At 43.5% G+C, this 288,358-nt stretch overlaps 1 protein-coding gene across 5 annotated transcripts; it reads left to right on the forward strand.

Annotated features, from left to right (window-relative positions):
- The first annotated feature begins 9,139 nt into the window (after positions 1 to 9,139).
- Positions 9,140 to 178,570, forward strand: FGFRL1 (fibroblast growth factor receptor like 1). Of its 5 annotated transcripts, none has more exons than XM_032108907.1 (7): positions 9,140 to 9,211; positions 12,032 to 12,141; positions 91,638 to 91,910; positions 162,408 to 162,488; positions 167,248 to 167,532; positions 170,599 to 170,952; positions 173,771 to 178,570. In XM_032108907.1, exons 2-7 carry the CDS (start codon positions 12,081 to 12,083, stop codon positions 174,178 to 174,180), a joined length of 1,464 nt encoding a protein of 487 aa, XP_031964798.1. In that variant the 5' UTR covers positions 9,140 to 9,211; positions 12,032 to 12,080; the 3' UTR covers positions 174,181 to 178,570. The 5 variants fall into 5 exon arrangements, with proteins under 5 accessions (XP_031964798.1, XP_031964796.1, XP_031964797.1 ...); XM_032108905.1 differs by lacking the exon at positions 9,140 to 9,211 and adding an exon at positions 10,471 to 10,973; XM_032108906.1 differs by lacking the exon at positions 9,140 to 9,211 and adding an exon at positions 11,563 to 11,653.
- Positions 178,571 to 288,358: the final 109,788 nt, after the last annotated feature.

Raw genomic sequence — 288,358 nt, forward strand, 5'->3', positions numbered from 1 at the left:
TCCTCCAGCCCATCTTGAAGCCCCTGCTGTGTGCGCTTCTCGTGAGGCACAGGCTGTGTGTTGCTTGGAGATGGTGTCAACGTGGGTGTGCCCTGCAACTTCACTGGGAAAACACACTTTGGGAGTAAATCTTGGCCAGGTGAAAGCGAAGAGTCACTCTAGGACTGGTTGTAAGGAACTTTTAGGTGGTGAAAGCAGAAGCTCTGGTAGGACACTCCTTGCACTAATGGCCATCTGCCCTGTGCACAGGGGTTCACAGAGCTGAGTGTCCTCCTGCCAGAGCACACCACTGGCATGGCTCTTCCCACCAGGAGTCATGGTCAGTGATTTGCTGACCTGCAGTTTTAATTACCTCTTTGCTTTTGAATCTTTTCTGAAGTGGTGCCCTGAGGACCCTTTCATGCAGATGACTTTGGTGTTCATAACACAAGTCGCTCACCTTGGTTCTCAATCACACAACAGAGTCACACTTACTCCACTTCTTTGGAAAATATGGCTGAGTTTAGGCACCTTGGATTATTCAGATTGATCATCCTGGTGATTCTTCCTGGCCTTGAAATGTATTCACTTTTTCCCTGATGCCTGGCCTGGATTTTCTTGTCTAAGGCTCAGGATGTCATATTCCTTGAAGAATTCTTTTGCACTGTATAACTTTACAATATGTGGAATTCCTCCTCTCCATTTATTCACTTTAAGTGCTATGCTCAAGTAGGGGTGGTTGTGTCTGTAATCTGGGTATCTCAATTTATGGCCGCATCAGGACTCCGAAATGTTCAAACGTTCTTACCCTTTTCATAATAGCAAATGATTTATGAAGAAGACATTTAGGGTCTGGTTAGAAAAATGCCTGCATAAAATGGTATATTTTTAGTCTTCCTGCACTTGTATGTCTTTCAGCTGAAATGATGATCCCTATTCCCTTGTTAGCAGGGGAGAGGCAATGCATCCATAAAGCTGAGCCAACATATAACAGTGTTGTATACTGTCAAAACTCTCCATTAAAGCTCTGTCACTAAAGTCACTGTAGAAATAAGGAAGAGAACTTCACTTTTGGCTCCCAGATTCACTGTCCCATTTTCCCGTGGGAAGGACCCTCACACCTTTAAAGTGCTGAAAATTTCCTCTGCAGCTGATGGGAAACAAATTTCCCCGAGTCATGCACAACGTGTTTTTTCTGATGCCACTGCATGAAAATGTGGATGTCAGCTCTGAAATGCGGCTCCACATATGCTTTACCCCACTTGGATATTTAATGCTCATATGAGCAAGTATGAGAGTTGATTTTGAGATATTTTCCCCTGCTCTCTGCAGGCCAGCCCAGGGCTGGAGACAGACCAGGATCCACCATGGATTCTACAGGAGTGAAGACAGCCAGAATCAGCCACTGGCTTGCAAAAAAAAGTTTTTTCTTATTTTGGTCCCGGAGATGTGAGTGCCCTGTTTCTCTTGCAGTGCTCCTGGAGTACAAATTCCTGGTGACTGAGGGGGAATGCAGTGAGCTTTGTATCAGCAGCTTCTCAACTTTTTGCTGGAGGTAAAACTGCCTGTGGAGGAAGACAAATCAATTGACTTTACAGCTGAGCTGATTGATGATGCCAGCTCACCCTTCCCAAAGTTGGAATCTTCATGCTCAGGCTGCCCTCTCTTCTGCCTTAGGACATTGTGCTGCTGGCTTGGACAGAAGCTGCTGGCCGCTCTTGTAGGATTCCCTGTGCTAGGAAAATCCCCTTACTGCCTTCAAACATCAAACATGCTTCTGGCTTTACTTGAGAAGCGTGAAAGAAAAAGGGGAGGTGAAGTTGAGAACTCAACCTGCCACTCCAGGTTGAGCTGCAGGGCTGGCAGTGAGGAAAAAAAAATAGTATTTCTGTTGCTATACAAATTTGATCTAGAATCAGTGAGAAACTACCTGGAGCTAACCTGGCTTTCCATACACTCATCTTGGAAACTTGTACAGATCATTCAGAAACTGGGTTTCTTCCCCAGCACAAGCTTGACTGCTACAGGGAGCTTTCCTCTTTTTGTTTTTTTTTTTTTCTTTCAGACTTCCTTGGTTTGGGTACTGTTTCTAGTGTGGATTTGTGGATACCCCTAGAGCACCCTAAAGCATCCTCTGCTCCCCTCTGGGTTTTGTTGGCTCTCTTTCTTGCAGGGACAAACACCCGTGAGCAGATTTTAGTAAGGGCATTATTTTCTCTTTGATTTAGCATGACCAGGAGTTATTCCATTATACCCAGACTTGTCTATTTACTCTTTAGAGCATGTTCCTTTTATTTACTCCTCCAGAGCTGCCAGTTTAATCCAATCTCTTTTCCACTGAATTACACTAGCACAATAACACAGGCCAAACAGGTTCAGCCTGGGTCATGGGTGGCAGAGGAAGGGGCTATATTCTTGCCAGATAATAACTCTAGTATTAAAAGAAAATTAGTATTTCCTGGGACTGGTGAGATTTACAGATAAAAAGGGAGTTTCTATTGCCAGTAGTTGTAATGGTTTTGCAGCACCTATCCCTGTGAAAACTAAGCAAATAACCTGAAAAAGAGAGTGGAGGCTGGCTTGTTTTTGCAAGAAGCCTGAGATTTGACAAAAACTCTGGCAAATGGGTAATGCCTAGTCAGTCAGATGTAGGACCTCATGGAGGAGGAAGGCCCCAAAGCCCCACCAAAGCTCCACACCCAAACCCTGGGATGACATTAATCTGTTTGAACTAACAGTTGTGTAGGACATGGATAAAAGCACCCCAATGAGCAGACCTTGGAGTTCAGAGCCAGCACTGTAGTGGGTGCTGTGCCTTGTGTCCCGACATCCCTCTTCCCTCTGGCCTTGGGTACCAAACCGTGTGACAGCTGAGCACACCCTTTAATGTATTTATGTCACCTTTTGCTCTCTCACTATTGCATTACATCTGCCCTGCCATGCAAGATTTTTATGTTCTTCATTATTCTTTTTGAGTAGCAGATTTTTTGTTCTCCATTATTAACACTATATCTTAATAGCTCTCTTAAGTAAACAGACACCTGCACTTTACAGAAACATGAGAAGATTAGTCCACTGGCCCATGGAGGTTAAGTTCTTATTTATTTCTATCATATGTGATTTACTATCCAGCCATTTTTCTCATGAGATATGTTGTCACCTTCTCCCTGCCCTGTGTATATCTGCTGCTCACCAGGACACCGGCCAGCCCTACTCTGCTCCTGTTATTTTGGAAACCCAGAGCTGTGAGTTTCATAAAGGCTGGGTTAAGTAAGCAACAGATTTATCTTTGTCGAAAGATAAAAGTGTTTGGCAGTGAATGTTGCCAGCTCCTTACATATTTCCAAGGCTCCTTGGCTCTCTGTTCTTCCCTTCGCTGAGGATGGCTCAGGGGGCTGCTGCCCAGACCAAGGGGCAGCCTTGCATCATCCAGGCCTGAGCAGACTTGGTGTGGTTAATATTTAATCCTCCCAGTGCCTGGGGAGGGTGGGCCAGATGCTCCCCATGTAGTGTCGGGTGCATCATGCCATGGTGGATTTCGTATCCGTCCTCTTTGGGCTATGGGCAAGAGGGCAGCGCTCCTCAGGTCCATCAAGGTTTGTCCTCCTGGTGTGAGAGTGCCCCCCCAGCCTTGCCCTGCACACCCAGCCACCCCAGCGGTGCTGTTGGATGAAGCCGTGGGCACAACAGCAGGACAAGGAGAGTCTGGTGAACGTTTGAGCAGCTGAAGGGCCAAGAAGAGCCCACTGAGTTCAGAGATTCCCTCATGGGAAACTCATCTCTCATCAGGAGTAAAGCCATGGCTGTGCTGTTGGGCTGGTATGGCTGCATGGGCTGAGGGCCATCCACAAGATTCAGAAAAATTGCATCTCCAGGAGAGACTGAAAAGCACTGAAGTGATGGATGTATCTTCCCTGCAAACTCTGTGCTGTGCCAGAGCAGCCCTGGCTGGATCTCTATTCGGGGGAATCAAGGAGAGTTTCTCAGGTCAAACCCTGGGCAAAACAAAGGTCCTGCCAGTCCAGGCAGGCTGGAACAAGATGCTCACTGGGGAGAAGGCAGCACAGCTCTCTCACCGCATTTCTCAGGAAGGATCCCATTCCAGTCTCCTATTGTTTCTATTTGCATACAGATAGAAATTTCCTACGAGGATCATTTCCGTATGGTTTTTACACATGAGAGTAAACAAGACATAGCTGTCGACTGTATAGTTAACATATTTTTGGTGGTGTTCCCATCCAGAAAATGCAGCTGCATTATATTCCTGATAGAGTGGAACTAAAGTTCGGCTTCAGCAAGAATGTTAATAAATGAAAGACATTTCAAACAACACTGATTGAGGCGAAGTGTCAGTCCCTCTTCCCCCCACCTACCCCCCTACAAGGCTTTATTTTTTTGCAGAGTTGCAAAAACTCTGATGTCTGACCTGGAAATCAGCAAATTTCTGCTCCTGGTTACACTTGTATGAATCTGAAATGGCTTTATTGGTTTCAGGGGGTTTGTCTGGGCCAGCACCACAGACACTGAGAGCAGGGACTGTGCTGCTGCTTTACTGCAGGTTTGTCCTTCAGATAATTTGGTTTCTCTTTGTTATCAAGACCCAGCCAAAAAGGGGGGAGGCTGTGCTCGTACCACCTAAACTTAGTCAGTGCCCCTGACATGATGCATGTGGCTCTTGCCTAATCTCCCATTGCTGACAATTAAAACACAAACATATAGTCATATTTTTGGATGAAACTGTACAAACATTTCAAAACAGTTTATGCATGCAGATTTGTATGTTATCAGAGAGCACCACACATGCACATGGAATTTATGGAAGATGCTGAGAGATTTGAAAGGAAATAGTTTGGGAAGTTGTCTTATTTTTTTGAACATAAATCCCCAAACAGTTTCCCTTAACATTCCTCACGCCTGTTCAGCAATTAATACTTGGCATTTCTGTTTTTCATTCTGTCTGTTGATATTGGCCTTTTTTGTTTTGTTATTTTTCACAACTCTTCTTTCACGTTTGCTACATTCGTTTGCTAAACCCAATGCTAATCAACGTGTACAAATCTCCTTCTACAGGAGGATGATGTGAGGGAGCAGTTAGAGGAGATTTAGGCCTTCAAAACTGTGGTCTTCCCCCAAGATGAGATATTTAGATTGAAAGGTGCATATTCAGAGTCTTCAGCTCAGCCTACCTGGACTGAATAGTGGCTGCTCATATGAGTCTGTTGGTTTGATCAGGTTTTTTTCTCATTAGAATGATTCCAATGGCTCCAGTGGGATTATTCTTGTTCTAGCCAGATGTAGAAGGAAAGCAAAATCAAATCCTTCATACATCAGTGTCAGACTGACTCCAAGAAACCAGTGTTGAGTGATATAAAGGATACGGGGCCTGAGGAAGGATGTGTTTATGGAGAACATTTGGAAACTTTAACTACTTCTAGTTTGAACAACCGCAGAGTTAGAGAACTGCCTGTGAATATTTAAGAGTGGAAAGAAGTACAGAGTGATGCAAAGGGATATGAAAAAGAGGAATGAGATATAATTAACAAAAGGAGGAGTATAATGCTTTAGAACAAATGGCAACCTTGTCTGCCATAAGCTTTTTGTACCATATTCTTCATCTGAATAGGTGAGCACCTTCCAGGCGTGTGGAAAGGGTGCTCAGATGTGGTTTATTCCTATGATCATGGTGTAGTTGTTGGGTAGAAGGGGAGCAGATTTTGTTGGAGATGTAGTATTTTTTCTTAGATCTACTGAGAGAAGTCAGACAAAAAAGCAAACGAGGTGTGGGCCCTGTGTGTCTAAACCTTCTGTGTGTACTTCCATCTAGATTGCTTGATCTAAACCCCTTCCTTGTTCTTACCTTTCCCATGAGGAAAGAGGATTTTGCATGAATTGTAGTGTTCTGTTATACTAGGACCTTCTTATACACGCTTTTGGAGTAGAGAAGGCTGCTTGAGGCTGTCACCCAGGGAATATTGGTCTGTACTTCACAGTGCTGCTTTGGGATGCTGTTTCTCCTGCACAAGTGAGCTTTGCCTTTGGGAGGAAAGTTCAGCTTATCCTGGAGAGAGGAGTTTTCTTCTGCTGTCACCCATCTTGGAGACATGAGCTAAGCAGCTGAGTAGTGTGTCCTAGACACTGAGACCTTGAAATTCATTTGGCAGCTGCTGGGAAGGCAGCGTGAGGGCCTCACACTGCCAACGAGATGCATCCTTCTGGCCTGGGCTGGGCTGGCATTCCCCGAGCACCTCTTGGACTCTGCTCAGGGCTGTCACATTTCCCTGGTGCCAGGGAGTGCTGACACAGCGTGCCTAACCTGGCCAAGAGAGATAGGGCCTCTGGGCCAACTTGGAATTGTGGAAATGATTTCCTGCAGATGCCATCATGTGCAGATTTAGCACCAATGAGAAATTCAAGCACATTCGTCAGGCACAGTGAGGCTGGGCAGTGTGTGAGACCAGTCCTTGGTGAAAGGGCTGGGAACTCTCTGCTGGTGGTGCTTCAGACCAACACAAAGACCACAAGGTAGCAGAGGGATCATTTGTGCCTGTGAAAAGTCATGAAAGCCCTGGTACAGTGGCCATGGGGAAATGTGACTCCCCAGCATCCTGAACAAGACCCAAGGCTTGCATGATAGGACATCTAACCCTGTTACTCTCCTTTCTTCTCTGTCAGACATTGGAATTCATGCTTCATGTATAAAAGTGAACCGTATACATATGATGAACCATTTGTTTCTTTGCAACACCACTTAGAGCAAAGCTAATCTAAGGGAGTAAATGTATATTTACATGAGAGAATGTATATTACTAAGGGAGTAAATGGATATTTTCCATGAGAGAAGATGTGACATCTTTTATTAAGAGAAAAATATAGATTTCAGTACTGTATCACCCTGTTTGATCTTTCCATCTGCCCATTCATCCCCTCTGAATATTACCTAGGTCATAGCTAGGTCTCAGTTACCACATATAGGGAAGATAGTGATTCTGCTCTCATAAAACACTGCTTTCTCTGAAAGACACCATTTTAGCCTTAACTATGGACACAAACAGAGCAGTGCAGTGACTCTGGTGTTGCACAAATGGAAAAGTGCATTTTGGGCTCCTTGTCTTCCCAGCTGTGACATCTTCTGTGCCGCCCCGTCACACACCAAATGCTTTATCAGAACCCATCCACCCAGGGAAATCCGCCCTCTGCCCCATCAACCACGTTACTTACCTTTCCCTGCATCCAGAGCAACCCCCTTTTCCAGGCATCCGGGAGGGATGCTCAGGTTGACCCCACGTGGCGGCTGCCGCTGGAGTAACCAGAGGAGGGCTGCATGGACGGGGTGGCAGGTGGAGGGAATGTGCTAATCCTGGTCATGCCCTTCCATCACCTTCACGTGCTCCGTCAGCTGCGCGGAGCCGCCCCGCACACCCTCCGCCCCGGTGGCATGTCGCCGTGGACCCGTGCCACGGGGCCTCGTGCTCCTCGGGCAAGGCACTGCTGCCAGCCCGAGTCGCTTGGATAACCGCAGCCCCATGGAGCGTCACAGGGAATCCGACAGCGTGGCTGCCACCTGCAGTTGGGAAAAAAAAAAAAAAAAAAAAAAAATCACGGGAACAGGTCGGGAATTACAGTCCGGAGGTGCTGTGTCTCCCAGGTCATCTGCAAGGGAAAAGAAAAGGCAAAGCAATCAAGATTGGAGGGAAGAAATGGGGGGTTTAAAGGGAGTTCTGTGATAGTGGAGGTGAGCAGCTCCTGTGAGAAAAGAGGTAAAAAAGCTGGAAAAAGTCCAGTTTGTGGTTTTGGAGACATAAGGAAAGTCGTCCTGGGGATGGATGTTCACTAGACCATCACAGCTATGCAAAATTTGAAAAGCCACGATCCGGAAACAGGGCTTTGGGGACAACTGGGATACAAATGGACTGTTAGGCTCCTTCTCAGGCCATGTGGAGACATGAATTTTGTTGCTTAGCATTCGTTTTTGTTTGTCCGCTCCAGAAAGCTGTTTTCCCACAGCCTCGTCTCAGGACCATGGGGTGCAGGAGCAAACTGGGGCTGTTGACTTTCAGACTACTCAATCATCCTGCAAATTACAGCCAGCCCAGAAAAAAAACCACAGCTCTGCATGTTTCCTTTTTTAGGTAGAAGCGTTGGGAAAACAACATGAGATTTTGTTTCTGATAAACTAGGAGCTGTTTCAGGAATATTAATTATTTTTCTTGTATCAATATTTTACATTTATTCCTTTATTATGGTATTGGGATTGAGATGGATGAAGTCTACAGCATGGTTTCAGACTTTCTTTCAGGCATTCACAAGCCCCTGAAAAAAAAAAATAGTGCTGACATTTTGAAGTCAGAAAGGTTTATTTTCTGGTTACTTTCGCCTGGGGTATGGAAGCTGTGGGCTCCATTCCCTGCCCCACGTAATCCCTTTGCAACATCACTTGGAATCAGATTCTTAAAAATCTTTCTGGATGCCTAAGGAAGGGGCTTAAAGGGCATCTGAAGGTGTTGAGGCACCTGAATAATTTTTAACTTCTTGTAATCCTCCATCTCCTAGAACTTCACACTGGTGAAAGGCTGCAGGAGAGATTTTGCTGCTTTGTAGTTGTACTGGGAGCAGAAACGCTCAGTCTGAAAGATGTTGGAGCCTCCAAAGGCACATGTGATTTTCAATAAGGAAGTGAGGATGGAAGGAGTGGATCCATCATGGGATTTTTGTCCTCTGTGTCCAGCCTGAGCTGGGTACTTGGTGCTGGGCTTGGGCACAGCCTGAGTTGGAAGAATGTCTTTTCTTTCAGAGCTGATTGAGGCCCAGAGAGAGCTCACCCAAGTCTAGACAGTCTGAGACAAGATAGTCGTGGTGTATCTGGGATTTAAACCTCAATCTCAGTGCATGACTCAGAAAACAAGACGAGGAGTAGGAGCTCAGTCAGGTCCCCCTAACCTGGTAGGAAACCTGACTGTGAACCAATGTCCCACATCTGCACCAGAACTGGGGCTGCTTTGGACTTCAGTCTGCATGCAAACAGAGGTTGCGTAGATAGTTTCAGGGCTGGATCACCTTTGGGACGATGTCCTTGGGACAAAGACCTTGACTCCATTGGGGTGAAATGACTGGAAAATATTACAAAGAGGTGTTTTACACATCATCCCGAGATGCAGCATGAAGTTGTGTTCTTATTCCGGTGCAAGTTAGAGTGATTTCATCAGAAGGCATGGCATGAACATGGCCACGTAGGGTAAGTCCTGAAGGTTTCCCTCAGTCAACACTGTCTTTGAAATCAATGAGGCTGAAGTTATTGCCTGATAGGAGGAGGAGTCCATCTGGAATTTCTCAGCTGAATTAACTTTAATAATAAAAGTGATTATATAAATATGTAAGATATAAAAACAATATTGTCAGCTGCTTTGTTTGTTTCTGGCTCAAGGGGTTTATATGTTTAGTCTTGGATGTTTTTCACATTGATTTTGTGTATCAAGATTTAATGTTGTCAGGAATCACTGAGTAAAAATATTTAGTAATAACAATAATAATAGAGGGTGTGATTTCATAATCCTAACAAAATAGATAAGATGGATGTTCACATTACTTCTTGGCTTGGGTTTAGGAGTTTTCCTGGTGCCTATCACATTGAACTAGTATTGAGACAACTTTGTTTTCAAGGAGGTCTTCGTGCTGGAGCATATCAAGCAAGAGATCTAAGAAACTATAACATCAACAGCAATGATGTTTCTTTTGAGATACAAAAAGTTTAGCTATTGAGGCAGTATTTTTTCTTGTCGTTTGTTTAGTCTATTTGGTGAATTCTGCCAGGTTGGTTTTGATCCTGAGTAAAGAGTGATTTGCTGTAAGAGAGAATGCATCAGCCAAGTCATGTTTGAAAGTAAATAATAAATAATTGTAACAGTTAATATAAGGAACTGACATCTCCACAGTTTATTTTCCACTTGGTTTAGTTTAGTTCAGGCCAGCTTCTTTCTGGCATCATTTGCATCCAAGCCGACAGATCAAAACGGGGCAGCCGCCCCCCATCTCTGCCCCGCTGCCTGCGCGGTGGGTTCCCACGGCCGGGGCTCTCTCCTGGCGTGGGGAGAGCGGTGCTTTGGCCGGGACGGGTTGTGGGGTGCGGGGGGGCTGCGAGGTCGGAGGTCTCCAGCGCCGCTGGGCTTACGGGGGTGCGGGGAGGAGAACGCTCTCGGGCACGGCGAGGTCGGCAGCGCGGCGCCGGCGGTGCCGGGCTCGGGAGCGGCGGCTGCAGCGGGGCCGGAGCGCGGCGGGAGCTGGAGCTGCGGGACGCGCTCCCGGAGCACCGAGCGCTCCGCGGCCGCCGCTGCGCCCGCAAAGGGTTAAGGGGAGCGGGGCCGGCGGAGGGCGGGGGCTGCCGGGGGCTCCCGGGGATTGGTGCGAAGTTTGGAGCGGGGCGGCCCCGCGCCGCCCTTCGCGGCGGCTCGGCCCCCACCGCCACAAAGCCCTGCAGGGAAAGTTGCTTTATCGCTGGTTTCTCTCTCCCCGGCTCTCCCCCACCTCCCCTCCCCTTCCCCAGCCCCTTTCCCCTCCTCCCCTCGCTCCTTAAACGGGATTCCGGCTGGGCGAGCCGCCGGACGGCATCACCGGGCATCCCGCGGCGCGGAGCCCCGGAGGCTCTGGCAGGTCCCCGCTGTCCCTCCCCGCACACACACGCTCAGCCCGGCCCGGAAAGCAGGAAAAAAATAATTTACAAGGTTTCCCCCTTTCCCTGACCTCCTCGCCCGTGACTCTCGAGTGGAAAAAAATCTCCCGCGGGAGCGAAGAGGGGGGATTGTTAAAAAGCCGGTGAAGGGGCAGAGCCGCTCCGTGGGGAGGGCACCCCCGGGCAGCCCCCGCCACCCCGGGGAGGGGGGGGGATGAGGTAGAGGCCGGCGGCGGAGCGCCCGCCGGGCGCCGTGGCCGCGGAGGGCATGAGGCGGCGAGCGGCGGGGATGGGCTCCAGCGCGCGGTGTTAGAGCCCGGCAGCAGCCAAGGTAAGTGTCCCCCGCGGCGTCACCCCGGGCCGGGACACCCCGCCGGGGCCGGGGAGCGCACAGCTGGGAGCCGCCAGCGCAGCCCCGAGGCGCGGGGCAGCACCAGGTGGCATCGCGCCGGGTGTCCCTCCCTTCCGCGACCCCGATTCCCGGCGGCGAATATCCCGTTACCGCCGAGCCGCGCCGCGCCCCGGGGGAGCCCCGCCGCCCCCCGCTCCCGCTGCCCGCCGCGAACGGCGGAGCGGCCGTGTTTGCTCTGCTGGATGCTGTGCGCGGATTGTTGTGTGTCCTGGGGGCACGGGGTGTTTAAACCGGGGAGTTTACAAGGGTGAGGAATCCAGACAGTGTTTAGAGAGTCAGAGTTTTAGGAGGAGAACAGGGTGTAATTAATGTAAACCTGATCTTCCCCGGGTGTGCGTATCACAGCGAAGGCATCTTCAAGAATCTGGGTAATTAAGTGCGGTTGTGCTTTGAGACGCACCTCTGAAGCCCACGGAAACAAGTGAGGCTGTTGGTGGGGGGAGCGTGGCGGGGGGGGGGGGGGGGGGAAGAAGAGGAAAGGAGGAATCAGCGCTGTGCAGAGAAGTCTCGGAGTGGAGGAAGGCGCGTACCCAGAACGGAGCTTGGCTGAGGGGCACTGGAGCAGCAACACAAAGTTTTCTGGGCTGCTGATGGGAGAGGTAACATTCCTCCTCCCCCTTCCACCAAGTTTCTCCGCAAATTGTTAACCTGAAATCTTGTTTTATGGCCACTTGCTAGCGTTTTGTTTGCCTTCCAGACTGATTCTGTACAGGATACCAAAGAATTATGCATTAACTGTAAACTTAGAGGAGCTTACTGGCCTCAGTGGGTTCTTGATTTATATCAGGCTAAAGCAGAGAGGAGGGCAAAGTTTTACTCACTGAGCACCAAGGAATGAATTACAAGTACGTTGCTCTTTCATTTGCTGTTTCTTCTTGTCAGTCTTTGCAATAGGATTTAAGACTCTGCAAAGTTGAGGGTTGTTCAGGGCTTTTTCACCCCAGTAACTATTTTGCTCTCCTTTTTCCTGCCTCCAGGTCTGAGAGGACAGTAGCCTGTGCTGTACAGTGGGATCTGGTTTTCAAAATGGAATTGCAGCTGGCGCTCCTTTTTGCAGGGATAATTGCATTTTCGGACTCGGCGAGAGGTAAGGGGAGCGTGCTTGGTGCGAACACTCTGTGACTCTCACCCTTCTCTCTGCTCTGTGGGCTCGTGCTCCGCAAACACCCGCGGTGCCCCTGGAGGGACCCCCCCCACAGGAGTTGCTGTTGGCAGGGACTCGTCCCCTGCATGTTTTTTACCTGCACAGAGATGCAGGCTCGTGCCCATGTGTGGTGCCTCCTTACCTGCACAGTTCGGGGCCATCGTTTGGGATGGAGCGCGGTCACTCCAGCTTTGCTGAGGTCTGTTAGGCACAGGTGAACTTCCAGGGGCTTTTCTTGTGCCTGTGTGAAAATACACAGACAATTTTAAAGAAAAGCAACTGCATTCCTCTGTGGATCAGAAATACCTCTCCCCTCCTGTAATCCCTCCAGCCTCTGCCCCGTGTATTCCCACTTACAAACTAAACAAACACATCCATTGACTTCCCCGGTGACAGACAAATGACAGTTCCCAACAGCGAGAGCGTATTTTAGCACTGAGGCTCCGGCAGTTGATCAGATTTCAATAAACAGGTTACCCTTCCAGAGGCAAATTGAAACACATTGACCTGGGAATGATGGGGGTAGGAAAAAAGAAGTTTCTTTATGGGAAGATGCTTTTAGCAAAGCTCTGGGATCAGAGCGCAAGGAGCGGTGGCTCTTCCTGCACTTTTGCCTGGTGTTGTACCTTGGTGGGTGCTGTCCTTGGAAAGCCTGAATGGGAATCCAGGCTTTCAGCTCCTCTTCCTCTGGTCACAACGTAGGGGCTGCATTGTTCCAGGAGAATGGGGGTATGACTTTAGGATGCTGGTTGCGCCAGCTGCATTTTCCAACAGTCTCAGAGTTTCATGAATTGTTGTAAGACCTTTAAATCATCCAGCGCGATGGATGTGCGAATTAAAAGGTTTAAGCTTGCCCTTCACTTGGGCTGTAACTTGCCAAAAATAAATCTTGGGGGGGGGCGAGAGTGGGAAAGGAGAGGGGGAGCACTACTCTGAAAACCCAAGTTTGGGTTAGCGCACTGCTTTTTTTTCTTCTTGGCATTGGCTCTCAAGAAAATATTTTATGGAGGCAAAAGCACTATAAAATGATTTGGCTGGAAGCTGAATGAAAAAGAAAACAGTATATAGGCTGTAATTCCTGCAAGTCTGAATTCCAGGCGAGGCTTACAATGGAGACTCAGTTTAAGTTGTGGGCGATGGGCAGCAGTGTATGAATTAAGATGACTTCATGGATGTATATTATTGCAATGGACCTGAGAAGTTGGTGGAGTTCCGGAAAAGATCTGAAGTGGGCAGGAGAAGACAAAAAGATTCTTGTCTCTGATGTGAACTGAATATCGGCTGCTTTACTGGCTGACCCTGTTTAAATTTGGTTTGCGATTGTCTTGCTTGTACACTTATTCCCCCTGGAAAGTGAAGTGCTGTTGGCTGTTGTTGTGTGAAGAAGCGACAGAAAATTAACAGTGGTAATTTCAGGACATCATTATTTTTCCTATGGAAAGGTCTTCCTAATATAACTTTATAGGATCATATTGGCAATTGGGTTATTTGAACACTTTTTAGAGCTGGATGGAAAAACCCATCCTGTAAGCGTGTGGAGAGAGGATTCTGGTTATTTAAAATTATCTAGAAAGAGAGGTTAAAAGCCAGGGCCAAACCCATAAAAAATGTCATTCGTTCATGTGCTGATTTAAAAGAGGGAAAGTGAAGAAGAAAAAGGAGTCATTGCTGTGAAAACATAGACAAAATTCTGACATGTAAATCCTGCTTTAGGCCTCCTTAAGGTTGAGAGCATTTTTGATAGTGAAGGAGATAGATGGAGGGTCAAACTTGTGAGCAGAGATGAGACACTCTCCAGAACTTTGAAAATTTATTTTGTGCTGACAAATATCTCCAATTGTTAAGTGTTTACATTGGGATAATTTCAGAATCTTGGAAAAATGTGCCGGGCCTTTAATGTGCCTGCAGAGTTTTTCTGAATGCCTCATATAAGGGCTTTGGCTGCTGGAGATGTGTAAACGTTACCTGTTACAGTTGCTCAGGTTTTATAGGCAGTCCTTCAGCCAAATCTCAGCCTGAGGTCATGAGGCTCTTCTCTGGAGGAAGAAGGGCTCTTTGTTTTGGTCAAACAGCATTTAATATCTGTATCCTGATTGCAGATTAGATGTGTGTGGCCCAAAGTGTGCCAGCACCTCCTGATTGGAGGCATCAGAAGTTAAATAGGTGCTTGCTGGCTGGCAGTCAAGTGAGGAAGGTGTCTGAGGAGGCTCTCTGGGAAAGTGATGGTCCTTTTCTACTCATTTTAGGCAGAACTAGGTTATGCTGGAGTTAGGATGTTAATCTGGAGCTGACTGATGCTGTGCCCGTGCTTGGGGAAGGGCTGTGCCATGGTGCATCTGCACAAGGGGGCAGAGTTAAGTTGCCCACGCGCTCGAGCTTTGATATTTCCTGACAGTTGAATGCTCAGCTGCAATCTTGCATTAAATGTTACGTTGTATTATTTTTACATCTTTATTTAGGTGACACCTTTTAAGGCAAAGGGCCCTGCAGGAGTGACCGATTGGGTTTATGTGGCAGGTTTTTTTTTCCCACCTCCCAGCAAAAAGGGGCGTTTTTCCGGGGTCAGATCTGTGCCTGCTGGCTCTGTCCCACCAATGTATCTCATCACTGAAGTAGAGGACACTGTAAAAAAGGGAATATCTTAGCAAACCAAGATAAACTCTTAAGGAAGAGGCAATACCGTTGAAATATCCAGGCAAAGCAGAGAGCAGGTCTGGTTCTAGAGGTCCGGGTGGTAGAACTGTCTGTGTTTGAAGGGATGAGGGGTGAGATAACTCTGGTTGTGTTTGAACCAATGCTTTTGGGGCTGAAACTGAAAGACTTTGACAAAGGGCTTGTCTACACCTGCAAGTGCACTGGAATAACCCTTCCAAAAAATTTAGTCTGGAATAAATCTCTCAGTGGCCAATCTTATTCCAGGCTAAGGATCTCCTGGAGGGAGCCTGTACCAAAAAAGTCTTCCTCAGGAGCTATTTTGGTAGATATCCAAGCCCCTTCTTTCCCTTGCGGCTGAAGACTAGAACGCCTGTGTGCTCAAAATGCACTCTTGGATAACAAAACCTGTGTGCTGTGGTTTTCTAAGAGGGACTGTGCCTTCCAGCTGACAGCCAAGGCGTGAGGCGGCCGCTTCAGCCCGGTTCCCAGCCGCGACGGATAATGTCTGCTCTGAGCCTGGCGTAACAGCGCAGGTCCAGCAGCTCATCTCTTACATTATTCCATTCCTGTTCTCTCCAAGCAGCCCCATACTGGGCATAAAAGTTCTCAGTGTCCTGCCCTGGCCCTCCTCTGCGGGGATTAATGCCATCTTGGGTCACTAACCCTTAGTGACTATGTCCTGCAGCAATGTAGCTCCTGCCACGCCACACCTCCAGTTGGACACAGGTAATACAATCTGATATTTTCCTGCCTATGTCATCTCAGTGACAGACAATGAAATATTTGTTCCAAATCTGTCAAGTTGCCATCATATTCGCGTTGGTGACCGTATAAGGTAACATTGGGATGTGCCTGGCTTGGCCCTGTGGCTTAAGCAAGATTTTGTATGGTATGTTTAGAAGTTTTTGGTAAGAGCAGTAGCCACCCTCCTGTTAGCAAGTAAACTGATATTCTGCTGGAAACTAATCAGTTTGGATGTTGATTTCATTTTCGGTGCATTGCGTAGGGAGGGGAAGAACGGGACCTTAATTGCTTTCTGTTCTGACACTTCTCTGTGCGACCTTGGCTTGCAGACCTGCTTGGTGTCTGCTTTACATGGAATTTGCTGATTGGGCTGCCTCAAAATTCAATGTTTTTGTGCAGAAATAATGTTATGTGCCTTTTTGTTTTCTCTTAATATTGAAGAAAAGGGAATAGGATGCTAGAGGTGTTTTTTATTTCTTGGAAGTTGAGTTCTTCGTTCTGTTGAACAGAATTCCCATTCTGTAACTTTGGAGTTTATAAGAGTGAACTTTGGGGTTTATAAGAGTGCTTCAGTAAGGACAGCAAAGATAAATAATGGTAATGTGAGAGAGATGGTTGTTGGCTTCTGTTTTATGCCTTTATTTTTGTTGAGTGGTTGTTAGCAGATATAATGATTAGGTGATTTCTCGCTTGTGAAAGAGAAGCATGTTCAGATCTAACAGCCCGATTCAGATTTTACGGAACTCACAGCTCATCTTCTGGTAAAGTTTGGGGCATTTTTTGGATCGTGCTCTTGGGGAACTTGCTGATGAATAATCTGTCAGCATGACTTGTACCTAGAGTCAACATGACGATCTAAGAAAATCCTGGTTATTTTTTTAAACGCCGGTTCCTCCCTTCTTCTGAGGCTGTTGGCCGCTCTAAATTGTGGCTGAGTTTAAACATAAAATTTAGTGTGCGTCATACTGGAAAATTAGGGTTGATTTTATTTGTTTTTAATTAGGAATATTACAAAACTCAGCAAATAGCTCAAATACATCTAGATTTTCCTTTAAGTTTTTATAACTCTGTTTCCCAAGTCCATATATTTCTTTGACATTCTTTAAAAGACGCAAGCAGCAAATCAAAATACGTCTTTTCTGGGATGAAATTGCACACAGCAAAGGCTGGACTCCAAAGCCTGAGTCTTAGCCACAGAAGATACTTCCATATGCCATGAGGTGGTGCTTGAGATATTAAAGGAAAGTGGTATTTTTCAGGAAAAGAATATCATTCAAAACTGAAAAAGAAGCAACGCTTGCTAGCAAGTAGGAACCCTCTTTTCAAGATTTGGGACCACTGGTGCTAATTTATCAACTAAAGCTGAAGTTTGTCATTTGACATGAATTGGCTGATAGAGCTGACCTTTTCCAATATCCCCTCTGATAATTCCTTTTTGAGTGTCTGTCTCACCATGAGCATTGCTGATACAGCGTTGGGTGCAGAACACTTGTCATGGAATAGTGTGAGTGCAGTAGAGCCTGGATATGCATTTTTGGATTAATTACTTGAAGAGAGAAAAATTTCTACTGAAATAGGAAAATAATAATGCAGAGGTCTTCTTTTGCCTATGTTGAATTAAAAAAAAACCCAACAACCTTTAGTCATAGCTTTATTTATTCAGTGAGATTAGAATAGGTGCAGCTGATTTTCCTAAGACGTGAAGCTCCTACTTGCGTCTGCAGTGACTTGTAAAACTATGCTGCCTAAAGGATCTGTGCAAATGTATCCCAGCATTACAGGAGTCGGTGGAAATGTTCTTTTCCCACTTTCCTTTCATTAACCTGCTCATTTTGTCTTGTTTCAAGTAATTTGTCTTTCATCTGACCTCTTCTTGTGTTTTCTGGTGGGCTGCTCAAGCTAAAATGCATTTGATCTTGTTTGGAAAACTTAATTTGGATTTCTATTTCTTATCTTGTTCTCTAATAATAATGCCTCCATACTTATTTAGCTGTGTTCACCTGTTCTAGTCCTTTGCAACAAGGGGAAACATTTTTCATCATATAAGGGACTTCTTGAGAGTGGAGCTGGTGTGAATATAGAAGTTGCAAAGACCTCTGTCTGATGCAAGTCTGTTCAGTCTGCTGCTCTTTCATAGCAACTGTGGTACTATGGTAAAAGACAAATATTTCCAAAAGCAAGCTTGATTAATCTGATCGTGCTGTCCTGATGTCGTATGAGATAGGCAGATGCAGCCCATGCCAGTTGTAACAGGTTAGGACCTGATTCAGAGCCTGTGAGTGTTGGTGCTGTGACTCCTACTCACTCCCATAGGCTTTGGATCCATCCCTGAGGGATGACTTACCCTGATTATCTGTGATATCCACCTCATGTGTGAGAGCAGAGGAGATGTGGGCTAGGTGTGACACTCGCCTGCATGACTGGACGGCTTGGACGCACTTTTTTTATTACAGAAAAGCACATTTTGCTGCTACTGACTGCCAGCTCTGGCTGGGGGGTGGAGCGTGCGCTGCCAGGGGTGAAAACAATTTGGAAATTCATTGCTTAAACTTTGGGTTGCCACAGAGAGGTTTGTCCCCAAAGACAGAGAACCGTTCTGCAGGTAGTGTTCTGGGTTTGGAGGGGCCGAAGACTGGCCTGAATGTTATTTAATAAGTTAATGTATGCTGTTTGTTGCCAAATCCATTCCCATATCCGATTTTTATTTTTTTCCCTTCCCCTTCCCAGTCAAATAAACCTGGGCTGTGCGGAGTTTGGTTGGTTGCTCTGATTTCTCAGTGTCCCTTTTGTATCACAGCAGAAACATAGCATCCTGCAGTGCTGTGAGGAACCTGACGTTGTTATTTCATCCCAACCACTCCAATTTTCATGAAGAAGTTTAGCCAGTAACTCCAGGCTACTTCTTCCATTAAGTGTTCAAACTTAACTTTGAGCTTCACTAAGAAGAAAAATGTAAATTGGGAACAGAGGCTCCTTGGAGCAGGTTAATGTTTCTCAGGATGGCTGCATCTCTATGCTCAGCTTTTCTACAAGTGGTTTCCAGCTTGATGGGACACAAAAGAATTTCTCCTCATATGTGGTAAATTTATTTCATGAGAGATTCACACAATCTTAGGTATCCTGTAAAGTGAGTAATGCAAGAGGTGTCATACCCTAGGTGCCACTTTGGTGGGTATTTTAAGAGCCATCAGTATTTGTGTCTCTCAGATAAAAACACAGGAACAGTAGACAAATAGGGAAATGTGGACTTACTTTGTGCAGTAGGCATTTTTTAAAATTCATATTCTCCTTGCTGGGGTTGCTCCACACACCCCCTGAACTGATGACCTTAAGAGTTAGGTACTAGTGTGCAGTGGCACAACAGCTCTGTGGTAACTTTGGGCTTATCAGTTCTACCCAGGATACTTGGAGAGGGAAAAAGCTGGAGGGGAATGTGGAGGGAAATGCGTTAGCAATCCTTCAAGAGAAAATTCAGTCCAGATTAGTTAGTGTACCCCTGCTCTTGAGGCTTGCCTAGTGCCTGGGAGAGGATCTCCAGCAGGCAGTGTGTGACTCTGAAGAGGATGTTGGGATGCAGTTTTTCCAAGCCTGTGCTGTAGTTCTCACTTCTCCCATGTCCTCCCAGGTGCCCCCATGTACAGGTGTGAGACTTGATTGGCTTATGTGACTCCGAGTAAAAGCCTTGTAATGTAAAAAGGGTGCTTTCATTGTGCTAGCTACTATTTAACTATTGCTTTGTATTTTAATTTGTAATTTAAAGGATTTTAATCTCCTTTTTTTTAGACAGAAGTGAATGGGGCAAGGCCAAATCAACCACAAAGGAGGGAAAAGGGAAAGCTGTTCAGACTCACCAGCCTCTCAAAGCTGCACAAGCCAAAGTACTGGAGTTAGGCTGCTGCAGATGCTGGAGCACTGTGAACAGGTTTCTTTCCCTCCTCCCTCCTCTCTAATAGGTTTGTATGATCTGGAGTAACAGAGGAAGTTATTTTCTCAGTGGTTGTTCTCAGATCTGTTAACAGATCTGTAACTTCTGGTTAAGCAATGGCAAGTGCCAGATGAGCTACAGGTGTATGAACTATGTGTCAAGGATGGAAGGGTTAATGAGTAACAGGATGAACCTCTGAACACTGTGGAATATCTCCCCAGGGATACTCCAGACTCTGTGGAAGGAAGGATGCTTGTTTGTCATTGACCAAGTCAGTGTTAAACTGGTGGCTGTAACTCCTGCAGGGTGTGGATACTCTTCAGAGGGAGGGTGCTGTGAGCCACCTTGCTCACCTTCTGGGTGAATCTAAATCTTCCCTGTTCTTCTGCAAACTAACACAACACTTTGGTGGCAATAACAGTGTCTCTTTATCCAGATGAGTAATACTGGGAAGCGTTTAATGCATTTTTGGGCAGTTTGAAATGGAAAAACTGGGGAGGAGTTGACAGCTCCTCCAGCATATGGAGATCAGGCTCCATGCTCTGAGAAGTCATTTCATATTTTGATGTTCAGGGTTGGATTACAAAAGTGTTAGTCCCTTTAGGTTCAGTGAGTTGTGGCTGAGTAGGTGTGGATAGGATTTAAATATATAATCTTACCAGAGAGCAGAAACTGGAGCCTCGTAAGACCAGGCTGAGTTTCAGTTCTGTGCAGAGTGGCACCACGCCATGGGAGGGTTCATCATGATCTGCAATAGTTAATATAAAACTAGAATAACAGATCAGGAGCTGATGAGTATCTTTCCTCCTCCTGCTATTCCCAACCAATCAGAAATGCAGTGTTGCCGGGGTTAATTTCATTAAGGGCTATTGAGAGTGAAACTTTCAACCTAATCATGGCCAGGATGGTAAACGGGTGTTTACTTTGCCTTGTTTGATTGACAAGGAATCATAAACCTGTTAGAGAGATATTTGCATATGCAGGGAACTGGCTTTGGACAGTTGATTGCTAATTGCTGGATTTGTGTTCTGAAGGTGTTTGCCACCGCTCTGAGCACACAGCTGTTGTTTCTGGGATGCAAAGAGGTACAAAGTAGTAGAGGCTGGTGAGAGTATTTTGCTCAGGAGCTCCAGAAGCCATAAGGTAGGGATGGGTCAGTATTTTGTCTAGACCAGGGCAAAGTCCTGCTTGTATTCCTGAGGCAGAATGCTTTTCCTGATTTCCTGCTTGCTCAAACGGGAGTAGACCAGAGGATTCCTGTTGGGAGGATTGTAGATTCACAGGGTTGGGAATCTGTCCCTTGCTTTACCATCAGTACCAAAGAAGAAAGGTACTGCAAGGTGCTGCTTGAAAGTAATCATAGCAATAGACCTGCATATTAATAATGATTATGACTATTTATTGAGAGTTTCCTGTGCATTAAAAAGAATAAATATAAAAAAGTGCTGCTCAATGTAGGCAGTGTTCCTCTTCTAGATACTGTCAGGAGAAAAAGCTTGTCTTTCTGAAGGCCACAGACTAAGTGGAGTTCCAGGCTTATTTTTCTTTTATCCTAGAAAATCCAATAAATCCAGTAAATTCTTTCAGTGTGGTCTTCCAAGAGTTTTTCAACTTGGTCTGACTCGCAGATTATTTGAGTGCCATTATAGACTAGGGGTCAAGCAAGTTAATTCCCAGAACAGTATGCTGCCCTGTTTTCAAACTGTGCTAATCAGGGTTTTGAGTCAAAGCATGGCAGTTTGCTTAGTGAAATTATTTTCCTGTTAGAAAATTACGCATAGGCTCTGACTATTCGTGTTGGCTTTGGTCACCGGAGCACTCACATCACATGCAGTGCAAAGCCCCCAGGGATGCAGTTGCTGTGGATCAGGGCACTGGTGGGAGCTCATTTCCCATTTCACAAGATTGAACTCGTAAAACGGGCTGAAACCTTATGAAAGCAAAGAAAGAAATTGTTGCTGTTCCATTTCCACCTCCAGCAGGACAGAGGGAGGGCTGTGTGGAGCCCATCTGAGCTGTAACATGAATGTCCTTCCCCAGAGGAGACATTTGGTGGAGTTACTTGGTTACCTCTCCCCCTCACCTTTTTGTAATGGACTCCTGTTTACTTTTTCCTCCTCCTTTCCCAAAGCTTATTAGCACTGTTTAGGCAGAGGAAATGAATTAACATAATTTTCTGTTGTTTAGAACGAGACACATTCCCTGCATGTGTGTGTACACACGCTGGCATTCGCCCTCCCAGCACTGTGCAGAGGAGCATGTTTACAGAGTCTGGCTCCATTTAGGGAGAACAATACCCTGATTACAGAGGGCAGCCTTTTCTTTCCACAAACCAGAAGGAACCCTTCGCTTCAAGCAGCTACTGCCCCTTGAAGGTGCGGGCATTGTGAGCCCCTGGAAAGGGGGGAATAAATCTGTTGTGGACACAAACCGGCAGCATTGTTCTCCGCGGAAGTTGGTTTAGGGGTGGGGGTGAGGAATGGTGTTGGGATAAACCAAATGCCAAGTGTAAGATCTACCAGCGTGCAGGGAGGTGTCGTGAGTTCCAATTTAATTTCCAAATAACAGCTGTGAGACTTCACGGGGAATTGTTTGGTGCTGCTCGAGCTGGCAAGGGAGCTGGGGAGGCTGGGTGGGAAGAAAATGGTAACTGAGTCTCAGAGAGGTTTTGGATGGGCTGAGTTGGGTTGAAAGGTGCTGTTATGTGTGAAATGCTGGTCATTTCTAATTGCAGTCATGCACCTGTGCCTGGTAGATAATGCTGGAGCCATGTCATATGGAGCATTTGCTTCACGTGATGCTGAGAAAGGTCAAGCACTTGGTTTCTTTCCTGCTAAGCTGGGTCATTAGATGCACAAATAGGACCCCCCCTTCCTTTGCCTGACTGCAGCCACTCAGCTCCTGGCAGTAAATCCTTCTCAGGTGTGATTTCATGGCAGCTGAAGATAACTGAACTTGACCCCATCATTGGCCTTTGCTCCCAGCTTGGTAACTCCCTTGTGCCAGGGGGAAAGCTCTTCTGACCTTGCTGGGGGTGTTTTGGGGAGGAAACTTGGGCAGGAAGCCAACCTGGAAAAAAATGTAATGGTTTAAATTCTTAGAGGAGCATGGGCTGAGCTTGTGGAATATTGCAGTGTCTCCACAGGCAGCGAGCCCTTTCTTCCATTCCCACTTATGGCAGGAAGGCTCAGTACTTTGAAGGACTGGATATTTATGGGAACATTTATAAAATGACTCTTGAGGAATCTGAAATGCATCAAGGTCCACAGGGCAAAATGTAACATAGCCTGGGGGCAGCGAATGTGAAGACTGAAAAAAATCATATTTGGCTCTTGGTTCAGCTCAATTAGGGGTAGTGCATGTCTGACCCTTTTGCACTGGGAGATTGCATCTTTCACACCCTGCATCACAACAATTTTCTGTTTGTCTCAATGATCCCTTGAAATCTGGAGTACTTTATAGGGAAATGGGTGACGTCTTCCTTCCTCTATCTCTGCCTTTGGCTTCTGAGGGAGAAGGATCATTTTGGGGAGATGGAATATGGCAAGTTAATTCTGTCAGCGTTTGCTGGCCCTCCTATGGCATTGCTTGTTGCAAGGAAGGAGCTGCTCCATGAGAAGCACAGCTGGCAGCAAAGGTGGCTGCAACCAGTGCTACTGGTGACCAGGTGTTCCCTCTGGTCCAGGCACAGTGTGTATCCACCCTGGAGCCAAGGTGAATGTGGTATGTCACCCAGAAGTTTCTCCTCAAGCTTGCCTTTGTCTCTACAGAACTTCTGACCACTGACACCACTTCAGCAGGTTGCAAAAATAAGGCAGAGAAAACAACTCGGGCAAAATACTCCCTGTGGGTGAAAATATTTTTCCAGGGAGAGTAAGAGCCAGCAGGCTAAACAGGTAACGCTGTAGGGCTGCATCAACAGCGCTTTTAGGGGTTTTTGGAAGGGGCTGTTTATGTTGGCCCATGAGATGTGGTGCAGGAGTTCTGTCCAGGGATGATTGACGCATGTCTAACCTTTTGAAACATGACCCAGCACCCTGGAAACTGTGGCTTTTTCTTCTTGAGCCAGTTTTTTGTAAAGAGGGGAAGATTCTGATACATGTACCAGTATCCATATGAAGGCTGCTGGGGTTGCTCTACCTTGGAACACTAAACTCCAGTACAGGTGTGAAAATCAGAACCTGGTACTCAGTAACTATACTTACTGAAAGAAAAAGATTTTTTTTTTCTTAAATATGCTTTAAAATCTGCCAAACCTTCTCATACCTGGGCAGTGCAAGGGGGCCAAGCACAGGTTCCCCTGCTGGCTCATGGACTGCAAGAAAGACAACAGGAACGGGGCAGTAAGAACCACTCCAGGGTCCGTCCCTGCATCTGTGATGGCTTTAAGCTGAGAGTGTGAGGGTGTGTGGTGATCTGGGGAAAATGTGAATCTTGGCAACAGTCCCTGATTGAAAGTATCTGGGAAACACTGAGCCGGGAGGTTGAAAATACATCTCTGGGGTTTCTTTCTCCAGAAGGAAAAACAGCATCAAACTTTCACTGAGACGAATGTTTAAAAGAATAAAAGGGAACAGCTTAGTTATCAGATACTAACTGAAATAACAGCAGCGAGGAATAACCCTGAATGAATTTTAATAACATTTTGATTTGGGTCTTTTTGTTTGTGTACTTACAGGCACTTTCCCTTTTACCTCTTCAAGGGCAAGGCAGATACTATAAAGTGCAAAATAACCCCAAACTGCAAACCCAGTAACTCTTGTCTGAGTGAGATGAAAAATGCTTCAAAGTAATTCAACAGGTTTTCTGCTGTAATAAGCCCAGTGTTAAAACTGAGTCAGGGCCTTCTGTCTGTGGCATGTGTTGGAGGGTATTTACAAGATAGATATTAAGGCAGAGCTTGGGGAGGACTGCACATCTGAAATACTTAATATTACTCTTGGAGAGCAGGTCAGCGAATGAGCAGCGGTTTTGGTTGGTATGATGAACACAGCATAAGGCAAAGTTGTTATTACAGCTGGTGTGATTTTATTTATTTATTTGTTTATTTTTTAGATTGGGGTTAGTGCCCAGAAGTCCTCATTGTACCAAAGCCCTGTCGTTGTGGCAAGGGCTGTCAAACCCAGAATGAGCAACAGACAGCTACAGTGTTAAATGCAAGTTATGAACAGCTCTTTGCATAGAGACTTTGTTTTACTCTGACAAAGGGCCAGACAAAACCAGACCCATTGGTCAGCTGAGTTTTATTTACTGTGTACCCCTCAGAAAGGTGAGATCCCATATTTGCTGGCTCCACCCTGTACAAAGCAGATGTTGCCCTGGTAAGGATTTCTTCCTGCTGCTACAGTACAGACCCACCAGGGCAGTAGTTCTGTGCCCAAGCCTTGTGTCAGTGCCCAAGGTGAAACAGATGCAAACATTTGTTCATGCACAGGCTGGAACCTTGCACTGAACACTCACCGTGGTTCATGTGCATGAATTGCAAGTCCAGTTGTCCCCTCTATGCTGGGTACAAGGCATCATTGACTTCAGGGAGAGGTAGGCATTACACCGTGCTTTTTTTTAATGGAAAAAACCATCAAAAGTCCTGGAATGAAAGGAAAAAATTACACAGGTTATTCAAGCGTTATTACTATTATTATCATCCTCGTCATCATCCAAGTGTCTTCATGTATGCTACCAACAAGGCCTGACTGCTCCCAAGTGTTGCTCTACATCCTGCTGGAGCCCACCATGAGTTTCCTCCTTCTAGAGAGGTGGAAAGAACGACAAGCCTAAAATCTGGGAGAAGGAAAGCGAGTTGAGAGAGGCAGATTTTCACACAGTCACAGAAAAAGAGAACTTCCAAAAGATTCCATTTTCCTTGCAAAGGCTTGTGGTGGTTGTTGAAAGGGCACTTCAATGGAAAAGGGCCAAGCAGCCCTAGGCAGAACCAACACCCTCAATTGAGAAAGATTTTTCAAACAGCAGTACTGTTAAGAAGTAATTAAAGTCAAATAAAACACGAAAAATAGTGTATGACACATCTATTTGAATTCATCCCAGTTTGGATCCACTGAAACCCATGTAGCACAACACTGGAGGCACACAAGGGGAGGTCCAAAACCAAGGATTTCAATGCACTTTTGCAGCTACAGAAGTCTCTGTTCTCAGACACCATTTTTCCAAGTGTTTAGGTGCATACTTACTTCAAGCACCTGGAGATTGCGAGTATTCAAAGAAATACATGCTGAGGACCTTCCACACTTGCAGTTTCCTTTGCTTTGTTGCTCTGCCTTCCCTGCAGTGTTACCTTGGGCAAAACTTGAAAACAAAATAAAGAAAAAGAGTCATTTTGGGGGCCCAGCTGTGTCACTTCAGGTTTTGCTAGCTGTTGAGGAAGATTTGTGAGGACTCTCTGGGGGAGAAAGGGTCAGGTCAGAGGTAGAAAGCCACTCACCCTCTATCAGAGGGGCTTATAATGCCAGGGCAGCTCCCCAGGGAATGTCTGTCTGTCTGCCCTTCCCTCTGGGGTTGACAAGAGGCTGATGGCCTTCCTGCAGCTGTTGCCTCTGTCACATTACAAATGAGACTCTGAAAAGCAGCCCTTGGCCTTGAAACAGCTCTTCTCTTGCTAACTTGTTCTACCCATCAATTAATGCCAAGCAAAGGTGTTTTATAACTATTTTATAACTTTTTCAAGAGCAGGACCTTCACGCCTTTGCAAAGGGAAAGTCCAACTCCTGTGTGAGGTGGCTGCCAAAATGCACAGTGAGGTACGTGTGAGAGCAAACAGAACTTTTGCTTTTCGTGAAAGAGGCACTCCTTAACATCCAAATTCTTCCATGGAGACTTCATCCAAAAAGAGTGTCTTTGTTATAAGTGAAGATGGGGACAGAACATCTTTATCCTTCCCCATCAGGACAGTGGCACTTAAGACCAGCATCAGTCACGATCAGAAGATCTTTGTCCATTTCTGATGAGCTTGAAAACTTGGTACTAAGAGCTGGTGTCTTTGCCTGGATTCTATCCTAATTCCATTCTATTCTCATTCCTAATGTGAGCAAGCAGCATTTCAAGCCATTGTTCACCCCTGTAGCTCTTGGCCTGTGCAGTGGGTGTGAAATGTGCGGAGTGAATTATGAACAAATAATTAAAAGTCTCACATGGCAGCGTGTTTCCTGAGAGGGAATAGCAAGACGACAGTGGGGCTTTCAGGCCGTCTCTTACCCACTCACCCTCTCCTCTTGTACCAACTTCCAGCAATTCGGCTGTGTGTTTTTTTAGGAACTAACTTCCACCCAAAGACTACTGAATTTTTTCTTAAATGCCAGGTTCTGTCAGGGCTGATAAGGCAGCAGCCAGCCTGCAAAGATAACACAAGGTATCAAGGCTTCTTGGGTTTGTCTTTATTTGGACTTTTTAGCAAGCATTTGACAGACGCTGAGAGCTGTCTGGAGACTTTGGGTTTAGTGGATCCCCCCTGCTTTTCTCTTCATCTTTGGTACCAAAATGCTTTTAGGTTGATTTGGAAGGAAAAAAAAAAAAAACAAAACAAAACCAAAAAGGTCTGATGGAGCTGGGGAATTATTGGTGTTTACTGAAGGGAGTGGGAAAGGTGGGCAAAGGGAGCTGGATACCGAGGGTGGCTCTGGAATCTGTTGTTTTGATGTTTCCACTTGGAAAATATTCCCCCCAAACAGGGTTTAGAGGGGCTGAGGAGCAATACAGAGTCACTCTAAATGCCTGATCACTGGCAGGAACGTGTTGAGGTGTATGAAAACCTGTGATTAATTGTCTTTTCAACTTCCCCCTGACTCCCACTCCCCTTTTCTTGCAGAGTTGTCCCTGTTTGGGCTGCTGGCTTTTGTTAACCTCTGAGGGAGTGTTTATGCTTGGCTTATGTTAACCAGAAGGGAAAATTTTCCAGTCAGAAATTGATCTATCTGCTGATGCTAATTACTTTGTAATAGGGAGTTTCGTAAGCAAAGCAGATGTGGATAGGAAGCATAGCCCGTGCCCTTACACAGAGATGTCTTCTGTCACCCTTAGAGTCAGAGATTAAGGTCCATTTTTAGGCCAGGTGAGCCCTTAGTGAAGTAAGGTGTTCCCCCCGTGCTCATCTCTTTGTAATGACCCTGTGTTTCCCCAGTTGTGTAGAATTTTAGAATCCTAGACTGGTTTGGGTGGGAAGACTCATTAAAAATCATCTTGTTCAAACCCCGTGGTATGGGCAGGGACACCTTCCACTAGGTTGCCTCCTCAACTTGGCCTTGAACACTTTCAGAGATGGGGCAACGTGTTCCAGTGCTTCACTTCCCTCACGGGAAAGAATTTCTTCCTAATACCTTGCCCTCTGTGTGATGCAACTCTGTGGATGGTTGTACCATGGGCCAGATTAGATAGATCTGACTGGAAATCCTACTAAAAAAAAAAAAAAGGAAAGACTAAAAGTCGTGGCATAGCCCTATAGCACTGGATTTGACATATCTGGCTGTTGCTTGTGGCACCCCTCAGGTGGTTTGTACCAAGCAGGCTGTTAATTACTGATATTTAATATTCATTGTTTTGTCAGTGGTGTTTCACCATGGCTGGAATTACAACGCCAAACTAAGTCCCCTTTTCAAATTTCAATGCAATTTGTGGGCTTCACAGCATAATTAAGCTTCACAGCACTGCTTGGAGGAACATATTGTATGCCTACAGTATTGTACAGGCAACCTCACAGAGAGGGTCAGGAGCAGTATGGGAACACTGTTATTGTTTCACGCTTCTGCCCAGCAAATCTTGCTTGCTCTTTAATGTAACCTGTCGCATATGAAATTAATTTCCAACATGCATTTGCTTATAAAATAGTGTTCTTCACACCAGAAATCTATAGCAGTAGAAGAAACCACTGCCAGATGTCTATATTTATAGAAAACTGGTATGTTCTGACTGGCGATGACAGAATATTTCAGTGTATTTATGAAGTGCTCGTGTTTTTAGAAATATTGAAATCCAGTCAATATCAGTAGAATCTTGCTTTTCTTATTTCAACCAGCTGAACATGTTTCTTTAGTAGACACAGTACTAAAAAACTAGGAAAAAAGCTTTCCCTACCCCTCTGTCGTCACTGGTTTGTTTGTTTGGTTTGGTTTTGCTTTGTTTTTTTTCCCAGCTTCACAGACCTCATTTTAAAGGGACATCCCTGGCTTTAAACAAACATTACTGGAATCTCATGCAACTTTGACTATATACTTCTACATCAGGCATTTTTACTTGGGAGATAACTGCTCATGAAGCTGAAAGAACAATTTTTACTCTAACAGTAGGTTGTGCAACATTTTTCAGTTTTCAGGGCAAGGTGTCTCTTTTTGCTTAGATGGCCCTCTTTTCGGTTGTTAGCGTGCAAAGGGTCTCACATTTGAATTGCAACCCTTTGAATGTTAAATTTGGATCAAGCCAGAGGTGTTGGAGGGTGCAGAAACCCTGGCATGGCTGGTGGCTAGAGTGAAGCCCATCAGAAACAGTGTCCTCCAGACAGTTCAGTTGTTTTCCAGACCATCTGTAAACAGCTCAGTTGAGCCACTCAGTGCCTCAGGGTCAAGGGTTTTGCTTATATTCCTGACATGGGCACTGGAGAGTTTTCAGAACTAAAATTTGCGGAGATCTCCACAGATTGGAAGGTGCTGTTGGAAGCCAGGGCTGCCTACCTGGCAGTAAATAAATGGAAGGGATTTAGATAGGTGCCTTTACACATTAGGGTAACAAATGAGGAGCTGTACAGAAATGTAAGCAAGAAGGGCTCCTTGTGGGATTTACCACTGGAACACAATTGCTAATCTGTGCAATCTACAAATCAAATTAATTGGGTTTGCTCAGGCTGTTGCTCACACGATTGCTGAGCACAGTAGCTTGAAGGCAATGAGGGTTTGGCCTCCCAATCTCTGCTGCGTATTTGTTTTTTTTGCAGCAAATGCCTTTGATATATGTAAGTTATATTTCCGTACATTACGAATGATAGATTCCTCCCCCATATCCTGTGACAGCCTTCCCTGGAGACAGACAGTCTGTGTTGTTTTAGCGAGATGGAGAAAGATTAACGGGAAAGGTTTTGCTAGTGTTTGCAAAGGCTTTCAGCGAAAGGGAAAGGTTTGGATAGAGGATTTAGGGAGAATGAAGAAGCGTTTCTGAAAATTCCTGCCTGCCCGCGGGGCTCCCTTCGCTGCCTCCCCTCTCATGCTGCCTTCTGCCTGTAAGGAGCATTGGGACAGTCCAGAGGAACCCAGGGGCTTGTCTCCCTCCCTGTGTTCCTGCTCAGGTAGAGCTAATCCCGTTGCATCTGCAGGTCTGTAGAATATTTTCCGATCCAGCTGTGCTGGTGCATTGAGTCTGTGGGTGTGCAGGGAGCCTCCGCACCACTGGGGGGTGTGAGAAGGTGGGTACAAGTGGAGAAGGTGCTCCGGGGGACCCCTTGGTCGTCTCCATGGGGCTCACCCCACCAGACATGGGAGTGCTGTCCTGCAGCGTGAAGCCAAGGGAGAAGTGTTCAGCTCAGATGAAATCATTTATGCATGAGTGTCTGAGCTGCCCTCAAAGCTGATGGGGGTGTTGGTAAGTGGGGCATTGAGCTAGTATTGACCATCTCAATGGGATTTCAGCACCTCAATTTAGATGAGCCTGAGAGCTGAGTCCTGGCCATATTTCAGTTCCTGGGATAGCTAGTGGTGATGCTGCCATAGTCACTGCTCATAGGTATCTGCATGCAGTGCTAGCATTTAAAGCCCACAGGTAAAACACAGGCAAGTCCCCACTGAGCTTTTTTCCCCCCACTGAGTTTTTAGAGCTGGACAGGCTCTGTTTCACTCCACAGCTACTTAACATCCTCAGCCACTCTTACCCAGAGTCCCCACTCCTCCCTGGCAGGTGTGCCTGAGGACACATCGCAGTTAAACATCCAAGGACGTTCCTATGATATGTTTTGGTCACTGTCAGCAAAGTAGCTGAGTCGGGAAGCTTCACACACAGGCTCCTTGCTCCTATGTGTATAATATTAGATGCATTTAAGGGAAGAGGTGGTTTTTCTTCCTCCTGGTGATCAATTCATACCTCAGAGTGGGAAGGATTAATAGCCCTGAGGGCTTTCTCGTCACCATGCAGGAATTAGCATCTCAGGCAGGAGGGGCTCAGAGGTCTGACCTGCAACCTTGTGTGATGTTTTCATTGTGAAGCACAGACAGGATGTACAGTAAATTAGGTTCAGGCAGTTCTGCTTGCTGAAAACAACATCATTTCACAGTGACCCTGAAAACAACTTTTTTTTTTTAGAGTCCTAGCAGAGGGATTGTAGCTGGATCCAGGAGGAGGAGGAGTTGTGGGTGGTGATCAGGAGCTGGAAGCAAAACCTTCCTCTCCGAGTTTGTGCTCAAATCCTGCCCTTGCTGACAAGGCTGGTGACGCACACGGAGGACTTGGTGGCCTTCACCATGGCCTGATACAGGCCTGATAGAGCAGCTCCTGCTTCATGTGAACTGGAAAAGATGGACACGATTGCCTGGAGTCCCACTGTCACAAAAGAGAGCATCCAATCTTGGCAGCAGTTGGAAAAAGCCACCAACAAAACATGCTCCGTGGAGAGTCCCAATGGTCCCTTTGACAGTGGGAGGGAGAGAAGCTCGTCCAGCCCCTGCTATGCTGCAGAGCAGGATTTATTTATCCCACTCTTTACCTGTGTGGGATTGAGATGCATCATGCCCTAGAAGCACCTTTTTCTTCTGTAAAGAGAGATGAGGGACCCCTCAGGTGCCTCTGCTCTGTGTGTCTGAAGTTAGAGGTGAAGGAGGCCTTATGGGATCTGGTTTTGAGCACGTTCTGGTGTAAATCAGGAATGGCTTCTTCGAAGTGGAAAAGGAAAGGCTAATTTAAAGCCAATATATGTGAATTTACCCTCAGGCTTCAGTGAGAGTTAGAAGGATTACTATGTGAGCCAGCCCATTTCCGTACACAGGCAAAACTTTTCCTTATGGCATGAAATTCAGCTCATTGCAGAAGGCCCAGGTACCACCAAAGCCTTCTCTGAAGGGCTTGAAAGGGAGGCATAATATCTGTAGACATTGTGTTGCCTGTCTGTCTGCACAGGGAGAAGAGTCATGGTAAATGAATCCATTACCCAGGATTGTTGATATAACACCTTTCTTCTACCTCTGAAAGAAGCTTCCTTTTAGGTCTTTTAAATCTGTGTTATCTTCACCTCCCTCGGTGTAATTGGGGGATTTGGGGATTAGAGGATGGAGCCAACGTCACTGCTGCTTTTCTGCATTTTTGGAATGTGAGGGAAGAGGCTGGGGGTGGAATGGTTCTCGAATGTGCAGTTTATTGGTGTGTCTTTGTTAGAGTTTTATGGCTTTGTTAAAAGACGTTGAGCTATATGATTTATTAGCACTGCCAGAGAGTGCATTAATGATTATTTCACATTCCGTGAGATCCTAGTGGGTCCTGCCCATGGGAAGGTCAGAACGAAGGGGCATTTGACATAGCACTGCTTTACTTACAATAACAACTGATAACGAGCCTAGAAAATAAGTAAGTTCCTTTGACTTCAGGGTGCGTTATCTTGCAGCAGATATCAACACAGCCTTCCAGAGAGAACTGTTGACCCTTTGCTGCGTGTTGTCAGATCCTTAAGAAGTGCCATGACAAAACCTGCATGCACATAGTGCACTTGGAAGTGCTTTCACTTGCTTAGGAACAGGCACTCCAGCATTAGCAATTACTCCTGGCAGATGCAGGACTCTCTGCTAACCATGCGGGATCGTGGGGTTTGGTTGGGAATGAGCAGACCCAGCTGGCATGAAAAAGGGCTTGTTAACATTTGCATTTGTTTTTCAGGGGTATTCTCTAGTAAAAGGTCAACCTGGCCTATTTGGTGCCTTCCAGAGCTAAAGGGCCAGTCCTCAATCTGGATCTGGTTAGTCTTAAATTCATACCTGATCCATTGACTATTTCTGGTGCACGTTCAGAGTTCTCTGAAAAACACGGGTGTTTTTTGACTGCAACTTCTGCATTGCACAGCAGCTGAAGCTTTAAGAAAATCAGTGATTATTACAACTTTGTTAATTAAAAAAAAAAAAATTGGTTAGCAGAGAACTCCATTTTGGGTGATGGCCATCCAGCATTGTAGACCAGTTCTGTTGTGGATTTGGTAAGGCTGTCTCAGAGCAACAGCTGTCTGTTGGTCAGCCTTGCCCTTCCAGCATCTGTACTGGTGGAGATAAGACAGCAATCACCCCCTCTGCTCTCCCTGCTTCCAAAGCCGATTTTACAATGTTTTTTTAATTTTTCACAGGCTACTGCTGGCCAAGCGGAGACATTCCTTGTCTGTTATTCATGGGCAGAAATGCTTGATTAGGGCTCCTCTTCCTGGAAACATCAGTGAAGTTGATGCCCTGGATCCTCTTCCACAGATAAGATTAAGAGCATGGAAATCGGCACGCTCCTGGCAGTGGTTTTTACTGGCTCAGAGTGGTAATTGTAGAGGGGGTATTCTGGACAATGAGAAATTTTTCAGAAGTTTCCCTGTATCATTTGTCAAGCACTGTTCGCTGGTGGGTTCTGGGGGCAGAGAAGTCACCTAACTGACATGGATTTTTCTTTTTTCCACGTTGTTTCTTTGGCTGGCAGTGGCTCTCAGGGTTGCTGCTGCAAAGGGAATGAGTCACTCGTTTGTTTGAAGCAGTGAAGAAAGGTTCTGCGTGTTCCCATTGATATTAAACACGAAGCTGTGATGTCGGTGGTTTCCTTTTCTCTTGCTTTCAGTGTATTTGGTTTTCATATCAGGGAGGTCAGGAATTCTTGTTTGCTGCCTCTGAGGAGGGAGGTTTCGGGTAGTGTTCAGCCCTTTCTGGCTGCCCATCCCAAGCTGCTGTCATCGAAGCACAGTGGAGCCTGTCAGCTGGGGATATTTTCAGTTGCTGTGTTTGTGGGGAACCTGCCTGAGCTTTCAGCCTCATGGATCTATTTTACTTCACTTGTTTTTATTAAAGTTAGTGACCAGTGCAACCCTGGAAGGCAGCCAGGCTTTATTTCATGGCATTACAATTTGAAGGATGCGAGGATCAGTGTGTCCCATTAGAATAGCTGGTCTGTCTTGCCTGGCACAGAGCTGGGAGCTTCATCTGCTGGGTCTCTTATGGGGGCACAAACCTGTGTTTGATTAAATCCCTTCTAGCATCTCTCTCTATGATTATTTCCCCGCAGGCAAGTGAAGGGTAGAGGTGACACTCATATCTGGTAGTCTTCTCTCAATAAGCAGGAAACCTAAATTCCCAATTTTTTTTTTGTAACAAATCCCCACTGACTTTACCTCAGTGAGTTTTTCCTCTTTAGGGTGCCTTGCTCAGCAAAATGCTGAAGTGATTCCCCTGGTGTAGGAGGAGTGGTCCATGTGAAAGCTGCTTTTCCTGCCCCATGGTGATGTAACAGACTGCATCCTCCTCTCACTCCCCACAGGTAAATTTTCTTCAGAGTAGTCACCTAGGGACACGTGTGCATATTTAAAATAAGATACAAACCCCAGCCAGTGTCTTGTAAGTGCTTCTGTTGGCTGCTGGTTCTGCTAAAAGCTGGAACAGCAGATTTCACTCTCCAAGTAAAATCGGTTCCCGGAGGGGCACAGCTCCACCTGACATCAGCAGCACCCCATGGTTCCCCCATTGTTTTTACTTTTGCTGTGTCTGTAATTAAAAAAGCAAAACCATCCCATCCTCACCCCCACAGAGACCATATGTGGAAGTGACTCTCTGTGCTTGATGCAAATGCAGAAAATGCGTCTGAAAATAGATTGCAAGTGATGTAAAAGTCATGCTCATCAAAGGAGGACGCCAACCCAGTTTGCCCTCATGGTTCTGGAAGGGATTTTGTCTTGTGCAGAATGTGTTTCCCCCTCATGCCCCTCCTCTCCCCTGGAGCTGTAAGTCCCCTTTTGTTAGGCCACTGTCGTGGAGCTAAATCCTGGAAACGTAATTTATTCAAAGTGTTCCGCACACATGTAAATGGGCAAAACTTATTGACAGCTGAGTTAAAGTATCTCTTTCTTCTGCGTAACAAGGCACTTTTGCTGGATCTTTCAGCCGCTGGCTTTGTTCCTCAGGCGGGTGAAAAGAGCTTGCAGGGGGGGAGAAACAGGCACACGGGGAGAATGCCTCGGGTATGTGTTGTGTGTCTGCACAGTCACAGATTTGTGTGGGGGCAGCGTGGCAGCACCTCTCCCCATGGAAGGTGTAGGGTGGCACACAAAACTTGGCATATTCTTGATATAAGAAGACACTGTCTGTGTCCCTGGTCCTTTGAAAGGCTCCAAGTGGCCGTATGTCCACTTTTAACTGTGGTAAATGACAGTCCCTAAAAGGATCTTGGTATTTGTCTATTAAATTCCAAGCACACAGCAAATTCAGCTGAACTTTCTGCTGCTTAAGCACTACTCTTTCCTCCTCCATACAAGGCCTTGAATTAGCTAATTAAAATCTAGGGGAGAGAGGGAACAGCCTGCAATGGAGTGAACTCACAAGATTTCTGAGGTCATTGCTGGTACAGGGTTCCCTCACTCTGTCCCATGAAAAGATTTTTAAGTATTCATTGGAAATCTCCCATGGATTTAACTTCTTCCTTTGTTTTCCTTTGCAGTAAAAGCTTGATTGAAAGTGGCTGTGGCAGCAGTAATGCCTGGCTGAGTTTGGAGAAAACAAGCTCTAGGCCCATTTAGACATTTCATTTGAAAGCAGCTTCCATTATCTCCTGTTAGGGGCTGTGGTTAGTAAGGAGCAGGGTGAATGCATATGTGTGTTCATCCATTATGACTTCTTTATCAATTTTTTTTTTAATCACTGTTTTTTAGGAAGAGATGAGATTTTTTTTTTTTAATATAGGTAATTAATGTCTGATAAACCTGAATCCAGTGTTCTTGGGATAAATTTGGATGGAGGATCCTAACAGTATTAAGCGAGTCGACCCTAGAGTTAAAATACAATTTATTCTATTCTATCAGTTCATCTTTTAGAGTGTCATCAGTATCCCATGAAAGAAAACTGAAGAAAACTTGGGGATTCCCCCTGCTCTGCCCCCCCCCCCCCCCCCGCCTTAAGTTTTTTTTTTTGGGAGGCACAGTTTTTAAAACTAGAATTACATGCTGGAATTTAAGGTGTCAATTAGTGTGGCCTTACCAATACTACATCTTTTTTTATCAAATGTCTTGTTTTCTGAGCCTCAGTTAACATAGGTGAGGCTTTGAGGAGAGGAGTGATTCTGCCCGAGTCCCACCAGTGCAGCCCCTCTCACTTCAGTGGGACTGGAGGAAGGTTTTGAGTTTGTCTTAGCAGAAGTGGAGTAGATCAATGCATGACATGGAGAACTTACTTATGTAAGGACAGGTCTGGAAATGTTTTGTCTTAACCCCAGAGCAGGTAGGGCACATGGAGAGGCAGTACTGGCTTCTGCAACATATCTTGAGCAGGGAATTGCATGGGGGAAATTCTGTCTTAGCAACTTGTACCTGAAGCATGCTCTCTGTACTGAGACAAAGAACTATTTGTCAGCAGAGGCTGTTTCATATAAAAATGGTATTTTCTGTTGAGTTTCATTTTGGAGGCCCTTCTCTCCCTGCATCCTTTCCTGCTGCTGGCTGTCTGCTGCCATCTCTCTCTTCTCTGCCTGCACTGGGCCAATCAGACTCATTGCACTACTGAAAAGTAAGGCAACAAAACATTTTCTGGTGGTTTGATGACCTGAATCTTCCTTCTCACCACATCGGAGTGACCACACAATGAGGAGAGGAAGGAATCAGTTTGATTTTTGCTTTAGTGTTGCTTTGGACTTGGATCTCTCCAAGTTCACGGGGCATCCAAATGCTTTTGTGGTGCTGTTGGGGGTTTCTTGGTTTCATCTTTTCAACATGAGCCTGAGTGTGGACGAGCCCAGGCCTTTGAGTTCTTCATGGAAGTGAGAGGTCTGACACTGTGGTGCCTTGTGCTTTCTATTTTTGTTGGTCTAATGATATGGAAATGCTACTTGCTCTTCAGACTGATAGGAGGAAACAGCTCCTAAAAATACCCTTTTTATGAGGGTTTTCCCTGTCAGCTGGAGAGATGCTGGGAAGGCTCTCTGCTGGAACAAAATCTGTGCTAGAAGTGAACTGAAGTGTGTGGAGAAATGAAGTCAGTGTGCACTCCCAGGGTCTGTCCAGGGCACTGGAAGGAGTGGGATGAAACCCTTGGCAATTCCAGGCCACCATTGTAGGTTCTCCTCTTGGATCATCCTTGTTTTGACCAGATATGGCGGAGCTGGGACTGTGTTAGGCCTTGTTCACCAGCCACACAAAGTCTCCTTGAGCTGGAGATTCCATTTGGATTGTGTAAGGGTTTCAGTGTGCCAGGCAAAGCAGAGAGCATTAAGAAGGGACAGCAGGCAGGAAGGACCTCCAAACAGTCTGGGATAGATTTTAGTCCTACCCCATGATGTGCAAGAAGATGGCTGACTATTGTCTTATGAGTCTATCTTTTGGACTCTTTCCAAGAGTGAGACTCCTGGGCTGACCAAGCAACATGCTCTGAGGATTGATTTTAAATTAGCCCAAACCAAATTACTTAGTGAAGGCTCATTCTTGAGAGGGTGTTGGTGCTGTCAAGCTTGGACAGGGCCTCCCTGTGGCTGCTCTGGCTTCTGTCAGCTTTATGACTGTAGCCATGAAATTAACCATTTAACCATGTAATGACTTTTTATTTCATTTAATCTTCCAACGAACGCTCTTTGTGCAAAAGCACTAAGATTGCTGTAGTTTCTCATGTAGCCTTTCTCTGGCTCGTTTCCTGCCCAGCTGTTGTCCTCTCCAGCCCCTGTCTCCTGGCTGTGGAGGTTACACCTGCACATCTGCAGTGACCACTCAGCCTGCTCTGCTCCTCGGGGAGCTGGGGCCAGCCATGGCTGTGACCGTCCTGCTTCTGGCTTCCTTCAGCCGTCATTCCCAGCGCCACTATCGCAGCCATCAAAGCTTTATCTCTGGACCTGGTGTCTGATGAGGCCGTCATGGGGCAGGAGCACTTACTGGAAAATGATTTATACTAATTAGGCAGCCTGAAGGTTTCTTGTGGAACCGTAGGAGGGAAGACGCAGAGGTCAGTTGTCTTTATTCTCCAAAAAGCCATCATCACCTGATAAAGATTCAACTGCCTTAGGTTTTGAAGAGGATGTTTCATGCTGCTTCAGCCAAAGCAGGGAGTGAAGACTTCAATCTAGTGACCTTTGTTCTCTAAAAGAGCGTGTCAAGTTTTGGCTGTGCTGCTGGCCTTGACTTTTAATTGTTGGAGAGGATGTGAGGTCAGCCCCAAGCCTTTGTGCTGCAGCTTACCCGGTGAGAGAGGGGAAGTGCCGTGCTTCTCTGCGCACCGCTGCCACAATTTAATGTGAAAAAAACATAAGCAGCCTCCCCTTCCCCCCAAATAATGAGCTACCTCTTATCAGCAAAAATTAAAGCAAGAGAAAACAAGATGAATGTTAGGGATGGGAAACCTGATAATATCAATAGCTGTGTTTTCATGCAGATTGTTACACCGTGATGCATGAGAGGGGTTTGCCCTGACTTTACCTTGTCTTTAGCAGAAATTTCATCCCCATCTGAAGGGCCAAATCCGTGTTCCCTTCCCCAGTGATGGCATGTGCTTGTGGGGTATCTGAATTTGGCCTGACAAGGTGACCTAATCCCCCCTCATGTTTCAGAACCACTTGTCACCCCATTGTGGTCTAGCTGAACGGGATGGACCAGGTGATGGAAAGGGGGGACACAGTGGGAAGAGTTTTTGAAGGGCCAGCACGATTTGGGGAAAAGGACCTTGTATCAATATTGAGCTCTGAGACTCATTTTTCTGCCTTGCTTGTCTGTCCATTGTGTGTTACTCTGCTGGAGGAAAGATGCCTGTGGTGGCTTGCAGTCACCTTTAGAAGCATGTCTGTAAATGAGGTGCCCTGTGGACCATGTAGGGACACCCACTGTTGCTCCATGCCTCATCAGCATGCCATCCCTTGGTTGCCTGGCATCCTCACCTTGTTCCTTGGGCTGGTGTTTGCAAGGAGGTCCTTGAAAGGTGCCCTGTGCTCTGATGTCTTCTCTAGACAGCTTGAATGATTTATATCCCTTTTATGCCTCTTCGTCTCTTTTCCTTGACAGAAAAGCACTGGAACATCACTAAAAATTTCTGTGTTTCTCTGCAAAAAAGAGCCAGGCCTAGGAGGTGCTTTCTCTTTTATCCCCAGCATGGCAGCCCTCTCACTCGTGATGGTGGGCAGTCATTTCTGGCTGACCTCACCAAGGATAGTCCCCAAAGTGTTGACTAGTTACTATCTTGGTTTCAGGGTTGCTGAAATGTGTCCTGCAGGGAACAGCGCTCAGGAACTATTTTTTTCTGGACAAACATCTCCTTACGACCTTGCTGCTCGTGTGGGTTATATGATTTCCAAGCTGGCCGGGAGCCTGGAAGTGAACTCATAGGCCTCAAGGAGCAATAAGTGCTGTGGTGTTTTAACTAGCCCAGCCAAACTCAGTGTGCACGTGTATGTGTGTGTGTTTATATGCATGTGTGACAGCACTTTCCAGCAGACCATCTATCTGTAATGATAACCTAGCTCCACTCAGTTGTGGTATCAGCTGCAATTCTATGGTCCCATCAAAAAACCCAAGCCAAACAAGGAAATACCCTCCTGAAAACAGCCTGTTTTAAACTTCACATGCCACCTGTGGGTCTGTGTGAGTAGAACAAGTCTCTCTCAAACATAGCTTCTTATGGCAAACAAAGGGTCTGCTGGGAAATCTGAGGTTCAAGCTGGTACCTCTGCATCAGTGAGGTGTGTCCAGGTAATCAATCCACCTCTGAAATCAGCTCTCATTCCTCTTCCTGGCACTGCCCTCTTTGCAAGGGTTGTGGCAAGGGGATTTGAAGTCAGCTAGTAAGGCTGGGATGGATTTGGAGGTTCTCTAAGCAAAGCCTCTGATGCGTGGGTTTGAAACAGAGTCTGTTCTTTTATATTTGCGTTGTGCTCTCCTATAATTGGCTCTGCAGAGGCTGGACTGGCTCCTTTGAGAAACCAAGGATCTTGCAAAGGTGTTGAATGGTTCTAGTAGGAGCTGAAAGGAGCTGTGAGTGCTTCATAAGCCCTTGAGGAGGGAAAAGTCTGTCTTTAGGTACCAAAGCAGTTTTGTAGTTGGCTTGAGCCCAAGAACAAGACAGGAGAGAAAAGCAAAGTAATGCCTTTTCCAAAGGTCTCATAGAGCTTCAAATCCTAGGATTGATGAAGTCTTTGATTTGAGACCAAATTATTTGACAGTGTGTGCACTTGTTGCTCTCTTGCTGCCTGAAGAGCCTGTCAAACTGAGTATTTGATGAGAATGTGCTGGGCTGTGGGCTGAGACCTGGTGTGGGAATCATCTGACCTGTCCTCAGTGCCTGCATTATGATGAGATGAGCAGAGTCTCTCTGTATGTGTGGTACAGGGAGTTGAAGGGAACTGGCTTGAATATGGACAGCTGCATTGGGGAAATCTGGGCTTTTCCAGCCTGCTTTTCCAAACACAGGTAACTGGTTCATGGGGACTTTTACCCAAGGCTCTTTTACCTCACAGGAATATAGGCATTCTGTGGGTTCAGGGTCCTATGTGCCAGCTCCATATGGATGACCTGGTGTGTCTTGTGCTGCTCTGGATGTCTTATGTTTGGAGTGACTTAAGGCCCTAAAGCCAGGAGAGCTGTTCTCCATTCCTGCCTCTAAGCAGTGCCTCTGCCACTCATTTATCCTGGTATGGTGGCAATTCCCCCTGGAATTATTGTGGGCTTTGGAATATTCCCTTCTTTTATGACCTTGTGAAAAATAAAAGGAGTGGGAGTAGATTGAAATCCTCCATTTTATATTTTTTAAGTATTTTTTTTAGTTCTGAAGCAAGACATTTCTCCAGAAAAGTTTTGTAAGCTTACTAGGTTGCATTCAACCACACCAAAGCCTGGAAGACGAGACAGTATTGGGAAAAATAATTTGGTTAAAACTTAACTGGTGAATTTTGGACTGATGGAAAGTGACAGCACTTCAACTGGGGCTTCAGTGCTCTGCAGCCATAGCCATGACCCTGGTTGCCATAGGCATGCGCTGTGGTAAGGCAGGACACTGTCCACTCCTGGGCTCTTGCAGAGCTCCCAGAAGCAGACGCCACTTCTGAAACACCACCTCTCCGAGCCTCTGATCTCTACCCACCTCCTCAATCTGATACAGTTGAAAAATACAGTGAAAAGGCTGGAAAATGTTGTTAAAGAGACCTCCAGAATTTCCCATTTACCAGGACTGGCCTGCTCTGACAAGCCCTTGAGCTGTCGTAGCTTTTCTCTCTCAGCTTCCTGACAGAGGGTGCGCAGCGTTTCCCAAAGAGACTTCTGCCAGTGCCAGGAAAGGAGACAGTGTTGCTTTGCTCAGAGTTGTCCTTGTGCTTTTTCCTCCCTCTTGTTACTGAGATAAGGAGTCCGTGAAAGACTGTGCAAAGCACCATGTCGGTTTAATCAGTGTACGAGGGAGAAACTCGATATGCCCTGTTAGCGTAGTCACAGCCCAAGCATGAAATTAAGTGGAGGTGGGGGTGGATTCGATGGAGAGAAATGCTGTCCATCTCCCAGGCATGAAGCTGAGAGTCCACAGGAAGGGGGGATTGAGGGAATGCCCTTGCAGAAAGCCTCTTGGAGCCTGGCAGACCGGGACTGTGGTGTCTTATAATTATTGCACATAATAACCCAAAGTGGGTCATGCAGCAGTTTTGTGTGACGGTATTAAATGGCACTTTGGGAGAGTGTGTGTGCTGATTACAGCTGCTGAGGAATGCCATCGCTTTAAGAGGGGTGAAAAAGAAGTGAGAACGAAAAGATTTTCTTTGTGCCTTGAGGGATGTGAGGATAGTGTTTTCCTCATCACCCCAGGGATCAGTGGAGAGTTACACTCACTCAACCCAGACATCAGAGCCTGAGGCTGCATGTTGACATGGGATTTAATGCAACCTGCCTGCTTAAACTCTGCTTGGCTGTGTCCTGGTGGGTGCTTCCGAGCCTGAATTACTCTGGAGCAGTGCTGTGCACTACCAAATGTTATCTGTCCTTTGGCCTGGAGCTGGCAGTGTGTAAAACGGGTGCGTTCAGCCTCCACAAGCTGGTACTGCTACTGAGAGAAGTGGTCCCACCTGCTTGCTGCCCTGCCCTGCCCTGCCTTGCTCTACCCCTCCCTTGGAGAATGTGATTCAGGACCTCCGTTGCAATCAGAAAAGGCTTTCTTGGGACACTAATTTTGCCATCCAATCTGACCTTTTGCATTTTCTGCGTGGATTTCAATGTGATCTTTAAGCTTAAAAATTGCAAATATTTTAAATTTAATTTCTCCTGACAATACACAACTGTTGCTAGATGTTATAGATATGCCAGTTGTTTCTGACATTATATTTATATGGGGAACCTGCAGACAAGACTGTTGAGATAGCAGTCCATGCTGCCCCGATCTATGCTGTTGAATTATCCTTCCTGTGTTTGCATACTGAAGAAAGCACTTTCCACCTGGTTCAGAATGAACAAATTAAGGAGCATACTTTCATTTGCATCTTATTTTTCTCTGAAAACAAAGGATGATTTTAATATCCTCAGCCTACCCTCTGAGCGCTGCCTTATTCAGGCAACAGTCCTGCTGAAATTAGTGGGTGTTGCACCTTGTAGTGGAGGAGTCTTAAAGTACCTTTACAGAGGTAGTTGGCACCCTTGTTCCTGCTTTACAAATCCAAGGCACAGAGGGAAGAGCTTCCACTAAACCAAGCAGCAAGGGAAAGAGAATATGACCTACCTGATAGTGACAGCATTGTAGGTCAGTATTAGATTACCCCAGCTGTGTTAATTACCCCAGCTGTGTATATTTCCAGATATGGAGCCTCTCCAAAACAGGGCCATTGCCAGGTAAAATTTCAGAGATGAGTGAAGACAGGGATGCTGTGGTGAAAGAGACTTCTCCTGAGTGCTAGAGAACTTGTCGTTCTCACTGCTGCTGCTCACTTGACATTCTCACTGCCGTTTCAATAGGGAAATCATGCCATGTCTCTTTTGTTTCTAATTCTTAGTTATTCTTGTTATTTCTCTGAGTGCTTCAGTCCAGCCCTGGCTGGACAGTTTAGTCCTGCTGTGGGAAGGAGCTTTCTGTAAGCTGTATGAAACCATGGGGCAACTGTGCTTGTTCTGATCACCCTCACTGGTGATCCCTGCCATTTTCCAGCCTGGTATCCCGAATTCCCCGTGTCGTCCCCTGCCCAGGCCCTTTGCATGCAGTGCAGGGGTGAGCTCCAGGGCTGTGCAGAGTGGTCTCCCTGCCAGGCTCTCGGGAGTCCTGCCAGCTGCCCTGCTCCCTCGGGCTGACAAAGGCTGGGGCTGCTGTGGGAGGAAGCGTGTGCAGATCCCAAGGGGAAAAGGAGAGCAAGCACTTTGTATCACTTGACAGGAAGGCCTCTGCTTGACAAAAGAGCACTGCTGACAGGCTCCAAAAAGCAGCCCGGGGCTTATATTTCCTGAGCCAGCGAGACATCCCCAGCCTTAGTGCAGAGGGGTTAAATAGATGGGAGTGAGAGCGGGGTCTGTGGGTGTTTGCAGACCATGGCAGGTGTGTTACTGACCTGTGCATGGCTCTTGCTTCCCAAAAGGTGAACTTGCCACCCATCTGCTCCAGCCTCCGGTTTCTGTGCAGCCGCTGGGGCATCAGGGATGCCGGCAGTTTGGGAAGCGCCTGCCAGATTTTTCACTTCCCCCTCTGCTCCCCCCACTCCCGGGCTCGCACAGCAGTGAAGTAATCTGTGACATTCAGACAGCGGGAAGGGGAAGCTGCTGCAAAATAAAATAACAGCATCAGGAAGCAGCACCGTGCTCTTTCCCACTCCCAGCTGGGAAATGACAACACTTCATTCAGCTGCTCAAAGCCCGGCGCCAGTGCAGCCCTTGCCGAGCAGGGCTGGCTAATAACTTCCTGGCTGCCCAGCTCAGCACTGCCTGCCCAGTGGGCTCAGGGGCACTGGGAAGATGAGACAGGTGAGGTGCCAGCAAAGAGTCTCTTTAACAGCAGGTGCTGCACAGTAACACCTGCCAGAACAGTTGCTTGGGTTTATAGCTTCTGTGAAGCCCCCGGAGGGTATTTCTTTTACATTTCAATTCCTGCTAGTTACATTCTGCAGGATGCCCGGATCTTCCCCCCTTCCTTTTCTGGTGGCTGTTACTTTTACAGATGTATTTCAACCCAAAGTTTCACAGCCCAAATCCAGTGAGGAGTGTGCCAAAGCGAGACTGCCGCAGGCAAGCTGACCATTTGGACAGGTGGCGTGTGTGAGTTCGGAGAGAAGTTTCTCTCTCTTCTTCCCCTTCTTGTTACAAACCAACCCCTGGGTGCAAGGCACTGCCTCTATACACAGGTGTCTGAGTGCAGGAGGTTGTTCCCTGTGCTCCCTCCCTTTCTAAAACATTTAAAACATTTAAGTGGGGGGGGAAAAAAATCAACCTGGCACATCAGGTCCGGTGATGGCACCAGCCAAGTACCTTAACATGGACAGTGAGATCCACAGACTTTAAATCCTCAAAAGCAGACTATATTCTTTGTTTATGTACGACTGGAATGTAAAAATAAGTAAGGCAAAGCCTCCCTTTTAGGGCTGGAGTTCTAAACCACAGATCTGCTGTGGATTTAATGCCTGTTTTCCTCATCTGAATCTGAAGGGACAGAAAAGAGCCAGCACCTGGTGATGGGCTTGAGGGTCACGGTGATTTTCTGGCCACAGTTTCAGCTCTGCTGGGCCTGACAGTGGCTTTTTAGCCTAGGATGTGACTTGTTTTGATTATAGACCAGATTTTTCACTGAGTTCAGCCATGCAGCTCCTAGGGTTAGAATAAAAATCCTGTTCTTTTTCATTCAGGTATCTTCCACAGCAGCCGCTTTTTTCTGGTATGCACCGACAACTTCAGGAGGGAACAAAGTTGGTGCAGCCCTGCAAGTTGTTCCTCCAGCTTCCAGCCCCTCTCTTTGGGTGCGGTGACTTGATGGCATTACCTGAGTCCTGATGTCATCTCATTGCTGTGCTGGCATCGCTGGGCATGTGGAATGGAGCACACATTCCATGGTGGAGAGTACAGCATGGCTGTGTGAAATACCAAGCTGGGCCTACAAATTGCTGTGAGGCTGCTCCCGCTGTAGTTGTCTCTTTCCATCCAGCAGCTTTGGGGCTGTCACTTCAGCCCTTCAGATGGTTACAGCCTGAGCTGTTCACCATCTGCATGTTGCTGCCTTCTGCTCACACAAGGATGACATAAATGTCTGTCCACGTTCTTGGGGGTTTTTTGAACTGCTTCTGAGTGTTAAAGTAATTTTGTGGTTTGTTCCTGTTTTTTATCACCCAGGGTCCTGGGTGATTGACCCACTGTCAATCCTCTTGCAATTGTTTAGGTTAATCCTCTCACTGACTATTTCTTCTCCTCTACCCAGCACTGGTCTCCCCAGGCTTCTCATCTTGCAGTACAGCTAAATCCTGAGAGCATTGGACTCTTCACCTGCATCCCAAATCAGCATAAAATGCCTGCTATTCTTCTTGGCCAGGTGCACTAAGAATGAAAAGGTATTAAATGATGTCACCATTTACTGACGATGCTCTTTTGGTCCTGGTTTGCCATGGAAAGCAGGAGTTCAGCTGTGAGCTGTGATGAGGAGGCTCCTGGCACATCTGTCTGGACTCTTTGTGCCCCAAACCCATGTTTCCTCATGCAGTGAGTCCAATTTTAAAGTGTTTGCTCGCTTACAGTTGTGCAAACCTGTACAAAGCTTGGGGTGACCTGCCCTTGGGGTGATTCCTGGCCCTAGAATCTAACTCCTGTGGAACCGTGGCCAATTAATTTCGTAGTTCTGTTCATCCTCCTGTTTTGTTTCTGGTCTGTCCATTTGGACATGCCCTCTTGTTGTGTGTTTGCACTGTACCTCATTCAATCTGGGGCTCTGTTCCTGTCGGGGAGCTTGGGGGAACTGCACAGTAGTCATGTAAAACTTTACTCTGTTCATGTGACAGGGCTTTAACCTGTTTTATGTCACTGCAAATGACTGCCCTGGCCATCAAAGAATAACAAATATACACTCTTCTATTTTCTGTGTATGTAATTACATTACCTCTGATTGATAGAGTAAAATAAATATAAAGAAATATAACTATTTTCCTTCAGAAATCACAGTCGTGTCCCATTGATATTAAAGTACCTCCCAGAGTTTTGTGGGCTTTGCTGAAGCTGAGATGTAGACAATCCTCTTGAAAATCACCACAGAATCATAGAATGCTTTGGATTGGCAGGGATCACAGAGATCCTTTCATTCCGTTCAGCCATGGGCAAGGCTGCCACCCACGAGACGAGGCTGCTCAAAGCCCTGTCCAACCTGGTCTTGAATACTTCCAGGGATGGAGCATCCACAGCTTCCCTGGGCAGCCTGTTCCAGTCCTTCACCACCTTCACAGTAAAGAATTTCTTCCTAACATTTAATCTAAGTCTCTCCTTTTTTTTTTTAGTTTGAAGCCATTCCCCCTTGTTCTATCTGCCTGTGCAAGATGCTTTTTTATAAGTGTTTTTTACAAATCCCCTTTAGTTCCTGGAAGACTTCTAGAAGGTCTCCATGGAACCTTCTCTTTTCCAGGCTGAACATCCCCAGCTCTCTCAGCCTGTCTCCATAGCAGAGGTGCTCCAGCCCTTTTATCACCTTTGTGGCCTCCTCTGGATTCGCTCCAACAGGTCCATTTGTTTTCTAAAGGAAAATAAGATTTTCATTGTAAGACAGTTTCCACACTTCAGGTGTTGCTGCTGCTCCATTTCAGTCTGGATTTCAAAATCTCTGAAATCGTACATGAAACAAAACACCCACCTTGTGCCAAACTCTGGATGGAGGAGGCTTTCAGTGCCCTGTGCTGTGGGCTGGGTGGCTGTGGGCTCTTGAGGGAGCAGGCTGGGAGGAGGGACACAACTCAGGGAGCCAAGTGGTTTCAGTTCTGCTGTTCACCTCGGTACAGGCTCCACGTTTAGCCCGGGTCAATGAGCCATGTCTGCAGATAAAGAGCTATTCTGGTAAAGTGTGCTGAGAGGGGATGTGTAAATGCAATAAACCCTTAAATTTATGCAGTATATCCAACTGAGCCTCCACTCCCCTGCAGCTGGAGCTTCTGATGTGTTTTAGGGAATGATCCTGCTTAAATTAAACAGTAAGACAGAGCTGCCAGTAAATAAATGGGCTGGTCTGACACAGAGGAGGCAGGAGCTAGTGTGGGGGCACCTGGCACTGCGCAGGGGACAGGGATGCTGCCTGCCCGCCAATGGCTCCAGCTCGTTAATCTGAAACCACCATATGCCAATCTTGGGACGGGTTTTAAATAGCAAGTCAAGAGGGAAGCCACGTTTGTCTGGGGCTGAGGAGGGAGCCAAACTGAGATAGTGCTGCTTGCCGGAGTGTTTGGACAGCATGGACAGAAAAGGCCCCCTCTTCCCAGCATCCAGCCCCCAAATGGGTTTTGGCTTCAAAGGTGACTTTTTTTCAGATGAGTGTCTACTGGTATGGAGGTTGGGGGAGGAGAAACTGGATGCTGAGGCAGAGAAGGGCTTGTCCTTCATTCTATCTGCTGAGTGAGTGGTCTGGACTTGCTGCCATGGGTCCATGAGGGGCTGGGTTGGGTGGTGGGGCGGGCAGGGTGTGACATGGCAAATGGAACACACAAAGTGGGAGGGCTCGTGTGCCCTGTGTGTGTGGGGAGAGCCAGTGCTGGTGTGTGAGGGTGGGGGTCTGTGGCAGGGCATGACAGAAGGGAGAGAGGGGAAGGTCCTGGTGATTGGGAGCCAGCTCTGGAGCTGTGAACAATGAGGTCACCGAGGGTTTCAAGGGCAAAAAGGGATGAAAGTGTGGTCAAATAGAAGAAAGATTTCTGAACCACTGCAGTTAGAGCCTTTCTTTGTGGTGTTTCTGTCCAGAGTCAGCTCTTGTCCCATCATGTGTCCTACACTTTCATTTAAAGGGTGTTTATGGGATTTGTGCCAGCATAAGTTGTGCTAGTGAATTAGGCCTCAGAGGCAAAGCAGCTCCAAGGCGACCAAAAGAGTGGGATCAGTTCCTGCTCCTGAAAAAAAATGTGGAGTCACTCTCTAACGTGGTCTTTTTGCAAAGTGAGAGGAGACTGTGGTAAACCCAGCATCCCAGCCTCCTGCAGGCCTCAAAATTGCTTTTACTTAACCTACTTAGTGGCCATTTTCACCATGTGAATGTTCTCTTCCTTCTTCCAGGGATTAACTGGGACATGCAAGCAAGGCTAAGGCGGGAGCTGGAGCCTGATGTCTGTCTCAGTCTGAAGGGGTGCAGTGGTGGAGTCCCCATCCCTGGAGATGTTTGGAAAGACTGGATGTGGCACTCAGGGCCATGGCGGTGTTGGGTCTCGGTTTGGACTGGATGATCTCAGAGGTCTTTTCCAGCCCCACTGATTCTGTGGCTCTGTGGTGGGTGTGCTGTGTGGCTGGGGTGCCTGCATGCCCTGCTGCTGGCTGCATCCTCCCAGGTGTGAGCTGTGTCATTTGGAGTTTAGATCCACTTCCCTGGGCCTGTTGGGACCAAGCAGATCAGAGGAACACCTTCAGCCAAGAGTGCTCTCCTCATTTATTAGAGCCTTGACAAGTTAAATAGAGGTAGAGATTAAATATGAATGGGACTTATGTTGGAAAGCTCAGCCTTAGAGACATTAAAGAAAAGGAAGTTGAGTCAACAGGAAAGTCACCTGACTAATAGAAGGAAAATATAAGTATGAGGGGGGTGCTGTTGGTGTCCCACTTCCCTTGTGGAACAGAGGAGCTGGGGTAGGACACCTGAAAGGTGCCTGGCAGATGTGGCATCATCCTGTTCAGGGGGGAGCTGCAGCCACAGATAAGCATCATAATTTTAAACTCTCTTACAAGCTTGTCTTCCTGAAAAACAAAACAGTAAAAGCTGTCTACTTTTGCAACTCATATGCAATGCAGTTAGTGGGTCCTTTCCATGTGCTGACAGATTTCATCTGCCTGTGTCTGTCTTTAGTTATTAATTGCTTAGGATGGAAACACAAGTTTCTCATTCTTTGTCTTTATTTATCATCAATACTTGTCTGATGGTATGAATAGCTGTCAAATTAAGCTAAGTATTACCAAATCATGGCAGATTTGTATATTATTTGCGTGAGAACAGCTTTCTGCTGCCTGTTTAAATTAGAGTGGCTGAGCAGTCGTTTTAAGGACAAGATCAGGATGAGTCCAACTTTGTGTCAGCATAACAGCAAAATTTGGATTACAGGCTATTTTTTGCCATTGCATAGGAAGGTGTTGGTTTTTTTTTCTGGTAATTGATGGTCTTTTCTGTTTCTTTTTCTAAAGCATTTACTGAAAATGTGAATGCCATTTTAAGGGTGTTTCTTTAGCAAGGAAGTGTGTGATAAATAGAAGGCAAAGTTCTTCATTCCAAGAAAGCACTGCAAACCCACACCACATCTGCTGACTTCAGCAGAGTCTCACCAGGTTTACACAACTCACACATTGCAGCTGGGCTCACATTGTGCATACTTAGAGAACGCTGAGTTACCACTAGAGGTGATGGAAATATTTTTAGGGAAATGAAGCTTTCCTGAAATTGTTTTGGTACTTTTATTGAGATAACATACTTGTATTAGAAGAAAATGTAAATAGGAATATTTCCAAAAAGACCAAGACACAGGAAGAGCAGGACAGCGAGGTGCTCCTCATCTTGAGTCCAGATTGCTGGCTCAGGATATAGATCTCCATGATCGAATCTCTGATCTGGAATGAAATGTATTTTCCCTTTTAAAAGAGGGAGCATGAGAGACACTTGACCCTGCATCTTGGACAGGTGGTAGACTGTAACCTCTTTCCTGAGAAAAAGCTGAAGTAAGAGTAAAATGAGAAAAACAAGAGACAAAGGGGGCTACATATTTGTCCCTAGCTGATGCAGTGTGTGTTTGTGCATTGCTTGTGGTGCTTGTGGAGACACACAGCCTTTCCTCTGGTATCCCTGTCCAAATATTTTTCTCTCTCCAGCATGGAAAACATGAAGTTCCCAAATATGACACCTTTCTGTTTGCAACAAACACTTAGTGTCATGTTTATGGGGGACTCAGTCCTGCATTCAGGGGCAAGGATGGCTTGTGTCAGTCCCAGGGCCCACAGGGCTTGGTATGTTGCTCTTCCGCCGTGCTGATCAGGTTGTTCATATGTTTGCTTGGCAAATAGGATCATTGAAATGAAATTTTTTTTATTTGTTTAAAAAAACAGTTCAAAAAAAGATGGCAAGAGAGTGGTAATTCTTCCTCACCCCTGTTGTTTTTTCTGTGGAGATTTTTCACTTGGCGAGGCAGGGGCTGTCTCTGGGGCACAGAGAGCCGCTGATTCTGCTGACATCCTTGAGAAGATGTGTTATAAACAGGAAGGAAAGAGGGAAGAGCTCAGGTCTTGTTAACAGGGAGCATGTGGCTATTTTTGCGGGTGGGAAACCTTACCAGACCCAAGTTTAGAATCCGGGTGTGCTTCTGAGAGGTAGCCAGCCTTTCCAGCACTGTTGGCTGTTGAAATCCCCATTCTGACATCCTCACCCTGCTGGAGTGCAACCTTTTCATTTCTTGGATGTGCCAGCAAGCCTTATTTTCCCTTCTTTTTTTTAACTCTCCCAGTCAGTCCATTCAGTCCCTCCTGGGACAGGCTGTCCTGCTGGGGTGTTGCAGTGCAATTATATGTTAGGTGTCAGGAGCAGATAATGGGCAAACACATATCAGAGAGGATGGCACTCAGCTAATCACTGGCTTCTTTATCTTACAGGCTATTTTAGGGAAAAACAACAACAATGCAAAAAAGCTGCCACTGTAGTGTCTGTGGTTGAGGTCGGCTGCTATTGCTTTGGGGTTGTGTTGGCATTTCCCCTCTGGCTTCACGTGGTGCTTTCCCAATGGCCTTGTTTTCACAGCTGCCCCATGACCGGGCAGGAGCCCAGTGGCAAATGAATTCAGCCACAACTCTGGCCAGACCTCATTGTCAGCACTTCTGTCTTCTGCTGGATCACTTCTGTGTTGCCTTGTTTGTTTCCCCTGGAAAAGCAAGAACTTAGGTGTGGGAAAGAGAGATGAGCTTTTGGGATAATTAGCATCATCCATGAAACTTCCACATTTTATATGCCTGTTACATCAGAAGCCTTCAGGGTTGAAGTTGCATCTTTAGGCATTTTAGTATGTTTAACACTTGATTCTCTGAATCTCCAGCATCTTCCTGGTTTAGGTGTCTTACATCATTTTTCTGGGATATCTTTCAGCAGCAGAGCAAAAAGTATGTTGAACAAAACGTAGGATGGCTGACCTTATATACACAGATTATTTTTCAAACATTCTTTGCCTGAAACTAATTAGCTCATACTAATTAGCCCTTTCTAAGTGGTGAATTGCTGGGCAGGCAGCTGTGGATGTTGTCAGTCAGGCTCCAAAGTCTAGCTCCTGGTGAAATGAGAGCCTAGTTGAGACTCTTCAGTGTACATGAGGATTGTTACTCCACGGAGTTGCCCTGGGTACCCCATCTGGTCGAAACAGTGCAGAAAAACCAGGGGAAACTGTATATGTGTGACAGTTTTGGGAAAACAGCTTTAAAGAGAAATGGAAACTCTGTCTTCCTGCTTGCTGCTGTCCTGTGCAAAAAAGAAATCTTGCCATGTAACCCCTGAATTGCAGGAATTCCTGGAGTCCCAGCAAACCCTGTCTAATCTCTCCCAGTCCCTCACGTATCGCCTCTGAATGTTTTCAGTGAGTTCCCAGACCTCGTGCTTTCTTGCTCCTGATAACCAGCCATTGTTGGGATGCCAGAACCACTGCACTGCATAGTTCAGCTATCAACAAAAATATAGTGAGATAAAGGGGATGGTTAATACCAGAGTGTCTATGGTAGTGCAGATGTCAGAGATACTCAACTGGCTTTCCTGGAGAAGTTCTTTAAATGGGTCAAGTTACTTTGGGAAAATAGTATCTAGCCCTTTTGACAGTGTGAACATCCGTAAGAGCATCATGCAAACATTTCTTCCCGTTGAAGAGTCAGGCAGCCATCAAATAGGCACTTAGTGCTTCAGAGTCTTGGCAAGGTAATGCCACCTCCCCTGGGACTTCCCAAAGATGGCTCTTGGGTGCTGAGCACACTTGGGAAGATCACAGTTGCAGCTGAAGATGAAAAGCTGGCCTGAATGATGGGCAGTGAGTTCTTTTGAGAATTAAGCCCATTAAAAAAAATGAAACCAGATAGAGGAGCTGAAGGATTTATTGAAATGACTGAGCAATTGTAGGACCACAGATGCCAAAGAGGAAGAATAGGGCTATTGGGTTTTCCTGCCAGGTCAGGATTGCTGCCTGTAGTGTCTAGTCTAGCAGCCTGTTCAGTTGTTTCGGGTGATCATTTCCATTGCTTCCTTTTGGGACCCTTGTATTTCCTGATAGGAAAACTTAGTAACAATGAGACCTAACGGCCAGGCTAAATTTTTCTTCCGTCTGATTGCTGGCTAATATTCTTACCCATTTAATGGGAAATACACACTCAAAACAGAGAGAAGAGATCCCGTGGGGTCCCTTAGAAGACGTGCCATTGTCCACGGTGTTTTCGCCAGTGCGTCACTGCAGAGTCCCCCTTGGCATTTCTGTGTTTGTGTCTGTCTGTGTGACAATTTGGTGGCTGAGACAATTTATACAGCTTGGTGTGAAGAATGATGTTTTGGGTTGAGGTTTGTGGTCTGTGAGGTTAAATAATGCAGGAGTGGTGGTCTTGCTGTCGAAACCGATTTCTCGGAACCAGTCTGTTGATGACCTTGCTACTAACTTGGGCAAGTATCCTTAAGCTATGGTGAACTCATGAGTAAAATAAGGTTTTGTTCCTCCTGATGCTCATCAGAGGGACACTCGGTGTAACAGCATGTAAGGCACAACTGCATGTGTCTGGGCTTTTGGCATGTGGAAGTGCAGGGCAGTGTGTCCACTTAGTTTCTAGTAAAAGGCATTTGAGCTGAGACATCTGCGTGTGAGATGTTTGCAGAGCAGTGTTCACCACTGAGCGGTGGTGGCTTATCATAACTGGGAGTTACAGCTGCTCTGGGCAAGGCCCAGGGAATGGCTGGAGCATCTTGTGCTGAGGAAGTTCTGTGGAAGTGCAGAAGACAATGATTACACTACTGCAGGGTTTTATCCATGGGTCTCTGGATCATTGTGGGTCTTGTATGCCTTTGTGCTGAGTAGGGGAGGAAGAAGCAGGAAAGACAAGACTGCAGCCACCTCCTGCATTTGTGGGGATGCTGTGCTTCACCATTTATGGAGGGGGATTGGGCTCAGCTGTGAGGGCAGCTGCCAGTCTGCCCCTCCTGACCGATACTTAATGCTTGTTAAATGAACACAACCTTTAGTTTAGGTTCAGCATTTCACTTGATAGCTCTCTGTGCAGCCACCGGGGCTGGGAAAAGGGAGGGAAGAGGAATCCCAAGCGCAGAAGCAAGACAGAGGAGAATAGTAAGGGGAAGGGAAAAAATATAAGGACATTGTTTCTAACAGCACTTAGTGGCCTAGATTTTCCTTTCACAGCTATTTCAAAAGTGTGCCCTATTGCAGATCCATTGAGCTTTTATTGGTATATAGTACACTGTGTAGCAGCAGCCACTGTTGTCTGCTCAGCTCCTAACATGATACTCTGCCAGATGGCAAGGAAATAAACCTGCGTTTGTGCTCTGGGATTGATCAAAGTTTTTTTGCTGTTGTCATCCCTGTAACATTGACACAGATGTAAGGCCACTACACCGTGGCTTTCATCCCTGCAACCTTCCTGTGTATAAATTCAGCACAGTGCCCTTTTTCATAGCAATATAATGCCCACATTCCTTAAATCCCAAGAATAGCCCCATGCAGGGGAGGATGCACAGCAAGGTTTCGCCAGGAGTTTTTTGGACGAGGTTTGTGGAGGGGTGAGCTGAGGGAGTGGAGTTGGCTGGGAGGAGGGTGGATCTCTAGGAGATGTAAATCAGCAGCCCAGTTACAGTAGCTGGGCTGATTTACTCCGGTGGAGATCCCAGCTTGGGATCTCAGCAGGAATCCTCCAAAGGAAAGACATTTGGGAATGATTAAAATAATACTCAAGGCAACGATTGTTCAGTGGTTTTGGATGAACAAAACCTTGCAGAGGAGAAAAGCTGTTGTGAAAGGGGATGTGGAGATGCAGGGAGATGACACAGGGGTCCTGCTCTGTGCAGACTGTTTGCTCAGGGCAATTTAATTAATCTTTAATACATCTTTACCTTCCCATCTGCTTATTCCCATTCTTCCATGGCTTTCACTCCCTATTCTGACACCCTTTTTCGTGCTGGAGGCTTGTGTGTGCCAACAAGCTTGTGCAAAGAGCCCTGGTAGTTTTGAGTGGCTGTACCATGGGCTGGACTCAGCTCCTTCCCTTAAGGCAGGAGAGGCTTGGTGTCCTGATTCACCTCACTGCTTGCTGGAGGGATACCACTTACATTACAGCATCAAAATCCAGGGGTATGGTCTGTGCTCAGAGGGAAGATGGTCTTTGCTCCAAGAGAAGGAGGGTGTCCTGTGGCCAGGGGTTGCGTGCCCACACTGGACAGAGGGAAGCAGATAAGAAGGGAGAACATCATGAGTAGTTTTCCTCCCCCTGCCCTCTAAGGAGACTTGAAATTGTGAATAGCAGGGAGAGGGAAAAACATGTCCAGAGGTCTGGAGGGCTGCAGAGAGAGCAGCAGGCACTAGGTTGAAAATTAAAGGGGTCTGGAGAATTTAATCAGATGCCAGTACCCAGTTTGTGCTGGAAGAGGTTCTGGGAACTGTGCTCCAGCCTGTTACTTTAGATGGTTTTTACAAGACTACGCTGTTTTAATCCCGCCTCATGCTGCTGGACCAGAGCCTTGTTTTATGGCAAGGAGAGATGAGCCCCTTCAACGTGTTGCTGTTTATGAATTGCCTCTGGGAAGCTCGTGCTGATGCATGTTTAAAAAAGGCAAAAGCTGCCAGTTTTGTCCTTTTGACATTGACAAAACTGGCAACTTTCTTTTTTTTTTTTTTTTTTTTAAAGTTTGGGTTTTTCTCACTTTGGTGGGGATGAGGGCAGAATAAGCCCAGTTTGGGATGATTTATGGCGCCAGGAGTAGCTAATTTTTTGGCAAACTTTGCAGGAAGAGCCCCCTAAACGTGCCAGCTGTAATCGGCCGAGCTTTCGAGAGACACACGGAGAGAGATAATGTGTTATTTATCCTCACGCAAACAGGCTGATGGAAAACGTGCCTGTCCCAGACAAGGAAATTCTCCCTCCTCCCTCTGCCCCCTCGCCCCAGTTCAGGCTCCCCGGGAGCAGCTGGGCTCTCTTACTCCTGCAGTCCCCAACAGCTTCAAATTCACTTCCCTCAGCGCCTTCAAAGGAGGTTTTGATAAATGCATTGCACTTTGTAGCCAGCCAGGCTCTAATTGCCAGGAGGATTACGATAAGCTTTTTTCTTGTTGTTTCAAAACAATCTGGAGGACAGCGTGCCCTCCCAGTGCAGACACCCCCCAGCCCTGCTGCAGCCAGGCAGAGAGGAGGCAGCAGGGTGCCAAATTCACCCTGATTATTGCATTTAAAGTAGGGTTTTTTGGTCACAGTTCAGCCCAAGTGTTGTGGGCTGACACTTGCTGCAGACCTGTGGGTGACCTGTGCTCGAGGGGAGGCTTGTGCCAAGGCAGCTCCTCCGTCGGTCGCCAAACGTCCTGGCACCTCTGGGGCCTCGGGAGTCCCAGCACCAGCCCTGCCTCGTGGGCCACTGAAGTGGAAACTCAAGAGGTCTGTCAGCCCCTGGGAGTGATTTTCTTTCTCCAGCCGTGTGGTTATGCTGCTTGTGCAGTGGTTTGGGTTTTCTTTTTTTTTTTTTTTTTTTTTTATTTAAAGGGCGCTCTTGCTTCTTTGCTGCTAAGTTTAATAGCCATGGTCTGGTTAGAAAATAATGCAGGGGAAAAAGCAGAGCTGCCTTAATTTGTGATCTAAAAATAGGGAAACCTACACCATTAAATTGAGAGGATTTAGAAGCATAACCATAAAGCCAGGAAGAGTTTGCCAGGAGCTATCGAGTGACACAGATTTCAGCTCCCTCCTTCTTCCATTTTTCTTCTTTTAAAGGTGAACTGAGCAGGCTTAGATTACTCTTTTGCTGCTTTTGACTACAAATGTAGTTCAGGGAGTTCTCACTGTGACAGTTATCAATAGAGCTTCCTTTGCCATTTTTATTGATTTTATTTGTAATAGATTTTGAATGCTTTGTCATTGGCAGGGAAAATGCTTTGTAATCCCTATTTAACCCTTAAATATCCCAGTGTAGGATTGATGTACCTGAGATCTGTTCCAGTAGAGGAGTTCAAGGATGTAACAACCATGGGGAGAGAAAGACTGATGGTTACTGTTCTCATCTGACACTTAACAAACCATCATTTAAATCTTTGTGAATCAGTCACCTTTTTGACTGCTCTGAGAGAAATCCCTTCTGTCTTTGCCATCACCAGTACGTGGAGAAGTTTCCCAGGTGTGAAACAAGGATAATGATGCTTCATAGAAATACTTCAATGGAAAAGGGCAGGCTGCCTGTAATCAGCTTCCTCTGGAGAGATGCAGCATGCAGCTCTGCTCATGGAGTGGTGAATGGGTTGGAGACCCTGAGACAGAATCTTCCAGCCTCTAAACACTGCATTATGCCCTGCCAAAACCACTAGTGATTCCCTTTAGCAAGATTTACCCTGTGGATCCTTTTGGAAGAACTCTGCTGGGGGGGGTCCTAGAGGTTGACCTTTTTTCCCTGATGCTGGGTTGTTTCCTGCCCAGGGACTGACCAGCTCACCTTACTGGTCTCCATCTCTTCATGCTCACTGATAATTTCCAGCATGGCTCAGTGAGGTGCTTTCAGACAAGATGAGTTCCACCCAATTTCTTTGTGTGATTGGCCTGAGCCCATGATGCATTATTCAAACTCAGCACCACCTTCTCATACCTAGAAAATCAGTTTTCTTATCAAAAGCAGATTCATGGTTAGCTGGCATCTTTCATTAAAAAAATGTTGCATTTTACCCAATTTTCTTGGCTACTTAGCCATCTTGGATTGCTCAGGGCTTCAAGATCTGCCATAAAGCCCTGTATAGTACTGAGGTTGTTTTCTTGGGCTTGTACTCACCTCAGATGACACCCTGCTGGTTTCACTAGTGCTGTGTATCAGATACTTTGCTGTCCAGGAGAGCCTCATTTGCCTTCTTTTTCTTTTCAGTGTCTTAGAGTCAGCTGGAATCTGTTTCTCAGATGTTTTGAGTATGATCAGAGCTGTCCAGAAAGCCAAAGGCAGCCTGACAGGCAAACACGGAAATATTCAGGGAACTTTGAAGGTGATGAAAAGCAAAGTTATTCCAGATAAGCTCTGGAACATACTTCCATGAGATAATACCAGGACCACATGGTGGTTGGGATTAAAAAATATGTAGATATGTTGATAATGGGAATATCTACTCTCATATTACCCAGTTTTTCTTTTTTAAGGGATGTTAATCCTGATGCTTTAAAGGCATATGTTGAATACTGAGGATACGGTTATTTTAGGAGCACTTTGCTGGTAAATAAGGATACATGCCATGCAGTCAGTGTGAATATACCTGCCACAGCAAAGCCATGCTCTGGCCCACACAGAGGATCAGTGCCTGGGTGACGGCCTAGCTGGAGACTCCTTCAGATTGGGAAGGCTGTAGATGTGAGACAATACCTACACATCTGATCCGTGCTGAGCTTCTTCAGCAAAGTGCTGAGCATCCTCACACTTGCCAGGAGTGATGAGCATTGTTTGGTGTGCCCTTGCCAAAAACCTAAGGAAGCACAACCACAGGACAGAACCATAGAATTGTTATGGTTGTAAAAGACCTCCAGGATCACTGAGTCCAGCTGTAACCCAGCACTGCTGGGTTTACCACGAAACCATGTCTCCACATCCACACGCCTTTTGGACACCTCCATGGATGGTGATTCCAGCACTTCCCTGGGCAGCTTGTTCCAATGGTGTTGTGCAGGCCGCTGCACAGACCTAAAGTCCTAAGAGTGATGTAGTCAAACACTTCTTGTATCAGGGAGGAACTGTGATGACTTGTGAAATGCCATGATTGGTGGTAGTGAGGGTCTAAACCATGATGTGTTGGAATGAACACATCGTCAGCTTTGAAAACACCTTTCTATCCCCCCTGCTTGCCAGCTGGGTGCTGTTGGGATGATTGAGTTTTGGTGGAAGAGAAAAGAGAGTCTGCTGTCTGAAATAAAAGCCCTTCTTCCCTTACTGTAATGGGTGAAACCACTACTGCCTGCATGGCTGAAGTACATGGGTATTTCCAGTGTGCTGGAAATGGTGATGAAACAGAAGAAAAAGCAGTGTGGCTTGTCTGGGTATTTAGGAGAGTGCTTCAATCTGAACTGGAAACATGAACTTTGGATAGCTTTGTTCTGCATGCTTGAAAACTGGGTCAGAGATGTCAGAAGAAGGTTTTCTATGGATTCAAAGGGATTTGCCTCTGTGTGCTGACCCACAACAATCTCTCTCAAGCTCCTCTCACTACTCTCTCATTTCAGCACAATCCCATTTGTTTTTAGCTCCCCCTCCCTGTCCCCATTGCCCCAGCACTCAGCAGTTTATTTAGCAGATGTTGGCCCCAACTTTCGAAGCAAGGGTAAACAGAGCTAAGGTCAATCTGAGAAACACAGCACCCCAGGAGAGCTGCTCCTTCTCACTGCTGCTGGCGAGCCTATATCCAACTGGAACTGGAGGGAATCTGAAAAGATGTGGATAGGATTTGTCCTTGCAAGGATAGCAGAGTTTATGTATTTAAAAAAAAAATCACACAGAACAAAAGTGTGGAACACTAACATGAACTGGGTGAAACTATATCCTTCTTGTGTTTCCTCCCTTTGAAGACCTTGCATTGTGTATTCCCAGCCATTACCATATGAATCAATGATTAAAAAAACCCAAACCCAGCATCTTGATAAGAATCCAACTTTGCTTTACCAGTCCATCCTCTGAGGTAACCAGAGCGAGCTCCTTTCACTCCAGCCATTGTTGGCAACACAGATTATATTCTTCAAAGACTGTCTGTCTCGTTCAAACACAAGGTCCATATCTTGACTGAACATTAACGTCACCTGATAGGCCCCATGTCCAGCTCCACCTTGCCCTTCCCAGTGAACCAGGCTTTATAGCAGAGTCACAATATGAGCAGAGAGAATAAAGAGCCTTTGTGCTCCTCCTGGGTCCATCCCCTGGAGCTGATCAGGCACCAGGATTGATTACCAGGCAGGTAAAGACCTGATAACCTTCCAAACCTGTATGAAGACCCCTTTCTGACGACTTCTTCCCCTGATTTGCATTTCAGGCCTCCATCTCATTTTAGAAATGATTTTATCTGGCTTTCACTATAGTCCAGACTGCAGGAAGTTCACATGAGAAGAGGCAGCAGGGAAGCTTGAAGACTACTCCTCTACTACCACACAAGTAGAAATGAAGGCCATAATGTTACTTAATGTGCAGCAGTGATTGATTCAACTCCTCTGCTCCCCAAGTACTAGGAATTAGCATTCACTTACCATCACATTACCAAATTAAATAAATTTACAAATACATAAAATTAAATTGAACAATTTACTAAGGTTGCAAAACAGACAATTGGAGATGTCCTTTTCCGCCTTAATTCAGCTCATGTGAGAATATGTCAAATCATAGAATTTTTAATTAGATGTTCTCCTACTATTTTTGTCTCATAAGAATAGAGTTATATGTCCCAGGCATTGGAAAGTCTTAGCCCAAATGGTTCTGTGTAGCAAAATTATGAGCAATTAAACTTTTGTCTTCATCAGTTTAGGCAATCTGTTGATTCTCGCCACGACCACGGGGATTTGTGGTAGCCATTATGTGTGGAAGTGCCATATGTAACTCCTCAGTTTCTTTTGTTTGGGATAGCAATAGCCCTTGAAGAAATTTTGTATAGAAAGGGTGGGTTTTTTAAAAAACACCATTTCCTTCTAAAAATGCCGCTTCAGTTTTAAAATGTTGGTTCTTTTTTATGGATTTATGGCAATCCTGGCAAATAGCAATGAATTTTGTTCAGTGCCTCTTGTCCCTCTGCAAAGTTGGTGCATGGTGGCTCCTAGAAATTGGAGTATGGTTTGTGCAAAGGACTGTGAAAGTGGGACTGTCCTCTGTGCTGTTCGTGTCCGTGTCCGCTGCAGGATCCCTGCCAAAACACGTGAAAGAACTCTAGGAAATTTTCTCCTATCTTCTCTCTTTGGGAAGTGACCCAGCAGGCCCCAAAGCTGCATTACAGGAACTGTAAGGAGAGGTGAAGCCTTTCTCTCCTAAATCCAGCAATTATAAACAAGCCACTTAGCCAAAACATAAAAGATGGTGTAAATGGAAGTTATGCCTTCCCTTAGGGTTTTCCATCAGAGAGTCTGTTTCCCTGACATCCAGCCCTGGGATGGGTGGATGACATCCAGCCTGCTCTTTTGTGAGCGATTCCTACGGGAGGTCTGAGGAATTTTGAAGCTGTCAGGCTGTAATACCCTGGGTTTAGCTTTTTTGAGAAAGCACACTGTTTTCCAGAGAGCGAAGCCAGATTGCTGGTTTAAAGCTGCTACATTTCACCAAAAGAATGCTGATTATTTCACAGTCATGCGAGCGCCTGACCGGTAAAACGTGTGGGCAGTCTGTCCACTTTTTTTTTTTTTCCTGTTTTCTCACCGATTTGGCTTTTTAATACAATGCCTGAAGATCTTTTGAGAGGGCCAGAAAAATCTGCTGACGGCTCATGCAGCTGATTTGACCCAGAGCGCCTGCTTGGCTGAGCAGAAAGATGACACTGCAGCAAAAATGTTACTTTAAGGGAAAAGAAAACAGGCACAATGCTCCTGCCATTGTTCCCAGGCTCTGTTCTGGTGCCAAGCTCTGCACTTAGGAAAACACAGAGGTACCAGGTTTTAACCTTTCGCCTGCTTCCCGCAGGTGTTATCTTTAGCTCTGAATAGGCAGGATGAGGTCCACAAATCACATTCAAGCCTCTAGCAGCCCCGCTGGCTATGAAAAGACAACTTTTAGTAGGTTTTGTATGGAGGAGCTTAGCAAGATTTTCAGCAAAAAGAGTCTTTTGCTCAATTTTATTCTTTCTAGGTTTCAGTGTAATATCGGGTGATACTACTGGAGTCTTCTCCCCCAGCACGGGAAGTTAATGGAAGTAGTTCAGTGCTGGGATATCCAGCCTATGATGAATAGCAGGCAGGTATCTCTCTTCCTGTGATTTGACTATATTTTACCATTGACAAAGAAGTTTAAAAAAAAAAAATCTGAAATGGCTTTGGTGAGGCTCCCGTTTAAATAGTTATTGTTTTGAGTGAAAATGGTTTGTGGAAGGAGAGCAAAGTGCTCTGACTTCAAAGCTTGTCATTGTAAAGAAATCTGATGGTGAGTGGTCACGCATACCTGAACGTCACTCCTACTGCAGCAAAGCCAGAAGTGCTGGCAAGGAGCCTGGTCGTGTTCCCATTGCAGACAGGGTGAGAGATCCTCAGCTGGTGTAAATCACAATAGCTGGATTTGAGTTGGAGATTTCTTTTTCAAAAACTTCTTGACTGCACTGGGAGCTGCATCAAGCCCCTTACAAGTCCATGGGAGCTTCTTAAAACCTTCTGATCCTATTATTTGTTCAAATCCTAGAGAAACCCTTTGAGCCCAAGAAAATTTGGTACAAGTAGGAGTAGGACTTGTGTTTTTATTAGATTTCCAGGCTGCCTTGCCATCCTGTTGCTCTTAACAGGACATTGATAACTGCCCAGGTGGTGTTTGTGCCCCTCATATCTGTTTCAAGAAACTGAAACTGCTCCTTCAGCCCTGCTGAATAGTCATTTTTTGGATCTACCATCCACATTTCTGAAACTCAGCTTGTGCCATCCTGGGCCGTTGGGACAGAGTGATCAGAGTTCAGCAATGTGTTTCCCTGCAATATCTGAGCAGCCCTGGTGTTCAGCTTGATATGTGCAGACCACAAACTGTTTTTTTCCTCCCTGGTGAGATACACATGCTATGTAAGAGGCATGCACACTCCCACCCTGCAGGTCAGGTAGCTCCATCTTGCAAGGATGATGCATTTTGCGGGGATAATGCAGCAGTGATGACAAATGGGTGCCTTTAAATATTTAGAGAGTGCCTGGAAGGCAGATGGATTATCTCAGAAGTACCTCAAGCTAATTCTGTTCAAGAAAACCAGTTTTTCTTAGCCTCTAATCTACCTGCTGAAACTAGGGTGGATTTGGTGCGCCTTGTTTTGGAAAAAGTGGGAAGTAAGATGACATGCAAACTGTCAGTTCAAGTCTGGAGACTGGATTTCTGGGTGTGGAAAATTTGGAAGACATTCAACATTCATTGACCAGCACTCATTTTAGTGTGAGTATCCTCCTGTGCACTTGGAAGAGATAGGTATTGATGAAAATCCACTGCCACAAAGCAGTGCTCAGTGCTTTTGTCCGTGAGGGCACTGTGTATTATTCTGCACTGGTCATGCTTTATGAGAGGTTTGAAATGATTCAGATTTTGCTTCTTGGCCTCTGTTTTGAGCATGGTGCCAACAAAAGTGTCAGAGGTGATGTGCACCCAGCTGGGAAGATGCTACAGAAGGAGCTGTTATTACGACTGCCCGAAGGAAGGCAGATATATCTTCCATTGCTTTTCTGAGACCAAAAAACCCCTACTGTTCTGCTCTGGAGCAAACCCAGAATGTTTCACTTTATTTTCCCCTGCAAGATGGAATGTCAACAAAATGTCCCTCTTGGACTGAAAATCTTGACCTTTTCTGTTCCTCTTGACGACTGCACGAATTCACTGAAGCACACAGTTACTTATCCCTACTTCTTCAGGAACAACTACCCGAGGCCATCCTGGCAGTAGGAAGTTCAGCTGTGCCTGTTCAGCGTGTCCTGGATTCCAGTGACCTCTCCTCTGGTAAAGTGATGCCTTCCCATGTGAAGCTGTAGCTCAGTTTTTTGCCAGGATCCTCCTTTTTTGTAGATGAACCCATTAACTGTCACTTAAACACCCCCCTGGCCCCCATCTGCAAATCATAGTTTAAATAAACATCAAGCTATTTCCCATCCACTAAAATAAATCTTCTAGGCACTCTAGCTGGCGCATTCAGGGTTGTGTTTGTCCTTGCTGATTTTGTTGTCAGGTCATGCTAACCTGACCATAAATGTATATTTTAGCGGAAGGAAACATGGGGCTGATTCTTCAGCTGACGTTCAAGGCTGAGTTACAATTGATTAGCTGCACAAATTTACTTTAACAAGCATCTGTGACCTTTTAAAGTGACCCAGTACCTACAGAAACAGTTTCAAGAAACAAGACAGGGTCACACCAACCTGTTGGAGGGGGGAAGTGGAAAAGAGGAGAGAAAAAAGGCATAACCTATGCTGTTACAGGGCTCTTTGGTAATGATGTTGCCCAGGACTGTTCTGGTGCTTTCCCTTTGTGAAAATCTAGCCACTTCATTAAAAAAAAAAAAAGAAAAGAAAAAGATAAATGCCACCATCTCCATTATATATATGGGGAAATGAGGCAGAGAAAGATGAAAGGACTTTGGCCTGTTCATCCCACCAGGAAAACAACAATATCCAGGTCAGCCAAGTCCCTGTCTTTTACACTTTGGTCCTTAAGCCATGGCTTTGTAACTACCTTGCACCTGTGTAAATAGGGAGGCAGGTGCAAAGTCCCCTGTGCTGTGGTAGCCGTGCCCTGGGAGGGCAGGAACGTGAAGAGAGGTCCTTAGAGGGTGGCTGAACAATGTCATTGTCCTCCCTTACCTCTGCTGCCTGCCCTAGACAGCATGGCTTGTGTCCTGCCTGGGCAGGAGGCATTGCTCTGGCAGTGTGAAAGCATGTAGTCAGCTCCAGAGATTTCATGCTCTGTCTCTTGAAATCCAATATGAAGCAGTTGCCTTCTCTCCATCCCACAGGCTCATTACACAGCTCCGTGTGTGGCCTCTCCCCATAATTAACCTGAGGGGGTTACTTTCCTTTTCTAAGTTGTAGGAAGTGGCTCATGACATCTGTTGCAGCCCCGAGGCTCCTTCCTGCAAACCTTTAGCTGGTTCTCATTGAAAGAAAAGCCAACACAAAGAGGTGTAACAATTAACTGAGTTGAGTCCTGGCTTTGAAAATAGCATCTTTCAATTGCTCAATAAAAATCTACTGAGAGCAGAGGACAGTGAATATTTATTTTTAGAGGGAATGATGGGCTTTAACCTCATGACTAAGTATCTTCATTTCTCTTCTTGTTAACACTTCAGGGAAAAACTAACGAACAACAAACCGACCAACCTCAGAAGAGTTTTGACGTGTTTTGCTTTTTTATTCTGTTTGTCTCATGGTACAAAGTTATAATATCTCTCTTCCTCACAGTCACCCTCTCTCCTTTGCAGATCTGAAGTTACCTGTTGCATCTTACCTATACTGGGGCTTGATATTGCAGGGAGCTCCCCTATAAAAGCCACTGTAGAGTTTGAGCCTAAAACTTAGGCCTTTTGGAAGTGAGAAACATCTTTCCTAGACTCTAAAGGAAAAAGGAGTAATTTGGATTCTTGTCTCACAAGAAAGCTTTCCATTTTTTCCATTATGTTTTGGAGTTAGGTGATGTTTTGGCATGGAAAAAAACTAAAAGAGGCAGAAAGGTGTGCCAGCCTATTCTGTGGGAGGGAAATCACTGGGGTGGCTGGGAAGCTGGTTCTCGCCAGCCAAGCTAGTTTGGGGTGATGCTCTCCCAGTCTCACTTCTTGTAGCTCTTTATTATTCTAACAAAGTCAGTATTCCTCAGGGCATGAAGATAGGAAAGCTGTACAGGTGCATGTGTGTGTATTAGAGCTGGGAGAAAATACATAAGTCTTATTCTCACTGATTTATTACAGGGCTTGAAATGAGATTTTTCTGATCTAGGCTGTGGCTGTTCTAAGAAATATAAATTTCCATTCTAGACCTAAACCATTTTTTTACAGTAGACCAATTTTGATGTACTTTCATCCCAAATTTGTACTTCCCTTCAAATTGGCATCTTCTGACTGAATGCAGGCAGCTGGAAAATGGTTGCACTGTAATCTCACCCGACCTCTTGCGTAATGTGCTGCACAAAATCTCTCATGGTCCTTTCTGCAGCGTTTCTGTTGGGCACAGAGCATTAGTTGTGTGTAGATAAAAACCCTTTTAGAAAGCTGTCTACCCCATGTTTGCAGCAGGCAGTTGTAGCGTGAGTCAGGCAGCTCTGACCTCCGCCAAGGCTGGTGATACCTTAACAGCAGTTGTGTGTGTGTGTGCTGCCGTAACAGCAACTGAATGAAAAAGGCTTTGAAGTTGCTGGCTGGCTGGGGAGCAAAAGTCCCTTCATCTTTCAGCACCAGTTGTGCTTGCCAGGCCATCCAGCACTACTGAAAACCCCCTCCCTGCTCCTGATTGTGAACGTAATGAAGATGACTGACAATCAAAGTGCCGCTTGTCTCCTGCTCTCCATACACAATGGAAGCAGCCTGGTGGGTCCTGCTGAGATTCCTACCTGTGGCTTTTTAGGTTGGTGATTCTTACTGGAGAGTTTTACAGGAAAGGAGTCCCTTTCTGCATGGGCTGAGCTGTGTTGTGTGAGGGCTTGCAGATGAGTGGTGCCTGAAGTTTTGAGTTTTGTGGAGCACTTCATACCAGCTTGGTCAGATTGTGGCTCTTCCTCTGGAGCAGTTTCAGATCCAAGAGCAGGGACTCTGCAGAGCTGAGTGCAATGTCTCCTGCAAAGTCAAGAATCATCCAGTGTGATGAACCCAGGTCTAAATCCCTGTTGTCTCCTCACTGTTGGCTCATAAGGGTGGATTGTGCCCTGCCACATCCAGGTCATCAAGTTGTCCTCTTGGGAATGGACCTGAGCCTCCACCCTGCTCTCTGTGCCCTGGGATAATAGCAGCAATATCCCTATGTAGCCCTTGGCTCCCCATGAGTACAGCTGGAGCTGTACCTGGGGTACAACATGTGTCAGGAAAGAAACATTTCTCCTCACAACACTGCACAACTACAAGGGCCCTTTTAGTTTTAACACTGTATTTGAAAAGTCTGCTTGGCAAAGAGCTGAATGGCCCCATGAGCTGTGTGAAGGGGAAACATATTTGGCAGGAAATACATGGCTCTGTTAATGAATAACAAGGATTATGTGAGTGCTGTGTAGGGGGCTACAGCAGGACCGGGGTGTGTGGATGCAGAATTAAGGGTTCTATTCCAAGAGAAGGGGAGCTTTTGTGTGGGATGGTGATATGGAGTTGTATCCAAATGTGTAAGGTCCTGGTTAAAAGCTGATGGGCATGAGGGTTGCTGAGCTGACTCTTGCAGAGAACAATAGCACAGAGAACACATCACTTGGGACCACGGGAGCCTGGGCTCTGCATATCTGTGGGTGAAAGGGCTCAGGGAGGAAGGGGAATCCCTGCCATATCCCTCAGCATGTCATACTTTGCTTTGTGAACATCATAAAATTATTTTGTGAGTTCCTCCAGAAGTGCTGCTTACTTATGTTTTGGCAGGAGAGGAGAGGATGGAGGGTCAGGGGACACTAAAAAGTACGGTTAGCATGTATCTTCAAGTGATCTGTGACAGCTTTGGCCGATAAGCCCTGACGTGCCCAAGTGCTGATTTGTTTGATCTCAGATTTCACACTGCAGTGGCCGTGTCAGTATAGTTGGACTCTTGCTAGAGATGCTCTATTTGGGATTGCCTAAGAATTGCTCAGAATTGCTCTTCTGATATTCCCTTGTTATGTCCCTGGTACAAACACCTTCTTCCATTGCATCATCTCATTCAAATCTCAGGTTACTTTAGCAGGGCCTAGAATAATTTCATGATGCTGTGGTTGAGATAGAGATTTAGATTTAGACCTAACTCATATGGAAGAAGTAACACTAAGAAGTTGGGGTCCAAGCCTTCACACTCAAATGTTTAATAATAGATGCCTAAATCTGCACAAGCATTAAATGTCTTGCCTTGTCCTGATCTGTGAAGACTGTTAAGCGGTTAATTCTATTAATTTAATGTGAATTTAATAGGCAGGCATCCTCTGCTACTTGCTGAGGACCATCCCCTCCACAGAGGGAACAGAGGCTCCAAATTATGCCAGAAAACCTCTGATTTCATCCTAGCCAAGTCTTGCAGCAGACCATAAAGCTGTAATGTTACCCTTCCCAGAACCATGACTCAGTCTCCAATACTCAAGAGGATATTAAGGTATTTAAAAATTCGCATTTAGGCACTGGTTACTTGTTTTTTGGCTAAGCGTTCAGATTCTCAAGCTTTCCACAAGCTTGTCACCACAACAGCTTAAAAATTCCTTAAGGTTCATCCTTTTGTGTTATCCCATGACTCCAGAAACTGGGACTACATGAAAACACTAAATATCATTAACTCAGGGTGAAAAGAGCACAGTTGGCATCTTGGAAGGTTTTACATAAGTCCTAATGTTACAAGCCTGGCTCTGCTCTTGTAACTAAGGGCTACAAGTGGCACCTTCTTGTTCAGTTGACTTTCTCAGGAATTTCTTTAAGTCAGCAGAGCTGAGGGAGGGTGAGGTCACTTCTCCTCCGCCTTGTGCCCCCATCAACAATAAAAGCATGTAAGAATTGATTGCAGATTCTTCTTTAATTGGGTGAGGTGATTTGGAGGGAACCAGCTGTTGTTCCTCCTCCCCAGAGAAGGTTTTGGGCTGACATAACCCAGAAGCAGGGAAGGTGGACAGACGTGGGAGGGAGGTGGGAAGGGAGAGCAGGCATTGGGCTCACACCTCCCCAAACTGAATACACGTCTGTCAGTGCCATGGTCTCGAAGCAGACGGCTCAGGCAGCGGTTGACATGGGTTAAGCACTCCAAGAGCAGGACAAGTGCTGTGGCACTGTATGTCACAGATGTTTGCATGAGTCCAGTCCAGTGTCACCGTGGAAGCACCCACATCACACCCCTCAAGGCTCCCCAGTGGTAGTGAATGGACCTTTATCACCCCGAATCAAAGTGTGGCTGTGCAGGAACCACAGAGCTTGGCCCCGGCTAAGCCCTTGGTGGTTGGTAATGAAATGCAGGGAATTCCAGGCACAAATGCTTCTTCATCTCCCTCTGCTTTTATCTGGATGATGGAAGCAAATCTGTGCAGAGGAATGGAAGATCTTGGAGGCTGTGCAGGGCAGCCTCCCAGGTGCCTGCAGAAGGGAGATCACTTTGCAGTGGTTTCACTTTCCCTGGAAGGGAATTGAGGGATAGGGACTTACCAGAGGGAAGGGGTGCATTGCTGATGTGTTCATCCATCACTGCATGCCATTGAAATGATAAGGTGCATCTGGCACGAGGTCTCAGTGCATTTCTTCCTCACTGGCTGACTTGGGGAGCTGGTGTGCTGCCCTGTGTTACAGCTCATTGGCTCCAAGTGTGAAACAAGTCAATTAATTTCATTTCTCATTGACATTGCCACGTAGGGGAAGGGGTTACTTTAGCTTTTTAAAGTCTGACATGCATGAAGTCTTCCGTATTCTGTGTTTAAGAAGAGTAGCTAGTGGCTGTTCCAGTGCACAGCTGCAGAAGCACTGTGGAATGACATAACACCCATGAACTGCTGTGAGACATGGAAGTTCAGGATGCTCCTTTATCACCCTTGGGTCTAGCTGAGAATTTTTGGAGGTAACACTTCCAGGGTGCAAGATGCCAGCTCATCATAGCTGAAATTTTGAGGGAATGATTAATTTTGGTCATTCATCAGGTTCATTTAAAAAAAACCAGCACTCTGCTATTATCATATTTCACAACTGTGCCTGGGGGACTTTATCTTGGATCAGAAAAAGGCTAATTGTTGTACAAATAAAGAATGGTAGGAATAAAATTGTCTCCCGGGGAGGTTGTGATTGCCATTTACTTTCTTCAAATGAAAAGTAAGATTGTCTGATCTAGCATTGTTTGGGTTTGATCTAAAATCTAGGTTACTTTTTACCAAAAAGCTTGAAGAGATTAAAAATGAATAGCAGCTGCCAGGATTGAAATGAAACACTCCCAAACTGCTGGTAGAACATCTGACCAGAAAGAAAAATGTTCACAGATTAACGTTTTGAGAAAATGCTGAGGTTCTTACTTTTCATTATTTTTTGTTGCCCCTCTTTGGAATATAATTTTTCTTTTGAAATTTCAGAAAAATATCTGGGGACTGTAAAACTGTTTGTCCCTCACTTTCCTCATGGCTGCTGCAGTTAAACTATGGCAAGGGGCTTTTGGGGTGTGGGAGTTTTTCCCCATGTTTTTTCTTACCCCACTCTGAGCGGAATTAGATGATCCAACACTAAAAACAGCTGAGTCCAGTATTGCATTAGAGCACTGCTCTTGCTGCTTCTGGCTGAACTGCACTTTTTTTTTTTAATTACGGGGCCAGTTTTTGCAGTGCAGACAAGGCCATGATTATTCTCTGAACGTGGGGTTGGTGAAGTCATGCTGTTGCAGAAGGTAGGCTCTGCACATGCTAAAATAGCCATGTATTTCAGGATACAGAGAGAGAGCCCTCGTGGCTGTGGAGTAACATCACACATTTCACTAATACAGTGCTATCCCAATTCTACTTTCATGAATTATGTGGCAATACAGGCACATGGATTTTTTGTGTGGGGGGTGATGTCATGTCCTGATCTGCAAAGAGATGTGATAAAATGCAGCATTTTTACAGGTAGGTCATGCGTGCTGTTCGTGTGTGCATGCAGATAGATATGCAGAGGAACCAAGTGTAAGCTGCTAAGCTTTGCAATGATCTTTTTTTATTTATAAATATAGATTTAAAATAATTTTTAGTATCTTCAGTCACTTGTTGCATTGTTTAAACATCACCTTTTGCCTCTGCCATTTCCACTTTGCCTTCATTTCCAGCAACCGTCACCATATTTTAGCACAGCCTGAATGGCTTGTTGGGCATTTCCAGGTTCAGAGAAGTTTAGTGGGGAGGTTATCAGGAGAACTCAGGCTGTGCAGGCAGCAGCAGTGCTGTTGCTGCATGTGTGTATCAGCAAAGATGTATCAGCAAAGATGCATCAGCACCAGCACCAGCCAGAGCACAGTGTACCTTCCTAAAGGCACTGGGAGGGTGGGAGAGAGAATGTACGCTCTCTGCCTGGCTTGGTTTTGTACCTTGAACACCAGCCAGAGGTTCTCCAAGGCACACATTTTGGCTGCTCATCTGTGCACAAGCCCTTACCACCACCTCTCCACGGGCACTGTGTCTTGCAGGCGCGTGGCTTTGTGCACAGCCCTGCACTGCAGTTCAAAGAGTGGCATTGCAAATGTTCACCATCCACCAGGTTTTGGAGCTGGGTGTGTTCCTAACATCCCAGGCTTGCAGGATGACACAGGCTTACTCACCACGAATGGCATGTTCACACAGGAACAGAGGGACGGAGTCACTTCTGTATGAAATCCTAAATCCTGTGGGTTGTGTGGGCTGCTTTGCCCTAAGGCTGCTGCACAGGTTCTTCCAGGTCAGACTGCTGCCCTTTAGTCCAACCTGGCTCTTGCTCAAGGGTGAAAATAGAGGGTTTCTTGTTCCAAAACAGCAGCAGAGCTGGTGGCCTCAGTCCAATGCACCTCCCAAACCAGAGCTGGCACCTATTTTCCGTACCTGTTTAGCCATGATTTATCCCACAGCCTTCTTCTGCACTGCTGTGTGGGTCTGGAGTTCTGCTGTCATGTGTGTCATGGGACCCTGAGCCAGACAGAGCTGACCTCTCTGTATCCTTCTGTGTCGTACCTGAGGGCAGGTTTTCTGTCATGGCAGGGAAATGCACAATCGCTGTATAAATGTACTTTTCTCTCTGCTGTCAGTGATGTGAGTTCTGTGAGTACTGAAAGCACCCTGAAATACATATAAATAAGAGAATTGACTTAGCTCTTGGCAGTTTGTAGAGCTGCTGGAAATCTCCTTTACACAGCATGCCACATCTTCCTTCTTTGCTCATCTCTTAAGTCAGAGTATTTTCCTTTTGCTCTTTCCCCTTCCCTCCAGGAAAAAATAGTGCTTGGAGGTTGTACAGCCATGGAGTCATCCCCTTCCTCCTCATAGTACATGATTATCTGCCTTACTTATTTCATTGAAACCACAGAAGATTAGGTTTGTGAACAACTGCTGACTAGAAAAAGAAAGGTTTGTAGTCTAGTCCAAAAGGAAAAAAGAAAGAAGAGAAAAAAGAAAAGAAAAAAGAAAAGAAAAGAAAAGAAAAGGAAAAAAGAAAAGAGAAAAAAGAAAAGAAAAGAAAAGAAAAGAAAAGAAAAGAAAAGAAAAGAAAAGAAAAAAAGAAAAGAAAGAAAAGAGAAAAAAGAGAACAGAAAAAAAAAAAGAGAGCAGCTTCACATTATTTTAAAAGTCACTCCAAAGAAATCCCTTTCACTTGTACAATGATTTCTTCTCCTGGGACATCTCTCTGCAATAGCTGTCCTCTTCCTTTAAGTGGTTACATATTGAGAATGTGATATCCTGCCAGAAGAGTCTTGATTGCTCTACTTCAGGCTAAATGAACTGGAGCAAAGAAAGAAGCTTTTTGAGATTGGTACTTTCTGCTAATTGTTCTGCAGAGAGGCTCATGCTGGTGCTAGTCTGTGTGCCAGGTACAAAACTCTTATGGCACAGTTGTATTTCTTTCACACTTTTGTACTGGGGGGATGCTGGCAGTAATATTGTCAGGGTTGCTTCTCTTTACCATACCTGAGTGGACTTAAAGGATGTGCAGATGTGGCATGTAGGGACATGGTTTTAATGGTAGACTTGACAGTGCTGGTTTAATGGTTGAACTTGATCTTAAAGGTCTTTTCCAACTAAGTGGTTCTGTGACTCTGTGATTCTTTGCAGATGTGTCATTATAAACACATCCACAGGCTGAATTCCTCACGCTGAGCTGGTTCCAGTCCTTGCTGTAACCCTTAGAGTTGCAGCTGACATTTGGTGTGTGCCCACACGACTTCATGTCATGTCACTGTGTCCCTAACTTCTTAAAGTGGTGGATTTTCCCTGTTTTACCATGACCTGCCATGCTGCTGCTCCATAAATCAGTGGTTTGCTTTTCTGTCTTTCACAAAAGAAAATTTTACTGGGAAAATTTTGGCCACCCATTGACATAGTACACTGAAGCCTGCTGAGCATCTCGTGCAAGACTTTGGTTTCACAGGAGGGAACTTGTCCTGGAGTGGGGAGGCATCACCTGATTGTCACAGTAGAGCACTCAGAGTCAAAACTGGATTCCTGATGCTGCTGCCACAGATTCATAGGGCAGCCTTGGGCAAGTCTCTCTTTCTCTCTCTCTCTCTCTCTCTTTCTCTCCATGGGCTGCATTACATGTGCAGTGTAGCTAATGTAAAATGGGGCAGAGATGCCAGCAGGGATCCTGGCAGCAGTCAATGTGTGATGTAGATAGACCTGGTATTTTCCTGTCTCTGACGTGTGTGAGACTACCAGACAAAGCTTTTTGAAGCCTTTAATTCATAACGTATCCTGTGTCATCCTTATGTGGACAGGCAGCTATGCAAAGTATTGTTAATCCTGGTTCTTGTAATCATGAAGGGAATAGTGAGCAAGAGCACCTTTTAGAGAATTTCCCATGCACAGCTGAAGTGGAAGGAACTCAATTGTTCACCTTCAAGATGGTGTTTCCCCTTCTTCCCTAAAATCTGTTTTTTTGATAGTTTAAACCATAACTTTTCTGTTGTTTTGCTTTAACTTCTGTATTTGAAACACCAGATCACCATACCTCCTCTGTGCTGGATGTGCTCCAGTCTAAACAATCTCCATTCTGCTTGCCTAAATTCCTTTCTATAGTTTTAGCTGAATGTGGAATTCTTTTCTGCTCCTCTGTCTAAATTGCCATGTGCCATTCCTCAAGGCTGTGGGACAGCTCATGTGTTCCTCCCTGGAAGTGGCAGCATCTTGGTAGTGTGAAGCAGGGTTTGCATAATCCTTTGTGATCTTTCAGGATAAAAAGCTGCTCTATAAATACTATATCATTTTCATTGTCAGTCTGGATTCAGGAGCGAAATGATCCCACTTAGTTAAAGCAGGATGAAGTGTCTATTTTCATATTTGTTTAATTGAACCACTCAGCATGTCTGATAGTAATGGCTTTATTTGAAGCATGTGGTTCTTATGAGCTGTTAAGATACCGATAGCATTTGGATTAGTCTTTTTGCCAAGGAAGCCAGGTCAATTTTTCAGGAGAATAAAAAAAAACCCCAAACCCTAAAGGAAACTTTATTTTAACAGTGTCTTGAATTTCACTTTAGGTTCCATAAATATTTGTCAGTGTTCCTTTTGTAATACCCATGAGAGCCCTTGGCAAGACATGGGGTCTATCTCCAGAACACGGAATATAAATAAATTCCCCAAACCATGCTGGAGAAGTGGAGGTAACTTTAGCCCATGCAAGAGACCTGAAGCCAAGCAAAGGGTTGATCATGGTTCTTGAATTACTGTTTGTAGAGAGGAGAGGGAATGGGAGGAAAAAGGGAGAAGCACAGAGGAAAACCTAAACATCAGTAGTAGGTATGTGGGAGCCCACACCATCCTGTGCAGGAAGGTGGAGGTCATTTACCAAGGCAATGACAGAAATGTGACTCTGCTTGGATTGCAGCTGCTGTCTGCTCCTAATGCATCCAGAAAAGTTAGCAATATTTTGTCATGCCCTAAAGGATGAGGGAGGAAATTTTACATTTTTGATGAGGACTGGTAATGCCATCTATTTCAGAAGATCAGGCCAAGAAAACACTGGGGAGCCACCCTATGAGCCTCCTTCCCCCAGTCTCCTCTGAGTACCTTTGATATTCCCAAGAACTTGGCTCACTTCTGGGGTTTTCAGCACTATATCTAAGAAAAAGAAAAAAGAAGCCTGTGATGATTTCAAAGGCTTGCCCATAGTTAAGTACTTAACCAGAGGTTTAGGGTGCAAGGCTTTTGATTTAAGAGCAAGACCTGTTCCGTGCAGCTGAGGGGGGAAATAGCTGAAATTTTATCGTATCCCTGACCACAGATTGAGATTACCAAAGCTGTACAAAAGCAGGGAGTCAGAATGAAGGAGGTGTATTGAAGGAAGCGGGACCTTGGCTTCTAGCAGTGTGCTCTGGTTGCTGGATCAACTCCAATAAAAATTTAAATTCAGACAAGCTGAATGCCTTATTTGTCTGGTTAAGGGGGAAGAAGGTGGGGATGGGTGAAGTTTTTCCTTTACCTCTGAACATTAAAATAATGGTAGTAGGATGTGAAAAGTATATATTCCTTAAGAATCAACTATTGTAATATCAGATAGTTGACAACTGGATTTTTTTCTTCTTTATGTGCTTTAGATGGAAAATAGCAAAGCATGGATAAATAGAGGTGTGAGAGGGGTTTTCTGGAGGAGAACCTATTTTATAGTGAGATGGGACCCTATCTGTCCACAGATTTAGAAAACTCTACAAAATGCTGGACAGCTTTGATCTCCCTTAAAATTAATGGGAATTGAGTGTTGCTCACACTTCACAAGATCAGTGTCTCCTTGCTTGGAGAATTTCCAGCAATGATCCGTCCTCAGTTGTCTGCAAGTACTAAAAGAAAAGTGTAAAAGAACCATTAACCCTATGTTTTCTGCTTTCACAGACAGCTGTCTGGGGCCATGTAGAAGTTGATATTCTATAGCTTTCTATTCCTGCCACACTTTTCCTACGTATGGTTTTGGAAATGTGTCTGAGGTTTGCCAGCAGTTCCTTAATCTGGTTACTATGGAAGTTAGGAAAAAAATCAGGTAACAACCTCCATCTGCAAAACTACTTCTGGTTTTGTGACTGGGATTCATACACAGTCAGCATAGTCAGATCATTTTTTACTTAAAAATACCCTCTCTCCCTCACCAAAACAGGAAGCATCTTTCCAGGAATGCTTGGGAAAGTGTTTGACTTTTATGTGACTGAGATAACTGGAAAAAGTATTAAAGCTAGAAAAGGTTTAGCCAGACAGAAATACTCATCATACTCGATAAATGTACTACCTGTGCTTAATCTGTCATATTCCTAAGTTACTCACATTTTTCTTCCCAGGCTAGTTATTAAAAAAAAAAATATACGGAGTTCAGTTATCCTTTGGAGCTTCATAAAACTTTCTTAAAAAAGCTTTGCAGCCCATTTCTTAATCCTATTCCATCATACAGCTCATGCCAACAGTATGGTTTGGCAAGGGGCTGTTTACCTTTCTGCACCATGTCCAAAAAAAGTACAGGAAGGGCAGAGCCACAGCCCGTGTGTATGCTGGCAGGGTGCACACAGGCATTTCTCTGCATGCTGCAAGAGCTGCATTACTGAGGGAACTGTGCAGCATTTACAGGAGCTGAGCACCAGCTCCTGGCTAACGAAGAAGGAGGGGAGGGATGCTCTCTTTGTTCCTGCACCCAGGGCTTTGGTTTACACAGCTTCATTGTATTGCACAGGGCCTTCCTGCCCTGCAGCTTGACTTGCTCTGTGACAAATTATTCCTTAATTGCTGGATGGCAGAAGAAAAGCTTTACAGCCCTGAGGTTATTCCTAACAAAGCAGGTTACAGAAGCCTTGAAAATTATATTGAGCAGAAAAGCACCATGAGGTTTCCTTGGGTGCCTGGGCTGTGTTAAGCTTTACTAAGGCAATGTGCTAATGAAGCTTGTTAAAATGCAATTATACGTTAATGCTGTGGATGCAGAAATGAGGATAATCAGCAGAGAGGTGCTAGTGAAGCTGTTGTGATTAGCATGATTTGTGTGTGCCGCTGCTGTGCTCAGGGCCTTCACCCCACTGTGCAAGGTGTTGTGTGAGCACACTAAGGCTGTGCCTGAAGAGCTGCCTGGGGGTATGAGGTGAAGGATGATGGCAGGAAGATGGGTGGAGCAAAGGAGCAGTGAGACTGTAAAATCTTAAAATCACAGAATGATTTGGGTTAGAAGGAACCTCACAGAACATTTAGTTCCAACCTCCCTTCCATGGGCAGGGACACCTTCCACTAGACCAGGTTGCTCCAAGCTCCATCCAGCCTGGCCTTGAACTTCCAGGGATGCAACTGCCCCAGCTTTACTGGGCAACCTGTTCCAGTGTATTCTGAGTAAAGAATTTCTTCCTCTCATCTGATCTAAATCTCTCCTTCTTTCTGATCTAAATCTCTCCTCCTTTTAGTTTTAAACATGGTGTTGGCCATGATGACCAGCAGGATGCCAGTGATGGTGGGTACCTGGTGCAGGAAAGCTTTAGGGGGCATGTGTAGGGAGAGAGCCAATGCCTCAGCCAATGCCAGTGGGGAGCTGCTCCCACACGAGGCAGGAAAATACCTATGATTTTCTTTGAAAAATGTAAAAAGGCAGGAGAGAGCCTGGACTTTTGGCACAGCTGGAAGAGGGTGGACCTCTGGTAAGGAAGAGGTGATGGACCAGTGATTGGGAAGAGGCCAGGCGGAGTCTTGACAAGTGAAGAAAAGTAGCAGCTGTTTGATGTGGCAGGGAAAGGGAGAGGTAGATGTGAGGAGAAGTAGCAGTGGCCAGACCAGTGCCTAGAAAAAAATTAATATGGATGAGGCAAGAGTGTGCTTCGCCAAGCCTGGAGCAGAGGATGAAATATCATGGGAGTCTGGATACAAACTACAAGTGAGTGGATGGGCAGCCAGGGCTGGGCTTATCAAGGAGCTGCAGAAAGACTTCAGCTCAGGGTCTGAGCCAGGATGGGGGGAGAGCTAGAGGGAGAGCAGAGTAAAAAATAACACCAGGGCTGTGGGCCTGAGCGACAGGCGGGACAGTAGCAGTGTCCACAGCAATTAAGGAAGGAGGTGGGAAGGGGGAGGAAGATTAAGAGCTCTGAGCTTGAGCTGACAGCTCGACATCCAGGAGATGTCAGGGAGACAGGCAAGGTTTTCGTCCGGACAGAGAGAGACAGGCCCGGATGATCGGATCAGACAACTGGGGGGACTGATTTATGTGAGAAGATTAAAAGAGCTGCTTGTAAATATATGTATAGCTTGGCTAAGTGACACCTGAGGGGACAATAACTGTCTGCAAGTGTATGACGGGATTGGATACTGGAGCCAGGAGGAGGGGGAGGGAACAGTTTAGAAGTGTAGATGAGGATTTTGACTAGAGGCAGTGGAATAGGGTGGAGCAAAGCTGGCTGTATTGCCTCGTTAGGGAAAACCTCTCCCCTGGAAAACTGCAAAGATTCTTTTGGGAGTCTTAAGACCTGCATATCCATCTAGGTTCCCATCTGCCTGTGATCAGGGTGCCTGGCAATCTAATATGTGTCCTCACAGCACCCCAAGAGAGGAGCTGTGCAATTATGGCACTTTGGTACCTTGTGTGACCCTTGCTCTGCGACTATCAAGGACCTAAGAAAGCACCTTATCAATTAGGCTCTCTTTCCTTTTGTCTGTCTCTGTTTTAAAGGGTCATTCCTGCAGATAGTACAGAGGGATGGATGGGAATGAGACCTGATGGGGCTTGGTGAGGTTTTCTCCACATGTTCCTTACAACTTTTTAAGTTTTACTCCTCTGCGAAGCCAAGGGAAGAAGCAGCAGGTATTAATTTGTTTCTACTGGTCTCACCTATGAGCTGTGTATTCCAGTGCCTTGTCTCTGCCCTTTTGGGTATTTCAGAGGGAGATGCTGGGAATCTGCAGGAGGCAGCTCCAGAGCGAGCGCTCTATTGCGAGACTTGGATTCCTAACACTAGTTACAGACTTTTTCAGGTCCCAAGTTTCTATTTGTTTTGAGCAACATTGCTCAGAACACGAGAGGGTTTTCCTAGGAAAATTGAACAGAGCACCAAGAAAAGTAAAAGAAATGAGCACAAAGTGGATCCACCCCAAAGTTTGCAATTTGATTTTCTGGTAAAGGTTCTGCTGTGGTACCAGATGGGGGTTATATCCTCAGATAAATCTTCCAGAGAAAGAGCTCTACTTCCAAAGTTAAATACTAGCTGTCTCCTGTGTGAGCACCCTTGCCATACCTATGCATGTCTGGCTGGTCTTTACATTGGTGTCCTAAGGAGATGAGATTCATGTGGTGACATATTTGAGGGTCAATCCATCTCCATCCCTTCCAGTAGCTTTTAAGCCTATAAGCCAATTTTGCACACATTGTTTGAGAAGGAGTGATGTGAGAGATACTAAGTTAAACTTTGTGAAAATGGGAAGTCACGTAGAAGGGATTGTAATAGTGCTGCATCCCACTGCACCACGCTTGGGGCAAAGGCTGTTGCAAGTCTTCAGCCTTTTATAAATATATGGATGAATTTTCTAAATAGAGAGATGTTAATGCAGCAGTGAAAAACAAGCAGATAAATAAATGGAGATGTCATCAGAGTCTTGCCCCCTAATAGACCTGGGAAATAGCTCCACAGAATGTAGGGTCATTGCAAACTGCCCCATCCCAGTGTAGGGTTGTACAGGTATCAGTGGAGATGTGAATTGCTGGTGGCTGTTGCATCTCTTTCTGTGCATGAGGGGCTCAGGGTGTCATCCCTTACCAGTGCCGAACCAAGTCTCGTTGTGCAATGGCAATAAAAATAATATAGAACCAAATTATACAGAACCAAAATTCTTTTCCAGCTCTTCATGCAGACTTTAGCTGCATTTTTATGGTGTAGCACTTCAGTAGAGACCAGAGGTCTCTGACCTGTGCAGGTTTCCTTTTTCCCTGCAAGGAGTTTGTGTTTTGACCTTGGCAGTCACAGTTGCAAGCAGATCTCCCTGCTCTTTCACTTCTGTTTCAGCAGGACCAAAATCTGTGGGGTCTTTCTGAATATTTCCCTCCTCACCCAATATTGCTGAAAATGAGCCTGAAGTGTTGACAGACAGCAGCACTCTCAGTGTGTAGGAATCCAACATAAACAGACTTGCTGGTTGTGTACTTGGACATGTTAAACGAGGTCCCTGCTTTGATCTTCCTTGCACTATCCTAAAGCCCTGCAAGCAAAGGCTAAGTAAACAGACCTTTGATTTCAGGGCTGTTTGGAGCAGAGGTCTTGTAAAACTTTTATCAATGGCAGAGCTGAGCTACTGAAGTCCCTCTTGGACTGTAGGTGCTGCAAGAGTAGAAGTGTGGGTTTTTATTGACCCTAACATCTCCCTGCTTCCATAATGACAAACATCTGGGAGTATGAGCCAGCTTCCTGTTGATTGTAATGTACCAGTTTCTCTAGGAGACACACCTGCTTATAATCTCCTGTATGGTGAATGGAGCATAAGCAATTTCAGATCCTACAGCTATTGGATCCCACAGCCAGTGCAGCCTTTTTTTAATGCATGTCATAAAGATGCTTAAATAAATCACATGGGATTCATCCGTGGGAAGCACTCACGTTACTAATCCTGCGTGTTCAACACTCCTGGGTCAAACCCCACAAAAACCATCACTCTGGCTGAAACAGCTTGAATGTTACAACAAATTGGATTTTATTTATTTGCTTCCTATTTTCAGAGCATTTAGTGGTTCCCTACAATCACAAAAGTCACAAATTTCCTTTCATGTTTAAATAAACAGGAGATTCTCCTTCAGAATTATGCCCTCAGAAAAGAGACAGTAAGAAACAAGCACCTAATATCATGCAATTTACAAAATAAAATTGTGAATTCTGGCAAACTCCCCTCGATGGACGAAACACAGGAGTTGGATTGGCCTCTGCTTTCTTCTAATTCAGTATTTTTCTCTGTCTTCTGGTGAATTATATGAAGGAGGCTTTGTTTCCCTTATACTCACCATAGGAAAGTGACATAGGAGAGTGACATCCTGCCAAGGTATTTAATTTTTTAGAAGCATTATCGAATTTACATTGTTTTCAACACTAAAACCCACTGTACTTACAATAATGGAGTCCAGACTGTTCCCAGCGGGCCAAAGCTCTGGACCCTACTGGTGGAGCCATTTCAAGCAAAGCTTGACTGAGCTCAGGACCAAAAGTTGAAGCATTTTTCTCAGCCCTACCAGTGTTAATTGCTTCGTATCAAGATAAATGCTAAATGACAAATTCACTGACCAGCTGTTCCATGCCAACAGTGCTCCTGCTGTACCTTCTGGAAGTAAAGCTGAGATTGTTGGCTGAGTAAATTGTGAGTCAGAGTGCATCTAGTCCCTCTTGTCTTCTGCCCTCACACTTTTACAGCTTGGCCTTAAATGACGACCTTTCTTACATTGCCTGTTCTGTCTTGGTCATGAACTGATCCTTTACTGTCTGTAAAACAATGCAGCACTGTTCTCCCTTCGGAAGTGAATTTTGTCTTTTGTCAAATAGTCACATCCACTATTAGATAAGAAGTGTTTTTAACAGCCCTCTATTTGTTGCTATTTGATGGCGGTTCTTTGATCCCTGGAGGGGTTTGCGGCGCTGTTTGTGATATACTGAAAATCGATTTTACACATTTCCATATTTTATCAATGAGTCTTCCGATGGGGTTTCATCCTAATCAGATTGGACAATACCATGGCACAGACATTGGGAAGGGGTTGGAATTTACATGCAATAAAGATTAGGGGATTAGCGACTGATTAGGAATGTGCTGATTTCTCCAGCATCAGGTACAGCAAGAGATCGTGTCTGCTGTTCTCTGACCTTGGGTTTTGACCTCTTGACTCCTTGCTCAGAAATGCCAGTGAGCAGCATGGAGTGATTCCTGACGTGGCTTTCCCCAAGAACAAGTTCAAGTCACTTCAACAGTAAAACCTATTTCCATGAACCGGGAAGCTCAGAAATGTTTATGCGAGTGGACAAGCTGCTCAGATGTGCATTGGCTGGGGCAGGCTGGGCAGACAGGCTGTGGCAGCATTTCAGTGTGCAGCCAGGAATTCCTGCTGACAGCTGATGCGCTGTGCGTGTGCCGGTACCCGCACGTGCGCGATGGGATGTGGGGCAGCGCCGCAGTCACGCGATGAGACAATATTTCTCCGTGCACAGCTTTTCCTAGATAGCTGCTGTGCTCTCCAGGTTTCTCCCCCTTCCACTTGCAGGAGGGTAGCTGGGACTGCACATTACCAGACACTGAGGTAATAGGATTGCACGTTAATTGATATTCCAGTGGCTCTATCTACCTGCTGGATATGATGTTGCATTCCAGTGTGCAGCCCGCCAGCAGAATGGAGTCACTTGAAATCACGAAGCAATTGATGTCAGCAAAACTCCCGTGTGTCCCTGTAGCTGCTGAAGTTTTGGCAGCTCAAATAAAGCAACAGGCTGTGCTAAGAACAGGGGGTTGGTAGTTTGCTTGTGTATCAAATAATAATTAGCACCATCTTGCTGTTGTTGCAGATGTACAGGCATAAAAGGCAGGCAGTGTGGGATCTTCAGCAAAGGAGAAGTATTTCCAAATCCTTTGGATAGTTTGAGGAATCTAAATGGGTTTGTATTTTAAATATTTGGTTTCAGTTGTTCAATATTGGCAGAATATACCCACTGCTGAGTGCTCGTGTGCTAATACCATTCATCCTGACACACGCCACACTGGTGTGCAATAGAGGTATAAGAGGAATACCTTCCTCCAGGTGATGTGAAGCAGCTTTTGAACAGCAAGGGGTGCAGCAAACCTTTGGACATACCAGATTAAATGCAAACCTGATTTCATCTGATATTAGAGCTGAACAGTCCCAGGACATTACAGCACAGCCTCTAGCAATCCTAGGTGGTGCAGTTGGACATAGTAAGTCGGATAGAACAACAAGTCTTCACTCTCTCCTGATGGAAAAACTAATTAAGCCAGGTAAGAGTGCACTAACCTTGTTGTTGTGAGCAAACCAGAGGAGGAGCAGAAGAAGTGGGTCTGTTTGAAGCTCTCCCAGGTGCAGGCAGGCTGCAGAAAGCTGCACTTGCCTCTGTCCAGGCGAGTGTATCATGTGTTTTTACATCAGGTAGTGTGTGCTTCAGTGTCTGAAGGGCAGGAACCAGATGGGAATGCTGTAAGAATTCAGTGATAGTTTCCCTGTGCAGGAGACTTGGTTTCTCTTGAGTGATTGGCCAAAATTATTACATAAAATATTTCTTAAGCTGAAAAGGGGAGAAAACCAGGCAAAACTCTTTGAAAGAGAAAACTGGGTAAAGTCTTAGTTCTTGACAAAAATGTGATTTTCTTACAGAAAAACAGTTCTTCCAAAGGCTCCATATCAAGCTTGCTATGCAGCCATTCAGCTGGAAATGCTTTCTGTTCTAGAGAAGCCTCTGAAAATATCTCCAGTTCTTAAATACCACAATGTTTATCTCTTTGTGGTCACCATCAAACAGTTGTTACCACGCTTTTGTGGTGACCAAACATAGAAGCCCCCAGAGACGAGGGCAGAGGAAAGGGAGGGCTGAGAGCAGCCTCGCCATGCAGGGCACTGCCACTGATTGCCCAACAGCAGAAGGCTTAGGGATATTTTGGCAGTGTCTCATGACTGAGAGTGAGTGGTCAAGATGGTTTTTTTCTGAGTCCTTAGTGCACTAATCTCACTTTTTCCATCCTGGGTATTGGGAAAGGCCAGTAGGAACCAGCATAGGATGGAAGAGTTTAAAGTCTTCTCCACTTTCGTCTCTTAGAGCAAATTCTGGTAAAAAAGATTTTTAAGAATATTTTGAGGAAACCCAAATCCTTGAATACAAATTAAAAGGCTCCTGTGTCAGTCTATGGCTGAAAACTTGCTGCTGTGGGCTAGCAGGAAGGCAAACCAGCTATTTAAAGGTTTGTGTTCCCATCGTTCCCGTGTACAGCACGGAGTCAACCATCGTGGTTTCTGTTTTCCTGCAGACATAAACAATGACACTTACAATTTCCTGCTTGCAGAGTGCTCACACAAGAGCCTGTCTATAAGGGAAACGTCTCATTACTTATTAAACCCTGCACAGTGCTCAGACTGGGTTAAATATTGACTACCAAAGTTCAAGGGGAGCCTGTGTCTCCAAACGTGAACTTGGGCATCCTATTCTCTAGGAGCTGTTCAGATAAAATGGATAGGTGACAAAATGCTGCATGCGGGGAGGAGGGACAAAGAAGGGGACAAAATTCAGAGCAGGTTGGCTCAGAAGTAAACACCTATTTTTGGAACCTTGGGATTTGGAATGTGATTGCTATTGGTGGCTTGAAGGGGAGTTTTCACGAAAAAAGGGGAGAAGTCACAAAAAAAGTCAATTAAACTGAAGCTTGCAGAGTGTTTGGTTTGTTTTACTGAAAGTCTTGGAGATGTGGGCGATTTGGCTGGAAAATCCACTGGGCTTGTGAAGCAGTATTTTCATGGTTAGGAAACAGCTGGAAGGGCATAGTACAATGATATTTATGTTAAAATTTGGGTAGACCCAGCCCAGAAGGCAATTCAGGGCTGCCTGACTGCACTGTTTTCCAGACATTATGGGAAGCAAACAAATGTCTCGCGTTGGCAAGAATGGTGCCCCTGTGACCTGTGGAGGAGATGGTGGAGGTTTGGGTTAGGTTTGGAGAGAGCCAGGTCGGGGCTATGGAATTTCGGTTGGGTTCTGGATCCTCCCTCAAGCCAGAGGATTTCTAGCTTTCTTCCAGAATTAGTCAGTTTGTCCTTCCTGGAAACAGAAGACTAAAATTAAAAAAATTTAAAAAAACAAGCAAAAAACCAACCAAACAAAAAGTCTTCTAATTTTAGAACCTTGAAATAATGCTTTAAGGGCATTTCTTTTGAAAAAGTGCCCAACAAATTATGTATGCCATTATTTAGATGGGCTTGCCTTCTTGAATGGGAATGAAAGAGGTAGATTGTGTGGGTGTGTGTGCCAACACACCTTTGTTGTACTTATCTCTTCTCTAAAAAAGGTTTTGTGGTTATCCATTGAGCTGCATACCTGAACTGAGCTGTCAGTATAATTTTAGCATTTGAGTAGAAATATTAGTCCTCTCCTTTGGCCCACACTAAGCCCACTGGCAGCACTTGAGAAACAATAAATCATATATTTTCTTCCACACTAGAAACTTTCCAGCATATGAAGTCTGTTTCTTCAAAAGTAATTTGAAGTAATCCTAACTCTCCTTTGCGTTTGCTACCTCGAAACCTAAGGGATAAAGTTACTATTTTTTGCTGCTGAAAAAATGTTCAGCAACAATTGAAATTGAATGTCACCCATACACATTTAATTTAATAAGATGGTAATTTCATGTTAAATAAATACCAACTGATTATTGAAAACATATGCTCAAAGGATTTAGAAACCACGTAAGAGATACGTATCTCATCTACTGTTGTTTAACTGCAATAAATCTAAGCAATAATCAAGTGCCAATTGTTTAACATACAATAACTATTTTATTAAATGTTGGTGAAATGTGTATGCAGGCCACTTAATTAAATGGAACATGTTCCCAAATACTGTATTTTTCTTAGGTTTGGAACATCTAGAGTAGGGAATTTACTGGCAGCCTTCACCCAAGGGACTAGTTATTTATTACTCATGTGAAAATATGGCAGGCACTTCTTGTGCTATCAATAAGTATCCATTTCATCAGGAAAACAACTCCTACCACAGAGGTAAGGAAGAAAGAAAATATGTCACTTCACTTGCTGTAAAATGGATCTGTGAAGTTGTTTTCTCCATCAGGTTGTTGGGCTGAGCCATGCAGCCCGAGCCATGCAGCCCAAGCCTGGAGCTTGCTCCTGCAAACAGTTCACGATTTCCAAATCTAAGCCTGAGCAGCCATCGGGGCTGGTCAGCAAATACTTGTGGTGTTTTTGTGTTCCTCGCTCAGAGTCTTTGTTCTACAGAGATGCTGTTGGTTTTTTCTTTAATCTTTTGATTGTTTTTGATAAGCATTGTTTTTGTCTGTGGGCGCCTATGTTTTCAAGCCAAGAAGGACCCATTAGCTCATCTAATCTGATCTTCTCATGTCACATACCAAAGCATTTGGACCAGTTACCCCCACGCTGACCCCTACTTTACTTGGCTAGCACATACCTTTTGGAAGTGCAGACTGTTTTGTTTTGAAAATATGAAAAGATGTTGGATTCACCAGTCCTTTGAACTACTTATTCCATTAGTTAATGGGATACATGGGCAACACATTCATCCTTTTATCTCTCTCAAAAAGCATTTTTATCAGTTCTGCTCTCCACGTAATGGCTTCCAACTGTGCAGAGAGCCAAGAGTTCCTCTCTTTCAGGAGCACCTACACGTGTTGATTGAAACTCTTCCCATCATTGCTTTGTAAAGCCTTCCATGTGGGATTTGCTCCTTGGTAGAGTTTGTCGTAGCAGAGCAAGGTCTCTGTCTATTGATCCATCATTACAGCCTGAATGCCGATACAAATAATGGTAATAATGATATGCAGAGAGTGTGAGGGCATAATCCTCATGTAGGTCTTGCAGAGATTGTTAAACTATTGTAGAAAAGGTTAAACTCCTACTGTAAGCAGGAGATGTACAGCCCAGCTTTGTAGCAGCAGATACCCCAAGTTAGACAACTCCAGATGCATGTTTCAAACGTGGCTTTTAGGTGATCCTTTCCAGCTGCGTATGTACATTTTGAAGCATGGGAAAGGTAAAGGAAATCCACTTTGCTGTGAACCACCCTGGCAGTAAAGTCTTTGGAAGCTCAGGTTTTACAGTGATGAGTATGGTGAAGGCCAAGTGTTGCCTCAAGTTTTGCTGTAAGAGATTGTGTTCACACCAAATGAGCAGTTTGGTTGGTGACCTTTGTCCAATTCCCTCATCTCACTGTTGTAATGAAAGATTTCTGTGCTTAGCTGTGTTCCCCTCACAGGACATGCACTATCTGTGGTACTCCAGCCCCTCATGCTAATTCCATGTGTTGATGGGTTGTTTGGGTGCTTCATCATAAATGACTTTGCTAATTTGTTAACACAGCACTTCAAAAGAAATCTTATCTACATGGAAAGTGAATGTGTTTGGTATTAAATAATAAAATATACATAACCCATGGGGCTCTTAAAACTTATTTAACTTCTTTATAAACTTTACAATACAGTATGTGGATATTATAAATTACTTTCCATTCCAAGAAGCTGTCCGGGCTTGTTGACCTTCCTTGGAATTTCCTCTTTGTAATTATGTTTAATGTGTTAATAAAGTTCACTTTGAACTGTATGATGGCAAATGGTCTCATAGGACGTGGGTCAGTGCTGGTGCGTTCACCATATGTGAAGCTTGATGTTAGTGTGCAGTTTTGTTGAAGGAATAGCAAGGATAAGTCCAAACAGTTGTAGAAGCAGTATCTCCTCCCCATGTTAGCCGTAAAAAGGGGTTCATGGAAAGTTAGGAATGTGGAGTGGGAAATCATTTAGCTTTCACTGCTAGGTGTTACTAAATTAAAGTGCTAGGTTTGAATCACTATCAAAACACCATATATCTAGAGGGTTTTCACACGGAGCTGTAAATCATGTTTACTACATGTATGAGTTGAACAAGTGCATGAACTTTGCAATGCGGCGCAGGAAAATATAATTACATGTGTGTGTGTTTTTGACTGTGAGAAATATGGACAGGAAGCTCCAGGCTATCCCACTGTTGTGTCTTAAATACACTTCTAGAAATTGTTTTTTCTTCTTCCCGGAAATAGCTATTTGCTAAAGCAAAGAGGCTTTCTTGGGTTTTACATAACTCCTTTTGCCAAGAAATGGCAACCACTATCCCTTCCCGAGGCACTGGGGAGGAGAACAGGAATGCTAGTAAAGCAGTGTCAGCAGCAGAGCAGCAAGTGGGGCTTTTCTGTGGTGTAGAATAGTGGATATAAATTGAAAATTGCCCAGCTGTTCAGTAAGACAGGTGTAGAGTCTGTCTTTTATATAATGGAACAGAATGGAGATTCCAGTTGCTTGTATTCGTAAATGAGGCAAATAAATCTGCACACTTGTCTGCATTTATATGAGCAGAAATATTTTAAACAAATGAGGTGATCATGGCATTTCCTTGTTAATGTTCAACTGGGTTTATATGATCTTGAACAGAAAACCTGGTATCTGGCTGAGCTTGTTGGTTTCTTTCTGGGTGTGTTTAAATGTGTTTGCAAATGGGGAAACTACAAGCAAGAAAATAACTTGGTGGAAAATCTAGGTTCTGGATTGTTTAAATTATATTTTAAGCCTGATTGCACCCTGGCCCTTGGAACTCCAGGCATGATCCCTGCTAGTAACTAAAATGATTTGAATGTTATGGAGCAAAGTTATATTTAGTTTGTATTTGGAGAAAGAATAACAACGAAGCACGGGGGGAGGCAGCTGCATTCTCATCACTTCTTCCCGAGTCACATCCGTGGATGTCGAATCCCACCCTTCTCTCTCAGCCACAGTATTAAGAAATGATTCTCTCATATTACTGGGTTGAGGACAAGGGGGCCTGAAGAAAACCTGCCCCCACTAGGCTTGTGTCAAGGTGGGGCTTAACTTCCTGAGAGAGCTCCTCTGTTCAGGCTGTGGAACCAGCTGTGCCCTCTCCACCATGATGGGGCTTAAAAGCAGTGCCCTGTGGCCATAGAGAGCTGTCCTTGCCTCGTGGAAAAATGCAAGAGTTCTCCCTCCCTTCCTGACTACAAAAATGCATAAAAATCTGTGTCAGTAATTTGGATGGAGTATCTACCTGGGGCCTTGTTTTCGTCCCTTTCTCCTATATTTGATGAAAAAATGCTGCGGGAAGTAATTGCTGTGTCCAGGAGCATCACAGATTGGAGATTCTCAGCACTTGAAAAAGGCTGATGTTTCCAAGAATCGCTGCCTAATGGCTAAGGAATCAGGGGGAGTGCTCACAGGGTTTACACTCAGGACCAGAGGGCACTTGCTCTCTGCTACTCTGCCTTGAGAGAATCCAGTCTGGAGCTTTGGCCCATGACTGCAGGCACATGGCAGTTCACAGGATTCCCCCCTAGCCAGAGAGATGATATATATTGGCATTAATTTAGCTTTGGTGAATATATGAAGTCTCTATTTTAACAGTCTGGTTTCACAAAATGTTCTCAGGTTTCAGAACAATTGCTTATGGTGTTGCTCTCCAGTTCTTGGGGTGTTGCCCTCCCCACAAACAAGGCAAGAGCAGCGCTATAGCGAGCAGCTGTAGGGCATTGCACTCAATTAGATCATTCCTCCTCACACACAACTCAAAGCTGGAGTCCAGGATGGCAGAGATCTTGACGCTGGCTCCTGGAGGAGTAATTTCATCTGCCTTTTAATGCTGCATTAGAGCACGGGACGGACGCCGGCAGCAGCAAGGGATGGGAAGTCAGTGACTACAGCCAGGGTTCAGCCTGTTTTTACCTCTCTGGCAGCTGTAGGTGAAGCAGCAGGTGCTTTCCTGGGATTTTGCCTCGCTAAGCAGCTGTAGAAATGTATCCAGCCTGCGGGGCCTGTGTCCTGGGCTCTGCTCCCACACTGCTGCACTCAGCTGTGAGCACACACGTGCCCCAGCCCTGCAGGGTCAGACACCAGGGACACTCCCAAATCAGCGCCTTGGGAGGGCTAACTGGGCACTCTGCTCTCCTGGCCACCCTGTGGCATATTATGGGCCATTTCTGGAAGGTGGGGAGCTCCCATCAGTGCTGCGCATGGGAGGTTGGCAGACTCAGCATGCTTTTACTACATCTTTTTGCTCTGTTCATGTAGCAGGAGATGGAATTGCTGTAGAGAAACCCTGGACATTAATCTCCAGCAGAACCTGAGCAGTGCTGAGCAGCTTAATATCTGGATTCAGAGGGGGAAGACACTTTTGCCTGGATAGTTTTTGAGGCTGCTCTGTGTCAGTAGCACCCACTGCCCAGGGGATATTGGAGAAAGGCCTTTTTGCAAAACATACTTACCCCTCTCTGCTGCCTCCCCTGATGCCTCTGATGGTGCAGAGTGGCAAGATGTGCCAAAGTGTGTCTTGACTGGAAAAGCATTCATCCATCAAGCTTGCAGTCCCAAGGCAGGGCTCTACAGATACGTAGTGAAATAAGACCCAGTGAATGCCTGTACATGAGAAAGAGAGACAGACATCCATGATGATACCAACATTTTATTCTTGCTGTAGCCCAGCTTCAGGAGGTCCAGCTACCAATGGCTTGCCAGGGCTTCTGAAGCCTCTGACATATATGAAGGTGCTGAATTGTATTGTGGTTATTTGTAAACACAGTAGTAAGTTACAATATTGTAATAATTATCATGGTGCTTGATATTTACATCAAAACACTGATTCCAGAGAGTACTGCTTGAGCAGAAAGTAATTACTGCAAAGATGATAGGTAATAAAATGGGAATATTTACAGAACTAAATGAACAGAAACAAGGCCTCATCATCTTTGTCCTAGGGCTGTACACTACTGAGAAGTGCATGCTGTATCTGGCAAAATTCACAGCAGGAAAAAAGAGTGAGGGGAGACTTTTATTCCTGTTCCTGAGAAAGCTGCTGGAGGAGCTAATGAAGAGCTGCACTAATGTTTTTAGGCAGAATGGATCTAAGAAATGCACCCTTTTCTAAATGTCATAAAGGTCTGCGGATAGATCCTGTGACAGGGACTGATCCAACAATTCCTCAGAACGAAAGGTCAGTCAAAGGAAAATGGCATTTAGGAGGACCAAGCTTACCACTGACCCAAACATGTGACAGATCCAGCGGCAACTCTGGTGCCATCAGGAGTACCGCTTGTGCAGCCTGCCCCAGAGAAGCACATGACGTGACTGGGAAACTATCTGATTCCTCCAGGTCTCAAAATTCATCAGGAGTCAACATGAATGTCGGAAGGAAAGGGATTTTGAAGGAGCCTACAGCAGGCTTCCAAGTTGGGAGGAGGGTGCTCTCTCTCCACTGTCCCTGCTTGCCCTGCACCAAACATTTTTTCCGCAGCACTAATTATAGATCTGTTTTTGTCATTTGAATATGCATGAAGTAGTATCCTGGCTCACAAGCAGGTTACAGTGAAGCTACTCTTGAAGTTTGACTTGGTTTGATAGGGCTCTGGGTCAGAAAGGACCTCTCCAAGGGCCAACCCAGAATTTCAACAAGTCTATGGACTTGTCTGGGCATTTCAGCTCCTTTGCACTGAGTGAGGGCACCATGTAGGGAAATGTAGCAGAATTTGGGGCTGGATTCCCACCCAGTGTTTGTGAATTCTGCCTTATCAAAGTCAACACACAGAGCCCCTCTTCATGGGTGGATTTTCACTTTAAAAGATTCAGCAATGCAATTTGTGTAAGACCAGCATTCAAAAGGTTTTGGGGTTATCTCTCCATCCACTGAGGTAGTTGGAAATCTCACAAGGTGAAGAACTAAGGGTGGTTTGGAATTTTTAGAAACACCTGGACAGGCAGGATTTCTCATGGTATTTTGCCAGTTCCCTTGGAGTATGGGAGGATACCATCACCTCTGAGGTGCTGTCCCACAGGTGACTGCAAAAGATGTGAAGGGGTGGGTGTTGTGTTTGCCTCCTTTGTTATCTCTGTTATCTTTGTTATCTCTGATTTTTTCAGAATAAGTGCTCTCAAGGTCCCCACTTTGGGTCATTAGAAGTTCATCAGAATCTGAGTGTTTCTAAGACCCATTGATTTAACCAGGCTCTTATTTAAACTCTTCAATAAGTTTCAGGCTAGTTCACCACTCTGTTCTCAGCTTGAGCAGCATTTCTGCTCATCAGCAATGCTGCAAAATTCATGGGTGTGATTCAACATGAGTAACTGCAGCAGCAGCTCTGGAGTCATTCATGAGTTGGACTGTATGTACTGCCTCAGTCATGCTGGGGAAAAATCAGGCAGACTTTGAAATAATAGGAATTAGTCATGAGGAAGTGCAAATATGAGCTCTGTAGTTTATCCCCTGTGGGTCCAATCCTGTAAAACACTAGGAACAGGAGTAAAATATGAGGGAACAGTTCCAAATCCCACAAACATCTTGCGGGTTTTGGGTGCAACTCAGCATCAGCAATTCTTAGCAAAACATTTTGTCCTTATGCAAGAACAGGGCACTTATTATCACACCCATTAATAGACTGTTCTGGGAAGAGCACTGCTATTGCAATCTGTGTGGAGAACTTGTGCAATTAATGAAAAGGCAGAAAAGGCAGATGCAGGAAAAAGACTCTATTCAATTTTTCAGAGCCTTGGGAAGGAATTCCGGTTGGAATTCAGCTATAGGACCATTCCCACTGTTGGAATCTTTATCACTTCTTTTCTTCAGATAGTTGACCTGTCCAAGTGCATCCTGTTATCATGTGGCAAACAGTGTGTTCACTCTGGCATTCCAGGGACACTCTGTTTTGTATGAAATTATCACCTTTTACAAAGAGCAAATATTTGTCAGATGGGTCAAACCAGTGGGGTTGCTAAGGAAACTTATAAAAACATTCTCTTTTGGACTACAGACAATGTTAACATGTCAGGCTAAGCTGTATCTTTTATTGAAGCACTACCCAATGAATGTTCTGTGTTCAACAACTGCAGGCTTATGTGTCTCAGATAAAGCCCATCTGGTGACTATTAAAGGGAATTACTGTACATATAACATGAAAGGATTAAAACATGTTGGGGGGGGGGCAGTGTTTTGTTGTAAGTGCCACTCCTGTTACTAATTTTGCCTTCAGAATAGGTGTTAAGTTTAAAACAACTACAGTTTCTTTACCAAATACAGCAGAACAGTTTGTGTATTGGGCTCCTTCTTGTGACAGGAAAATGCTGGAAATTTTGGAAAAGCAATAGACCCTCAGAACCAGGCTTCCCTGGTGGGTTAGCTTGAGCTGCTGCTGATGGCAAGGCTATAGCTTCAGGTCTTGCACAAAGAAAGATCTCATTTGCTGTATCCCTCTGTATCCCTCTGTAATTGCCTACATTTTCATCCTTGATTGTAACTGATTTTTGGTAAGCACCTTTTATTCTGTATAGCAGTCAGTGTAATGTCCAGATTGATGACTCGGCTTTGAGTCAGTGCTGTGTCACTGGCAAAAGCCATAACAGCTGTTGCTCTCTCTGCTCTTTCCTAGGCCCCCCAAGGATCGCTGATAAAGTGATTCACCGCCAGTCTGTGAGGCTGGGCAGGACCATCAAGCTCCTGTGCCCGGTGGAAGGTGACCCCCCGCCCCTCACCATGTGGATGAAGGATGGACGGACAATCCACAGCGGCTGGACGAGGTTCCGAATCCTCCAGCAAGGGCTGAAAATCAAGGAGGTGGAGAGCGAAGACGCGGGGACCTACATCTGCAAGGCCACCAACGGCTTTGGCAGCACCAACGTGAACTACACCCTCATCGTCATTGGTGAGTAGAGCTGGAGGAGAGCCAGGCCTCACCTGCTCTGGGGCGACAGAGGGAGCTGATCTCCATGTAGCTGTCAGAGATTGCAGATTTGCTTTGCTAATCATTCACTGACCTCCACTCTTAGCTGGCCCCTTCCAGTGTTTGAGGATTGCCAGAGCTGGCTGTGCTGCTGCACATCTTCTGCTGCAGCCGGCTGCAGGCGATAAGATTGCGGAGTGCCAAAGGTTACACATAAACAGAATTGAGCAATAGCCACTGGGGTCCAGATCAACAATGAATTCCACACAGGAAAGGCTGTGCGATAAGGAGCGGTCACACTGATCTTTATGTTTGCTGTGGAACAGGATAGCTCTCAAAACAAATGTTGAAGCACCCATATGAAAACGGCACAGCGGGGAGATCCGTGTGCTGAGCTGTTGCAGGCAATGGTGTCTTCGGGAACAATAATATTTGGGTTGAAACAAAGCTCCGAGCTGGCACGTAACCCGGGATGCTCAGCTCCTGAGAAATCCTCTTGATGGAGCAGATTAAAAAAGCTTCAGATGCTGTCTCAGTGACCATGGGTTCACTGGCTGTGCTTTTGACCATTTTCAAAGGGCTTGCTTGCCCCAGCAATGAGATTTTGGGGTCACTTGCTGGGCTGAGCATTCCCAAGGACTCCTGAAGACACTTCTCTGGGTAATCAGAGATTCCTCTGCAGCAGCTGCCACAGAAATGTGCTCACTGGTGCTTGGCTGTGAGAAGGGAAAGAGCTGGATGAAAATCAGTGTGCTGAGGGAGCCAAGGGGAGAATTACGATGCAGGGGGTCAGATAAGATACCTTGCTCACCCCTTTGCCTGATCAGCATCCCAAGCGTCTGGTCTACAAAGTTCTGTTTCTCTGAGATGGTGGAAGTGAGGACAGAATTTAGGGCAGTTTCCAGCTGCCTGCTGGTTGTCTCTTGGCCTGGTTTTTGTTCTATTTCTCCTTTTTTCCCTTTGCAGTAGGAGGGCTGCTGTGAACTTGAGACATGTAGCAAACACTTGGTGCTGCTTGGTGGAGGATTATCACCCGATAAGAGGGTGATTCTTGGAGAATGCACTTTGCTGCACAGCCAGTATAGAAAAGGACCAGAATGGAAATACCTTATCTGGAAAGAGATGCTTATGTGAGGGAAGCCCTCAGGTGACTCCTGTATCATCAGTGGGATAGAGCTGCAAAAGTCATCTTGTAGTTTACATAGTTTGAGGATTTGGTTTTCTTTGTTCACCTCTTTCTTAACCACGTTCATCCATTTCTCTGTGCTACACTGAAAAGACAGAGTGAAGTGGAAATAGTTTTAGAGTCATGTCTATACAGACTCCTTTTGGATGCACCTTCCAGACTCTTTGCTGTGGAGAAAGGAATGCTATAGGAGCCTGCTTCAGTCCAGTTTGTGCTTTTGCAGCATGTGGAATCTGCCAAGGTCTTTGATCTTCTCTGTCATCCTGTATCTTCTATAAAGCTCAAGCCAGATCCCATTATTCCAGGGCAGAGAGGCATCAAAGTATCTATAAGTCAAAGAAGGCTCTGCCTATTCTTGGTAGCATAACAGAAGCAAATGAAGGCAATAAGCCAGTAGGCACAAGGTAAAAGTTGAACTAGAATTCAGGAAAGATTGAGAAAAAACTCCAATTCGGTTGCTCAGGGAAATTGGATTATCAAATATAATTGTGTTAAGAACAATAGTGTTCATTATATTTGGCACTGAAAAACCCTGGGCACAAACACTAGTTATTTAGACCCTCATCAGGCATTTATGGAAGGAAGTGGCAAGCTCACACTGGCCTCTGTGGGTGTGAGATTGAGCCCTATGCAAACAAATATTGATCACCAAGTGCCAAGAAAAGGGTAACTGTAACCTAAACCTCTGTCAGACATATGGGCTGAGGTAGCATTCATTTCCATGCATCCTTGTTGTAAATAGTGGCTAAACCCAGTACTTCTTAGTCTATTTTGCACCTTCTTTCCTCGTCTTACAGTGTGCCCTTGTGCATTCTTGTTGCTCAGACCATTTTTGATTGATTACTTATGTCCCCTGTCTCCAGTGGTACAGTTGTGTTCATGTAGGGTTTCAAACCAACTGCTTTTCACTAGAGCAGTTTCCCCTGAAAACAAATGTTCCCCTTGTGTCCTTCTTGTCAAGCTCTGCAAGTAAACACAAGGTATCACTGACTTACTCTTTCAAAGGACCCAGACATTTAATGCATTGACCAGATGCTCATGTTCGTCTTGGTGAAAATACTTTTGGTTGAGAGAAAATCAATCCCTTGTTGGTTTTTGAGAAGGAGGCAGTGTTTTAAAACCAACTGCATGTCAGTTTTGACGACGAAGATCAAATTGATGGAGCTGTTTTGTTTGTGCTCTGGAAAGCACAAACTTCATTAGGCAGAGTGGCTTTTTGAACCATATGGCCTCTCTATTTTCCCACTTCTTCAAAGAGAAAAACCCCTCTTATTCCAGCTTTACTGCTAACACCAAACATGTAAAACCACACAGGTGTCAGACACGGGCAAGGTGGTTAAGATATTAGATCTAGAATAGCATTAAATGATTCATGAAACCCTAGGACTTGAAAGAATATAATTCATATTGACATGAGAGTATTCTGGAAATTTAATCAACAATATCTGGAAAATATTCAGTAGCTTATTGAAAGGTTTTGGAGTTACACTGTATAATTCTAACTGAGCTCTGCCACACCACTGGCAAGTGAGGAATTGTCACCCCTGTGTTATTTACATGGAGGCTGCAGCGGAATACGGTGATGGTTTACCCAAATCCTACAGAGAGCTGTGAATAAATTCAGCAGTCTCCAACCTCTCTGCCTGTTTTCAGTGCTGTGTAGCTCTTACTAATCTTAACTTTTATTAGCCACTGTATTCCATAATAGTACAGAGAACCAACAGAAATCTGAGACATTGTACAAAGGAATGAAAAGGTCAGTGGATCCTCCAACACTGGTGGGGGCCAACAGACGTGGCAGAGATGAGCTCCCTGGTCGACCTCTGTAAGATATAATAGTTGAGGTGTAAGTCTACTTAAATGTGCCTTTGTGGCTTCCAGGACAGATCTTGCTTGCAACCAGCCAGCTCAGTGCACAAGCAGAGTAGGCTTAGGTGTGCCTCTGCATGGCTGGTAGACAGGACTACAGCTTGCCTGGCTAGAGAACCTCTCAGTCTGAAAGTGCAGATGAGATGGATTACAGTGATTTTACAGACAATTACTGAGATAAAGAGAGACCAGGTGATTAGGCCAAGACCACATAAAATAGGAGCTGTGGCTCAGAGTTGAGTCTAAACCTCTTAAATCTCTCCCTAAAAGACTATTCTTCCTTTATAACACTTACTAAAGTCTTCTCCTCCTAATCTCGCATCTTCCTAGCTGCTCTTCTGGAAGTGAGTCTTCTCTTATTCTAGGTTTTTGATCTTCATTCTTGAACAAAGGCTTTGCCAACCCAGATGATAGCGATTGGTTTCTGCCTTGCTTATTTCCACATCTTCTCAGACTGCAGGGCCTGGATCCCAAAGATCCGAGGAATCCTACTCTAATACAACCCTGCATGAAATGTAAGCCAGTAAAAGCAGATTACCAATATAAGTCAAAACTACAATTTCCTCTCTTAGCTATCCTTAATAGTTTTTGTGGCTCACCACAAGATTTGGGATGCCAATTACACTGCAGACGGATTTACAAATGCTGGAAGAGGAACTTTAATCAGTATTTAATTACATTGCAGTTACTAAGTACAATGGTTCCTTATTTTGGAAAATTATGTGTAGCTCATCAAAACAAATGCACTGTACCTTCCCCCAAAATTATACGTACAACAATGCCCTTGAAATCTTATCTTTTTTTCCTCAGCTGAATTAATTCTAAAGGTGTGAAAAGGAACTTTATTTAATTTATAGATGCTTGGTTGAAACCTGCGGTTTCTTTACTGCATAATTAAAAAATTCCTTGCCAGTGTGCTCTAAAAGGAAACTTAAGGCCAAGGAGGAAGAAAGAAAGTGCTGAATAGCTACTCCTTATTTGAAAACTGTCCACCTTGTGTGCTGAAGGGAGGCATGTTCTGCAGAAAAAAAAATAGCAGGTGGTGCTGTAACTGAAGCCTCTGTTGAGCTTTGGCCAGCTTGGAGAAACTGAGTTTGCACACATGGAGCTACAAGCCACACTCCAGCCATCAGGCCCTCCCTGGGAAATCTTAGGCCAAATGGGTGAGCTTTTCCTGACTTATAAATAACTTAGAAAACAAAGTATTCTAACATGGAAGTACTGGTGGACCTCCGTTACTGCTCTCTCTGCAATAATAAACAGTGCCCCAAGTTCCAGAAGTCTGGACATTCTCTGAAGGGAAAATTGTTTGTGAACAGCTGTAGGAAGGACTATAGGTAAATATTTATGCTGTAGCATAATGACCTCTTTCACTAATGCACAACACAGAGGACTTTTCACTTGCAGAAGTGTTGTGGCGAAATCCTGCAAGTGTGCCAGCATTACAACATGTGGGGCTATTGCTACAGGTGCTGCCAGTAAATACTTCTTGCATCAGTTGCTCAACCAGGTGATGAAAGATCAAACTGTCTCTATTTTCACATCTGCATCCATGTTTCTTACTGCTTTCTGTAGCAAAGAAAAAAAAAAGCAGCAACAAGAGCAGGGTGTGGGACTGTGACCTTCTTGCTTTGCTTGGTATTTGTGAATTGCCAAGGACACATCTTGCCTGGATGCATCTCAGCACGAAAAATAATCAACATGTAAGTCCAAGAAACAGCTTCTCCTGAATTTCTTTTTCTTGCCCTGTATCTCTGACTGCTGCAGTTGTTTATTCTCTTCTTCGGGTTTCTTGGAGGAATATTTTGGTGAAGAATCCGTCATCTATCCAGTTCATATCCTCCTCTGGTGCCTGGCCCTCTGAGGGACCCAGCCACTTGGCCCCGTTTGGTCTGTAAGGTCTTGATGCGGAGAGCAGGAGGAAGAGTGCAGCGTGTTGTCCTAAGCTGCTTACGGGCCGTTCAGAATTTGAGCTACATCTCACTTTCAGACAAATCAAATTTGCTGTTAAATGTCTGCTGTCTGTCTGTTGCAATTGATTGCTTCAAGAATCTTCCCTGACATCAGATGATTTATCTTTAAAGTAGCTTTTTCCTGCTGAGCCAGCTGCTATTTTATGCTTTTTTACAGCTTGTCCAAAGACAGCTCTCTTTGATAACAGGCATGTGTGAAAAATTTGCATTAAAATAACCATTTTTTTAAACAGTCAGCATAAATATCCTGAAAAAAATCATGGCCATGTCTGAATGGATATTTATTCATATGTTCTTTTTTTCTGCTTGTAGTAGTAGAAAATACTGTGTGAAAAAAAAATTGAGTACAGTAAAACATGGTTTGCATTACACTTCTCCAATGAAGTCATCAATCTGTGTCTCAGAACTCATTTACAGTGCAAAAGCTGAGAAAACATTTCTAGCTCAGAGTCAGGTGCCACCAGCCATCTTGAAAAAGCATGACAAATTCATTTAGTTTGGGTTTGGCCTCTTAATAAACTCTGGGGACCAGAGAGCGATGTGCTCAGCAAGAAGATGTGAATCAACACTGAGTCAGCAATGTGTGCACCCAGGGTCTGCTAATGCTAAGCAAAAACTCAAATGAGTCAACACTTAAAGAAAAAGGGAAAAAATATGCAGTTTTTGCATTTGAGAACAAGGGGGTATAGCTTGTGCTGGTCATGGTATGGAGTTAGCAAAATGTCTTCAGTGCGTTTACTCCAACATGAAGTGCAAAGGGCAGTCCATCCAGTGTGGGACCATTAACACAATCACAGGGCATATAATCATGGCTAATGTCAGTCGTTATATGGAAATGAAGAGTTCCTCGTGACAATAAACAGTAACAAAGTTCGTGTTCAATTTGTTAAGGCCCCAGTCCGGCAGCTGGATCTACGTTGGTGGCCTCCTGTGCACACGCAGGGTGATTAACACCAGATGAGGATCTGGCCATAGCCACTGATGCTTAGTAATGGTTATGTTGCTAATTAAAGCTCAGATTGGTTTGGGCCTTTGGGAGCTGAGCAGAAAAAGGGAGCCTACCCAAGGCCCAGCCATTGGAATCATTGCTTCTTGTCAACATGTGGTGAGGTGCCACTGTGTCACCCTCCATGGAGATGTAGGTGGGGGTTGGTTCTTAACAAACCCTTAGTGGTGGTGTCAGGTGAGGGGAGTCCTGCATGCCAGCCTGTGGGAAGAGACTGGAAATGGGCATGAACAGATCCCAGTGAGCAGAGGAGTCAGTGAAATGTGAGTATTTTCATGTTTTGGTGCAAACTCATAGCTAAAAGCTCTTCACTTGGAAGTGAAGCTCCTTTTCCACTGGAAATGACTCATCATTGACTAATGATGCCCTCATCCAAGCAAGGGCTCTTCCTTCTCAGTGTTTATTCACGTTGGCATAAAGACATACACCCTGATCAAGCTTGGTGCTGCTCAGGGATAGCACAAGCATGTGAAAGGAAATCTAAAAGCAATCAGTGTTCCTAGCCCCTGAATTTCGGGAGTTCTTCACTTCTTCCTCATTTGAGAGATCCAACTCAGAGTCCAACAAACTCCCTGTCCAATATATGTTGAGTCCTGTAAAATGTCCACTGTCCTGGGAGAGGAAAGGAGGAGAAAGAAATACGCCAAAATGGAAAGGTGTGACTATTGCTGGATTGCTGCAGGGAAACAATTTCATTAGATTTCATCATTTTGCTGAGTGCTGCACTAGACTTGATGTCACAACAGCTCATAACAATTTGTTCTTGAAAAGCTTGCTCCTTAAAGAGGTGATGATGTGAGTGCCAGTATTAGCTGTAACTATCCTGAAAATGATCAAAAATGTAGCACCATGTGGTTTGACTGATGGTCTTGATGAATGGGTGTAAAAGGCTGGAAAATACTACAACTGGGCAGCAGTCTTGTTTCTTCCAAGTCCAGATCTATAATGTAGCTCAGTGCTAATGCTGTATAATGTCCACAGTTTTTACAAGATCTTTGTTTGGTTTTATGAGTTTCATTTGATTTTATAACAAACTTTACAGTATGCTTATCAATACATCATGTTCTGGCTAACAAAAAGCCTCACTGTTTTGGGTAGATCTCCTCTTTTCCCCTTCTTGAAGCTGTAACATAGAAGCCAAGTTGAGAGGTGACAACACTGTTCACAATTTAAAAGGAAATGAAAAGATTTTTTTTCCATGGGATGTAAGCATGAAATTCATACATATATGTATGGATTATATAATTTCCCCCCATACTCCATCCTATGGCAGACTGTGGCAAACCAGAGGCATGCCAGCCAGTGTAAATCTGAGGCATGCAGGACATATGGATGCATTTAGCCCACAATCCTTTGGCAGATGCTTTGGAGTGTGTAGTGGGCTGCTACACCCGTGCAAATAGCGGGCTGCAGCTCTGCTTGCTGCATGAATATTGTTTGGGAATGAAAGCAACACACAATACCAGGCAGGCTGACATTAAAACCCGTGTTTGATCTGAGCAATTTATGGCTTCCTTCTGTTAAACGATAATTAATAGAAAGAGCCTCTGATCCCAGCGAGTTTGTGGTGTTTCATGTTGGGTTTTTTCTCGTCAGTTTGTCTGAGGCTAAAAACATCTCTTTCCTCTGACTTTATTAATCAGAGCTGTCTTTGTTGCAATCCTCCATACAGGCAGTGGGCAGAATTTCTCTGTTGGCAGTGCAATGCTGATGTGCTCAGCCAGAGATTTGTCCGCATCTGTGTATCCACAATGCTGAGAAATTGCTGCGTTCGTGAGTAAAACCAAGGCAGTCCTGCTCCAAGCAGGTGATGTGTGTGTGTGGAAGGAAGGCTCTCAAAAGGTGGTCTAGATTCCCAGTCAAGGTCTGCTGGGACTGCAGAATAGTAGTTAAGAGTCTTTTAATTACTAGCAGCCCCAGTAATGAGAAGCCATCAAGATAATTGCAGGCCTGGTATCAGCAGCTTTTCGATATTTACCACCTTGCCAAGCATCCAAGATGACTTATCTTCTCCAAGTAGCAGGGTCTTTCTGTCAACTTTCCTACAGCTGCTGCTGTCCCCCCCATTCCTGACCGTTTTTCCTTGGAAGTTGTGCTCCTCCCTTTGCTTCTTGCTGAAGGCTGGGAGTGAAGGATTTAGCATGGCCTCACTGGACTCAGAGGACTCCTGAAGCTATGTTGAGCTTCATGGGCACAATGTTTCCAGGAGGTCTGTGCCAGAGCACTGTACCCTGTTCCCTTGTGCCACCACACAGCTCTGCTGTCCTCAGTTTGCCCAGTAAATACCACAGAGAGTGGGGGTTTAGCCAAATTCTCCCTTTGGTATCAGCTAACTCAGAAATACCCAAAAGGCACACTTGTAAATTAAAGCACAGTGCAGAATATTTATTATAGAGTGAGCAGCGCCAAGTTGGACCAGTTTATGACGTGTAGCTTGAATGTTGTTTTTGGAGACTGCTTTTTTATGTGTAAGTGCACGTACACAGCACCAATTGCTCGCATGCTGCCTCTTGATCCATGCATGTAGGTATGTTGCCTGTTAAAATGTATGGTTGCTGAGGAGGTATATTTTTATATTCCTGTAGGGTCTGGTTCTCTACCTTTCCTGTGCTGTCTTTGGCATCCACATTAAGAAAAAGATGAAAAAAAGGAAAATAAAAATCAACAGAACTGCTGAAAATTAGTGTACGGACCTATTTTAAAATACAATTTGTTTTTGTTTGATGAGAGGAAGGACATATTCTGTGTTGTCCTTGATGAATAATATCATTGTGCTAGAATGCTTTGATTCATCTTTCTTTATAATAATGTGGGTTTCATAGTCAGAAGACCTGAGTGTTTACATTATACACTTCTTGGCAATAAAATTGGAAAAGAAGAGAAAAAAAAAAGTACTAATCCCAGGAGGTCTGAAACCTACACTCCTTCTTAAACGTACCCTGTTAAAGACATTAAGTCTCTTGCAAACATCCATCTATCAGCAGTTGAGAGTTTGTAAAAGGCGTACTTTGTTCTGAACTCCCTGCCCTACTGATTATGCACAGTTCTTTTATTTTGAGAATAGGATGACGACCCCTTAGCCTGGTAATGATGACAGATTTATGTATTTTAACACCCAGACGCTGCTGTATTTGTTAAGGGCTGCCAGACTCCAGCAGTGCTGCAACCGTAGTTTATTTTCATTGTCAGTTTGTGCTGCTTTTTAAGGTGTTCTGCAGCCACTGGAAGCAGCGCCACTGCTGCTTTCAGAGGTTGAGATGTCAGGATGTTAAGAGCATAAGCCACCAATCCTTGGACTGTTTCCACTCATAAAAATGTCAGTTTTACTCTGGGTGTGCTGGCGGGATGGAACCTGCTCCTCGCACCAAAGCCAAGGAAAAGAGGGGAGAAATAAGCAGTAAAAGGAATCAGATAACACAGAATTTATCTCTTCACTTTCTACTCCCATGATGTATTTTGCAGCTCTTGAGTTAGTGTTTTAAAGAAAACCTTCTTTTACTGTGCAGCGAAAAGCCAGGAACATAAACACACTTGCAGGCGTAGCTGTTAAAGTGCTGTGTGGGTCAGCACATCTGTCCTCTGCGCAATGCATCTGTCTGTGATTTTTCTGGGTTGTTTTAAATTACTGCAAGTGGCAGAACAATAGGGAGACAAACAGTGAGAACAATGCTGTTGTTTAATATCAAGCTAAATTATTAACAGGCCTGTACAGAAAATATTTCATGTAAATTAAAGAGAAGAAAATTATTTCATTTTCCATTGCAATGATCCAGTGCAACAAAGGCAGTTGATGTCTTTCTTCTTTTCTTCTTTTCTTCTTTTCTTCTTTTCTTCTTTTCTTCTCTTCTTCGATCTTGCTTCAGGTATGTTTGTTCCTGTGTGTGTTTATAAATTCCTTACAGACACACTGAAGATTGTTAGGTTATAGAGCAAAAAATGCAGAATATGGACGGTTTTCTGATCTCTTCATGCCAACCAAGCCACTAAGTCTTAGTTTATCACACAATTGAAATTATAGGACTTTAATTGCTTTTTTTTTCTTCCAGTTCATTGTTTCCCCGAAAAATATTGTCAAGTCATTTGAATTATTGAGTTGAGTCAGTTTCCTGCTTGATCGTCAACAAAAGGCTTTGAAATAGTTGGCATTGAAGCCTCCATTGCAAAACTATTTTGATTTGGAAAAAGCATCACCACCAAATTCTTCGTTGAGTTTTCTTTAGACCAATACTGAATGTTTCTCTTCTTAAAGAGAAGCCATGTGATCTGGCACGTTGGTTTTGTGTTGGGTTCTCAAACTAGAAAAAATTATGGTGACCTTTGCACTGAAGTAGACAAGGATCTTCATCTCACTTTTGCTGAATGTGCAGCTGGCAGGAGAGAGGAGAACTGGTGACCTCCTTGGTCACTGGCCGGGAATTGGGGAGTTGGATCCACTTCAGATGCAGGCTGGGATTCCCTGCTGAACAATCCCAGGAATCTCGTGGAGGAGAAGGACGACGCCTCCCCAATCCCCAGCACAGCCCAGTGTTTGTGCTCTGTTTGCAGTGTCTCCTGACAACTGCAAGCCCACTGCAGCTCCTCCTGGTAGCCCTGGTGTGTGCTTTGGCAGGAGAAACTCCAACCCAGGAGAAAGTTGTGGGAACAAATCAAGAGGGTTGTGTCAGCCAGGGTCTCTTGTGAGCTGCTTTGTTTTGAGTGTGGTTTTGTTAATCTCTTTCTTTCAAGGAGGTTTGGAAGATACAGCAGCCTTCAATTCTGGGAAGTGAAAGTGTTGCTGGTGGATTTTGAGAAGCTGGTCTATGTCTTTGGCTTGAAGTGCAAGCAAAGTGCTAAGCATGCTCCTGCCATGGGAACTGTGTCCTGCTCACACTGGCTTCATCTGTAGGGGACTTCCATCCCTGCCTTTCCTCTGGGATGGTTTTCAGAGCCTCTGGGGAGGCGCCCTGAGAAACTCTGATCAAGGCCATTGTAAAAACATGCCTGTGTGACCTTCAAAAAGATGAGGTTGTTTTCTGGGTGCTCTGTCCTTGGATAAATGTGGAGAATTTTGTGGTGGCCCCTTGAGACCTTGCCATGATAAACAGACAAAACAGCAACAGCTTTCAGGGGTAGATGGGTGGAATTGCATGAGAGAGGAATTTGGCTACTGAACATCCTCAGTACTGTCAGAGCTCGTGTGTATCTCAGATCCCATCACAAGGAATTATTTGGATACATTTTACCCTTGTTCTAGGCAGAAACTGGGTCATGGACACACTCTACTACAAATTAAAGTGTTAAATCTTAAATACAGAAGTTATGCCTTGTATGTGGTTATTGCTATTCATTTGTTTGACCTGTGTTAACTTAGGAATTTTTGGCCCTGCTTGTGTTCAAAGCTCCGCACTTAACATGAAGATGGGCTGCACAATGGGCTGCTCACAAGTGACATTTTTGCCACCCTTCAGCATCTTCAGCAAGGGAGGGAGTACTGCAGATCCTGTGACAGCACCTCTATTCCTCCAAAGCCATGTCATATCCTTGGCATATCCTGAAGGGGAAACTCTTTAAAAGTTTCACGAGATCCTTCCCACCTCATATTTGGACAAAGAGCTCTTCTGTGTTTTGGGCCAAATCTATTCATTTTTTCTCATATTCTGTGGACCACAGAAATAGTTACAGACATGAGGAATAAAAGTCAACAAGTTGCCTGCATGTCATTCCTGTTATTTCTGCTGTAATCTTTTTTTAGAGTACTTTACTGCTTTTCTTATTGACAACTATCTCCCTGGTGCTCTGTACCAGCTTTTTTGACACTTGGTACAGGGAATCTGTTTCCTATGCAGAAATAACCAGTTTGTTTATTCCCTTATGGAGTTCTGACTTGCTTTTTTATATTGCAGATGTGCTGGTGCCACCCCAGCACTCTGCAGGATGTGCAGTGATAATGATTTAACTTTTGGGGATGGTGTTGCTTTTGGGCCTTGCTTATTTATGGCCCCATGGATTTGGAAGGTATTTCAAGACTGTTTACTTCACCCTGCCTGTTTTTGGGGGATTTGATATTTTAGTACAGTGGGAGTTCTTCTCCAGCCTCAAATGCTAAACCACGGCTAAGGGGAGATGATAGGACCAGCTCTTTGCTGATACTTTGGTCTCTGCTCCAAGGAGTAGGTGGATTTTTAGCCAGTGCTTTTCTCAAGCCTCTCTTCAAACATAGCATGACTCAGGCCATGAGTGAAACACTTTTCAAGTTCTTACTGAGGGGAGAAGTGGACCCCACTTAGAGGCCTGTAGTGTTAAAGGAGGATGGTAAACTGAATTTTCAGCATTTTATCTCTGGGACCATCAAAGATAGAAGATAAAGGGGAGTTTTTCAAAAGCAGTCAGCCGAGGCTGAGTCAACCCATTTTGAAGAATTCCCATGAACTTCCATTGCCATTGCTGAAAGCTTTTGAAACCTTACCTAACCATCCAGTGACACTTCTTGAAAAATGTGTGTGCTAAGCATGCATTCCTGGGAAAATGTAAGTAGGGTTCACATGTGTTGAATACTAAGGTGCTTTCAGAAGCAGGTGTTTTGAAAGGAAATTGAGAAAATGGGTTTCTAAAGCAATTTTAATGAGCTATAGTGTCTGCCCTAGTCAGGAGGGACAGAGTACTTAAAAGCTATCTTTTTAGCATAGTTTTCTCTCCTGTAAACAAGTCCTGACTGATAAGTTGGCTGTGGCAATAAGCAATCTCCTAACAATGGTCTAACACATTCAGCTGATGAAGTCACGCTGAGAACAAAACTGTTGCAAGTTTTGCAGGTGTCTGACTCAGAGCTCGTATGATGCTTTGGGATTCAGAATAGGAAAGCCATTTCTGCACCACCTCTGGATATGGGCTATAAGAGTTAAATACAAGCTAGTAAGAATACAGAAGCTGAGAACTGCGACAGTCCCAAGGTTGCAGTAATAATTTTTTTTTTTTTCCCGCTTTATGAAAACTGAAGGCTCAAATATCAGGAACGCTGTTGTGGGATGTAGTCCATGCATGCAGTTGCCATTGGCTGTGGTGGGAAGTCGGTGGAGTTACTCAGAAGGAATGTATGTGAATGATGAGCAGGATGCTCATCAACCCATGTTGCAGGATTGCATCCTGATACCTGCCCTCCTTAGCTTTAGGATTCATCTGGAAATTCATTGGACTCACTTGAAGGGAATGGCAGGTCTTGCAGTTCTATGGGTTGGAAATGAAGGACAGAAGGAGCAAAAGGAGAAAAACATTAGGGGAGGGATTTTTTTTAAAAAATATCTTTCCTCCTTTTTGCATTGCAGACCCATTAAGTACTTAACATTTTAAGAGCATCCCCTGACTTAGAAAAGCTGGCAGAGATGGGATTCAGTATGAGTCTGCCAGATTGATTTACAAATCGGCCTTACGAACTCCTGCTGCTTAAACATACCAGAATGCGACAATTAAAGCCAACATCTGGAATTCATTGGTGGAGCTGATCCTAGATAAACATTAAATGAATGTCCATTTCCTTAGCATTGGATTTCCTCTGGCTACCACAGCTTAAGCAGTGTCATCCTATCAGATAGAGCTGATGCTGATAGCAGAGCAAATGTCAAAGTCATGAGCCAGATCAATTTGTTCTGTCTTTTAGCACTGAAACTAGGACTAAAACTGGGCTGAAGACACCCACTGTTTTTTTCCACTAGACTATGGGAATGGATTCCTCATCTTGCTAACCTGGGCCAAGCTGTTTGTGTGACTCCCTGTCTCTCCTGTGCAGAATACTTCAGATTGTTTAGGTTAACCTCACTTGAGGAACTTTGTCTCAATACTTTCTTCTCACTCTGTTTCCCCCAAACCTGTCAAGGTTACAGAAGTCTCCCTCCACTGTACTTATCCAAGGAGGGATTTTGCTTGTTCATTTTTCAGAAACAGAGAAAATCAGCTAATGAATTGGAGACGAACTCCCAAGTTAGTTGCAAATTATGTAAGTGGAAGCCAGTCACAACAAATACACGTCTTACTTTGCAACAGATCTCTAGTATTCAGCATCTTCCCACTTTCACCAGTCTGACAGTCAATGGGTCCTCCTTCCCACCTCTTGCCCAGTCATTCAGCTTTATAAAAGCATCAGCTCAGATTTTTTTGGTTTCCTCGGGGGAAAAAATTGCATGAATATTTCAATTTTTTTCCCTCCTGTGTTTTCACACTCTGCCTCCTCTCACTTTGTGGAGAAGCTGTATCCATGTGGAGATGAACTTGGCTTGGAAGTGAGTTTTTGGGAAGCATTTGGGTTTCCCATCTCTGGTGTCCGGTTCAGCAAGGAGCAGCACAGCCATGAGGGCTGTGCTTGACATACCTCAGAGCGCTCAGTGTCACTGTAATACCCCAAGGGCCGGTGCATTTCAGGAAGGGATCACAAGCAGGTTCCCTGAATCACCCTACTGAATCAGCAGGACCTTCTGCACGGAGCAGACGCCTTCTCTCCTTTGAGCGGCTGCAGCCCGGCTGAGCTGGAGGGAGCCGTGACCCTCTCAGGACACAGAGCAGGCTCAGCACAGCGGTGCAGAGCCCTGGCACTTCGCATTCTCATCGTACAGAGTTGCCTGCTCGGGGTAGGCTCGAAGAGGCAGAGGTATTTTCCTTTCTGGTTGGCCCTTTTTCCCTTGTGGCTCTGCAAGCGTTAATCTGCAAGTGGAAACTGAAACGCGAAAGAGCTCCTCAGAGAGGAAAGATTCAGGTGAGTTTACAGTTGTGTTATTTTGCTTTGCTGGTGACTTCTGTCTGGTGGGTTTTCCAAAGCAGCTGATAAATACTTTTCTCTCGTTATGGTGCCTGACAGTAGCCTGGAGTCCCAGTTTCTTCCTACAGAAGATAGACCTTTGAGGTCTATAAAATTTATACAGTACACTTTCTGATTTTATTAGCCTAGTAAAAGAGATCATATTTTGTGTGCTTCTGTATCTCTGGAACATATGGCTGGGGAATTATTCTGCAGGGCACCAAGCTGCATGTTGTGGTGGAAAATACTGATTTGTCTGAGCTGTGAAAGTGGTAGACCAAGCAGATAATGAAAGTTCTTGAAATGCTTCAGACATACACAGCCATTTTAGAATATCCCACAAGGGGGCTGTGGGTTACATTGTCATTTAGCTTTTAGTTGTTGCTAATTAGTTCCACCTAAATACTTATTTCCCCAGCCCATTCCTTGTCTCTCAGTTATAACAAACAGTGAATTTGCTTTGCTCTGCCTGTGTTTGAAAACAGTTTCATGGCAAGTGGTCTGTTTGTGGACATGCAGTGAATTCAAATACCTTTAAAAATACAATTATTTTTAAAATACATATGCTTTCAGGCCCACCTATGCGTAGGGAGAGTAGGGCACAGCCGAAAGCAAGTCCCAGACTTTAGAGTCTGAAGAGATAAAGTTGATCAAGGACTGATGGAGTGAGAGATAATAAAAGGTAGAGGAAGTTTCTAAACCTTGTGCAGAACACTGGCAGAATAAGTGGCCTCTTTATGCCTCCTGTTAGTTTTTTCTCTGCATTGTTTTTCTTATCTGGGCAGCTAAAAAAGGAAACAAAGTGTTGGCCAGTGAAGCACATGTTGTTTAATAGCTTGTTTCTGTTCAAATAGAAATTTGTACCAAGACTGGGCAAATCATGGTGCTTGGGACAGGGCTGGAGAAGAACATGGACTGGAAGGTACATGTAACTTCTCCCTGCAAGATTGGCCATGACTTTTGCCTTGATGATAAGGAAAATGGCATTCTTCCAGTGAAGGAGAAAAGAAAATGGTAGAAATGCATATGAAGAGGGAATAAGAGTTTTTTTCCAATGCTCGGCCTAGGCTGTTAGGTGTACACATTCTGTCCAATTCCTTTGTTTGCTGGTAGAAGGTTTCCAAAATGACCTTATGCCAATACACTGACAGACGTGGGAGTGGATGGGATCAGTACAGTGTCACTTGGGTGGGATGGTGGAGGGCCTCCTGCCTTTTCTTCTGGGAAGATGATGGCAGCTGCACAGCCTAGACACCTGGAACTTGCCTCTGTTGGTTTGTGCCTCTTGCAGTGATGAGGAGGATGAGCATAGAGGTGAGGAGGCTTTGGGTCTATGTTACCTCTGCACAGCCCTGGAGGTGTTGTTAGAGGGAGATGCCACATCCTCCCAGCCTCCTCCTTCCATGCAAAACCCCACTAAATAGCTGTGTCTTCACCACAAATGTAGCTGAGTCTCCTTACCACCACATGGAAGAAATAACCAAATTCTTTGGCCTCTTGTTCAGTAAAGGCCAGTGGAAGGTAACTCTGAGGTGACTCTGTTTCCTTCTGCATCATTTTTCTGACCTAAAAATAACACTGTGGCCCTTGTGGTTGCCATTAGGGTTATTTAGTGCTGCAGCCTTTTTTTTTTCCCCTTCCCTTTCCAGAACACTAGTGCTGCTGAGCAGAAGAACTGCCCCATTGTGCAAACCCAAAGGAAACACTGCGTAGAAAATGTGAGGAATTTTTAGGCCATGATATGTTTGGACTAGGAAGCAGGGGACTCAGAGGAATGTGGAACACAGTTCCAAAAATATTCCCTGCAACAGTGCTCTTGGTCAGTAACAGTTATTTTTGTTGGCCCGCCAGCTCCCTGGAGCAGGGCTGATGTCATTCCCCGGCACGGTGGAGGTGGGAATACAGAGAGTGCCCTGTGGTTTTGCAGGGCTGAGAGTGGACAGCTGAACCAAATGCCTGCTCCTGTCTCAAATGCTCTTTCTGCTGTGAAAGGAAAATTTAAAGGCAGCATATTGTAGGGGATGGTGCGGATAAAATAATTAAGAGCCCCATAGAAACATTTTTTGTAGTCATAGTCTTTTCCTTCCCTGTGAGTTCCCTTCCTCTTAGATCTTCTGCTTTTCTGCTCCCAGTGATTTATGTGCTTGGAGTGCTTTTTGGGTTGTGTTTATGATGTTATACTGCTTTTGTTATTAAAACTGATCAAATCATAACGTGTAGTGCTCTGGTGTCCTGAGTATCTCTGACTGAGACACAGGCATGTGAACATTTTCACAGTGATTAAAAAATAAGCTGATAATATACCCTAGAACACCTCTGGAGAAGGAAACCAACTTTTTTTTTTTCTGTATTAAACAGGACAGAGAAGTAAAATATTTGGACCTTTTTCCATGCTGGTGACTCTGAAGGTCCATTGTGATCTTGGTGATGCTGATTTGACTTTGATTTACATGTGAGGGAGAGGCCAAGAAATAGGGAAATGGTAATTTTTAGATAAAGTTTATCTAGGCTGATAAGCTGGTAAAAGCTGTGTGCATCCATGAGTGGTATGAATCCAGCAAGATGTAACTTAACCTCAGTCCTCCATAACCTGAATTATGGTCAACACATTACCCCAGAAGCAGGGGTGCCACAGCGTACTGGACACAAGGCAAGGAGTTAAGAAACCTGGATTTTAGTTCTGGTTCTGGTATTTAAGCAGACCATTTTACCATGTGTGCCACTGGTTATTGCTTTCTACCTGGGTCTTACATATGACACGTGTACCTCTAGAGGGACTGTGTTCATCCTCGAGGGGCTCTATTTTTTGTTTTGGCATCTGGATTTAATTGCAGCCACACTTTGCTTCTTCATCAGCCCTAGTGAAAGTTGTGTCTCATGACTTGACATGAAGAGCAACTTATTTGAGCTATGGGAGTGGTCCAAAAGTCCCCTGTTCAGATCTTTATTGCATCCTGTTTTATGGGGAAAGGAAGAACCTGTAAAAAACCCACAGTGCTGCCTTTCCTCAGCCACGTATCTTGGGGCTGCAGAGGGAAGAAAACTGTACAAAAACAACCCAAAAGCATATGAATGCAAAGGTTTCCTAACCTTGAAACTTAACTTTTGGGTTGATAGAATCCATGCAATGCTGACAGTTATACAGTGGCAGGAAATTGTTAAAGGTGTCAGGTTTTCCATTTTAATTCTGGGAACACACTGGCTGTAGAGTTCCTTGAAAATATTGCTGAAATGGTCCCACTTTCTAAATTGGAAAGATTTACAATTTACCTTTTCTGTTAACCTCTTGTTCCTCAAAAGGTTAAGTAAGGGAAATTCCTCTTTTTAACACTGGTAGGTGTTTGACAGGCTTTCCTTAGCAGTGGGTAACAGTGGCTTTCTCAGCAAAAGCACCAGTGTAATCGTAAAAAAAACCATTAACTTGCAAGTCGTCTACAGCAGTCTTAGAAGACGGCTTCTGTCATATAATTCATACACTCTATTTATTTTCACGTTGCATAATGTACCAGAATGGAATGGAATAGAATTGAACAGATATTTCAGTTGCATGGGACCTGCAATGATAATCTGAGCAATTCAGGAATGACCAAGTTAATGTGTGGTGCTAAGGGCATTGTCCAAATGTCTCAAGAACTGACAGGCCCAGGGCATCAACCACTGCTCTGGAAAGTCTGTTCCAGTGTTTGATCAACCTCTGGGTAAAGAAATGCCTCCTAATGTTCAATCCAGACATACCCTGATCCATTCTCACACATCCTGGATACCAGGTAGAAGAGCTCAACTCTTCCCTCTCCACTTCCCCTCCTCATGAAGCTGTAGAGAGTGAGGAGTTGCTCTTCAGTCTTCTTTTCTCCAAACTGGAATCACAGAAGTGTCTACATTGGAAAAAGACTTTTAATATTATTGAGTCCAAGTAATAACCCTGTTCCAGTGCTCGACCACCCTCGGGTGGAGAAAATTTTTCCTAATATCCAATCTTACCTCCCCTAAAACAACTTGAGGCCAGCAGGACAGTCAACTTATGCAGGTGAAAATAAATATAAATAAAATAAATAATTATAAATAGATACATATATGTATAAAGGAGAGTGGAGTCTGGTAAATTTTGTGTTAGCATGAGGCATCAGGCTCACCTTTAACCAGGACATCCTTCCTCAAGCTTTGCCAGGGAAAAGATGGAGCATTGCTGTTGTGAGATAGAAGCAATGGAGGCCGCTAGTTCAGGTGCGGGGTGGTTGCTGAGTGTTGAACTTGGAGTGCAGGAGAAGGAAAGGATGGTCCAATGTGCTTGAAATGTGAGTGGAATCTTGGGCAGTGGTGGGATACTCTGAGAGCTAATTTGGATTAAAACTAGAGCATCTGTAGGGAGGACTGAAAAGCTGATGTCTCTCTAGAAAGGAAAAGTTGATGAAGCTCTTGCAGAGTCTGGAAAGGTTTTTCCAGGAATAACCCATGTTTCTAGATTTCTGTCTATAAGAACTAAATAACCAGTTGTATCTTCCCTGCATGGATTTAGTTGGCACAGGTTAAAAAAATTAGTTGTGTCTGGTGTTTCATCAGAACTTCTTGGTTTATCCATGAAGCAGCCATGGAAGGCTGTGGGGAGACGATGGACTGGAGAAAATGTCAGGGTTAATAGACCAGTCAGTCCCTTGATTAGCTCTACCCTGGCAGCTGCCTAGTAGTTAGCTTCCAGTGTAAATAATCTTTCAGCTACAGGGTTGATATTTCCAAAGCTTAAAATATGAAGGCCATACTGTGCTCTTTCTCAATATCATGACCTTAATAGGTTTCCAGTAAGAGCTATAAAAGCTGTCACCGCACCCGCTCTGCTTTGTGACTTGAAAACATCTGTGCAACAGTGCATGGCTCACTGTCCTGGGCAGGACTGAATGAAGACCAGCACCTAATTGGAGAAGGAAGGTCTTTGATGTGCCCCAGATGAAAGACATCAGATGGTCTCTCTAATTAGTCAGTGAAGTAGATTTGGAGTTCTGAAGCAAGTTGAATCAGAAGCATTAATGGTCATGGCTAGTTATATTTAGAATAGAATAGACTCTTTTGATTGGAAGGGACCTGCACCAACAATCTAGTCCAAGTGCCTGACCACTTCAGGGCTGACCAAAAGTTAAAATGTTGTTGAGAGCATCTCTTAGAACATTAGCAAGTAGGGGCATTGACCACCTGTCTGGGAAGCCTGTTCCAGTGTGTGACCACTCTCTTGGTAAAGAAATACTTCTTGATGCCCAGTTTGAGCCTTCTCTGGTGCATCTTTGAACCGTTTTTGCTTCTATTTTTCAGTCGGATAAAGTGCTGTGACTTTATCTGGCCTCTTGGGACACATACTGAAGGAGACAAGCAGGACAAAGGAAGCAGCAGCACACTATCCTGTACTGGGAAAAGCAGGTGGAGAAGAGGGTTTGAAGGGGGTGATGGTTAAAAGGTCCCAAGTGCTTCTTTCTAAGGAATTCAGTGGGGCAGGTTATGGACACCTTATGCTGACACCTAAAGCATCAGGCGTTTATTTATAAAAACTTCTGTGGTAGCTACAGAAGTTGCCAAAATACCATGAAAATTGAAACAAGGTTGTTTAAGAGGAAGCTTTACCAGTGGCTGGAGCACCAGGGGAAGCAAAGGCAGCTTTGGACCTAAGGAGTCCTGGGCCTTATGAAGATGGTGAAATGGGGAATGTGCTAGCAATTTCCTGGAGAGCGAAGTCCTGTGTGTCTCCTAGAGCCTTGCCATGCTATTGATGTGAAAAAAGGTTATCGAAAAAGGCTGTTCCCACAGTCACTTCCTCACACTGGCATTGCAACACCTTCCCCCAGTGAAATTCCTGCCTTTACTTCAGTCATTAGCAGAGTCCCAGTTCGTAGCCAGCTGTTTCCCCAAGGATTGCTCTGCAGGGCAGGTCATTGCTGCCAGGACCCTCTAAAGAAGATTTCTCTGTCTGGATTGTACTGTGAAGCAAAGCCGGCAGTGAACACTGGATTCATTTTCTGTGTTATTGTTAGAGTGAGCTCTTTATAACCATTCAATTTTCTTTTAAATAAATCCCATTTGGAAAAACAAATCCTGCCCATAAAAGCAGCTCTCTGTGCTGGGTTAGCTTTCAGCATACCATACACAGCTGTATATTTGGGTTTATGTCTGCAGGCTAAATTCTCATTCCTGCGTGCAAGCAGCGTGCTCATGTTAAAGCAATGGCAAAGCTGTTTCTTGGGACACTTGGGCTTTCATTGGCATTAGGGAAGATGGAAGAGAATAAGTTAGGAAAGTGAATAAGCCACAGTTTGTTCCAGGGAGTTTTGTGTGAAAGATTAGAAAGGGACCCAGTTCCTGCCCATGGAGTCTAAGGTGCTAGAGATCCCTATGCCATCTTTCCCCCTCTCCTCTGTGCAGTGAGTGATTCCTGCTAGTCTGGCTCCCAGGTTTGAGTCTATGTGTTTCTCATCCCTTCTTTTTCCTTCGTGCTGATCCAAGTCCATTGTACATTGTGGAGATGAAGCATCACCTCTGACCACTTGCAGAGAGAGGAGGGACATCTAACCAGGGTGTCCCTCCAGAGCACAAGTGTGATTTTTCTCTGTCACTTTTCTATGCCCACAGAAGATGCTGAGAGGGCTGAACAGGGATAGATGCAGTTGCTCTTTAAGGTCCCCTCCAATCCAGGCCATCCTATGATTCTGTGATTCATGCTTTCCAAAAATGTGCAGCTTGCAGTTTAAACCTCACCGCTTCACACAGGCTCTCTCTTTAAATTCCTTTTTCTCCTTTTTTTTTTTTTTCCCTGCAAGAGGGAGATGAGAAGAAGTAAATGCCCCACAATTGTTGCCAATTCCTCGCTGGCTGGCGTTTAAATATAAGGAAAAAGTCAGCAAAATGTAGAATCATGTGAAGGGGGGAAAGAGATCTCAAAAGAACCATGGGAATGTTTGAAACAAAAGTGCTATTATTCATTGTGGGCTTCGTTTTAGAATTTCCAGTGTGTAAGGCACTGCAGACCTCCACTGCTGGGACTCAGAATGGGACATTTCAGCTGGAGAGAGCCATCTGAAGATACAGTTCTGAAGGAGTGTGAGGCACCCTCTTCCTTTCCATCTGCATTACATCTGGAATTATTTCCCACAGTTATTTATGCTACAACAATGGAGCTATTAATGCTGCAACAATAATAATTTGCAGTTCTTTAATGAGGTTTCTAAAAACGTCATTAGTGCAGGGTCGCACTTAAACGATGGAAGACGACTTTAAAGTATTTTTCTCTTAATTCCTATGTCTAATTCTTGAGACAGAGCAGTTTATTTCTGCTTCTTTCTATCTTGGATGTTAGATAATTCAAAGACTTTTTTTGTGGATTTTGTCTTTGCAGAGAGGTTGGGGCTTTTTATTTCAGTGAGCTTTGGGTGGTGTAAGGAAGCCTGGTTTAACACTTTAGCCAGAGCACAGAGTGAAATATTTTAAAGCAATTTTTGCTTGCTCTAGGGCCTATGTGCCATTGTTCAGGAGGTGGAGCAGGATTTGGGACACTGAAAAGCATCTGTATACTTTACTTTATTACTCTGTATAATGCAGAGCAAATTGTAGTGGGACTTCCTAGTCCTCAACACACAAAGTTGGCCGAAGGGTCCTGTTCCTGCATTGCTTTTGACCTCCTGTCATCCTTCCTTGTGTAAAACAATGCAACAGTCATGGGAGAAAACTTCTTCAGTTCCTGTGGATCTTCACAGCCTGCAAAAGGTTCAGCATTTGTGTGGCTTCTGCTAAAACAATTTCTCTTGCACAAATAACATAATAGAAATTGAAAAAGTAGTCCCTTTATTTCAAGTGGCAGATCTCAGGCTCAGGTAAAAGTAGCTGAGCTGAGGTTTTCATTAGAATTCTTCTGTTTTAGGAAATGAATGTAATGTGGGTTCTGATGATCTGAAAGGTTAGGGCTGAATCAGAAGATGCAGAGGGAGAGAGGAGGTGGTATTCAGACTCGTGCCTGCAGTATTGCTGGGACCCCACTGTTTGAGCTTGCCATTGGGCCAGACCCTGAGCAGCATTTCCTCAGCAATTCATGTCACACCAGCAACACTTGGCTTTTCCTCAAGTAGATGTTTTACAAGCTGAGTTCATGCCCTTGGGGAGAAGCAACAAGTGCGTGTGATTTGATAGGACTGAAAAGGAAAATAGCTGAAGTTTTTAAAAGGAGGTAAATATTTAGTGCTTGTGTCAGTTGTGCACAGCATTTGATTTCCTTAGTGCATTAGTTCTCCTTCCTCTCTCTCCACTTACATCTCTCTGTCAGTTGCAGTTTGGTATGACATGGAAGAACCTGATAGAGTTTTATGAAGAGGAGCCTTTTTAGACCTTTAATTTGAAGTGTGGTGGCCGGAAGTGTGTTGATAAAAAGCTGCCTCGTGCAGTCCCTTGAGCTTCAGTCTAGCCTGAGTTGTCCATTTGCTTGGGAATATGCCAAGGTTGAATTTGATTCTTCAGTTCTGAAATGTGCTTTCTATCTGCAGGAAAAACCTTCCATGTATTTTTTTCAGGATCCAAGATTTACTGCATGGGAGAACAGGGCTTATGGAATTACCTTCTTTGTGCCCTTTCACACCTCTCCCATGGTGACCAGCAGCAGAGGAAACAGCAGCAGATCATTGTGTCCAATGGGTGAAGAAGAGGCAGGTGATACCACAGACCCTCAGTGAGGGATTGGGGAAAGGGGATCTGCCGGGATAGAAAGATCCCAGGACGCTTCTGCCCATTCCCAGCTGTGAACTCTACCTGTCCCACCCCAGAATTGGTCTTTCCTTTTTTTTTTTTTTTCTTATTACTGTGTTGTCCCCCTTAGCCAATTTTTTTCTTTTTCTCCCAAGCAGCTTTAAATACATTGGGATTATTCCTTATTTATGTCAGAGTGCTCAGAGGTGCCAACAGAAAACAAAGCTGTGTTGTGCTGGTCTTTTTTCTAACATGTAGCAAGAAATAGACCTCACCCTATGATCTTACAGGGTAAGTCAACTACACAGACAAATGATGAGTGACAGGCCTTGTCCCATTTTACTGAGTGAGGGAACTTGCCTGAAGTCCCAAAGGAAGTTTGTATAGAAATTAGAAACTGAGCCCCTGTGTTAAAAGTCCAGGTGCCATAATCAAAAATCTTTCCTTCATTTCCAAAACTTAGTAAGAGATACTGTTTTTCTCAAGAGAGGGTTTTGGTTTTTTTATTTCCTGACATAGAACCTAAATACTTTCTTTTTTAATTTCATTCTGCTACTTGAGGTAGACGCACTGTCAAAAATTCAACATCCCTTTTTGATTTGGCTTTCACTACTGGCTACACACGTACCTGATAGAGAGCAGTGGCTGTCAGGTTGCTCCTGCACACAGCTAGAAGATCTAGTGGTGCCTTAGGAAACTTCTCTGAAACACGTGGAAGACACTGTGTGTTGAAATTTGCCAATCAGACAGGCTTATGAAGTATATTAAATCAAGCTATAATGTCTCAGTGTGAAGAGGACAATACATGGGACGAGGGTATGTCCACAGACATACCTGGACCAAAGGTGGAGGATACCATCTTTGGCCATTTAGAAAGTTCTGCTGTCTAACCTAAACCCTGACTATGATGGAAATCCTCCATTTTAATTTGTATTTTGGTTTGGTGGGATTTTTTTTGTCCAAATTTATTTTACATGCAATAATATTTTACATTATTTTACATACATCCATATTTTTGTTGCTAAATTAAGAACCCAGAAGGATCTGTTAGGAGTGTGGCAGTCCAGTGAAGGTGACATAAATCTTGTTGACCCTCTGCAGCAGCAGTTTGGTCTTAGGATTTAACAGACTTTATTGCTTTATTACAATGAACGAAATATAATTTCTATTCCCTAGGAATTTTGGTTTTTTGAGGAGTCTTTGAGGTTAGAATCTGTGCTGGACACTGTGCTATGAAATTATCTGTACTATTGCTGATAACCATATTATCACCTTACTATCACTGAGTTAATGTCCTTGGGTAGGGTCTTACATGCTGGCCTCAGGAGTGGGATATCAGGACACAGACATGCCCAGAACAGTCTCCTGTCTCTAACTGCCAGGACAGTGGCAGGGAAGCATAGTGTGGTATTCCCCTGGCATAAGTGCCCAGACTCCAACAGTGTGATCCTTGGGAATTCCCTGAAACAGTACTGTCTGTACAGAATGCAAAGCACTGGACCCCAACCTGTGCTGGTTCATTATCGACAACACAGAGGAAATATTGTCATAATTAAAAATGGAGTGAATGTCCCAGTTTAGTGTATGGGAGATGTGGCTGGGTTTGTGCTGTGTGATTCACTGGCTCTGGGAGCAGCAGTGGGCTTCACTCTGCTGTCAGAGTGGGCTGCAGTGGCTGAATATTCCTTTCCATAGCTGCCAGCAGCATCAGGGCTGCAGCTGAGGGTCACCATCTCTCAGTTCTGGATGGCTTGTAGCAAAAGTTGCTCCTTCACGTCCCACTACAAGCCCTTGAAGATTAGAGCACTGGTCACTCTGAGAACAAGCCCTAAATTTTCTTTTCTAAATTTTTCTAGAGTTTGAACCAGAATTTTCTGTGAGAATATGGTTTCTGTGCTAAAAAAAATTTCACTTTTCCATAAGAAAAATGGCAAGGGAAGTACAACCATAGATAATGTCATTTTGAACAGTGTGTTTACTGCCTGTGAGACCTATCTGACCAAACCCTGCTCAAAGGAGGTGCAAAAAAGCTGATATCCATGAGGGACCAAGATAGGGCGAGGTCTCCTGGGAAGGCTGTGCCCCATACTCACCATGGAGGTTTTTAGCTTTGCAGCAAGAAGGAGGTTGTATCAAAGCATGCAAGATGTTTTTCTGTCCTTGCTCCTACACTCCCACATGTGGCTTGCCCCACATATAATGCTCATTTTTCTCCTGCACAGTATCTTGTGTGATGGTTCACCCAGTAGGGCTCACACAGAATGTGTGTAAATAGGGTTTTATATCCACTTCGGGTAAATGACCGCACAGCCTTCAAGAAAGTGGAGAATGAAGGTTGTTTCCTCTGATTAGAACATATTCTAGAGTAATGCTTCTGTGATTCAAACCAAGGGGAGTTTTTTAGGTATGCAGTGTACAGTAATTACGCAAATTGGAATTTTGGCTAGAACAAACCCCTTTGCTTTTTTTGAAAAACTGCAATGAGATTTTTAACGATGATGGATGATCAGCACACTGGTTTTATGTTTTGCCCAAGAGGGATGGATCATAGATGTGAGAGCTAGGAAAGACTTACAGAAAGAGGTCATCTAATCATCCCCAAGAAGACAGGATCATACTAATTTGTGATGGTTAAAGGCACTTGAAGAACACTTCAGTAGTAGTATCCTAGCTGTTCTGTTCACATACTTCTCTCCTTGTGCTTTCAGGTTTTCTTTCAGTTCCGTGGCATTTCTGCAGAAGAGAAAATCTCAGCCTAAGGCTTTCTCATGACAGATGCTAAGCAGTGCTCAAATCACATAAGCCAGATTCTGCCCACAGGTTTTTGGTAACTACCAACCAACCAAGAATTTCATAGTTTGAGCATTTTTCAAAGATAACAACCCCTGGATCAGTCACTTTCACTGTGCCAGGAAAATACTATGTTGGTTTTTAATAGTCACAAAGCTAGCATTTTCTCTGCAGGCTTTTTATGATGGTTTAGTTTAAGTCTAGGAGGTAGCTCTGTCATCTCTCTCCTTTAAAAAATGTGTACATATGGAAATAGCTAAAAGTAAAGCAAATGAGTAAAAAAATGACATCTTTTGTAGGTAGGACTAAGCAGCCTGATTTAAAGGAAACTTTTTTGACAAGATCTTCTGAATATAGCCTTTCAGCTGGCTCCTCTGGAAGGTGATGGCAGCTCAGGCTTTTAAAGTTTTGCCTGAAAATAAAAGTCTACAGAAAGCACCCCAAAGATTTTATGAAACATTCAGAAAGCCATCAGCCCAACATCATCCTTTATTTTCAGTGTTTCTCTAACTGTTTCCTTTTATACCATTTGGATTAAGGACACTTAAATTGCACCAGGCTAGGGGCTGTGTTGACAATTTGCCAGACTCTTGAGAGCCACATGTAATTTTAAAAATATGGAGAAAATTGCAGCTGGTGCTTATTTGGAACATGGCAGGTCGTTTCACTCCGGGCAGCAGTGTTTCTATGCCCACAGAGGGACACATATTTTGACAGAGCTGTGGTTGTGCCAGGCTGTCCTGGGTGTCCTAAAAAAACACTCTTCCTGTGTCCTGTTTTGTAAGTGGGGATTTGTGAGTAATTTCTGAGCAGGAGACGTTGCATCATGGGATGGTGTTAGGAAAGTTGTCTGAACAGCTGCAGCTGGTGAACTTAGTTCTCAGCAGAGCGGGCAGCAGCGTGTGCTGGGTGCTCATCCAGACCTGTGCTGGATTGTCTCTAACCTGAGGGTCCTGAAAAATACCTGCAGCAGCCTCAGAATACATGGAGTGGAAAGCAGCGGAGCATTCAACAACCAAATCGTACAAACTATTTTGGAAAAAGTAAAAGTAGTTATTTAATTTACAGTTAGAGAGATAAGCTCGTCCTTGACTTTCCAGAAGGCCTGAGCCAAGACACAGTTAAAAATGTCAACATGTCACTCACTTGGGTTTCTGTGAAATACCTGAAATCACTTAATGTGTTTTTTAAAGCAATAATCATTGATCAGAAGGACAAATTATGTCATATGTTGTGCTGATAATTATGTTTGCTAACACAAGGTTTTTCTCCAATGCAGATAGGACTGAAGTATTTTATTCCAGGTAGCCAGAGGAGGAAACTGTTCATGTCCCTTACTAAAAGCAAAACTACGGGCTGTGCTTATCACTCATGTGGCCAGGCAGGTGCCAGGAAGGATGACTGATACCATTGCATCTTATGGTTAATTACCTAACAACAAGATAATAACAACAACTCAAAACCTGCAAACCAGACATCAGACTTGTTTGCATAACCATGTCACCTTGTGCTTTGTGCTCCTGGTCGGTGTCTCCTCTGGGCAATAGCTACAGAGTAAACAGTAAATAACAAAAACAGCAGTCATTGAAATGACTGTGGTCCTACATTGTTAAAATTGACAGGCTACCCCCAAAAAATCCAGGAAATCATAAGGAGAATTGTTGCTTCCGTGGAATAATTCATCTTATCCTATTTTCTAGCCTAATCCAGTAGACCCTACCAACAAAATGGAGGTCTCTTCTATTCCTGAGACATTACAATGATTTCAGTGTCTGTCTTCTGCATATCTCTCACACAGCAAGATCTTCTCATTGCCAGAATTGGAGCCAGCAATTTTTTTTCTTAAGGGCTTTTCTCAGGGATCTCTCAAGATACTTTCCATGTGTGTTTGCAGTCAGAGATATTGCAAATACTGGATCTTACCTCAGGCAATTGATCTTGTTCTTCACCAAGGTTTGGAGTGAGTGGTTGGGCCTTCCTGGTTGTGCTTTTTGTGGTTGCCTGGAAATCTGAAACCGTGTTAACTAAGATTTTGCATTTCCAAGGAAGAATATAGGCAATGTGTCATGCCATGTGGTAGGTGGTGGTCAGTGCAGGTGTGCCTGTGATCTCTTTTGACCTTCAGCTACAACATCTAAGTGTACAGGTTATGTAGGAAAGACCAGTCTCATCCCACAGACTTCTCTGTGGTTGTCTCAGGAGAGGAGCCTTTCAGCTTCTGTGGGCAAGAACTTGTCTGACTGTAGAACAGCAAAGTGAGGCCACCGCTGTCTGCTGCAAAATGCAGTAGCTGCCTTTACAATGTATAAAGAAACTTGATCAGGAACAATGTTTGTGGTTTAAAAAGGCTGAAGACAAGTTAGAGATTTCACTGAAAGCTGCAGGAGTGGGAAGCTGACTGCCCACATGGCTTCTTTGCTGAAACAGCCTTCTAATAACAGTGATATCAGCCAAGGCTATGGCCAGAGAGCCAAGTGAGTGTTGCTGTTACCTGGGCATCATTTTTCATTGTGTGAATCTATGCTGGGACTTTCTTGCAGAGAAAATGAAACCTTAGACCAGCTGCTCAGCTGGAATAAATCAATTTTACTAGCAATAGCAGGATTTGGTCCATATGATAATGTTCTGTGCCTGTTTGAGCAAGGAAGGGTCTGGTGATATAGCTACTCAAGAATAATATGTTTCTAGTGTAGATGAGGCAACAGTAAAGAGGCTGTGCTGAAGACAGACTGGATTATGTTTGCTAAGTGGATGGAGCCCATCAGGGAGATCACACCTTCTTTTAGAAGCCTATCCCTGTGTACATCACTGTCCTGTCTCACAAATGCTTTTCAGATGTCTTTCAAACATGGACAACGTGTTTTTGAAAGGAAGAAAGGTCAAGCTTTTCTAATAGTGTGTCTGCCCTTGCTATGTGGATCTCAGCATGAAATTTGATTTTGCTGGGTCAGTGTCCCACACCTGGACTTTGACTCTCTCTATTTACTGTCCCTCCACTCATTTTGTCCTGCACTGTCCCCTTGAGTTTGCTAATTACTGATCAACAAACAGATGGACAAAAGAATTACAAGGCCTTGTTATCATTTCATACTCACTTTAATTTAATGCTCTCATCAGACACTCCTGGAGTCTTAATGAGGCAGAGGAAATCAGTGAGCATCAGAGTGAAGTGCTAATGCACTGCGCAGTAATTACAGACAGTGGGAATATCGTTGAGATCCTCTGGGCTGCATAGGAAAGCCAGAAATGTTGTAGCTCCAGAAATGGAGCTGGATGTGACATCCTCTGCTGGGGAAAAAGAAGATGCCTTCAGATTAACGATAAATGAAGAAGATTTGTGAAACGTTGTCAAACTACGTTCTGTGATTTAGTGCAGAAACAAGCCTTGTCTTGTTTGCTAACTGGTCTTTTTTTTTTTTTTTCCCTCTCTCCTTTTTGAGAAGAATCCCAGTGTATGCCAGGACTAAGTCTGATTTCAGCAACCTTGTGGGAATACACTATGCATAGTTGAGCCTCTTTGATACAGCACATGTGAAAATACAGGACTAATGCACTGGCTCCCTTCCATGCCACCAGGATTTTTGCAGAGCAGCACAGGCAGAGATCTTGTTGATGGCATGAATAAGCTCCTTGCCATTCAGAACAACTTCTCAGAAGGCGGATTAACCAACCAGCGTCTGAACATGTTTTCAGCATAGGCAGAATGCACCAGGGGGACAGTAAACATTCACATTTGTTCCTCTTCAAAGAGATGGTTCTGCTCTCATTACTTCCTCTCTCTCCTCCACCCAGCCCCAGCCCTACCCTATTTAGACTCATGATTTACTGGTCTTCCTTGAACTCTGACCTGTGTCAATAGGACCATGATGTAAACATCTTCCTGTGGCTACAAAGCTGTGACCTGGAGGAGCAGGTGGGGGATGAGGATGGGCTTGGGGGTGAGAGCTGTGTCATCTGTGTGACCCTATTTTTGGCCCTACAGTTCCTTGCTCTCCAGGGCAGCAAGAGCCAAAGCCTATAGAAGTCAAGAGGAGCCTTTCTGTTGACTTGAATCATTTTTGGATCAGGACATATGTTTGCTGTGCAAACTGGAAGATAGCCCTCATAGTGAAAGAGGGAGATTTCCCCCCAGGCACCCGGAGGTCCTGCTCAGTGGGTGATCTTTCATTGGGAATGAAAGCAGATACGCAGCTCCTTGTGTCGGACGTGCTGCACAACAAAGGAGGAGCTGGCATTGTGAAAGCCAGGCAGGAAACACTCTGTCTCCAGACACGTAGGCACAGCTCAGTGCCTGGCCCAGGAGAGGAGAATTCTTTGTTTTGTTGCTCTCATCAGTGTGGCTGCCAGGATCAAACTTGAGTCCACATGGGAGGATGCAACGCTCTTCTCCAGGGAGCGGGAGTGGAAGGAGAGTGGGTGCAGAGAGATGTTGTTTTTGTGCAATTAGTGAAGGTTGTTGGGAAGGAGTCAAGTGTCAGTCAGTGGTTATGGCGTTCCTTCCAACCTGTGTTGTGGACATGCCAGCAGTGTTGCTCAGTTTTCCATAGTGTTTAGTTTGAAATCAGATTTCAGCCTGGCTGCAGGGCCACTATGTCAATTAATATTTTATTTTATTTATTTTTGAAGATGAATATTACAATAATTTTGGATGCTCTAGGTGCTTACTCTTCCACCTGGAAAATGGTTTCCTGCAGGACTGCATCTGTTCCTGATATATTTGTGTTTGTAACATGATTTTCTCCAAGAGCCATTCATGGAGCCAGTATTACAAACACTGAAAAACTTGGATAATGTGGTTGCTGTGGGATACTCAGATACTGTTATTTTTCCCTAAGAAGTCTCTCTGGTGAAAGCAAGAAAGTGGAAAATTGAATTTAGTTCTTTCTACTGACCTCAACTTCTGCTGAGCTGCTCTGTAGAAAAAAAAGTCAACTTAAAACGGCATGTGTAAATAGGTTTGCTTAGATTTCACTGGAACTTGAAATAATTGATGTTAATTTCTTGTTCTCACCAACTTCAGCCTGTTGGGAGAGCGCTTCAGACAGTGGGGACCTGGCAGAAGGTTTTTTGAGGCACTATCACAACATAAATGTTAATCAGCATTTTTGTGAGCAGCCTCTGTCTTGAAACTGTGGCATCAGCTTTCTTGGAAAGTGCCATAATAATACAAGACAGTTTTTAGAATAAAGCAAGGACTTCATACCTCTCTGAACACAATTTTAGTTTGTCTCAGATGGTGGGTGAATGTTCAGGTCAGCACTCATGTTCAGTGTCCACAGACTGCTGACAGTATTTGCTGCCCTACCCAGATCATGGCTGAAGCAGAGGGCTGAGTCTCAATGCATTTGTGTTTTTGTATTAGTAAGCTGATAGTGGATCTACAGCTGAATTCCAGTAACCTAAAATGCCAGGTTTGGTTGAACAGTGCTGATGTGATTGCCATTTGATGAGCTACCCCTTATCAACTGAACTGTGGAAGCTGTAAGGACATTCTCATAAACTCTGGGAATCATGGAATGGTTTGGATTGGGAGGGACCTTAAGACTATCTCATTCCAGCCCCCTGCCATGGGCAGGGACACGTTCCACTAGATCAGATTGTTCCAACCCCATCCAACCTGGCCTTGAGCACTTCCAGGGATGGGGTAGCCACAGCTTCTCTGGACAACCTGTTCCTGTGCCTTACCACCCTCACAATCATTTCCATTTTTAATTTTAGTGGGACAGACTGATTATTTACTATGACAAAGAGGTGGCAGGATAGACGCAGCAGCTCTCATGATAGTCTGATGTGAAAAGCAGAGGCATTTCAGCCAGGTGCATGAGTGAGACCTATTCACCCTTCCTTGGTTAAAACCTTCATCAGGTTTGGCAGCATGGCAGAAAGATGGGGGTTTGCACATGCTCCTGGGGAGGAGCAACTGTTTTGGACAAAGGATGCTGGAATCTCTGCTGACCTAGAGAGGAGACTGCAAATAGCATTATATTGGCATGCTCAGCATGTAATAATGATTCCTGGGAGTCCTACATCTTGTTTGTTGGGTGGGGTTTTCCCCCTCTTTCTGCCTATCTCTACAGTGTATACGAACCACAGCTGTTGACAGGGAAAATACGCAGTTGCTCTGCAGCAGCAGGAAGGAAAAATAAATCATCCTCCTCCTGCCCCTTCTGTTGCTATTGACTTACCAGTGACTATTCTAAGGTTAAAATCACACAGAGCTGTGTGTGTAAATGACAAGGAATTTGCTCTGAACTGGACCATGCTGCCACTCATGACAGATAAATTCTCTATTTCTAGTTGCATTCCCCTTGGCAGACTGCTCAGCTTTATGGTAGAATAGCCATGATGGTTATTTCAGCGAAGTTGCTCACATTTTGTGCCAACACAATGTCAGGAGAGCATGGCTTTAGTGGGAGTTTCACTACAGGAGGGTGAGAGCTGGGCATTGGAATGACCATCTGGAGCAGAGCTCCAGAGGGGTTAATTGTCCTCTGTGCATCTGAGGGAGGAATTTGCTTTTCGAGATGTTTAATTTTGCTTTTTATGCCAGAGCACTCCCCCTGCCCCTCCTGGTTCTCCCAGAAGATGTAGCTGCCCATACTCCCCATACAATCTTGACAGATAGTAAAATTTGCCCCATAAGGCGTGCATATTTTTGTGAATAGATCAGATGTCACCAAGGGCACAATTTCAGTTTGTCATCTTCCTCTGGCTTACACTGTAGATGCTCCTTCTCATTAGTGGAGTTACATTCATTTACACTAGCTGACAGTGTAGCCCTATGTTTTACATGACTTCTGGGATAAATGTATTTTTCTTTTCTGAAGTCTTCTGCCCTCAGGCTCCCATTCTGCCTGGCAAATGAATGTTTCAGAAAGACATCCAAAGCCAATCTCTGTATCCTGTGGTGAAAACAAGACTGACTGTATTAGTTCCTGCTTGTCACTTTCTAAAATATGTCTTCCTGATTAAGTTAGTGGACAAGAACTAGTCACACACTGCAGTGTGATACAAAGAATATAAAGATTCATACTCTGCTCTCCATGACCTTTCCTCCTTCATGATCAAATTTTTTAGGGGTTTTTGTTGTTGTTGTTGAATACCTTCTGTCTTGAGAACTTCTCTTCCTTTGGCTGATCCTGCTGACTTCTGTGTGAACAGATCAGACATGAGCAAGGACGGAATTCCAGTCTATCTTGCACAGACAGCACGTATTTCTGGTTTGCTGTAAGTGTTTATATCAGAGTAGCACACAGAGGACACGTATAAAATCTGGATCCAGTGTACTACACATAGTACAGCAAATTTGATTTCATTGGCCTACACTGTCTTTTATTTGCCTGCTAAGCCTTTAAAATCAAATAGCTTCACAGATTTCAAACCATCCAGTCTCCACTCTCCAGCTGGAAGATTGAAACTGGATTATAGGATAATCTCAAATGTCATCACAATTGCTACCTACGCTACACTAGTTCCTTTTGTTTGAAAAATGGTGAAATATTAGGGCTTGGGTTTTGGGGTTTCCTCTCTCTCTCTTTCTATCTCTCTCTTTTTTTTTTTTTTTTTTTTTTTTTTTTTTTTTTTTAAGGAGATAGTGTTAAACATTGCTACCTACAGAGGGTAATGTTAATGAAAAAGACAGGTTTAGGAATCCACAGAAGATTTGCTGGAAAGAACAGTTGACTACTTTGGTCCCATATTGCAGCTCTACATCTGTGTCCAGGAGAAGTTTGGAAAACTCTTTACTCAAGATCATGAAGATGCTGCTGAGCGATGTTGCAAATGCTGCTTTGCCATTTGTTTAACTTCCACCACCAGCCACTGCCTGATATTTTGTCTGGTTCACCAAGACTGCAGAGACACCTGTTTTATGTGTTGCTTTTGCAGTATTATCTTTTAAGGAGGCTTAACTCACTTCTCAGACTTCTTTCTGACTGTTGGGATGTATTGAGTACCTTAACATTTACAAGTGTTTTCTCCTATTCCCTTAATTGTTTTTGGCTTACTCTTACACTTTTTTTTTTTTTTTTTCCTCATTTTTCCCATTTAATTTTTGAGCCATGACATGGAGTCTGGACCCAGATGCTATCTCAGATACTGTCGTGTTTACAGCCAGATCACTTACCCACTTCTATGTAGGATTCTCCTCGTGTCCAGAAACTGCTTTAGCTGGTTTTGCCACATATTTTGCCTGAGAATTCAAGTTGAGCTGGTTGTCATATAGTCTCTACTTTTGAACTTTGAGTCTCTCAGCCTGAAGCTTTGCTCTCATACATGTGGCCTGCATCACCCTGCTGAATGGTTACCTATTGACTAAGTGATGCAGTTTATGCTCTGTCATCTCTCTCCTCAGGCTGTACATTCTCCACTGCTGGTTTTGCTTCTGTCTTTTCTGTGCTACCACTGATGGTTTTTCCTTCCCCACACAGCAATGGGCTTATCCTGAACTGGAAATGGATTTTTAACTGCTGCTTTATTGATTTTGGCTTGATGAGTCTCTGGTGTTTCACTCCTTTAACTTGACTTTTTTGCAAGCTGTGTTTTTTAAAGACTAATGACATTCTTCATCATTAATCTTCTCCCTGTTTTTCAGGGAACCTATATATATATATATATATATATCTGTGTGTATATATATGCTTTATCTTAGTGTTTTTGTATTACTTTCACACATCATTTCAGCCAAGACAGTTTTTTGCCTCTAGGAAGGTCAGGCAGTATGGGGTGTCCAAGGAAATCATTCCAGTAATACCTGGAGAGATTTTTTTTTTTTTTTTTTTTTAAACAAACAAAACCCCCCAAAAATTAAACCCACACATGTTATGATTAGAAGTTTAAGGAGCAGTCATTGTCTTTGTTAATGGCAGTGGATAATCTGCCAGTGAAAGTAGGTGCTCTTGAAAAATCCTCAGGGTTGTCCCATCCTTAGCTCATTGGACTGAGCTTGCTGTAGGTAAAAGTTGTAAGTCTCTCTTCCTCCTTCACGTGGTCTGGAAATGTTTATCTCACCCTGCATTACCCAGTGCATGTGGCATGGCCATTACTATCCCTCCACCCTTCCAGGCACAGCTTTCTCTATGGAGGACAGTAGATGTTCCGTTCAGGAAATCCTGTGGAGAGTGAGACTACTGACATCTTGATCACCCACAAGTTATCCAACACAAGTCTTCTGCATCTTCCTCTTTCTGCTGCCTCATCAGCTATAGAAACTGGAGTCTGAAGTTAAGTGTGAAAGCCACTTTAGGTTCTTCATTTGCAACCTGTGAGACTTTTAGTTTGTCTGTTCTGTACTAGAAACTAGGATGCCATAGACTAGACCAGTCAAGCTGACGAGGTAAATGTGTTTTCTCTTCTATAAGAATACAAATTTCAATGGTAATTCACCTCACCAAATTTGTGAAATTATTGACTAGTCTGCCTTCTCCTTTCCTTCCTTAGGCAAGAGGGCCCTCACAAGTCTCGAAGACATCATTCATAGTGCACACTGTTCTTATTTTCTCCGAAGTTTAACATGCATCAAAAATTCATGCTTTTAGCATGTTATAAAACCATGGAGATGGAGTTAACTTCCCCTGAAATTTGTTTTCTCCTCCAAAGCAGAACATAGATACACTTTTAGCTTGAGTGCACCTGTGTATGGCATCCCTGTTTTTGATGCAGTGAGGAAAAAATAAGCGCCTAGTCTTCTCTAATGAGGAAGCTGACCAAGGTGTGCCTGTGGTTTTATTCAGTGTGCTGTGCAAAAAAGGATGAAAGGGAGCATAAAAGAGGAGAGTTTTTCTGGAACCATGGTCCAGTTGTTCAGCCAATGGGGCATGCTACATTTTCCATTTCTCACATTGCCAGTAGGCACATGAGTAATGGTGTGGTAAGGGAAAGAAAAGAAGGGACCAAAAAGAGCGCAGAGGGTGAGCGTGTCAGGCTTTAATGAATGCCGTGCCCCAGCCCAGGTGCTTGTTTCCAGCAAAGTGTCCGTATGTCACTTATTATTTAGAGTCTCTAACACTTGCTCAAGGTGCCAGAAAATAAAAACAGACGCTGACACGTAGCGGGCACAAAGCGCGGCTGCGGCAGCGCAGATGGAGGTTGGATTTCACGCCCGGCGTTCGCTAACATGGCGCGAGGGGAATCGCTTTCACAGGGGCCGACCGGGCCGCGCTCCAAATGAGGCGTTCCACATGATTTCACATCAAACAATCACTGCAGTGACACATTTGTTGTTTCCACTCGTGCGATAACGCAGCAGTGTGCTGGTGCATTCATTGAGGGTTTATCGATCGGGCTATTTTCCTAATGTGCTTTAAGCTGCGGAATTACAAATCCTGGCTGGCGCGTTACCGTGTTTCGCTGCCTTGGGGAGGCACACGGCAGCCATTCATCCTGATCAGTTACTGTCAAATACTTCCCCCCAGGCCCAGAAAATAACTTGTCTTGCCCAGAGGAGTAGGTTTGTGCCATGAGAATGAAGCCCAGCATAAAACATATCCCTTATTCCCCTTCCAGTGGATTGCTGGCCACCTATTTGATGGTGTGTTGGTAAAGTACAAGAAATCGATGTGGGTCTTCTCTTCTGTGTATTTTCATAGTAAATTTGGCATTTGAGCCATGTTTAGTAAAGTTCTGCCAGGGGTAGTAAGCCTTGCCAGCTTCTTCCGTGATCCAAGGACAAGTTCTTTGTCTGGCAATCCAAGAAACTTCATGAAAGTAAGATTGACTTATGGCTTGGAGACGAAAGAAATATGCCACAAGAAACCAAAAAAGCTGTTACAAAACAAGGCAGTGGGAGTGTATTTTTTCTGGTATTTAATGATATTGGCAAAAAGGGAACATGTAAGAGCCACAGCACAAAGCAGGACCCAGTGTACAATGAACAGAAAGATGATTGCTGCCTCAACCAGCAAAGTTTACGAAACCCATTTGGAAACTTTTCCGAGCAACATTTTCTGATGGAACATTATAAATACAATAATTCCAAAAATCTCTGATCATTCTAAAAATATTGTGAAAATCCCAACAACATTTTATTTGAGTATACATGATTCAAAAAATATGTTGTCTTACTCAATCTGACTCAACTTACTATGTTTTGAGTCATCTCAACAAAGTATTAAGTTGCTTCCCCTTATGCAGCAAGAACCTTCAAATGCTGAAATTTTGTATTTTTCTGTACTCTTCAGTTTGTTCAATTCTCAAATCTCTCTCAAGAGCTCCATGGTAGTTGCTCTTGCGTACTTTCAACTTAAACCTTTGTAAGGTCACTAGGCAATAGCCATACAGTTACTTATTTCAAGACATTTTGTGTGTTTCTTCCCTGAATTTTTCCATTTTCCTTGTTTAGTTCAATGAACTTAAAGGTTTGCATAGTGCTCGCATCAAATGTAACACACGAACTGACAGCAAGTGATTTAGCCTGAAGGAAGGGCTTTGCTAGAGTTTATGCCTAGTTCAGAGGAGGAAGGGGTCCCTAATGTCTCTGCTGCAGTGTATCCCCTTGATGTGTTAAACTGGCCTTAATTCTGTTTGATTCTTGTGTTTTCACAACCTGAGATTTTTTAGATCCTGACTTTTGGCCTGAGCCAATCTTTGAGTAGATCTGTGATGCATGGAAAGGGTGGTATAATATATTTATGTGTTAGGTATATAAGGGCCATTCTCCTTCTCCGAGTTTAAGTTGACTCTCTTTGGTGAAGAGGGAATAAAGTCTTTAAGACATGGAACAGATTTTTTTTAGATAAATACCTGGACATTTGAAAAATTCTGCAGCATTTATAACTGATAACACTGCTATGATCAAACAGTTGTGGTTTTGTGTTTAAACAATCCCCTTTCTTTCTGATCTTGTGCTGTGGGTGTGGCACTGAAAAGAGGGATTTGACAGTAAAATCCATCTCCAAAGAGAGACCTGTCTTCTAAGGCAAGACTTGTAAGCAGAGCAAGTAGGGGCAGTGATTAGAATCTACTCACACTGCTTTGATGGCTGAGAGGGGTAGTGTTACACCAGGGGAGCACTCACAAATTACTGGTGCAACAGATGAGAGAAACCTCACCTCACCCTTTCTACCAGCAAAGAAGACAAATATTTAATTTGTGTCTCCCGAGGAGTGATTCTTTTTCTACTGTTATTGTGGAAGCAACAAAGTTACTACATTTTCTTTTGATGCAGAAAGACCATTGTAATTAGGGTTTTTGTTTAACAAATTCCTTTTGCCTTCATTACAAAGGGCAGCGCCTTTAAAGGGAGCTTTGCCAGCTCTGCTGTTTTATAGCCGTGAGATCTCTGCAGCGGATGAAGTGCCCACATTTCATTCCTTCATCTGCTGAATGGCGAGAGGTAGATCCAGCACCCGTGCGCACCACAGCCTTGTCCCTTTTCTGGGGCTGGAGTGTGGACTTGGAGGCCATGGAAAAGGGAGCCCTCGGTCATCCCCGATGGGTCGCATCCTGCCTGCAGGGCAGACCCTCGTCAGGCGTCTGCCTGTCTGCAGCTAGAGATGACTCCCATCCAAAGGGGAGAAGCCAAGCCAAGGCAAAAGTCCTGGAATTGCCAGTGAAGAGCATCTGCCAGGCCTGGCTGTAGCTGTGTGTTGTAAAAGCCTCGTCTGCATGGGGAATGGCACACATTCAGCAGATGACAGCCAGCACTTGGCTGGGCCCCACCAGCCCTGACCTTTCTGGCAGGTGGGAGGGCAGGGCAGTGTTTACCTTGGCTGGTCTAGCCAGGGTTTATTCCTCATGGAAATGGAAATAAACTCTGAGTACCCCCTTCCCACAGCTCCCAGTGTGCATTGGTGGGGTACACTGCATGGCAGGATCTGACCTGCTAACTGTGCCCCATGGCTTCAAGTGGTGACAGGTCTTGCTGCTCATGTCACCAATCTTACTGGAAAAGTTTTTAGTGTGGGGTAGCCTGTGTGCATTATTTATTTCCCAGCAAAGTCTTACTTGGTTGACAAACAGTGTGAAAATACCAGCTTTTGGAGCATCTGTACTGAGGGAAAATTGTGTCAAGTGAAACCATTATATGTAAATACACACACCATTCTATGTATATATGCCTTTTTTATGTATATGTGGCACTCAGTAGTGCTAAACTAGACAGGTATTTCACCTCCTTATTTTTGCTTTACTGGGGTCTGGGCTTCCTTCATGAGTGCAGGGCAGCACTTATGGGAGAAGATTCTCTTTATCACACTTCTTAAAAAATAATTTTATGAAGATACTTTCTCATAAACTAAATACTGTTATGCTGAGGCAAAGGTGCAATTCTGAAGTGTATATATATGTAGATATTGTACAGTAAAGCTCCAAGGCTATTTGGAGCTTTGCATTCTCAAGAGAGACTGGAAATCCTGCATTGCTCTGGTTGGAAGATGCTGGAATAGAAAGAGGTCAACATGTGGTTGAACTGACAACTGGTACCCCAAATCTGAACTACTGTAAAATACTTACTTTGATTTAACATTTGGCCCATTCATTAGGTTTTTTTTGCTCCAGGTTGAAATCTATATCAGTAAACCTTATATATGTTCAAGTGGCAGATTTTCCCCTTCACTCTTGGAAGACAAAGGTCATAAGGAATGTTTTTCTTGTGATCATAAGCCAGGTCCTGATCTTGTTTCCACAGCTAAATATCTGGAATAACATAACGTGTTTAATAGATTTGCTTCAGATCTTTGCCCATGTGAGTGATACTGTGAAGGACTCTCCTGTCTCATCTAGTGCACATTGCACTGACTCACTGAGTCAAATTACAGGCTCATCAAGGAAAATGTGCTTTCAAAAATGCGTGTGCAAACCACACACTGGTTCAGCACGGTGGGTGCAGCATGTGGCTTGCTGCAGTTTATTGTCAGAGTGTTTCATTAATTAAAGCCATCAGCAGAAGTTGATGCTTGGACATCACCCAGTAAAGAAACTGTATCCTCTGCAGAAGGCGCAGGGAGTCCTTGGGAGGACTGTGGTGATAAATATATGCATACATGCACATTTGCCCATCCTGATACAGTAGCTCTCCTCTCCCAAGCTTTCATCTGACTTTTGCTCTGTAAATACCTCTGGTCATACAAGAGAAAGGCTATACCCAGTAAAATGGGAAGCCACTGCCTTTGCCCTCTTCAGTTCACGCTTGTGTGTGTTGTCTGTCACCTTGTAGTTAGAGATACACTGATAAACTAGTAGCTGCTGGTAGTTATCAAGAATTTAATTGAGAACCATTTAACATGAGGGTGACCTTGTGAATGAAATTCTGAATGAAATAGTTTCTTAGACACTTACAACACACTGAACAGTGCTGAAGCGCTCTCTGTTCTCCCTTATGTGCTGCAGTCACTATTTCAAGCACCCAGCAGTATAGATGATCATCCTTCAAATGTTGTACATTGTTTTATGAATACTTGAGGAGAAAAGGGTTGAATCCATGTGGCCAGAAACCAGAGGGATACATGGAGAGTTCAGCACACACCAGGCTCTATGAAAGGGCAGAAAAGGTCTACAAGACCTGTCAGAGCTGCTTCAGTCCTACTTGGTCAGAGATGTAAGTGGTCCTTAAAAAAAAAAAACCCACAACAAAGCAAACTGGTTTTAGTTTTTCCTTCTAGAACAGGCACAGACCACGATGGATTTTTCATTTCCATTCTTTTGTAAACCCATTAAAAGACAGTTATTTTCATGAGTTTTTTTTCACTGGTCTCTGAATCCCGACTCTCAGATAGTACATTTTGAGTCAGATCTGCTGGTGCCAGCACAGCTGCGCTGATTCACAACAGTAACATGATCCAGTTACTTTTTCTAGTAACACATTCACAAAACCATTCGGTCTGCCTTCGCCAGCACTGGCAGGGCAGAGTGCACACAGGCAGATTAAATCTTCATGGAGCCTGGACCCTTCCCATTTCAAGGATGCCTACATTTTGATGACTCTCACTACAGGTTTTTACTCTACTATCAAGTCCATAATCCCAAGCAAAGCTCTCCAGACAGGCAGTTGTTAGCAATTTCTAATCTGCTGCATCACCATCTGCTGCTTTGCTCTTAGTTCACTGCTGCCTGAGTCTGGGGACCCAGCTACAGTGTGCCCTTGCTGATACTTAACAAATGCTAAGAGGAACGGTTTACTGTTTTGCATTTTCCACTCTGTTTCTTCCCCTTCTTGGCTCTATTCTCTTGCCTTGTTTTCACATTATTGGGTATGGTGTCTGGTTTCTAGTAGCAAATCAGTAATGTAGGAAAAATGAACATAATTGCAAAAATACCACACAAAAGTCTCATATGTGGCTTTCATTGCTTAATCCGCTTGCTGGGAATAATTGAATGGGATTCCTTTTGTTTTGTAGCTGCTTGGTTTTCTGAGTAGAAGTCCCCTCCTCCCATGCTTGACCCTGCAAGTACTAATGGGCAGACAGGCTTGAGAGAAATAAGAACAGAATCCAGCCCTTTGAAACTGAGCCTGCTCCAGAGAGTCAGAAATGCGTGGTTGAAAGTACTACTGCTTGTCATTTCTTATAGCCCGTGTGCTTTGGAGAGATTGGCAAAGATTCACCTGGACTGGGGTGTGAATTCAGCTGCAGGCTGGTGATGATAAGTTCCATGCTACTGAAGCAACACAGATATCAGGGGGGCTCTGCCACTGGAACGGGGAGACCCTCTCCTAAGAGAGCCATAATTCAGTGTTGTTGTAGTGGGAAATACCCTTAGAAGAGACCTCTTCTGTCAAAAACACATTTCCCTGATTCTGTATAGCTGTTACTAGTTCAGTTTAAAGCCTCATTCATCCAAATGTGTGTCATCACCCCTGTGTTAGATAAATGTGGTGGTTCAAGGTGGGCTCAAAGCCACAGAACTCCTTTGCATACCAGTGAGTTTCACCTTCTCTCTTCTCTGCAGTACGTGGTGATGTGGAATCGCCTTGCACTGCTCTGAAAGTGTTACTGGTCCTACTTCTACTGTCCTTGGTTGCTTCTGCATTTTTTGGGTCTGTCCAGAGCACAGGCAGAAGTGTAGTTGTAGGAGAGCAGAGCAGGAGCAAGAGCTGCAGGGAAAAATTCATCTGTGTGTTCGCAGACAGGCTCTGGGTTTCTGGTGACATTTCCAGAGCTCTGGGTACATACACAAGGGCCTGTCAGGAAACTGCAGTTGCTGTTGCTGGGATGGTTTGTAATAGGAAAGGAAACACTGAACGTGTGCATCTAGTGTGGTCTCGAATGTTAGGACTGGGAGGTTGTTTTGCCACGTGAGCAGCAGTGGTGAGACAGAGGAATGTTAAACACAACCCATGCATTGAAAAGCACATTGTCGTATCATGGGGATTATACAAAAAGTCGCTAATATGTTGACAAGATGAAGATAGGGCCTTGAAGGAAGAGATTTAAAGACCTTCAGCTGTAAACCTTATCAACAGGAAGATTGAGAGGTGACTTAATTGCAATCTGCAAGTACTTCATGGGTGGAAGATACAGGATATTAAACAGCTCTTTAATTTAGGAAAAGAAAGGCATAAACTGATAGCAGAACTAAAAGGTGAGTCTGGACAAAAGCAAGGTAGAATCTAGACAGGCAGTGGAGGTGAAAAGCCTCTGGGACAAACTGCTGAGGGAAAGCATGGATTTTCCATCTTTTGATGGAAAGCTTATTTCTGGAAGCTTTCCTGGAAAATGCTTTTGCCAAATACAGCAGCACTGACTAGATGGGAATTCAGATTAGGTGTTCAAACAGTCCCTACTTGTTTAAAGCCTATATATCTTGTCACACAGGAGTGTGAGACGGGGAACATAGCTCTGGAGAGAGGCTTGGCAGACCTGGCACATACCCAGGTCTAGTACTGGTGTGTGGTGTAAACCTGCAGAAAACAACCTTGAATGGTCATCTAAAAACACATCCAAGACAAAAGATTCGTACTGTATTTGGAAGGTCAGGAACTAAAATAATGGCCTGGTTTCATTGTTGCTTAGCCAAAGTGAGAGCTGCAAACACTTTATTACAATGGAATGGGGATAATTACTTCTGTACCAAAACAAAATTTGAATGCTCAAGGATTCTATATGTAATTAGACAGCATATCTTTCTGTTCCTGTATGGAAGTGACAATATTTGAGCTCACCCCATGCATTGTGAATTAATGAATTGTACAAGTCATGCCTACTGTTCCATGTGGGAAGGAAACGGGTTCCTTGCAGAAAGTTGTTGTCTGTACAAAACTCAACACAGGCTGTGGCAGCTTTATTGTGCAGCCGTGTAACATTCCTTCCAGTAATGTGTGTGTGTAGAGAGAGGGCGGGCAGGCAGTAATTGTTTCACTGACAGAAAAGATATAGACAGATGCACAGAAGCATTCTGGAACAAAAATGGGGCTGCATCCACTGAAACAACAGATGCTGCCTTGTGAAAATATTTTTTCCATTATAGCTCCAATGTCATCTCCCACTTATCTCTCTCAGAAGTGCAGAAGGAGCTCATTTCAAGGGTACCTATTCTTGCCAGTGGCATTCCTCCTGCCTCGCAGCCTCAAAAAAGGGAATGGGTTTTTAACAGGCTTCGTGGTGGGGGGACCATTTGTCTGCGATTAGGCCCGAGAAAGGAAAGAAACTTTTGTCCGAGTGAAAGGGAAGCTTGTAGTTCATTAAGCGGCGGGGGGATTAGCCATGTCGAGAGCTCTGTTCTCAAAAAGCGCTGGAGAGGGCCCGGGGAGGGGAGGGCTCGTTGTAAGAACTTTCTTCCTTTTCTCTTCTATTCTGTGGATCTTTAATGGCTTCCCCGCGGTGGGGCACGGCGTAAGTAGGGGATCCTGGTCTTATTAGTGGGATTGGGGTCCCCACCTCCCTCCAGCCCAGCATCTCTTTATCATTCTGCCAGTTCATTACAAGCCCCAGCCAAGACTTCACTGGCTTGGGACTAGGCTAAAGAGAGAGAAAGAAAAGGGACGGGGGAGAGAAGAGGACGCAAAGCAATTAATTTGGGAGCATTCAGGCCTGAGAATGTAGGCCACTCCAGAAGAAACAGTCCCCCTAAAGAAAAGAAAAAAACCGAACTTTTAACAATGTTTTCTTTCAAGGTTTTGGCTACTGTTGCATAAAACCCTCTAGTGCTTTGATATTTTTCCACTTCTAATTTGCTTGCACCAAGGAGTTTCTCCACAGAAATGTTTCCTTTCGTTAGGAGATTTCAGATTTCCCCTTGATTCCCAAATGCTCCTATTTCAGAGGTAGAAAGGCTTTTTTTTTTTTTATATCAATAGTCCCTTGAGCCCAAAATGTGAAATTTGTGTGCAGGTAAGTTCTCTCTGTCCTTGCTGGGAACCTCAGATGAGTACTGGCCACTATAACAGGCAAGTCCAGGCTCCATGGCTTGCTTCCTGCTGTTCCTATGGAAAATTCCTTTTGCAGTCAAAACAGTTCTTGTTCTTTCAGGTGGATACAATCAAATGCAGAATTACTGCAGGTCTCACTGGCATAGAGAGCCATCCGGGGAGCCCACTTCACTTCCCTTGCTTGGAAATTCTGGAAAAGATATTCTGGCATAAATTCGTTGTTAAACATCAGTTCTGGAGTGGAAATCCCTCTTTCCAGGGGTCTGAGCTCACCAGTTATTCCTCATCTGGACTGAGAGCTTGTGAATAAGGATATTGCCATGGGACTGACGGCAAAACAGTTTTTCCAGAATCAACTCCAAGCACAGATGCTCTCAGAGCTATTTCCTCTGGAGCAGTGGGAGTTTTGGTGGGCCTGGAGGTCCGGTCTCACAGCCTCACCATGCCAGCTAGCATACAGAAAGGCATCTGAATCATTTAGCTTACTGAGAGCCACAAATAAGTAACACAAAAAAAAAACCAAGTTAGAACTTCCAACTCTTTATTTTCACCTGTGTGTATTCACTTGTGATTTCCTGGCCAGTAAAGGCACACTGGTGTGCACATTTCATGAGTGAGAAGATTTACAGCTGACCATTAGGCAGTTCAGGCAGTTTTCAAAAATATTTGGATAGATGAAAGTGTGTTGAATATGAGGGAGTTTCATTTGCGATGAGACCATTTTCCCTCTCCTGTAAACCCAGCCATGTGTTTCTCTGGGCTTGCATTTCTGCCCTAACTGCATTCACCACATCACTGAAATACTCAGCATATGCTGCATTTCTACTCGAGGTGAGCCACAGATGAACCACTCTCATGACAGCTTGACTAAAGAAATCTGGACAGATTGGTTGCTGTGTTGGCTCCTGGCTTTGGGTGCCAGTGTGTTTGCTCTGGGCTGTTTGGCTTCCTCAAAAGGCACCTTCCCATTTGCTGGTGATCTTACACAGTATAGAAGAACAGTGTTCACAAATCAGTGCAGGAGTTCTCTGCTATTAGGAGAAATCACAATTCAAGTGTTTATTCTAGAAAAGTCCCACGGTAGCACTCTGACATTTGATTGCAGACAAATGTAAAGGTGTGTCTGAGCCAGGAGGGATGCAAACACAGGGTGGGAAAGGGCATCTGCACCGTGTTGGCCTGGCTTAAATCTATGAAGTGGGATGATTCTGGGATGATCATGAGATCAGTAGACTCCTAATGAGGCAGATGGGAGAAAGCCTGGAAAGGTCAGGACACTGGCCACACCACTGGCATCCCATTCTGTCAAACATGTGCAGCTCTCAATCCTACCTGGAAGAATGCAGAAAGACACAGTTGCCTTAAGAGTTTGAGATGAACTGATTTTGCTCCTACTTTATGCTGCCTTTCGTGCTCTGCCACAGGGCTTCTGGAGTGTCTTGGCCCTCTTGGAACAGCCCTGGGGATCTGCATCTTTGGGAAATGACCTTTTCCAGTGCTGCCAAGGGCAGCAAAGATGATTTGCTTTGTTGTGACCTGTGGTTAGAAATGTGGGTGCCAAATTCTTTGCTCAAGTATTTGTTTAGCAGCTGGGTCACCTGTTTCTATCATAGGACAGGATTTAGGCACGTAAATTAAATGGATTATCAATCCATTATATATATTATATTATACATATTATATTAATTATAAATGCTATCTTCACTCATTTTCTTTATTGCCCTTTTTCTTCCTTTTTGGCCAAGGTTAATTCAGAGCTCTCATGTGGGTCCACTGGAATGACTGGAGAATATTGCCCAATATTTTCCAAACTGTTTTCCAGGAAAGGCTGTTGGTACAAGGCACTGTAAAGACCAGCACAAGGTTCATACTGGCAATCAGCAGCTCTGACTTCCAGTATCATACTGCAGGGTGAACCATAAAACAGGGGGTGGTGGGTAAATTGAGAATAAAATTGTGGTGGGTAAGAGCTACAGGCAACATCTGCCTTTCCCATCAGTGCAAAGGCAGAGAGCAGTTACACTTTTTATTTTTAGCAACTTTATTTGCAAACATGTGATATTCCACTTAATAAGAGGTGGTCAGCTAAATGGATGTTTTGGCAAGTTACTTTCCTCCTGGAGTCTAGCCTTGATGGAGGGAGTCTGAGCCCACATCCCATCCCGGGCTGTGCCTCCCGCACTGTTCTCAGACTCGTGTTTTGATTCACAGCCCATAGGGAGACAAGTTGGGGTTTAATTATGGCTGCAGCCAATCAGTCAGATAAAATGACAACCCACTCAGGCTTTTAGCACAGAACTCATACTGCATTTTTTCAGTGATTATAACCCAAGTCCTCCCAATTCTCTCCTCCCCACGCCCATGTGTGTATTCTTCAGTATTTCTAGGGCTTGGTCTGGTTCAAAAGCAAAAATGCTGAGTGGTAATAAAAGTCAAGGTTAATGTACCATAATATCGAGTCAACTGACTTGTAAAAATTCTTGCTTTAGTTTCTCTTAGTTCACAGACACAAGGTTCAGAACTTTTTCCAGCAAGATTTGCTTTTGCAACATGCCCTTATTTTGACAGCTTTTATTTTTAGAAATGCTGAGAATCTCTTTGGAAACTATTTATAGGTTTGCTGCTCAAGTATGCTGGAGTTTTTTATTTTTGTTTAATTATTGCACTCATAGTTTTGCTTTAATGTTGTTTTTATTTAATGACATGGAATATATATATATATATATTATTTTTTAGCGAAACTCAAGCATACAAGCCTTTCCTTTGCTGATATATATATTGGAAAAGCTTGGGGCCAGAACTGAGTGCTTCTCAAGTGAATTTAGACTCAGCTAAGGTTTGATTTAACTGTGGTAGTTAATTGGGATAAATTCACATGGGTAGACCCCCAGATTAAATTGTCAGATGCCCAGGGTGAGTACCTAATTGTCAGGGTTTTATGCAAACCATAAAGAGGCATTTCGTTTAAGTGTTGAAGCTGACTCCCTGCAGAGGAGGATGCTTTGCTCCATCCTTTTTCTGATCATCTGTCCCCATCCTTCTGTTCTTTTGAGTAAATCTTACCCATGCATTCCAGCTGCTGAATAGGAAATCAGGGCAAATCACCTTGTCTATTTTTTTATCACTTATTACCTAGAAAATAGCTTCCATCATCATTTCAAATTAAGCAATTACTCTCTTTTTCCTTCACCGAAATCTCAAATGTTTACAAGGCTCATTGCCGCACTTTAGAGGCCACTTTAGGAAAGTATCAGCATGCCTGTGTTTTTCTGAGGACTCTACGGTGGAGAAATTGGATAGATTTGTGTCCAAGTCAGAATGACAGGGGCTAAAACGCATGGAAACATTTTAATCTAGTATGTTAATGGTCCTTTCCTGTCTCAGAAATGTCTGTTCTCTACTCAGGCAAAAGAAATTAAATGCAAAAACAAGTTATGAATAACATCTAATCAAAAAGCCATCCCTGTTTTTATATCTTAGAGCAGAAATTAACCATGGCAGCTGCTCCTGGAAGGTTATTTGTCCATGCTATTATGCAGAATTCTGAAAATTGCCATTTTTTCCTCACAGACTGTTATCAGGAGCAGTTATGTATTTTGCCTAAAGACTACTACTTCCATTGTTTTTGAACTTTACACCAGACATAGTCTATCACAAAAATAATCACTTGTCTTGTGACAAAACAAACCATTCCATTTCTTTCTTTTTTCCAAGGCATCTCATTATCAACTTTGGAAGGAAGTTGAATTTATAAAAAGATAAGTCGTGTAAATAAGCTGGAAGAAATCTAATCAAAGTCCTTTGTCTTCTTTGGCAAGTACAGCTCCATTAAACTGTGATTCTCCTTTGAAGCTTCAATTACCTGACTTACCAGAGCTGGAGCAGGGGAGAAAGGGCTGATATTTCTGAACAATATGCATGTGTGTATGTGAGGGGGAGTTATTACCTTTTGGGGGGCAAGGGAAAAAAAAAGTCTGAGCAAGTTTACAGATTGCAGTTTTATGGTTTTGACCAGCTGCTTGGAATCACAGGATGAAATTTATCCCTGATGTGTCCCCACTGTAAGCAAGTGGAGGAGCAGGGCCAGTACAATGCTGTCTCTCCAATAACTCCAGTGCAACAGCACCAGAGGTGCCCATGCCCCGTTCCCTTTCTCACATGGAACTCGTTTGCACCCATTTGTGTTCACGCATGTTTGTGGCCCCAAATGCTGTTTGTACCAAATGCACATCAGAAATGCCTCACACTGCTCCCCCATGAGCACTCCCCAGGCTGTATTGCACAGGGTTCTATTTACCACTGTGTTTATGTCACTTCTTTCCATTTATAGGTAAATGTCAAATTGCCCTCGCTGGTTTTTTTGTGTTGTGCATCCACAACTGTCTTCAGTGTTGACAGATGCAATTAGACCAGATCTCATGGGTAGCAGCATCCACCTAGCCCTGGTGGTGTGAAAGTCTGTGTGTCTTATCATACTGTTAGGCGGAGTAAATCAGAATAACTGAGGAATCTTGAGTATTTGAGTAAAATCGCCCTGCTGGGCTCTGTGCTGCTGCAACTAAATTTCTGCTGCCTGGAAAGCTTTCTCTCCACTCATCCAGGCTCCAGAAACTGCCACAGAGAGGCATAGGACTTGCAAGGCAGTAACACCTACCTGCCTTCTCCCAAATGACAGAGACTCAATTTTATATTCTTCAGTCAAGCATTCAGCTGATGCACTGGTGAGCCATACACATGCAGTTTGCCACGGATTTCTTACTAATAATTTTAATCCTTCTAACCACCCCCATCATTCTAGGTTGTATAAATAACCTAAAAAATGAGGGCAAAAAGCATGGATTTTCTGTTCTTTGTTGGAATGCTGCTCTGGTGTAACTGAGAGGAGAACTTGACCTGCTGTATCCGTTTTTGCAGAGTTCAAACTGCAATTCCAGGCCAGATTCTAATCTGTGCTTCTTGCTCATATTTCACTGAAGCTCTCAAAAAATACACATGCTGTGGACTGCAGTGCAGCATTGCAGGCAGTGAGTGGCTGTTATCTGGCCTGAAGGATCTTCTGGAAATAAATTTAAAAAAAAAAAAAAGATAGTGATCAAATTGCTGAAGTGAACAACTGATGGGTGTTTTAAGTATTTAATTTGTTTTCATTTGCTTGGAAAAGCAGACCACGTTTGCCTCCAGAGCAAAAGGCAGTTATTGATAGCGCTACTTAAGTGAGCAAAATAAAATGCTTGCAATGACAGTTATCAAAGGTTAGGTCCCTGGAGATAAAAAGCTTTTGTGTCCATGTGCACTCCAAACCAAATCTTTCTGTGGGCCTACATAAAGTATACAACAATGTGCTTCCCTTCTGAACTTTTTTGGGACATGGCATGGAAAGACTGTAGCAGTCTTCATGAAGTCAAATCCCAGATGGGTATTGGTTTCAAAGGGAACGATGACTAGCCAGTATGTTAAATATTTTAATTCAGTAAAGCCTCCTGTTCTCCTTGATGTTTGCTAAAGTTACGTTCAGCAGCTGTAGAGGAGAATGTGCACAAGAAACCGAAGGAGAATCCTGTGTCCTCTCCTCTTGCCTAACCAATAAATTTTAGCACTGAGTAGGCAGGCACAAGCCCTCCTCACCTTGGCCCGTGGGGTGGGGAGATGAGCAGAGAGGGGTTTAGATGGAAGCGGAGCCGCGAGCAGCTGGACCAGGTGCCACTGGTGCTCTGAAATGTCACGTTAAAGGCTATTAACATAGTGAAGGCTTTTGAAGGCTACTGAACTGTTTGTAGCATAATCCTTCCGCTTTTCTGCCGCAGCACTCTCTGCATGTTGTGCTAATAGACGCTTGTGCAGAGGAAGCCCACCATGTGCAGAGCTCCAGAGAGAAAAACTGCAAGAGGTGCTTTGTGTGCTCACAGTGGCAGATAATTGCTGTTGGTGCTGTAAGTCTGATACAGGCAGGCAGGTCTGATCTGCCCCATCTTTTAGATAGATATGAATTTTCCCAGAATCTGGGGTTATCTGGTTCTGGGCAGAACTTCAAAGACAAGAAATTATTATAATAGAAGTCAGGAGTATTGGGGGTGGAAGGTTTGTCTTGAACTTCTTCACCTTGCCAATGCTTTCTGCAGTAATAGAGGATAATCCTTTCTGCAATATTAGAAAGTTTTGGCTAACAATTTTTGGAGAAAGGGGCTGCTTTTGCAGGCAAGCAATACAACAAACAGCCTTTCCTCTAGAGCAGCTGCACTGGCTTTTGGTTTCTTTTGCTTTCTTCTGCTGTTTTTTGGCTTCTGTAGAATTTGTCTAGTCTTACCTTGCTTGAAATGTGAATCAGAGCCTTTAGACCTGCTAAATTATCCCAGAGGGTTTAAGGCAAGTCTTTGTGTAGCTGATTTCTCGCTGATGCCCCACTTCTCTCTGAGCATTCACTTGGCTCTGAGCTTGGCTAGACAGGAGTGAAGGAGGCAGGTACCAGCTTCTCGTGCTGAGTACTATATATATATTTATATAACAGTTGAGGCATAGGAAGAAACCTGTATTCTGTCCTGCTATTCGTGGGCCTGGCTTTGCTGCTGAAAACGTTCTTAGCTGTGACTTTACACTACAGGTGTCTCTGCTTTTATGTTCTGTAAGTTATGAGGCATTTAGGTCATTTTCTAAAAGCATCTCCTTTGCTTTTCATGGGGCAAAGCTCCTGTGTCACAATGCACTGCACTGCAGATGGTTAAATCAGTTCCTTCTTGATGACAATTTTAGTATTTGATCAGCATGTCCCTTTTCAATTTATTGCCAGTTATGCTTTCCTTGCTCAGAAGCAGTAAGGTATGACATAAAAGCCAGCTCTCCCCACCTTCCCTGGCTACACTTGTCAGCTGTGTTCGCTCATGGCTGCTGCCATTTTAATAATCAGTTCCTTCTCTTAGATCTTGAGAATGTATGATTAAAAAATCCAGCACCTGAGACCCACAGTGAAATGCAGTGATTTTGCTGGAAAAGCCGACCCTTCAACTTTCCTTTCACCCTATGGAAATGGCGAAGGTGAGAAGTGTTACACTGAGTGTCCAGTCTCTCTCCTTGCATGCAGTAAGGCTGTCTAAATAATTAAATTCTCACTAGTCAATGCTTGCTCAGTTGCAATCTAACAGCATTTCATCTGTTCCCAGTGGAACCTTGCCTCCTTGTCCATATTGCAGGATCGCCAGCCTTTTATCGAGTGAACTGCCTGTGCTGGATTGGCCTCACACTATCCACCATTCCAACAGGATAATTGTTGCTGAACACAAAGCACTTCTCACTTCTCCAGCTCTAGAAGGCAGGAAGGGTTGGATAGGCTCCTGAAAAATATGCTTTTTGGACATGGCAAGGATGTTTTAAGAAATCATGAGCACAGAGAAGCACTTGAGGCCAGGTGGTGTTTATCTGACGTGGGGTAGTCCCTTTCCCAGTGGCACACAGTGTTAGTGTGCTCTCTGATTTGGTGGATGATGCTGGAAGCTTGTCCTTTGGTTAGATGACAGAAGCACAACCTGGGTCTGCTTATCCACTGTGTGCAGACAAGCCATAACATATTTAGAAAAACTAGATTCCTTTTAAAGCAATGTTCCCTAAATTCCAGCACAAATTGCCTATGGGTCAATCGACTGCATGTATGGATCAGGATTTATCATAAGGCCTACTCCTTGTTAAACTCAAAAAAATACCCCATGGTGTAGATCAAATCAGGTATCAAAGAACTCACACAAATAACCTACACAACATATGTTGTCCTAAGGCAAACATGTTACTAAGCAGATGGGTTTGCATCTTTCGCTGCTGCTGTTTGCACTGCAGCTGCTCACAAGGTGTTTCACCTTCCCATCTAGCAATACCCCTGTGCAGCAAAGGTGTGGTTTAGATTTGGTTTCAGGCAACAGCTTTGAAGGGCGAAGGTGGTAATTTTATCCAGGCTTCTTTCCTAAGTAATTTGCGTTGTCCCTTTTCCTGGGACGTTTTACTGCTTGTGCTTTCCATGGCTTTTTTTTTTCCCCCCTTTTTTTGTGGCATTGCTTCAGTCTTGATATAATCCCTTAATATATGATGGAGAACCGTTCAGCCCTTCAGGGAGATGCCATTGGAGACCACTTTCAGGTTACTGGGTCTTTCAGTGTTGTTCACATCCATCCTTAAACATTAATATTCTTCATCCATTCTACTCTGAAGCCAGTGAAACATTTTAATTGGCTTTGGTGTCCTTTGATCAGGCCTGTGATAGTTGTATAATGTTGCTGTCATGCTGTACAGGTTGTTAAAAGGAGCTTGTATTTAGCCTTTCCTCTAAAGACGTGCTAGTGTTGCTCTTATTTCTAGCTCCTTGTAGAGGGGTGCCATTGCACAAATGGTTGTGAACAGTTGTACAGTCCTTACCCAAAGAATACATAATTTTAGCAACAGCAGAAAAGACAGAATTATTATTACTATGAGTAAAAATTTGAAATGTTAAGAGGAGTAAATATCTTCCTCATTTTCACTCAGAGGCAGAACTGGGAAGAACTGAGAAGCAATCAGTTCTCTCTGCCTTACACCTATGCCTTACCCTCCACCAGCTGTTCCTGGACACACCAGCTACTCCCATTTCAGACCAGTGGAAACACTGAACGTATCTGAAAGCAGAGTCTGGCCTTTCATACAGGAATCAATTTGCCCATCGCTGTGGAGCAGCCACAGAGAAACTGTTTAACAGTACAAAACCCACATTGTGTACGAGATTAGGACAGGAAATACGGGATTGCAAGCTGAAACTGCATGGTAAATTTAAGTGAGTTATACACAGTAAAACAACATGCTTCTCTCTCTGCATCCCTGCCTGTACCACAGAGGCTCACAATTTGGCTCTGTTTATCCTCATGTTACTCCCAGTTGGTGGGAACCCCTTGCTGCCAGGTTCACAGATGAAGTCCTGGGCCATCAGCAGGGAAGGTCCTCTTTCGAGTGGAGGAAAGCCTAGAGCCTGGCTGGTGCTGTGCTGTCTGCTCCACATCTCCCCTTTAAGGGCAAGGATAGCTGTGAGATTACAGCTCCTGAAGGCCTCTTCTGAGATGTGCCCTGAACAACAATCTATGGTGTGTTTACTTATGGAGGTGGATATATGTTCCCCAGCTTTACTGTCCCCAAATTAGCTATTTAACCTTTTTTTTTTCCCCCCCCCAATTAGTAACCAAAAATGCTTTTTCACTTTTTTTCCCTTTTTCAAAAAGGCTACTGGAAAAAAACATCTGCTTTCAAAGGTATTTTTTCCTTTTGATAAGATTAGCTCATTGTTTATAAAGCAGAAAGCAAAATCACAATTGCTGTAATGAGTATTGGGTAATTAACCCTTCTCATCTGGAGGACATAACACGTAAGACTCACTGCACTACTTTCCCTGTGGAATAAAGTAGCAGTGGTATTAATCCAAGCCAAACACTGAAGTTTTACAATTGGCTGTATTATTATTGCAGTTATAGCATTTTTACAGCCAGAGCAGAAGGCTTCTGAAATTAAGGTGATATTTAATCTTCTTAAGACTGCTGGGCACCAGCTAACTGCTCATGCTATAGAAAGGAGACAGCTGCCTCTGCTCTGCTTTATGCAGAATTAATGCCACACCTCAGTTTCTGGGAATTTTCCAATGCAGTTTTCATTTGGAATGGCTGGTCACTTGAGTAACCTGTAGCTTAGAAATTAAATAGAAGCAATTTTCTGCTTAATTAGAAACATAATCCTAAATTCTGCCAGCTTCAGCCTGGCAGTTCAATGGAAAGGTTTCAATATGGGATTGAATGTCGTGTTTTGAAGCCTGTTCTGCATCCCTGCTGGACTGACAGTGTGGTTGCATTGCCTTTTGCTTGGGAAGGGGCAACGTGGTGCATCACGTCCCAGGCAGGTTCTGTGGAGAGCCATCCCAACTGCAGGGCAGGCATTTGACCTTGGCCAGGGAATCCTTAAGAATCAGTGAACTTTATGTGGGCAACTTCGGATGGAAGCAATGGAAATCTGCCCCCTGAGCTGAACTAACTGGGTTGTGCAGGGGGGCCAGCTCTCTCTGTTACAGGAAGGCCTTCTGGAAGAGACTTCTCACTGTGTGAAATGCTGACAAATTATGGTTCCACCAGCCAGAAGTCAAATGAAGGAAGATCCATGCTGAGGCTGAGGTAGTTTTTCAACAGTGTAATTTCTGAGTGCTCAAAGAGCAAGGCCAATACAGTCAAACATTTTTTCCCAGCTGTGTTACCTCCAAGGGAACTTGCCAAATCACCCTGATTTGCAGTGGGACTCCAATGCAGCCCGTGGGAGTCAGCTGGGACTGTGCTAATACAGGTTTGAGGACATAAAGGCAGTGGGGTCCCTGGCCCTCGAATGGATCAGACAGCAGATCTTACTCCAGGAATTTACTAAAAAAACAGTGACTAATCTCTACCCAGATGGGGTTGGCTTGGGAGTACACAGGGATGTGTAATCAGACTTCCTTGCAGTAGGATGGTGATTGTTCAGTGAGATAGTGGGCAGTTCATTACACGTCATGCTGATACGGGGAAGTCCTGATTGCCTTGAACATCCGGAGATCCCGTGGCTTCCACAGGGAGATGCAGTATCTCAAGCCTATTTTTTCTTGTAGAAACCCCATCCACAGATGTGATCCAAAACCCCGTGCTCTTCCTACATTCTGAGTTTACCTCTTTTTATTTTGAACAGAAGTAGATCTGGTTTGTATTTTTTAGATTTTCAGAGTCACTAGACTTCCTACATCATATTATTTAGCATGAGGATTATTTTTTTTTCCAGCTTGTGGACTCCCAGCATTTCCAGACAGACAAAACTGTATCAAATCATTGCAAAAGCATGGCTGTTTGACTTTTCCTCAGTTATCTTCCCTATGCCTTCAGAAGCAATCATGGATACATAGACCTGTACCACATTGCAGGCTTCATCCCATTGCTTCTTCTCACGGAAATTCTGTTTTTATTAAAAATTTTCCTCTCCGTGGTTGCTCCTTTTTCCTTTCAGCGAGTCTTCTTTGGAGCAACCCCTCTCTGGCGTTCCTCCCATCCCACTGCCATGAGGCTGCCTTTATTCCTGGTCGAATTACCGAAGCCTTCCCTCCTCCCTGTGGCATCCAGGCGTCCCAGCACAGGGTTTACCCCAGGCTTCCCATTGCGTAGGCCTCTGTACTGCTGCCAGGCAATCCTTGCAGTATATGCTGCGGGTGATTCTCTCAGCCTCTGGAATGAATTATTTTATTGCTGCCAGCTTGTCAGAGAAATCAGCTTGAAAGCTGAGCCAGAGAGCGGTCCTGAGAGCGACCGACTCAGAGTGGAAGCAAGTCACCACTGAGCAAAATAAATCAGGGGATGCATCAGCTGGATAATACAGGCACTGTTTTATAGCAGAATTTTGAAAGAATCAATTAGGCTTCCACGGGTCTTATATGTAAAGCTCATAAATATACAAATCATAGTATTATAATTAAGCATTGTTGTTTCCCCGGTTTTGGGTTTTAAGGGTATAGTTTTCTGTTTAACTGCCATCTTTTTAAAGATTTGGCATGGTCTGGGACATTTTTCTCTTCCCATTTACCTCCCAAGGAATTTGCATTCCTGCTCTGGGCCTGCACTTGGGTGTGCGTGCTGCCACTGAAAAGGCTGTGAGCCATAAATAAAAGAACAATATGACCACAAGCACCCCCTGCAGAGGAAGAAGAAAGACATAAGTAAAATAATATGCCAAAGAAAATCGTCAGCCAGATAGTTTATCCACCCCTAATTATTTCTGTGCCAGAATGAGGTATTTCAGATAGTAAGAAAACACCTCTTTTTTTTTTTTTTAGTGATTTCAAACCATTGGCCTATTACAATTTGATTCAAATTTTAGTTGATTCTTTGTCAAGAAAAAAATCACCAAAGGTCACTTGCAAGCACCACAGAATCCACTTCATGTGTCTCTGAACCAGAAAGATGATTTTTTCATGCATTTCAGATACTTTCAGCCATTCAGACTCCTGTGTCTTGAAAGAAAACACATCTCAGGTGTCACGTTAATCTGGTTGGTATGAGATTATGGCTTGCAAATTGCTGATTTTGGATATGGATGCCTGGCCCATTTAAAAGACTTCAGCATAAATAGTAATAATAGACTTACAGTGGCGCAGTCTTTCAGAAGACGAGGCAAAAAGCTGTGCTTGTTAAAACAAAAGATACCCCAGAAGCAGGAAATTCAATATTATTAATGAAAACAGAAGGAATTATTGGGAATGTTTTCACACGATAGAGTTCCTCATTCAGGATGTATTACCGTGGGGACTCCACCAAGGGGTCTTGCTGGATCTTTTTTTTCCCGAGTGTGTCTGCAGCACTGTGAACATTCCACTGCTATAGCCTGTGATGTATTTGTAACATTTGCATGTAATCTGTCAGGCAGGGCCTCTGCTACAGAGCGTGGGAGTTTCAGGCCCGTGGGATTTGTGATGCTGCAGATGCAGAAAGGGAAGTCAGTCAGATTTGTGGCACGGACAGGGGTTTCCCCGGTGTTGGAAGGAGGGAAGAGTAAGCCCTGAGTGCGCTGCAGTCCGGCTGCACACAGGCTATTCTCACAAGGTTTCCATTTTCAGGGTCTGGATGTGTTTTGGCATTGGAGTTCTCCTTTTCAGCCAATCCTCCACAATTTTTCAAAGTTCACCCACAAGTCATAATTACCCAGGGGGACAACAGCACATGGATGCAATGAAGTGCATTCATAAAAGTGCTTGTTTTTGCACTGATGGGACTCTAACTGCTTGTTATCTCTGAGCATGATTTAGAGGGACATAAAGGCAGCATCTCAGCCTCACACATTCATAACCCCTTCCATCAAAAAATCTCGAAGCATTTTACGCACAGATGTAACCAGATAATATGTCCTGTTGTCTGTGTGGCATCTCCAACATCAGTCATCATCATTCTAAACCATATGCCAGAGTCTAGAGTATTCCCTGAAGTGTTTTACATGGGAGGAATCATGTAAATAGAATATCTGGCAATCTATGAATGGCTCACAGGATTTCAATCAACCGCACAGTTTTAAAATTGGCATTTAAATCCCTCTCACATCTGCTGTTTAAAATAGCCAACAGTGTGTGGAATACATTCAGTATGAAATATTCATATGAGTACGCTAATAATAATATGCATTATCACAGTAAAAAATAAGGTGTGTAAACTGCAGTGCTTGTTAGAGTAAATATTTAGAGATTTTAGAGAAAGCAGTGTTTACTAGTCAAAAAATAAATATTTTCCCTCTACAGATAATACTGAGATGTTCTCTGTTCTTTGAATACAGGACTTTAACATTCCCAGTTGCCCCCTTGGTGCAGATTGTGGCTTCCAGTGCTCTCCAAGAGCAGTCCATATGGGATAACTTGCATAGGAAGCTAATAAACTGCACCTGCTTTAGCTTCTAAATATCAGAGGGTGAAATACCTCTTGGAAAAAGTTTTTTTATGGGTCATCTGGGCAAGGTTCTAGGTGACAGCTAACTCTGGTTAGGTGTTAGGTAGTTCTGGTTCATTGACAAGCACTGAATTCCAGTTGCAGCCCTAGTCTGTCTCCTCAACTCAGTTTCCTATCTTCAAACCATTATTGTTTATAAAGACTCCCTGCCCATCCTTCATCTCCGTGAAGCCTTTAAATGAGGTTCAAGATATGAAGTGCCTTAACCTGGGACATGTTGTGTCTCTGACTGTAGAGGATTCTGAGTGTTGGAGAGAGCTGTACCCTCACTCTCAAAAAAATGCAGTAACTTTGCTACTGAGGACTCATAATCTGTTGAACTCTACCTAAAATAATGTTGAGTTTCATCTGTTTTTAGATAGCCTTGAAAGGCCTCTTTCAACCCAGGCTATCCTATGATTTTATGATTCTGTCTTTTCTTAGGTAGCTTCTATCTCTGGTCCTTTCTGATCCTAAGATGGTGGTTGTTCTTTTAGGCTGCTGGTCATGTGCTAGGACAAGCATTAAAAAAAATGCAAAAACACATGAAGGAATTTAATTCCATCCCACAGGAATGACTGTACTACGCCAGTCATTGTTTTGAAGCATGTTTTAGAAATTTCTAATGACAGCACTGGGATTATATAGTTAATTGTGGAGCAACCATTTTTACAATTTGTGTTTTACCCCACATGGAAAGCTATGATTTGCTCCATGTAATTAGGTTAGGTTTAATTTTGGCGAGACACAAGCCAGCATTATCCTGTGTAATATACTGTAATCCTCACGTTAGGTAGGGTGCCAAGTATTCAGTTTGTTTTGGGAGCCAACAAAATTGCCACTTGTCCAGGGTTGTTCTTGGACAGAATTGTGAAAATGGTAACATTTTGCTACTTAAACCATCTTATTATTAGTCTGACAATGACCTGGAGATATAGGTATCATTCATTGAACATTATGAAGAAGATAAATGGCACTTCATTAATAAAATTAAGTATTTAACAGCATATTGGGGCAATGTTGCAAGTCTTGATATCATCAGACACCAAGGCTACTTTCTGTCTCTCATGACCCCAAAATCTCAATTTTTTTAGCTTATTGTCATGCTGTAAGGTATAATGATCAGAGAGATTACACCACTTCCATATTGCTGTTACACAACTGCATATCAGTTTGTTTATAAAAGATAAATCTGAGTTTAAAAAGCTAATAAGTATTTTTTCTCTCTACCCTTTCAAATATCTTGTTTTTTCTGTCTTTCAGGAAGTCCGTTTATCAAAAAATATTTGAGTATAAAGTTAGGGGTTGGTGACTGATGAGGGGCTGACCACTGCCAATGACAGATTAAAATTCATGTTTATTACATATATGGACTGTTTTCTGAAATAGTTCTCTTCTGAAATCTGAGAGGAAGGATTCCCTAACAGCATCTTGTGCCTCACTGAACATCATGAACATCTTAGACACTTAAGGTGTTATATGCTCTGAAATGTTCAATTGAAAGCTATCATCCTCTGTTAATGTCTTAGCACTTTTACCACTTATAGGTGCTTTTATTTCTTGGAATTGAAGTTAAACCATAATAGGCTAATGACCTATCTTGATGAGGTGTGATTTTTCACCTCAAGCAGACACACTTTTCCCATTAAAGATGTTGAGCAGCAGTCCTCTCTGAGAGTTTGCTTCATTTGGTAATTGTCATAGGATGTTTCATTTTCTTCCATAGGAGGTATTTTTACTTTTCTACCAGAGGACTATGAAATATGTAAGCCCATAGAGACTGTTTCAATAGTTTTCATACTGGTGTGCAAGAAACAGCTGGATCCACATTCCTGGCTGTAAAGCCTGGTATTGCAATTCCCAGTTCATCATGATGGATTGGGTAATTCCACATGAAAGAATTATCTCAGTGTTTGGAAGGGACAGGACTGTACAAATGATTATTTTTGTTTGATTATAGATGCCATCCAAAAATAATGCCTGTGCTCAGTCACTGACATGTGTGACCTCTCTTTTCCTTCCAGCCCCTCTGGAAATCTCTTCATGCTGGCCTATTTTGGCCATGTGAATTTTCAGGGAGATAGAACATGTATCCACAATGTTTCTACACATTTTGGTGAAGAAAATAATAAACATTGATCAGTGCTAGCAGAGAGGGGAGTGATAGAGGTATGATTTTATGGGGGACAGCAGCTGTGTAGTGGTTAAAATAGAAGGCTGGGAGCCAGGTCTTACCAGTTTATCCTCAGCTCTGCTGTAATCTTCTTCTTATCACTAGCCTTGCATTAGTCCTTTCAGTGGCATGCCTCCCTCCCCCAACCCTAAGTAATTTAGGGTTGTTGAAGATGGAACGTTGGCCTGTATTTTTGGGTAGAGTGTTCATACCACCTCATTTTTGGCACCCACTGTATGTAGCCACCATCTCTTCCACCGTCAGGGAAGAGAGGTAGGTGTCACCCTGACCTTCTTTTTGTTCTCACTCTGGACTTGGACACTATAGTTAGGTTTCTAAAGTAAGAACTGTTTAAACTTTTCAGATAACACTTAAAATCACAGAATTCTTCCCAGTGTTTATAAACTTTCTGTAAATAACTAGTGATTTATTATTATAAATAACAACTACAGTGAAATGGTTATAATTCAGATGGGCTGATTGGTGTTGTAAATGAAGCTTTTCTTCTCAACTCTGTTAAAGTACAAGACCCCCATCATACCCCCACCAGGCCAAAATGGGTGGGTTCTAAAAATATGTTTTTCAAGAAACTTTAATATCCGTGACATCCACTCTGTGTCTGCACTACCCAGGCAGTAAACTCTTTAAACAAGGTCTGTCTTCTGTGCTATCTGTGAACAACCTCTAATATACTGGGACCCTGTCTCTAAGAAAGCCTTGATGCTATCAGAGTAACATTAAAAAATACTGGAAAACATTACCAATTTGTTCTGCGTCTGGAACAGCTGCCTGGTAATTGCTGTCTTTTGGGGGCTGCTATTTCATGCTCAGAAAGTGCTGGTGACAAGGCAGAAGCCTAACCACTCATCTTGTTCTCTGATTTCTTCTCCCTTTCATCCTCTGCAGTAGCAGATCAAGACTGTGACCGCAGACTGGTGCCTGTGGTACAGAGCTCTCGGGTCTGCTGTCTGTGTGTGCTGGAGCATGCTGATTAAAAAAGCAACCTCAACAACAACAACAAAGGAGGAAGAATTGTTTTCTTGCCCCCTATGGAATGGAGACCTGAAGTCAGGCGGGAGGTCCTGGTGTCTGGAGGAGTCAGCATGGTGGAAGGGCTGTGATTGCCTTTGTAATGTAATTGTTGTAATGGCAGGCCAGGGAATTGCAGTGGTTGAGCGAAAAGCTCCAGCTGTTTCTCCTTGTGGTTCTTTGTGTGGTTAGAGCAGGAGCTGGAGCATCCCCATGTGCAGATGGAGCCACGACTGAGAATGTGTCTCAGATGACTTTGTGAGCTCTGTGGGCAGCCATAGACCACAAGGAGCAAGGAAGAGCTGCACTTTCAGAAAGGCTTCTCCCTCCACAGCATTATGGAAAGTGGTTGGGGAAGGGGGGGAAGAAGGTTGTAAACTAGGTGCAGATCTGAACCAGATACAAGTCATGGGCACAGAGAAGGGGAGGAGAAAGATGAATGTGGCAGGCACAGGTCGTATCCTGCATGGGCTCAGAAGAACTGCAGAATTCCTCTGTAAAGATACAGCCAGAAGAGAATATTTCATGTCTTCAAGGACTCCTTTTTCACTAACATCCTTTTGTTGTGTGTTTTCTTTCTTATCAATCATACCATACTATGTTACTAAAGCTCTCTTCAGCAACTACATGAGCCAGCTCTGGCAAATGGAATTGTATGATCTATAGTTCAGCCATAGTTAGATCATTATAATTTTACATGTTCTAAAGTTTGAGGCTGGAAAGCTGACTGGCAGAAAAGGAGCTGGGGGTGTTGGTTGAGAGCCAGCTGAACATGAGCCAGTATGTGCCCAGGTGGCCAAGAAGACCAGTGGGATCCTGGCCTGGGTAAGCAATAGTGTGGCTAGCAGGACCAGAGCAGTACTTGGCACTGGTAAGGCTGCATCTCAGATCCTGCATTCACTTTTGGGCCCATCACTGCAAGAAGGACATCGAGGGGCTGGAGCATGTCCAGAGAAGAGCAACAGAGCTGGGAAAGGGTCTGGAGCACAAATGTCATGAGGAGCAGCTGAGGGAGCCGGGGGTGTTCATCCTGGAGAAAAGGAGGCTCAGGAGGGACCTTCCTGGTCTCTACAACTCCCTGACAGGAGAGTGCAGCCAGGTGGGCGTTGGGCACTTCTCCCAGGTAACAAAGACAGGATGAGAGCTAATGGCCTCAAGTTGCACCAGAGGAAGTTTAGATTGAATATTAGGAAAAACTTCTTCATGGAAAGGTTTGTCAGGCATTGGAACAGGCTGCCCAGGGTTGAATCACCATCCCTGGAGATATTTAAAAGACATATAGATGTGGCCCTTAGGGGCATGGTTTAGAGGGACTTGGTAGTGTTAGGTTTGTAGTTGGACTCAATCATTTTATGATTCTATGAAATAGAGCTTCTTTCTCTTCTTCTGAGTGACTATTCCGTAGTCAAGCAGATGCCACTCTTGGGAAGCTTTCACATATGTTCAGTTTAAAGGGTTTCATTTTTTATCTCAGGTTTTTATGTATTAATCCCTTTATTCCCTTAAAATATCCCACTTTTCTGAAGGTCCACCTCTCCACCTTACACATTTACCTCTCTAAGGAAATACGTTATCCCTTTCCATACCAAATTTTTTAAATCAAGCTCAAGCAATAAACCACAGCATTCTTTATGCAAGAGTACAGAACAGGGACATGTCCATGTTGGTGTCCCAGCAGAGATTTCAGAATTAGGGAGGAATTGGTGGTAAAAGATTTCGTCTAGGTGCTGGTAGCAGCTTATGCACAGCAGTGAAAGATTCTCTCAGGGCTGCTGAAACTCTCTGTAGAAGTAGGATTGGTTTGTACCAGCTTGACTGGTACCAGCCTGTAAAATAAACTCTTTCTCATATGTCTGTGCTATCCCATAGTCCTCCTTTTTCTCATTCTGTGGAAGAGAGTTAAGTCTTCCTTGGTCTCAAAGCTGTCATCTCTGATTATGTTCACCTGTTGTTGAAATGTGGGATGCAGCAATAACCACCAATTCAGAGCTTTGCCACTGACAAGTAATACAATGGGCCTGTACATCATCACAACTTAAAAATGTGAGTTACTGATGCAGCTCTGGACAGAAGCCTCATTTCTTCACTACCCAGCCAGGGCTTTTGTCTGTTGACTGTGGAGCCTCTCCAGTATTTCAGGAGGCAGGTGGCCTGCAAATGTTCCTTTTGCAAAGCATCCTGCTTACCAAGAGATTCCCAGTGCTGGGCCTGAAGTGAAATCCAAGAAAATTTTTGCATGGAAATTCTCATGAAAATGGCCAGAGCTGAAAATACCAAATAAGCCACCAACACATACTTCTTAATTTTTATTGTCAGGAAATTCCAGTTTTAATACCTCTGGTTATTTTTGGCCCAACTGCAGTTGAAGGCAGTAGGTAATAAAGTCTTCAGTGGCTGTCACAGAGGGAAATTCTCTGCCGGTAGTGTTTTACTTCCTGTTGGTTTTATTGTGGGTTGTTTGGTTTTAGTTTGAGCGGGGGGAGGTTGAGAAAAGCAGAGTGTTCCTTGGCTGCGCACTCCTCTGGGTGGGTTTCTGCTTTTCCATCTTGAGGGGTTTTGCGTGACTGGACCCAAGGAGAGGGGTTTCTTTTGTGAGGTCTTTTTTCTTATCTCCAAATATTCATGTTACCTTGCTTTCACTGAGCCCTTCCAAATAAACTCTAAAGACATTTGCTGTCTTTTCATAACATTAGCACTGTTAATATGTGCTGTTGTTGTAGGTAACACTGTTAATGCAGGCAGGTTAAGGAATGGTGAGCATGAGGTGGATGGTTAATGGAGGATCTACAAAAAACATTCAAAATAGTATCTAATATTTATGCCAGGTTTGTGTTAGTGGGATGAATTTATTGGGGTTTGGTCCTGTCTACCTCTGGCAGGAAAGAGGGTTCAGAGTGGAGAGTTGCTAAATTAGACCTCAATGATGGTAAAAAATTCAGAGTTAGTCAAAATGAAGACTTTGCATCTGAGTCTTAATGATTTCAAGTCACCCTTGGGATTCACCTGTCTCAAGGGTCCTGAAGTCATAGTTCAGGCCTTGCAAAAAACACAAAACAACCTGAAAAATCATAAGATACCAAAAAAGAGTGTTTTGCTCCTTTTTGCCCAGGATTTTAGAGTGTATTTGCACAGAGTTGTTCTTCAGAATCACAGATGTTAAGAGTTGTTATTCAGTAACAAAAAACTCCTATATTTTAAAGCAGTGACTTCAAGGTCAAGATCATGTTCAAGGTCCTCCAGAAACATCCCAAATATCACAAGATGAGCAATAAAACCCTGTCAGCTGGCAGTGGTAGCTCTCAGATGGCATTTGTGCTAGCCAGTGGGTTGGGCTGTTTTTCCCTGGCCATTGAGGGTTAATACCAGCTGAAACTCTAATGAAACCTGGAGTGTTAATCCACATTTAAGGAGATCTGGGGAAAGCAAGTGCCTTAATCCCTGTAATATCCCAGAGATAAAGTTGTTGCTGCCTTCCTACACATGTGCCTCATGTACCATTCATCTGGGCGTCAGATAAACCAGTCAGGATAGCAGAAGACTCCCTAAAATAAAGTACAGAGTGATCTTTGCCTTGTGTTTCCCTTTAAATTCCAGCAAGTATTACAGGAAAACCTGAATGCATCTGAGATAAACTGCAGAGACCTACTTTTAAAGATTGCACTTGCTTTTGTGTGTGTTTATCTACCATCTACTGCACCTTCAAGGCTACTGAAAAATAAGTCCAATCTTTTCCTGTTCAAAGTTTATGGTCTAAATTTTCTTGGTTAGGCTCAACAGAACAAACTCTGATTTAACTTCTAGAAAGGCCGGAGATCCACCTCCCACAAGCAACTTGAGTTTGGTCACTCCCTAGACTTCTGCAGCAGTGAAGGACATTGGGGAGCAAATATGATGTGCAAATATGATGCGTCTGGGTAAATGCGAGAGTCAGCTCCTAAAGCCGGAGTTCAGAGAGATTTCTTTCATTCATCCATGGGAGAAGGAGAAGGCCTCATTATAATTGTTCAAGCCTGACTGGATTACATCACTTCCCCCCTCATTTCACTCCCTCCCCACTTGCCTCCCTCCTTTAATTTACACCCCTTGTTCAGCAGCGGTGTGGAGTGGGGGCTGCCTTAATGATGGATGCTGATTGCTTCATTCCCCACTGCCCCCCCAGCGCCTCCCCCAGTGCTTTGAAGTGTGCTCAGGTCTCAGGCTCCAGTTCAGAGGTCACTTTGTTTATTTATGCAAAGCTGGCTCATCTGTGAAATGGGGCTTTCAAGGCCCCTGACATCAAAGACTCCAAAGCTGGTCCCATCAAGTCCGAGCAGGGATGGGCCTTGCATTATAACAAATTGAAGCAACTTTGTGAATCATAGGGAAATATGATGACTAGATTTTTGCTTTAAAAATTGGGCTGTTGTTTTGACTTGTGGTTGGATGCTCAGCACATGGTATTGGCCTGAAAACCAGTTATACCCATTCAGCTAAAACATGAAGCCTTCATAGAGAGCCTGTGGGTAAATAAAATTTGATCCTGACTTGGTAACAGTCTGAATATTTCCCATCGGTTGCTCTCAGAGCTGGGCTGTTATGCAGAATTTTCCATTTGCCTTAACTTTTAAGAGGGAATGGAACAATTCTGCTATGGTAATAAACAGTACCTGTATCCCACTGATGTGGCAGTCTTTGTCCCATAGGCTCCTCAATGGGCTTTGTCAATTGATGGAGTTACATACAGAAATCCCTTTTCTGCAGAAATCCAGCCTGCTTTGGGACACCACACACTTCCCCAACACCATCAGCATCTCAGTCCTGTGGCATCTCAGCCCTAAAAGCCAGCTTGGAATGAGTTCCTGAAGCAAGGGAGAGTCAATGACTGGAGAGCAGCTGAGGATGATGCCACTGGGGTGACATTCCTGTAGAGTGGGCTGATGCCTCTGTGTTCATCCTGGCCCTGTTTGTATGGCCATGTGTGATATTTGGAAGGGAAGGGCCTACACGAGTTTGTCCCATGTCTCCAAGGCTATCACCTGACACGATATTGGAGCCTTGCCCTTCAGGTTTCTCAACCAGCCAGCATGCTCTGTAACACCATGGAGCCAAATTGTACATTAAGGACACCTAAATCATGTGTATATTTTCTTAGCATCAGATACTCGTGACATAAAATTAGTCAGTGATTGCTTTTCAAGGCAGGTTTTCCACTTCATCTTCCAACTGGCTGCTGTCCTAAGCGTGTGATACTGTCCAAGAAGTCCAGTGCAGGATGACCTTCCAATATAGGTCACAGAAAAGGGAGCTTGTAGGAAACTTCAGCAGTTCATCCTTCTTAGCTCTGCCTCTCGTGGTAATCTGCTGGCAGCCAATCTGACAGTGCTGCATAGCTGGTCCCTGCTGCCCTTGAACTGCAGGCTGATTTTTCTGTATGTACTTATCGCCCCGAGCTGCCCACCTCTGTGGGGAGCTGACAAGAGCATGAATAAGCAATCGGCTTATTAGGTCATTTCTTGAATATAGCTAAGACTCGTGATCTCTGCTACTAACTCATCATTTGGTATGCTGGTCATACAGATCTGAATGCGGCTTGTTTCTCCAGGTCCTCTCTCAGTCTAGTAAGAATACTGCCAGGCCAGTTGTGTTTGTGAAGGTTGGGGTGAAATGCAAACAGCAGATCTTCGGATCTGACACTATTAACCAGGCTTCAGACTGCAGATTTGGGCTGAAGCAGATACCTCTGAACATTCCGGAAATTTAGCTTTGCTTTCTGCATCACAGACCTCTGTAAAATATTATAAAAGTGTTTCACTACCCTTGGAAACCACTTGGTATTAAAGTTGAAAAACTAAGAAAGTTCTTCAAAACAGGGAGAGACATATTCTTTCCATGCAGCCACAGTACTGACTTCGGTTGAACCAGGTGGAAGTCAAATATTGATGATGTCTGAATTAGACAGGGGCCTTCCATCCTCAGAGTGTTCCTGAGATATCTGTCTCCCAAAGTAATAAGCAGCTCCTTTTTGGTTCTCTGAGACTGCACGTCAGAGCTTAACATTCACCCAAGGTGCAAGAGGGGAGATTCAAATCCTTCTCTGAAAGCAGCAGAAGAGAGCCCTGACCCTATATCATTCACACCCCGAGTTAGCACTTTATCATTATATCACTGGCTATTCTGCTGCCTCACTCATGCTTCAGCTGAAGACTCACTGGCTTCAGGGAGTCCTCCCCAAAGGAGCTTCATCTGGGTGTCTCGAATAAACTCTTTTTCCTGCAGCTGTTGAGTGTGAGTTTGTTCAGATACAAGGAAGGTAGGAGCCCAGTTCAATGCACATTGCAGCTGGAAGGGTCTGCTGGAGCATCCCTCACCCCATGGGCAGCTCTGGGGATGGGAAGCAGCAGTTCTGCTCTACAAGAGTTTCCATGTTTATGGCATTTCCGCGCCTCAAGACTTCAGCTATTGTTGTTAACATTACCACATTCCCAACACAAGTGGAACAAGTTCCAGTGTATCTAAGCCAAGATGCCTCAATGCATGCAGTTATTTATTTCAGTCTTGCTCCTCCACCAAATCATCTATTCCATCAGCTCAGCATGGTAGCGTGTTATCCTGATCTGTTCCCCCCAAAATGTATTTTTCTGGGTTTGGTAGGTTTGCGATTTGTCAGGATAACAACTGATGATGCATCTTCAAAGGATCAAACGGATTCAGAGCGATTTTCCTTACATCAAAAGCTTGGCAGCAAGTCAAGGGGTGTGGAGTCCACAGTCAGTGGTTGTGTGTCAGCAGGAGGAGAGCACAGGGGCTGACTTACTGTAACGTGAGGCAGCAGGCAAGGGAGATACCCTGCTCTTTGTACATCAAACTGAGCAGAATTAAGGTATAATTGACAGAACATCACCACTTAAACGTCTTAACCACTTATATGATATTCAGCAGTTAACAGTGAACAGGAATCCTACATCTCTGACCACAGTTTTTCTTCTGCATTACCCAATACATTTTTCTAGTTATGATGAGGGATTTACTATGCTCTCTGTCAGACAGCATCCAAGAGTTCATTTGTGACACTATGGATATTTATGAGAAAAAACTGTGCAAGTGCCAGGAGATAGTCCATTTGGCATTTTGACTGAAAGGAGACTATGTCATATGCAAGCCATCGTGTATAATGTGTATTTTTGTATTCCCTGCATTTGGTTTGCCAAGGTTGTAAAAATAAACTTGCAAAGTGCAGCACATGGGGCACTGGTGTCCTCTGTAACACAGGCTGCAGGCAGAGCCTGGATGGTGCACTGGCACTCAGGCTCTGTGTGAGACTTGGTGTTTCCTGAGTGGGACCTGTTTCACCCTGCTGCCCTGTGGTTTGGGCTGGGAGGTGGCTGGGGCACCCAGGAAAGGCTCAGGGTGTCCAGCCATGGACCGAGGGTGGCGGGAGGTGGGCTGGGGCAGTCAGCTGGAGGAGCTGCTGAGGTATGAGCACAGCGCTGCTGCCTGGAAAATTTTCTTTTCCCCTCAAAGTGACAGCTGTACATAGCTTCAGGAGAAACGGTGCTGAAAGTAGCCAAAAGGAGAAGAGAGAAATCTCTCAGGGTCAAGGGGGGACAAACTCATGTGGCATTGCAGCCTCTCTGCTTAAGGGACAAGGCTAATGAGAGCAGAGCATCTGTTGGTATATAATGCCCTGTGCTGAAGAGATGGGATGATTTTCCAAAATAGCAGAACCTGGGGTGAGGATGGGGTTAAAGACACATTCTTCCCTCTCAAAGACTGCACACAAGTTTACACACTAAATACTGTTTTAAGCACAACCCAATTTGTAAAACAACCGTAAAGAAAAGTTCTACTATTTGTACCTTTTTGGGGGGGCGTACTTATATATAAGCTGAGATCAGTTTTTCCTCTCTGTTGCAGAGATTACAGAAATAATTTTCCTCTCTTTTGCTCACAAGACCTTTTTCTTGTGAGTTGTAGGAGTTGGGCATTTGGAGGGATTCCTTCCTTAAATCAGATGTTTCCACTTCTCTTTATTTCTTGGGGTTTTTTACACCATTGTGTTCCTCATTGAGGCAAACTTTTTCCCAGCCTTCACCTGACCTGTCTCTGAAAATCGAATTTCCCCCACTTCAGTGCACTTTAGCTAGGAGCTAAGGAGCTCTTGGTCGAGATTGTCACCTCAAATCTAGCTACCCTGTGGGGCTGTGCCACCTTGTAGAGCACAGAAGTAATCTTAGAAGACAATATATTTTGCTTTACCGTCATGTGAGGTTGGCCAGAGTGCCTCAGGTGGACCTCCCTCCTGGTGTGAGCCATTGCTATGTAAGAGGCTGCTCAGAGTTGAGCACTTGTACAGTAGAGGTCAAGCTGGAGGAGGAAAATCTTCACATCTGGGCGCTGCAGTGGTGCAAGGCCACCAGTATCAGCCAGGTTGTAAAATGAGGTTCAGGGCACTCTCCTGCTCCCTTGGCCCTCTTGGAGACCTCGTAGGTGGCCATATCATCATGGCAATTTGAGATGGGGGCTGCTGGAGAGATGGGGGTTTCACCTTGTGGAGATTTTTATTTCTCCAGGGCAGAGCTGAGATTTTGGTACTGCTGTGTAGTAGTGATATAGACAGCAAGAGTGATGAGGGACAAAGTGATGCCTTGATACAGGTGGATGGGTAGTCTTAATTCAAAAGAAATATCCACAAGCAGCTTTTAAAATCAATATTGTTTTTGCCAGCCGTAAATTTGCATTCAGTATCCTTTGAGAGCTCATTTGACCCCAGACCTGCTTGCTTTTCTGATTTTGTATGGAAGCTGAAGAGTGAATTAGTGGCCACAGTTGTACTGCTTGTGCTCTGTATGACTGATCATGTCTTCCCCCACCCCCTAGGTTTAATTATCTCTAATTTTGATTTATGCCATTATTTGCATAGATGGTACCACAGATGAGCTCCTCCTATGGAACAGCAACCTGTAGACATAAACAAAGAGGCTTTTGTCAGCTATTAATGGCAACATTGATTAAACTCCCATTGATTTGGTAGCCTGCCGAAACACTCTTAAAGCAGAAAACTAAGTTGTTCATTAAACTGGCCAGGATGTAGGTGCCAGGATGTGGGTGCCTACTGTATATTGAGTTTGTTTCAGCTGCATGGTGTCTCCAGCAGGAAATGCAAACTCCTGTTGTCATCCTGTTGTGCTGCAGGAGACCTTCTTAACATTTTCCCTTTCCTTTCCTTCACAGATGATGCCAGCTCAGGAAAGGACAGCCAGGTGCCTGAAGGCTCCAACGGAGAATATGAAGATCATTCTGGGAAGCAGTGGGGTAAGGAACAGTGTGTGTTTCGTGGTTTTCCTCAGTTCTTGGTTCAGTGCTGTTTCTCAGTTGCTGATGGAGAGGAAAGGCAGAGCGACTGGAGTGAGTTCTCCCTACATATGGTCAAATAATAAACAGTGTCAGCTGAATGTGTTGGTGTGAATGGATTCCATCCAAGGGTCCTGCAAAATGCAGCCTGTGGTTGGCCCTAGGGCCCCCTGCCATTTACCCCAGCATGGCTCTCCCTTGTATTTGTTTTTCTGGGCAGTGACTTTCTTTTGCATGTGCAGCTATTACAGCTTTCATAGACTCCCTATAAAAAGCATATTGACTTTTACAGCAATATTTCCAAAAGTCTTCAGTGCCAACATAACATTCTCCAACTGAGGGCAAATGGGAGGTCTGACTTCACTTCAGGAGAATTAGCACTAAGCCAAGATGAGTATTTTTTAAGATCACCCTCTCTTTTAGACACCTGCCTGAACTTCTCCAAGCCCTGGACTGTTCAGGCAGAAGATTCTGTTGCTGTTACAGAGCTTTGGGGAACTGCTAAAATCTCACTTGGAACAGGCTCTGAATCACCACAGGGCTGGCAGGCCCAGTTTGGTCCAAGCACTCCATGAAGGACAAAAAGTTGTCAGTGTGATGCCAAACAGCTTTTGGCCATTGCTGACAGGGTGTGATGTGAGTTTTTGAGCTCAGTGGATGAAGCACAGCATTTCCATTTTGCTTGTGCAGTACATCCCTCTTTAGTTTTAAAATACAGAGATGTCTTTGTACCATATTTGTGGCCAGGGAAAGCCTCACAGCAGTGGTAGGGGTGGAACTTGACAGGTTTTTGCCATATGAGTCCCCACCACTTAAGCTGAGGCCAGTTTTCTTCAGGAGCTGACAAACAAGGGATGTGATGTGCTGTGGTGTAGTCCAGGCTACACTTGAATTACATAGCTGGGCATGGGGCAGCGATAGGGGATACACATCATAAAGTCACCCCGAGACATTATCTCAGACTGAGCTTGTCTGGGGAGAAAAGGTAACCTCCACTCATTCTGGAAAGGGATGACAACATTTTAGAGCTGGAGGAAGGGTGTCTTAGATGAACTACAGGTCAGGAGTACTTTGGGAGGGGTTCAGCAGCTAGTACAAAGCTGCCATCTCTCCACTCTTCATTACCATGGTGCTCCTGGTAGAGCTGCTGGATGATAGATCAGTACGATGACACAACAGTTGTATTACAAAGAAAAGATGTAAGCCCTACTAAAATGGTTAGGCACTGACAATCTTGTATCAGACCGTGTCTTACTCTGTGCTGCCCTGGCCCCGTCCTTTGTGCTGCGAGTGTTCCTGAACCTCTGCTTTTTCCCCGTCCCTCCTCCTCTCCTCTCCCTAAGCAGAGAAGTGCCTGGGGCTGGCCATGCACCCACCTAAACCCTTTCCATCCAGCACTATTCACCAGTAAATTGCTGGTGTGAGCTGGTGTGGAGGGAGGGTCAGTGTGTGACTGTACGTCACTGGAGGATGATGGGTGAAAATGCAGTTTGTGTTGTCACAGTCCTGGGCCCTGGAGAAGTGTGAGAGGAGAAGAGTGGTAAAAAAAAATCTCTTCTTTGCTTTCTATCTACCTGGGGAAAGCAGGGAACTGATGTGGGGAAAGATAGATACCCCCATCCATGTCTTCCCACAACTGACTGAGCTCTTAACTGGACTTGAAAGTATTTCAATACTTACTCCTATTGTGATTCTTTTTTTGTAATTATCACGAAAGCCGGAAGTGGTAGTGACTGTCACTATGTGAAGGTAATGGTGGTAGATGACAGAAGACAACATTTTTCATATAATCACCTCACTTTGTATGAGAAACGTCTAACAGAAGCCTTAGGGACTGATCCATGCCTCTCAAGGTGTCCCACAGAGAGAGGAGACCGCTGAATTCCTTCGCAGGTCTTTGTGCTGACAGACTTCCGTTGTATTTAATTTTCATTAGCTTTGAATAAATCATCATGGTAAACAGCATTTCAGCCAGGAGCCCGTACACAACACTGTCTCTTTGTCCCCATCCACTTGTGTTTTCCCTTGTTCTTGAGTGTGACATAATTTATACTGTACAAATGTGTGGTTCATGTTTATGAAGCAAATGCCAAGTGATGTGGAGGAGAACAAGCATGTGAATAACAGAAGCACTTTGTAATGGCATTTGCTGGCACTCCAACAAGCAAAACTGTAAATGGTACAGATTTGGGGACAGACATTTAGCATCAACTCAAAAGAGATCTTTTCTGCCTGTCTCTCACAGTGCTGCTTCTCCTCTTTGTGCTTGCTGGGTCTCTTTTTCTCTCTAATGTGTGTGTGCCTCTCTCTTTCTCCTGTTTTGTTAACTGGCTTTTCTAAACTTGTCCAATTCAGGCTTTTGTCAAGGAAACATTCAGGACTGTGTAAATGGGATCTGGTTTCAGCATATTGCACACAGCCTGGAGTAGCTTTTGAGACCACATAATCACTTAACCTTTTTTAAACAGAGAAAGAAAGAAAGAAAGCCAGAAGAGCCAGAGAAGTGTAGCTTTACCTGTAGTTTGGTATGTATTTGGGCAACCATGTACGAGGAGTGAATGCAAAACTCCAGACGGACTCATGGGAGTCACAGTGGGAGGAAAACCAGAAATGTTAAAGACTTGCATTTTTGAGTGGAAAGAGTTTCTGTCTTACAATGCCCTTACTGAGCAGGGATTCCACCGAGTCCTTCCGAGAGCTCAGAGTCACTCATTATCTTTTCAGTCTGCTGGGGAAGTGCGACTGTCCTGGCTCCATCTTGCTCTTCGGTATGTTAGTCCCAGCTCAGGAATCCTATCCATGAGGATCTCCCCTCTACTTGGACCTGGAGTTCCTGGTCTCAGAGTCAATTACTGCCATATTAGAGAGTAACTGTTCAGACCCATTGCATGGCTGATTGCTGACCTCTCCATGAGCCTTGCAGACATTTTCTCAATTTCCACAATGACAGCCCTTATCAGCACGTCTCCCTCGGCTCAGACTGAAATTTGGGATGTCGTTGCCCACAGTGTTCAGCTCTGACAGGGTTCATTGTCAGGGAGGGGGATTGTCTTTGCTGTGAGGGGGCCTCCTGCAGCAGACCCCAAAGGGAACACCCAGCAATTCAGGCACCACGACCTGTGCAGGGGGTTAGTATGTCACACTTGCTGCTCAGCTGTCACGGCAAAGACTTCCAGTGCCGGAGTTACTCCGGTTCATTGGATTACACATGAAAGCCTCTGCATGGAGAGCAAAGCATTTCTGAGCAGGAGTTTGAAATAACATGGAATGGCTGGGACCCAAAATGACAGCCATGGGGGCAAGGGAAGGCTGTGGAGACAGATGGTTTCCCCTATGGAGAAGCACTCTGCAGAGAGGGGTATGCCAAAGGGTGTCCTCTTCCAAGAGGGAGGGATGTTGGCCAAGGCTGCAGGGGAGTGAGGACTAAGAGATACGCAGAAGGCGATGGCTGCCATTCCCCAGTGCTTGGAGACAGGAAGCTGCAGACCAGCCTCTTCCATTCAGGAAAGCTCCGCTATAATGCACATCCCAGAGCTTCTGGCCCTCAGCCCTGGGCAGCAGGGCTGGCTGTCAAGCAGAGAGTCCCACCAGGCCATCCTGTAGCTGCCCAAGGAATCCCTAGAAGTGCTTAAAAAGCATGTAGATGTGCTGCTTAGGGACATGGTTTAGTGGTGGAGCTGGCAGTGCTAGATTAATGGTTGAACTCAGTGATCTTAGAAGTCTTTTCCAACTTCAACAATTCTATGATGGGCTTGGTTAGAAGTGTCCCTGGACTAGCACTGTGTAGTTAAAGTAACTGTGAGAAATTTGTCATGTCTTTTAAATTCTTCATTAAATTTCAGATTTTACCAGGTGAGAGCCTTGCATTTCTCTAAGTTTCTTGTCTCTGCTCTTAGAAATATTGGTGATTTCTTTGCTAAGACAAGATGACTGCCTTAACCCATGCTTCTGTTCACCAGCAGCTATTGCTTCAGATTCTCCAGTTTTGGGATGGACTGGCATGGGGTATCCTCTAATAACAAACTCATAGAGTTTTACTGGATCTTTCCATTTCTTTGTTTGCTTCTTTGGACCGTTCAGCTTGAAGGCTTTGTAAACTGGAGCTGAATGAATTGTATACATTTAAGTTCAGATCAACGTACAGAAGTCTGTCACGCTTCTAAGACTTTCCTACATATTGAAAAGATGCTGACTCTTCTTAAGTCCCAGTAAAGCCACTGAGAACTAAGGGGCAAAACATCTTCAGAAAATGAAGCTTCATGTGACAAGCAAAAAATTGAGAAAATGGTCAGCATGACAGGAATCTGAGTTGTTTTCCTTTGGTCTTGGCTAAGGACTTTGTGGAATATGGTAACAATTACAGTGTGATTATGGGGCTGCATTTTGCCTTCAGCTGCAATAGCGTGATTTTGGTGTTATTTTGTGAGATGGTCTGGTGCAATTGCCTTACAGACACAGAAATTCTGGGGTTGTGCCATGCAGAAGGTTAGTGCAGTGGCCAGAGCAGTCCAGTAGACATTCAGATGCATCAGGCTGGGTGGTGAATCCCTTCTAAGGAAAACAGTTTGAGCTGATATGAGGGAGAGTGATACGCTGGTATGTACAGGGCTGGTATGTACAGGGCTGCCTCTCAGGCAAATTTGGCCATAAGACTTGACAATAGTTTCCTTCTTTGCTCGTGTCCTGTGCTCACCACAGTCTGTTCTGATGCCTTTTGCAGCCCGGCCCAGGTTCACTCAGCCTACCAAGATGAGACGGAGAGTGATCGCCCGCCCCGTTGGCAGCTCCATCCGCCTCAAGTGCGTGGCCAGCGGCAACCCCAGGCCTGACATCACATGGCTGAAGGACAACAAGCCCCTCACTCCCCAGGAGATTGGGGAGAACAAGAAGAAGAAGTGGACGTTGAACCTGAAGAACCTGAAGCCGGAGGACAGCGGGAAGTACACCTGCCGGGTGTTTAACAAAGTTGGAGAAATCAATGCAACGTACAAAGTTGAAGTGATCCGTAAGTGCAGCCTCTGGGAGGGAGAGCAGAGAGGGGCCTTGGAGAAGGGGGCTGGCTCTGTCAAAGCAGTGCAATGGCAAGGGTGCAGTGTTGATAGCTGGACACGGAAATGGGGAAGTGCTAAAAACATCAGAGAGGAACATTACTGAAATGAACCTGAAACCTGGGCAAGACAGAGTAGCAACAAGACCATTTAGGAGCTGAAATGAGGACAGGTACTTGGGAAACAATCATCTCCACAGGCACTTGCATGGTGGAAGTTCACCATTGCCCAGTTCAGTCTTCTACAGGAGAGTCAGTTCCAGGACAGACTGAGAACTAACAGAGAAAGCCCTTTCAAGTACATGGAGTGGGGGGGGAATATCTAGGATAGCCCAGATTATTATGTCAGAATGGCTGAAACCAGTCAATTCAAAATTTAATCCAGAAGTCCCCCAACAGAATTAGCAGAAATCTTATGTCTAGAGTGACTGGCCAGACAAGGCTTTAGGGCCAGATTCTAAAAAACATTTGGCCATATGAAGGTCCAAGCAGGTACAAATAAGTTACTAAAAAAAAGCCCAAAACACCCGCTAGGGTCTTGTCTGTATCTTTAGATGCCTACATAGCTTTAAAGATTCAGTCCTTAGAAGATGAGCTGTGGGGGATTGCCCTCCATTGTGGTGAGGTAAATTGCTCTTCTTACTATCTAGCTATTCTGATTCTTGCTCTCTAATCTCCTGTTTCTCCTATTATTGCTGAGGATAATTATACTCAAATCCTTCCTAAGTTTACCAGAGAAGAGGTCTTATTCTTAAATCACTGTGCTTTGCCTATGACATCATCATAAGTTGTCATGGACTGATTACAGAGTAGCCAACTCAAGAAAGAGGAGAAGATGAGCTGAGTGGAGGGAAGATTGAATAGCCTTCATTAATGAGGAGCAGGGGCATGGAGGGCTATTTCCAGCCACTTGGAAAGCATGTTGTTTGTCTCTGCATACATTTTAGTATGAGAAAGTTTATCCCAGTGTGAAAGATGGTTCTTAAAGGTAAAGATCTGTTCTCTGATAAGTCCTTTCTCTAGAATCACAGGAATTAAAAGCACATGTGGGAAGCTCTGTTGGGCTCTGAAGGCACAAACCTGCTGGACATCTGGGATTGATAAAGATGCAGCTGTGTGGAGACAGTAAAAACATGTGTTTACACTAAAACCAGGAGCAGAGGCAGGGAAATGAATCAAGCCCCATCCTAATGGCAGCTGTGGCATTTTCACTTCATCAAAACCAGACAGCACCAGGAACAAACCCCTTTCTGTGTCCCTGTTTATCTTGGTTTTTATCAACTTAGAGATGTATGTAACCTTTGTTTTCATTAGCTTTTGCTGGCTAGGAGTGAAAACAGTAACCAAAGCTGGAACTAGAGTCAAGGAGATAAGGGCATTAAGCAGTTTTCAGACATCTTTCTATTTTTAACATCATTCTGTGGAGCATTACAGGTTTTATTCAATTTCCTCCTTCCCCCCTCCCTGAGCCTTCCCTCCTAAGTCCTGCTTTTCTGAGTCTCAGTCTCCCCGGCTGCGATTGCTGCTCACAGTCCCAAGGCAAAGCCTACAGGGACTACTGCGGTATTTTTGTTTCCCAAGCACATCTTTAGAGCCCTCCTTATCCCGAGTTTTTGAAAGAGGGTCCATTGTTCCATCCTCTCATTCCAAAGCCAGTGCTGGTGGGAGCTGTTTTGTTATGTGCTCAATCCAACAGTGTTTGCCATCAAAAGGAGTTGATGATTGCCAGCAGTTACCACCCACTGTGATACCATAATTTCTCCTGTGCCTAGGATAGAGGTTTGCAGTACCTCCTTGTCTGGAAACTGTGACTGATTTATCTGATCCTAACACTAAAAAAAAAAAATCCAAACATTCCTCAGAATGAGGCATACATTTTTCCTTTCACTTTATGTGGTTCTGACACAACCTTAGACTTATGATCATGCTGGAAAGAATGGCCTTGTGAAGTTCTTCAGTTTGATTTCCTTTCCCTCCATCTCGTTCCCTGCCTTACCTGAGGCTTGAGGCAAAAATAATTTGTGAAAAAGGAAAGATTTTGTTACTGGCTAGAAAAGCCAAAGCGTTCTGAGCTCATCCTCCACAAAAAATTTTCTCCATAGTGAGTGTGGTGATGGTTATACCAAAGAAAGGAATGATAAAAGCAGGGAGGTGAGGATGAAGTTAAAGTCTTCCTTGCTGGTAGTGCCTGTGGTCTCAGCTCTTCCAGCAGTTGGTGACATGGCATAGGATTACTTCCAATAGAGTTTGGTCCCCATGAACAACTACCAGGCCCAGGTTGAGAGGTGACAGGTATCTTCTGAAGGACTTTCAGACCAAAGATGAGAATATCCATGGCCTGCCATAGTCTGTGAAAGAAGGGGTCTTTTCCCATCAGATTTTGTCTGTCCATAGGGAACATTTGAGGCGGCCAAAGGAAGAAAGAGTATGTCTCACCCCACCCCTCACTATCCCCAAACTGGGGGTAGCCACAGTAGTTCTGGTGTGGGTTCTTAATAGATAAGTATTTGTAAATAATCTGGTAAAAACCTGAGGTTGTGTCTGAGAACACATAAAGGCTCTCTCTTGGAGCCTGTAAATGGACATGTAAAGGTCATGGTTGTAAGAGACACACTATCACAGAATCACAGGTAGGAGAGTTGTTCAGTGTGCAGAAGAGAGGAATGAAGAAAATCTTCCAAAATATAAGGGCTCAGAGGGAAACCATACATTACTCCAGTTCTGATGCAGGTAGAAAAGGAACTTCCTTGTAAACAGAAAGATTCAGGCTGAGCATGAGAACACACTTGCTAAACCTCAGACAGTGGAGGAGTTGTCTGGAGAGACTGGAGAGCATATACCATTGGAGGCTTTGGCAGAGGCTGGGCAAATGTTTGCAGAAATCTCAGCCTGCCTTGGGGCAGGGAGTTGGGCTAGACTATGATTTTGCATCCCTCCTACACCTTTTTCCTATGTTTCTGCAATTGCAAGTTACTGAGATTGGCAAACACCTTTCCCCATGGAGCTCCCTGTGTTTCTGTGCAGAGAGGACAAGGTCCAAGCCCATCCTGACAGGGACACACCCTGTCAACACGACGGTGGACTATGGTGGGACCACATCCTTCCAGTGCAAAGTGCGCAGCGACGTCAAACCCGTCATCCAGTGGCTGAAGAGGGTGGAGTACGGCACGGAGAGCAAGTACAACTCCACCATCGATGTCGGGGGGCAGAAGTTCGTCGTGCTGCCCACAGGGGAGGTCTGGTCCCGCCCAGATGGTTCCTACCTGAACAAACTGATGATTACTCGAGCCAAGGAGGAGGATGCAGGGATGTACATTTGCCTCGGGGCAAACACCATGGGCTACAGCTTCCGCAGTGCTTTTCTCACAGTCCTGCCAGGTGAGTTGTGACATTTTCCTGCATCTGTACCACTGTCTGCATCATGGTGTTTAATTATTCAACTACTGATGCCCATTGGCTCCCTGGCCCTCTGTGGTGCTGTGCGATTTAGGCTAGCCCAGTTCCGATAAGAAAGAATGGGGGACAAAATCAGCCCTGATTTAAATTAGTCCCTGCTGAAATCCTGTTGATGATATTTCCTCTTCTCCCTTCCTGGGGAATAATCACAGAATCACGGAATGGGTCAGGTTGGAAGGAACCACAGCAGGTCATCTGGTCCAACCTCCCTGCTCAAGCAGAGTCAGTCCAGAGCACGTGGCACAGGATGGTTCTGGAATATCTCCAGTGAGGGAGACTCCAAACCCTCTCTGGGCAATCTGTTCAGTGCTCAGTTACTGCACAATAAAGAAGTTCTTCCTCATGTTCAGGTGGAACTTCCTGGGCATCATTTTCTGCCCTTTCTTCTTGTCCTTTGCTTGGCATCATGGAGCAGAGCCTGCTCTTGACACCTCCCTGCAGATACTTATAGACATTGATGAGGTCCCCTCTCAGTTATCCAGGTGAAATAAATTGAATTATCTGCTCCTGTATGAAAGAGGATCAAGCTGGGAAAGGATACTGCAGTTTCAGACACTAAATCACTTCAGTGGTAGGCTGCAGGATGGGAGAGGGGAACTGAATAGCAGCATAGTTTGCAACCTCATTCCCTAACATTTCCCCTTTCTCTTGCCCTTATTTATATTGATTTTACTGGTAAAAGGAAACAATGATGCAGGCCCATAAAATGAGAGAAGAATAAAAACTGTCCGGGTCACAAGGAAATGAAATGAATGAGTGTGAAAACCAGAATGATTGATTAGTTAAATTCTTACCCAATGGTCCCCTGGGGCCCCAGTACCAAACTCACAGCTGCTGCCTTCTCTCCCCAGACCTCAGAGCTGGTGGCCACATCCAACTGAGACTGTATCAAATGTGTTTCAGACACACTATCCTTGCCTGGTCGTTTTCTCCTTTGTCTTCTGACTACGCAGTTCTACCCCGATAAATATTTTGGATTTAGGACTATACTCTGTCAATACCAAGGGAAAACTGCATGGGTGGGATATAACTTAAAGCCTCTGGGAGTTTCTGACCTATGAGAGTCTCATCCAGCTCCCACTGAAATCAGGGGGAGAGTTTCCATGGATTTAAATGGGACTGTAATGAGGCTTCATGCCAGAGCCAGAGCCTGCAGGCCTGTTGTTATTAGCAGTGATGGAGAAGGAGAACCCAGCTTGCCCTAAGATGCAAAGGTGAGGCTGTAAAGCCATGAGTTAAAAAAGACCATTTGGTTTGTAAATCTACCAGATTTGACATAGACAGTTCTGAGGAACATGGACGAATATCAAAATGCTTTTGCTTCAGCCCAACATAGGATTTCTACCAACCGACATGAAGGCTTCTGTTTTCGTGGTCAGCTGATGGGTCAGTTCTCTGATCCTGTCATGTTTTTAACAGGGGGCTGGACCAGACTCCCCTTACAGCCTAAACTATTCTGTAATTTCCAGTGTTGGTGAATCAAAATTTCGTCTGTTGAGGTCAAAGTATAGGTCCTCCTAACTTCAAAGAGACCACATGGTATGTATTTAACATTTCAAACTACCCATAGGATTATTTGTCAAGGAGAGAAAAAGACATTAGTGTCTTAAAGAAATTTATCTTGAAAGTTAAGTGATACATGTTTGAATATAGCATATTGAATGATTTGGATAGCCTGTGGTTCTTGAAGTTTCTGGGGGGTCTCCCTGCCAGCTGAATTCTGTACCTGGGTGTGTTTCAAGGCATTGGATATTCCAGCTGGTAGCTATCTAGACAAGGATTTTCATAGCTAGAATCCTACCCCAGGACTCCTTTTGGGTCTATAACTCAGGAGATCAGGCTGAGAAACTGGAGTGGCTATCCAGGGATGTACAGACTGCTGACAGCAGAGAGATAAAGGAGGAGGTGGTTGTGAAAGATGATGTCTAAAGCATCTTATCTCCTCCAGTAGCTGAATTTATTGCCCTTGAAAAGCCAACAGCAGCTTCAAAGAGTCTGGTGGTGGTAGAGCCCATTTGGTGTAAGAAGTTGGGGACACACTTCAGTGCTGAGTGAACTTGCAGTTCTCTATGCCTTGGGAACCAAGAGGGGCCACCAGCTCACCTACATTTTTCCCATCCTTCAGCCTTCCTCCCACACAAGAAACCACACACGAAACTCAAAAGACAACACCTCCAAAACCCCACATTCATTCTCCCTGCCATGGTGGAGCATTGTTGGGTAGCTCCAGGATTGTTGGACAGGATTGCTAGAGAGTGTCTGAAGCCCTTGCAGGCAGAGCTACATGTGGCAGAGGTGGGTGGCCAGAGTGCTGTGGCTCTGTGCAACCTGATTGTGCCTCCTGGGCTGCTGACAGTGAGGTTTTACTGACGTGTCCTGTGTTGTGTCCTTCAGTCTGGGCAGCAAAGCCCACTCCGTAACAGAGTGAGTGTTAGGAAACTCTCTCAGGCTGGCTCTAGTGTGCATCCATTAAAGTTTGGATAAGAGAGTTATAAAATTCCCCAAAGACTCCCCTCCTGACCCCTAAACCAGAGAAAATGAGTTGCTTGTCCTTCCAGGAGCTCTGAAAGGCAGAGCAGTTACCAAACATCATGTGCTGGCTTGATTTCTCCCTTGTTACTTGGTCTGGCAGGGTTACCAGACAGCCTGTACAACAGCCAGCCCGTGTGACATCTGTTTTGAATCCACTTTGCCTGCATTTAATTAACTCTTTCTGTCTCTCTCCTGCCACCATGTCCAGATCCCAAGCCTCCCAGTGCACCTGTGCCCCCTTCCTCTGCCAGCAGCCTGCCCTGGCCTGTGATCATCGGCATCCCTGCTGGAGCTGTCTTCATCTTTGGGACGATCCTGCTGTGGCTGTGCCAGTCCAAGAAGAAGCCCTGCTCCCCTCCTGCTGCTGCCCCTGTGCACCGGCCGCAGCCCCGGGACAGGATCTGTGTCTCCCAGGTCCCCGACAAGGACTGCATCTCCTCCATAAACTACGAGGAATACGTTGCCCAGCAGCAGCATTTACTGTCCCAGGGGCCTGCCCTGGCCCCTGCCATGGCCTCCAAAATGTACCCAAAGATCTACACGGACATCCACACCCACACCCACTCACACGTGGAGGGCAAAGTGCACCAGCACCAACACATCCAGTACCAGTGCTAAGGGTTGGCCCCGTGTACTGTGGCTCATCTGGGCTTTTCCTTGTGGTACCTCAGCAGAGACTGCTCCGAGTCAGCTTGCACTGCCAGCAACAGGCAAAGCAGACAGAAAAGATTATATATGTAATTTTAAATATATATATACATATATATATGATTGTATATGCGTGTGTGTATGTGTGTATATATATATGTGTATATATCTATATCTATCTATATAAATATATATATAATAGAGAAAGAGAGAGAAAAGAGTTGTTTTTTTTTTTAATTATTGCAATCAGGATGTAGTCAAGGAATAATGAAGGATCTCCGAGTCACAGCAGAGAGGAAGCTATCTCCAGCAGCAGAGCCTTCCTGGATATTTTAATCAAAGTGGCAACAAGTGAGATGGGACACAGGGATGTGAACCACCACCTCCTTCCTTGTGTTACTGAAAGGAGCAGGTAGAGCAAGAGGTGTGTGTGGTACTTTTCTGGATGGGCACAGCTGTTCCTATGCCTGCTGTGCTTCATTTGCTTTGGTGGGAAGCCCCCAGACCTGTCCTGCTCCAAGTGGCTTGAGCTCTGATGTACTTGAGCATTAGTGCCAAAGCACCGGGAGACGTAACCCATTCATCTCTTCCAGGGAAAAGAAATAACACAAGAGAGTCTGGAAAAATTAATTTCTGTTCACAAGGTGAAATGCCAGGTGCTTCTCAGTCGTGTTCATCACAATCAACTAACCAAGCTGGTTGGTTCAATTTCTGCAAGGTGAAGGCATGTTGTTTCGCATGGGATGTTCTGCAGATCAGCTCCACTCCCCTGGTCCTAGGACTCAGTGCTGCTGCCAGGAAAAAGGAAAAGAAGGAAAGAGGGACATTGTACAGAACAGCTTTATATTTATATTTAAGAAATAATAATAATTAATAAAAATAATAATTGAACTGCTGATGGTGAAGAAAGCAAAACACACTGTCCTTCTCTGATGGCTTACAGTGACAAGCTACTGGATTTTCTGCATCAATGCAAAATACATGAAAGCATTAGAAAAAAAAGTAAGAAGCAAAGAGAATGAAATAATCTTGTAGGAAAACAATGCATTTGAGAAATATCCACCTAGGTTGTGTGTGGTTGTTCCCTCCCCTCAGATATCCTTTTGGATAAAACATTGCAGTTCAAACAACAGTAAAAGCGGAAAGAAGAGAAAATAAATAAGGACTGTATTAAATACCTATATGGACTGGGAATGAATCCAATTGCAAAATATAAAACCTTTGTAATTCTATATAGATTTTAAACAGAAGTCATGTATATTTAATTTATTTTGTTAAACAAGAAAAAAAAATGTATGATATTTTCCTCAAAACAGGCATTTCTATACGTATTTTTGATCAAAGAAAATAAAGATTTTTTTTTTCAGGTTCTGTAGATGCCATGCTCAGAACACACTTGTTGTAGCTTGTGACCAACTGTGCTTCTAACCTGGAGGCCACCTGTCTCTATGCCTTTTCACACTAGCCAGGTGTCATCTCCTGTCACCTCAGGTGCTGCTGTACCATCCTGTCCATCAGAAACTGACCTTTTCCACTGTCTGTATTCTGACTGTGAGGGTCTGCAGTGGCCAGGTCTCTTCTCATGGACCCCAACCATCTTCAGTAGCAGAGTTCTCTGCTCACAGGGAAAGCTGTTTCACTATGCATTTCGGGGAGGGACGTGGGGAGGATCTTCCATTAGATTTTTAAGCACAAACCTGCAGTGGTTTGTCGGCTTGTTTGTTTGTTGGTTTTTTAAAGAAAATTTTGTAAATCAAAGCATAATAATTTGTGAGGCTGTAAAAGGAGCTTTGGCCTCAGGGTGCTTGGAGGGGAAATCATGAAATGTAGGTGAAACGCTTAATTTGTAACTGCAGCTGCTTTAGGAGCCAGTGGAGGGTGAGCTGGGCACAGTGAGGAGAGAACACAGGAGCTGCTCCCCTTCAGGGGGGCTTGAACCTTCCTTCTGCTGCACACTATGGAGAGGCACCCAGCTCTTCAGGAGCCAAAATTTTCTTCGGAGAAGGCGGGTTTAGCAGTGTTGGCAACTGTTTCTCTTCTTTACATTTAGAGTTTGATGGTTTCAAAAAAAAAAAAAAAAAAGGAAAATTTGAAACGCTAATTCTTAAGTTTGGAGTTACTTCCTTCTGAAGCCTGTTCCATTAAAGAGATCCTCACCAAACCAGCTCTCCATTTAAAAGTGAGATACTTTATTTAATCTGAAACAAAGCTGTGCTTTAGGCTTTGCTTTTCTCTGAACATTTCTGAAGGTATTTGCTGTGTGTTGACCTGCAGTGATTTTTTTCTGGTGGTTTGTTTGAATCACCAGCAAACCAAACAGTTCCCTGTTTGCTCAGCCATGGTGCTGTGAGATGGGGCCCCAATTCAGTGAAACATGTCAGCTCCTGCTTGCTTCACCAATACATTCTGCTCCAAAAAGTCCCTTTCTTGCCTTAAGAGTATATTATCCATGTAATAACCCCTAGAGGAAGACCATCCCTCATGATAGTCCTCCTGTAGAGGTTGTAGTAAAGCAACCCATTGATAAGTAGTATTTTTCAGCAGGACAGTTAAGCTAAACTTTGTTAACAAAACTTTATGAAATCCCTAAAATTCAGATTAAAGATATCTTCATATGCATCCTCTCAGCTTCAGGGAGAGCTGAGAGGAGCTTAAATGTGAGCACTTATACAAGTCATGGATATAAGGCATGATTTAGGCAGGAGTTCTTAATGGCTGTAGTATACTGAGTCATTTCATTTAAAAAATTAAATATGCCTCTATACAGTAAGGGCATCACCTTTATTTCAAGAAGACAGTATGTTTCCATGAGAGATACTAAGGGCTACATCTCATATCTTGTGCCTATGAGAAGCTACTTACTACATCATAATGTCCCAAACTCCTGCACATTCCAGCAGCATTAGGGGCATGGCAAAGGGCAGGATTCCCCTGTATGCCCGTGGCCTTTCTCTGCTCTCTGGGCCAGTGTTGCAGCAAGGAGACACTTCTAACCCGTGCTCTGTGAGTGGTACTGACACCAGCTTCAGAGGTGGAGGTGAACTGGGTTTGTGTGGTTCAGCCCTAGGCAAACCCTGAGGGATTTTCTAATGGCACCAGTTCAAGTGGCAGCTCTGTGTCTGAGCCTCAGAGAGAGTTAAGCACTCCTGCATTTCCCATACAGCACAGAATTCCAGGCTGTGCGTAACACTCTCCACCAGTGCCTTCTGCCCTTTGTGACCCAGCTGCATAGTGCTGGATCATGCAGTCAAAAACTTTATATTTTGCCAGATGGCTCAAGTGGAAGGAGTGTCTTCTTCCAGCTCTTTAAAGCTCCTGAATTAAAGATAAATCTCTAGTGCTGCTGACAGAGCTCTCCAAAGGCAAATGTTGCATTAAACTACCCATCGTGGATGATGCATCATCGCAGGGCAGCTGCAGCTCTCAGCCATGGCACTGAGAAGGCAGCTCTGGTTTTGGATGCACCATGAAAGATGCTATAAAGGTCTTGATTTGCAGAAAGCATGGGGATTTCATCCTGCCTCGGGTATCTGCTCCATCTTGAGCACCAAAAATGGTGTGAAACTTCCCCCCAGGAAAATACCATCCTATGCCCTGTTCAGGAGGGGCTGTCTTTTTTGTCTGGGCCTTGCACTGGCTGGCTGTGCCTGGATGGATTTCACATTTTTGGGGAATTCTTTTTCCTTCACAGGGTACCTGCAAGCACTCTTCTGAGTCACTCTGTCCCAAGCCCTACTGCATGCCATTGAATTTTAGGGCTTGATTGTGCTTTGCATATATCGCAAAGTCTCCCGTAGTTTAAATAAATTCAACCAGGTCATGCTTGTGTATGAATATGGTTTTTATTCAGTGGGAAAAGATTTGGATACATCTTCATTCCTGAATAGAGGGTGTTCAAAGAAAACCATTGTCTTGTTGGTAGTAACTGACCCTATGTTGAACACAGAAGATTTTTTATGTGTTTGTATACATATGCATATAGGCATATAGATGTACATGCCAGACTGTGATACCGAAGGCAGTTGTACTTTTAAAACCTTGGAGCTTCAAAGATCAAAGGAATTTTGGGCTTAATACCCACTATCTTTGTTGATTTTATTTGCATTACAGATCAAACATGGCTTTACCTGCCAGTTTGTGCATGGCATTTTTAAACTTTGTATGGACAATCTTTATGTGGTCGGTCCCTTTCGAACTGAAAACTTATCAGACATTGAAGATAACAAGTGTTCTGTGGTTTTCAATTGGTGACAAATACAGTAACTGAACACATCAAAGGAGACAGAATGGCACAGTGTGTCTGTGGCTTTGTAATAAAAGTTGCAGAAAAAAAAGGAATAAAAGCCTGGAATTGTGTTAATATATGTTAGAGTTCTGTGTTTTGGAGGGAAGGATGGCTCTGTGTGGGTGGGTGTGTGTGTTAGCACACATCAGGAGTGCGTGCTGGCAGGACAAAGCAGACATTATTGTAAAGGTACCTGTGTGCCACAGCTTGGTCCGATATTTTGTGTGGGTTCTGTGCATCTGGCAGACACATTATTTTTTTAATGGTTTGGGAAAGGTTTCTGGTTTTTAGTGAAAAAGGGCAGTTTTTAATCTGTTCATTTCTAGAGCCAAATACTGTAACTGCACTAGGAGCCAAATTTTAATTAGCAAGATGAAATTTTGGAGTACCTGGAGTAGAGGAGGGATTTCAAGGTCAAACTCAGCACCTTTTTTGAGGCAGACCTGTGAGTATCTCACTACTCACTCCAGAGGCAGCAAATGTCCAAGCTGTGACATCTTAAGTTCAGAAAAGCTGGCCCTCATCCAAACTTCATCTTGACCTGACCTGGGCCTCTGACCCAAAGATCCCTGTGCAGAAATTGCACACTTGTGGTGGGAAAGAGGAAATACTTGTCTGTTGACTCCATTTCTGTGGCTGTCTGAAACTCTTGAGAGGTTTGAAATACTGAAATAAAGATCTGGGGAAGATGCAGAGGTGAGCAAACCCTGGGAGGTGGTCAGATACTAATGGAGAATTTATAATGGCTTTCCTACCTGGGCAGCACCTCTGCCTGTATGTGGTACTTTGAGCATGCCCAGGACTCCAAATTGCTCAAAGCTGATGATTAACATGGGATCATTTAGATTGGAAAAGATCCTTACAATCATTGAATTACTCCCCACACAGAGCTTGTTCCAGCTCTTGTAGGTGTCAGTGGGAAAAAAATCCCTGCAATGTCCATTGGGAAACAAGTTGGACACATGGAGCCATTGCAAGGGTTTGACATCTTTGCCCTGGCTGGCTCATTGGCACAGAAAGATGGGGCAGAAATTAATGGCCCCAGTGTGAAGCCAGACACACAAATAAATGAGAAATGCACACACTTTGGAAAGAGCTACCAAAGGAAGAGGTAGATGCTGCATCTCTCAAAATCTTCAAGGCTGAGTGCTTTGTGGACAGTGAGTTTGGAATGGAAGATTTTGGGAATGTTATTGGGATTAAGGGGTTCATCTAACCGAGATTAAGTCATCTAGTGGTCCCTTCTGGCCCTGAGGAAATGCAGTTGAACTGCAGAGAACAGGAGATGCCAGAGCATGTCCCTGCACCTGGCTGGGCCATGCCCAGTGAGCGCCGTGGCTGTGTGAGTGACCTCACAGCAATGATAGGCACACGGCTGCACATCCAGGCTGCACACCCAGGCTGCACACCTAGCTCCAGCTGCCTCCAGGCAGGATGATCCCAGCACTTCCCAGCTTAGTGCTGCAGTCAGGGTGTTATTTATGTAAACTGGGACCCTGCACTGACATTTACAGCTGCTTTGTGCAAACAGCAGTGGGGCCCTGTGTGTACTCACACCCATCCTATACAGCATTGTAGGGTCTGTCATTCAAATGTGCTGGCATGGGTTAGGGGCTGACGTCCAATCTGTTGGGGTGGGTTAGAGTCTGTCATCCTACAGGTCCTTTGCTGACCAGCTGAGGGAATGGGGTGGTTTAGTCTGGAGAAGAGGAGGCTCAGGGGGACCTCATTGCTCTCTACAGCTACTTGAGGCTGTAGTGAGGTGAGGGCTGGTCTCAATGAGGACAAGAAGAAATGGCCTTAAACTGCACCAGTGGAAGTTCAGATTAGATAATTGGAAAACATTTTTTACTGAAAGAGTGCTTAGGCATTGCAGTAAATTTTCCAGGGAGGTGGTGGAGTCACTGTTTCTGGAAATGTTCAAGAGGTGACTGGATGTAGCACTTGGGGACATGGTTTAGGGGTGATTATGGTGATGCTGGGTTGACGGATGGACTGGATGATCTTGAAGTTCTCTTCCAACCTTGATGATCCTGTAACTGCAGAGAGCACCAAGACACAGAACCAAACCAGTGAGATACATTACAAGACCACCAACCAATTATACCCTCTTAGTATCCTCCAGTTACTTATTGCCCTTTAAATCTTTGAATCTCAAACTAGATATATGGAAAAAATTCTTTTATGATGAGGATGGTGAAACACTAGGTTGCCCAGAGAGGTGGTGGATGCCCCGTCCCTGGAAGCATTCAGGGTCAGGTTGGACAGGGCTCTGAGCAACCTCATGTAGTTGAAGATGTCCCTGCTCATTGCAGGGGGTGGGACTGGATGACCTTTAAAGGGTGCCTTCCAACTCGCTCCATTCTGTTAATCTGTGATCCAAATGTGTTGGGATGGGTTAGGGTCTGTCATCCAAATGTGCTGGGATGTACCCAGGCCACCTGCCAGGTCAGTTCTGTGTTCTGGACCTGGCAGAAAATGCAAATGATTAGGGAGCAGTAGGTATAGACTTTCTCTTCACCTTATCTTACCAGCAAAGCCTTTCTTGGCCCAAGATTCTCAGCTTTTAAAAGTTTGCTACAGATGTAAAGAAGCCACAAGCAAATCCCAACACCAAAAATGTGGATTATTGTAGTCGGAAATAGGAAGTAACAGCTGATAAAATCACATTTAAAATACTGGTGCTATATTGACTGTTAGATAGCACATATATATTGTCTATTTATGGAGTGGAGTCTGGAGAAAAGAGAATGCCCTTTTTACATTTTGTTTAGCCAATGCACCTTTGTGTTTACCACCTTCAGGTCTCTGTGAGCAACACACGGAGCTATGACCTTTATTTGTCCTCATTTGAGCTTGCGTACTTATTCTTTCTTTCTTTTCTCTTTTGCTTTCTGCCAGTCTGCTGTAATTAGGGTTTAACATATCCTCCAATATGCATGGACATCAGCAAAGCAATGAATATTCTTTTTTTCCCCATTTTCACTAATCAAATCCAGTCCAAAGTGCTACTTCTATCCGAGCTGATCTGTGCTTTAGTGAAAGGAGTAATAAATAACACTTTAGACCAGACTTCAAAATGCCTTTTTTTCCTTTGATCTGAGTGATTAAAGTCAAGCTGCTGTTCCTGAGCATTTTCTGATGGAATTACGTGAGTTACACAGCTCTTCATTTGTATCTTATTAAGCATTATGTGTTATTGATGCTGTTCAAACAATTAGCACCTAAATATGCCCCATATTCTCATAAGGAGGCAGTAGCAGTGTTAATGTTAATGCCCTGGTTAACAGTTTGCTCCCATCCAGAGTCCACCATCGTGCTCGAATGCCATTTAATACCAATGAGGTCTTTACCGATGCCCTTCCTAAGTTGTTCTCTTTTGCAATCGTTTAACTGTGCAGCGAAGTGAGAAGAAGTCGAACAATAATGTTAAGTAAAAATGACATGTCTCTTAACACAGGAATTTTTCTAAGTTCATTGCAAGTTTTGGTTATAAAAAGGCCAGCACTTCACAGTGATCGGTCATTTTGACATTTTTATGGTGGTTTTATTACCCCTGGCTCATTTCCATCCTAAAGAGAACATTTGTAACAATACTTGCTCGCTCTGTTATGATTAGGATTGCGCTTTGTTCGGCTGTTGCTGCACCCAATAATGCTCTTGGCACACGTCCTCCCAGACCCTGCAGTGTATTTATTCAAAAGGAAGGAAGAAGAAATGTCTACTAAAACAATAAACTACTACTGCTTGCATTAACGTGGCCATAGCTTCCTTGTGCTGCAGACAATCAGTTAGAAAAGCTGTTGGGTAAACTTGCTCCTTCATTGCTAAAAAAATAAATATTCATGAAGCTTACAGCCACTTTTTCTTGTGCTTTGTTATCAGGTTGAAAATGGTGAAAGATTTTAAAGTTAATGATTTAATCAGAGAGATAAGGATGGAGGTGCAGATCCTGAAACCAATAGGAGCTAGGATCTGAAATACTGATGAGGACCTGGGTAAGGGTTTAAAGCAAATTTTGATGAGTTACTTCAATATTAATGTTATCCTGCATGTAAGGGACAGGTTCAACCCAGTACTAATATTAATGTTATTAATATTGAAAATTGAAAATACTAATGTAATCACTAATTCTGTCTAAGAGACAGGGGGTGGATGTGAAAAGGGGAGTCAGGAATGGCAAAGAGGAGCAATTGAAAAAAGAGAGGGAGTGGTGTCATGTCCCCAGAGGTTTCCAGGGTAAAGTCAAGTCAAGGCTTTGGCCACTCCGCATGCGTTGGATCCCAGGAGGCATCTGGAGCACCTGTGGGGGCTTCCTCAGACCAAGGGCAAACCAGAGCACTCAGTGCCCACCATGTAACAGGCGATTTCTCTTGAGCACATCACTGCAGAACATCTTTCACTTAACATGCCTTCATGTCTTGCCTGGCTTGCAAAGACAAGTATGGGTGTTTTAAAGTCTAGATTCATCTTTTTTCTTAAGTGAGTTAGCAAAATTAGGAACAGAGTAATCATAAGATTCCTAAAACAGGGAAGAGAAACTGGCATTTCCCAAAGGTGGTTTGGTTTCTGGGTGTAGAGAAAGACTCAAATGTTGTAACCTCTTCCACTAAAGCCAGCAAGATAAGCTGAATTTGTTGTCCGAGTACTACCAAACAAAAGGATTAACCTGGATTTGACAATGAACTACAGTGCTGGAAAAAATACAGAAATATGCAGCAAATTGGTGAAGTGTCCGTTTATGTTACCTTTGCCCTAACCTGGTAGAGACCTCAGCAAAGAGTGATGATTTTCCTTATGCTGCTGTGTTCTGCAGCTTGGGAGGCTGGTCATCTCCTGAACTCTCCCTGTCTGTAGGAACAGGAAACAGAATGAGAATGAGGGGGGAGAGGAGTGTAGGGATGGGATCTCCTGCTGGTCCAAGACCCAGCTTTCATCGCTCGGCTCCAGCTGCTGTTTGCTGGCCCCAGCCCTGGGCTGCCGCAGAACCCGAGCTGGCCTCTGCCATGGTTCAGTGAGAGCAAAGAGCTCTCCCACTTGACATCACAAGAGGAGCATTTTGATGTTTATCTGATACTCCCTTCCAAAAGTGCATTCATGGTAGAGGCTGCATGTAAGGACAGGTTCAACCCACTATCACGGAGAAGTGATAAAACACTTTTCTCTCATTTAGGTTCTTAAGACCTAATACTCCGATATGCCAGAAAAGATTTGTAAGGGGCCATAAAGTCAGCACAGCTCTGTTTGCACTTGCGTTTTGGTTCCTTGACAGTGCTGCTGGGGCCTCTGTGCAGACATGACTCTGCAGTTAGCATTTAAAGTGCCAGTCTCTGCAGCATTTTTTCTGATTTGCCACCTTTGCTGGAGCTGGAGCTAGGACCCACATGGGATCCACCAAAGTTGGAAAATCACATGGGCAAATCATTGTCAAAATAGTACTTAAAAATAACCTACTTGTTAAATGATTTTATGACAAAATATGATATACACTGTGTAGGTAAATGATAACTCCCATTTCCAGAGTGTCTGCACTCTAGACATTTTTGACCTATTACTCTTTCTACATCCCTGTGAATCATAGCAATAATCACTCTCACTGTACAGAAGAGGCATTGAAGTACAGATAAATTAAAAGGTTTTTATAGAGCAGGAAGAGCAGAGATCTGAATTGGGATCCATGCACCAAACTAATGTTTGTCCAAAGCCATCATCTTCCTCGTTATGTCAGCAGTGCTGCTTTGATACTGGGAAATCACTGGATATCTGTGGTCTCTTCTCCAAGGTAACAAGAGACAGGACAAGAGGAAATGGCCTCTAGTTACACAAGAGGAGGTTTAGATTCAATATTACGAAAAAATTCTTCACAGAAAGGATGATCAGGCTTTGGAACAGGCTTCCCAGGGCAGCGGTGGATTCATGATCCCTGGAACTGTTCAAAAGACATGTAGATGTGGCACTTGAGGGCATGGGTTAGTGGTGGCCTTGGCAGTGCTGGGTTAATGGTTGGACTCAGTGTTCTCAGAGTTCTTTATCAGCCTTAACAATTCTATGATTCTATGTTTTACTATCTTTCAGGGGTAGCAAAGCAAGACTAAGATCAACTGTATCCCCAAACTAGAGCTGGTGGCACGATGGGAATACTGGAAGCCCCACTGGGGAGGCTGTGTCCCAGTTCCAAGCCCAGTTTCTCAGTCAGTGGAAGGCACAGCCTGTTTGTTCTGTTGGTCATTCCATTCAGGGTCTTGACTTGTCCTTTTTTTCCTCACAAAACATTGTCTAAAAGGTGAAGCTATTTCCCCAGCTGCTGAATAAGGCCATCAGAGTGGTTTGGGTTAAACTTGGCTTCATGGAAGTCACTGGGATTCTTATGCTAGACTTTTTGGGAGAAAAGCTCATTTCCCTTAAAGAAGCTGGCAGCTTTCTGACAACTGCTGTCATCAGCACTGTGGTATATCCTTTTTTTTTCCTTTTATTTTCTGGACAAGTATGTACAAGAGAAATACGAGGGGAGTTTTGTACCATCCTTGAGGAACTGTGCAAGATGTGTCAACATCAAACCTTTGTCCTATAGCTACTTCAGAAATTTAGTTGTGTGTGGTTCCAGCTCATGCACATCGAGCATTCAGAAGCTTCTGTCAAAGACCACGTGTAGTCCTTCAGAAAGCTGGAGGGAGAAATGGTGATAAATAATTCACATTTCAACTAGCATTATATGGAAATTTTACCAAGCAGGTTCAAATTATTTATTAAACACTGATAAGTCCCTCCAGGAGTATCAGGCAACCAATGATAGACAGTATTTTGGCAGTAAAGAGAAGTGGTTGCTTCCAACAATTATGGATGACCAGGCTGTCCAGGAAACATGTTCGGATTGTTAATCTTGATAGATTTTCATTGTTAAGATTGTGGTTGAAGATACCAGTACAGGGAAAAATATACAAGGTGTGGATTTTTTCTAACTGTATGTGAAACTTTGAATGTTTGGCTACTCAGAATTGTAAAAAGTAGTCATGAAAAATACGAATTTCCAAAACCTTCCGAGTGTGCGCCATCAAAATTAATTTAATATAAAGATATGTTCCTGATACTTTTTTAATTTTACAGAAACCAATGAAGAGAGTTTACAGAGACAAAATACATTACTGCTGTATTCAGTGATGAAGTTACAGTTATTTTATTATGGTTAATATAAGTGTCACAAATATTGGTCAATAAGGAAACCCATTTTGTTGTTTCCAAGACTGTCAAATATTTAAGCTGTCCCCTGGTAGTATTTTTAATACTTTCAGTCAATGTCCCTAGGATACTTCATAGTATTTGGAGCTCAGAAGCCAGACTTTTTTTTAATTTAGCTGATTAAATGTTTAGCATTGGAGACGTGTTTTGGTCTTTGCCTCTGGCAATGCCTGTGCAGTATGTAAGGAAGACCAGTCAATAATTCCTGTTTTTCTAAGGCAAAATATCAAAACAGGAAGCACCCAAAGTCCATGAGTCTGCCTGGGGCCTGCAGCCTGGAGTGTTTTGTACAGCCTTTCTTTGAAAATTCAATCAGTGTTTCCTTTTAAAACACACTCAGAGGGTTTGACACCTTTTAATGTGACAATCACATGCTTGTAACTCACACTCAAGGTGTGAGAGACTGTACATTGCAGTCCTTGCAAATTTTCCAGCCAACGTCCTGTAAATTGCTCCAAATCTTGGCTTTCTGAGCACCCTCAGCCAGGCATCCTGAGGTTTTCTCTTGTGTGGGGATGAAAACAAGGGCTGTGGACAGGCAGGGAAAGGAGGCAAGGGACTTTCAAAGCTGCATGAGAGCTGTCCAGGTGACAGTCCCTTCACCTCCTTGCAGCCACCTTGGTTCCCCCGGGACCCTCACCAGGATTGTGTGGGGGTGGCTGTGGAGACAAGAGGGGCACTATTGCCCTGGGGCAGGCTGTCACATCTCTCAGTCAGGCATCCTGGAGCAGGAATGGCGGCTGTGCTGAAAGGCTGGAAGAGATGGGCTGGAAATGGCTTCATCTAACATATCTAAGGCAGGCATGCTGGGCAGAGAGCAAGTTGCCAGGACCCATATTTGGAAGTCTTTCATGGCCATCATCTGCCATCATCTCAAGCCAAGAATCATAAGCATTATAACAAGGAGATATACTTGAGCACAGAGGATTACAGTTTTCTCAAGGATTGTTGTCATAAACTCCATAGTGGGTAGAGCTTAACATAGTTTATGATAATAACTGAGTATCACATTGCCCATAGCATCAAAAAATGACAGCAAAATTCAGCAGCAGGTGGGCAGCTTTAATTATATAGGCTCCAAAGGGAATAAACACTGGGATGGTTTTTACTGTCTGTCTGGTATGAGTCAGTCCACAGTGACCCTACTGGTGTGATTTGGTGAGAATGAAGCATCTAGCCCGTATTTAACCATGCAAAGTTTCTTTTTCTGTTTTTTCGCCCCTCTCCCTGTGAGAACAGAGAAAAGAGGATTTGTAGGAGGAACTGGGGGATGTGTTACTGTCAGTGATTTGCACATATCAGGGCTGAAACATCAGACAGAGGAAGTACCCAAACAGCTGGGACTGCAACAGATGTTCTCCAGACAGCTCTGCCTCATGAAGATGTACTACAGCAATAGGTCATGTTACAGAAACAGAAAATTTAAAAGAGTGATTTTGCATGCATGAGCACTGGCTCCCCAGGCCCAGCAGTATGAGTGACACTGAACAGGGGAAGGCAGCTGGGACCCCTCTGAAGAGATCATTGTGTCCCTTGCCACCACAGCCTGCTTTTCCAACACAGAGATATCTCTAGCAGAAATAACCCCACTCCCACTACAGAAACACAGGAGGGGTGAGTGCAAAATCCCCTCACCATTTCTGCAGTTTAAGGGTGGATTCTCAATTTCTTGCTGTCTCTGTTTCATGGCTTTTAGCCTCTTCCACTGCCTCTCTTCCTGCAGGTCCCTGAGCGAGGATTTTCCTCTATACTGACCTAGAAATGAGAATGGCTGCAGGAAATTCACTTGGAATTTCTGGAGATGATTCTCTGTAGTCCTCAGACAGGATCAGAAGGACATGATGTGGTGAAACCAGGTGGTGATGTCCTGCTGGAGCTCTAGTGCAGTCTCAGCCAGCAGCCACACCAACCCAAAGCTTCCCAGAGAAGGTCACAGAGCATGGCCAGGAGTGCCACTGCCCTTGCAGTGTCTGCTGTTTGCATGCTACTGACTTCATCTAGGGAGAAATAGGAGATTTTGGGTGATCTTTGAAACAAGAGGTACTAAACCTTCCTTTCCTTCAGATTAAGAGAATGTCCTAACCACCAGGTCATTGGGTTTCTTGAGAGCTGTCCAGTATTTTCTTGAAACTGATCTGTTTTGCAGCCAGGAATGCAACAGTGATGAGGTCAGATGGCAAACTGGGAGCACAGAGGGCAATATCTTGTACTATTATTACATTTTTTTTTCCAAACTGGGCACCTATTCTTTCCACAATGAGCAACATCAGAAAAAAAGAAACTGGTTCTCTTCACTGTTTCCCTTTGGGTACACAGAATGATTTTCTTACCTTCCTGTCTGGTCGCTCTATTTTAGTGTGTCCCCGCAGTTTTGCTCATTTAATTATTTTCATTACAAAACTGAACATTGCCCTCTTACACTTCTCAGTGCTTTCAATATGTTAACATTTCTGATGTCTTTCACAGGTATCTTATTCAGCTTTGCCACTATGATGCTCTAAAAAAGCTCCAACAGTAAATGGAAATGGACTCCATGGGACATTAAATATATTTAAGTAAACACATTAAGCAAGCATTAAGAAAAGTGAGCACTCTTAACTCGATGAAATGAGCCTGCAAACACACAAGGGCCCCATAATGGCAGTTTCATTACAAACAGACTCCTGTACACATACTCACATGTTCCAGCTCTCTCTCCTAATATGAGAAAAGTGTGATCTGTCATGTCTTTGCATGATATCACTTCTCTGCTGGCATTTAAATAATTACAGTGCACCATGAAGTGCTTGGGACCAAAAACATTGTGGCCCCAGGTGGAAGGGCCTTGTTTTGTTGTGTCTCTCCAAGTCCATCAAGTTCCCATAGCAACCCAGAGCCCACCAAATAACTAAATACCCCATTTGCAAGCACAGGGGGCAGCCACCGGAGATTACTTAAAATATTTGAGTCTCTTTAACCACCCATTTCTGAGAATAATTTCATTCATGCTTCAGCACACCTCATGCTGTAGAACAGTCCATTTTACCACTGTAATCCTGGACAGGTACTGCTGGGAGCTTTAGCAGCCATTCTGGCACTGCAAAGGGCAGCATGGTCATGTCTTGCTGGGAATGATGTAGACAAATCTAACAGAGCAATTCACAGGCATCCCACTGCCTGACAGTTACTACTCAAAATCTTTATTGAACGTTGATGAATAGAAACCACTTGTACAAAATTCAGCGAATGATTTGTGAGGAAAGGAGAGAGGAACTGGGATTTCTTCTAAATGAGTTTTCTATATTACATTTATAATTACTAATTTCTTCCTCACCTCGGATTACAGGCTATTATTTTAAGCTTCAGAACATCAGTGACATGTAGGGACAGATTGATTGCAAATCTCTATTTTTCTTATTTCTGAATAGAGATTGCTTGTAAAACTTGGATATTTTCTCTACCTGGGAGATTAGGTTAAGGTTGCCATTCCAAGTTGTCTTGTATTTCTGGTTCAGACCAGTCCCAAATTGCCATCTCTTTCTGTCCCTGACCTCTTCTTAGCCTTTCACACTTCCCTGCCCTTTCAGTTTGCCCTTGCAATAGTGTCCAGAAAAGTTCCTTCTCTGCAAAGGAAAATATGTAGAGCTGAAAAGGAAAGTTGGGTTTTAGAGATACACTTTCAAATATTTTCCTGCCCATGGGACCTTGCTGTCCTGCGACCAGCCAAAATTGCAGCAATGAAGAATGTTCAGTGGCCAGGACAGATCAAGTCACTGGGGTTCCTTATGGACCTGTACTGGTCACAGGACTCCTGTGACCAGTACCTCAGCTTCCCCACTGCCCAGGAATGTCAATCATGGCATTTCTGTGAGCAGCACCTGCTCCCAGAGCACTGGATGGCACCTTACACAGCATTGACTCCTCCTCTACAAATATGGAGCACAGCCTGGAGCTGTCCAGTCACATCTGCTACCTGGAGAAACTTCCCTTGTTTACTGTCCCATCAGATGTAGGGGCTCCATTTTTTCTGGGCTGCTGAATCTCTTGGCAATGTGTCCTTGGCTCCTGATGAGTCACTGTCTTTCTGACTGAAAATCTGGGACAGGCAATAAAAAGAAAAAGCTGTATTGTAGTAATCAGAGTGCAAATGAGAGTTTAGGAGGGAAAGAAAACACTACAGTAACCATATGCTTCTGCAGTAACACCTGAAGAGAGACTGACATTGGCTTTCCCGCAGATTATGAGGGTGGCAGACAGCCTTGTCCACACTTCCAGGACCTCACAACGCTTTGGAAACTCATCATGTCCATAAAGAAACTGAAGGCTTGGGTGTCCAGTAGCCCTTGCTAAGCACCTCCCAACACTGGAAGAGAAGAAGACCAGCAAGGCACTCAAGGCTGCTCCTCTTGTGTTTTTTTCTGCTGAAATCACTGTTTTCTCCTGACCACTGCGGTAGAGCATGGCACAGAAACTCAACAACCCACATGCTGAATTCCTGGATAATTTACTGGGCTGCAGAGATGATACAGCCCAGAGTTCAAACCAAAAAAAAAAGGTGTGAAGAGGAGCGGGGGGAGAACAGGGGAAACACTTGAATCTTCTCTCTGGGAGGCTTTTCTAAAACATCAACTTTGGCATGATCTGGCAGGCTTCAACTGGAAAATCTGCAGACAAGGGAGACACAAGAGGCTATTTCAGGAACTGAGAGGCCTTTTTAGGGTGAAATACTATGAATAAATGACCAAAGCCAGTGAGAGTGGGAGAAATACAGAGGAACCATAACAGCATAAAAAGCAAGGGAAGTCTGGGGACAGTTGCTATAATTTAGTATAACTGCACCCTTCTCTTCGACTACCACAGGAGTTTCATCCTTAATTCTAAGCAGGAGATGTACAAAAAACCAAATTAATTTGCAGGAAGGGGAGGAAGCTGATTTGAAAATGAGAGAATGGGTTGATCATTTGGCTTAATCTATGCAACAATTTTCATTATACCCTCCATGACCATTTTCCAGTTGAGAGGGGAGTGTTTTATCTCCATCTGTTGATGGAAAGAAACCTTCACAAGGTCTGGTTTGCTGTGAGAGGAGCTCTGTCTGGAGAACTTGGCCCCACAAGTCAGTGGGAAATTTGTTCCCCATCCTGTGAGAGGTTCAGAGATTTTGCTTTTCCCCTCCTGTAACAAATAAGAACAAGTAAAATTCTCCATGCCAAACTTTCCCCCTCCAATTTCAGGTTGGTTCCACTGAAATTTTTAATATGAAGCATGTGGGGCCAGTTTATTTCAATTCTAGTATCTAGAGAAGATAAAGAGAATATAAAGAGAAGGAAAAACTCTTGAAAAGTTTAAGTGTACTGCAATTCCAAAGGTACTTTAGAATCAAAAGAAATTCTCCATTTAAGGAAACAAAAAAAGAGACGGTGTTATAGTGAGTTGAAAAGTATATTTTAAAAAGGTTTGATCTTGAGATTCTTCCTTCCCCAAATGTTCCTCCAAGCAAGTTGCCTTCTGACAAAGCAGTTTCCAGGAAATGTGGCTTTTCTTGTGCCGGTTTCCTGCACTGTTTGGGAGATCCTCATCTCTGGATCCCAGCGCCTGAGACATTGCCCTTGGAAGCAAGTCACACTGAGCTTTCTTGATCCAAAATCTGTCCATTTACATGGGCTGTACAAGATGAACTGACCAGCAAGAGGGATTTTTTGTTTTGCTAGGTGGTCAGGCAACACATGTGAGCTGATGGGCAGCTTTTCGGTGACTTCATGCTCTTCCCCCGCTCCTTTTTTTCTTTTAAAGCATTGTTGGGGAACTGGAATAAACGACCTAACACTGAAAAGTAGAAGTATATGAACTAGACACTCTCTGTCACAACCTGGAGCAGCAGGCAGTCTGGTATATCCAAAATATAAAGCACCAGGTATTCTGGAGACTGGGAGAGGATCCAAAACCAAGTTAACAGGGCATTCAGATTAGAATAAAAGAGACCTTATTTGAAGAGTTATAAATTCACTGAAATATGTTCCATGTACAGAAGGAACAAGAGGTCACAGAAGTGGCCAGTTTGGCTTACATAAGGCAGCAAGGGCAAAGTGCTGGCAGAACACACTCTGGACGATGCCAAAGAAATCAAATGTAGCTTGCTTCAGCTTAGAGAGGCCAAGGGACCAATAACACAAAGAAATGCAATTATAACTTGGTCAGTCCCCTGACGCCAGCCTGTTTCTGGAGCTGGAGCTGAAGATTTTCCAGCCAAAATAGGGTTCATTGTGTATGAGCCCAGGGCTCACCATGTAAAGCTGCCTCCCCCTACTCTGAGCTGGGGTTTGGGTTTTCTTCAGGCCACGGGTGGGAGGAGTGTGTGAGAAATGAGGACCATATTCCATGGGCTATTGCAGAGAGCCCTTCCCCTCTCCCTGATCACCTCACCACATCAAACCCCCTTCCCCTCTGCACAAAAAACCCTTAATAATTATACCAGAAGATACAATGATCCAGCTGTAAGATGGTCTTCAGCACAGGGTGTGGCCATTGAAGGGGGTCTCTCATGTCACAGACATGTAGGCTACTATTTGGGGCAGGAGAGTTTTGCACAAGATACTTCAATTCTAATATTCTTTGAGGGAAGGGAGAGGAATTACTGACCTGATTCAGTGCTTAGATTTACAAAAAACCTCCAGCTGTTAATCCCACATGAAATTTATCCCCTTCAACATTTTTAAATTTTTTTTTTTAATAGAGGCACTAGGCTGAGCTGTGCTCAGGGTGCTGGGGTGTGTGAACTACCTTCTTCAGGAATTGCCTAATTAGGATTTAGGAACAGGGTCTAATACTGATCCTTAAATCCTTCCTGTGAATCTAGTTCCATTCCTAATGGGCATTTAGTCTTTGGCACTAATCAACACAGCCCTAAAGAGTTTGGTTTTCCTATCTCTGCATGTTAAATAACAACACAGGGTAAACCTGTCAGAGTTTGGCTCTGTGTTGGTTTAATCCCCCTGGATTGCTGTTTCTAAATATTTATGTTACCTGAGATTTTGTTTCAAACTTAATGATCAGCACTGCTATAGCCCAGTAAGCAACAAAAACAGCCTTTGATTGGCACAATGCTTAGAGAAGAGAATAATCTTGAGTGTTTGGAAGGCACTTTGCCCATGGCAATACATAAACATGCTAGTGTGGGGTTTTGTGCATGTAGGAATAAATCACTTTTGTTATCACTTCTGAAAAGTTAATCTGAAACACAGTTTCCTGTGCAAAAATTGAAGGGAGATTTATCACCCACACAACCATAGCCATAACTCTGTAGGCTATCTGACTATATTTTGTGGGTAAATTGGAGTGAATTTTCAGAGAAATGTCTCATTTGATACGGTTTTCCTTCTGTCTGTCTGCTGTTCTTCCCATTGCCCTGATAACAGTCACTATTAATAGATATGTTATTAAGTCACCACTTGGCAGCTCCAGTTTATGGTGTTAATTGAGAGAGGCATATCTGAGACATGTAGAGTGCTTTGTTCAGCTTCAGGCCCTACAGCCTAAGTAATGTGTTCTCCAGACACACGAGATCCAAATCACAGGAGAGAAAATAGATGGAAAAACCACTGACAGGAGGTCTTTAGAAGACTTGAAATAGGTGAATCAGGCCTTGATCTGAGCTTTCATAGACACAGCTTTTTTTTATTGCCTTTAAGAGCAATTAATAGAGTCATTAAGGTTGGGGAAAACCTCTAAGATCATTGAGTCCAACCATTAACCTAATACTGCCAAGGCCAGCACTAAACCATGTCCCCAAGTGCCACATCCACGTGCTTTTTGAACACTTCCAAGGATGGTGACTTCTCCACTTTCCTGGACAGCCTGTTGCAGCGCTTGACAGTCCTTCCCATGAGTAAATTTTTACTATTATCTAATTTGAACCTCCCCAAGTGCAACTTGAGGTCAATTGTATTCCTGATTTAAACTCAATTCAGATTAGACCTTAATAGGCTATACCTTAATATGGCATTTAAGGAATGAAAGCAAATGAATAATTAAAACCTTTCTGGATGTCGCTTCCAAGTGATTAAAAGTGTGTGGAGATGAGGCTGAGCACCTTGTGCTGTAACCTAATCAGTTCTAGCTTTGTTCAGGGCATTGGAAAGCTGGTGAGTAACAAAATCTTCATCTGAAACCTCTGGCACATGGAGCAGACAGAACTCTCCTAAATTTATGCAACACATTAGTAAATGTCCTTAGTAGACACACACAAACGTGATGAGAAGAATTTCTATTTCTCCCCAAGGTGTTTCTACAATAATTCTTGTAAGTCTATTTTAGCAAATTAGAGTTAATACCCCCTCTTCTCCCTTAATTTCCCAGACCTCACCCAACCAGCACCATCCTTTCCAATCTTTATCTAGAAGGACCTTGTCTTCTGAAGCTATCTATTGATTAATTAACACTGGGCTACTGGCAGTGTTTCCTATGCTGCTGATTGCCATCGGTCACCATGGATCTGTCCTGAACCCATGGCAAGAAGGAATTTGCACTGCCAGAGCCTTCTTTCTTCTTGTCCATCCCCTTGTCTTGTGGACGAGCTCTGCTGTGAAGTGCTCCAGACCCACCAGCATGTGCTTCTCATCAGCAGCTGATCTCCTAGGGTCACACTGAATGAGGTAACTGTTTTAATCAACAAATCCCTGAACACAAGAGAGATGCAGCTGCCTGGTCCAGCCAGCTCGTGGGAGAACAGCAATTAGCTAGCTGAAATGCTAAAGAAGAGGCAAAATTGTTGAAGCAATACACAGAGCAGGGCCTAAGAAACTGGTGCTGAGGAGCAAGGGGGATATGGAAGAGGAACCTGCCTCATTCATGGCCACTCAGCTTGGGGTGGTGAGCAGTCCACAAATTCAGATCAGGGCCAGATAGGTAGAAGAGACTGACCAAGGGTCACCAGGACTGACCAAGAGCTTCTACATTTGGATGCAGACTTGGTGCTGGCCCATCCGGTGCTTTGCCATCAGTTATTAACACAGTTCTTACATAGATGAGGGTTTTGGCTTTCTAAAGTACCCCAAGAGGATATTTCTTACCACTAATTAATCTCTTCTCTCTCCTCATGTCTCACTTCATTCTCCTTTATGATTCCCCTTTGGCCTCTGACTCTGGAAATCTCATTACCGCAAATATCCTCTCCTGCTCCCTTCAACACTCACATCATTACAGACCCCAACTGTTCCTGTAAGGAAAGGAATGGCTCCACATGAACCTTCTCCTGGGCCTTCCTAGGCATTTTAAGCTGTTCGATTAGTTTCCCATCAATTACATGAATTAGGCGTAGCAGTGAAATCAGCACCCACTGTCTGAGGTGCAAATGAGGCAAATAAACCTCAGTCCTCCCCCAAGCAAACTCACAATCCACCTGCATGTGCAACATGGGCTCTCCAGGGCCTCTTGATGGAAAAATATCCCTAAAATGGCCTAAAAATTAACCACTCATTGAAAGAAAAATGATCCTAAGCAGCACAGAAACACATGGGAAGGTGTTAGCTTGGAAGTCCATGAAGAGTTTCTGTCACTTCAGTCTGTTTGTAGGGTTTTTTCTTATTCCAGCAAGATCTAAGATCTGAGATGATGTGTGTTTGAGAAAATATTACTGAACATCTGGTTGTTGACTGGATATTGAAGGGGTCACCCTGCAGTATCCCCAAAATCCCCTCTGGGAGATGTGTTGCACAGTCTAAGTACAAGGACTGAGTCAGCAAACCTCTTTGTATATACACATAAAATGTAACTCACTGGGAACCTGCCCTAACTTCTCAAAACTGGAGGCCAAGGGCAAACTGGGTTGTCTCCCCTCTACTCCTGGCAAGCTCCTCAGTGCTGGTGACACCCACCACATGCAGAGGGGATATTTTAGTGGCCACTTTGTCCTCTCATCATCACTAATGGTTTGCCCATAGTCCACCCACCAAAGGTGTGATAATTCACTTCTTGGTTGTGTCACAGGTGCTGCGCTTCAGTCCCTGTTGAGTTGCCGAACTTGTGAGCTTTGATCAGGGCTTTCTGTGCAATAGTGTCAACTTTTCAAATCAATGACCTCACACTGACCACTGAAAAATCCTCTGTTCCCCTTCTCCCCCAGAATGTGTCCTGAGATGTGCGCCCAAAAGCAGAAACACGCAGGCTGAGAAATCTTGGCTTTACTGAACAGCTCCAAGTTCACCCCTGCTTAAATCAGTGGGGATCCAGCAGTGATGAATTCTGACCTTTACATGAAATCCACAGCAGAGCAAGCAAGGGTGTCTCTGTATTCTAATTTCAATTCTACACTCAAAGGATGCACATGCATTTTAAACCCACCTTTTTAATCCTTGCAGCTGAACCATTCAGCTGTTGCGTTGCCACTGAGAATTCAGGCGAAATGTTTGACAGAGGGTGAGGGAGCTGCTCTGCATCATTAAGGAAGGCAGCGGTATGGGATGAGAGTATGTGACCTCTGAGAGGAACAACCTGCACTGAATGCATCAAACAGTAAAATGTTGCCAGGAACGAAGAGGATTAAACCCCTTAAACTGCTCTTGAAACCACATATGCCTGGAAGTAGAGAAATTCCTTCCTAACTTGTTTTCTCCCCATATAATTAGTCCTCAAATATGCTTTCTGGAGTGAGTGCATTTGTCCCAATCTAAGGAAGCAAATGGAATGATGTAACTGGTTTCTTTCAGTTCCCACGTCAGTGCAACTTCACAATACCCTTGGACTTCAGGGGATTAAGTTCCTGTCTTGGCCGTGGTCCAGTTACTGGTCATTGCTATTTGTCGATTATCCTAGCATTCCAGAAAACATTTTATCCCCTTCATTAACTCACAATTGACCAATCACATAAATCAGGTTAAGGACTAGTGGACATGTCTACAAAGAAAAGAGAGATTCTAAGAAAGGCTGATTAAAGAACAGGTTGAATTTGATTTTGTCTTAAGATCTCTGTTCTTGAAATTGCAAATAATGACCCCTGCAAAAAAGAACATTAATACAACCTACCAGTCTTTTGTTCACACTTTGAAAAGATGAAAAAAAAATCATTGTTTCTTGAAAAGAAGCCTCCACCTTCTTAAAGATACACAGCTCGTTTCCATTATTTCAGATTCAGATTATTTGCAGATGTATCATCTGTGAATGTGTGAATATGTGGGTGTATAACTCTGGCTGTGGTGGACTCACCGTGTCACCAGTGCACAGCTGTGCTGCTGTGAGGACAGCTGGACACTGGGGACACACTGCATAAGCCTTTCATTCAGTAAGAGTCAGTCCTGACACTGATTTCACTAAGAACGAGACTGAGTCCTGTACGAAATCAGCTTGCCATCTTTATAGGTGATATGCTGAAGACAGCTCTGGTGCTGTGACCTCTCCTCCTTGAGCCCAAGGACCCTCAAGCCTCCTCCAAGGTGACAATAAAGGCTGCATCCTGCCCCTCCCATGCCTCCCCTCTTTGTCTGGCCATGCTGCAATCCTGGAGCCATAGGAGAGTGACACAATTCCTTGCGTCTCTTGTTGGCATTTGGAACACATATTTTTCTTGGTTTGACTTGGGGGAGAACATTTCCAAGAATGTAACAGGATGGTTTCTAAATTGCACACTTTGCCATGGGCCATTCTCTGAGCTCTTGCGTACGTGTGACCAGCATGTCTGCGGGCAGGACCAGTAAATGCTGCCTGATGATGGGTGGCTGGTGTGGCCACATCCTCTCTGTCCAAGGCCTGGGATGCTGTGGGCTTCTGGAGGAAAGGAAAAATGTGTGGTTCCCTCTTCTGAAGTCTGTGGGGTGTGATTTTCTGTAATAAAGCATATGTGTTATTTTTGTGTACAAAAGCTGCTCTGCCTAAGGGATTTGGACCCTACAAGAGGACATTCTTGTTGCAATATTCTCTTCTTCAGGGAAGAGAAATTTAAGCTAAATAATCAGTGCAGGATCCATTTTCTTTTCTCCTGAAGGGGTTAGGGAGTATCATGACCTAGTATGGAGATAAGCATAGAATCATGGAATTTCTCAGGTTGGAAGGGACATCTCTGCACACCCCTTGGGGGCCATGGCTCCAGCTCATCCACCACCTGACAAAACAGATCCAGTGTTCATATCACCTCTATGTCTGGCTGCAGTGCCAGGGGATCTGGCAGGCCTTGTTTGTGCAAAAGATGCTGATCAATGAACCATTTATTAGGCTGGGGCTGCAGTGGAAAATCTATAACCCCAATGCTATGAAGGCTCCAGAAGGGGGCATAGAGACCATGGCTATGACAAAGATTTTTTTGGGAAGCGTTGTTGGTCTTGGAGTAATGTGAAACAATGGTGAGATGTAGGATATGATAGTGTCATCCTCCTCCTCTGTCCAGTGGGGGCCTAGTGAAAGGGAGGGCAGAAAACTCTCCAGTACTGGCAGCCCCAAAGCCTTTCGACATCCCACATTTCCTTTGGCCAAACTACCAGGTAAAATTGGGTCATCTGCCAGAAGTTTTTAGTGGGATCATGACTCTGTTCTTTCTGGACCCCTAACCTAAGGATAAAGAAAGGAAAGAAAACAGATTCTGCATGCTGACTTTCCTGATTTTACTATTTTGGGTTTTCTGAGGGTGGAGGAAAACAGGTTTTGTGATGTTGAAGCACCACTGATTTATACAGTGGAATAAAAGCATCACTGACAATATTTATATAGTTAAAAGGTTTTGAGATGTGCCGGGGAAAAATTCAAAGTAATATAATGAAGAAGGTATTCAGGGTCTAAATTTACAGCAGCTGCCCCGACATCAGTTCATCCTTTCAGTATCAATGGACAAAGCCCAGATTTATGCCTTATAATTCCTCATCATATTGAGACAGGAAAAGATGGAAGTCAGCATGAATTAAGTGTAGAGGTTCTAAGAAATGGAACTGGTCCCTTTCTTGAGATTCATTGAACTTAGTGCATAGACTGTGATTTAAAATCCCAAATGCCATTTGGCATCCATCTGGTGCCTAGATGATGCTCTAAAAAGGGCAGTTTTTTATCCATTACTTTTAAGCAGTCTTCCTGGCAAAAGGACAATGGCAGATTGTGCTGCTATTGCATTTGCACCAGATTTTCTCTAAGTGCAGATTTATGCTTATTTAATCACTGTTACTGGTTTATAAGTTATGCCTCATTTCTTTAAACAGTATGATTTCCCACCCCCCCAAAAAAATCTGAGTAAAGGATTTATGATGGAAAATCCATAAAAGGTCCCTTTTGTTCCACCTAATTGAATTTCACCTCCCGTTACCATTACCTTATTCCTGTTCACAGCACAGAGAATTAAAAGCTTTGGCAAGTTTTTGGGTGAGTATGTCCAAGAAGTCAGAAATCTTGGCCTTTCTTTTGGAAGGTATTGTGTAAAGCAGACATCCTGGACATATCCCTGTGTTTTCCCCCTTTCTTTCGGTGTCATCCCAATAGTCAGCCTGAAGTTGTAGCGTGGCTGCATTCAAGTGTTCTGTAGGATAGAGTTCCTCAAGCCTACATTAACTCAAAAAGCTTTGCTAGATCTATTTGGCATTTAAATCTTTAAGAAAGGGTTCAGACAGCACTGGCAGTCCTTAGCCTTTGATTCCTTGGATCTTTCGTTCAGGAGAGATTTCAGCCCTAGCAATTACCTGGCAGCATTGCATTGCAGCTTTGTGTTGTGCCTTTCCTCTCTCATGTCACTGTAAGCAGCAGTGTTTCAGTGACTTCACTCAGCTGAATTTCCATGATTTCCTGCCCGAAAAGGACCAGTTTCCTTTGTGTTTTTTGTTTTTAACCTATTCTTAACAAAAAAGTGATCTTTGTGTGGTAATTAACTAGCCAGTCTAGATATAAACTTTCTTCTGGAAAGAACTTGCTACTCAGAGAGGTCAAAGGCCCTCAGTTGCTAACAGAAATACGATTTAAAAAGCAGGAGGCATTTTGGAAAACAAGCATCTGTGCTCTTGACTTTGCTCCACAAAATGAATAGGAAACTCCCTGTAGTCCTAAGTGCAAAAGTGAGATCCTCCAGCCCTGGCTCAGCTGCTGTCTGAGTGTGAGGCTGAAGTCTGGGGACATGATTTCTGTGGGGACTTGAATGTGTGAATGACCTCGGATTTCACCTCATGGTATGAGTTTCACAGTGGTCAAGATGTGGAGAGGTACCATCATGGGGAAGGAAGGGTCCTTTACATGCATATTTCTTGTGTCTAAGGACACTGAAAGACTGAGAAGCTGGGATAGATCTATTGTGAACTACCTGGCACATTTTTTGTGAGAAGTTAAGGATGGTTTCCAAAGGGTCTGTGTATGCATACATATATCTACAAAGTGCACTTTGAGCACAACCAGCTAAACTTGGAACATGCTAGACACCAAGACATCTCACCTACAGCTAAATCCCTCTGGCATGCACACAAGAGGCATCTCTCTGGCTGTTTCACCAGCAAGGTGTGCACCCACAGGTGTCTGGGCACCTGTTAGAACCAGCATTTTAAGAAGCACAACCAACAGAAACAACTCTGAAGGAAGGTTTTTCTGGGAAGAGGAGTTTATGTCATTGGCTACCTAAGACTTATGAGGTCACTTAGGTGGCTTCCACCTCATATCACTCATCCAAAGAACACAATGACAAAATCATTTTGCTGGATTAAAAGCACAACTTTGTAAGACATAAAAGAGTTCCCTCTTCAGACACTAGACTTGGCAAAAGTCTGACTCATCTCAGAGGTAAGGGCATTCTTATGGATCCAATTAGAGAAAAAACACTATCTGGCAAGAAAGAACAAAACCTATAATACTTCTGATTATACAATGGCAGCTGGAATAAAATTTTCTCATATGGGAACACATGAGCTCAATGTGTAAGGAGAAACTGGGCTTGTCAGACCTAATTAGAGTGAGGGAAATGGCCTACGGTCAGAAACTGCACACGTTGTCCACTCCTGGCTCCTGGTGCTGAGCCAGACTCGGAGGTCTGTGGGACAGCACCCTGCACCACAATCCCAGAGACAGGAGTTCACACCAAGGGCTTCTCACTGCTGATGGTGAGAAAACTGTGGGCTTTCATGAAAGCGTTGTCTCGTGCTGGTGACAGAATGATAGAGGCTCCACCAGAGAGCCTCAAAGCGCACTCTAAATAGCTGTTAGTGATGGGATATGGGCCAGTGTGCTCCAGCAAAGTGTGCACAGGCTGGAGGCTGGTTCAGACTGCGAGAGGGCCATCGCGGGTCACACATCAGATCCGTCCACCTGAAGTACATAAATAGATGTAACTACATCAGCATCCAAGTGCCTCATAGCACTCCTCTAAGCTAGAGATTTCCTGTTATTCCCAATTTATGTGGAAGCCTGGGGGACAAGGAGACTATAGGATTTCAGTGGGATACAGACCTTCAGTTACCCTTCCAAGCCCTACCCTTGGGGACGTGTGTATCATCGTGCAGGAATGGCCTCCGAAGGGCTGCCAGCCGCCTGTCCATGGGGTGGTGGGGCCGGAGTGCACTGACCCTCTGCGGTCATTTGGGCACCGGAGCTCACACAGGGCTTGGAAGCTGCTTTGCAGTGTAGAAATAGGTGCGGATTTACTGGGAGAGTGGAGTGAGGAAGAGGGTTGTAGCACCCTTGCTGGCACCATGTATTGGATCCAACATGTTCCTGCTCTCCTGAGCCAGGATCTTGGATCCTGGGGGATTGTTTCCCTAATGACAACTTCCCAGGTGACCTCAAAACAGTTTTATTTTCCTTAAGCTTTTGCTGAACTAAGCAAATCAGCTTGAAATATAATCATGAGGTGCTGGGAAAGGTTTAGAGAGAAAAGCAGAAAAAGCAGCATTTTTACCAACCTGAAGTGGTGCAAATGTATTCGAGACAAATTCTAACAAAGCAAGACTTATTTCATTGATATCTCACTGGCTTTACCAAAATAAAACTTTCCATTTTGAGCACAGATAAGCCATTTTATCCAATCCTTGGTAGTCAGTGGCAGGATAATATTATTATTTTGCCTTCTTCTATATGATGTGTTTCTGTTTTATGCTTCCTAGGACAGAACTGTCCTGAAGAGTGACCAGGGCTTCAATCTCAGCTGAGGTCTCTGAGTGTTACTGCAAATACAAAGGCAGATCACAGCATGCCCTTTTCAGGATCAAGCCAAAAATTTCTTGTCTTACAGACTCAAGATCTTTGCTTCAGGGGAAAAAATCTTTGGGGCAAGGGGAAAGAGAAGTCCATAAATTCCTGTCTTCAAATTAAGTGGGTTGTCCCATTTTATACAAAGGGAAATGGATATATCTGAAAGGAACATAAGAAAATCCCCACTTTTCACTGGCATAGTTACTCATGTCACGCTCCCATGTGAAAGGGCACCGTGTACCCTACTAAAGATCAGGAAGGGGTTGTGTCCCTTGGCTCTCTTCTTGAGGCAAGTGTTCAAGTGGTATCTTGGGCTCAGATGTGTGCAATCCTTTGAAATTTGATTTGTCTCCTGGTCCTGTTGCCTGTTACGCAGAGTTGCAGTGGGTGGGACCATCATGTTGATGTCCCCATTGGTGACTGCATGTATTTCAAGAATGTTCTGTAATACAACCTGGCTCATTGTTGACAGACAGAACTTCCCAGGCTCCTTTCCTTCTCCTTGCCCCCCTTGCTTATTAGGAGGGCAATAATGAAACAGGTGTACCTGGAGGGCAAGGATGTACCACCACACCAAGCTGCAAGGTTCACACAGAGCAGGAGAAGGCCTTTCCTGGGGAAGAGATTGCGTTCCCCCATGTGCAGGCTGTCCTTTTACATCCATCCTTGCCTGGTATATCACCCAAGGGCAAAGATCTGACCAACTTCTAAGCAGGCAGTGTGCCATCGTGACAGATGGGCACAAAAGGGGCAGCCAAGAAGCCATGTATGTACATCCAGTGTGTTTAGGGGTTGGGTTCCCAGCCAGGAACGTCAGAGCAGCTGTCCACCCTCAGTTTACGTGCCTGCAGTTTAGGGGGATCTTCCACCACTAATCCAGCTTCAGAGATGGTTTAACTTTCAAAAATTAAAAATAGCATTCATTGCCCCATATGGAGAGTGAGTCTTGACCCATTTGCATCAAGGGTTAGTGTGGGTGAATGGGGAGGGGGGCAGCTTCAAAGAATGGGAGGGTGAGGAACTGCGTTGACCTCCATTTGTCTTTTTGTTGGGATCTGCTGTGGGATTGCTAGGAATGCCTCCACACACTGGTCAGATCTGGCCAGGGTGCCCAAGGCAGGATTTGGGCTCTGCTGGAAGAGAGTAGAGAGGACTGGATTCTTCTATCCTATTCATCTCAGTCCTAGAGCTCCATACTACCCCACATCAGCAGGGCTAGACCTAGTTGTTCAAAATTGACATTTTAAAGACCTGTAGTTAAAACTGAGTCCTCATCACAAATGTCTAACATCTGGGTGTCAGATTCTGCCACTGACAGATGCCTCACCCAGGCACTTATTCTCTGCAAGAAAGATGTGCTAGTCTCTTGCACAGGTACAGATGCAGCTCTTCATAGGGATGGAATAAAATTTTCCCTGACTCTAACTATCAAAATTTCACGTGTATTTGGACATTCAGAGCTAGAACTAATAAAGGACTTATATTGAAAGAGATCAGACACTAAAGGACCTGCCTTAGATGCTTAGCTGCTAGAGGGAGATCCAGACCCGTGATTTGGGGGCTGTGGCCCATGGACTTCACAGACCACTTAAGAAAGGGTTAGGACCAGTTAACATACTGGGGGCCATCCTAAGTAACCCCAAGGAAAGGCTAAATATGGGTCTGTGTTTGCAATTTTGCACCTCCTGAAACATGGGGTAGGGATAGTCCAGTGACTGAAGCATCTCAATTCAATGCTCATCCAAAGTGTGGAGATCCTTCCATGTCAATCTATATGACATACAAACGTGCAAAAAGTTACCAGAGCCCAGGACTTAAACTTTTTATTCTCTTGTAAAAGATTATTCTCCAGCCACTGGGATATTGGGGAACCTGGCTGTATCTTTACATCCCCACTGGTCTGAGTAGGAGCTTGGCATGGGATCTGTTCTCATAGAAGTGGTTCACCCCTACCAGGTTTCAGTTTGATTTAGTTGCTTGGTAGAAAGGCTATTGTTGGAAATGTAGTTGACAGCATCAATCGAAATGTTTAGGGGAAAACTTTAGGGTTACATCTGAAGAATTTGGACAGAATTTTGCACAGAAGCACACCTGAACAACCTGTGTTCTCTTGGAGACTGGATGTTCAAATACACTCTGATCCTAATGGGATTTCAACTTTGAAATCTTACTGGGCATCTTAATTTACCACAGATGTTGCAGAAAAAAGTTATTATAAATTCTCCAAACTCCAGTTTTTCAAAGTTACTTGAGATTTGTGATTTGAGATTTAGGGCATGGCAGAGTGAGCCAGGAATGACTTCATTTCACCTCTTACTCTGGGTAAATGTTCTTACCTGTAGTAACATCTGAGGCTAATCAAAGCAGTTGGGGTTATCTGTCACACAGGAACATTCCCAGTCAGTCATCATGACGTGACGTGTAGTCTGTACACCTGGTCATCTGCTTATGGCCCAGTCCATGGAAACGTGCCGATACAGCTGTGGCTTTACCTTCCAAGGTCACTCAGATGCAGCTGGACATTTTTTCCATCATTTGAAACATCTTATCTTTCCTGCCTTTCTCCTCTGTGGTGTTACTTGTTTTCTAGCGTTGCAAATTTAGCCTCATAAAGCATGTGAATTTGAAGCTCATATGAGAGATACACAGAAAAATGTTGAATCCCATTGTGACATCTTCCAGGGGCCCTGTGCACACCTCAGTATTATGTAGCAATTCCAGCTTACAAGAGACCTGTTGGTCATTCCAGTGTGGTTATCACAGACATGAAAAACAGCACACACAGTCCTGGTGTGTTTCGACCCATTGTCTGTGAATGTGTTTGTAGGAGTATTTTCCCTGTATACTGAAAGGAGAGGGCATTTTGGAGTGCTTTGCCTCTCTTCAAAATAGCTGTACACAAGATTCAAGGCTTGACTTCTTTGGAGTGCTCTAGGGGTAATACAGAATCATTTGCCCTGTCTCAGAGACTTTCCTCAAATTCCTCTCTCATAATCTCAATACATTTCATTCATAAACTGAAAACACTGTCTGCTGCAATGTAAACCAGGGATAATAATTTCTGGAAATACACACCTGGAAATGGCATTATGAACACTGAAACAACGAGCAGAATAGGAAGAAAGGCGACATAGCGAATGAACAAATTTTGCAGAGTTATTGGAATATGTTAAACCAGACTAACTATTAAAACATATATGTATGATACTTTATGTATTCAGTATTTCTATTCAGATGATGCCAAGGCATCCTGCAGATGGACAAGAGCAAGATTTTGGTAGACAGCTAGTAACCCAGGAAAGCAGAGCTCTGACAACACAGGATTTACCCAGTCTCCAGCTGATGCCTAAATAAAGGAATGGTCTGATTTGTGATCTTCATTATGAATTTCATGTGATGTGAAATTCTTCTTAAAAACAGAACCCACGGAGTTAAAAAACAAAGTAAGAGTGAAAATGAGCATGATGTAAAGATGAGGGACATGCACCATAAAAGTTCATAATTACTGAGGGCAACCATCAGTTAACAGTTTAATGGTTGGAATCAATGATCTTAGAGGTTTTTTCTAACCTTAAAGATTCTATGATTCTGTGGTATGAACTTTACTTGAAGCAAGGAAGGATGGTTACTCTCCTCTTCCTCATATTTAGCTTTCACTGTCAGTCTTGTTTCCCCTCTTGCTGGCTGAGTGCATTTCTGCCCCCATTAATGAAAGCAGAGCACCTTCACCAGAATTGACTGTGAATCTCTCACTTCGGCAGGGTGGTTAGGGCTGCTTTAGGGAGGAATTGTGACTGCTTAATTTGGGAGCAGCATGGGAAAAATCAGAATTATTCTCCACCCAGGCTGGAGCAGGGCTGTCTGCAGCACCAGCCTGTCCTGCATCCTCTGGTGCCTGCTGGCGACGTGGCCATGCCAGTGTCTGCATCCCCTGGCATTCCCCAGCCTTGGCATGTGGAGCACTCAGTGCTGGTGCATAAAGAAAAGGCCTCTGTAAAATAACCGAGCAGAATAAGGCTTTGCTTTCAGGAACTTTCTGGACTTGCCCTATTCCCCAGTCACTATAATGTTCCAGCAAACACTTTGTGAGACAGTTTTCACACTGCTTCTAGGAACACACAGAATATTCAACCAAAATGTCATGTGTTGTCTGTTTGACCTCTTGGCGTTCATTGATGCAAGTTTACCTCATAGCTACTATTTTCCTAATAAATCCTGTTTAGGGTTTGTTTTTCAAGCTCAAATGGAAAATCCCAAATTGTGTCATGACAAGAGTAAACACTCCTACATGCTGAAAATGTTCTGTTTTCCATTGCTCTGTTGCCAAAGCCTGGGGGTGAAAAAACGCTCACATAGGCTGAGTGTCGAGGGTGTAGTAGAAGTGGGAGGTAGCCAACTTGGAGTCTGAAGCTTGTGTGTTCCTTCAATAACCAAATTGCTATTGCCCTGATCCATCCACAAAGGATCAATTAATCAAAGGCTTCTTCTTAATCAACAGATGCAGCTATCCCTGCCCTGATTAGCTAGTGGAAGGAATGTTTTTCAGTGAAAGAAATGTAATTAGCTCACACAGTGCTGGGCAGACCACAACCAGCTTGAAGAAGTGTGAATCTTACACATCGGGGTGCTGGACACCTCTAGACCACAGCACTTGGAGACGTGGTGGTGCAGCAGAGTTCCCTGAGGCTTTACCATCTGAATCTGAGCTCTGCCTCTTTACAAGTCTGAACTCAGAGCAGCATTTCAAGGAAATGAAGGAATTAAATTCCAGATAGGCCTTGGGAAATGCTCTGGATGATGAGGTGCCTGAATTCAGCACACAGGCTCCACTGAGATGATCCAAACTTCTTCTCAGCTGCCATCTGACACAGCAGATGCCTAATTTTCTGCTAGAAAGTCTAAGCAAGCCTGCGAAGACCTGGTAGAGCTCAGCTACCTGGAGACATGCATGAACCTCATGGGATTCCCATATCAGCCGTTCCTCTCCCACTCCTACCTGTGGACCAAAGTGATGTTCAGATAATTGGGACATGGCCCTTTGAGATCAGCTGCATGACATGTGTCCTTGCAGAGAACCTGTCCTCCAGCGCATCTGAGGCTGGACTATCAGTTCATATGTTGTTTGAGAAGTCAGACAACCTTTAGGTTATTAAAGAGATACACCCTATTGAAGTCCTATCACTTTCTGTACACAGTCAAATATCCATCAGATTGGGGGACAAAGGGAGAAGTGAGCTGGAGGAGGAACATTGTTTCAAATCTTGGATTCAATCTCCTACATTTCAGGGGTGTGTTTTAAATCTATGGCTATGTGAGAGGGTTGGAGGAAAAGCAGACCAGCCTTAAAGACAGAGTAGCAGAGGATTCACAGCTGAGTTATGCACCCAACTGCATGGCAAAGTTTGATTCCCTTTTTTTAAAGTTTTATCATACTACCAAGATCTCCCTTCACTATTAAGTGCAACTTTTAAGCTGCAGAGTCTTTGTCTTCAGCACACTCCAGATCCAAGCTATTACCTATAAAATCAGAATACTCTTTAAAGATTAATTTTTAGATAGACTTCCTCTTCAATTATACTAAATGCAGTTTACCCCACGGATTTCAGTGAGGAACTCATTTGACCTATAGGGAAGGGAGAATAGTTTTACTCTGAATGAAGCCAACTTTGAGGTCTGACTGATGAACACATATTCAAGCACGGTGTGCTCAAGTCCGTGGTTTCCTAGGCCTTTCTGAAGAGGCAGGCTGAAATCTTAGCTCTCATATGTGAGAAATCTCAGTGCAACTGAAGTAAGTGACAAAAGTTTCGTTGATTTTCCACTGGGAGTGATTTCACTGAAAGCAATTAGAGCTCAATAGCAGAAACACAAAAACATCTCAAATGCTAAAGTGGCCCAGACATTCATGCTGAAATGAGAATTGTCTTGCTGAGATGTCTTACTGGGGAGAAATACTTCGAGAAGGATTTGCTCATTTCTCTCATTTGTAGGGAGTGGAAGAATGAGTTAACTCTTTCCATCCCTGCAAAGGGACCTCATTTGTCACAAGGTGAACTATCAGATCCCTCTTTCTCAAACTGGACACTGCACAGCTGAGTTTCCCAAAAACCACTCGTCACTTCAGAAATGCTTGGCTCTGGAGTCTGTCCCGAAAGCTTTTCTTGACACATCCAAAGATAATCTCAAGTCTGCCAGAAGGACTTTGGAGCCAAAATATTAACCTTTCATTTTTCATTTCTGTCTCCACCGAGTTTAGTCCTGCTCCCAGGGAAGAAGCAACAGGCTTCTGCTGCAAGCTTCTTTGCTCAATCCATGCGCTGCACATACCCATGCCCAAGTGTTTTTGCAAGGAGAGAAAAGCCAGCTCCCCACCAGGCTGGCTGCTTAAAGAAAGCAGGAAGGTGGAAGCAGCTAAGGAGCTTTTTAATACTCCGAGAGCTTAGTCTGTTCTTTCTCTTCACCGAGTGGGCTGATTGGCATCTAAGACACATTTAATCCTGCTCTGTGAAAAGGCAATATTTTAACAACTAAATGGCTTGTTCACCTGAGACCTCACATTTTCCAAGAAAACATGCCAAGCTGGGTTTGAAAATCTGCATGCAAATGGATCATGGGATATGTGCAATAATTTAATGACTTTCTATGACACTTATTGAGAGGATAGCAGCATGCTTTTATGTATTAATGCAGTGATTGATTCATTTTCCAGAAATCCTTACCTTATGGTAGATAAGACAAGTATAGATGTAAAATACAGGGCTTACTTCATCCACAGGCAAGTCCAGCTGTTTCCGGGTGGAAACCTGCCATAGTTTAACAGTTCATAACCGCAGTGTGTAAAATTTTAGAGCTGAAATTGTATTTCTCCTACATACTGACTGCTGTAGATGTTGCCATAAGCTGCATATAGCAAGGTGAGCAAGAGAATGCTGACTTAACCTGTTAGTAGAAGGTGACCAGTCAAATACTGCCTTTAAAGCAATCTTTCATCAGTGTCTCGACTCACCTTTTGAGTCAAGAAAGCAGGTCTTTAGCAGCTGAGCTTCCACCAGGATGGATTTTACACAAATGTGTTAAGGAAAAGAGTGTTTAACCAAGATGCTGCCTAGAAAAACAAAGGAAAAGTTCATCCAACCGGGTAGGTGAGGGTAGTGATTGAAGTGGGAAAAAACCTATCATAAATATGGACACAGATCAGACCAGTTAATAACACAAATAATAGAATACCAATACTGGCACAGAGTTGAAGAAAACATGGAGTGTGGGATCAGGTGAGAAGAAAGCAACAAAACTCCTAAATCTCTTGTTTGACTGGTCAGAAGGATACCAACTGGTGGGAAAGTAACAAGAGAGTAACTGCAAATATTGGGATTAAGGAGGTGTGAGCAGGGAGGAAGAGGAAGCTTTAAAGAGGAAAAGTAGGCAGTGTTAAGAAAAATGGGAGCTGAGTCATAGAAAAGTAAAAAACTGTGAGTGTAGCAGGAGAAATAAGGAGGTCTGGGGCAAAACCCCAACATACAGGGAAGTTACACCCCACTTCATGGCACAAGAGTTGGTTTGAATAGGTGGTTTTACAAATAATATATTAGAAGAGACCTAAAATAGCAGCAGTGTAGGTTGGCAGTGGGCCGTGTGATCCATCTACTCACTGTCCACCATGGGATGTGTTTTCCCTCCAAATGCTGGGCTGACTCACACTTTTATGTGTTTGCAGTTGCACAACTGTTTTTGGATTTCTGTGAAACAGGGAGATAGTTCTTTTAACCTCCAACCTTTGCCTCTCTCACGAGCTTTTGATGCTGTTGTTTTGTGTGTTCGACTAAGAGAGAATCAGAACTCATGACCCTGTGGGCTGGAGGGGACCCTTCTCCTGGCTCACCCAGGACTCTTCATTCAGTGTAATGGTATAAATGCCAAAGGCCAAATTCAGTGCCACTGGAGGCAGTGGAAAGGATGCCATGAGCAAAAATGGTCCAGGGCTCAGAGCCAAAATTTCTTAGAATGAAGATAAGGAGACACTTGCATTCTGCCCAACTCATGGAGACTTGTATTTTGTGATTCATTGCCTTTTTCAGTACATTGTGGAAGGAGAAAGGACTTTCAATGGGAACACCCACAGGATGTGTGCAGTCAGCATGAGACTTGTGCTCTTTACAAATTATATGTGCTTAAGAACTGAAGTCACTTAAAACCAGACAAGTTCCTCTCAAGATGACAGCTCCTGAGGAATCAGCTTGTGAAGTTCAGGACTGAACTTGCACTTTCTTGGAGAGAAAGAACCAGAAGCAGAAGTCGGCAGGATCTGGAAGAGTTTTTTCACTTCCAAGGAAAAAGGAAGGCAGAAAGTGGAATGACATTCCTGCATAGTGAAGAGGGGGCAGCTCAGAGGTCCTGACTCCCATCCTGAGGCTCAGCCTGCTCAGCCTGGAGCCCACTTGGCCCACAGACACCCTCTCCAAGCAGTCCAGGGTGCAAGACAGTGGGCCAGGGGAGAGCTGGCAAGGCTCTTTCTTTGGTGGGAACATAGGCAATGACAGCCATTTGGGACATGGTGGCAAGTTCACCCTGCCAGGGAAGTTTGTGCCTGCAGCATGTTTGCCTTCCTGGAAGCTATAAATAGTCAAGGAAAAAGGGGGGAAAAAAAAAAGAAGAAACACTCAGACACAAAATGATAAAAAAAGTACCACAAAGTCATTTGTAAGAAGAAATTTTATTTGACTTCCTGTTCTATTTCTTTTTTTTTGCTTTGGCTACTCTTTTCTTTGCACACCCTGAGCTTCATTAAAAGATCATTTATTTCACTAGTTTGTGCATCAAGCTAATTATATCCTGTGCACAGCACACATGGACTTGACAAGCCAAAGGGGACAGCTAGGACTGGATTCGTTAAAAACAGTTTTTCATTTTATAGTACTATAAAATATAATGATACAGTTCAGCCCCAAACTTGCAGCAACAAAATTTGTATGGCACAAAATCCATTCCTCCAAATTTGTACTTCCTAGCTGAAGCTTCAAATACTTTTCTTTGCTGTATTTTCCCTATCTCTACTCACTGCCTCATTGAAAGGTGTCAGGAATGATTTAGCCAGTAAAATTAAATTGTTGTCTTTCTACCAAGAGTAATGACTGGGGTTGGCCAAAATGGCATAAAAGATTCAGGAACACATTGATTTAAAAATAACATTTAATTCCAGTATAATGTGGCTCCAAGGCCCCTTTTAGTGAGATACTTTAAAAATATAAATATAGGCAGTACTGGCCTCAAAAGAATTTATGTGCTGGAGGCTCTGATCCTAACAATATAAATCTGTGCCTAGATGGAGGATTCTATCTGGTGGAAAGTTCAGTCCTGCTAATGGTTATTGAGCCAGAAATTACCCCATTTAAATCTCAGCTCCCTGGCTGAGCTTTTGAGGCTGAAACTCCCCAACAATAGGAAGAAGAAAAAAAAAACAGAGAGAAGAAAGCTGCTCCTGGACCAGATACCAACAATGACACTTTAACAGCCATTTATTTCTAATTGCATCTGTGCCATAAATAGTCCAAGATAGCCCTTTTTAAATAATTGTTTAGGATCTGGAAGCCTAACTACCAATTTCCAAGTAACAGGACTTTCACTTCTAACAGGATGGAAGAATGCGAGAATTCGGAGTATGACTGAGAAATGTCATCCCACAACTCTGTAGCCTGGCAGTTTTTTCCAAGAGTGCCCTTCCCTGGCCTACCACTGCTCCATCTATGTGCTGTACCCCCCAGATATGACCAGATAGCAGATTTTTGGGGCAGATTTTGCCTAAGGCAAGGCAGTTTGGTAGATCCTGCCCCTTAATGTATGGTTTGAGCTGATCATGCGAAAAGGTGAGCAGCATCTTCTATGCTGGGTCACCCCTGCCCACAAGATGCCCTGAAGTCATCAGACCCTCAATATATGAAAGATTTACCCCCCAAAAAACCCAGAGTTTTCTATATTTGACTATAACTGCTTGGATCTTCATGACAGGAGGTTTAGGCTGGCAAGACCAGGGGCCCTTGAGTTCACAGCCATGAAACCACCAAATGGCAAGACCATAATGAAAGTGTCCCAGAGGAAATGGAGAAGGAGACGGTGTCTTATGGACACAAAACTGAACCACAAACTTGTTTCAGAAGGACCAAGGAGAAATTTGCTGGAAATAAAAAGTTTTTGTTAACTTGTTCCATAGCTGGATTTAAGAACAAAATTTAAAAACAGAGCTTGGAAGCAGATTTGCACTGGGTATGTATTAGCAGAACACCAAGAGATTTCATTTTAAATTCCAGACATTGGGATTTAAGTCAAAAAGTATTCATGGCACCTTCCCTCTTTGCTTTCCACCAGTTCTCTGACAGAAAGTGTTTCTCCTCCTGGGAGGGCCAAGCAGCACAATTCCCTTCTTTCCCAAATATTTGTTGAACTGACCTCCCAGTTCAGAAACCAAAGGAAAAAAGAAAAATCATTACAATTTCTCATTAATCAGTATTAACTGTGATGTTAGCCTCCCCTATGAGCAGAACCCTTTCTTACAAAGGACGGGCATTCTTAGCCTGTGATAAGAAAACAAGTTATTTAATCAATATATTTTCCAGCACACGTGTTCTTTGGCAGAGGCTTTAAGTTGCCTCTTCTGAGTGTGCATGTGTCTCTGCTCGGATATGTGTATGTGTGTGTGTGTGTGTAAGCTTTCCTGCCCCAGAAAACAGAGCTGTTGGACGTGGATAGGAATGTGTCTGGCATCTTTAGAAGAAAAGACTTAGAAGGAAATCAGTATTTGAGCGAGTTTTGCAAGATATCCAGCTCTGACTGCTTTGCGGTCAGCTTTCCATTCCAAAATTGCTAATGGTGAGCTGTCCAGATCGTGTCTCTTACCAAAGAATTTTGGAATCACGAGAAAACAATGAGTTGGCCGTTAGGAAAGATTGAACTCCCAATCTTAATCCTTCCAACTATTGCTTTACATAAAAAGGGCATTCATGTCTAAACCACTGCTAAAGACTCTTGGATAAATTTCTCGCCTAATTCAACTGAAACTGTCATTTCCTCACCAAATATACGGTGATTTAATGTGAGCTGGCTACAGTTATTGTTGAAGTAGTGTTAGAATTGCCATCTAATATGGGACTCCTGGTAATGGTACTACACACTACATTTACACAGAGAAAATTTACAAGCTGAACATACAAGAGACACAAAGGATTGCAGAGAAAGGAAATATTTTTATGTTTTAGGCAATAAAGGCTCATAGTAACAAGATAATTTCTTCATAAATATATAAAGAATTTGAGAAGGAATGTGAAATAAACCCAACTGTGCTAAATCCTGCACCATCCCTCCCTATTGCTTTATAAAGGAAGTTAGGTTTTAATTTATTGTGGAAAGAGCAGGTTGTCCCTTCTGATTTAACTGATGCATCCACAACCAGAACAAAATGTAACACTTCAGAATAACTAAAGAAATAGTTTCCCAGAACAAGTCTGCTGGAAGTCCCTTGTAACAACCACATTTTAGGTCTAGGAGCAAAAGGATGCTTAGTGCCTGTCACTTACTCAGGCATTTTGATTCCTGCTGTTTTCCTAAGCAGGACCTAGACTGCTCAATGTATTTGTAGTTCTCAGGATCCTGGTTTTAAAAGTCAGAAATAAAGACTTTTATCAAGCTGCAAATTTGATTTTCTTTTTTTTTTTAACCTACGTGGAACCTGCCTGAAAATATATGTCCAATCTCTATCAGTGCTACAGTGCCTGCCTGGTGACAAAAAGTTCACGGTTGTGACCTTGACATCTATCTATATGGTTGCATAGCAAATCTGTGCACTTTAAGTTGTGAAAACTGTAGAGACAGCAGCTGAATCCTCATGGAATGGCAGCCTCTGTGCTCTGGTAGCTCCAGATGTTGTGGTGAGAGAGCAGCCAGCTCTGCTCCTGTACCACCTACATCCTGGGAAATGTGCATGTTGATCATCTGAATGTAGTTTTCAATTAGCACATTTTGGATAGGAAAAAAATTGCAAAAAAAAAATCCATCTTGCCCAGGTTCAGATTCTGACCCTGCTGTAAGGGCTTTTAGAGGGGTTTGGTGACGCTGAGCACAATAACACAGAGGGCTGACACTGACTGCATGGAAACCACCACGGAAATGCAGACCTGTGTGGTGGTGCGAGTAGGGCAGAATAGAGGGGTGTGCTGTATTCCAGTGCCTCTGCAAACGGAGATTTTTGGTGTTAAGGCTCAACAGCTGTAACTAATCCAGTTGCAGGTTTGCCTCTGGCCCCAAGTGCTGCAGTTCTGTAGCCAGCACAAGTGGTCAGCACTGTCCTTGACAAGAAAAACAAGCTCATAGCAAGGGGACTGACAACTTGCAAGTGTTATGGACAGAGGTGAAAGGAGAAGGTTTTGGCACTCTAGAGCCTTTCTATTATTGCAGTGCACCAAATGAAAGCCTGCATAAAGAAAGTAAAGAAAGGACTGTCTGGTTCTTCACCTCTGCTCAGCACTGGTGAGGTCACACTTGGAAAACTGGGTCTAGTTCTGGGCTCCTCAGTGAAAGGGAGATAAGGACATACTGGAGGTCATCAAGCAAAGGGCCATGAAAAACCTGGAGAGGCTGGAGCATCTCTCCTGAGGGAAGGCTGAGAGAGCTGGGACTGTTCAGCCTGAAGAAGAGAAGGCTTGGGGGTTCTTATCAACACATATATAAATACCTGAAGGGAGGGTGAAAAGAAGACATATGGGATTTCTTTGGTAATAACAGGGTCAGAGGCACCAGGCACAAACTGAAACATGGGAGAGTTCCTCTGAACATCAAGAAACACTATTTTACTGTGAGGGTGACTGGCACATGTTGCCCAGGGATGTTGTGGAGTCTCCATCCTTGGAGATCCTCAAAAGTTGTCTGGACACAATCCTGACCAACCATCTCTAAGTGCTGCTGCTCGAGCAAGGAATTCACACAAGATGATCTACTGAGGTCCTTTCCAACATCAGTCTGTGATTCTGTGACTGGGCAACTAGAAGGCTTATGTGCCTTTACAGCTCCAAAAGGCTGAAAAAAAATAAAAAAAACCCGTACATTATACTGGTCCTCATCTTCTGGCTCAGACTGATGAGAGGTGTTTGAGCAGTGCTCTTCTCAGGTGGACAAGAAGTTTCTGTGATATAAGGGCTGCTGTCAATGCACTCTTGCCTTCCCAGGAGGTAAAGGAGAAATAAAAACCTTCTACATTTTCAGGGTGTGCAAGGCCTCCCACTTCCCTCTTGCTGTGGATGTACCTGCTCTGGGCTGTTGTGCTCACTGCAGAGTGTCTCCAGCTGCAGAAATATCTGTTGTGACAGCAGGACAAGGGACGTGTCAGGAGGCACAGGAGATAAATGGCACAGCAGCCATGCTAACGCTCTTCCTGATAATGCAGCTGGAGAGCTAGGACCCAGTTACCTCATTGCTGGATGAAACAAATCAAAGAAGGCAGCTTCTCTACACAATGTGCACTATTGTGTCAACAAAAATTATCCAGATGGGAGTTTATTTTGCCACATCGCTCAATGTTTTTTTTAAAGGAATTGGAAAAATTGATCAATATCTTGACTGCTTTGTTGGACTTCTTATTGTATTTTGGTGCAGTGAGCAGCATTTCTTGGCCAAATAATTTCTAAGGTGGTTATTGTCTGTAAAAAGAATAGGAAGAAAAGCAAAAAAAAAAAAAGTGTGTTTAATTTTCTGGAGTTATTACCACCATCTATGCTCCAATTACAGCTGCAAGTCCCTTGCAGTGCAATGCTCAGCCATCCAGGAGACTTTACTCATTTCAAAGTGGGCAAAGGGTCCTTAAATTGCTCCGTGAGAATGTGACTGGACCAAAACCAGAGGTGATGCCTGTTACAAACCCAAAAATGGATCCAGTCTTAACTCAAAGCCTTAACACCAGTATTACACTTTAGGCTAAGGACCTGTTAAATATTAAAGGCTTCATACATATAGATAGGGAACTACATGCACACACAGACTTTAAATATAGATGATCTCCATCCATGGAGCTCCATCTCATCTGCTGGCAGTGCCTGGGTGGAAGCATTATCATCCAAGAGAGATGACCTCAAGACCTTGAGCCCTGCATGACACATCCCTTCAAAGCCCTGGTGAGGCTGGCCCTCATGCCTACAGCAAGGCATAAATGGTTTTCCTGAAAGCACTAAGGCTCCTTGTCTGCCAAAAGCCAGCTCCAAAAGCCTGGAGCTTTAGTTAGCAGAGATAACCAAGCATATAAAATTTCCTTATGTAGTTCAGTAGCTGATTTATTTTTATTGCTCTGAACAAACTACCCAGCCAGAGGAGATTTATCAGTTGTCTGGTCAGTCCTCTGGGCAAAGCCGGGACTACTGATTCCCTCCAGCAGTTCCCACATCAAACCCAGCAACAATAGACAAGGAAGTGTCAGTTATTAAATGGGCTGAAAACACTTTCCATTGTTAAGTAAAGGATTTCCTTATGATTTCCCATGCCAAATAATAAATTCTAAGTTATACAGTGTGTGCCATGACAGACCAGTACTACTGTGAAGAAGATTAATATTAAAACCAAATGACATCTTCACCATTTCTTGTCAAAGCTGGTTCAGGACTATCCCCAGTAGGTGCAAGGCTGAGTTTAAGTCCTGTTTTCCCCTTCCTCTTCCACTCTCAATTATAAGAGATGAAAGGGGAAAGGGGAATACAACATTTCGTGGGAGAGCTTTGCTCTGAGTGAGGAGGGCTTGTCCTCCAGCCATTGGATCTGTGGAACAGCCTCATGGGATCTTGCTGTGATCTTTTCCATTTCCCTGGAAGCAAGAAATGCAAACTTGTTCATTGCTTCATAAATATAGTAAGTGTTAGTACGAGGGAGTTTTTTTAACGGGATTTCTTTTCTCCTTTTTTTTCCTCCCGTGACTAAAAATTGCAAATGCTCAGGAAAAGAAGGAGGATTGTAGGGGAGCCCAATTCCCTTGGGCAAGCTGTTGTACACATGTACAGGAAATTGAATGCAGAAATTACTGCATGCAAGGCTGTTAAAGAAGTGTTGGGGTTATAAAACAGATCTTTCAGCTGCCACCCATTGTGGACATTCCAGTTGCAAAGGGTCAAGTTTTAATATAAATCTGCTGTCCCAAATTACATTTGTCTTTTTCCATAAACTAGAAGTCATCAAAGATTTACAGGAAGGTAATTTTATTCCTTGTTGCTTTAATTCATTTATCTTCTCTCTGAATTTCAAAAGAAGAAGAAGGAGAAGGAGAAGGAGAAGGAGAAGGAGAAGAAGGAGAAGGAGAAGGAGAAGGAGAAGAAGGAGAAGGAGAAGGAGAAGGAGAAGGAGAAGGAGGAGAAGGAGAAGGAGAAGGAGAAGAAGGAGAAGGAGAAGGAGAAGGAGAAGGAGAAGGAGAAGGAGAAGGAGAAGGAGGAGAAGGAGAAGGAGAAGGAGAAGGAGGAGAAGGAGAAGGAGAAGGAGAAGGAGAAGGAGAAGGAGAAGGAGAAGGAGAAGGAGAAGGAGAAGGAGAAGGAGAAGGAGAAGGAGAAGGAGAAGGAGAAGGAGAAGGAGAAGGAGAAGGAGAAGGAGAAGGAGAAGGAGAAGGAGAAGGAGGAAACCCATTGGTTTGGTAGAATTTAATGGGTTGCAGTGGTATAAGGTCTTCTGTTCTTGTTCTGCTGAAATGTCCATGAAAACTCTGAGGGTGTTTTCCAACACACCTTAGCTGTCTTGAAATAGGAAGTGTGATGCTGCAGAAATAAAACACAAAATCTTATTATGCTTGATGTGACTAATTTATTACATAAATTCCGTACTACTGATCTGATATTCCACCATTTGCCATGTGAGATCACAGCACACACTGGAAGTGAGGTGGCTTGTTTCTAAATAATTGTGACAATGAAGCAGTTAGATATTCAGATCTTCAGTTTCTACCAGGAATTTTGATTATGCTTCCCTTTCTCTGCCTCTGCTTTTCTTTCTGTTTTCAAGGCAACACACGAAAAGATGTCTTTGGGCCATCTGCAGAATTAGATTTGAGATTATGGTGCAAGTAGGTAGACACAGCACCAGTTAATTTAATTAGTTTTGAAATAGGTAGAAGGAAAACAAGCTTACAGTCCCATCACGGAAATCATATTCCAGAGGCGTGCTACTTTGTGCTATCATTTTTCCTGAAATTCATCTGAATTTTGTTATCAGCAAATCAAAAGCTAGTCCCCCAAACTTAACAGAAATTCTGGTCTAAATCCCTTTTTTACTTGAAGCCAGACACAAAATATATTTTTAAATACTGCTGCTCAATTTACACCCTGGCTATTAATGTTTCATCTGGCTGTTCTAGTCCTATTCATTATTCCTTCAGACTCTATAAATGTACAGGACAAATCCCCCAAGCTTTTCTTTTCAGGTTGCAAATTCAGTTTTGGTGACTCTACATGAACTTTGAAGCTCTGGTTGGAGCCAGTTTCTAGGAACTGCAGCTCCTACTTTGTAGAGGCTTAGTCTTGATTTTGCAAAGAGCTTTTGTGTAATCAGTCAATTAGAGCTGTGACCAGTGATCCATATCAGCAACTGATAGGGAGTGCAGGATTGGTACGCTTGGAATCCAGGTTTCAGCCTTTCTGGTTAGGTAGCGATTCTCAAACAACACCAATATCGAAGATATTACGTTGATTTCTTCAATTTCTTGACTACAAACACCTGTAGTCAAATCTGTACTAATTTTAGAAGTTCTGCACATTGTTTCTTTCAAAATTTCCATCTATGCTTGCACTATTAAGAAATCCTTCCCTAGTAGTTTTCTGTAACATCATCTGGAAGTGTAAATAAATGCACCGATACAATTACAGCCAGTTAATAACAACCAAATCCTGCTGCTACAGCTCCAAGTGTATTTGTTTAAACTCTGAAATGGCGTACTTATATTGTTTTATCTCTTGTAGAAGCCTAACTTTTAAAACAATATTAAGCCACAGTAAATTTTGTGTAAGTGGGTGCTTATTTAAAAGCCACATATTTAACAAGACACTTTAATAGCTGCCGTTCCATAAGAAAGAATAATTGGGGAAAAAACTTCAGAGCTTAGCATCATTTTATAATTTCCCCTTTCAATGACCCCTTAGACCATGTTTGCTGAGATCTCTGTTGGTATAAAATGCTCACACGATTACTGACAATAAATGTTGAATGCAAATACGTTCTCCAGTACTTAGTATGCCATGAAGAGATTTATTTGCAGTGGATAGTGCCTGTCACTGCCTTTAAATACCCAAATGTGCTGCAAGTCACATGCAGCCAGTTGGAATTAAATATTGCTAATTCATCTCTGAGTGTAGATTTGCACACTTAATAATGGAGGAGCCACCAGAGCCTGAGCAGTTGTGAGCACGTCATCGGAAGCCACGCACAGGGCTGAAGCAGATTCCACCTTGGATGAATCCCTGAGAGTAGGAACAGGAGGAGGGCAGCATGGGCACACAGCAGCTGGCCTTATTTGGTCTGAGATTCAGGGATTGCTCCCGAATTTGCCCACAGACAGCAGGTCTCAGGCACAGGGATGCTCCTGAGGATGCCTGACTGCTTCCCACAGAGACCTGAGGGGGAAGGTAGCTGGGGTGGATGAACTGGGATGTTTGCTGTCCAGGCATGGAGGAGGCAAATCCTTCATGGAAGTGGCTGTCCACAAGGAAAATGGCACCAGTAGGAGCAAGGAGGGGAATGGGCCTGAAACTCAGATGTTCGGAGAAACCAAATGAGTGGATGCAGCAGAAACTGTTTGATAGTTAGAGAAGGGAAGATCCTGGGGCTCTGCCACTGGCATTATTTCTGCCGTTTTAGCTGACTACATCAACTGTTCTCCAAGAAGGAGATGGGTTCTCATGTTTTCCCCTGAGGACCAGTTCCTGCCCCCTCATCCAGCTCCCCACTCCAATGCCAGACAACAACCATCAGAGCTGGCTTCTCAGCACCGTCCTTACCACGAAGGTGTTTCCGGGATGGATGTACCCCGGCCTGCAGTGCCCTCTTCCTCTTCCCCATGGCCATATGTGACGTTGAACAAGTTCTGCATCACCTTATGAGGCATCTCTGCGACAGGTCTGCTCTAACTTCTGCTAACTAGTGTTACATCAGTGCCTCACTGCCTTTGTACCACAGCTGGCTTCTGCACAGGTGCCCTGAGGCACTTTAAACACTTTGGCATTTTAAGGGAAAACATGTTTAAGTGCCTGAACCCAAAATGAAGGTGGGTTAAGCAACTGGACTCTCAGCATGGAAGAATGGAATTCAGGCCACACACAAGCCCATAAGATGCACTTTATCTGGGTATGGAGCTCATCCTCTCTCCAGACCATGGGTACCTAGCACAAAGTACCTTCCGGAGTCAAATAGGATGGAGTTCATGCATAGGATGGGGTTCACTGTTTCCCCAAAGACTGGAAAGAGAGAGGGAGAAAAGACTCATTCTTTTAAAGCATGGCTGCAGAAGAGAAGGGTCCCGGTTTTCAATTGCTCTCTCTTCTAAAAATGTAACAGAAAACAACCTGTCAGTGAGGACCAGAAGTAACACTTTTACCCATAGGATCTTGTTGTTGCTGTTTACCTGTCTCTAAGGACCTGGCCTGGCTTTAGTGGGAAGGGTGTGGGCATGCAGTGACACCCGTCCTGGGCTCACATCTATCATCTCCTGCTCTCCTGGGGCATGATGGATCTAGAGTATTCGAACCCTGTGGCTCAACGGGAGCTTAAACAGAAAAATGGCACCCTCCTGTGGCAACGGTTTAAAAAAATAAAATAAATAGCTGTGACTAAATTCAGAGCAGGGTCTAATCCTATCAGCATGTGTTACCCCTTTGTACACCCACCTAAGGAGGTTTCACGAGGGATGAAGATGCCCCTCTGCTTGTGCAAAAACATTGGCATTTGAGTGCTGGGGCGATGCAGGGAGTGGAACAGAGCAAAGCCACAGGCAAAAAGCCTCCAAGGTCAGGCGGGGAGTCCTGCGGTGAGCTCGGAGGCAACTGTTCAGCTGCACGGAGCCACTCTGGATCCCAAAGTCCACATCCGGACAGCTTCGAGAGCCTACATCCTTTTTTTGGACTTGGCTCTTTGTCAAAACCATAGGGTACAGCGCCTGCATGGACTTCAAAGAGAGGACACCAAATGTGATTTGGCCCAGGCAGTTACGACCATTTATTGCCAGCATCTTTCTCAGATACTGCTGCCAAGGGTTAAAATGTTTACATGCCCCCTGATTTTAAATGGACCGGGTTGCATGTCAAATGCCAAAGAGAGGGACAGCTGGAGTATCTAAACCAAGAGCTTTGATCTTGGTATCTGTAAAAAAGAGGTCATTTGGTCTCCCCAGGAAGCACAGACATTTAGAAGGTCCCCGTACAACTCATGCAAGTATTTTATTAACAACAATTTCTATTCACATTTAAGTAGGTTGTATTGCTACTTACTAAATTCCTCTTATATATATATACATATATGTGCATATAAATGTATGAATATCTGCATTTTTTGTGTGTGTGTATGCATATATATATATACACGTCTCATATACACGAGTTTGTGTACTTGTGTGATTATCTGTGTGCTTTTTAATGTCCAGTATTTGTATGCAGACATACTGATCTATCAACTTAATTGCAAAGATACGACAATGATGTAAGCATTATGTTTTATCTCTAAGTCAGTGTTTACAGAAATAACCTGAAAAGTTTGTCTGTACGAGAATCTTTGACTAAACCTGCAATTGTAATAAGAGTGTGGGGTGTTTTCAAGAAGATGCAGGCATGAAACACAGACTTCATTGTGCTGTAATCACGTCTGACATTGATTCAGAGGAGAAGAATTCTAAAATACAATATTGCACAGGGGAAATATTTTTATTCTTTAGTGAAGGATTTTGTGGTTAGTTCACAATGAAATTAAAATAGCCACCAGATGTTTATGACTTCAGGCAGCAGTTAACTTTAGTGTCTCTGATCACTGTCCTTCGCTTCTTTGTCAGAATAAATAAGTATTTTTCTGTGCTGGAGGAAAAAATCCTTAATTTTTAAACATATGGGAGGGTGGGGGGTGGGTATGTATTTCCATTTGGCAGAGCTCATGTTGTTCTGTGACAGACTTCTAAGAAATTATAATCTTGAAGTTAAAATAAAATCTCTCTCCAGGATGAAATAAACATATTTACTTAAATGTGAGATGAAATGTACAGTAACATCATTAAACTGAAGTGATTTGTGAGAAGCAGTATTGCAAAAGGCTGTGGCTTTTCCAGAGCATGTAATAAACATAGAAAGATACTCTTTTTTTCCACTGAATAATAGGATTATTAGTATGCAATTTATTTTTAAAGACACATTTAAAGAGAGCCTGCTGGGCTCCTATTCTGGTAATTTTTTTAGAGTCTGTTATTCTTATTTGTTTCAGGACTATTAATTTTGAGGCCACATTATATTCAAATTATATTTGATTACCAGGCTCAGTAAGTGATCACAGTTTGTGTTCCATCACCCAAAAGGAAGTTAATGAATTTAACACACTACCATTTTGAGAAATAAATTATTGAAGTTCTGCAAAACAAATTTTAAAAAATTGAGATGCAAAAACTTATAGTGACTGGCCTGGCACCTTACCTAAAGGAGGAGGAGAGCTACAGACAGGAAGGGAAAAGCCCTGAAGTGTCCTAAGTTTAAAATGCTGTATTTCAGCTACTCAGTCATGTCTGAGATGGTGTGTTGACAATGTAATCTATAATTTAAGTTTACAAAATTATGAAATACCTCAGGCAACGTGGAAATAGATACGAGAAAATTGTATTAATGGATACATGTCAATCTTAAATAGTTAAATAACAGTATGATCTTCATAAACAAAATTATGGCATTAAAAAAAACCCCACAGAGTGGAAAGAAAAGATAGAAAGAGAGTATCTAATTTTGAGGGTGCTGATGAGGTCTTGAAGATCTATGTCCATGCACAGAAACTGGCAGTTTCTCACCTAAACTGGGCAGTGTCACGGATCTGTGTTAATGGGGAATCCTCCAAACAAACAAGTGAAACGATTTGAATTGGCTTGGCTCTGCTGAGCCCCGATTACTCAAAGATTTGATGATCAGTCCCTTGGGGCATCCAGGTGTGATCCCCACAGCATGGAGACACCAAGATTACTGCTCCTCTTGGAAAAAAAACTTGCAAACTTGCAGTGGGCTTGTTCTGGCCGTTATGCACAAACACATCAGTAACTCTCTGGGGTCAGAAGAGAAGTGAAGTGGTTGGATCCCCCCCAAACTCCCCCCACACTTCCCCAGGCTGCTGTCAAAGTCTGAAAGCTGCTGCAAAGCATTTCAGCTGGGACAAACAGGCATTTTTCCCACTGAAAGGCTGCTGCTCTCCCTATTCCCATTTCACTGTGTTTCTCTGGCAGTTGCTGATGCCAGGAGCTGAGGCTCTGGCTGTGCTCATCAGCTCCAGCCTCACAGGCTCTCAGATGCGGGACTCAGAAACAGCCGGGAACTGACACAGGGTGGATCAAAGGCTCTGACACCATCCAGAGTGATATTCAGCATTAACTCCTCAGTGTCTCTATTATGGCAATCATTCAGATTGAGGGGGAAAGTGTGGGTTTTTAATGTAAACTAAAGTACGCTCTGGTTTTAGGACATGCAAGTCACAGGGTACTGGGTTTGCTGATGGTGTTGCTCCAGCAAATTTACAATTCATCCCTCCTGCCACACTGGAGTGTGGGACTGAGAGTGAATAGGAAGGACTGCAATGGGACAAATAGTTAATCACCCAACAACCTGAAACTGTGTTTTTGTAGAATGCAAGTGAGTCACATTTACTCAAATCAGGGCATGACGCCAAAATCAAGACCAGCAGGTCAAGAGCAAGTCACCCTTGCATCTCGCTGCGGGGTGCCCAGGGTAATGGAAGGGCTTATTTTGCTGTCTCTAATCCTGGAAACTCAGATATAACTCTGAATGAGCAACAGTACTCCTGGGCATGCAGGTCTTCAACAGTATTATTTACAAAAAATTGATTTTATTTTTTAAACCAGCCTTTTATGGCTTAATAATGTTTCTTGGTAATAGGGTTCAGATGTAGAAATATATCACAACACAATTCCTTGCCCCAAACTACTTTCCAGCCTTGTGTGTACAAGCTTCTGTGTCTCAGCTGCTGCTGTTCTCTCTTCAAAACCCAAGATTTGTGATATTTTATTTTTAACCTGATGTAGGTGGTAGCGAGTGTCTAAAATCAGTGTCAATCAGTTTAGCAACATCTTCCAGTAAATGCTGCAGAATTGTCCCATTATCATGACTATATTTTTTTCCTTGCTTAGTTCCCTTGTTACATTTTTTATTAATTTCCAGCATGACACCGTCATTGTGATCAGGAGAGAGAGAGCTATGTGACTTGATTCAAAGGTAGTATTTCCTTCTGTCATTTCTCTTACCTGTTCTGCAAAACGTTCCTTATTGTTTTATTATAAGAAGTTAAATGGTAACACCTGATCTCACAGCCTGAACTTGTTTACTACTTACTGTGTTTTATCATGTCCTTCCTTCTTTCTGACCCCTTTCTGCATGTGCTTTTCAGCCTCTCTTCAGCTTTAGGGTCTGAGGCTTGCAGACACTTCCCACTCAGACATTTCCCCTGTGTCACTGGCACTGCTCAGATGTGCAAATTCAAGTACTCGAGCTCTTGTAGAGCAGGACATGAAACCAGCAGTTTCACAAAATGCAAGGCAGATGTGCAGTGATTGGGAAATGATGTTGGCCATGAGATAAGACCACTGTGATAACTTTTGACCCTCCTTTTTATGTTCTCCATGTGATGCCACACCACTAGCAACCTAATGCAAAGCAATAAATAAGCAGGGAGGCAGAATGCAATTGGGCAGCATTCAGCAATGGCTTGAAAAAGCCTGTTTCCAGCCGACTGGAAGCTGTAGTGAGGCTGTTTGTGTAACAGCCTCCCTGTTGCCCAGAAACAGCACATGAGACTACTGAATGTCTACAGAAACTCAGATCTGGTTTATTTGGCTTGGATGTGCAGGAAAACTGACTTTTAAATATTACTTCAGCTTTGAGTCAGTGATTACCCTGGTACTTTTACAAGCCTTGCCTGGAAATGGGATGTTAATTTTTGTTAATGGGTCTGTCCACCTGAGTAAGCTCTGCAGGGCAGAACTCACAGACCATAATTCCTCCATGACGTCTCCAGACTCTGCCCTGCTGACCCTGCTGTCTCTAGCATTTAAGAGCAACGGCACCAAATCTGCTCCTTCAGACCTCAGAGCTTTCTCCTCAGTCCAGGACAGTAGCCAGTTTCTGTTCCTCTCTCAGTCCCATGGGATTTTTGGAATGAAGTAAAGCCAAGGTTCGGCTCTTGCCGACATCTTTGGCACAGGGAGAGGATGCTGGTGGGTACTAGGCTATGGGATACTAAATAGGGAAAGAAGAGTTGGGATATGGAGCTGGAGCTCCATATTTCTATGTAGTCTAATCCATGGTATGGCTGTGAGTAAAAGTATGCTGAGCTGCTTTATCCTGATGGCATTTTTTTTTCTGCATTGACAATTTCTGTTCCATTTGCTCTAGTTAAATTTTCATTGGCTTTTCCTCTGCTACAGTAGCTTAGGACCTATTGTTATGGTATTTCTTTGCAATCCATCAGTAATGTTCACCTGTGGGGGATGTTTCATAGTAGTTCCCTAAGGGACTCACAGGTAAATACATAAGAAGAACTACATTTGTATTTGAGATAAAGAGAAGACAATGTTTGAGCAGTTTGAAAGATGGGGAAGCTTTGTATTTTGCTTTAGTGGGTGATACTCGCCTTATACGTGTTCTGGCATTATTCGCATGGAAATAAAACAAGTTTAAGACCACATTTTTCTGTTATAGCTGATAACCCCATTTATCTGCCTCTAGCTCACCAGGCTTCTTGTGCAGTCAAGTCAAATTTGATAGTCAAAATTGATACACATGGCATTATTCCCCAAGTTACTCCAGCCATGTATCCAAAGTCACCACAAGGCTGTGTTATGCCATGTGTTTCTTAATCTCATCCTCCACTAGAAGAGCCAAGTAATGGGTGGGGTTTTTCATGCAGAGCAAATGTCAGTGGGGCTTGGCTGCTTCAGGCCAAGAGGAAGGGCTAATGAGCTCAGAGACAAGAGACCTCTTGGAAAATTCCCTGTGAGCAGCTGCTCAACCATGGGGGCATCAGATCCGGAGATCAAAGCTGGCAGGGCATCCCATGAGGAGGAGGGCAGTGATTCAGCCAACCACCCTTATGGTCAGCACCCCCTACAGAGGACCCCTGTTCATACTGCCTGTGCTCTGGGAAACAATTCAGCTGGACAACATTGCATTCCCCACCCAGAGATATTCTTTTAGTGTTATTCTAGATGAAATCTTTCACTCTGGACACTGTCCATAAGTCTATGTGTTTCCAAACTCATATCTGCAAGAAATTAGAAGTTTTTTCTGATGACAGCAAGGTTTGACCACTCTTGGGCTCGTGGAGCTTCATGTTCCCAAGTCCAACACCTTCATCTCACTGGTGGAGCAGTTACTTCAGCTCAGTCATCCTCCAGAGCAGGAGGCTGAGGAGTCTTTTAATTGACCACTGTATCATTTTCAATGTGATGCTCCCTCATTTTGGAGTGGGATTTATCTTCTCTATCTGTTGCCTTCTCTAGGCTGAGTTAGTCCCCAGCTCTGTTGCATAAAAGGACCTCCTTTCAGAGTAAAGGTGGTTTGCAACCAGTCGTGGCATCTGGACTGGGCCAGAGATGTGCTGCTCTTTCTGGCCACATCCAAACAGTCCTCAGATTTAAAAAAAAATAAAGCAGAGGGGAAAAAAATCCGTATGAAAAAAATCCTCATGATTTACAGTGAAGAAATCTCATATTGCATGTTATTGGAGCTGTAGTTAAAACCACCTGGGTTATTGCTCCTTACACAGGTAACTCTGCTCAGAATTTGTTTGCTCATTGCCCAGAAATGGTGGCCTCATACACATACTGGCCCATTGTCACTTTGTCCCCTTTTAATTCATTTGACATAGTCTTGGCAAAATAAAAAGACAGTTGAAAGGCACCTCTATCTCCTGTCACTATTGCTATTAAGGGACATGTTCTGTACAATGTCCAGCCCATGTTTTAAAGTTTTTAAAATGCTCTTTGTGATTACAGTGCTACTGTTGGGTTCAAAGAAAATTCAGCTGAGGTGGGATTTAAGAATCTAATTAACAAGAGCCCCATTTTGTAAAGAAAACATGATAGAGGTAAAAAATTAATGTCACAAAGCACACTATTCATAGAGAAAGAATGTGTACTTATTTGCAAGTCATAGTTGCAGTACTGGTAACTCATATTATTACTTGCAGTGAAATTAATATTTTCCCCCTGAACAAATGCTACTTAAAATTGCAACTCAAGTGTCTGAACATTTTTTTTAATACTGATCAAGAATTATTTTAAGCTATTAATTTTAAAAAAGTAAAGCTTTCGAATCTTTAGATAAGAGAGTTTTCCAGAAAAAAAAATACTAGAATTGATATCTGTTTATGGCCAGATTTTATTCCTACAGTCATAGTGAATCTATTTCTTCTGTCTTCATTGGGACCAAAATCTAGAAACAACCGTAAGAGTTACAATATCTGCCCCTGTGAAATGGAAATCTTTGCTCTACAGAGGTTTTGTAGATCAGACTGGAATAGTTTTCAACTTAAATTTATTTAACTATCTAGCAATTAAGGAATAGCTTCTCAAATGTGCTTTTTATATTTAATTATATTTATATATTTTTAGATATATAAAATATAAAGGCAGACTTTGGAACAAGTGATGTGAAAAATGGTCACAGTAAAGGTTCAAATGTTGAACTGTTGAATGTATTAATTATTTTGTGCCTTACTTTCGTGCAAAGGTTATTCCTGTGGAAGATAAAAATATTTCAGAATTCTCATAGACGTTGAACCTGGTCTAAGTTAGTAAAAGTTAGGTGAAAATTACAAAATTATAACCTGATACAGGACAGTTTTATGTTCACATGACTTTTAATAAGCAGGAAAAAAATTAAACTACACCCAAGTTTTACACAATCTTATGATAATCACCAGAAATGTGGCAGTGCCAAATGTAGAATTTATTCCTACATGTAATAGCTACCAATATTATATATAATGCATGCAATATTATACCATGTAAAAATATTATAATTTAAAATTAGCAATATAGAACTACTCACAGAAAATTATTTTTATATATTTGTTCCAATATTTTTGAGAGTATATTATTGATCTATGATTATAATTACTATATTATTATATAAGAGTACAAATAATTATTATATTATTATATTATAACAGAAGAAAAATGTTATTAAGTATATATTATCATAACAATATGTTAGATATATAAAGCGTAGCCACATAATTGTGTTTAAATTGCTTATTATGTTTCAATATTTTTCTATTTAATAACTATATTTTAAATATTATTTCAACTTATATTTTCATGTTGTTATTATCCTCTTCAATTTTGAGGAATAAGTTATTTTTTGTAGTTGTCTGGGCTTACTATAAGCTTCTCTGTCTAGGTTATATAACATTAATATTTTTTTCCCATAAAATTCTATAATTTTAGGAAGGAACATTTCTTTATTTTGTGACATAATGTTAGCTTTACTGAATATATGTAGTGCCCTACAGGGGCTGGCAGAGTCTGATTTTATGCCACGTGGAGGTTTCCAGAATTTGTATATAAGGAAAATATGCTCAACACAGCTCTAGCCTTTTTCAGATTTTTTTTCTTACACTTTGTTACAAATTATTTCAGTATTATGTAAGAATGCACACGTGCCTTTCTATTCTTTCACGCTGACTCAGACAAAGAAAGATTTAACAGAAGACAAAACAAATCAGGAAAGGTTCATCTAAAAATCTAAAGGATCGAGCTACGTCTGTTTTCTTTTACATTCTTTATATAACTTTAAAAGTAGCCAGAAATTATTTTTAAAGTTGTGATAAATGATGTTACTACCTCTGGAAAAATGAAAATGATTATGCACAGAGCTCTTACTTCTCTTTTTTTCCCTGTGTTATTTTCTTTTTAAATTTTGGTGCAGAATTTCATCACTAAATTCAGTAATTTCACAAATTTTCCCTTCTGAAAAAGAAAATCCATCCCTCATTCTTAATACATTATTTAAAATCCACTGCCTTCTGTCCCTCTTTTCTAAGGGCATTCATAAATACAGTATGACCAGCTATTAACAAGAATTGAAAATCTCCTGGCTTGTCTTTGGTGAGCCTAAAGGCCAGTGATCACCTTAAAAGAAAAATCCTAAAAACTGAAGCTTTCACTAGAAATAAACATCAAAGCTTTTGATTAAATAATGGATTTGGGTCTACTGAGGAAAAGAAATAGTGGCTTTGTCCTTCTTTTCTGAGGTCAGTTGCAATCATAGCAGCGTTCATATTTTATTCCCATTTCCAGTACTCTGGACCACTCTGCCTGGATTTTATCCAGCGTCCTTTTAAGCTTGACTGGTATAAGGTGAATATCAATGCAAATAAATTCAAGGGCAAAAGCATGGGGCAGTGACATGTTCGCAAAACAAAAAATAAGACTCTACAACAGCTGTGTGGTATCAGTTTTGCTCGATGCTGCAAAGACCTGGGGCATTACGCAAGCTGACAAGAAAAGATTTGATGCATTTGATAGCAGGTGTTTAGGAGGGATCAGTAATGTCAAGTGGCATCACTATGTCAGGAACATCAAGTTTCAGGAGAGAACAAGAAAGGAGAAGATTGTGGGCTTCCTAACAAGGCAGTGACTTCCATGGTCCCACCAGTCCATGAGCATGGAGTGAGGCGGGAGGGTAGGGGAAGGTCTTGCGAGCTGGATTTGCTCCTCCTGGCTTCCCAGCCCAACCTGAGATTCATCAAAAGGCTGGGGAAGACTGTCGAAATCTCTTCTAGATTTTGACTTAACTTGTCTGCTGAAGATGAAAAAGCCTTGGAGCAAGGAGTATTGTTCTGCTTCTCCAGGGTGTAGGACGTGATCCCTACTTGCTGACCCGATGGGAGAAGGGAGGAGGGAAAGAGGTGAATGGGAAAATGAAAATAAAAGATATCTTTTTGCAGGACTGCTCTCCAGCAGGAATATTCACATGAATCAACGATTTCCAAACCAGGCCTCTAGGGTTTTGTAATGAAAACTTAGACTGTGCAGACAAAATGGACTTTAACAGACTCTGCAGAGCCAAAATCTACAGCAGTAGGCTCAGTTGACTCCAATGAACTCCCACAGATGTGAGAGCATAAAAGTTCCCAGTTGTTCACATTTTCTCTCAGAGACAGCCTTTCTGCATGTGGCTGAAGAGCATCTCTTGGTAAAACACAGCCCAAAGAAGATAACTTAAAACAGATGGGAGCAAGAAATACTAAAGCCAGGCCATATGGGTAGAGTGGACCTGTTTGAAGCAAGTGCAGCCAAATGGATTATGATGTAGTAATGTGTGAAAGAGGTTGCACTATTGTATGGACTATCTGTAAGTGGAATTTTTTCATGATTGAATCAAGAGAAGGAAATGTACTCTATCCAAATGTTAATAAGAACCATACTTCAAAAATATCCATGTTGAGTTCTTGAATCTAATAATGTCAAAAATAACTCACTGTCCAAACTAGGATCTTACCTTTTTGTTATTCATTTTTTAAACTCTTACTGAGGTTTTAAATATTCTCCTTAAATCTGTAGCTGGTGAAGTTTATTCCTTTTTTATTTTTTTTTTAAATTTACAATGTCTTTAGGCTTCAGAAAATGTAGGTAGCAACTGCAATGAGCCATTAAGGTAAAACCATCAAATCCCTGTTAGAAGTATATATCTCTGGGTTTGAGCTAGAATGTTTTGCTTTACTTTTCCATGAACAGTTTAGGATAGCCTTCCAAAAATAGGCACAACTAAAACATAATACTTCTATACTCTATAAACTCTATAAAACCTAATATTTTTTCTGTGCAATATGCTAAGCTGCGTTTTAAAAGCCAGCACAGGAACACTAATCAATGATTCCACAAACAGAATCTATTACAAAATTAATTTAAAACCAACAATACTTACCCCAAGCTATTTTCAGTTGAAAGTTTGGCTCTAGCGTTGACTAAAAGAAAGTGAAAATATTTATTCAGGCAGCTAACTGGCCTATCAAACATCCGGCATTTGGAAGATCTCATGACAGAGCGAACACTCACACGGAGTGCGAGGACAGCACTGCATTTCAGCAGCACCACGGCGTGCCAGGGCTCTGCAGAATGAGACCTGGGTAACACCAATGACATTTAGCAAATTACTGCAGAAAACTGATAAGGGCATGATCCTTTTTTATGCTGAAGATCGTGCATAATGCCTGCTGTGCCTCAGCACCTTTTCATAAATATAGAATGAAAGCTTGTGGCAATATGCTGACAGATGCCACTGAGCAAGCAGTGATTTCTCCCTGCCCCAGGTCTGGAAACCATACCTGGAAGCATCGTGGTGTAACACTGTGGCTGATCCCATGGCTCAGGAGGTCACTTAGCAATTGTGTAGGACAGAAAGTTGGGTGAAGTGCTGAGTTTTGAATGATGAGATTAACTCTTAGTGTATTACATGACAAAAACACAACAGGGCCTTGTTTAGACAGTGTGTGATCCTGTGCTGCATGTAATTGTGTGTGTGAATACAATTATACATAGGGGGCTGAAGAGATAGTGTGCTAAAAAGCTGGTTTAGAGAAATTTATAGAGCAAACTTTGGCATCAGGAGATGGTAATTACTATTAAAATATCTTCCATGTGTGTCCAGTGAGGAACTATGCCTGAAACAAGACAAGCTGAGAGAAGGCCCTTTCTTACACAGTAAGATTGGATCCTGACCTAGGTCATTTGGGGCCTTTCCCACCAAAGACCCTGGAGACAGGACCCCAGCCAATGGCAGCTAGATAATGGCATGTGATTAATGTACGGGTGGACAACAGCACGTGGATAATCTTCCAGAGAAAGTACGTGGATCCCCTGCTGAAAGATGGGATGGGAAAGGTACCACCCACCTTTTGCATGTCACCCCCAGAGGATTTGAGAGTTTCAAGATCTAACAGATGATTATCTAAAGGACTGTCAGACTCATGGAGGTGTTTCAGTGACCCCATGCTCTGGTCACATAAATGTTTGACCCTTTGGCTAAGTGTGTGATAGGGGTTGGCCTGCAAGGCTCACCAACGAGAGGCCCATCTGCCAGGGGAACACACAGCACAGCACGGAGGTATCACTTCAGCACCCTCTAAACTCCAGGATTATCAGTGGGAGGAGCACATACACAGAGGCATCAAGGTCAAGTACACTTTTCCTTATCTATTCAATACTGATGGCAGCTGTCTAATATTTAACCTGAATATCCTGGAAAAAAGGTCATTATTATGGCTAATAGATGATTTCTTAAATATTTTTTCCTTTAGAAAAATTATCTTGATCTTCTCCTCCCTTTTAGTTAGGATAAATCCTTCTCTCTCAATTCGAAAAGGAAAAGGGCCTAATCACTGTGCTAGTAGGAAGTAGTGTTGTGATCTGGGTATATTTCAGATGTATGTTAAGGGGTGAAGTAAAAAAATAAGTGGTGACTGCAGTTTTGCAATTTTAGCATGTTGTTCATGTCATTTACTGTTATCCCGTCTGAAAATTATGTTAAGTGCAGTGCTGAGCGTTTGTATCATGCCATAGCCTCTGTTTTTCTTGACCACTCTTCTCCTCCAAATGTTCTTGTGAGGGCAGGGCCAAGAGTACCGCTGGGATTAAGAAAACAACCCTGACTGTGCTTTTGCTCAGAATGACAGCAGCCCTTTCTGGGAACTGATTGCGCAGCATTTCTTACAGAAGAGACAACTCACCATTTTGTCTGGGCTTTTGTGGTATTCCAGATCATAGGATGGATGTAGCATGGCAGACTAAGTGCAGTGTTAACTGCTAGGGTTTCAAGTTAAGGTGCAATCGTCTAGGTAAGGAAGTCTGAGCATCTTGGCCACAGCCAGCTGTTTTCCAAACTATAGAAACCCCTATGATTGGGAACAACTCCCTGTGGACTCTGTTTTTGCTGGGGCAGACAGTTAAGATCAAATCAGTGAGTGGCCTCATTCACAGCAAAAGATTTTTGTGGCAAAAGATTTTGCTGAAGCAAAAGATCTTTGGAAAGAAGAGTGTGGGTCTCCTCCATGTCTCTGTGTTCTCATGAACTTGGCAGAAGGAAGGAAAAGACTAGACTTCGATTATGACTTATATTTATATAGCTTATAATTTATATAACTAGTAACTTTTCTTTTGTTAGAATAATACTGTTCTGTCAAAAAAATTCTTCTGACAAATTTAACTTGTTTAAGAAGATTATAGAAATTTTTGAACTACTTTATCTATTATAGAAAGAGGAAATAAAAGCAGTTTGGCAGAAACATTTCAGCTATACTTAAATGTGGTTAGCTCAGGTGATGGGCAACAGGGGTGGGGCTTTTTTTTTCAAGCTGGAATTTCTAAACACATTCTTTTAATTCTGATTGAGAATGGAAAAAGAATCTGAAATGGCAGAATTTTCCATAGGATAGAAACTCCAGTTTTGACAGCGCTAAGACAGAAATGAAGATGAAAAGTTACAGCAACACAGAATTTAAACACTTGTAAAGGATAAATCCAGGCACTTCAGACCTCAAGTAATTTTTAGGTGCAAGAGGAAACCTTAGATGTGTTCAGGTCTCTTTCAAGGGTGCATGTCCAAGAAGATGCCACTTTTCCCTCTTGTACTGACTGTCCCTGCTGCTGGTTCAGAGGGACCATGGGGACTCCTTGCTACAGCATAATTTTCAGAGAGCGCCTGTGAACATAAGTTCCATGGAGTTTATGGAAAATGACCAAGATTATCAATCCTCATGCACACAATGTGCTCAGGTAAAGAAAGAGCTGATCTGTTGTGGCTGATTTCAATGGGGAATCAACAGATCTTGGTGTATAAGTTGGCCAAACAATACCTGGCTCACCATCAAAGGTAGGTGAGGAGGGGACAGGAAGGGTGAGGTTGGCAACATTAGGCACCAGGGTAAGTTATAAAGGTCTGAATGGGGGAGTTTCCTTTGCTCCAAAGGAAACTCTGGCTGATCATGACAGCTCCTATGCATTTACAGTAGGTGGAGGTTCATGGGTCCCCTCTACCAACACAGGTTTTATTCAAGATGATCTGCAGAAAAAAATCCATGGTTACTCCTTCACACTGTGGGTTATGTTGGCAGCCCAGTGGTGCTGTGGCAGTGGTCAGTTTGTTGATTGGCCCCACACACCACTGCTTGCCAGCAAAGAAATCAATGTGGGTGAACATCCTCCACAACCAACTTCACAGAATCACAGAACAGTTTTTGCTGGAAGGGACCTTAAAGACCATCTAGTTCCACACCCCCAGCCACAGAGAGGGACACCTTGTACCAGATCAGTTTGCTCAAAGCCCTGTCCAACCTGGCTTTGAATACTTCCAGGGATGGCATTGTAGCCAAATACTGCTTTCTTTTTTGTTCTGCCCATTAGAGACTGTCCCACAGGAGCCTAGGGTTTGGGTTTATAGTTCATCTTCCGCATACTGGTATTTGGCATATGATGGGCACAGAAACCTAGCTCTTTTTCTTCTGGCTTCCCTAGTCACATGGCGTTTTTGCCGCTTAGAGGTTAATCACTCTAATTTGTGTTCAAAAAACCCTGTATTTTTCAAGTTTGAAAGATTTTCAGTCCTCTTTAGGACATTCACCATAGGAGCAGAAGTGTTCCCCTCTACCTCCAAACCACTGGAAGTTTGGAGTCCTGCTTGCTTATATTTTAGACCTTTTCACACTGAAAAATTCTACTTCTCCTTCCTCGAGACATTGTTATTACAGACCTGATCCTCTTCACCTTCAAAGCAAAACTCAAGAGAAAGCAGTAATTCCAAATGGAATACAAAAAGAGCCATGTTATGTTTCTGACATAAGGTTTTTCATGTTGGTTTTCACTGAGATGTTGTGCATAGTTTTCAGTCCATTGTAATTTATGGCACTGTGATAAGGTACCCTGTTCAGAGAAGGATTAACTTGCATGGCACATGGTTTTGTTCCTAAAACATGCAATTCTATTAAAAAAAAATCTTCCAGGGTCAAAACTTCAGTGCTCCTAAAGTACTTAGGAGCTTAGCTTATCTCATTGCTGTTCCCTCTGAAAGCTCAAAAAACTATATGGAATATAGATATATATTCCACAGACAACAAGTGGGACCTGTCATTTTCTGGGTCTTTGCTGTCTTTCAAAAACAGAGAAAGCCCAAAAATTGTGTTGAAATCTTCATTGCAACAACACAACATGTACCTAAGTCTGTGCTCTAGTGGAAGAAGGGATTGAGAGCCTGGAGGATCACCAGGTTCAAAATAAAGGTTGCCTGTCCCGAGGATTTACAGTCTAAATAGCTCAGTAGTTGTAAAGGAGGAGGGGGTGTTGTTTTTAGTGAAATCCAAGGTGGCAGCATCCTTGGAATGCGACTCTTGTTTGTACAACGGAGCTTTTACACCAACATTTGCACGGCTCATCTTCTCCTCTTAAGCTTTTAAGACCTTGACCCACTTTGCAGCGATTTAAAGGGCATTGGCGATTTTACTCCCCAAGTGTCTCCTGCCGCGCGAAGCAAATCCCACATGGAGTGTGCAAGTGCTGTCTGGGACACGGGTAAGGAGCACATGGCAGGGGGGAAGGGGGGTTTATCAGATGAATGTTGGGCTGGGCATGTAACAAGTGCTATGAATTACGCAGGCAGCCAGAGGAGTGCCATGAAAGCCGTGCCACCCCGTCACACCCTCTGCTTATGCCCCTTCCCTTGCAGAAAGGGCTATTTTAGGAATGTTTAGGAGAGCTGAAAAATATTTAATTAGGACTACTTTTTACCATCTTTTAATAAAGTAAGGGGCCTTATCACTTTGGTCTATCACGTGCCTCCATCCTGACCAAAAATAGCCTACTCTGTTCATAAGAACATTACAACTGTAAATTCTGATAACTTGAGAACCAGGAATGAGCACTGATATCTAAAAATGTCCCTTTTCGACAGCACTGAGAGACAAGGGCTAAATCTGGATATGAAGCTATGGCATTTTTTACTATAAACAAATGCTGTCAATGACTGAGTACTTTGATCTGCTAGACCACGAGCCAGAGTAGATTTGTAGGGAAATATTCCAATGACAAAGCACTGGTGAGAGGGGAAGGGACAGGGCTTAACTGAGAGCCTATATGTTACCAGATCAAGGAATTAGAGGGTGGATTGCAGATGAAGCTAGGAAGGAATGTGTTCTGAAGACATTCATCATAGCCTACCTAGGACTTGAGCTTTTCTTAAGATTTGTTCACTCTCTCAAAAATGTATTTATTTATTTATACATATATACATATATATACACATGTATATACATGAAAACGTGTGATGCCCTCCTGCCTGCATTGCCATGAAAACAAAACTTCAAATATTTATAAATAAATATATTATATTAATATTATATATATTTATATATATATATAAATAAATATATATGAGATTGTGTTTTATCTACTAGATCTGGGAGGGAAACCATCCCCACCAAGGCTTACACCATTAGCACAGTGGCACAATGGCACCCTCTGTTGCCCTGCATGATTCCTTTGATGGCTGCTCCCACGTGGATGTATTAACTCCTGAAAACATCTGTGCACCATCTTCTCCCAGTCTGACCCCTTCCTGCCCAACTTCCTTGTTTGTTTGGAGTTATCCTCTGTTATTTCCCTTCTTAATAAAATTCAGTTTGTTCTTTGAGCCTGTACTGGGGGAGATGGCAAACTGTGGGATCAATGAGCAAGCATAAACTGTGAGAGCCTGGATTGCCACACTCACTTCAGGAATAGCAACCTTCTGTCCCCGTTTTGTCCTCCCTAACACAGCTAATGACAGCTTCCTGCAACAGTGGCATTAAACACTGATCTCAGTCCTGCAGAATAGTGATCATTTCTGGGAGATGCTGTGTGAGATGGTGCCTGGCGCTTCCTGGAAAGTTATTAGTCCTAATGAGATTGGCTTGTCCAACTCTCATGCCACTAATTAAATCACAACTTCTTTTTTTCTTCCAGTTACACAAAAGCTTGATTCACGAATTAAAATACATAGTGAATCTGATTGTAACTCTGATCCTCTATGTGTTCATAGTTAAACAACCAGCTCCTTTTATGAATTGAAACAAAACTCCTTCTGGGGCATAGCGAGTTTTCACTCCTAATCATACTCACTCACATCCATGTGACTACACTTTAATTGCTCATTAATGGGATGACACACAACCACCTTGTTCTTTCTGGACTTTCCCAATTATGACATTTTTGAACCCTGAGGACACCAAACTCATCTCATATGCTAATTTTTTCTGTCCTTTACCCTCCCATACTCTGCCATGTTACAAAGAATAATAAAACCATCTTGCTCTAACATTATAATTAGTGATTGATTTTACTGTGTTGACATAAAAAAAATTAGATAAGTGCTTTCCATTATTGCTGATATGACTGCCTACTTTCCCCATGTGGAGTCTGAAAAAATGATCAAATGCTTTACTCAAAACTGATCACCTAGGAATGATCAGTCAGAAGCCATCAAATGTTGTCAACATCAGCAGATTTTCATTAAAAAAATCCCCATGTTTTCTTCCATAGATTTTTTCTAGATAAAATCTTTTATACTGAAAGTCTTCAAATCTTGATATAAAAGGGGAGAGGAAGAGAAATTCAGAGAGAATGCAAAAAGCTGACATAACAGTCAGTTTGGATTTTGCATATACATAGTAATTTTTCAGAATCTATGCCACATTCACTTGCTTTGATACAAAGAAGATGTTATCAAGAAGTCAAACTGAGTTTTATCCCAGGCCTCATAAAAACAAGCATGTTTGACAGTTGTGGGAAACAAGGGAGCTCAAGATGGATCTATTGTTCATGCAGAAATATCTCATTTCAAAAGTTAAATTGCTCGTAATTATTCCATGTTAATTTGTTATTTGAATCCCCTGCAGTCCCACTTTCCCCAAACAGATGATGGGAGAATGTAAGGACATTACTTAAGCGTTTTGGCTTAGAGTAGATCTCTGCTGAAACAAGTTCTGATTGCTGCTGATCTTGATATGCATTCTATTTTATTATAAAATTAAACTTGCAGGTTTCAGGATCCAACAAAACCATTTATTTTCTGATGTTTACATCGATTTTGCTAAAAAACCACCCAACAACACAATGCTAAAATGCCAACGATAAGTTTCTCTGAAACAAAACCAAGCCCAAAATAGCAGTATTTTAAAACCAGCACATTTCAACAGTACTGAAATTCTTTCCCCTTCTTATTTTCTTTAACTAAAGTGCTGACAAAATCAATACATTTTCTGAAGTGTTTCATTTTGACCAAATTTGCATGTACTGTTAGAATAATGGATCCACTAAACTGATTATGAGTGGCTGAGGCTGCATGTTTTTCTTTTGGGGTTAAGGCCCCTACGAGTCTACCAAGACCGACTTAGTCTTTCCTGAATAGAGAAATTATTCTAAAAAATACAGAAACTCCAAACCAAACAACACCCAGAATTGTTGTGACTCTCATCCAGAAAGGTGAGAAGTGTCTGGTAAAAACACAATACAGAGCCAGAAGATAATGGATACAGACTAGGCAGTGTGTTTGGCATTCCAAAGCACCATATAAAGGATAGAGATGAAGGAAAAGGTGGATTGTCTGGAGACAAAGATGCATACTACCCATGAATAATGAGATTTCTGGCTGGAGGCTGATTCGAAGCTGGTGAAAGAAAGGCAAGAAGGGAACCTCACAAACTACAGGCCTGTTTATCTCACTTCAGTGCCTGGTAAAGTTATGGAGAAAATTATTCTGGGAGGTACTGAAAAAACACCTGAAGGACAACGCAGTCATTGGTCACAGCCAGCATGGCTGCATGAGAGGGAAGTTTTGCTTATCAAACTTCATTTCCTTTTATCACAATGTAACCCACCTGGTTGATCAAGAGAAGCCAGCTGATGAAAAATTTTTGAATTTCAGTAAAGCTTTTAATACTGTCTTCCATAGTGTCTGGAAAAAATATCCATGTCAGAGCTGGATAAATCCATCGTGGGATGGGTGAGCAACTGGCTCACAGGCTGGGGTCGGGCACAGAGGGTTGTAGTGAGTGGGGTGACATCAGACTGGTGACCTGTCACTGGTGGGATTCCACAGGGCTCCATCCTCAGCCTTGTGCTCTTCAACACCTTCATAAATGACCTGGAAGGGACACTGAGCAAGTTCACAGATGATACAGAACTGGGAGGAGCTGTTGACTCCCTCAAAGGCAGGGAGGCCCTGCAGAGAGACCTCCACAAATGGGAGGGCTGGGCAATCACCAACCATGTGAAGTTCAACAGGCGAAAGTGCCGGATTCTGCACCTGGCATGGGGCAACCCTGGATGTACAGAGAGACTGGGGAATGAGAGGGTGGAGAGCAGGGCCATGGAAAGAGACCTGGGGGTCCAGGTCGATGGAAAGTTGGATCTGAGTCAGCAGCGCCCTGGCAGCCAGGAGGGACATCCCTGTCCTGGGGGACATAAGGAATTGCCAGCCAGGCAAGGGAGAGATTGTCCTGCTCTGCTCTGGGCTGGCGCGGCCTCACCTCGAGTGCTGGGGGCAGCTTTGGGCCCCACAATATAAGAAAGACATGGAACCATTAGAGAGTGTCCAGAGGCCACAAGGATGGTGAAGGGCCTTGAGGAGAAGCTGTGTGAGGAGTGGCTGAGGGCACTTGGTCTGTTCAACCAGGAGGAGACTGAGGGGAAATCTCATTGCAGTTACAACTTCTTGTGATGGGAAGAGGAGGGGCAGACACTGATCTCTGCTCTGTGGTGACAGTGACAGGACCGGAGGGAATGGCCTAAAGCTGTGTCAGGGGAGGCTTAGGTTGGATATCAGGAAAAAAGGTTCTTCCCCCAGAGGGTGGCTGGGCACTGGAACAGGCTCCCCAGGGCAATGGTCACAGCACCAAGGCTGAGAGAGCTCAAGGAGTATTTGAACAATACTCTCAGGCACATGGTGTGACTCTTGGGCATGGTGCTGTGCAGGACAAGTGAGTAGGACTCATTAATCCTTTTGGGTCCCTTTCAGCTCAGGTTATTCTGTAATTGTGAACAACTCTGTGAAAACCTGAATACAATAGGCCAGGAAATCAAAACAGGCCACAGAGTGGTGTCTGTCCTAAAATAAAGACAGACTCATAGCAGGTGACTCCTGTTTTCCCACTAGTTCACAAATATTTTGTTTAGATACACAGATTCCCTAGAAGTGGGGGGCGTGTTGTCAGGTCAGAGGACCTGCTGTTGGGTTATATCATTGTTATGAGAGTCACGCTGCGAAGGAGCTTTGAGTCGTACCCCATACTGAGAATAGTCTAAATAATCTGTGACTCAAAGCATCTCTCATCAGGGATCACTGTGAACATGAGCAATTTCAGCTGACCCAATGAGCTAAACACAAACATGTCAAGATCTCAATAGCACCAGAACATTTGTTTTCAATATCCTGAGTGTGAAATCAGGGCCAATGGGCAACACTTATTTGGTAATGGTTTTGTTTGCCAGATGTTTCTTTCTCTAATTTTACTGCAGAGCACATAGGAGTGTGTACTGGTGGTGATGATGATAGGAAAGAACACAGTAACCAACTCCTGGTTTATTGCAGCAGCATAAACTGATTTCCAAGACAAAAGCCATTACTCTACATTTGCATGGGAGTGAGATATGAACCCAGTCCATTCTCTTAAGGGAATGTCTCTTATAAACAAAAAAATTAACCTTTGAGCCCTTTGAAATTAAGTTTTGAGAGTGGTAGGGCAAGAGAGAGCACAGACTGTAAAGCTCTTCTCTCCCTCAGGCTGAAGGTTGTGCCTTCCAGAGGGAAAAAGCAAAGTGCACCTCACTACCCCCTGCCCCAGGTATTGAGGCTGGCCATGACTGATCCTTCTGATGCTGCCATGAGACCAGAGGGAACCACAGCCTGCAGGAGACACCCAAAAAGAGGAAAACAAACAGGTAAAACTGCAGGTGAGAGGAGGCATGGAGCTGCTTCGCTTGGGATCCTGGCAAGGCTCCCTACATACACTCCCTTCCCAGCCATACCTACAAAGCACTGCAGGAATGTGCTCTTTGATGTAAACCATTTTTTCAACAAGTAACTTAACTTTTTAATTACAATTTCTTTTTGGACAGGAGTAATTGTTGAGAGTGCAACTGATGGACACATTAAATGTGGAAGCTGAGTAATGCTGGGACCAGGGAAAGGTTTCTGACTTTAAATGAGCTGCGCTTACTGAGTTCTATGTCCACATCAAAGGTATTTTGCAAAGAAATAGAGCTGACACACTGTTACACTTCTATCAAAGTATCAAATGCAATTTTATAGATAATTGCTGCTGTAACATATTCTGTGAAGAAACTAGATCAGGAATACTGAGACACAGCTCAAAATGATAATGTGTCTTTTCCCCCAGGTTGTCAGTAGATTCAGAGCAGGAACAGTGCCAGGTTAAAGCACAGCAAATATTTGCAGTGCAATATTTTATTCACCAGAAAATTCCTCAAGTTTCTTATAGATAATTTTGGCTGATAAAGCATTTCTTTAACTGCAAAGTTTTATTTGAGTGCTTTCAGAAGCACTACTAAGCATGAGCCCAGGAGGACAGACTGGGGTTATATTTAGAATGCTAACTCCTAGATAAAACCAGAGCAATCATTTTTGCAATACATTTTTTGTAAGTCTTTGTAGATTATTAGTTGGTTCTGGGGGAGAATGTATATGGAATGATTTGTCCAGGATAGAGAGTTCCTTAAGCCAAAATCTCAGGTCCTGGATCTTTGCATACAGGTCTCCCCTTTTTCATTTTATTGGTCATAACCCTGGGAGCACAATTCCCCAAAATCTTGAGGGAATTTGGGTCTGAATTTGAAATTAAAGGAAGGTTCATGCACTGAATACATACTCTTATTTACCAAAGGAAGCCAAGCTCAAACCACATCATGTTGAACTTTGGCCATATATTTTATAAGATATGACTTCAAATGCAAGAAGTCATGCCAGCTTAAGAAAATACCTCTCTTTCCTCCTTTCAAACAGATTTTCTTTGCTTTTCTAAGGTTTGCCCTCTTCACTGCTCAAAGAGTAAGTATTCAGTTGATAAATGGGAGACCTCTTCTAGATAGAGTCCATCTTGGCTACACTTACATTATTAAAAAATGTAAATACAATTTGTAAGGGAATCCAAAATTTTCTAGGAACGCTTAAACCTTACAGCAGTGTCAAATTCTTCAGACTGAGCAGGGTCTGTCCAGATGGCTTAGTTGGGATATGCGTGCTCACCTCACCAGAGGAAACCCAAACTAGAACTTAGGAGGGTTTATTAGCAAATTCCACACACTGAGCTATCTGTATAAATACCTAAGGAATTAATTTATAGGTTAGCCCGGAGTACAAAAAGAGGAATACACTGGTTTTTCCACAGATGGTTATGTGAAAAAATATTTCTCCACCAGTTGTTATTACTTTGAGATAACATAAATTACTCCTGGCTTCTACAAACGGGTTCTCTGGCAGAGGCAGTCAATCAGGTAGGGCCTTGCTCTGGATTTTAGCAGAAATTTAGGACAACAAGCATAAATGCTTCACTAATATTTAAGATGGGATCCATTGATGTGGCCATGCTATTTCATACCCATAACTTATGGCCATCTTTTTAAAAATAGGCATTTAATGAGCTTTCTAGCTGCAGAGGATTCTGCATAACCCCCTAAAGAGTCAGAACATGAAAACTCCACCAGAACAAGCTCCTTTCTGTGCATTCCTGCTATTATTTTACAGTGAAGCTGGTCAAATATTTAAATAATCCATGTACAGACTTTTTTATTTTTGCCTTCAAACAGTTCAGCACAAAAGATGGCACTCAGTTCTGTAACTTCCTAGGGCTCCCTGAAGCTCATACTCATGTCTGGTTGCTCAACTGAGCTGCTGTCTTTATTGTTGCCAGTCACAGGGACTGAAACAATGCAGGTCTCTGATAAGTCCTATGGAAAGTTGTGGGTGGCAGAGAAGCCACATTTGTAGTTCACATCTTGCTGCCCAAAGGTGATATATATTACTATTATTATTATTAATATATAATATAAAACAGTAAAACCAGTAGATTTAAGGTTTTTAAATTATTAAATAGGATTGTTATATTTCTATTAAAATAGATAATATTGCAAAAAGTGCAAGAGGCAAGGAAACTCTTTACCACATTGGAGGTATTGCAGCAGGCTGACGTTTCTGGAAAAGGAGGAGGAATTGCACCTTTCCTGAGAGCAAGAGTCCACCTGTATGGAAGGGCTGCCATGGACAGCCCTGTTGACACAGGTAGCAGAGGAAGGAAACTGCTCTCCAGCATGTGAGTGAATACGAAGGTCTTAGAAGAGTCACAAATTAGACACTTGCCAAAAATGTTGGGATTTTAGTCCCCTGATTCCTGAGGATGTTCTTCCTCCATTTTTACAGTTGAGACTTGTTTCAGGGGTCTGGCCTCCAGGCAAAGAAATGTGGACAAATGGATGACCAGAACTGCACCCTGAAAGTAATCTGCTCATGGAAACTGTCCAGGAATATTGGATTGGACTGTGGTGGTCATGTAAGATTTCACTGTTATACTCCAAACCAGCTGAAGCCCCTTCAGTCAAGTTCTGATAGCCAACATCAGCCCTCTTAGGTGAACCACGGGCTGAGAACTTTTTGCCCAAACCTTTGCTATTTAGTGAACATTTCAAAGTAAGTGTTTTGCCAGAGCTGTCCCATAAGCAAAGATTTTTTACAAAATCAGTGATACTATGATCACCCCCTGTCCTAAAGTCTCCTGCAGCTGCCAGAGCATGCAGTGACGAGGATGGTTCCTCAAGGGAAACCTGTGCAGACTCTGGTATTTTCTGACTTTCATGCTTCTGCAAGGCAATCCTATGATTACAGTAATGTCATTTTTGTCATTTAATACTGTTGCTAACCCACATAATTGTTAAGGGACTACACAGTGCAATTTAGCATAATTAAGACAATTATACAGTTAAGCACCATGAGCAGTCAGTAGACAAAGTTTTTACCCCAGTGTAAGGAAACCTAAAGGCTCCTTATATTGTTCCTGTGCACGCTTGAGGTTTTGATTGCTGAGGAGCATGAGGATTATCATGGTGCACTGTCAGGCCTCTTTACCAGGGGGTTGCTGTTGTAGAAGGGAGAGGGGGATCTGAGCCTATTCCCTTTACCCCACAGGTTACCACATGGGAACTTGACCTCCGAGATAGTTATTTGAGCCAGGCCTGAGATCTCACCAAGGGAAGATACTTAACACATTTCCTCTGTATTTTACATCCATCTGAAACGTATTTAGCTAACTTTTGAGGTACCTTGCATGTTAAACCTTGAACCACAATTGTAACCTCTCCAGTTTCCCTTATTCACACAGTATTTGATTTGGATGACATATTTTTGTAATATTTATTTTTGGGCCCATTTTGAGACTCTCACGTTAATGCCACAAGAACTTCAGTCTCCTGTATAATATTTCAGACATGGAGGGGAAAAAAATGAAGAAATAAAGAAAAATAGAAACCAACCGTCTGCATCCACTTAAACTACATTACAATAAAGCTCAGTAAAGATCTGATCAGCAGTTTTTTAGCCTGCTCTGATTTAATATGAAATAAATTAGTGGAAAACCTAAAGGCTGAAAGGAAACTTTTTTGCCACTGTTTAAAACAGGACATGAATCCTTTAGCATAATATTTACACATATTATATTAAATACTTTCTGCAAAGGTAAAATTTAGCACTGCCGGCTTCAGACAGACCGGGAAGGAAATTTGTTTACACTTAATAAATCTGATTTTGAGAAGAAAAAGTTTTGTTCTTTTTTCTCTTTTTTTCTCCTGGGTATACACTAGCATTGACAGAAAATCCTGATTTCAAGTTCTATAAACATACTAATTTAAAAACTGCTGAACACTTAAAGGAGAAGACACAATTTGTATTCTATTTGATAGTGTTTACATCTTGGCCTTCAGAGTTGCTATGATTTATTATCTCTGGTGGTCCAGAAAGCTTTTGAGATTCTTAAAGCACCATGGCTTTCAGTGATCTCTATATCCCATCATAGCTTTATTTTTAATCATTGCTAGTAGATTTGGCATGAATTTTCTGACGATATACTTTCATATTTGGGAAGGAAGGTGTTTGCCAAGAAATATCAAGCTGTCAGACATGACATTTTCACCAGAAAGCACTGGCCAGTTTTTCGAGGGAGTATTTCAGGACCCAGGATTGAACCTCTGTTCAAAACAAGGAGATGGACTTTTTCCAGGGAAGACTCCATAGTCCCCAGCCCAACTATTTCAGAATTATTTGGAAGACAAAATATAAGTCTCCTGCTCTGTTGATCCAGAACAAGGACACAGCATTATAATCCCAGAGCCTTAAACCTTCAGCTTTATTTTGGGAGAGAGTGTGAGGCGGGTATGATTTAGCTGTGTAGAGATGAGAACATTTTGAAAAATCAAGAGAGCTTTCATGAAATAGAAAAACAGTTTCCTACAGAGCTGCAACTAAAATCATGCCCAATCCCTTGAAAACACATACTGTTTATTAAGGAAGTTACTAAGATGTGCCATAGCTCCCAGGTAGAGGTGAGAAAGAAGTCTTAACTCACCATCTACTTCTTTCATCTGAGATTTATCATCTAGCCAGACAACTTGAATCATTAGCACATCAAAGTTCTTAAAACACCCCAGATGAAAAAAAGAAAAACTTATTTAAGACCGTGGTGTTTCAAAGATCAGCCATGTATTTGTAGATTTTAAGATCACATGGAAACTTTGCAGTCACCTTCTCTGACATCTGCAGAGCATAGCCCAGAGGAGGCTGCCCAGCAATTCCTAAATTATTTCCAATAAATTGTGGTTGACTCAGGACATCTTTCTTGGAAAGATATTTAGTCTGATTTAAAGACTGTAAGAACTGAGAATCCACCACATTCTTTGGCAAGCTGCTAGTTACAAATAGGGCAAAATCTCACCAATAGGAATGGGAGTTTTGTCTGGACTCATATTTAATCTGCAGATTAAATATTCACAAAACTTCAAATTATTAAATATTCACAAGAGAAGTGGGTCGCAATTTACTCCTTCCAGAAATCATGAGTCTGTAATGATAAATAAAATAAGAAATTGGGGAAAGTATAAACAGGTTTGAAACAATTTTTTAAAGTCTGATTAAGGTGCACAAATATCCCTACAAGGAGCATGAGAATGTTCATCCAAGACACATTCTTTTATGGTTTTGAAGTCTAAAATCTTTGTGCCCAGAGATAGCATCTATTTAAAATACATGAGAAAACCAAGGCATAAAAAGTCTGTTCCTTTAACTTCGCTCCCAGTACAGGTCTTCTGATGCCAGTAAGAGTCCTAGAAAAACAGGAGTAACACTCATTCCACCAGTCAGAAATTGCTTGTATGGCAGGACTTCCAATAGAAAACTGATTTTATCTTGCCATGACCCCAGTTTTGGCCAACTGCTTTGCTATACTGACAGGAAGAAGTCCTTAGTTAGCCCTATGACAAGCAGACAGCCATAATGTAAATAGAGTTTCTGTTTACTCTGAAGTCAGAAAATTCATTCCAAGAGAACAATAAATGTGGGACCACATGCATTATTTACTTATCTTTAGGAATATTGTTATTCCCCAAACAGGCTGGCTACTTCTCACTACTCTTGGTCAGTTCCTTTTGCAAATGCATCTCATCAGCTTCAGCTAATTCATCATTGTGGTTTGACAATATTCACTGACTTTCTTTCTAAAGATAATCTGTGTTTAAAGGCTCTGTTATATAACATGCTATAAGCCAAGAATATCTTGCAACATTTGGAAAGGTAGGGCAGTAATGTTCTGCCAGATTCCTCTCAGCATTTAAACATCATATTTTACATGCCAAAAGTTCCTTCAATTACTAATGACTTGCGAGTTTTAAGATGCATAATTTATATCTGAAAACAATTAGGGAAGGCAGTTTAGAAAACTTATCTGTGTTTTGGGAGATGTTGCCACAAAAAATGTCACTGAAGGAAAGAGAAATAAATGCACTGAAATTCAAGCATGTGTCCAGGCCCCTTGAGAAAACTCAGTGTTAGTTCTGAGCTGGTTTCCTTCAAAGATAATTCTGAAGAATGAAAGGTTTTTTAGAGGCATCCCTGTAACAGATAAGTGAGTGAGTCATTGTGGGCTTGAAGAAGCAAAAGACAACAGTAGAGGCAAAGAAGAGGTTTTCAGATCAGTGAAAAGAGCATCCTAGAAAAGGGAAAAGACATAAAGCTGAAGATATGGGACAAAAATAAGTGGAAGGATATCTAAAATATTCACATGAGAGAGGAGAAGGGTTAGAGAAGTTGAGAGCCTCAAGCAGAGCATTAAGGGCGGAACCAGAGCTATCAATGTATTGGAGGCAAAATGGCATTCTCCATATTTCTCTAGCTGAGCAAAAAAGTCTGTTCAGATTAGACAGAAAACAAGGGTCAAGATTAGAGAGATTCATCATGAGAAGGACCTGTCAGGTAAAAAGCACAAAACCCTTCAGTTGTAATGACAAAGGGCCTGTTTGGGGCCAATGGGCAGGGATGGGCAGCAGCTGCTGTTGCAGACACAGTCCAGGTCATGCTGACCCCAGTGAGTACTGTCAGCAGAGACACCCCACCCACCTGGTGGGAAGTCACCCCACAGCTTTTCTGCAAAATCAAGGATCTGCCAAGGATCAGCAGACTGGTCCAAACCTTCAGGTCAGCACAGCGATGCAAAGCTTTATGTAATTCCTGTTGCCATTAAAAAATAAACCATATATTAATTCTTTTTATTCTTGTTGGCAAAGAAGAAAACACTAATAAGGGAGCACTCCTGGTTTCCCTACTTCACAAACAGACATATTTTCACTAAAGGAAAGGTGTTACTTCAAACTTCTAAACTTCCCCAGTTGCGCATTTAATGACACTGCTGTTCACCTGTTGCCTAGCTAAGCTGTTTTAACTCATTCCTCTTTGATAGCTGCGTAATTATCCTACACATTGTGAACAAAGAAAAACTTTTCAATATGGAGTGGGGAAAGACATGCAAAGGTCAGTCCCCAAAATCTGACTTCCTTGAATACTTCTCTTCTAGATGAATGGCAGAATGGATTTCCCACAATCTCAACAAGGAAAGATTTGAAGGCTCAAAAAGAAGAGGCCACCGCTGAGGTCTACAGTGTTTCCTCCAGTTCAAATAAAATGAAAAAAAAAGCCTATATCTGCTTATAATCTGCAGAGTGTGCCTGTCACAATTCTGATTAATTAATTTAGTTTTGCGGTTTAGATTCATTACAGTGAAAGACCCAAATACACTTCACAGACACTAATATCTGTAGTTTTATGACTGTTGAATAATTAATTACTGCTATTTCAGTACCTCCAGTTGGGAAAAATCAGGCATATTAAGCTTAAGGCACTATCAACCACCCAATAGGTCTGTATGAAGGCTCATGATGGAGTCAAAATCTCTCATTATTCAGCTGAAAGATTCAGTCTCAAAGCGTCCTATTTTTGATATATGGATATTTCCAAACCTCTCTGAAGATGATGTGTTTGGTAGCAACATTTTATTCAAGATAAATGGAAGGAAAAAAGCTCTGTTGTTTAACAACAGAAGTTACTGTTTATTTAACTAATCCACACGTCATACAGATCTGTCTTTGGTGGTTTGGCTGAGACCTGAATTAACACTTTCAATTTTGCTAATGGCATGGCAGACCTGGATGTGTTTGCAGAGGCAACAGAAACAACCAGTGGCAGGCATAAAACAGCACAAAGAACACCTGTGAAATAAAATCATCAAAAATGGGTGGAATTACTCGAGAAGGAGCACGGTTTTATGAGCAAAGACAGTGACTCCTAGAGCATTGCTGAAGGTCTCTGTGAATATTTACACAAGCAAACATGATTTTATTGAAGAAATACAGGTCACCAATCTCTCCTTCCAGTGAAAACAATCTTGCACACCAGAAATATTGGCTATGAGGCAGGCAAATATCACCAGAGGAATCAAGCTTCCCAGAAGAGAAAGGATAAGCTGATATCTGCAATCAAACTGGAACAAACAATGGAGGTACTCACAAAGCTCAACAATGGCCAGAAAATAATTAAAACAAGATCTAAACAATTGCTGGAGCCCTCTATAAAGAATTGGAGTCAAAATTCTGTAGCTTCCCAGAAAAGGCAGAAATATGACCATGTCTTTGGGGGCAGAATGAAGTGTGTCTGAGCAGATTGAAAAACCCTGCTAACATAAGTACAATTCTGATCAGCACATGAGAAAGAACTTCAGAAAACTGCACTAAGACAAAATAATAATTATTATAAAACTGTACCCTTTCTTTAACAACAGCCAATATTAGAAGTTTAAGGCAGAAGTGTGGAAAAAAACCCTGTAAGGTGATTCTTGTACCTCTGCTCTGCTGCCATAGATTCTGGCACTCAGCTGTCGAGGGACTTGTGAGTTGCACTCGGTAATGGGTTGACATAGTTGACATAACACTGAGCAACGAGGGATGATGGATCACAAAGCTTGTCATTAGAAATGGGACACCGTTTTCCACTGGAATTTATTAATGCACTTCAGCTGACACATGGGCTGAAGGAACTGAAAAGAAACAACAAAAAAATGAAAAATCAGCCTTCTAAATAAATTAGAGATGAACTCAGATTATCTAAAGGACTTTCACTCAAAGGGAACTGGTGACTCTTCCTACTCCAGCTTCTATTTGGGAAGAACAAATGGGACAGAGGGATGTGTCAGCTCAGGGTCAGGCTTTTCTGGAGGCACACATACCTCAGCCAACCTCACATCCCTAAAGACTGGTTGGGGTTTATGTCTGAACAGACTCACCCTGAGCATCCCACTCAAAAGTTGTGCCCAGTGACTGTGTATGGACCTGTAAGTTCATCTGAATCTCTTAGAGATATGAGATAGACAGATAACAGGTTACAGCTGCATGGGGAGCACAAGAGAGCACATTAAGTAACAGGAAGGATCTCCAAGGAGTCTTGTGCACTCTCAGTTTACAGGGGCTTGGATTCAAAGACTTACAAGACACAAAAGACTGACATAGGGATGCTTGCCTGAACTCAAACACGTCTCTTAAATCATAAAAAAGGCCCAGGATACCTTGGGACATGGAAGAAGTTGCTGTGGTGCTCATGGTTTCCAGTTAAGAGTCCCTTAGCTGGAGGAGAGAGCAAAGAGGCTGGAAGATGGTAGATGTGAGCCCTGATGCTCCATCCCTGGAATGTCTGCAGCAAAGGGACTCTAACTTGGCTCACAGCTCTTCTGAGCTAACAGGGAAACAATGAAACTCAGTTCTGTTATTTTTTTTTGCTTTTTTTGAGTGAGAGAGAGAAGGAGGAAAAACTGGCAAGTGCAGAAAATTCAGAGAACGGACCAGATAGAAGTTATTGTTATGAAATTTCTTTGTTTCATGGCCAAGACCATTATATATCTCTGGCTGGCCAGACAAAGCATCATGTGTCTTCAGCAGAAGCTCCTCTTCTACCCAGGGAGCTGGACAGAGGAAAACAAAATTTCAGGAAGGAGCTGGCTTGAAAAGGTATCAGAGTCCAACTCAGCCTGAAGCACAGATTGTCCACCTAAGGGAATGGTACAGGACTCCACGTTTAGGAACAGGGGCACCCTGTCTGTTGTATCATGTTAGTCTTAAAAATAGAAAATGCCCCAAACAAGGTGAAAATACACCAGAACAAGACCTGTAGTGAAGTGACAACTTTTAACCCTGGGGGAAGGAGTGTGTCCCATCTGTGAGACCCATGGACCAGGTTCGGCTGGCTAAGCCTGCCAGCATAAGGATTTTTTTTGAAACCCAGGTAACACGCCAGAGCTTTCTAAAGTCTTTGAGAACAACATGTAATTTCATTGCTGCTCTCTGATGGCCAGGCAAGTGGGCTGTCAATAGGAAAGTGAGAGCAAAGAAACACGAGTTAGATTAAAAAGGTATTTGCTGAGAAACCCAATGGGGAGGAGAAGTCTCCTCTTGCAGAAAGAAAACAAAGGTTCTCTGGAAGATTCAGCTCTACAAATGTTTTTTAACACACAGTTTTCTGTGGAGTTTTTCGCTTACACAGGGTTTTGACTTTACATACAAATCATAGAGAAAATGTGATACCGACTTTGGCACTGCCTGGTAGAGTAATGAGCTCTTCTTGGGAAATCTACTCCCTGAAAAAATTCAAATTCTGCTCCCAGTCCTTTCTGTTCATATGTTAGCACTGTCCTCTCACTGTAAGCACTAGCATGTATGCTTCCTGAAAGAAATAGGCAAACACAGATACACTAATATTGGAGATGCCCCCTGAGCCTTTTAAACTTTGAATTCTAAGTGTTTTGTCTAGTTTATTAAATTCTGTGTAGTTAGAAATTCCACACTTGCCTCTGTACCAGCAATCTGATCATGTAATAGTAAGGTTCAATAGCAGTTCATCTGGTTACGTGCATCAAGCCTCCCAAAAAAGACTGGGAACAGCATATTCTGTTCCTTCGAATAGAAAAAACCAAAACAACGCTCTAAAAAGACAGTAAAATATATCACAACACTTTCCAAAGTGCTGGGTAAACTCAGGTCCTTCATAACTTCTCATATGTGGTTTCTGAAAAGAAACACAGAAGTGTGGATCTTGAACAAGCCTTCTACATGGCAAAACTGAAAAAAATGCTCGTTTCTGCTGAAGAAGAAATTTTCAGTTCATAAAAGGTTTCTCACACATTCAAACAGCGAACTTTTAGAAGAGGTATTTTGCTTGGTGTGGGCAGTTATGAGGAAGAACAGGCTGAATAAAGTTTGGAAGATGGCTCCAAATGCTGTGGGGTCACCCAAAAAAGTGTCACAGCACTATTTCAGGTTTCTGCCACAAGAGCCAAGAGTATCATTTCAGACACTGAAACAGTTTTACCGGAAAGAAATTATCTCCAGGAACCAAAATGAGTAGATTTTGGAGAAACAAAGGAGATCCAGCAGAGACAGAAAGACCCATTCCACATGTTGAAAAGGTAATCAGGCAAAAAGAAGGTTTGAATGATATTTGGCAGGATGAGTGGGAGCTAGAATTATATTGGGGGGAGTGTGTCTGAATAAACCCTATAATAAATATTTAAATCTCTATCTTTCCTAAATTACAGAGGACACATGCTGTGGTATGGACATGAGCAGACAGGGCCAGTAACAGACTGGTGTCCAAAAGCTGCAGAGAGCATCAAAAAGGCAGTAGGTGAGGAAGATCTTGCAGCACACCTGGAGAGATATCAAGGGCACATTTTGGGAGGGAGAAGGGCCTGGCAAGGACTTGGAACTGCAAGCCACTGACTTCTGTTTTGTTACTGCTGCATCCAGAATAATGCTTTCTGCCAAAGAAATACTAGGTTGTCATCTGTTTTTCCTGAGGTAAATAACCTTCACGGCCCCCACTTGGGCCAGCTGTGTAGACCAGAATGCAGCAATGTTTATTGGAATTACACTCTCACCTGAAGGCTATGTTTGTAGCTGTCAGCACATATAGATAGCTAAGAAAAATTAATCTTGGTGCCCAAAACAGTCTATAGTATTAACAGTTACAGAAGATTTGTAGCAAAAGTCCCAGAGGAGTTAAGTCCACATACAGAGGGAGAAGCAAACCCAGAATCGTGCTCTGAGCCCACTGCTGTGTTTCATTCTGCCTTTCCCAAACAGTCTCAAAAGCACTCCTCCAAATCCACCCCACAAAGACTGCGTGGCTCACTCCTCAAAGTTAACACATTGTTTGCAAAAGCTTTTCCATTTCGCGCTTTGGATTGAGTGTAAAAACTCAGCACTGAGAAACTCATAAGCAGATGCACATTTGGAACACTGAGCTCTGTACTCACGTTTCACTTCTTCATTAGACACTCACACTCAACTGCTCTGTCTCAAACTGATGGAATCAAGCCTTTGTGGTGTGAAGAATTTGCAATGAAATGCAGTCTGGGCCCACAGACTATGACTCCAAGCTGAAGACAATTTGATAGATGGTGCACTGACCACACAGACGGGTTCAAAAGAAAGCAGTTTGGCATTCTGGAGAATTTTGAAAGTATTTTTGATCAATGGTGTTTGGAAGTCTCAGGAACATTAATTCCAAATCCAGTTTGCCAAAATGTCTACCTTAGATAGAATTTATGAGCATACATGTCAAGATATATTTAAAATCCTTTGAGACTTCCAAGTACATGAATAACACACGTATCATTACTACCTTTTTTAAACATAGCATCATATAAATCAAATGAAAGCGCCAGGCTTTCTCAACTAAGGAAAACCACTGCAATTAAAATAACAAAGGTAATACTTATTTATTAATGTACAATGTCCAAAATTCCTATTAAAATCTGTCAAGAACAGTTAAATGCAACACACTCTCAGGAACTGAAATTAACACATACTTGCTCAGAGGTTAAATCCACCACTTTGCTGTATCCGTATTTTTCATTTCAAAGGTTAGGAAGTCCCTGGTTCCTCCTTTGAAAAAGTGCAAAAGTACCGTGTTAAAAAATGGAAACATCATCTGAATGTACCCACTGTCATTTATCAACTGTCTCGTGTCAAGGTACCATTAGGTGTTTATCCACAAGGCATTTGAGGATGATAATTTATCAGAAGCATTTCCTCACACTCTCTGAGATGGTGTCTGTGAATGAGGAGATTATGAAATAGCTCATTATCCAGTTCTTGCTATCTCACGGGGACTGTTCTCAGCAGTTGCAAATGGAATTCCCCTTGCATGGCAGATTATGGTAGTTGAGGACACAGGGAAGAAAATGGTTTGCATTGCCATTTCCATGCTTCCAGCCAGCAGCAGAGTTACAGGGTCAAAGGCTTGGGATGAGCAGTTTCATTTTAACTCCGTTGTTCTGAGTGTATATTGAAGCATGAAGAGACTCTAGAATGGACACAAATTAAGTTATGGCTGAATTTTTAATGGGTTTATTTCACAGCCATCTTATAAATTTACCAGGAGCAATTCTGTGCTGACTCTTAGGGAGCAGAAGAAATTTTGACTGTTGCTCCTTAGATAACCATCCAAACAACACAATCATAACTTCAGAGTCTATAAGAAGAAGATAAAAGAGCTTGTTATTTCCTTGGCTGATGATAATATCCTGAATGATAAGGACCAGCATGTCATTCTGCAAAACACTAACCTCATTCAAACTTGTTTCCTTGAGGCTGAACAATTGCAGTTGGATCTTGGTGTAATTCTTCATAACAATAACTGCATTTACCATTGCTGTCAGGAACATTCATTTGGTATTTCTGTGAGGTCCCCTGGCAAAGATCAGTTTTGCTGAAGAACACTGTTCATATATGCTCATATGCAGGAGATGTCCTCAGAGTGGGAACAGCACATCTCCTTCAGTTCTGCTATGGGATGGCATCATGCTGTCCCTGAAGGAGCAAGGGCTGTCACTAGTATATAATAGGAGGCCTTCTCTTTGGATTTGGTACAAGAACCTTTGGCTTGGCCAAGGCTCTATCTGCTTCTAGAACAACTCTTCCAAATCTTCAAGCACAATTAACCTTCCCCTAAATCTGGACCCTTCCTTTACTGTTTCCCATGGGGTTTCTTTATCTTCTCTTCCAAGTGCAAAATTCTGATGTTTGGTACTCTTCGTCAGGCTCTCTGTTTTCTCTCCCACCTCTGAAAAACCCACATTTCACATTCTTCCTCTTCCTCATACTTTTGTACACATACTTTTGTACATGGTAGTCAGTTCTTTTGCTCTTCTCATTTTCCACATAACTCATTAACTCAAATCCTTGCTTAAGCATGAAAATCTCGTTTCAGGCATTGCACAGTTGTGGCAGATCAGTTCAAAAAGACCAAGGACAAACCAAGACCTTTGTCAGCAGAACAGACAGAGATGTGAGCAAACCAGGAGCTCAGCAATCTCTCCACTTCCTGCTTATGTAAAAAGCTGTTTTGAGCAGAAGAGATGCATTGCAGATATTCAAGTAAGGAAAAGTATTGTTAATAATCACATCCCCTCTATGAAAACTGTAAAGGGCCTTCGTAAAAAGCACAATCTGATTAATGCTACCTTGTTTGCTGAACTACTTCTGCACAGTTTTAAGCTGAATCTTCCTTTAGCACTTCTTGCCATATTTAATATCAGAGTGAGTTTGCAAACTCAGATTTTAGTGGGACTCCAGAGATCTGTGACATCTCAGAACCAGAGATCAAGCAAGAGAAAACACCATGAGAAAGACCATTCCATCCCCTGAAACCATTAGCCCATCAGGTGAGGCACACTTAGTGGCATATTTACTTTTGACTTAAACTTTACATGAAGTCCAGGAACAATGCAGGCTTTGGACGACTGCCAAGGCAAAAGGGACAGTTCTGCATGTGCCACATTGTGTATGTCAAACAATGTTAACTCTGAAAGGCTTGTTGTTAGAGCCTCACTGAGGAGGTTAGCAAGAGAAAGGAAAATTGGATGTAGAAGGAGATTACATAATTCTTTTGAGTTTGCAAAAGGAATTTGATTTGGCAAATCGGAGCAGCAGAGATGTTGCTCTCTGAATTGGGGGTTTAGTTTCAACTAGTGGAAAATGTCAGTTTTGAAAGAATGAGAATACATTAATACACTGTAAGTCTGTAAAGACGTTTCACAAGTGAGAATTGGCAACAAGCAGAGTGATTCCTCTATATATGTTACCTGGGGGAGTTTAAAATAATTACAATTATATACCTCTAGGACCTTATTTAATCTTAAAAGAGAAATAAATTAACTCTATCTATAACGCCTATATCTCCAAACCATTCTATGATTCTATAAATGTTCTCCTATTTTGGTGTAATCAGAAACAATTTGTGGAGGTTTTTTTCATAAATACTGCACAGAAAATGATAGTGGTAACTGCAAAAAGACAGAGTTTTACCTGTCACTGAGTAGATCATTCCAAACAAAGTTTTCTACTTCCCCCAAAGATTTAAGGGCTGTTGGGAAAAAGGAAATGGGGAGAAAGGCGACAGTAAGAATTTTCCAGTTAAGTTTTCTACCAGGTCGTCTTCCAATGGGCACAGGCACTGAGGTCTCTGCAAAGGAAATCTCTGCTTGGAGCTGATCACTGTGAAACACTCCAGAGGTGCATGGCACTTCCTGCCTTCTCTCACTGGCTTCATGGTCATGTCATTGAAGGCACTTGAGACTTTTCAGACTGTGTAGAAGGACATGCCTTGGCTCACAAACACACATATTCCAGTTGATTTTGGGGTAGTCATTTCCACAAAAGTTACATTCACACTTCCAGTAGAAGCAAGAAGGTTGGGGCTAAGCCAGGACAATCTTTAAAAAAACCAGAGTGAAGGATTTCTCTCTTCTCTGAAGAGAGAGGGTAATGCAAGCAAGGTGAGGATCATCCCTGGTCGTGTGTCCTCTTAACATATAGAAGAAGCTGGAGTAAGATTCAAATGCACTGTGTGGTTGGGGCAGAGGAGGAGAGTAGTATTAGATCAGGTGTAGCAGTGTCCTTCACATTTCTGTGCACTCACAGTGAGCCTACATTGCTCTTATCCATCACAAATCACACTTTGATCTATAAGAGTTTGGTTTGCTTTTCAGTATTTAAGGAACGTTGCTCTAACATGTGAATTATGGTTATGTTTGTGAAGGAGCACCAACTCAGATTGCTGCTGGAAATGGGCAAATCCTCTGGAACCAGTTTCAGTAGAAACTAATCCTAAGAAAAGCTTATCTAAAACTTCAGCATTAAATCCTGTACAGGAGTTAGAAAGAGCTGACAGCCAATTAAATATACTGGAAACTGAAGGAAAATGTGGGGGTGGAAGAAAAATGGAGATATTTTGCTGTTGCCTGACTGTTGCCCCTGGAAAGTCATTCCATCCTGAATTTCTCCAATGCCATATCCTTTGTAAGGTTTCAAAACCAACATTTAAAATATATTTTTAAGGATAACCATGTCTGAAAGTTAAAGCCCTTTGGGGGAGAATAAAAGAGGGACTTCAAAGTAGCAAAATGCTAAATCTGGCAACTTGTTTTTAATGGAAGCAAAAACCTGCACGATTTAATACTTTAAAGTGTAATAAGAAGAGAAATGTCACACGTAGAGTTCAATTTCTACCCATGGAATTGTGCCCCTGATTTAACAAATTCCAACTTAAATGCTTCCACCACAACTGAAAAATGTTTTACTGACCTCGAGCTCATTGTACAGCAGAGGTCCAACAGTATTGCTAGGACTGGGATCAAAGAAGCCGTGGTTTTCAAAGCAGCCAGCCCAAAGTGAGCCAACTCCAGCTGGCGAACATTCTGCAATTCAGCGAGTGTTGAAGCCTCTTCTTTTGTGGAGTTTTGTTCGGGATGGGTTTCGACATGTTGCATTGAAAGTCTGTTTTAGTTTCAGAGGAGCCCCTGGTCTCTCCCTCACTGAAGAATATTGCTGCACATGATGCTACAGCAAGCTGTCTTAGATCAGTCTTCAGCCTTGCAAGAGGACCAGGCTGAGCACTGGCATTCAGCTACACTCACCCTTCTGGTGTTACAGCTTTCCTTTTAGTCCTGAGCAACAACTTTCCACATGTAAGATTGCATGAACTCATGTACTCAGTGTGTTATTGAGTTATATGGCCAAAATTAAGAGCAATATCTAGTCTACCTGGATAGTTTTTAAAAATATATTTTTTTATTATTATTATCTTCTCACCAATTCAGCTTTCACTTACTCAAGCACCTGGTTTTAATACTCTGGACATGAAACATGATTCTGGATGCTGACACCAAACTGATGCATGCCCTAAGATATTGGTCAGGATCTGTCTCATAAGGCAACAGTGGTATAACACATATTATCACTATGTACCAGGTTATTTTCAGCTCTTCACAGTGGGAAATTGCTGTTGTGGATAACAGAATGTCTGCAAGTTATTACATTTTGACCATTGAACCTACTGGTACTTAACAGGGATGTCAAGATTAATGTCCATGTGTTTTGGAGATGAAAGAGGTGCAAAAATGTGATATCTGATATGGCTGTTGAGCCAGCAGGGCAAACTGGTGGGAGCAGACTGAGCTGCAGTCAGGCATGAGGACTGATCAGCTCTGCCCAGCCTCTGGGTCTTCTTAGTGTACAATGGCAGAAGAGTGCCAAGGACCCAAACCAAGAGCCAGGATACTGAGCTGAATGCTTCTCTTCTGGTTTAACTTGCATCAATGCCAGCTAAATGCAATGTTTGAGCAAAGGAAGGACAGACAGCAGTGACAAAAACACGGCTCAGAGCACCTGCATGGGTACCTGAGGAGAACAGGCATTGTGACATGAGCTTGCACGGCAGACCAGGGGTATTGAAACTCAAACTTGGATAATGAAAACCCTGACATTGAACAGTGAGGTGCACCAGTCAATTCAGAGCAAAACCATTGGTGCCTTTGGACTTAGGACCCCAAAAGGATGACATTCAGAGCAGGAAGAAACCTAGAGCTAACATGAGGTATTGAATACACTCACAGGTTTGAACTACCTCTCTGTGCTTGCTGAAGGTCTGGGTGATCTCTGCAGTCTTAGGAGTCAAATTTATCTGCACAACTCCAGGTGAGCACTAACCTGAACATCTCTAATTAAAAAGCCAGCACTCAGCCCATGTGTGCTTTATTGTATGAAATTCAGTTTTCTCACTAAGCATATTAACTCAAATCATCATTTTCCTCTTGGCAGGAGCTGTCAAGACACAGAATATCCTGGCTGATACGAGACAAGAGATCATGCTCCATCTATCCTATTGAACTTGTGCTGCAATAAAGCCTGTCAGGCAAGAGTTATATGGCCAAAAGAGAGAATAAGGTCTGGAGCCCAGGTCTTCCCTATCCCATGTGAGTGCCCTGCCGTAGGCTACTGCCCATCTTCCTTAGTCATCCTCCCAGACATATGTCAACCCACTAATGGCTTTGGTCAAACCATTCACTTGAGACATGACTTACTAGCTGCAGAATTCTTCAGACAGACTAAAGTCAAGACACCCAGACAGATTGACTGAACCAACGTGCTGCTAACACGGTACTGACTCAACACACTTGGAAAACAAACAGCAAAATAAGCTTGGCTTTCACCAAACTTCCTTTGTCCAGATGCCTTGGAGTAATGAAAAAAAAGATCCACACACGCAGAGCCTTTCACCTCAAGAAACAGCTTATTAAGGCTTTAAATGAGGAGAAAAGTCTCTCTTATTTGAGGAGAGGAATAGAGGAAGGATCAGGCGACTTGTCATCTGGCATTTACAGACGTCCACTTTTTGCTGCTCATAACAATTAACATATCTGTGCCAATGACGATTTGCAAGTCTCTGTCTGTGCTGACTTTGGATGTGTCTCAGCTGCAGCGAGGGTGAGCTCCACAGCATTTTGCCATTCTGAGTTGCCTAGTTATCCATATTACCCTCATCCAGAAACCAGGGCAGACCATCAGACATGTCTCTTTTTAGTGCATAATGAGGATGTGGTAAGTGAAGCCTAAGATCCAGAAGCTGGGAAAGGATCCCACCGTTTGGGTGTATTCGTTCAATTTCTGGGTTTTGGTGAAAAGCTTGGCAAAAACTACAACATAGCAACACTACATACATGATGAATGTAGATTATGACACCTCTCAAGATGTTTCCCTCTCTCCTGCAATGTCCCAGATAACTTAGCCAAGCAGATGTTCACCATTATTTTGAGCCATGGAAAAATGCAAGATTCACACTAAAAGAAAAAATATGGAACATGGAAGACATCTGAACTATTCTCTGTTTGCTTTGTCTTGCAAGCAATGAGGAATTTGTTTTTTCTGAGTCAGAGCTGGAACTGGAACAGAGACACCTCATGTTCTGGAGAGATCTCACTATCCAGAAACTCCAGGCTCTATGAAAGACGAGGCCTGTGTCTCTCCCTCAAAGAAACATCCTGCTTTTCTGTAGAAAAGAATCACTTTTCTGTGAAACAGTCAGAGAAAGAAAGAAGAGATCTTTCTGATGATATTCCACTCATTCTCTTGTTCCAGCACATTATTTTGCCCCGTGGTTGAAGGAGAAAAGACAGACCCAACTGTGCTCAAGGTGCAGCGGCTTCTGGCCCCATTGTCCTTCTGGTGATAATGTTTGTTCCATAATTATAACCCCAGTTCCCTCTCAGCCATGAAGCTTTCAATTTCTATAACACTTCAAGACTCATTTCTATCTAGGATGAAATACATCCCTTGAAGTTTTCTGGGAAAAGTGTTGGTGATAAAAATCCGCTATTGTCTGTTGTTGGCACTGAAGGAAGGCTGTTGGAACATGGCATGTAGCCACTCCCTCCCACCTTTCCTTCCCAGTGTTAGCACTATCGTTTCTGACCCAGATAAATGCATTGTTCCCTGAAGCAGGGAGAATGAAGTTATTCTGAACTGATAAGGCTCCTCCCCGACTATTCACTGCTTGGACTCTGTTACCAGAAAGATGGTCCCCATCTGACTTGGCTGCTCCTCTTGGAGTAGCCCCAGATCTTCTCTATACTCCAAGTAGTTTAAGCTTTTTTCTTCTCTGTGCAGCAGATTACCCCTGGAGCACCAAAGAATCACAGAATCACAGAACATCCCAAGTTGGAAAGGACAAAAGGATCATTGAGTCCAACGCCTGGCCCTGCACAGGAAAACCCCAAAAATCCCACCATGTGCCTGAAAGTATTGTTCAAACACTCCCTGAGCTCTCTCAGGCTGTGACCACTGCCCTGGGGAGCCTGTTCCAGTCCCCAAACACCCTCTGGGTAAAGAACCTTTTCCTAATATCGAACATAAACCTTCCCCTGACGCAGCTTCACACCATCCCTCGGGTCCTATCGTTGGTCATGCCTGTTTCCAACATGGTGCAATGACAACACAGCTTCTGGAATTGCTGCCCTTTCCAGCTGCCATGTGAAAGGCAATGGATGCTGCACACAGCTTCTCCTTCCACTCCTAACCACGCCAGGCACTACTGCTCAGCTTGCACTGCTCTGGTAGGATCAGGTCCTCACTGACCTGGCTGCCCCTCAGTTTTTCCCTGGGACCTGGGGAAGCCAGCTCTGGGGCAGTGTCAGTGTCTGGCTCCATCCCTCCGTGCCAGGCCTGAGAACAGAACGTTTAGTGCAGTCTCAGGAAATGGCAGTTCTGCCGAAGGTCAGGGTTTGTGAAACAGACAGCTTTTTTTTTTTTTCCCTTCTTTTCCCTTTACTGGGGAGTTTCTTCTACTCCCTTCTCCCTCCTCACTCCACACTTTCCCTGGGCCTGTTCCAAGAACAACCCTCGTGCCATTCTCTCCACCAAAGGCACAAAGAGCTTCTTTTACCGACCCACTGGCTGTTCAGGATACAAAGAAGTTAAACTAACAATGTGGCGATGCAACAGCCCATTACAGGCAGGTCTGGATGAGTCACAGAAATAAAGAGTAGGAAGGGATTTAAGGGGCCACCTTCCCCTCTCCCCCAAGGCAGTCCATGTATTTTCTCCTACTACACTTTCCAGTGACCTGGTATTTCTGTTCCTTTGGAGTACAGCAAGGTCTCAGTTTCTCCTCAGGAATGGTATTTATTGTCAGGATTTATCACTCCTCGGAACAAGTTTGTTCAGTCATTACTCTTATTTAGAGAATACACCACATTTAACTGAGGAGTTCAACCCCAGAACAAAATACCATCTGAAAACAGCATTTTAAGTGCACATTTAATCTTGGAAAGAGGCTAATATTCTTCTCTGAAAGCATTTCTAAGATCTGGGTTGCCTAACAGCTAAGTTCTGGGCAGATTCTGACGGAGTGAATGCTACATGCATTATATGGTGACTGGCACCATTTTCAGGTACCTGCTGTAGTTTGCAGAGATTTAGAAAGGAAGCTTGAAGATTTAGAAAGAAAACCAGAATTACTGCATTCAACTGCTTAAAAAAACCCCAACCCAAAAAACAACAAAGCAAATGCTAGTTCCACACTTGGGTTTCCAGTCAGTTGTGGTTAGATGAGGCATCATCTCAGCTTTATTGGCATCATCCATCAGAGATTTCTGTCCCTTCAGCCAGCCGTATCAGAGACATCCACCTCGTCATCCTCATCTTGCACGTGAGTATGTGCAAGATAATTTGTCCACTCATCTCTGGACACAGCTCCAAACCATGCACAGTACCTTCCACTGGCTCTTGTGCCTCGTTTGCAGACTGTTTTACCTATTTTACCCTGACTAGAAGGGTATTCTCATTGCTCTAGTGATGAGGAAAGGTCTTCAACTCCTTTTGGACTGAACACAAGAGGTTGGTACCATCTCTTTACATGTCTCGGAGTACAGATATCATCCACAGCACTGTGACATTGCAATAGGTCCCAGTGAACAAACAGCCCCAGGAGTGTGGCAGCCCAGATGTGTGGTAGGACAGACCCCCAGGGCGTGGTGGTGTGGTGGGACCAGGACCACGGTCCCCACTGCTGGGAGAGCTTGCAGTTTGGGAAGAACCCCTTGCTGGGCACGGAGGCTGCAGAAGTGCCTGATGGTGATACTCTTGCTCTCCTCCAACACCTGGACAAAGCCCGGGGAGTTCTGCTTTTTATGGGAAGGTGAAGCACTTCCAAGAGTAATAAAACAACCTGAAAGAACACACAGCACACATAAAAATGCCAAATTCAGTTTTTCTTCTGCACCTCAAAATACAGAGGCCACTGGGGGCCTACCTGAGTTTTTCTCTGCTGTGGCTCAACATGGTCTCACCTGGAGACCAGCTGAGTGTGTTCTTGCTAACAGACAAATAACATTCCTCTAAAGAGCCCATTAAATTAAAGCCTGCTACTGTGATCCATGCAGGTTTGCAGTCTGCAGCTGCAAAGCATCTGCCTGTGGCTGTCCCTGGATTCCTAATCCCTCCTACAGAGCTTGAGGCTCTCCAGGACAAGTCAGACTCTGTCACCCATGGCATGTCACCCTGCCAGGCACTAGCTCAGTAAAAGGGCACCTGTGTTATGTCCCTGTGCCAACACCATTAACCAAATATCACCCCCATTATTCCCAAAGAGGTCAAAACAATTTTCACATCAAGGTCTGCAAACAAAGGAAGCCTGTCATCTACAGGGTAAATATTAACAACCCTTGGACTATTTGCAACCTAATTAAACACTTTTATGGAATATTTCCTCTGCATGTGTAAAATCTGGATGCTATTTCTGTCCGGTACAAATCTCTGGATGTATTAGCTACTGTTAGATAAAATAAAGAAAAAAAACCCCAACAGCCCAAAATAATGAGTTCTTAATGTTTTTATTTTAAGGACTTAATTTCAGTGCTGAATAGAATAAAGTGTCTGACTGAGCTTAGTCCAACCTCATCTACAGTTTCATAACACTAGATGGAGATCACTGTTGGCTGATAGCACTAAAATTACTAGTAAGGTTTTTTTTATCTTTTAGGGATGGGACTTAAAAGAAAAGTTTGAATCTCGAATTCTTTTTTTTTTCCTTAACCAAAACCATTATTACGAAGTTCTCTTCAATTTGTCCTGGAACAGCTTCAGTCATAGCTCAATTCAAGTGGAAACTGAACTGAAAAATTCATTGGTTCCTCTCTCTGGGCTTTACTAAGTAATTTTGTAATAAAGCTGCATGGAAACAGAAGCTCCAAACTTCCACTTTGTGAAGAAGTTTGAAAATTCCAGACATGCTTCTGCCAAATCAGAGCAAACCCTCAAATATTGCAAGATTTTACATAGTGAAAAATTATCTGAAAAATTACCTTCTTATTTGTCCAAAATATTTTTTAGAAAACATCCTTTAATTGAACTTTTAAAGGGTACTTGTACACAAATTAAAAAAACCAAAAATCAGAAGATGGTTCAAAATGGAAGGAGAGTGGGCTCAATTTCTAAATGTACAAATGGAAAGTTTTAATTCTTTGGTAACATTTTTAATGTTTCTTTTTTCCAATAGGCAAGTAATTGACCACCCTTTATGAAATGTACTAATTTTGGCATCTTTTTCAATCTAATTATGTTCCTTCAAAATTTCTCTGACCAATCCTTTTATAATAAAAGGAACACTAGTTACATGTATGTGGAAAGGGTTTTCCATTAAAAATGCTTTTTTTTGATGGTGAGGATATGTATTCTCAGCATCACAGGCTGAAAAAAATTAACAGCACCATTGAAGACCTATTCCATTAGCGACAGCATTAGATATGGCACTTGGCTCACTTCAAACAGAGAACTTCCCAAAGTTAATGGGACTAACAGGGTCCTTTTCCAACACAAAATGAGGCAGCACGTGTGAACTGCTTTATTGAGTTGGAACATAAGAACATAATCTCAGAAGATCTGATCTGTGCTCCTGCCCTGGCCATAAATGTGACAGGTGGCTTTTTGTACCTACTCGTTTTACAAAGAGGGACAGCATCAAATGAAGCTTAAACTCATGAAAAATTACAAAGACTTGAAATTCCTAAGTGTTCCTAAGAGTTTGAGCACACCTACACAGTGCAAGGAGCTCTCTAGACCAAACAGACTCCAGTTCAGGATCCACATACGAGGCATATTAACACCCTGAATAGTGTTGGGTTAGTTAAAGCTGCTTGCTGACTTGTTAATCAAAAGTGAGTATTATCCAGGAAATAATGGCTCCAAATAATGATCATGTTCTGAGCCTCAATCAGTCCAGAAATTTTTATTTTCTTTTATTATTTTTAAAATAAGCTCCTGATTTTAACTTGCAATAAAAATATATGTAAACTTCCAGTGGGTTTAGTCAGCTCAGACTGATACAACAAAAGCAGGGCAAGTGAAATCCTGGCATGATCTGTATAAGACTCTTTTTAGCATGTATTTTCCATACACAGGCTTATATTACAGAACAGCTAATCAATGGAAACATTGTGCTGACATCTGTGTGTAAAATCAAGACCTTGATGTTGACACCTTTCAAATATTTATAGTAGTTATTGTACCAACACCTTCGTGATCTCTCAGCCAAGTTACACACACGTGCCCACGTTTTCAAAGAGTCTCTCAAGCCGTGTATTTTTTGCTGTGGGCTGCAGTGCATATCAAATTTGTAATAAGAATATATTTGTGCAACTTTCCACCCCAAACTCAGAATCATTGTGCATGAATAACACTGATGTGCACAGTGTTTGATTGCTAGCATCAAAAGCTCAAGTCCTAATTCCACAAAGTATTTCAAATTAAAATGACAGGACTTTTAAGGATTCATGAGGTTTTAATGCAATTTAACTGGGTGCTTTCCCTCCTCCACACAACGTCAGAGCAAATGCAGGCTGAATCTAGACCACAGGGCAACACCTCCAAGCTACCCCTGCTCCAGGACATCTCTCCATAGTGATAACATGACTTGTCCCAACCATTTCTCAGTGTCATAGCAGCACAGCTGCACAAGGGACAGCCAGTGTTAACTCTACATGGATCCATGTAAACCTTCTTCCACCCTGGAGCTTCTCAGTGTACAGTATTACAGCATGGACACCCACTGATTTGGGAACCAGCAAATGCCAAATATAACCTTAAGAGAAGGCGCTGGATGGGGTCCACCTCACTTGCACATGAGGCGCTGGGTGAGCTGCCCAGCTCCAGTAGTGGGGTAGGATGAGAGGAAGGGAGAAGGATGACAGACCCTCTGGAGGCATCTCCCTCACCTTCCACACTACTCAACAAACCTGAACAGTGCTTTCACACTGAAGATAGAGCCTGCAGGGAGACCAGGCTAGAAGCCCACAAGGCCCACACTGCAGGCAGCCAGCTCTGGTTTGTATTTGCATCCCAGATTGGTCATAGACTTTTGTGATCACCTGGGACAAATAATTTTGGCTGCCTCAGTTCTCACTCATAAGACACAAAGTTATCCCTCCTCTCCGAATAGTCTTACCTTTTAATTTGAAAATCCAACTTAGCAGCTGCACATTTTAGTGTCTTGCTGCTGTGCTTGTGGCACAAGCCATACTTTCCTCCAGAGACGAGAAGCTTCTGTTGATCTTAGATTAGAATATGGAAAAAGAGATATTACAGTCCCCTTGAGAAGATCTCATTTGTCATTTAGAAGTTTGCTAAGGAATATTTAATATTTTTTCCAGCAGAGGGGAAAGTGAATAAGGATCCAGTTTTCAGCATTCTTTGTTTGCGTGAAATTGTGAAGTCTAGAAACATCCCAGGCAGACACATGGAAGACAGCTTGTGTGACACTGGTCCAACACTTTTCAAAATACTATAAATATTTAAATAAAATAGGCTCTTGCAAAGTTCAGACACTTACATGGATGTTTTTCTTCTGAGGTACAGTTACTCCCTACTCATATGTAGAAACTGGATGAGTATTCATTGCACAGGCAATTTCTCCGGTTAGATCTCACAGCCAAAATAACAGTCGTATTTAGGAGGTGCATTGGTGTTTTAACAGACTAATAAAAGGCAGCCCTGTGTCCCATCTCTAAATATTGGCACTCAAACTGTTTGGTTGGAAGCAGTTGCCTTGTATACATGTATACTTACAAAGATTTTCTGTTTCTGTTGCTGACAGAAAGAAACTACTGTTCTTCTACTGAATAAACAGGTCATTGTGGATTTCTCTCTTCCATTGCCTCAGCCACTACAGAAGTCCTTAGGTCAAGAATTAAGTCATATTCTTTGGGTGTGGGGGTTGCTCTTGATCAGTAAAGAGGTGACAAATGAAATGTAGCACCTTTGCCCCATGTCGAAGTTAATCCATAAATGCATGAAGGAGTGAGGTACATGTGTAAGTTTTGTATTCAGAGAAATTCTCTTGAGATTTATTTCGTCTCCATATCAAAACATTAGATCCCATTGCAATGATGAGAGACACATGCAGTTCCCCCCAAAAGGGAAGGAACCTAGACCTAAGCTGGATTTGACCACCACACTGGAGTCACCCTCATGACTTGAAAGTGTTGCATCCATGGAGAGGCAGTAAGTTTGCAGTTTGCGGAAGGTATCTTTTCAGCTTTATACCGGCTAGCGCTTGTATTTCAATGCCTTAGAAAGCCTCGAGCAGCCTTGAGAGGTAGCACGGGCAATCTAGCACTTCAGTAGCTCTAAAATCGGTACCTGAATCAGCTGCAGAGCAAATACCATCAGCAGAAGCAAAGAGGGAGAAATATAGCTCCCTGCTCGCTCAATTCCCTGCAGTTAGAAGCCTTCAAATGAGACAGACGACCAGAGATGTTTACAGGAAAGTAGCTGAGCTGAGAGAGAGCCTTTGCCTCCCCTCGACCATCTTTTATTAGGAGAAGGGCAAAGCGGAGGACTGGGGGCGGACCCGGGGTGAGCGGCCAATCAGACACTGCTGAAGAGTCTGAGTTACATTTGGCTTTGCCCGCGCTTGGAACAAAGGAGCTATGAGCACATGTCTTTGGGAGGGGGGAGGGGAAGCTCAGAACAGGCAGCAACAATCCCCTATTTTTTTTTTCTTTAAAGCTGGGTTGTAACTCTTAGTAACTTAAAAGTGCATAGAACAGTAACAAAACAACAGTGCAAAATATAATTGTAATCTATCGTCCCTACAACTCAACAGTACCTAGGATGCCTTTAAACTAGTTCCCCAGTCAAAACTCAGGGGTTTAGTCAGGACATCTATGGTATGGAGTATCAGGACAAAGATTTACAAAATACAGTGCAAAAACCTGAGTGCAAAACAGTGCAACTTAACTTAAGGGATTAACATAAAGATCTGCAGTAGGGGGTTTACATGAAGGTGCAAAATCAGGATTCTTTTTACGGCGTCTCTTCCAGGAGGCAGTTTTAACCTCCTTAACTTTTGAGGAAGTGACATAAGGTTTTACCCACTTGCCTGGGATCCATCTCAGTCCTTGAGGGGTAGATACACTGGCATACCCACGTCCCCAAGTTACAAGTTTGTACGGTCCTTGGATTTTTTGAGTCTCTGGGTCTCGGATCAGGACTTCTGGATTTTCCTGCAGTTTCTGTCTCCTGGTGTTCTGGAAATGACGATAGATGGGAGGGTTTGGATCCTCAAAGGTGCCATTCAGGAAGTTTATGGTAAACAGTGCTTTGCTGAGTCTGAGGACAGGTGAGTTGAGTTTGGTGGTCCCTGATTGTTGTAGCAGCATTCGCTTGAGGGTTTGATGGGCACGTTCAACAATGCCTTGTCCAGTTGGGGAGTGAGGAATACCTGTAACATGTCGAAATCCCCACTGCTGACGAAAGTTTTTAAACTCCTGGGAGGTGTAGGCAGGTCCATTATCAGTTTTTATCTCCTCAGGTATACCGAGCACAGCAAAAGCTTGGACAAGATGTTTTTCAACATCCTTAGCCTTTTCACCTGCATGTGCAGAGGCATACATAGCACCAGAGAAGGTATCAATAGAAACATGAACGTATTTTAATCTCCCAAATTCAGGGAAATGTGTGACATCCATTTGCCACATTTCACCACTATTAATGCCTCTGGGATTGACCCCCATGCCCAGTGATGGAAGCTGTAGCTTCTGGCAGTTGGGACATGTTGCCACTATTGCTTTTGCTTGTGTCCGCGACAGATGGAACATGCGGATAAGAGCAGGAATATTTTGATGGTACATGGCATGGCTCAATTTTGCTTGTTCAAAAACTTGGGGGAGCTTTGGTAAGTCGGCTGATAGAACTATGTCTGCTGGCATAGCCAGGGCATCAGCTCTACGATTACCCTCTGCAATAAATCCTGGCAGGTTTGTATGTGACCTCACATGCATGACAAAATAGGGATGCTCTCTGTGGGAAACCAGATAAATTAATTTTGAGAGTAAATCATAAATTTTCTTGTTTGAGATTTCTTTTAGGAGAGCATGCTCAGCTCTAACAGTTACTCCAGCTACATATGCTGAGTCTGTGACCAAATTAAAGGGTTCTTTGAACCTCTCAAATGCTCTAACGACAGCTGCTAGTTCAGCTACTTGTGGTGATCCCTGGATTACCTCGATGTCAGATTCCCACTTTTGCGTCTTTGGATTTTCCCATGTGACCGCGGACCTTTTACTTTTTCCTGAGGCATCAGTAAAAACGGTAATCGCATCGAGGGGTTTTCTACTTTGAATCTCTCGAGGGATGAAAGAAAATGGTAGATTAAACATGTCATGTTTTGGGTAATGATTTGAGATTTGGCCTGAGTAACTATCTAATGCAAATTGTAAATTTATATTATTTTGGAGTAGGTGATCTAATGCGTCAGTTGTTACAGGTAAATAGATGCATGCAAAGTCACATCCTGCCAGGGTGCGGAGCCTTGCTCTACCCTTCATGATAATTTTTGCCATTAGTTCTTGTGGCTGTGTGATGGTTTTAGGAGGTTGGAGTGGAAGGAATACCCATTCAATTATGATGAGGGGTTCCTTCTGCTCTTTGTCCCACTGAAATATGAGGCCATGAAAGCGTGGTACCTTCCCTAGAATGACAAGCTTAAAGGGTAGGGAGGGCTGATACCTGTGCGCTTGTCTGGTGGAAATGAGCTCTTGTATCTTTTTGAGAGACTGCCTTGCCTCTTCTGTCAGGGATCTAGGGGATGCTGGACCGCCTTCCCCTTTTACTAGGTTTGCAATAGGAGCTACATCCTCTGTGGTGAGTCCTAACCAGGACCTTAAATACTTCAGTGTCCCACAGATCTGTTGCACTTCCTCTAATGTTTTTGGGTTATTATTAATGGTGACAGGTGTTGGGGTGATAGAGGTTTCTGTGATTTTGAGTCCGAGGTATTTCCAAGGGCTTGTTCTCTGCATCTTTTCAGGTTGTAATTCAAAGCCCTTGGCCTCTAGGGCCTCAACCACCATGTTAAGTGTCTGCTCGAGATACTGATTATTGGGAGCACACACCAGCACATCATCCATGTAATGCAGGATGATGGCTTTCTCTGCTTTGGCACGGATGGGAGATAGAATTTTAGCAATATACTCTTGGCAGAGAGTTGGGGAATTTTTCATACCTTGGGGAAGCACAAGCCAATGATAACGTTCCATGGGAGTTTCACGATTAAGAGATGGTACAGAAAATGCAAATCGGGGGGCATCTGCAGGGTGGAGCGGAATATGAAAGAAGCAATCTTTAATGTCAAGAACAGCTAAATGCCAATGTTGTGGGAGCATTGAAGGTGATGGCATACCTGGTTGAAGGGGTCCCATGTCTTCAATAACCTTATTAACTTCTCTAAGATCTTGGAGTAGCCTATATTTGTTCTTTCCCGGTTTTTGTATTACAAACACGGGTGTGTTCCAAGGGCTGTTAGTTGGAACTATATTTCCTTTAGCCAATTGTTCAGCCACTAATGTTTTGAGTGCCTCTAAGTTTTCTTTTTTTAACGACCACTGGTTAACCCACACGGGTTCATCTGTTTTCCAAGTTAATTTATGTGGATGGCACTCTGCTTCAGTGGCCTGCAAGGGAAAATTTTGATGTCTAGGCGTGATATCAATTTTTGTTCCCCACTGAGACATGGCATCCCTTCCCCACAGGGTGAATTTGGCGTCTAGGACATACGGACGAAGTGTCGCTATTTGTCCTTCAGGACCTTCAATTTGGATGGTGTGTTTGGACTGCTTTGCAATTTGGGTACCTCCAATCCCTTGTATGATGCCCTGAGATTGTAATTCCCATTGCGTAGGCCACTTATCAAATGGAATGACAGACACATCAGCACCTGTGTCTAACATTCCCATTATACTGATTTTATGTGATTTGTAACGGAGCTTACATTCTATTACAGGTTTGTCGTTTCCCAAAACCTCAGTCCAACAGATGGCTGGGATATGACCATCTGTGGGCAGGTATTTGGGCAGTGGAAAGGCCTGTGCAATGACTTGACCTTTAGGCATAAAGTACGGCGGATATATACATTGTACCATTAGGTTAGAACACCCGTTCTGATCCACTTTCATCAGTGTGGGTGTAACCTCTATCCCAGCAGGTGTTTCCCGAGTGTCCCCAATAACAAAAAGGTATGTAAATTCTGGCATGTGGTCCACATTCTGGAATGAGATGGGTATCACAGTCTGTTTGTTGTTGTTGAAATGGTGTGCTTTATCACAGGTTACCTTAAACCTGAGTCCAGAAGTCCAAGTTGCTTTGTCTGCAGCCCTATTTATGTCTGAACGCGGAGCTGTTAGGACGCGTTGAGTCGCTAGTTTCCCTGCTGTTGACCTGGGGAAACAGTCTTTGGAGAGTTTTTATCAGCAGTTATAATTGCTCTGCAATTGCGAGCTACATGTCCCTTTTTCTGACAACGATAGCATACAAAGTTACCGCGCGATTGAGTTTCTCCTGTACCTGTAACATTCTCCACAACCTCTCCAACCATCCCCACTTTTTTCAAAAAGGGAGCAGCTGTGTTCAGCTGCACCTTCTTCGTACAGACTTCAAGGATGGATTCAACAGTAGGAGGAGGATACAGCGGGAGAGTGAGAATGACTTGTTTGCAAGCATCATTTGTATTAACTTGGAGAAGTTCGAGTAGGAGCGCTTGTTGGAGGTCAGGATTAGGGACCTGGGAAGAGACAGCTTCGTACAAACGGTTATAAAAGTGAATAATATTTTCATTTGGCGATTGCTTGATGGTGGTATAATGAGAATGAGGAGTTTGAGATGGTAATAATGTTAAGGCCTTTTCAGCAGCACGTGTGATTTCAGTAAGAACTGGACGAGGGATAAGCATTGCTTGTTTTTGAGGATTTGCCATATTATTGTCACCAGATAAAAGGTCTAATGTGATATAATTGTTTTCAAAATCCAGGTAATTATCTGGAGTTTGCCACAAAATTTTTAATAAATCAGATAAAATTATTTTCCATTGCTTTTTCCACACCATAAAATCACCAGGTGTGAGAAGAGTTTGCATTAATGTAAGTAAATCATGAGGTACAAGTAAGTGAGTTGCAAAAGTAGCACTTAAAAGGCTCTTAAAATAATTACTATGCATTCCAAACTCCTTAATTGCCTTGCACAAATCCTTAATATCAGAATAAGAAAGGGGTTTCCAGTCAGGGTTAGCTCCATTGCTAGTACAAGAGAGTGTAGCAGAAGCAGTTGGAGTTACTTCCTGGTAGCCATGGGTTCCCGGATTGAGAGGGGCAGTCACAGGACTGTGGGAACCTGGGGCGGGACAATGGGAAGCAGGGGCGGGGAGCGGAGGGGCAGGGGCGGGGAGTGGAGGCGGGGACACGGGCGGAGGAGGGGAGGGGTCGGGGGCGGGGTTGTGGGAGGCAGGGGCGGCACTTGAGCCGTGGGCGGGAACAGAGGGAGGGGTGAAACACGACGCTGTGGGGGCGGAGTCGGGGGCGGGGTCAGGTCGTGACGCAGGAGTGGGAGGGGATGGGGACAAGAAGGGATTTGTGGGATGGGGGAGAAAGGGATTGTGGGAGGTGTAGTTTGGAGAGGAAAGACCATTGCGTCCGCCATTACTGGAGACAAACAAACTGGGAGAAACGCGGTTGGGGGGAGGGGTTTTTTCCCGGGCTGCGAGCACGTGGCAATGGCCGTCCCTGGGAACAAAGAGATCGGGGGAGAAGGGGTTTTTACGCGCGCTTGAAACATGAGGGCTAGAAACTGGGGAAAAGGGAGTGGAGAAAAGGGGTTGGGAAGGTCCTGGGATGGGCTCCGGATTCCCATCCAAGGCAGGGTGCTGAGGAAACACGGGTGAGCCAGGAGGACGATAGCTCTCCTGTGCTGAGAAGCAGTCTGCTCTAGCTGTGTTTTCCAGCGTAGGGGAAGAGGGGTCCGGGACACAGGGGTTGGAAGAGGGTATAAGGGAATTAACAGGGGGTTTTGCAATGGCTTTTCATGTACTGCCTTTTTATCCGGCAAAGTATAACTTAGTAACAGGAGAGGAAAGAATTTTGAAACTGTTTCATCTCCTGCACGCCTCAGAGAGGAGAGTTTTCTCCCCACCTTATCCCAAAATTCAGCAGATCTTATGTCTTCGGAGGTCAGATTAGGAAAGTACTGAAAAAGCCATTGTACAAAAGATTGAACTAGATTTTTAGGGTATTTATGCCCAGTTAAAGAAAGGTAGCTTGAACTTGGTGGTATATTTCTCTATGGTGGGCAGAAACTTCAGATCCCATTATAAATGCACCACCAAACCTCAACCCCAACTCGCCAAAAAGGAGGAAAAAAAAAGAGAAAGTTTGCACCGGCACCAGCTTAAGACAGGAGCCCCTAAACCAGCAGGGAAATACTCACCAGAATTCTGGATTTATCACAGGAAAGCAGGTCCGGAGAAAAAAAAACGCGAGAAGGGTCTTCTGCTTTCCAGCCGTTCCCTCGCCACGTGGCGTGGGGGAGGGTACAGGCTGAGGCTCTGGGCTCGATGTTACACAAAAAGTAACACCTCGCCACACAGAGCTGGCACAGCAGGTCGTGCAGAGCTAACTCCAGCAGACACAGCTGCCGGGACACCCTGAAAATCTCTCAGAACCGGAGTTCAGAGATAGCACGCTGGGCGCCAAATGCGGAAGGTATCTTTTCAGCTTTATACCGGCTAGCGCTTGTATTTCAATGCCTTAGAAAGCCTCGAGCAGCCTTGAGAGGTAGCACGGGCAATCTAGCACTTCAGTAGCTCTAAAATCGGTACCTGAATCAGCTGCAGAGCAAATACCATCAGCAGAAGCAAAGAGGGAGAAATATAGCTCCCTGCTCGCTCAATTCCCTGCAGTTAGAAGCCTTCAAATGAGACAGACGACCAGAGATGTTTACAGGAAAGTAGCTGAGCTGAGAGAGAGCCTTTGCCTCCCCTCGACCATCTTTTATTAGGAGAAGGGCAAAGCGGAGGACTGGGGGCGGACCCGGGGTGAGCGGCCAATCAGACACTGCTGAAGAGTCTGAGTTACATTTGGCTTTGCCCGCGCTTGGAACAAAGGAGCTATGAGCACATGTCTTTGGGAGGGGGGAGGGGAAGCTCAGAACAGGCAGCAACAGCAGTTCATGTTTTATTTGTGGGCTTTGAAAGCAGAACATCGTTGTATCAGTGTGTCCATATGACACAGACGCTCTCTTGGCCCACAAGTGGGTCCAGTGACGTCTTTGCTCACTGAAGGTCTTCCAGCAGGAACTGGCTGAAGTCACTGCCCAAGAATGGCAGGAGGTGGAGAAATCAGTCATTTCACATGGGAAATTTTCACAAAGGTTAATTGTCCTTCTGTAAAAATATGTCTGGCTTCAACTTGGCCATGTCTCTGTCCATAAGAGTGGAAGTATGATTGGTCTCAGTACTTTTCTGTGTGAAAGAACATAAAGACTGAAATTACTTCATCTCTTGACCTTTATTTTCAGTCTTCTTCTGATAACCTAAGAACTTGCTTCATAAATCTCTCATTACAAATTATTTTCTTTGGCTGTGAAGAACGTTTCACTGCAATAAAACCTTTCTTATTTTTTTTTCCCTTGACCTCTCTTCCATCTCATAATATCTCTATTAAGACATGGATAGTACAGACACAGTATTCCAGGGTCTGTCTAATTAAAGCATTTAATGGAAGTAAAGTCACATCCCCCACTCAGTCTTGCTGCTCCTATTTGCCAAGAAGAATCACGTTTCTTATAGCACTGTACAGAAGAAATCACTGGCACCTTGATACGCCCTTAGTACAGACAGGATTGTACACATGCAACTACATCCCTATGTGCAATATTATAGAGCCACCATACCCTGAGAAATTGTTGGAAGTGGCATATTTAATCACTTCTAGCTGCAGTTAAATCATCAGTGATGTCCCAGTGACACTGTCAGTGTTGCCATTATATTTGTCTGTGGTTTGGAATGTTTTGGATTACACTAAGGAGAAAAATGCAGCTTTTTTTTTTTTTTTTTGCCAGACAGGATGTAAATGGCTTTGCAATTTTCAATAATGTTCTAACCCGAATTGTGTGTAAGAAACAGTGTAATGTTCCCACACATGGGGTTAGCTCACTGCAATGAGGACAGTTTTATGGCCTCCTTTATTTCTTTGAAATGCAATGTGAAAATGTGAGGATTTTATTTCTGTTATTGAAATGTTGCTCAATCAGCAGTCTGACTCCTGTTTCTGTGGCCTTCTCCTGGGAATCACAGAGGACTCCAGCAGGCAGGTGCCCAGCTCTTCAGGAAAACATTACCATGTAAAATATTTAACAATGGCCCATTTTCTCCCAACTGTTTGTCAGCCATTCGAATAAAACATTTGATTATACCACAAGCTGCCAAAACATCATTTAAGCAAATTGCCTGGGGGGAAAAAGAAGAGTGGAAAGATGCAAGTCATAAAACATCAAAACTTTTGTGGTAAAAGAATGTGACGAAAGTATTTTTTCCTTATTTCTTCAACAATGAACAGTGCCTGTTACCTTTTTATCCAGCACTACAAGATTTAGATGAAAAAAAAAGTCTTCTAAGACTAAAAAGTGAATGTACAATAGGTATGAAGATGTTCCTTCCTTCTTCATGTCCTTAAGACATACTGTGTCTCAGCTTACTATTTTTCTATATATGCACATGCAGAAACACAATTACTGTAAAAAATGTAATACCAAATCTTGGACACATATTTTCAATACCACACTCACAAAAATTCAGAGCATAGATGTACGCACAAGTCTTGATGGTTGGAGAGCTGGGAAAATGTGCCTTGCGGAGAAATGTCAGGCGCTCACTCTCCTGAAGTCCTCAAAGAGATCAAGGGGGGGATGTGATTTCAGTGTCAAAAAGATTACACTTTTTCTTTAAAGATAGCATATATCAGGTATCAAAAGGCTTTTTAACATAGCACAGAATGGCTGAAAGTTAAAGACAAAGACATCCCAAAAAGAAATGTGTGACAATTATCTAACAGAGTGGTTGAGTCTGAGGAAACAAATTACCAAAGGAAATGGTGGGTTCCCAACTCCTGAAGAATCCCCCAGACATCGCAATCTTCATGGAAACAAGGCACTTGGATGCATGTAGAAGTTACTCAGTGAAATATAATGGCTCTGTCACGACAAAGAGCAGAGGAGAAACAAATATGTCTCCTTTTTCCCCTAGAATATGTAACTGCAAGGCTGATCAGTCTCTGCTCTCCACACTCCTTCCCCAAAATACCCTGGGAAACGGGCAATGCTGATTACCAAACCCTATGCTGCTGTTTATTATTATTTAATTTTTGTTATGATGGTGCCTAAAGTGCAGGGCACATCATGATAACCTTTACACAACCAAATTGCCTCTGTCTACGGGCCCCTGTGTTCACATCCTCTTCAACTGTCTTACTTTTCACTGGACCTCATGGGATGTCACAAAGGATACGAGTGTCCCACAAGTAAATTCCAAGCAGAAATAAGTGTTTAGGAAAACAGGCAAATATAATGAGTGAAATAACCATCACACACATTCACAGCTAATGGCAGAATTTGCATCCCACCCTCCTTTTACCCTAAGGACTATTTGCTGTATTTAATGTGAACCTGCCTCCCTGTTAGAATGGGGGAATTCCAAAGCCTCAATAACTGTGATTGTCCTTAGCATTCTCTCCCTAAAAATATCAGTTGTGACCAAATATGTGCAGACAGCAAAAGCCTCAGCCTCCACTGAATGCTGCAGCTACTGAAACCAGCTGAAGGTTTTCAGGAAAGAGAGATAAAGGGCTGCTAGAAATCCCATTCTTCATATCTGCCACAAAACAGACTCTAATCAGAGCATACCCTCCAATAACTCATCTAAGCGACTGAGCTTAGGATCACAAGAGACAGCCTGTTAGACTGAACTGGCTAGCATTGGCTTTGGGGGTGCTCATATACTGTAAGTGCAGGCCTTCTTCTCTGGTTTTCATTTACAGCCTTTTCCCTCTTTCAAATCTCTTACACTTTATTGCTTCTATTTCAAGATTTTAGCCATTTGGGTATTCTGAGGCATATTTTTAGCATATTATTTGACTTTATGAAGTCAAATAATCATGTTTCTATGTTTAATAGGGGTGAAAGGCTGCGATTTTTTATTCTGTTATGATAGCACAACCTGCAAAAGTCTGGCTTTCTAAGGAATGTATTGAAACACCAAATAAACCAACCAACCAACCAACCAAACAAAAAACAAACAAAAAACAAGTTGTCTTTCTCAGAGACAAAGCAATAGATATAATTTCATCCTGTTTCCAATATTGATTTTTTTAAAGGAAATTTCTTTGCCTGCTGCAAAGTATGGAGTTTCTGTCATCTCTTTTTTTTACGTTACCTTTCAGTTATTCACAATGGCCCTATCTCTGTTGCTTTTGCTGCTATTGCTCCAGGATACACAAGATTTTTGTGCTGAATTTATGGTTTTGTGGTGATCATCAGCACCAGTGATCACAGACAGCCTCAGGCTGGTGGGACCAAGGTTCTGGAAGCAGCATTGCTGATGCTCCCAGCAGGGAAATGTTTCAGAGCCGAAGCCTCTGGGCTAAACTGAGAGCAGAGATATCCAACCAGGTGGTCGTGATGGCTCCTTCTAGTTGTAGATTCAATAAAGCTCAGTAAGGCATGACAAATTACAAACATTGCTCTGAGGGGAAAATGCAGGGATTTTTGTACTGCCAACTCTGTTTCCAATCACTTTAGGCACCTCCTTTGTTTGGATGTGTTTGAAAAGAAAGGTGCTTAAACCCACTGCACAGGTTCTCATACTTGAGGTCACTTCATGAAAAAATCCAGAGTGTGAAAGTCTGCCAGAGGAAGCAAGCTACTTATAGTCAGGTGCAGGGAAGAACAGGGGAAAAATGAATGCTTGTGTTTTGCTGAGAACAGTTGGCCCTGAGCTCGTCCCACTCTGTGATTATGCTCTAAGCTGCCCACACTCTTTACATAGCCAACACAGAGACAGACACTTCCAAAAGAGGATTTCCCCACAAAAAAAAGTCTAAATCACACCTGGGGCCATCTTTCTTTGCACTAAGAACAGAGGATGCTCTGCTAGGTCAGGCAGGATAAATCAGAGCTGAAATATGTGAAGAGTGACCCAGGTCACCCAGGTAGCGCAGTGATGCTCCACATCACACCCACGGCAGAGCGCTGGGGAGGTCATCAACTTCTCTGAGCATTGTGCTTTGAATTCCAGTCCTCTGTGAGCTCTTATAAACTGGTTTATAAAATGGGAAGGGTTGTGTCTCACACACCACACCAATTGAACTCCCAGAAAGCAATTACCTTTGGGAAATTGATAGATTTCTGTAGGTTTCTCAGGGTGAGAGCTACTAAAGATGACACCTGAGAACTGAAACCGATGAGAGGGCACCTGTGAAACCCCATTAGCAGCTCCCTTATGAGCTCCTGTTTTGCTGGTCTGAATCCCTGGCAGGAAGATTTTCTAATGATATGAATCACAATGACATGACAAACGAATTAAATCAGCAAAGTCCCGTTTCATTTACAAGGCTCAGCTTTCATTATTTCCCATTGCAAAGGAAGTGCAAGACTAAAACATCTGGTCCTGTCGATGGGCTTTCAGCCAAAGCTTCAACGTCTGCCACTGAGCTGAAACAACAGCAGCCTAATCTCAGTATTGTCTTTAGCTTTCTCAAAAACTTTTCCTCCCCAACGAGAAAGCAGAAAGAAATCTTCCCTCGGTGTTTTATTTCAGGCACAGCATGTTGAGCTGCAACCACACACCAACAGCAGATACTTTCCTTCCACAATCCTCCCACTTCCTAAAGGCAATAAAGGTTCAGACCAGGGGGTTCATCAGGGATAAGCAATTAATTTTTCTCAAAAGATATTTTTTTACCAAGGTCAGTTTTGCAGGAAATGGTACCTTGTTTCTGAACTGCTGGGAAATGATCCCAGGGAATGTGAAAGAACACCGAGAAGTACAGAGGTCCCAGCAGAAATGAAGGAATTTTATGTCTGAGATCCTGATAAGATTCAGGGGGAAATATATTTCAGAACAGATTCTGACATGTGTTTCTACAGAGTGCCTGAATGCAGATAGCCTTATATATACATTAAATTTTACACTTCTAAAATGTCTCCCATGTCACTAGTGTGAATCATAATTGATTTAAGTACATCAAAAGTCTGTTATAAAGTAAATAGTTGTACAAGTTGGGTGGTTTGCTGAACAAGATAGACCATTTTGTTAGCAAAAATATAAAAATAAAACGCTCTGAAGTTTCACAGGTTCAATCTAAGCAACCACTGGCTGTTTCAGGAGAGAAGAAACTCTTTCAATAAGCAGACTACCTGTGTGCAGTAAGACATCAAAAAATCCCTAATTCTATAAATACATCAGCAAGAAGAGTTAAGAAGAATCTCCATCCTTTATTGGATGGGGGGGAATCACAGTGACACAGGATGAGGAAAAGGCTGAAGTATTTAATGCCTTCTTTGCCACAGTCTTTAATAGCAAGACCAGTTGTTCTCTGGCTACTCAGCCCTCTGAGCTGGAAAACAGGAGCAGGAAGCAGAATAAAGCCTCCATAATCCGAGGGGAAATGGTCAGAGATCTGCCACATCCCTTAGGCACACACAGGTCTATGGGGCTGATGGGATCCACCCAAGAGGACTGAGGGAGTTCATGGACAGGCTCACTGAGCCACTCTCCATCATTTACCAGCAGTCCTGGCTCACTGGGGAGGTCCCAGGTGACCAGAGGTCAGCAAATGTGACACCCATCTACCAGAAGGGCCTGAAGGGGGATCTGGGGAACTACAGGCCTGTCAGTGTGACCTCGATGCCAGGAAGGGTCATGGAGCAGATCATCTGGAGTGTGATCCCACAGCACGTACAGGACAACCAGGGCATCAGGTTAGTGATGGCACCAGCCAGCACAGGTTAATGACAGCTAAGTCCCTCTTGAATAACCTGATACCTCCTGGTTCAATTTCTTCCTCCTTTGAAATAACTGTGTTTCTAGATGATGTAATGTCTAAAATAGCGCTTGCACATTGAGAAAGATGGATACAACTATTGTCCTGCAAAGAAGACAAGAAAAAGTGAACTGATGTGCTTGGTCCCCATCTCTGCCTGTGGTTTTACCAGCAGGATCTGTAGTGACTGCCCAGGATCTCTAAGAAAAAAAATCACATTGGTTCTTTCTTGGATATTTGGGTGTTAAATCTCTGTGATTGATCTTGCAGAGAGGACAAGGTGATGGAAAGCAACCTGAAGCAACTGCTCATAAAAAACAGCCATCTCCCCAAGAATTACACTAATACTCAGGAAAGTGCTGTTTAAACTCCAGTAGCAATCACCAAAGAGAATTTACTTTGTGTCTGAAAAGACAACTGACAACACAGCTTCCTTTAAACAGCCATTACTGCTCCAGATGCTGGGAAGTATTTCTTAAGTCAAACATGCCTCAGCAGATGTGATATCTCACCCTTTTGGTACTTACAGGCAACACATTTTTGGGTGAGCTTTCAGCAGACACTTTACATTTTGTCCCCCTTTTCCTCTTCCCCCTCAGCAGGCAAACGAAGCTGAGCAGCTCCACAGACTGAATTTAGCTCATCCTAAAGTGAGAAAATTTCAGACAACTCACTCCAATTTTATGTCCGTCCTTCCTTCCTTCCTTCCTTCCTTCCTTCCTTCCTTCCTTCCTTCCTATTTTTTATTGTTCAGAGAGTATGAAATATGCAAAATAGATGAAAAATGCATTAATAGCCTCTTTGTTTTTCTTTGGTTGACAATACCTAATAAGTTAAGCTTAGCCTATAGCAAAGCAGTCCCAGATGGCCAGGTCTGTTCTAAATAAGCTGCTTTTATGAGACCAGGATGTCTAAAAGAAACATACTTCATAAAAGGAGAAAATGTGCAAGACAGAAAAAGTCCAGCAAAAGAAAATCTCTCTTACAAAACTACTACTGTTCAGACTCTGTATAAACATGATTATCAAAGACATACTTGGGTTTTGTGGGAATTTTTTTCCTCTTTTTTTTCCAAGTCTGGAAAGGAAATATTTTAGTCAGATATTTATATATATGTCCCTTCTCCCAAAAAAGAAAAGCCTCAAAGGTTCCCTTCACTGGATGTGAAAGCTTACCTGAAAAAAGTTATCTGAAATCCTTAGCAGTGAGATATGCACTTACTATTAATATATTAACTGCTAAAATTGCATCATTTTTCTAGAGAGAAGGGTCTCAAGGGCGTGCTCATTAACTTCCTGCTTACAAGGAGGAACACATCTCCTTTAAACCATGCAGACCTCCAACCTAGCTTGTACTGTGGCTTTGTAACATGGAGATTTATTCTGGATTTCCTTGCTTTTTATCTTCATAGAGATCCCAGGCTATTCTGAAACCATCCTTTAAGAAACAAATAAGCAAACAGGTGAAAGTTTAAATGTTTGTCATCACCAGGGGATAGCATAACCAATGAACCATTCTTCATCAGTTAAGTGTTGCCAGTCTCCAAGAATCAAGCAAAACCCAGTTCCAAATCTTATTTAAAGCAACACTTTCCATGAGTGGCGCAACTACTGGTATCTGCTTTCCCATTATTATGTGCCTTGGAGCTGGATTTTCAATAGTGAAATAGGATTCACACTCTTGCTGATACTTTGTGGTGAGTTTTTTTTCAAAATGTGTAAACCCTGTTGTGTAAAATGTAAAAGAACATGTTCACATTGCAGCCTGTCCCTCTGTCACATCCCGTCCTGGGACAGCTATTTTTATGACACAGAGAGCTCTGTTTCTACTCCTTTTGGTTCCAGACAAATGACCTTGAAAAGACTTAAATGCCCACATTCTCACACAGTCCTGTATGATCCTTAAACCTTTGTTTCTTCAATAAACCAAAAAAAAACCGCAAAATGGCAGCATGTTATTATTCATACATACAATAACCAGAGATTGCACTAATTCCTTTTCTTTTGATCAATTGAGAAGGAATACTATTTCTAGAGAGCATAGAAAGGTTAAGGTTTCTTAAATGTATGTCTCACCAATTGCTCAGACAGGCAATTGCAGACTGAAAAAAATCCATTCTGAATGGAATTCTGTTTAGGCTGGAGGTACTTTGTTTTAGCAGGGGTGCAGCAGGCATAGTGGTTGGTTTCTTTTACACGAGAAAAATTAATATGTTTTCATTTCAGGTCGGACTGGGACAACTTTCCTTTTTAATTTCCACTTCAGGCAGCAAATTGAAAAATCAATACTCATCATAGGTTTAATTGCCCTGTCTGTGTTCTTTTAACCAACACTCCAGAACACAGCACAGAAACTGGGGTATAAAAATAGAAAACAGAGAGTGGAAAATCTGCTACCCAATAACTTATGCTGCAAATCTACAGTCCTGTGACTTATTCATAGAATCACAGAATGGTTTGGCTTGGAATGGACTTTAAAGATCATCCAGTTCCAACCTTTCTGCCATGGGCAGGGCTGCCACCCACTAGACCAGATTGCTCAAAGCCTCATTCAACCTGACCTTGAGCACTTCCAGGGTTGGAGTATCCACAGCTTCTGTTCCAGGGCCTCACAGTAAAGAATTTCTTCCTAATAGCTAATCTACATCTATACTCTTTCAGTTTAAAGCCATTCCCCCTTATCCTTGTCAAAAACCCCTCTCTGGCTTTCTTGTAGCCCCTTCAGGTACTGAAACAACAGGTTTGGAGGCATCATCTCACTTTTCATTTCAGTGGGTGCTGAATACAACCAATCATGTGAGGGTACAAAGTGCAGGTGCTACTGAAACAACATAAATGCAATGGAGAACTGCTGAGCAAATAGATTTAAACACAGGGAGATGGCAAATGTTAAAGGCACAAATTACCCAGTCCACGACTTCACCATGTTATGTTGAGAATAATCACTGATTAAATGCTGGGTCATCAATTGCCAAGCAATGTTTAGCTTTGTATCATTCCAAAGTTTCCCTTATCATGGCAGTATTTGAATGCTCTCAGTTGGCAGCAGAAACAAGACAGTTGCATTAAGTTAAACCTCAGGATTAAATCTGGTCTCCAGGGAAAAGGCAGAGTGATTAGTACTCCTGTTTATAAACAGAGTTACTCTAATCTTTTACTTATAAATTTCCTCCTCCATCTGTTATCCATCAGGGAAGTGAAGCTTTAAGAAATTGTGCAGATGGCTTTAAGGCACTGTATTTCTTTTGCTAAGCAATGCCTTGGCCTGCTGGAAGTGTATCTTGGAAACGGAACTTTATTTGCCAAAACTGCACCTCTTCTAACCCAAGGTCCTGAACTGAAGCCCTGTGCAAAGCATTTTTGTCTGCCTCTTCACCATAGAAAATGGGCTCCATTGTGTTGAAAGATGCAATGTGCAGTACCTGGGCCAAAGGATTAAACTTCCATCATCTGGGTTTGATACTTAGATTCATGAGAGGAAATGAGTGTTAAGCATCCACTGCATGCCAGCATATATTGAAAGATCCCTTTAGCAGTACATGCCAGTATTTTAAAAATAGGGCACATTAGGGGGTTTTATGTGCTAGAGAACATTATATCTCCTTAAAGCAAAGTTTTTATGCCATGCTTGGTTTTTTAGTGAAATGAGGCAATTCTCCACAATTTTTAAAGTTACAGCAGTAGAAAGGAGAAAGCAGGAAAGCAACCAAGGGAAGAAAGACAAAGGAGGTGATAACAAGCAACTCAACATGAATGCAAGTCTGGGTAGCTTTGGGCTGCCCACACAGGCACATATAACACAGATATCAATCACATGATTGGCAGAACCAGAAATAGTACTGGAGAAATCATTCCCCTGAAAGTCCTGGGGCAAAAAAAGAACCAGCCTGACCAAAGTCAATGGTCTTCTGACACTGACTTCTGTAAACCTCAGGTTTAACATCAGAGTTCACGAATAATTAGGGTTAAGGTCTGTTACAGTCAACTTTAGACTTGGAAAAAGCTTTCAGTCTTAGCCAGGTGGTTTCCATGATTGCAGATCTCTTCCCAATGTATTTCTGTACATAAATACCACCTGGTAGGCAAAGTACTAAAAAATCCAATAAGGTATCATGAGAAGTCTGTGCCCTTTGAAAGAAAACTCCATGATCTCACAAGGCTATAACTTTCTCACTCACAGTCTAACAGGGCAGAGCTCATAGGATTAAAATGATAGTGTTGTGATGCCTCAGAATATCACAAGAAGTTCACATGAATTCAAATGAAAGGCACCATAAAATTCATAAGCACTTGAAGGAACAGGGCCTGATCATCTACTGCAATAAACAGATATTAATCCAGCACTTTTTCAAAGTCACCTTTGAACATACTCTTCAAAAACCTGGGTTTGGTCTGTGCACAGCATCCTGCCAGAACCATCACAAAAGATTTCCAGGGCATGTTCTTTGAGGTAAGTTACTGCTTACAATTTGTCTATCATGGATTGACATGGCATGGACCATGCATGTGTGGTCAGACTCTTCTTTATTAAATCTAAACCATTCAGTGGAAATCCAGGCTCAATTACATCTAACTTCTGCACAATTTTGCATTTTCCATGTTGCACATAATGCCATTAAAGGAAAATTCTCTCTTGTTGCCCATCTATTATTAGAAGCCTAAAATGGATGGTTGAATATCATTTGTAGAGAACATGCATTTACTCAGACAAGATTTATATGCAGATTTTGCTTTAAGAACTCTGTTATTTGAAGAAAAGAAAACACATTTTGGAGATTAAGACACAGAATCAAGGACAGGAAATCCAGGTGAAGTTTTTAGTTCTGCCCAAAGTTTTCTATGTCACTCTAGGCAAATCACTTCATGCCTCTCTTTCAACTCTGAATCTCTAGGATGAAGACTAAAGTGGTTCCTCACTCTTCTTGAGTGTGCAAATGCATATAAAAATGTATTAGAGCTTTTGTTTAGATAAAGAAAACACCCATTTTTTATTTGTGGGAGCCCCTGTAAAATGAAGCTGTCTTGGCTGGGCTGCTAAGTGTCTCTACTATGCAAATATAAATTATACACTTGATCCATTAGTATTCCAATTTGTCATAAAGTGAGATTCATTTCACCAGCTAAAAGCTAGAAGTCTAATCTAAGCTGGCCTTCTAAACTCTGGCCAACACAGACAGGCATTGCCAGAGGATAATTCTCCCACTGACAGTAGACACCTGGCACTCCATTCCACTGCCAAAACATCAGCATTTGCGTCACTTGAGATGCTCCTGCACTGCCCAGCAGGTCTCCAGGACATCCCTTGCCACCTCCACTAGTCCTGCCTGGTCTCAGCTCTCCCCTGCACTGCAAAAGTCCTTCACTGAAGCAGCCAAATAATTGCACTAAGGGAGAATTCAGCTGTTGCACCTAATTTAGGTGTGCAGTGTAGGTGTCTGTGTGTGAACAAGAGTCCAGGCTGCCTTTGCAGGCCAGGCAGAGGTGCCACCAGAGCAGTCAAAGGAGCAGGCAAATGATTCAGCTGCCCTGGGGCAGATAGCTACATCTGACAGCTGAAAAGCTCTGCAGACTCCTCCAGCCACACAGACCTTAGATCATCTAATGCTTTGGATTCAGAAGAGTTTTTGCCCCATTTAGAACAGCACAGAATTTACTTAAGAAATTAATTTAATTTATTTATTTAAGAAATTACAAGCAGTTATTGGCAAGTGAACTCCTCTATTAAACAATGCTCCAAAATACAAAAATGACACAGTCCCTAATGTGTAAAACTTTCAGCAGAAAGAATGTACAGAGCAAGCAGATACTTACTAAGTACAGAAGAATGCCAGCAACACCGCTATTTGTTTTAAGAGAAAGGAAGCCCTGAGTGCTAATTCCTCATAAGAGAAACATCTCTCACTGGTATTCAGAAATTAAATTCATGTCCCTCCTTAAAACTTGCACTTATTTGGTAACGTGGCAATCTTAATGAAAAATAGGATTTATATGTCTGGCAATCCAGCTACAAAGTTGATGATAGTAAATGGGGGATAGAAAGCGGGGTGGGAAGGTTGAAACTGAAGAAGCAGCATCTGACAAGTTTTAAGAACACAGTATAAAAGGCGGATCCAAAACCATCTGCCAAAGTGTCAAGGTGATGGATTTTTAAACAAAAATAGATTTTTTTTTTTACACTATAGACTATAATACATGTGAGAGCAACACAGCAGGCACAAAAAATAGAGACCACTGAACTACACAGGACTTGCTGTCACCAACGTTCCCATCTTGGCTCATTTACTTTTGTGCACAAAGGCCGAAGGTGCCATCAGATGATTGTCTTAGAGCGCCCATCTTGCAGAGGCCATGCTGGATGCAACCCATTTTCACTGGATAAACTCAGGATGCTCTGATGGAAAAGGACATCCTGAAGTATGACAGAATTATAGAATGGTTTGGAAGGGACCTTAAAGATCTTCTTGGTCCAACCTCCCTGCCATGGGCAGGGACACCTTCCACTATTCCAGGCTGCTCCAAGCCCCATCCAATCCAGCCTTGGCACGTCTAGGGATGGGGCAGCCACAGCTTCTCTGGGCAACCTGTGCCAGGGCCTCACCACTCTCACAGGAAAGAATTTCTTACTAATATCCAATCTAAATCTACTCTGACAGAAAGTAGCTCAGACAGAAAGTTGCATAGCAAACATGACATCCACAGCCCCATGAAGGAAATCCCCCCCGGATGCACATTTCTCCCACATCTACTTCAGGTCATATTTAGCATCAAAATCAGTTTTTCTGAGGTCTTTGTTAAAGATGGATGAATGGCCAAAGCCTGCAAAGCAGGATATTGGTGTTCCCACCCTCGTGACGACCTTGAATTTCTTCACTCTCTCACTTTCAGAGAAATGCCTTTTTGTGTTCCAGTTCAGAAAGGTATTTAACTGCACCTCATTTCAGTAAGTGAACAAGGGTCTCAAGTTACAGGTAAAGGTACTTTTACAGGTAAATTACAGCAAAAGGTAATTGTAAAGTGTTTCAGAAAACAAAAAGAAAGCTTTCTATTTTGAAGTAATGCACTAACCTGACTTCAGCTTTTCATCATGTGGGGAAGAGCAGAACAAATTCTCATTCTTGTATCACTTCCTTTGTGAGGAAAAACACAACCTCCTCTTTGATATCTATTCAATGAAAGAATTCACTAGAGGTACGAGAGGTAGAGCAAAAAATATCTACAAAAATTTTCTTAGTAGTTGCACAGATACAACTTGATGTAGGAGTGTGAACACACAAGTGGTGCTTCAGCAGTAATTTGTTGCATTTTTGGCATCTGGCAAGAATCAGAGTGGAAAGGCAGAAAAATATAATCAAAATACTACAGTTAGTTCTGATAACCCAGGTTACTCATACTTCCCTCCTTCACCAGTCTGAACCACGGCAAACTTTTGTGACACCAGCTGCGTGCACCCACTGTATTACTGCTGACTTCTCTTCCTCAGCCATGTAGCAACAGCATAAGACACCTGAGGAAAGACACCAAAGCATAATTAGGAAGCAGAACAGCAAGACTGCAAGCTCCCAGTCCTCCAGTCTGCTGTGGTGATATTTCTAGGACACACCTAAGCTACTCCAAACCTCCCCACATGCATCTCTGTGTGCCATGATCAACGCAGGGCCCCTGGTGCTGAGTTGTCATGCTCCAAGTTTACAGTTCCTTCAGCTTGCCCATGACTGCTAAGAAGACTGCTAAGAGTTCAGCACTGGGGCTGTGGGACTGTGTCCTGGGGTGGGGATATGGGGAGCCAAATGGTGCCAGCACCATCACAGCAGCTCTCCCAGCAAATGCCCAAAGACTTAAAAACCTGCACTCAGTCAAGCAACTCAAGACAACTCCATAACCACTACAGGAGCTGGTTATTCAAAGATCAGTCTTGACTGAAGCAAGACATGCTCTGCCCACCCCATTCCTGTGGCTCTCTAATAACTCTGTCATTTTAGTTAACTGGGGCTACTTCTCACAGCCAAAACAATACCATGTTCAAAGAGGCCCGTCTTCACTCTCAGAGTGTTGGCTTTTCCTCTTCTCATAGATAAGTTGAAGCAGAAAAACAGATTGTGGCTTCTTCATCCCCTGGTCCCCCCACACAATGGGAATGTCATTACAGCCCTGCCGTGCCCTCGAGGGCAGAATAAAAAACCTCTTTCTACTCTGTCTTACAGGGTAGGACATCATTACTCCGTGAAACATGATAGCTCAACACTTACACCTGAAACACAATCCACTCCCCTCTCTTTTCATTCTCACCGGAGCTACTACAGCTCCCTTGTTCCATTATGTAAGATATTACTTTCCCTGTCTGAGGGCAGGAGAGAAGACATCAGCTGTTATCTTTCAGTTGATAAAGATCTTTATTCACACCTG

Source organism: Corvus moneduloides, chromosome 5 (assembly GCF_009650955.1).
Source record: "Corvus moneduloides isolate bCorMon1 chromosome 5, bCorMon1.pri, whole genome shotgun sequence".
NCBI classification, from domain to species: domain Eukaryota; kingdom Metazoa; phylum Chordata; class Aves; order Passeriformes; family Corvidae; genus Corvus; species Corvus moneduloides.

Coding starts and splice junctions, on each gene's coding strand:
- FGFRL1 (XM_032108904.1), top strand. Junction 12,142..91,637: donor ATTTTCGGACTCGGCGAGAG/GTAAGGGGAGCG, acceptor GCTCTTTCCTAG/GCCCCCCAAGGATCGCTGAT. Junction 91,911..162,407: donor CTACACCCTCATCGTCATTG/GTGAGTAGAGCT, acceptor TTTCCTTCACAG/ATGATGCCAGCTCAGGAAAG.